Source organism: Lontra canadensis, unplaced genomic scaffold (assembly GCF_010015895.1).
Source record: "Lontra canadensis isolate GAN:19392208 unplaced genomic scaffold, GSC_riverotter_1.0 scaffold94, whole genome shotgun sequence".
Classification (NCBI taxonomy): Eukaryota; Metazoa; Chordata; class Mammalia; order Carnivora; family Mustelidae; genus Lontra; species Lontra canadensis.
Genome location: NW_022631088.1, coordinates 5835182 through 6116263, shown reverse-complemented (window position 1 = coordinate 6116263; position 281082 = coordinate 5835182). Strand labels below are relative to the sequence as shown.

At 52.8% G+C, this 281082-nt stretch overlaps 6 protein-coding genes across 11 annotated transcripts in view; 3 read left to right on the top strand and 3 right to left on the bottom strand.

Annotated features, from left to right (window-relative positions):
* Window positions 1-1295, bottom strand: part of MESD (mesoderm development LRP chaperone) — a 7408-nt gene extending 6113 nt beyond the window's left edge. The window contains exon 1 of the mRNA XM_032836995.1: window positions 1062-1295. Within this exon, the coding sequence (XP_032692886.1) occupies window positions 1062-1262 (201 nt within the window). The 5' untranslated portion in view covers window positions 1263-1295. The remainder of the gene's footprint in view (window positions 1-1061) is intronic.
* Window positions 1296-10321: 9026 nt separating this feature from the next.
* Window positions 10322-13318, top strand: TLNRD1 (talin rod domain containing 1). Its single transcript, XM_032836994.1, has one exon. The coding sequence runs from the start codon at window positions 11570-11572 to the stop codon at window positions 12656-12658; it is 1089 nt and encodes a 362-aa protein (XP_032692885.1). The 5' UTR covers window positions 10322-11569; the 3' UTR covers window positions 12659-13318.
* Window positions 13319-83845: 70527 nt separating this feature from the next.
* On the top strand, window positions 83846-92524 carry CFAP161 (cilia and flagella associated protein 161). The gene is made up of 7 exons (XM_032836904.1): window positions 83846-83949; window positions 84748-84837; window positions 85386-85618; window positions 86937-87021; window positions 90668-90826; window positions 91655-91728; window positions 92266-92524. The coding sequence occupies exons 1-7, from the start codon at window positions 83881-83883 to the stop codon at window positions 92522-92524; spliced, it is 969 nt and encodes a 322-aa protein (XP_032692795.1). The 5' UTR covers window positions 83846-83880.
* A 50575-nt stretch (window positions 92525-143099) lies between these two features.
* IL16 (interleukin 16) lies at window positions 143100-214474 on the top strand. 5 transcript variants are annotated; one of them, XM_032836771.1, is made up of 18 exons: window positions 143100-143512; window positions 175812-175920; window positions 179017-179159; window positions 180928-181038; window positions 184050-184164; window positions 189552-189625; window positions 190220-190436; window positions 190844-190961; window positions 193084-193216; window positions 197219-197306; window positions 199281-199759; window positions 203285-203435; window positions 205218-206310; window positions 207749-207917; window positions 209847-209948; window positions 212056-212314; window positions 212553-212675; window positions 214123-214474. In XM_032836771.1, exons 1-18 carry the CDS (start codon window positions 143201-143203, stop codon window positions 214314-214316), a joined length of 3990 nt encoding a protein of 1329 aa, XP_032692662.1. In that variant the 5' UTR covers window positions 143100-143200; the 3' UTR covers window positions 214317-214474. The 5 variants fall into 5 exon arrangements, with proteins under 5 accessions (XP_032692662.1, XP_032692663.1, XP_032692664.1 ...); XM_032836772.1 differs by lacking the exons at window positions 143100-143512; window positions 175812-175920; window positions 179017-179159; ... (5 more) ...; window positions 193084-193216; window positions 197219-197306 and adding an exon at window positions 198223-198241; XM_032836773.1 differs by lacking the exons at window positions 143100-143512; window positions 175812-175920; window positions 179017-179159; ... (5 more) ...; window positions 193084-193216; window positions 197219-197306 and adding an exon at window positions 198980-199020.
* A 3482-nt stretch (window positions 214475-217956) lies between these two features.
* STARD5 (StAR related lipid transfer domain containing 5) lies at window positions 217957-225506 on the bottom strand. 2 transcript variants are annotated; one of them, XM_032836868.1, is made up of 6 exons: window positions 225334-225506; window positions 224640-224689; window positions 224151-224283; window positions 219636-219753; window positions 218890-218983; window positions 217957-218140 (listed from the first exon to the last, which is right to left on the bottom strand). In XM_032836868.1, the coding sequence occupies exons 1-6, from the start codon at window positions 225430-225432 to the stop codon at window positions 217993-217995; spliced, it is 642 nt and encodes a 213-aa protein (XP_032692759.1). In that variant the 5' UTR covers window positions 225433-225506; the 3' UTR covers window positions 217957-217992. The 2 variants fall into 2 exon arrangements, with proteins under 2 accessions (XP_032692759.1, XP_032692760.1); XM_032836869.1 differs by lacking the exon at window positions 218890-218983.
* Window positions 225507-233493: 7987 nt separating this feature from the next.
* On the bottom strand, window positions 233494-267993 carry TMC3 (transmembrane channel like 3). Its single transcript, XM_032836820.1, has 22 exons — window positions 267908-267993; window positions 266575-266721; window positions 262546-262621; window positions 257435-257516; window positions 255176-255282; window positions 254303-254401; window positions 254056-254198; window positions 252492-252639; window positions 251830-251873; window positions 249704-249851; window positions 248293-248402; window positions 246350-246428; window positions 245024-245269; window positions 244037-244165; window positions 243699-243766; window positions 242661-242789; window positions 239605-239715; window positions 238777-238899; window positions 238070-238148; window positions 236954-236996; window positions 235394-235649; window positions 233494-234337 (listed from the first exon to the last, which is right to left on the bottom strand). The coding sequence occupies exons 1-22, from the start codon at window positions 267991-267993 to the stop codon at window positions 233494-233496; spliced, it is 3297 nt and encodes a 1098-aa protein (XP_032692711.1).
* Between the last annotated feature and the right edge of the window lie 13089 nt (window positions 267994-281082).

Here is a 281082-nt window from a genome sequence, read left to right as displayed (position 1 = left end):
TTTGCTCAAGTCCATAAAGAGACAGGACAGAAAGGGAGACAGGAAAGGGGGAAGGAACTGCCGCACGGAGTTCCCTCCTCGTCCGTGGGGTGCACACCCAAATCCACCCCGATCTCACCATCAGGGCTGATAACATACGAAAGTCCAAGTCTGCTCCCTCCCAGCCCAACTCCTCAGACGGTATTTTAAACTGAAAGCCTCTATCAGAAAGGACCACGCGCACAGAGATACCCACAAAATAAAGACACCAGCGTGGGAAGGCTTCATCCGGTGAAACCTCATTCTGCAGATAAGGAACCTGAGGCCTAGAGAGGAAACAGGGCTTGCCCAAGATACACAGTGAGCAGAACCCACGTTTCTGACCACTCCACCAGCCACGCAAATCAGCCGGGACCATCCAACCGCCTTTGCAAGGGAAAAAGGCACATGTTCTCCTTTGCTGAACTTTCTCTAAAAAGATTACACACTCGGGTGCATGCACGTAAGGAACCGAAAACCCACTCTCGCAAACACGCCTCTGCTCCTTTAAAGGAAATGCGAGTTTCTTGAGAGCCACCAGCCCTTGCTTCCACCCCCGCTCCCAAAAGGAAGCCACCGCCCCCCCCCAAACTACAAAACTCTCGGCAGAGAACACAGCAGTGAGAAGCCCGAAGTCCTGCTGACCTGAAGTCGGGCCAACAATTGAAGCTGGGATGACCCTCGCTCTCCCACCCCACCCCCATCCCCGAGCAGAGCGGGAAGGGCCCCCTCCCCACGTGCCGGGCCCACTGACCGCGGGGCCCCCGCACTGAAGGTATCCAAGGGCAGAGGCGTGAGGGCCGGCCCGGGACCGGCGTGGCCCGGGAAGCGGGGCAGGACCGTCCTGGGGGGACCCTGGGGCGGGGGGCGGCGGGGGCGCTGCGGGGCGGCGGCGGCTCGCGCGCGGCAGCCAGCAGGGAGGCCTGGGCAGAGGGGCCGTCAGGGAGCCGGGAGACACCCGGGCGGGGCGGCGGAGGGCGCGGGGGGTCAGCGGGAACGGGGCCCGGGACGCGGCGGGGCCGGCCCAGTGCGCGCGCGCGGACCTCCCACTGCTCCAGGAGACGCGCCATGTCCGCGTCGTTGTAGTCGCGGATGTCCTTCTTCTTCCGCGGAGGCGGGCTGGCCTCGCCGGGCGTCCGGGCCGCGCCCTCGGCAGCGGAGGCCCTGGGCGGCAGCGGCGGCAGCAGCAGGTCGGAGGCGCAGAGGAGGACCAGGGCCGCGCTCGCCCAGCCGGAGGCCGCCATCTTCGCCCGCCGCCGCGGAGACCAGCAGTGCGCGCGCCGCCGGGCCCCGCCCCCAGCCCCGCCGGGCCCCGCCCCCTGGCCCGCCCCCAGCCCCCGCGCCGGCCTACCAGGCCCCGCTTCGTACCCGCCTCCAGGAGCCCCGCCCCCGCGCCATCTTGGCCCCGCCCCGCCCCCCGGGTCCCTCCCGCGGTCCGGATGGGGGTGTCGGCCCGAGCCGGGTCAGCGCGGGTCTTCCGCCCGTCTGCTCGCGGAGGCCTGGCCTCTTCTCCGTGCGGCTCAGGCCACGTCCACCAGCCCCTCCAGGGCCTCCGGGAGCCCCGGACAGCGCCTCGCGGGGCCTCGCCGTGCGGCCTGCGAGAGGACCCAGAGGTGCAGTCCTGGGAGCCGCCTGGGCTCCGGGGAAGCCGGGCCGGTGTGCACGGACGCCGGCTCTCCGTCTCCCGCGGCTGCCCTGCGAGCGAGCGGCAGGTAGCTCGGCTCGTCCCGAGGCCACGCCTGGACGCGGCTTTGCGCTCGGTCCAGCTCGGCTTCGCAGGATCACCGCCCTCTCTGGCACGCGAGGACCCCCCCCCCCCAAAAGATTACCTTTTATTTTTAGGACAGTTTCAGTATTTCGTCTGATTTTAACCCAGTACTGTAGGCTCGGACTAATGCCTTCTGAGGTTGGACCATTTTCGTGTGTTTGCTTCTTATTTTGGAAGAGCCCGGACCAGAGATGCGTTCGCTGGTCTTTCTCGTAAAGTTTTAATCACGCAAGAAAGACACGAAGCACTGATTGCAGTTGTAGGATACTCGACATGCCGCAAAGTTCCAAACGTTCCCCTCCGCCCCACCACTGTACTCCAGTTTCGTTCGTCAGTACCCGTTTGTCTATGCATTCGTAAACATCCGCACGTCACTGGGAACGTGATCCGTTCGAATTCCGTTGCATCCACCCGTATGCCTACAGCAGAGTGGACGTACTGGTAAGCATGTTGGCTCCTTAAGTGTCTTCCACTTCGCAACAGGACAAATGAACTTCCCTTCTTCATTCTTCAGTAGGTATAGCATGCTTCTCTATTAATACACCAGTAGTTTACTCCCCTATTACCCCCACCCCCGTTTATGGACACTTATTACCAATTTTTATGCTATTACCAAAAAAAAAAAAAAGAGCCACAATAAACCTCTTTATTCATGCTTTCTATTATGGGCTGAACTGTATCGTCCCCAGATTTCCTATGTTGAAGTGCTAATCACAGTCCCCTAGAATGTGACTGTGTTTGGACACAGAGTCTTTAAAGAAGTAACTAAGTTAAAATGAGGTTGCGAAGATGGGTCCCAATGCACTATGCTCTTCTACGAGAAGAGATTAGGTCACGGTCCTATAGGGGAGCGACATGGGAAGACACAGGGAGAATGCGGCCATTCACAGTGAAGGAGAAAGGTCTCCAGAGACACCAACCCTGCCAGCCCCTCAGTCAGGGACTTGCAGCCTCCAGAACAGTAAGGAAATGTGTCCTGTCGTTGAAGCCACCTGCTCTGTCACACTCTTACGGCAGCCCTAGCAAATGAGTAGATCCCCACTTCTAGGATTAGACTCCTAAGCTGCATGTAACAGAAAACCGCGCTCCTTTTAAAGTGGCTTCGCCCAGAGAGAGGGCTTTGCTGTCAGTGTTTCATGTCTCTTTCTCAGAAGCGGAAACAGAAGCCTGGAGGGCTGGTCCTGGAGCTCCTCAGTCCCCTGGCACCCAGCCGCCTCCTTACCCTGCTCCATTCCACAGGCCGTGGTTTCTGTCCTCAAGTTCACTGCGGGTTCCGCAATGGTGACTGGAGCCCCTGCGACGAGAAGGTGGAAGGAGGGGAGGTGTCAAGGAGCCCACTTTTCTACCGAGTTTGCTTCCTTTAAGCAGTCTGCTCAGTTCTGCCAGAGCTGAGCCCTGCAGAGAGAGGAGGCTGGGACACGGTCTTCTAGTTGTATACGTCGTCACCCCAGATAAAAGCGGGATTGTGTTATCACGGGAAGAGAGGAGGTGGCCGTGGACATGTCTGTGCCTCCCTTTCACCCTGAGGACAATTGTGTGTGAATTCTGTCCCGCTGCAGAGCTGGGTGACCTTGCCTGTCCCCATGCGTGCATCTCTACGTATACAGATGATGACGTTTTTTACTGACATGGAGCAGAGTCTCTAAGAAAAAGGTTTTTGTTTTTTTTTTTCTCTTTCCTTTTCTTTTCTGAAATCATAGGGGAAATGTCATAAGCTTTCTCCCCAGGGCACACGGCTCCACCCAGTGGCTCGAAGCCCTGTCCGGGTTCAGTCACGCTAAAACACATGAGCAGCTGTGGTCGGTCATGTGCTCTGCTGGGAGGGGTCCTGCCGGTCATTTATTTTGCCAGCGGCCAAGCGAAGGTGCAAAAGTGTGGAGAGTCCTGGGCCACAGAATCTGGTTATACGGGGGGAGGGGGGGGAGAGGGTCATTTAGTGTTTCACAGAAATTCTTGGGATCGTATAAAAAAAATTCCACGGCTACTGACTTTCATCGAAGGAACAAATCAAGTCAGTTTATAATCCACGGATATGAAAACATCTGGATTGATTTTTCACTGTCACCATTTTGGTGTTTGGAAGTTGACTCAGTTCAACTCGGGGAGAATTTATCTATCGGGGGCCTGCGGTCCAGCAGATGAGGCACTGATGGAATGATTGATGTAACAGGGTCCCCGCTTGAAACAGCAGAGGAGATAAAGGATACGAGTCGGTGTCATGCGGGTTCCAGGAGGTCAGGACCTGAAGGGAGGATCTGATGGTAATAATATCCCCATTTTAAATAAGAGGAAATGCTGGTTTGGGAACTATATCATTCATCAGGGGTCCCGGGTGCCTCGGATGATAAGATGTCTCTTTCTCCCATGTAGCACGCACTGGGGTAATTGCCGAGCCAGTCACATCGTGAAACTGGGCAAGAGCCACTGGAAAGGACTCTGGAGGCAGGGGTGCTCAGATGGGATGAGAGAGGATGTGACCAGGCCCGAGGCAGGGCTGTAGGGCAGGAGAGGAGGGGAGCCCAAGTGAGAGGGATGGCATGGTCATGGGCTGAAGGAAGCCACGAACTTCTCACTGCTCGGGGGTTTAATACTAACCCCACCTCTGAGTGGTTCAGTGACTGCAGATGGTAAAATTGAATCTCACATCCAGCCGTCTGGATAATCTGGGTTTATCCTGGCTGGTGGCACTCAGCAACAGAGCAGGGAGGCCTGGCCTGGAGGCTGCGAAAAGACTTGCCTGCGGTGTCGGGAGCCAGGCAGTTGTGATGTTCGGGACACCGAAAAGTGGGACCGGCGTACGTACTCATCCATCAGAACGGGCGCCTGTGACCTAAGGGATACAGCGTGGTTTTGGAGGCTCTGGTGCACCAGACATGAACCATTTAAGTCTGAATCTTGGAGACCAATGGGAGGAGGGTCCAGGGGGTGGAGCTAACGTGGACATGGGGAGACCATGGCTCTTTACCATCTTCACTTGGCTACTTCTGAATCCGGTGCAAGGAGAGGCAAAATAGAGTCTCCCGAGGTTTAGCTGCCCCTCAGTTTACTCACATGCAGCAATTCCAGATTTCCAGAAGAGACGTGACTGCCCCAGGCTACGGTGAGAGTCCATCCCTGATCACCTGATTATTTGTGAGCAGAAGAGTAGGACTCATCTAATGAGACAACAGTTAAAACCCGTGTTTGCCAAACACGGTGACAGTAAGTAGGCAAAAAGTACATTAAAATTCCGACAGGGTAGAATTACAACTAGCTTACAACTCAGCAAGAAAAAGACGAACTCCCCGGCCAAAGAAGGGGAAAGGCCACGCACAGTATCTTTATTTGTGCAACATCAGTTCATGGCCAGCTTATACATGAACAAAAACTGCAGAACCTCACTATGTAGCGAAGAAATGCAAATTCAAACAAGATATATAAGTTTACCCGTCATCTGGGCTAGAATATAAATTCAAGTCCTGTGCACTGTTGACAATGCTCAGGAAATAAGCAGTCCCGTTCGCTTCCAGGGGTACAGTCTTTCTACATGAGAACGAGGTGAAAAGTATCAAAATCCTAAAAAAGAAAAAGAAAGCCCATGATCTGGAGAATCTGAAAGATCGCCCTGGAATTAGCAATTCTGCTTCCAAGAACAGACTCCAAGAAGACAGACGATGAAAACGAGGTACCGCAAATAAAATCGAGTGCTTACCACGTGGCACAAAGTCCCCTGAGTCCTTTAGATGTATGGTTTCATTCGCCCCTTGTCATAATCCTATGCCCCGCTTTCCACAAAGCAGGAGGACCTGACATGCTCAGCGACTTCAGACTGTGAAAAACCTACACGTACAGATGGCAAACTGTAGCCCACGTATGCAATGGAAAACATCACAGTCGTTACCTAGGATTCATAGGTGTTCATCTGTTCATATTAAAAATGTTCGTTTGAATTGTTAAATAAAATGTTATAGAACGGTATTAAAATCATACAGCTATGCATACGTCTGCATAGGAAAATAGCCCAGTTATGTCTCTAATGGCTTTCTCTAAGCAGTGGGATTTCAAATCAGTTGTGTTTTAAAAGGGGTAAGACACATGTAAACACAGGGATGTCCCTAAGCATTGTAGGGGAGAGAAGTCTAATTTCAACTAAGGTACTCAGAACAATACACTTAATTCAAATTATCCCTAATACTGCAGTTGCCTTGAAACCTTCAGGATCAGACCGGAATCTGCTAGAAGAAAATGTAGGACTTTTTTATCTGTGTCGTCTGAGACATTCCCTACACTTTGTTGGCACAGCGATTTGCTATGACAGTCAGTGAACTCACGATCTGTGTTTCCAGAAAATCATCTCCCTGGGCTCTCCACAAGCTAGAAGAGAAATGGGGTGAACACACTTGCTAAGCGAATAGGCCTCAGGCCTACGCTTCAACCCTAGAGCCGTGAGCTGTAAATCCTGACCACACCCATGGGCCGTGTCCCCGCTGTGGGATGGTGAACGTTCGTGACTTCGTGTCCACGGCTGAGCAAGAGCTGTGGCCAGCAGGATTTGGGTTCAACGAAAGCATGCCTTTCTTGCAGAGAATGGCCAATAGGTTAATTCATTTTTTTATCGCTTCCACAAAATTTATTGATGACCACACAGTGCATTGGGTGTGGGAGAAGAGGGGGACAGATCAAGTCCTCGTCCTTAAAGAGGGGCCGGGGTTGTGGGGAGACAGTACCTCGTGCTAAGGGCCACTCTGTGCATTGGGCACACCAGGGGCAGAAGTGCCAGAGAGTCTGTCTGGGGGTCAGGGAGGCTCCACGTGGAAGGAGACCGCGAGGCAATCCGTAGTTGCTGACTTGCTAGGTGCTGGGCACCCTGAGAGACAGAAAAAGAACTAGGCATGATCAGTGTTAGGAACTCTATTCAGGGAGCTGAAGCCTGGATCTTGGCATTTATCTTTTCTGCCCTGCAGAATTCTGGAAAATACCTCTCGAGATCCTTTACCAGTAGGGAGAGGAGGTAGAGAATTTACCCGTGAAAGCAACCTCCACTTCTACGTAGGGATCTCTGATGAGCTAGACAGGAGAACATTCCAGATCTCCCAGATCTTGGGAGCTGGGTGCTCACGTGTGTCTCTCCTGGTTAGCGGCCCGCACACCCGCCTCGCTCTCATACTCAGCTTCAGATGAACAGAGAGACAGGCCAGAGGGAAGGAGTGGGGGCGGGCAGGGGGATGGGGAGCATGTGGGAGGGATGGGTGAGACCCTCCCTAGGTGTTCTTATGGGCTGGGAACAAAATACACCAGAGAGCAAGGTGACAAGCTGGGTGAGGCGGTGGGGGTGGTGGGCGCTTCCGCTGAGCCATAGCTAAGCTCGGAGAAATGGCTAAGATGGAAAGTTTTGTGTAAGGAATATAGAGCCACAATTCAAAAAAGAAAAGCAAACCCAAATAGTGTTCATACCGCTATTTTATATCTGCTCAAAGTCCAGGGGGTGGATACACATTCTAGAATAAGCGAGAAAGGAGGGAAAGCCTATTTCCCCAATCCCGGCTGGCCCAACCTGTCTGTCCCAACCTGTCTGTCCCACCTTGCCTCCCAGAACCCAAACCCTCAACCAGCTCTCTTTCAGTGTCGGGCTCCTTTCTTTGTTAAATTCCCACGAAGCCAGGCTAGGCACTGAGAGCCGAGTGCTACTTCCTATAGGCCCGGGCTTCCGCTTGTCTGCTCCATCCACCGTCCCCGCCCCCCCCAACCCTTCAGCCCGTGTTAGCAGCTTCTCTCACCCGATTTCCACTGTAATGAAAAACCCTTCGCACAGTACCTTGGGTTCATGTTATATTTTCAGAGAGGGTCGGAAAGGGTAACGAGTGAGGTTTCTAAAGAGATAGCCCGTATTCCAGGAACTTGAGAGGCACACACGGCCGCCTTCTCTTAACTTAGCTGGACTGCCATATGCTACAGCGACAAACCACCGACCGTCTGCCGTGTGACTCGGGGCTCCTGCCTGGCTCACGTCGCATGTCCTGTACAGGTCAATGCACGGTACGCTCCAGCCACTGGGCTTACGGAGGCCCCACCGTCTTGGAGCTGCCCCCTCTAGAACCGTCTCCGAGTGCTTAGAGCGGGGGAAGAGAGAATGGAGAACCGCAGATGGGCTTTGCATTGCCTTGGCTGAAAGGAAGGCACATCACTTCCCTCCCATTTCATTGATCACAGCTGACCACGTGACCCCGCCCACTTGCCCCTGGCCTGTTCTGTGCGCCCCACTATCTCGGAGGCAGCTCCTTTCCTCCGTGCGGTCACCACGCCGGGGACGACGTTGTGACGACTTGCTTGTGCAGCTGTGTTGCCTCTCTGGGTTCTACCCTTTGGAGGACTTCGTTACTTTGCTGTAACGCGGGTGCCTAGTGTAGGGGCCGCTACACGGTAGGTGTCCAGTGTTTGTGGACTGAATGGGCCACGGCAGAAAGTCAGGTAACCTGAAAAGAAGGCGGAGGCAGTCCTGGGAAGGGTCTGGGTAGGAGGAGACACCAAGAAAATAATCCTGTAAGTTTTTGTTTTATTTATTTATTTTTTAAAATATTTTATTTATTTATTTGACAGACAGAGATCACAAGTAGGCAGAGAGAGAGAGAAGGGAAAGCAGGCTCCCCTGCCGAGCAGTGAGCCCAATGCGGGGCTCTATCCCAGGACCCTGAGATCATGACCTGAGCAGAAGGCAGAGGCTTAACCCACTGAACCACCCAGGCGCCCCTAATCCTGTAAGTTTTTAAAGCTAATGCAAACATAGTGGAAACTTCCACATGTGACCAGTTCCTCGAGGGGGTACAAGGTGTCCAGCAAAGAGAAGACGCATATATACAAGGGAAACAGTCCCCCACCCCGGGTTCCAAGTAGCTTTGGGGAAAAATCCCAATCCTAGAGCAGTTTCATGAATCCACTAGGTACGGCGGGAAGGGTTTGACTTGTCCTAATAAGTTTTTTGGAGCTACGTAAGAGTAGGGTGCTTTCCTGGGTTACCATGGAAAGACTTTGATCAGTCCACCCGGTTTCTGATCATAGAAAACTAAAAGGGCTTTCTTAACCCTACGTAATCGCTGCTGGTTGAGAAAACCGTCTGTTTTATTGGCCCTGGCTGCAAAACAAGTGGGTTCTTCTAGATTCTAGAAATATCCAAGGACACTCTCTGTTCTAAGTCGGGTGACTACCCATTCAGGTCTGTATCTGTTTTTCCTGGTTAACTTTTTAATAGCATATTTTATAATTCACTCTCAGAGCAGTTTCAGTTTGGATGGTAAGTTGCAAGGTCATCTTAGTAACAAGTGGCATTAACTGGCTGGCTGAAAAAAAAAGGTGACCGTGGGTCCTAGGAAGGGACAGAGGAACAAACATTTCCGTTGGCGGACACACCCAGCTGGTGCTGGGCACCTGGAGGGCCTGTTTCTGGACTGAGAGGTGCCCCCCCCACCCCAAAGGGAGGAAGCCCAGGTGCTTCAATCACTTCCTGAAGGGCAGGGTCTGGGTTCAACGAAAAAAGGTCGGAGTGGGCTCCTCGCGGGGCCATCTGCTCTCCTCCTGTCCTTAGGAAGGCGCTGGAGGCATCAGCGGATCAGTTCCTTCTGCGTAAAACCGGACAGCGGGGTTTACCTCCAAAGGCTGTTCGTCTTCGGGAACAGTGGCCACTCTGATCCCATCGCCGCCGAACTGAAGACACACAAGTTAGGAGAACGCCCGTGGAGGGAGGCTCCTGATTCTCCCAGCTACTTCTCCCGAGCCAAGGACTCGAGCAGTCAGTGCCCACAGTCTGACTTGGAGAGGAGGAGACGGTCACTTGGGGGGAGGGCTTGCACAAGGTCACAGAACTAGACGGCTGGAGAAAAGGCTGACCCCAGGAAGTCTGGTTCAAAGCCCGCGCTCCAAGCACACGAGGGGCCTAGAGCCGGCTCTTCCGACTCCCTAGCAAGTGCTCTCCTCGGCCCACACAGCCCTGCAGAATCTACCCCCCCACCTCACCCCACCCCCGCGGAGGAGGCCACGCACAACAAAGGGCAGGGCGAGGGCTGGCGAACCCCGCCCGGGTCCCGCAGAAGGCGCAGAGCGGCCCCCGGCACGCCGCCCGGGCACGGGGGGCAGCGTCCTCCTCCCTTGGGGCAGAAACAGTCCCCTTCCAGACTCGCTCGCGGGGCGGGGAAGAAGCGCGGAGCCCGGGTCCGGCTCGGGGTCCCGGCGAGGCCGCCGGAGGCTGCGCCCCGCGCGCCCCCGCCCGGGGCCGTGCGCCCAGGGCGGCCCCCAGCCCCCGCCCGCCCCTCGCGGGACCCCCGGCCCGCGCCCGCGGCTCCGCGCTGGGCGGCGGCGTCCTCCCGCAGCCACCCAGCTTCCCGGGGGAGGAGCAGCGCATCGCGCAAGCATCCGGGAGCGGCGGAGGGGGCGGGAGGAAGGGCGAGAGGAGGAAGCGGGATTTAAACGAAAGGCGGTGACGCCACACAAAAGATTTCTATAGGCTCCAGGGAGGTGACGGCCGGGCGGCGGCGGCGGCGAGCCCGGGGGCGAGGCGCGGACGCGGGGAGGAGGCGGCTCGGGCGGCCCCGGCGGGCGGCGGCGCACCCGCGGCCCGCGCCGAGGAGCAGCCGCGCGGGGAGAGGAGGCGGGCGTCTTCCCCTCCGCCTCTCGGCCCCCGCCCTTCCTTTCAGTTTCTCCCGGCTCGCTCGGAAGTTGGAGGTTGACGAAGATGGCAGGAGCCGGGGCCCGGGCGGGTGGCCGCCGCGCCGCGGGGACCTTCTGAGTTGGCGCGGCCGCCGGGGAGACGCGCGCCGGGCGTCCGATGCGCAGGGCCCGGGGTCTCGGGAGAGCTCAGCCGCCGCGGGCCCCAGGCGACCAGGCGACCGGGATGGACTCGCGCCCACAGCCAGCGGCCGGCCGCGGGGCGCGCGGTCGGGGAGGGCGTGCCGCCTCGGCGCCGGGCCGCGCGCTGTGAGCCGGCGAGGCGGGAAGGGGCGGCCGCGGTGGCCGGCGCGCCCGGGCGTGGCGGGCGGGCGAGCGCGCGAGCGGGGCGGCCGCTGTGCGCAATCAGTGCAGCCTCCCGCCCGACTCTGACTCGGCGCGGCCGCGCCAGCAGCGGCCACACCCTCGGCTCTGCCGCCGCCGGCGCCGCTTCCCGAGAGCGGGGGGCAGGAGATGCGCGCCCCGCGGCGCCAGCCCCGGCCGCCGTCGCGGGCAAGTGCCGCCCGGCGGGGTCAGGGCGCCTGAAGCCCACGTGCGCCGCCGAGCCCGAGGTGGCTGACAGCAGAGCCCGCCCGAGCCGCCGCCCGCGCTCCTCCCCGAGGAAGGGATTTTGATTTCAAAGAAAGGAAGGAAGGAAGGACAACTCCCAGCTTCCCCCCCCTCCCGCCCTCCCGCTCCGGCCGGGCCGGGCCATGCCCAGGAAGGCGGCGGCGGCGTTGGCGGCGACGGCGGCCCAGCAGAAGGGACTTTCCTGGCAGCCCGGCGGCGAGGAGCGCGCTCCGTGAGTTTGCTGTGCCCGGTTCATGGTTCCTGCAAGCCCTCCAGGAGGCCGAACGCTGCAGCCCCTCCCCGCGCCCCGAAGAGCCTCCTGCGTCCTCTGGCCCCCGGGCCCGCCCCGCGCCGCCGCCGCTCGGGCTCCGGCAGCCGCAGCAGCCCAGTGCCCTCCGCCCGGCGCGGTGGATGGCATGATGGTGCGGGGAAGGCACCGCGGCCCTGGCCAGCTGAGTCGCGACGGCCGCGGGGGCGGCGGCAGTGGCAGCGGCGGCGGTAGCGGGCTCCCCAGCGGCATGCCAGTGCCCCCCGGGCGCGATGGCTAGCGGCAGCGCTGGGAAGCCCACTGGCGAGGCGGCTTCTCCGGCTCCTGCGAGCGCCGTCGGGGGGGCCTGCTCGCAGCCGCGGAAGAGGCTGGTGTCCGTCTGCGACCACTGCAAAGGCAAGATGCAGCTGGTGGCCGACCTGCTGCTGCTGTCGAGCGAGGCGCGGCCCGTGCTCTTCGAGGGCCCCGCCTCCTCCTGCGCCGGGGCCGAGTCCTTCGAGCAGTGCCGGGACACGATCATCGCGCGCACCAAGGGGCTCTCCATCCTCACCCACGACGTGCAGAGCCAGCTCAACATGGGCCGCTTCGGGGAGGCCGGGGACAGCCTGGTGGAGCTGGGCGACCTGGTGGTGTCGCTGACCGAGTGCTCCGCCCACGCGGCCTACCTGGCGGCCGTGGCCACGCCGGGCGCGCAGCCCGCTCAGCCGGGCCTGGTGGACCGCTACCGCGTGACGCGCTGTCGCCACGAGGTGGAGCAGGGCTGCGCCGTGCTGCGCGCCACCCCGCTGGCCGACATGACGCCGCAGCTGCTGCTGGAGGTGTCGCAGGGCCTGTCGCGCAACCTCAAGTTCCTGACGGACGCGTGCGCCCTGGCCAGCGACAAGTCCCGGGACCGCTTCTCCCGCGAGCAGTTCAAGCTGGGCGTCAAGTGCATGAGCACGAGCGCGTCGGCGCTGCTGGCCTGCGTGCGCGAGGTGAAGGCGGCGCCCAGCGAGCTGGCCCGCAGCCGCTGCGCGCTCTTCAGCGGGCCGCTGGTGCAGGCCGTGAGCGCCCTGGTGGGCTTCGCCACCGAGCCGCAGTTCCTGGGTCGCGCGGCGGCCGTGAGCGCCGAGGGCAAGGCGGTGCAGACCGCCATCCTGGGCGGCGCCATGAGCGTGGTGTCGGCCTGCGTGCTCCTGACCCAGTGCCTCAGGGATCTGGCGCAGCACCCCGACGGGGGCGCCAAGATGTCGGACCACAGGGAGAGGCTGAGGAACTCGGCCTGCGCCGTGTCTGAAGGCTGCACCCTGCTATCTCAGGCTTTACGGGAGAGGTCTTCGCCCAGGACTTTACCGCCAGTGAATTCCAATTCTGTGAATTAGCACCCGCCCCTTCTTTCTTCCACCCCAGACTAGAGGAAGATACTTACTGTCTGCCCCTCTCCATGTATACCAAAGAAATCCCAGGGGAAGCCCCCCTCCATGTCGGATGCTCCAGAGGAACCTTCCAGAGAGTGGGGCCATGCGCTCCGACGACACTCGTGGGCGCGGGGGACCCACTGCCCACCTACGCACACCCAGCAGGGACCCGGAGGTGGCACCCAGCCCCGGCCCCTCTTCTGGAGTTCCTCCACTAAATTTTCTTACCAATTGGGCAGGAAGGAGGTCATGGGTTTGTTTCTTTTTAGGTCCTTTTTTTTTTTCTTTCTGTTTTCTGTTTTTTCCTAATTAAAAGAAAGGTTACCTCAGTTTTCACTCCTTAGACATGGATGTAGCTACCTTTTTTTTTTTTTTTGTATTTTTTTTTTTTTTTTTAAGCAATCGTGTTGGATTAGGCGTATACTTGGTGTGGAAAGAGTATGACTTTGCCATGTGATTTGCAAATGGGGGGAAAAGCTACTGTGAGTGTGTGTTTTATTTTTTAATTTACACTATAGAGTGATTTCCCCCCTGCCCTTGCCCACCCCCCACCCCCATGTCAAGTTTTTACCTTGCATGTACTGGAGTATTTATTTCATTTATTAAAATGTTATGTTTCTCAGATGGCCCTTTGCAATTATTGTTGATTTTCAATAATTGTAATAATGTTGCATGCTGCATGGGTCCCTGGAGGGGTTAGCAGTGTCTCCCCGCCTTAGCCCTGTCTCCCTTTTTCCTTGAGGGTGATCTCTCTGAGCAGCCTGGAATTGGAGAACACTGTCCTTGGAGAAGTGCCAGGGGAATGATTGGCAGTAGGTACTGTGCCGGGGGGTTGGGCTGGCAAGTGGGGTTTGGTCTTGCCTCTGGTTTCTCCTGGAAAGTACTTCAGCCCCCTCTCTGTGTCCCACCACTGTCCTGATGGACAGTGGGTTAGGCTGACGGAGGTCTGATTCGTATTCTGCCTGTCTCTTTCAGATTCCGGCCCTTCCTAATCCTGCGTGGTACCCCACCCTTGCCAGGTCAGGGGAGCTGGTCGCTGGAGCTGGAAACTGGGCTATAGCAAGGACCTTCAGGAGACTTTGCGGCCTCTTTTATGTAGGCAGGTCTCTTCACATAGGACCCAGTCACTCATGATTGTAGGAAGAAGTTCGCAGGGTTCCAGACTGTTTAAGAGAGGGAGAGGTGTTCTGGAAAGTGGTAGGAACTTTCTAGAGCCACAGCGTAGTTGCAGGCAAAGGGCTGATTTCTGTGACCTTGATCTAAGATCTGCCCTGGTTGGTTTCATATTGGAAGAAGGCTTTGTTAACTGACGTTTGGAGTTATTTTAAGGGAGTTTGCCCTTTCTGCAGACAGTTAAAAAAGAAAATTGGGGAGAGAGAAGTGTATAATTTTACTGAAACTTGTTAAGTTTGGGACATTTTCCCGCTGAAACTATAACATTCTTCTTCGCAGGGCTTGCCCTGGGAGAGCCACATGGATAAAAACTCAGACACGCTTTAAATTTGCTCAGTTTACAATTCTTCCGATCTGTTGTGCCTGAACCTTGGTAATTCCCGAGGCTCTGAGAAGAAAGCGTTTTTCACTGTAACATGTAAGAAAGTCCTATTGACTGTTTTACTCGAATAGCTCTGTTTATTACAAGAACATCGTATTCAACATGTAAAGCATCTTTAAACCTGAGTTGGGTAAGAGTAGGATCGGGGAGCTGCTCTGAATCTGATGTTTGGAAAAGTCTTAAAGCAGTAGTGTACATACATTTCTTAGAAAGAGTCAAGGGAGCTGTTGTTTCTCTCCTAGGGCCTGGTAGATTAAAAAAAAATCAAATTTTTAATTTAAAAAATGACAATGACCTTGAGAATGTTTCTTCCTCTACCCCCCAACCCTTTAGTCTGGGTCAGTCAGATTCAGAAACTATTTGGGGGGAGGAAACGTAACCCACGCGCCAATGACAATCGTGCTTGCATTTAGGATTCGTTCCTTTTATTTATTGGATATACATAAGTAATTATACAGAGAGTTTCTAATTATAGATGTTCCTTTAGCCTACCTAGATCACAAAAAGTAAACTGAAAGGAACAAAGTAAAATAAAATTAGGGCCAGGAATCTGTAAATTTGGTGTTTGATTAAGATGAAAATGATTGCCAGTTGTTCCTTGGACTCATTCCTTCTGCAGAAGCAATTTTCAGGACAGTGCAAGCCAAAAAAAAAAAAAAAAGGATAAAAGAAAAAGAAAGAGAAAAAAATTCGTTTTCCTTATCTACTTGGATGAAGTTAACTAGCTTGCCACCAAATTAATTTTGAAACTTCTTTTTGTCTTAGCTAACCGATCGTGGCTCTTTACACTTCTGTATATTAAAGATACTGACATGTAATATTCAAACTCTCTGTGCTCTGAAGTTGTTAAAAGTTTCGGTGGTGTTTTAACATCCTTCTCCCCCTGCCTCTGTCTCGAAGATTAAGTGTAGGATTTTTCTTCTAGCAGGTGGCTTGGAATGGATTCTTGTACTGTGTTCAGCAGGGCGGAGGAGACCAGATTGAGGCGCGTATAGCATTTCTGTGTATCTATGTTGCTTTGCTAGGCAAGGGGTCTGGGCCCAGGCCTTTGACATTTTATTTGACATTTTAGCTTCTAGTGCAGCAGCTGGCTAAACTTGTTTTTGAAATAGCCCTGATTTTTAAAAAGGAGCATCTCAGACCTATTTCACGGGGCTTAATAAGGTCAGCAGAGATACTAAGTTCCAGGAATAAAATCAGAGTGGCCTGATTCTTTTTTTTTTTTTTTAAATTAAACCACATTAGAGTTAATTTAAGACCACAATCTTTAAGCTCTTTTGATTTCCTAGGGCGAGTTTTCTTACTTAGGCTTAATGGGCACCATCCTGACTGGGGATGTCGAAAACCTTCCTTTGGTCAGGAGAGAAGGAAATCATTATGGCTAAGTTGTAGAACAAAAGCCATTATTTATGACAGTGAACCCAAGTAAATGGGACAAAAGGCTTTCAAACACAAGACTTAACTAGAAAAGAGCTCTGTCTTTCCTCAGCTGTTTTAAACTTGGCCTTTTTCTCTTATTCGTTATGGGTTGATTTTGGGAGATGTAGAAGGTGTGTGTGTGTGTGTGTGTGTGTGTGTGTGTGTGTTCTTCCCTACCCCATCCTCCTCGTCACCTGAGTTTTTATTTCTAATTTAGGGTCATGTTTCTCAAAAAAATCTAAAGACTGTGACTGTGGAAGCATCAGTTACGTCTGACTGGTTATTTTGTGAGCATTTACTTTTTAAACCTGGCATAGGGAGCTAAAGCACTTGACAGTTTGAAACAGCTAATTTTAACAGAAACACCTGTTTTTCAGAATGAATGTGACTATGGTAACGTGCAGATCAGGCAGAGATTTTGAAAAACGTCCACCGCCGCCCCTTCTGGGTTCTGCTTGGTACGGAGCTCGGAGTCGGGGGAGAACTCTGCAGCCTTCCCTATGCTTTCTGCTGTGGGACCACAGCTTGGTCCAGCACCATCTCTGGGTTTCCAGGGCGGACACAGACATTCGTGAGCACTCTAGGCAAATTCCTGTCTTGATTAAAAAAAAATTTTTTTTTTGCACGAGTATGTGTGAATTGAATTGACCTGTTTTTACCTAGGCAGGTCTTTCTTTCTACGGTCCTTTGGGCAGGTGAGTTGTCTGTTTCCATTTTAGTGGTAGAGAAGGCTGAGAGACTGGCTGTCCAGGTAGGATGGGGGAAAAGGGTGATATGGTGTCCTTGATAGGCACTGATTTCGTTTAATGATACAGCCCTTTAGGCCAGGGGCTGGTGTGCCTGGGACATGTGTGGTGGGTTCTTGAAGTGAGCGTGTGTACAAGATGCTTGCGGCAAGTATCTGTACACAAGGAGTAAATTGTTTCTGAAAGGGAAAGTGAGAACGGGCATTGGTTCGGCAAATCCTTGCTGGGTACCAGCAGTGTGTACCAGGTACCGTGCTGAGCCCTGGGGGCGGGGGACACAGCGACCTGTGAGCCACGGTGTATCCCCTGCGTAGATTCCGGGCCCTATCCCAGGCCTGATCGATCAGAAACTCTGGGGGCAGAGGGGTCTGAATTTTGTCCAGCTGGGTGATGCTGAGGCACGCCTGCCCTGGAGAGCTGCTGGTTTCCTTTTCTTCCTGGCCGACCCCGGGGGACCCGAGTGCTTCTGTATCAGGCGGGAGCACCAGCATTTCCGCAACTTTCTTGTTTGCTCAGGTGTTTTTTTGTTTGTTTGTTTTTTTCTTCCCCTCCTGGATCTTTTGAGCCCTTTTCTTCAGATTGAGAAGATAATGTAGTCTCTCCTGCCAATTTGGAACGAGCGGGTTTTTCTTTTGCCTGGGTGCGTTGACAAGGACAGAGTCCACCCCCTCCTCCAGCCCCCCTTTGAGATGAGCCAAAGTCACAGAGTAGTGGACCGGCCAGTTAGCTCTCCGTGCTCATGCACGTTGTTGTCTCTTGTCCTCAAACACGGGATGGACAGACACCCTTTCCTTCTCGGGCTGTCCGAGAAAGAGCGCTTTGCTACTGAATTTCAAGGACTCGATTCAGAACCCAATGAGGCAGGCAGACTTGTGGGATGACCAAGTCTACAAGACACTCAGGAAGTAGGTCCCTCACGGCCGTCATGCCCCGAGAATTGGGACGATCTCTCACAGCTTCCGTCCCCACGAGGGAGCATCGCCCAGGAGCTGAGGGGATAGCGCAGTCTTGGCCCCAACCCAGTCCTGCCGGGTGGGTCTCTGCTCTTGGGCAAGGTCTCCAGGTGGTTTCTGGGCACATTAACTTGGAGAAGCACTGTTGCAGGAGACAAAGGTAGAGGCCGAGGGCCGTTCTTTACTGTGGGAGCTTAGACGGTTAGGGTTAGCACTTTTATATGTGTTATGTAACTGAGTCCTCAGAGCAGCCTTGGGCAAGGTAGGCGGCTGTTACTGTGCGTGTCATGGAAGCGTTTGTGCTTCTGTTCTCCTGTCGTGAGAGTTACGTATGTACGATGGATTCCTACGACGTGTAAGGCTGTGACGGGCTCCACTGACTGCCCCACTCCGTGAGGTCGTTGGGAGTATGATGTCAAACCCTTTGTGTTAAAGTCAGTTTCCCCCAATAATCTTGCCTCCCCGCCCCCAACCCCTTCATCTGACCCAGCAGATACCCTGTGACGGGCTCCAGGATGTCCCAGAGATGAAGAGCACGACCCGGCCTCTTCCTCTGTTATGCTGGGTGGCCCACCTGCCCAGGCTCCCCGAAACATTGAATTAAGTTCTTTTTTTTTTTTTTTAAAGATTTTATTTATTATTTGACAGAGAGAGAGAGACAGTGGAGAGACAACACAAATAGGAGGAGTGGGGAAGGGAGAAGCAGGCTTCCCACGGAGCAGGGAGCCTGATGCAGGGCTCTATCTCAGGACCCCGAGATCATGACCAGAGCCGAAGGCAGACGCTTAACCGCTGAGCCATCCAGGCGGCCCGCATGACGTTCTTAAAACCACAAGGGCAGTCAAACATTTCAGAGTCCAGGGAGGAATTTGAATGCTCATTTAGATTTGCTAACATAATTTAAAAATGAACCCACTTAAAAAAAAAGAACCCACTTACTGATGTTCAGCTTTTAAGTATTCACAGCTACATGTATTCGCGTGATGCAGAAGCAGGGCACAGACAGGGAGCTTTTAAAATCCTGTGTTTCAGAAGGGATGTGGATATGCTTGCTACTCGGTTAACAAGTGGGCTGCCCTGAGCACTCCTGGAAGTTAGGGCACCGACGAAGGGTTCATGGTTTCTGACTTTGTTCTCCTTTGCCTGGATTTCAGGCAGTACTCAGGACACCGATCAAGTGAAAAATCACTAATTAATTGCTTTGCTTATATTATCAGTTTTTTTTTTTAAGAGCGTTTTATTTTAAGGAGACTCTATGCCAGTATAGGGCTCAAACTCACGACCCTGAGATCGAGTCTCAGGCTCCGTCGACAGAGCCAGCCAGATGCCCCATCAGTCAACTTTTTTGGAGACCCCGACCGACGTCTCACCTCCAGAAATTTGAGATGCACCATAGGGAACCTGGTCCACTCAGTGCTGACTGACACCCTTGCCATTTCAGCTTAGCTTTTAGTTAGATGACCTTCTGCTTCCTGTTCTAAAATTAACCGGCAAGCCATCTGAGCACCTCCCTATGGATAGGATTTTGGTATAAAGATTTCCTTGGAGGCCGGGTTCTCCCTGCCCGTTCTTTCTCTTGCAAGTCCCATGATAAAGATATGTCTAAACGTGTAAATATAACTCTGGTCTTATCACTTGGAATCTAATTTGTAAGGTGTGTGCGCATTTTGTGTTAGTGATGGTGTGGACTGTTGTCCGTTGAACCGACAAGATATCATCTTGTACATCACCCGTCTCAATGATGGACACTTTACTGCCCCACATCTTCCAAGATAACAGCTCTTTAAGTGGAGTCTGCACTCTGGCCATGAGTCCGATGTGGCTCGTGACCAGAGAGAGTCCCCAAGACATGGCTCTAAACCCAGTCTGGCTCAGCCCCCACGTCTCTGATCATGTAGGACAAAAATAGAGGAGTTTTTGCACTGACACTACACCCAGAACTGAGGTTTTAGAGAGGCATTCTTCTAGGTGGTTCCATTCTAACACCTTTCTCTGGAGCTCACCCAAAGCTTCTTGCCCACGTGTTTCCAGAAACACTGGCCATTCTGGACTTCAATAGGGCTTCTTGAGCCTGGGCAGCTGGGGAACACCTGTCAGAGCTCTACAGATAACCGATGAGGGCCGTCACAGAGGGTCAAGCAGGCTGATAATGACATTATATTTTTAGTTGGGCCTAGAACAGTGTCAGGTTTGGCAAGTCTGATGGTGAAACGTTTCTGATTTAGCAAATACTTACTAGTCATCGGGGACAGTCTTAGGCATGTTCTTTATATCTGCATATTTAGGAGGAATGACTCAAAGCCACATGGATATTTTTAGCAACAATCCTACGAAGCTCCATCCTTTGCTGTCCTCAAGATTGACTTGAGACGCTGTCTTCTGACAGAGATGTTTTCTGGTGCGCCATCCTTCTGTGTTACCTCTGCGCTCCCTCGCGAAAAATGCAGGTCTGGTAACGCGTGGCTTTCAGAGAGCTCGCGGGACACCAGGAGGAGTGAGTGAGCCCCACCATGACTTCCCAGGGCGCCTTCCTCTTTGGTTATGGTAAATGGCCTTAGGCTTACGGGGGCTGATTCCTTCTTGGACCGACGAGGATCATTCATTCCAAATGCCACAGGAAAAGGTCTTTCATGTATGTTACACATGAAAGTCTATTTGATCTTCTCCCATGTAGATGTGTCCATGAAATTCCATATGGTTTCTACTTGTGTGGATTGTCAGATCACAGGGCTGAGAGCCTGGATGTTTCTACCATCTCCGTGGTTTGAGAAGGGAATGCTGCAGTGTCAGGAATTTATATCGACTTTTTGAAGGACTTCGTGATTGCCTGACCCCAATCGCTCCTCCTACGTTGTTCCTGGGGCTCATTGCTTTCTGGCTGAAAAGAGAATGGGTCCCGAGGGCCACAAAGAGTACAGGGCATTGATTACCTGACATGGCCTCGGGACACTGCGATTTCAGGAGCCTCCCCCTAGATTCTCCGGTGGTTTCCAACAGACATTTTTCGTAAGGCTGATTCGGTACGAGGAGCTGGGACCGTGGAGATGAGCTTCGAGGGTAGCACAGATGGTAGGACAAATGAGGAGAGACACAGATGAGCACCAGAATTTCATGTTCATGAGGACGGTCTAGTCTGGGTCTTTGGCTTTTGGGGACTTTGTTGTTCCTAGATTTGATCAAATTGGATCTGTTCTTTTGGTGCCCAGGAAGGCTGTTGGCCTCAGAATTGGTCTTTCCCACCCTTTGTGCCAGGTGCATGCGTGTAATTTAACGAGGGGTTTCACTGAATCTCTTTTCTGGGTGGCCGGAGGGACGTGTTCAGGTGTAGGGGTTTCAGGTGCCTTAAAGAGTGGGCTTGATCCCAAGGCCCGGGGGTCGTTTTCTTTTCACTCATTAATTTTGAATGGAGTTGATGCAGCGTGTAGGGCTGCGATTGGACTGGGTCTGCCCTCCAGGAAGCAGCTTTCTTCCCTGCCCCATCCCCCCCCCATGCCCCCATTCAGGTTGTTCTCCTGGCCTTGGACCAGGAGCCACGAGTGCGGCCAGTGAGGACAGCTTGCCTGCAGAACGCTCCTGGGAAGGGCTGTCAGGTCCCGTGGGCCACTGGGAGTGGAGCTGGGACACCTGAAGATGCCCACAGTGGGAGCGCGTGCTGGCCGATGGACTGGGAGCCTTCCAAGGCAAGAATCGAATTTTTTTTTCCATCATTGTCATCCCTAGCCGGTGGCCAGCATGCTCGGTAAATGTTTGTTGAGTGGAAGAAAAGCAACAGTTGGCATTTTTTGAGCCCCTATGATGTATGGAAGGAACTTTACATTGTGTCCTAGTCTTCAGAGCAGCCCTTCAAGGTGTGAGAGTGCTCCCATGTGATAGAGGAGGATGCTCCCTGGGACCAGCCACCCTGGGTCACGAAGCCAGCAAGCAGCGGGGTGCAGTCGAGAATCAGGGTCTTCCTGTTGGAGCCCAGCGTCCTTACCAGCGAGATGATGGCAAGAAGGAATTTCTAGGATGGAACCTGTCTGCCCTTTAAGGTTGCAGGGCTCTCCAAACCTGTTATTTTTAACCTCACTCATAGGACAGTTTCAGAGGGGGGTTCCCCCTTGAGCCTCCCATGAGCCATTAGACTGAGTCCCTCTTGGGCCAATTAAATGGGGCCCCGCATGCCCAGTGTTCCCTTGTCAAGTGTCAGGGAGAGCTGGTCACATGGACAAGGGGTCTCCCCCTCGCTGCGTGACCCTGGTATCCGGGAGGCTGCTTGTGGAAGATCGACCTCTGCTCTGCCAAGTAACCTGCACTTGAGTTTCTAGAATGCAAGCAACTTTGTTGTCTGCCCAGGGTCCGTGGCTGCCCCACTGACATTAGGATGAAAGCCGGACTGCTGGGGGAGGGGCTTCCCGCTTGTCTGGGGTCTCCCAGCCCCTGCGAAGTACATTCCAGCCCATCACACCAGCAGACTTCCTTCCATTGTCGCGCTCCCACTTGACCTCCAGGCTTTTGCACGGGGCATCCCTTGGACCCCTCCTCCTGCACCCTGCCCCCCTTCTGCCCCCCACTCCTCAGCCTGGGTGACAGCTTCTCCCGCGGTCCCTAGAGCACCTGTACTTGCCTGCCGGTAGCACTTAAGTTGTTGTAACTCTATGTTTACTCCTCCACGGCCTCGTCTCTGTTGTTTTCGGGGGCTCGAGTTCTCTTTCTCTCCAGTGACTAAGGCAGTCGCCTAACACACTAAACCCCAATAAACATTTCTGGATGAACAAATGTAGGGTCCCCGTACCGCGTTCTCTCCCATTCTCCTTTCTAGGGCCTTTGGCTCCTGCCCCTCGCCCTGGCTGTCCTGTGCAGGCGCTAGCCCGGGTCCTCGCTGGCCTTCACCTGGACAAGGGTCTGTAATGAGACTCCCAGGATGGAGCCTGGGTCACACGCCCACATCGGGCTCTCATCCTCTCCCTCACGGTGCCTTTGGTGCAGCAGAGCCAGGCCCGGATTGCAACTTCCAGTAATCAGTATTTCGATGCTTTCATTGAGTTCCAACAGCATGCCTCTGGACTGGGCGCCCAGAGGCCAGCACCAGGCCTCGATGGGCCTATGGGCCTCACTTCCCACGGCCCTTGCCCCAGCCGTGCTCCAACACGGTGGGCCTCCTCGATCTGCACTGCACGGGACTTTGCTGGCTCCCATGGGAATGTTTGTCTCATCTGCCTGAACAACTATTAACCCCTTGAGCTCCAACAGTGTCTAGGGGCCTAGGAGGGGCTCTCAGTGCTACAGGATGGCGCTGTTCTGACCCATCTGGTTCTTTGAAGACTTTCCAGAAATTTGGGTAGATTCCAAGGGGGATCCTCGAGGGGCCCTTGCCGGACCAAACTTTCTTCTCTCAGGTGCTCTGGTTTACTTGGGGCCTCACCTGCTGGACTAAAGTGTGGTTTGGTGGTGAGTCTCCTCAGCCTCCTCAGGGTGGTGTTGGACCCAGAGGCGAGGTGGAAACAGAGCACCAGCCCAGGAAGGGAGGCTTTTTCCCACAAGCTGACTGAGAACCGTCCTCCCCGGGGAGCCCTTGAAGCCGGCGTGAGAATTCACCGAGGGAGGGAGTCCTGGCTTTCAGTCCCATAATTGTTATAATGCAAAAATTACTCATGACTTTCCATAATCAGGTTTGGGTTGTAATAGCGTCCGGGAGCTGAGCTCTGGGCTGAGCGCGCCGGGGCTCCTGGGAGTGGAGGCAAGAAGCCGGAGCCTCGGGGATGAGGAGGGGGCGCTCTGCCAAAATCGCGGGGTGGGGGGGGAGATGAGAATGAAAACCCTCCAGAGGCCCAGCTCCCAGTAAATGGGCACTGGGGTCCCTGGGCTCGATTTCCATCTCATCCCTATGGTTAGAATAGTTTCACTAAATTTGTTTGTTTTTCTTGCTTTTTTTTTTTCTTGCCTTTGATTGTTGACACTACCTAAAAATATAAGATTATGGTTATCTTATCAAATTAAAGGCATTGTTTTAAACAAAGGCATTATATCTACTTAATTATTTAACTTTCCTTCCAGCCCCGACATTCCGGTTTCAATGGAGTAACAAGCAGATAGAGTTCCCATGGCCACGGGGAATGGCCGTAACAAGTTCCACAAAAACCGAAAGGAGCTGCTCATGTCCCCTTCTGGTGATGTGACCAGGGACCCGAAGAGTGTTGGTGGGGGCTGGCGGCCCTGGGGCATGGCTGGGGGCCTTGCTTGGGACCACCCGGCTTCTCTCACCCTGTGATTTGAAAGAAATCCTCGATGAAAAGAATAATGGTTTTCGCGGTCCCTCCAAGTACACCCACAAACTTGTGTTGGGGCTCAGAGACACCATCTAGGGCCCCGTTCTGCCCGCACGAGGAGGGATCACCACTCCCCCGGGGTCAAAAATGCAGGTGTGAGAGGGAAAATCTGCCTCCTTGTCTTTGCACCTCCCTGCCCTCTCCCCAGATGCTCCCCGAAATGCTTCCTGTCCAAAGAGATTAGCTCATGGCAGCTGCAATCAGCTCCCGGACCTCTGGGAACAACAATGCCTTTAACGTCCGCTAGGGGGGCGCTTTCTCCGCTCACTGCCTGACCCCGTCTGACCGCGGACTTCCTATTGAGTATGTCCTCCTCAGCGTGCCGGGAGCCAGTCCGCGGCTCCCAGAAACCTGTTCTTCTGCTGGGCGTGGATGGTTGAAAAGAGGACCCACTCTCAACGCTCCTAGAGCAGAAGCTGCATTCCAGGAGCCCTGTGCCGCCAGGCTCAGGTTTAGGGTTTTCTGGGGCAAAACATATTGGAAGAGAAACCTGGACCCGAGGCCAGCTGAATTTGGTCCGCTGGCATGCCCTCTGCCTTTGTACTAATAACCTTGCTCCAGAGCACTGATTTCAGGCCTTGCCCGCCCCCAAAGGGAGGATGTCCTAGTTGGTTCCCAGGCAGTCCGCCAACTCATAAGTGAATGTGACAAAAAATTATGGAAATTGTGCCCGGTCCCTTGTCCCTTAGGAGAGAAGCACTTTGTTGCTCTGAGTGGTGGTGGGGTCGCCCTGGGGAAAGCGTGAGTCAGGCTGGCCCTGGCTTCTGTCTTTAAATAGGGGCTTCCTTATGACCATTCTTAAGGACATTCTGTGGCCTGTCATTGTGTTCAGGATTGAAGACTGGGAAATAGGAGAGTCACACTGAGGACGGGAGGAGCTAAACCTCCCAGCCTGTAGGGCACAAAGGTCCCGAGGGACAGGGAAATATTCGTGAGTTGTAACAATTTGGTGCTGAAGGTTACAGCAGTGCCTGGAAGTTTCAGTTCTGGTGCGTTTTGGAAGGCTTTGGGTATTACGTAACGTCCTGGGGAATTGAGCGCTGGCCTTAATTGTCACCCAGGTCAGTGGCTCGCTGGCTGAGGACCAGAGCCTGTCTGTGACAAACGTTTCACCAGGCAGAGCAAAAGGGAAAAAAGAGATGGTGAGATGTAAGGTCCCTGACGGAGACCTTCACGGACTTTCTTTTTTCTGAGATTAGATCCTTCTTTATTTGGTTAAAATGTCATCTTATAAAAACAACATGTCAGCTGGTAGTTGTTGTAATTTTTCAAAGTATCATCGCGTTGGAGAAAGGGTCCTTCATCTTATTTTGGTCCTTCCCACGTTAGAAACAAAATGACCGTGTGCTCCAGAACGTCCAGGTCTGAGAGCTGCCGGCCCTGCCCGCCCATGACGTGTTTGGATTCCTATGGTGTCTCTTTCACAATGTGTGTGAGTTAGCGCAATCATTTTTGGAAAAGCAGATGTAAAAATACTTTTGAAGGTGAATCCAAGCAAAGAGGCATTTTCAGGAGCTGTACCGTGTCTCATTATAATACTCCTTTTCCTAACTTTATTCAGAAGCCTGTCCTCGATCAAGCGACAGGAGTTACTATGACAGTATCACTCAAGGCCAAGAGAACCAGAACCCTGGTTCTCAAACTTGAGCATGCCTTGGGATGACCTGGAGGGCTGACTTACTAGACACAACCTGGGACCTACCCCTGGAGTTTCTGAGTCAGTGGGTCTGGGGTGGGGCCTGCAAATGTACCCTTCTAGAAAGTTCCAAGGTCTGCTGCTGCGGCTGGTTGGGGCCACACTTTGAGAACCCCTAGAGCAGGCCCCTGATTCTCAACCTTGGTCACATGCTGGATTCACTGATGCTTGGGACCTGCCCCCAGAGCAGCTGACTCAACCGCCTGGCACACCTCAGGCGCTGGGATTTAAACTGGGCCTCAAGTCATCAGCCACATTTGAGAACCACCGGAGCGGGTACCGGATTGAGTTCTGGTAATCAGAGTGAGCTAATCACAGAAGCTTATTGCTCATGCGACACGTCCAGCATGAAATGAGGGGGGAAGAATGGAGCTCTCTGGTCCACGCAGTCAGCCCGGCGCCAAGGCTGGTGCTGTCTACACCCTCCGGAGTGCGCGGTCTCTGTGCCTGCAGCAAGGGAGAGCTAGCCTGCTGGTTTGTGGTCGATTTAGCCTAGAGATGGCACCGAGCACTCTGGGACACAGGTGGCCAGTCGGAAGTCATCACGTGCCCTCATTATACAGGGATCTGTGGCTGAGATAGACCAGCAGCTAGCTTTTGGGCAAAATAAATTTCTCTGTCACAATAATAATTCCTTGGTACCCTGAGATCTTCCATGGACCTAAGCACACACTCTTTTAAAAAGCAGCTTCTAGGGGCGCCTGGGTGGCTCAGTGGATTAAGCCGCTGCCTTCGGCTCAGGTCATGATCTCAGGGTCCTGGGATCGAGTCCCGCATCGGGCTCTCTGCTCAGCGGAGAGCCTGCTTCCCTCTCTCTCTCTCTCTCTGCCTGCCTCTCTGTCTACTTGTGATCTCTCTCTGTCAAATCAATAAATAAAAAATCTTAAAAAAAAAAAAAGCAGCTTCTGAATTGCTGCTTTTAGAGTAACTTTTTTTTCTGTTGTGAAAAGCTGACCCACTGTAGATAATTTAGAAAACGCCGAAGGTCCTAAGGAAAAGAAATCCCCCTACGACCCACTCCCTAGGGGTAACCCCTCTTGAATTTGTGGCCTGTATCTTTCCAAGTATTTTTTTCTACACATATTCTTTAACACAGTTCATTGTTTAAAAAGGTTATTTTGTAACCTGCTTATTAAACTTAATGTTCCCCATTTGGTTAAACTTAATTAAAATGTTATTAAAATACAACCCAACACCGTCGCATAAGTATACCACGGTGTAATTGGTCCTTCCCTCCCAGTTAGACATTTTAGTTGTGCTTTGTCAGTAGTTTACTTTTATGAGTAGAATTTGCACGGGCATCTTTATGAATGACTTTTTTCCCCTCCACATTTCTGATCACCCACTTGGATGGATTTGTTGAAATGGTGAACAGGTTTATTTTAAGCTTTCTTATTTCTGTACAGAAAGTGTCTCTAGGCTTAGCAACACACAGCTAGCGAGTACAGGGCATTGGTGAAGAAATGATTGAACTTGGTTCCTGCCTTCAAGTAGCTTGGAGACTGTTTGGGGAATAAGACAGAAACACGAGTAGCTCTATCCTCAACGAGAAAGACAACTATTGGGGTACCTGGGTGGCTCAGTCATTAAACATTTGCCTTTGGCTCAGGTCATGATCTCGGGGTCCTGGGATTGAGCCCCACATCGGGCTCCCTGTTGGGCAGGAAGCCTGCTTCTCCCACTCCCACTCCCCTTGCTTGTGTTCCTTCTCTTGCAGTGTTTCTCTCTGTCAAATAAATAAATAAAATCTTAAAAAAAGGAGAGAGAGAGAGAGAGAAAGACAACTATGGTTATCTCCACAAGTGGTTTCCAACATACTTTCCGGGATTTGGACTCCTAAGAGGAGGTCTGAGTGCTCTGTGGGATTCAGGGGTGGAAGAGTCTGATCTCAGTTGACCTTCACCCTGCTCTGTGACCTTGGGCAAGGTGTCCTCGAGAGGCCTTGGTGTTCTCATCTTTAAATGAGGTCATCGGATTAGGTCGTTTCTAGCGGTGCCATTCTGTGCCCCTTAAATAGTCAGAGGGTGTGGGTAAGCATGAGTGTATACTTTCCTTTTTTAAATGTCTAATTACGTCCAGCAATCTGGGACAGTTTCCCTGGGACGTGCCGGCAGGCAGTGAGGCTGCCCCGTCCGTGTCCGCCCTGGGACTCCTTGGTGCACCTCGGTGCAGGCGGAGCTGAGCTCGGCTTACCGCAAAGAAGAGCGGAGGAATGCAGAGCTTTGGGAAGGAGAAACTTTTTCGAGGAGGAGAAACTTGTCTGGGATCGGAAAAGAACGTTAATGGTAACAGTGTAACTAACCCACAAGCCGTGGGAGGCACCTAGGAACTCATTACCCACGTGATTTCATGCAAACCTTTTCAGGCTGCTGGAGGTGAGGGTTTTATCCCGGCTTGACGGAGGAGGAACTGGAAGTTCAAAGAGGGACATTAACTGCTTTAGGGTGTCGTCCCGGGGAAAGTGAGGTCATACCCTAAATGCGAAGAAAAGCAAAATAAGTTAATTCTTGTCTTTTGAGTTTGAAGGCGGAGGTCAAGGTCGGAATAAGGGCATTTTGTGAGGTTTCTTTAGACCGGTAATTGTGATCACAGAGCTTTCAATCTTAGGTGCCACGTGTCTAAGGGAAGAGCTTCCCCTCACCCATCTGAACCCCAGTGGGTGTTGCTGTTGTCCCAAACTTGTCTCTTCCCCAGTGTAGGTCACCGGTTCACAGGGATGATTTAAGGGACTCTGGCCAGACTTCGAGTTTGGAAATGGAAGAAATTTGCCTTTGGCACCATCTTCCTTGTAATTCAGTATCCTGGTCCCGGGTTCCCTAGTTTCTTAGTAACAACCAACAGGAACGTGATGCTTACTGCACTCCAGGCCCAGTTCCGAGCATCTCGTCTTCATGACGTGAGCTTAGGATCATCATCCCCATTTTACAGACTGGGGACTGAGATCCAGAGAGGCGAAAGAGCTCTCCCAAGGTCACAGCTGCTAAGGGATGAGAATTAGATTTGAGCCTGGACAGTGTGGTTCCAAAGTCCATGCTCTGAAGGAGGCACTACCCATGGCCTACTGGGGACGGCCCCAGGTGGCCCATGCTGACCCCCCGCCCCGCCCGCCAAGGGCTCTGTGCTCCTGAATTAGCTGCATCCTCCAGCTCCCGATCCGAACCCTGAGCCCCTTATAGTGGCAGACTGCTGATTCATCAATGGTCTCCGGACGACTCAAGTGGACCCTTCCTCTTCCCAGAAGAGCTTCTGTTGAAAAAGAGGATGCTGGTCCCCCAGCATGTTGGTGGGATTCCAGCTAAAGAGATTGTGTGAAGGGGAAGAGGTTTAGGGAAAGACTAACCCCTCCAGGAGTCTGCTGCTGGGGCTAACGCTGTGGAGCTCGTCCCGCCTGGGATAACGTCTTCGCTCGCACCTGCCACATTGCACGGGTGCAGAGAACCCCGGGAAGTAGAGCCCCTGGAGGAGGTTTTGCACATCGAGGGTTAATAAGCTCAAGACGGCCGGAGGCCCCACAAGCCTGTCGAATGCATGAGCTCTTGCCTGAGCTCTGCCGTGTGCCAGGCACTTTGCAGACATTCTCATTTCGTACCACGCTGCGCTGAAGCATGGACATCAGTACCATCGTTTTCCGGATAGAAGGCAGGGTCCCCGAGGCTTCTAGCCGCTTGTCCGAGGTCGCCCAGAGAAAGCACGGCGCAGCCGGAACTCTCTTGCCCAGATCTCCCGCCTCCCCACCTCTGCCCCCCACCCTCCCCACCCCTGCTGCCGGTGTGGGCCTTCTGAGCTGCGTCGTGGGCTTCCCCTGCCTCGTGGATGGCGCCTGTCCTTACACTGTGGAGAGGGTCATCTGCGCGGGGGCCCAGACTCGGCTGGGACTCCCATTGTCGGCACGCCGGTGACTGCCTGCCTTTGCTGACTCGCTTCCTCTCCGGCTCCCTGCGGCCACTGGGCAGAGGCTAGCTGGCCCCCAGGGCAGCGGCCTCGCCAGCATTGCCTCATTCTGTCCCCAGTCGTCCTGCTGCCTGACCCCGGGGAAGAGCTGAGAAGCACCCAGCCCAGGCCGGCCAGCCAGGAACTGCCTGGGCCCTGACTCCAGCTCTGATTTTCTGGAAAAGCAGGGTTTTCTCCAAGAGGCTTCGCCCAAGGGGAAGGACAAATATGGCAGTAAAGTTTCAGCTGACCTTAAAACCCCGTGAGTTTAGTCCCTGTCATTCAGTGGTTCCGGGATTACTCAGCTTCTCCATTGTGTAGCCGGAGGAAATGCTCTCGCTGTGTCATCTCTGTTAGGCCGTGGGCAGTTTTTCTCCCTGCTGACCTTACTTTCTGTGTATCGTCAAGTTTCAGGACCGGATTGGGTATCCCGGTGGGGGGAAAAAAAACAAAAAAAAAACCAAAAAAACCCTTCAGGAAGTTTTCTCTCCAGCTTTCTGCAAGGGGCACACCCTGAGTGGCTACAACGGATGGCCAGGGCTGGGGGACGAGGCTAAGGTCAAGTTCTGCCCCAGGAAGTCTAAGGAAAATCTGAGTTGGCCTTTCTGGGAAGAAGGGACCAGGTGGAAGGGACCTGGGCTATCTCGCCTGCACAGGGTTCAGGCAAAAACGCAGCAAGGGCCCGAGGCAAGGAGGCTGCAGAATCAGCTCAGTACGGAGCACAGTGAGGGTTAAATTGGAGGGACAGACCACCTGATTTTTGAATAGGGGAGGAACACCACTGGGAGCTGGGTCTTACCCTCCAGGTGCTGGGGGGGTGGAGCCTGTAGATGAAGGCAGAGGAGAGGAACAGTCACGTCAGAAGGTCTTGGGTGGGGGAAGCAGGCAGCGACCCCACCGACCTCCCCGTGGGGCTCGGGGCTCAGGTCCTGGTCTGGGGAGTGGCGAGGATCCGCCCAGGGAGGGGATGATCGCCTGTCACTTAGGGGACTGGGGAGAGGCTGGTGTGGGAAGGAGAATTCAGGCACCTTCCAAGGGCTGCTTTGATGTCATCGAAAGAAAAGAAGTTTTGACTTAGAGGGAAATGTTAGGCTTTTTCTTTTTTTAAGTAAGTTTTTCTACTCAGCTGTAACCTATAGACATGAAAAGAGCACAGGTGGTGAGGAGACCCCCCGACGACCCCTCGCACAGTGAACACAGGTGCAGCCAGCACTCAGATCAGGAAACAGAGCCCAGCCAGCCGGCACCCCAGACGCCCTTCCCTCTGTGTCCCCTCATTCTTCCTCTCCCCTTCTGCCAAAGATGTCCCCGTTCTGACTTCCAAAGCCTCAGATCACTTTAGTCTTGTCTCCACTCTGTTATGAAATCTGCCCGTATTGTTGGATGGCTATGTTTGCTCATTCCTGCGTGTTCTGCTCTATAAATACAGCACGATTCGCTCACCCCGTCTATTACTGGTAGACACTTGAGTCGGTCCCGGTTCAGAGCGATCAGGATTCGGGCTTCTCGGGGAAGCCTCGGCCGCCGCGTCCTCGAGTCCCGCGTGCACACACCTGTCTTGGGCGTGTGTCCAGGAGAGAAACCGCAGGCTTATGCAGACGCTGCCCAAAGATGCACTTGGGGCTTGGTAGGGTTGGATTTCGTGAAATAACTGGGAGCTGGGGTTCAAGGGGCAGCTCTTGATAGATCAGACGCAGAGCTCAAATTGAGCCTCATGGAAGAAGGCGGTAGTGGCGTCTGACTTGCTCGCGTTGTCCTGGGGTGCGCGTTGGAGCTGTCGTGAGGGACAGTACGCCGTCCCAGCCAAGCACTGCCAACAGTCGTTTTAGCTTTCCCAGACTCTCAGCGGGGAGGACCCCTGGTCCTGTTTTCTTTGCCCTTCCTCCCCCTCTTTTGGGATATGTGCAAAAAAAAAAAAAAAAAGATGTTTTTTACATTTTTGTTTTTCCTGAAAACTTGGACTTCTTCCTGGTTTTACGACATGAGCTCCATTGTATTAATCCATTTCTCACCATCTCTCAAAGCAATTCGCATGATGGCTGTACTTTTAACGTTTTGGAAAGCATGTGGTGGGGAAGGGGCATGGGGAGGTGGGGGGCTGGTGGCCAGCAGAAGGAAATGTCCCTGCTTGTGGGGGGGGGGGACGGAGAGCTGGATCTTGCCGATCGAGCTCTGGAAGGAGCACGGCCAGCAGGAGATGTCGTCTTTCTCCAGGGAAGCTGTGGCCTGCAGACCAGAAAAGGAACTTTCAAACTCCTTTGCATCTTAGAAAAAAGGAAGGAGTTGTGTTCTGTACAAGTAAATACTTATGTAGCCCAGATGTTAGCAGGAGGCCTCCCTGCCCCCAAGAACCATGAGAAATTAGCTCAACCTCTCCCAGCTCCATGGTCCACGGAAATCACAATCGTCCCCCAAGATCACTCCTTCTCCCCAAGGGCCCTTGAGCACTCTCAGCAGAAGCCCTCGCGGCCATGAAGGCCTGTGCGGTTCACTATCCAAGCGGGTCTGGACACCTGCAGCATCGACACGGCCTGGGAGCTTGCTGGGAACGTGGCCTCTCGGTTCCTCCCTGCGAGGCAAGACCCACTGAATCAGAGCCTGCATTTCCACAAGGTGCCCTGGTGAGTTGTGTGCGTGGCACAGCTTGAGAAGCACAACGACAGGGGAGAAGGAGGTGTTCTGCGGTCCAACAGATCTGGGTTCAAATCCTTCCTCTGGTGACCTGGAGCCTGTCTCCTCTTCTGTGAAATGAGGACCGCAGTCCCGACACCAAGGTCCGTGTACGCCAACGGATCGCCAGCTAAGGTGACCCACAAAGCCTGGTACACGCTGATTCTCCAGAAGCGCTCCCTGTCCTTCCCAGACCCGCCCAGCCCGAGGAGCAACGGGAGGCAGCCAACCTCCCCCTCCCAAAACTCCCGGTGGAAGTGTCTTAGTATGTGATCTCTGAGCTTTCCTCTTCCCTGACTTCAGCTCTGTGTCTAGGACATGCGTTCGGATCTTTCTGGAGGTGGTGATGGACGGGCCAGACAGCTCACACGCTCCTACAGCTCCCCAGTTAGCTTGCCTGGGTGTAAAGCTGGGGGAGGGACAGAGCTTTTATCCCATAACCGGTGGGAGATGGGTTAATTCTGGTACTAGCGTCATAATATGGACGCAAGCAGGCATGACTCTATTGTCACCGTGATCGAAACGCTCGTGTTAGGGTGTATTACCGTCACCCTCTGGGCTGATCTGGGGAGTGGTGTCCAAGGAGGAATGGCGGGTCCTTAGGGAATGGCTGTGGCCTCCTGGTTCCCCACCACACAAACCTCACTTGAGTTTTATACAAAAGGGGGATGGCCCATGGTTGAGAAGGAGTTGAGTTGAACAGCAAGGGGGGAGTAGGCCTCTGGAATTACCCGATGTCGGAGCCTCGAACACGTGGGGAATGTGCTCCTGGGTTCGTCGGGCTGTTGGCTCCTTTCAAACACTGAGCACTGGCTTTTTCTAAGAGCAAGAAGCATGACAACCACTTAGGGTCCACGTGGCTGGAACAGATACTCTGTATCCAGGCATGAAGAAATGAACACACGCGGCTATATTTGTATCTGTGCCTACGTCTATATCTGTGACAATATAAAAAAGTTCCTGAAAAAGACTGAAACACGCCTGGCTTCCCAGCGGTCCGGGGAGTAGCCCTTCCGTTGAGTGTTTGCGTGAAATCCGTTTGTGTTTCCTCTTTCCATTTGGGATTTGTTCCCAGGTGACCCACGGCTCTGATGCCTCTGCCCAGGCTGTTAGAAAAGAACCAAGCCCCGGGGAACAGTGGAGAACAGTCTTTGTATGGGAGGGTCGGGTTGGGGCCGTGCAGAGTGAAGAGGTCAGTGGTACAAACATGACAGTCCCTGGGGCTCTCTTTTACTGAGATAAAGCGCTAAATTTGAGGCTGTCAATACCACGCAGCACACCTATCAGCAACGATAAGCGTTCCGTAAGTAATTCTCGTTCATCACTCTTTACTCAGTAAAAACTTTCTGGGATCTCTCTGAAGCGTGAGCAACACGCTTGTAAACCCACTGTGTTTTGCTGCTGAAAATACATCCACTCCACCACCCACTGGCGCGCCCCCAGACCTCATATGTGAGTGTCTAATACATAATGTTTTTAAAGTAGGGGGTTGCTGAATTCTGTCTGCCGGCTCTCGCCGTGCTCCAAAGAGCTTACCAGATCGTCCTTCCCGGTGAGCGTGTTCCTAGCACTCTGACGCACGGCTTCTCAAAATTGTTCTGTGCGCGCCCGGCCCTGGGATCTGGTTACCTGCAGATCCCCACCGGGGTGGGGCCAGAGTCACGTGGGGTCGGGACGGCCAAGAGGGTCTTCAGGAACCAAGTCAGATCAGCCGGAGTTTCTCACCAAGGAATCTCTCTTTTAGGGTTAAGGAGAGAAGGGGAGGGCTGGGAGGAATCGGACGTGAAACCGTTTTAGAAAAAGAGGTCAGCTGGAGATGGGTGTAACCCGAGGGGGGTCAGAGTATCACCAAGGGTCCGTCCTGCTGAAGGACTGGGAGGGCCTGGAAAATGAGATGTCAGTCGTGTGACTGTGACTCAGCCCGTGGTGGGAGCTCGTGCTCTCCCGTTCCTGCTGTCCTCCTTCCTGGGATCACTTCCCCAGCCTCCCGCAGCTTGATGGCACCGCGCGGCATGCTGTGACCATCGGCATGGGAGTGGCAGTGGCGGGCGTCCCTTCCTGCTGCTGCACTGACCCACTGGTGGGAGACGCTCCCAGGCGCTGTCCTCCTGCCCCAGTGGGGAGAAGGCCGTGCGTTCCCGTGGTGCAGGGTGACCGGCCCTCGTCAGCATGTTCTGCCAAGTCTCACTGGCTGAGTGAGCCAGAATTAAACCACGGCTTGTTGTTGCTTTAAGACACGGGTGACGTTTGTTTTTGCAGCAAAACTGGCTTATCCTGACTCACACCCTTCTCAGTGAGAGGGGAAAGGGAGAAAGGTGTGGGGGAAACAGTGGGGATACACGGGGCCTCTCCCTAGGCACAGAGTTGATCACACACAAAAGGGGGAAAGACAGCTACAGGCAGAGAGGCAGTCTGGGAGGAACCGAGGGCCGGCTGAGCTCATCAGAAGCGACTTCTAAGGCTTTGTGTGGACAGAGAAGAACAGGACAAGGAAAGGTTCCCTGCTTGGAGGAAATGATATGAAATCACCAGGGGACAAAGAGGAAGCAAAATTGCTCAATTCTTACTTCAATTCCATTTTCTACAGTAAGGGGAATCCTCTTTAATGCAACACGGATGAAACGAATGGTATGCAAACTGATGTTTAGGACAGTAGACCCCACGCTTGCCCCAGCGCAGTGCTTTACTCAGGAATGTTTGTTGAGTGACTGAATGAAGGTACGTGATGGCGTAGGAGGAGAGGATGCAGTCATGTTGGCTGGATTCAAGTCTTTGGGCTCGGATGAATTAAATTGCCAGGGCCCTAGAGGAAGTGCAGTGGTGACAGCAGGAGCTGTCAGAGGAAACTTCCAGAAGTCAAGGGCAGTGGGAGAGGGAGGGGCATGTTAGAAATTAGAAACAATCAGTGTTGCTCTGAGTTCTTATAACAAGGGGACAGGAAAGGGGGAATCCAGAAACTCTCCAGCAGTGAATTGATGTTAGCTTCTGGCACTTTTCTAGAACAGTCTATCAAGTTGATGGCTGGTAAACAACGAACCAGAAACCAAACCAGAAACCAAAACAGGTGTTACCAGGGGTCTCCATGTACTTGGAGATTAGAGGGGCTCTTTTTTACTGTGGGCTTGCCCAGTGCCGGTCAGGGCGCTCCGTGCATGATCTCGGCCGAGGCTTGTCGTGGCCTGGCGAGGAGGACACCTGTCGTGACCTGTTTACTGCAGAGGATGAGAACCTCAGGGTCCACCACCTGCTCTAAGCCCAGGGATGCGACCCTCTTCCCCTGCCACAGCACCGCTTCACACGTGCGGGCTCACCTGTTTTCCATGGGCTGCCTGACCGGCAGAGGGGCCAGGGAAGGGAGGAAGAGAGCGTCTCCACCTGCGGCCACGGGGACCGCCCGGATGCAGCCCTCGACCTCGAATCGGAAGGGACCCAGGACCTGAATCCAGTACCCGTCTTGGCCAGCAGGGACAGGATTTCAGAGCCACCCGAATAGGACGATGGGAGAATTGTCCTCCCAGATCCGGAAGCTATGGGGGGAGAGAGGGAAAATATGTTCCCTCCAAATAGCCAGGTCCCTCTTGTGGGTTGGTGTCTCTTTTTCCTGCCTTATAGTCTTTTTACCCCAAGACAAGGCTCTACAGCTTATTTGCCCCTTGGAAAGGGAGGACAGACACCTGCCTGTTCTTGGGGCTGAGAAGGCAGGGCGGGAGATCTCTGTCAAGCAGAAACCCAGGGCAGAAAGCTCTCTGATATCAGAGGAGAGAGAGATGGGCAGATCAGGATGAAATGTGTGTTTCTGTCTGTGCGTCGGTCCCCTCCGCGCCCCAAACCCAGCTGGTCCTCCAGTGGGGCTGGCAGGGTGGGGGTGGGCAGAGCAGACCCAGGGTTCTGAGAATCCCGGAGTGCAGGCCAGGTTTGCGGCTTCTCGGGACGTGACCCGGAGAAAGGTCAAGCCTGCAAGCCCCCAGCCCTGGGTCCCCGCCGCCAGTAACACACTGATATCTGGTCCTACTTAAGCCGTAGGGTGCAGCGTTCCAGCGCGAAGCCGTGGAGGGGCTCTCAGCCTCCATCGCGCCGGAAGGACCAGTGAAACAAACTTACAGAATGACTTCAATTCCGCGGATGCTCGCGGCCTCTGTGAATTTGGAACGATACGCTTTGGAATCAGAAATTAAAGAAAATATGATCCATCCCTCTTGCAGACAGTAAGCAACTGACTCAAACAGAGGATTCAACAGAGAGACTGTCCCACGTGGACCAAAGGAAACGGGACTAAAATGCAAATGATGTTTTGGGTAGGTTTGTGGCGCAATTTTACACTTCTCGGGCTTTGGGAACACTGTCCGCTCCAAGGGCTGCCCTCAGAAGCCCTGGTGCTGGGAGACTTGGAGTGACTGGCAGGGAGAGAGAGGGAGGAAGGGAGGGAGGGGGAGAGAGCGTGAGCGCAAACCGGCAGGGACTGAGATGGAAGCGCATCAGAAGAGAGGTGCCTACATTTATCCCCGTGGCCCTCTCCTGCCCCATTTTCATGGGTTTCTCTCCCTCCCTCCTACTTTGCTCTTTGGCTGGAAATACTGAGAGAACCGGGGTGAGCCGAGGCATCTCCCCAGCGGGTTCTGCATTGGGGGAGGCAAAGCTGAGGAGGCCCCACCCGCCCGTCGCTGGGCCTCCCTCACTCCTGTCTTCCCTGGAGCGCTCCGTCTCCTTGCCAACCCTTCTACGCCCGGGTGCCTTCCTTCCTCTTGGCTTGCCCAGAAGGAATCTGGCTCTTCATCCTGGAATGCATCCCGTCTCCTGGGCTCACAAGGCTGGGAGCAGGGCGGGGCGGGGCAGGGACAGAGGAAGGGTCTGTAATCCCTTGTGTCCCCCTTCCCCGGAGCAGCATTTCCATGTCCTTCTATGAACGCCTGGAGTTCTCAGCAGTGAAAGCAGGATTTCCACAAATAAAGCTCCTCAACTTGACGTGGGCGTAATATTCCCAACAAGGGAGCGTCATAAAAACTCTGGTGATGCTCATTATAGAGCAATCACCGTGTTTAACTTTGCTTTCCCCAGCGTCCCGGCGGGACTTTCTTCTTCTTCTTCTTTTTTTAAGACTACCTATTAATATCTCATGGGATCCTAGTGTTTTAAAGAACTCTGTTTGGGGAAAGTGGGCCTGAAATGACTCCTTCCAGTCCGGAGTCGTGGGGTGGGATCAAGCGGTTCTTCTGTCTTGCTGAAGGAGAGATCCTTTTGTTTGGGGCGTCAGGGGTGACGCAAGATCGGACCCCAGAGGGTCAGAGCAACTCGTGTGGATGCTGGGTCGGGTTAGCAGGAGGACACGCGGTGATTTCAGGGTGGCTACCGGTCAGTGCAGGCTAAGCTGTCAGACAAAGCCTCCCTGGGCCCAGGGCCAGCTCTGGAGCTCCTATAGGATCCCTTGGAGACCTGCGGTGGGGCCCGGGACACTGTCACTCCCGGGCTTAGGACGCAGGGCGGGGTGACCTGGGCCCGAAGGTCAAAGAGAATATTCATGCTCCAGAAAGGACTGTGGAGACCAGCAGCCCAGGGGGGTGGACGTGGGCCCAGGAGTTAGCAGAGCAAAAGGAAGGCTCATCCAACAAGCATGTACACACACGTGTATGAACGTGCCCATGGGTGCACGTGTGTGTGTGCATGTGTCTGCAGGCACGCACATGTGTATGTACATATGCATGTACGTGTGTGTGATTATTTCTATAACATGCACCTTGTCTTTAAGAATCATATTTCCACGTTTAGAAACATCAAAAGCAATCTCAAAAGACAGCTAACATTGACACGATGTCATGACTCACTTTCAGTACCTTTAAACTGCGTCTTCCCCATCCGTGAGATATCAAGACTGATTCAGCCTCAACATTCTGTGTCTGCTGCCCTCCTGTCTGCCTCTGCGTCTGCGGACACCAGCTTGACTTTTGTCCCTCCTACCCTCATCGTTCCCTTCTCACGGCCTAGACTCTTATAGAAGATTTAAAGGAATGAAACCCCATTAAGCTTTTTACTTTGAGATAATAACAAACCCACAGGGTTGCTAACACGGTGCGGAAGGCGCCGTGGGTCCTTGGCCCGGCTGCCCGCAGCGGTGACCCCTTATGGAACCGGAGCGCAGCGTGGAAATGAGGGCGGCGACATTGGTACGGTCCTGTGGACTAGACCGCAGACCTCACTGTGTTTTCACCAGTTTTTGTGTGCTTTCTTGTGTGTGCTAATGTGTGTCTGTCTGTGTGTGTGCGCGTGTATGTGTATGTGCACATGTGCGTGTGCGTACGAATGCATGCATGTCTGTGTGTGAGTGTGTGTATGTGTATGCGTTGTATGAATGTGTGTTGTGTGAATGTGTATGCATGTGTATATGTGTGCGTACGTTTATGTGTGTATCTGTGTATGTGTGCGCATGCATGTGTATGTGCGTGTATGTGTGTTGTGCGTGTTTTGTTAAGGTGTGTGTGTGTGTGTGCGTGTGTGTATGTGTGTGTTGTGTAAATGTGTGTGTGTGTGTGTGTCTGCAGTGTGGGATGAAGTCCCAGGGCTTTACAAATCCTTTCCTTCCATGGAGCCCTTTAGCCACCTTCGTGGCACAGGCTTCAGCGTCCCTGGGCAGGAGACCTCGGGGACGCTGGCCCCCCACCATCAACCCCAGTGCATCCCCAGCTTGATGGCTTTCAGGGGCTCCTCTATGGCTCCGAAGATAAAATCCGAACTGGTTTCTGCTTTTGCCCTCGTCTGCTGCCCCTGGACCCCAGCCCCCTCTGTCTTAACGGGCACTGCAGCCCAAACAGGACCGTCCCCCGACCCCAGCGCTCCCCCTGCATCCCTCCTGCGTGGGCGTGTGCGCCGGGTGCCCTTCTCGCCTCTGCGCACCTCCGTCAATCTCACTCGGATGCTCCCTCCTCCTGGAAGCTTTTCCCACCTCTGTTCCCAGAACTCGTTTCTCCTGCCCCTTCTGACAGCACCTGTCGCAGAGCTGGGATTACTCACGTAGGACTATGCAGGGATGTGTTCACACCAGAGAGCCCCGACTGTGGACAGCGGCTTAGACGCGGGGGCCGCTCTCCTCACAGGGAGAAATGCAAAAGCAGGCGGTCAGCGGCTGGGGGAGTGCAAGCATCAGCGTCAGCGGGGACACACGGGGGAAGTTTCGTTACTCTGCCATCATCGGGTCTGGCTTGTCACCTCTTGGTGGCAAGATGGCTGCAGCATCGTCTGCATTCCAAGCAGGGAGCAGAAAAGTGGTGTCTGTATCTGTTCCTTTTCTCACGCACAGAACAGCCAAAGCTTTTCCAGAACACCCTTCAATGGATTTTTGTTTACAGTTGGCTGACCTGATTGTGTTACATCACCATTCCTAGCCGGAGGGAGGGCGGGCCAGCACGTACGGGGCTCTCCAGTCTCCATCGTCGCAGAGGAGGCCGCGGGGGAGGGCTGCTGGCACTAGGTGTCCGGTGAGCCAACCCACAGCGTCGACGACTGGGTCCCTTACTGGGAACCATCTCCTAAAGGTAGGGCTGGTCTGTGAATGTCTGTCCCAAGTCCCCAGTGCCCAGAACAGTTTTAGGTCCTTCGTGGACTGTTCCTTGAAATCGCACACGTATTTGAGTGGACACATGCATGCAATACACCAAGGATGAAGGAAAAACATCTAAGAATTGTCTTTTTTAAAACCAGATGGAGAAGGTTGTTTCCCAGGACGCCGTGAAACGCAGCGCACAAGGGTGTGCTCACAGGGGCGAGGGTTTGTCTCGAAGGAGGGGCCCCGGTGGTGGTCGGCGTGAGCCCCGGACCCTTCTCCGCAGGTTGCTGTGTCTTTGGAGGGGGGCAGAGCTCGGGACAAAACGGACAGTGCTCGGGGCCGTGGAGTGAAGCCTGGCAGCGTGGAGGGAAAGGAGAGGGGGTCGAGCCTGGGATCGGGGGTGCTCGCAAGTCGCCACACCCTGGTGGGTTGCCATGTTTTAGAAGAGACTGTTGTCTTCGGGATGGAGGGAACGTTCCTGTCTGATGAACCCGTGGTTCTACATCAGATGTAGAACCTGCTTCTACCTCTTAATTCCCAAACTCTTCTGTAGGATGACCCTTGTGTAGTCAGCCTTTTGCAGTGGTGCTGGGGGGCTCCCGGCCAGGTCCACACCACCTCCCAGAGGCCAGCATGAGCAGGAGCAGCCCTGCGTGGACATGCTGGGGCTGGACCAGCAGGGCAGACCTGCTTGGCCACCACAGCACAGACAGGTGCGATGGGGCACCTGCCAAGTGTACGTGCTGAGGGGGTGACTCAGGCCCAGAGTCGGGCTCCTGGGGAGCCCTGCCCTCCTCATACTCACTGGAAGAGGGAGAATCTGGAAGGGCGGGTAAGCGTGGGGGAGGGGTGCCAGCACCCAGCCCTGCCACTCGCTCACGGGGACCTTCCCTAAGGTGTCGTCCCTTCTAAGCCTCGAGGACCTGCCCCAGGGCTGTTGTGAAGGCTGGATGAGAAAATGCTTGGGAAACACCTAGACCATCTCATGTGTCCAATAGTTGTGACTCCTACCTTGGAATCATCTCGGAAAGCTTGACTCCTTGCTCCTACCCTCATTGCAAACACGGGAACCTGAGCTGGCAAGGTGTCAGGTTGGGTGCAGGGAACTGGCGTGGATCACCCGTGCTTGGCCAGAGCTCTGTGTTCGTCCCCATCGTACTCTGCACATGTGACGTTCTTGTCAGTCTGCACCACTAGGACTGCCGCCTCCAGGGGACGGGCCACCCACGCCATGGGCGCACAGTGCTGCGGACGTGTGACAGCTGTTCATGGGACCGACTGGTCCCCAGCTCTTCCCTCCACACTGCTGCCCTTACTGACTCGCCCTCCCCCACCCCCAGCTTCTCTGGGGGCCCCAGGACTGTCCTAGTCGCCCCTGAGCTGCAGGTTTCATTGAATGAGCTTCCAGGGACAACCACCCTTTCTCTTCCTGGGTATTCTTGGGCCGCCAGAAACCCTCCGTTCACAACAGGAAACCAATAGCTTTGTGCTATCAGAAGACATTTCCTTCACACACAAAATGTCTGAGTAATAATTTCGAGCCAGCTTCACCCATTTCCGTTGGAAAGAGACACATTAGCCCATCCCTGCCTGTGCACGGCCCTCCCCCAGGCGGGCAGCGGGGCGGCCTCGGGCTGGGGAGACGGGCCTCTCTTCCCCGTGCCTGCCCGGGGCCAGCAGCCTGAGTAGCAGACTCCCTCGGGATGGCCTATCCCTGTTTGTGCAGCTCACAGAGTCCCTGTGACCCATTCGTACCTTTGTCTGAACTCACTTCACAGATGGTTTTGGCAGGTGAGGACAGGTGCACGGAAAGTCACTGCTCTCTCTGAAAGTCAAGACCCAGTGTGGTAAACCAGGGATAAGCACCTGTTGGGGGCCGTGGACAGCCCATGGGCCTGATTCTTGCATTGCCTCAGTCTGCGGGGAGAGAGGACCATGAGGTTGTAGGGTAGAAAAGAGCTTTGCCTGACCGTGTGGCCCATCTCCTTGTCTCAGGCCAGAGTGGGGGCCCCCAGGACAGATGCTGCTGGACAGCCCCAGAGTCCTGAAAGAAGATTCTCATTCTCCTTAGAAATCATGGCTGACTTAATATCAAGTCTGGGAGTATTAAGACACATTCTTGTCCCATTTCCCCCACCTTACATACAGGAACCCTGAGGCCTGAAAAGGTAAATCACGTCTCAAAACCATGGCAGAGACAGGTTAGAATTCAGATTTCCTCATTTTCAGGACCCTGGTCCTCCAAAGGGTGGACATTTTGAAATACTTTCTTCAAATACTGCCTTGCAAAATCCTTAGGTGGAGTGTGGGGCTCACCTCGAGGCTGGCGGAACTCCTAGTGTGTTCCTTCAAAAAAAGAGCCACAGCAGCTCCCAGCTTCCAGGAGAATCTAGGCCAACCTCTTCCTCGGGCTCTAGGTCAGGCAGGAAGCAGAGGATGGCCCCGGACCATGGAAGGATGCGGCGTCGGAGGGCGGTTGGAGGGTCCCTCCTGTCCTCACGGCAGTGGTCACATGTCACCGAGGGGGCTCAGGCCGCAGAGACAGAGGAGGGGCCTCAAGCAGCCCACCGATGTGTGCTGGGCCCTGGACGTGTCCGGTTTAGCTGGCAAGGATGCAGAACCCGTAGAAATCGGTCAGGTTCCAGAAGCCCCTGGAGCATGGCGGAATTCAGGACCAGAAGCCCGTGATAAGTTCCCCGGAGCACAGAGGGGATGTCCCAGGTCTCGTGGGACAGGGACGGTGCAGGACACAGAGGTGGTCCCACGGACTCGACCGGGATCATTCCTGCGGCCTCACTGGCTGCAGGTTTGCCCCGGTCCCGCGGCGGGGAGCAGCCTGGGCTGACTGTGGGAGGCGGCAGGTATGCAGAGTCCTGTGGTTTTCAGGCTGTGGGGTGGGATGCTCTGTTTGTAACCCGTGCGTTTTATTTTTGCCCTTAAAATGCAGAGATGAATGTCCCCCTGGGTGTTTCCGCGGATGAATCCTGTCCCACGCAGGATCCCGGGAAGGAAGAAATGACACGGTCAAGTGTGCACGCTTTGAGAAGGAGTCAACAAAGGGGGTGGTTATGACAGGTGCAGGTTAGGGGAGTCGTGCAGGGACCTGGGACTTCCACAGCCCAAAGGGACAAGGGCCGGGACCAGCTCCAGGCATCTGGAGGGAGAGAGTCTTGTAAGGAAGATGCTCTGACCTTGCTCAGGACACACTCACATGCAGACGTCCAGGGACAGCGCGGGACAGCAGACACCCCGAATCTGCTCTCTCCGCCTTGCTGGGCCTCCCCCTGGCCACGCCTGCCAGGAAGCCGGAGGCCAGGGAGCACCCTTGGGCCGTGCCCGCAAGGGAGGCTGCTGGGCACCGAGGAGGGTGGGAGCCGGGGGCACACAGGACGTGTTTGGTGCGCTGCCTCCCACTGGACAGTCTCTAGCTGATGCTGGCTAGGGCTCCAGCATCGGCTATGCCCGCCAGTCCTTTAGGGCAAAGAGGACAAGTGCTGGCATGTTTCCTTCATTTTCAGTGAAGATCTTGGGCTCAGACCACCCCGTGGAGCCCCTGACCTGGGTGGGCTGCTGGGCCCACCTGCGAGCCACGGAACTGTCCAGCTCCTCTGGTCTGAGCGGGCACGAAACCAGGGCTGAGCGGCATCCTCGCCCCTTGCCCCAAGACCCACCCCCTCTCTCGGGCCTTGACATCCAGGGTAAGAAGCGGCAAGGCAGGACCAGCAGGACAGCCTCATGGACGGGAGGAGAGGGTTTCATTTCTTCCGGAAGGTTCGGAGCCGCCGACCTTAGCCAGGCACGGTTCTTGGGGTGCGGGACGCTCCAGGTGGGGGGCAGCCCCAGCCCCGCCTTCATATTCCAGGTACCAGAGTGGATTTCTCTCGCTCAGCAAGTCCCGAAAAAGGGCCGTGTCAGCACCGAGAGTTACCAAGATTGAGCTGCTCAAGTTGGTGGCTGTGCCCATCGTTGGTGACTTTATCGGTCCTTGCCCAGCTGAATCCTCCCAGAGAAGCCTCTGCTAACAGGTGTCCAAGGCCAACCCTTCATGGGGATGCGTTGCACAAATGAAACATTAATAGTCCCAAGTCAGTTTTCCTGGACATTTTTCTCCATGTGGAATTTACGAAGGACACCAAGATGACAGATAACCCTGCAGCAACACCTCTGACAGAGTGCACGTTTTTCTTTCGGATACAAAAGTGGTCACTGTTGCAGGCTGTAAGGGTTGAACAGGGCTGCCCCTCTTCCCGGAGGGCCACTGGCAGGGACATGCTGGGACGCCCAGTGGAGAACGCAATAAAGCCTGCCAGAACAGAGAGATTATTTAAAGCTTGACTTTAAAATAAATTTATTGACTTGGAGGCGGGGAGACATTTAAAGTATTTCTCCAGGCGCCAGGAAAGCCATCCTACTCTCTTTCCCTGTCAATCCAGTATCTTTGCGGAATGCTCTTTCAGAGGCACTAATTTCCATTTCAACGTGGCACCTGAGTTTGATGACGGTTTATGATTTTTCTTTAAATATATGATTTTTTAAAAAACCCTGGCCAAATTATTAAACAGGAATTCTATTACATCTGTCACCCTTCCCCTTATTTTTTTCTGGCGGTTGACTGTCAAGAAGAAACCATAATAGAACTTAACAAAAGTTGGCTCTGCAGACAAAGTAGCCAGCAAGAGATGAGTGTGTTGGCGTTTCATAGGAGAGTCTCCGGACAGGCTCAAGCCGAGGGACCACGATTCCGGTGTAGGGTTTGTCCCTGTCCGCCAGCACTTGACACATGTGGGATTGGCCTGAAGGCCTGCAAAGGAGGCACTTGCCAGCTGAGTTTCTTTTCTATGAAAATAAAAAAGGAAAGAAGTGTTCTTGTCAAGCAGACACCCTTGCTGTGGGTGATCAGCAAATGCAGGCAGAAGGAAGGTTGGCTGTCTGGATGATTAAGCAATTTAGGATCAGGTCAGAATGTGATTGCTTTGGGGAAGGGCCAAGCAAACAATAAGAATGATGTTGTGGCGTTAATATTCTTTATAGCATCTCATTTATTTTTTTCTTAAATATAGGAAAGTACAAAGTAAAAAATGTGACTTTAGACACACGCACAACCATAAACAAACCCAAAGGAAAACAAACAAACAAACAAACCTCCAAGTAAATGGGATGGCATGTGCAAAGGTCCAGGGGTTGGGGCAGCGCTGTGAGTATGAGAGGAGGAAGTGGAGACTGGAGTTTGGCTCAACATAAGTCTGGAGGGACAGGCAGATCAGACCATGGCAGCACCTTGTATGCCTGTGGTAAGAAGTTTGGGCTTCATCTCGGAGCAGTGGAAAACCTTTGAAGGGGGATGAAGCAAGATGTGTGTGTGTGTGTGTGTGTGTGTAAGATAATCAGATTTGCGTTCTGAAATGATGTTGGCTACGGAACAAGGGATGAACTTGGGTGAAGTGGTGGGGTGTTGCACGAGAGTGTAAGTAAAGAGCCATCTGAAGACTTCTGGAAAATTCCAGGCAGAGGTGACGTGGGTGTGGTTCATGGTGGTGGAGGACGCAGTATGTCACCTCATCTGTTCCTCACTGCTGAATTCTTTGGTCGGTCCCATTTGTTTTGCTCTGCACGGCTTTGCTTTCTTCTCTAAGTCTGCAGGCAGCATTCTCGCCTATCTTGGTCACCTTCGGTCTGTGTCCCTGTCGCGTAAATTCCGAGCTGTGGATGGCGCATTTCCCAAACCCACACATGTGGGTAGCGGCCGTTCCATGCTATTCCAAAATGCTGCATCTGTTCCTGCACGTCCCGTGAGGAGCGCCGGTGTCCGCACACCCTCTCTAGCATCTGCGTTTTCTGCCACGACGAAGGATAAAAAATAAAACAAAAATAGCATCTCGTGTTTAAAAGTTTCCCTTTTAAAAACTCACAAATGAGGGTGAAGACGTTCACATGGTCATCGGATCATTTGAGTCCACTTTTCTGGGAGGTGTCCCACCCTTGGCCCATTTTTCAATCAGATCGACAAGGTTTTCTCCCGATTGGCATGAATTCTTCATAACGAGAACAAGGATCTCTGTTTCGCCCGCACTTCAAATTTTGCTCTGGTTTTAGCGGTCCTTCTTTCTTTGTTACATGAAACTCGTCTTCGTGTAACGACATTAGCCGGCTTGCTTTCTTCGTGCCTCTGGGCGTGGTGGGTGTTCAAGGCTTCAAGAATGGAAGTCAGTTTCCAGGGCTTTATTTCAAGTCACATGGGTTGTTTGTTTACTTGTTTAAAGCTTGGGCTGATGAGTTAGTTACTTTGTTTTAGGAGTACAGCAAGGATTCAGCTTAATTGTCTCCAAAGACTCTGTTCTCACTGCATCATTTGTTAAATAATTTCCAATTTCCTCATTAACTTGAAATACTGACTCTATTATAACTTAAATTCGATGTGCAATTAAGTCTATTTATAGGCCTTTATTCTGTTCTACTGGTCTAGATCTTCTTCAGTAAAAGTAGCTTTTTTTATTCTTATAGCTTGATAATATATGTTAGCATTTGTTCTTTCTGTTCCCTACCAGTCTGTTGCTTGTTTTCAGAAATTACCTGGGTATTCTGCATGAGCACTTTTCTAGATGGATTTTACTTCTTACTACGTTTCAAGATCAGTTTTATATTGTATTTGGAAACTCATGACACAGGTATCACTCTAAGGAGAAATAAAAATTGTCGATTAAAGAGCGAGGTATGTATTTCCATTTACTTGTGTTTTCAAAGGTTTTCTTATCTGGGTTCTGTGTGCCTCCTACCAAGTTTATCATCAGGCTTTGTGTCCCTTTAGTTGCCATTGTACGTGGGAGATTATCTTCCATTACGATTTATTATTGATTATTATTTCCATGGGAAAGATACTAATGTTGGCCTATCAGTTGTCTAACTAGTTGTCTTAGCGAGTTCTATTTTTAGAAATAAATTCTTTTTTTATTAATTGTTTTTATTAGCATATAATGTGTTATTTGCCCCAGGGGTACAGGTCTGTGAATCGTCAGGTGTACACGCTTTAAGCAGTCACCATAACACATGCCCTCCCCAGTGTCCATAACCCAATAAAAATAATTTCTTATGAGGATACAGTTTTATGCCACCAGACTCACCCTTGTAAGGCATGCAACCAATTCCGTACACTTTATTGTTTGAAACGAAACTCTGTGCCTATCAGTGGTCGCTCCCAGCCCCTCCCCGAGCCTGCCCCGGGCAGCCCCTACCTACTTTCTGCCCATTTTGGACATGATGTAGTCACACACGATGAGGTCTTCTGCATCTGGCTTTTTTGTTTAGCGTCACGTTTGCACAGTTCATCATGTCGCACAGCGAGCACCAGCCCTTTGTCCCTGTCTGTGGCTGAGTAACGGTCCACTGTGTGGATGGGCCACTTTGTTGGCCCCTCCGTCAGCTGAGGAAATTTGGGTTGTTCCCACTTTTTGGCTCTGAGTTGCGGTGAGTATTTAGATAAATACATAAATACATATATTACAATACATATTTAGATAAATACATAAATACAATACAATACATAAATACAAGTTTTCGCGTAGACATGAGCTTTCATCTCTCTTGGGTACATAGCCAGGAGCGGAATTGCTGGTCACGTGGTAACTCTACATCTAATCCCCTCAGGAAGTACCCGACCGTTTTCCGAAGGGCCTGTGCCGTTTTACGTTCCCACCAGCAGGGTTTCAGGGTTCCAATCTCTCTGCATTTCCCCCAACACTGTTATTGTCTGTCTTTCTGACTTTAGTGGGTGTGAAGGGGTCTCTTGATGAGGTTTTGGTTCTCATTTCCCCAGTGGCTCATGATATTGAACATCTTTCCATGGGCTCATTTGCTATTTGTGTACCTTCTTTGGAGAAATATCTGTTCACATCGTTTGCCCAGTTTTTAAGTGGCTCGTCATTTTACTATTGAGTCTAAGAGTTCTCTATATGGTCTAGACAGGAGCTCCTTATCAGATATAGGATTTACAGCTGCATGTATGTGGGTCCCTGGCTGAGCAGATTAGAACCCAATTGGAACTTTGCTGTTGGAATGGCGGGGAGAGAACTTCTTTCTCCTGCAGCCCACAAGCTCCCCACACGTTCACTTTAAGCATGAATTCCACTGGAGCTCCCTGTACTCATCTTTCCTGGCTACACGGGAAAAGCGACCTGCAGCTGGAGACAAAGGGGCCATGTGAAGAGAGAGGCAGACGTGAGTCATGGCAAACTAGTCAGGACTGCCCTGTGCTAAACTCTGGTCTCCAGCCAGAGGGGAAGCAAAGAGATACCTGGACGTTTCAGACACGCAAGTCAACAAAATCCTTCCTTGTACGTTTCCCCACACGTAGCTTGAGTTGAGTGTGAGCTCTTAACAATCCGAGGTCCTGAGCAGTCTAGGGAATGTGAACATGTCGGCTCTACTAAGGGCTCTTTTGGTTTTAAAAATCAAGGACGCATAATAGAATTTGTGAAGGACTTTTACGATGTTCTTATGCTCTTTCTCCTTTGATCTGCTAACATGATATATTAATAGATTCCCTCACACCGAACCACATTTGTAGTCTAAGGATGTGTCTGCCTTGGTCATTGAGAAAACATATTTGCTGACTTTTTAAAAAAAGATTTCAGGTCAATATTCCCAAGTACAGCGTCAGTGGGGAGGGGTCTGAAAACAAATGGGTCATGACCCACACCAAGGCAGCTGACAAAGTTTTTTGGCCATAAGAGTTTCAGAATTGGGGGAATCAAATGTAACAGTTGAGCTTTCCTTGAAGATCCAGCTGTTTTGGTGGACCTGGGTTTCCGTGTGGCTGGCCACCTGGGGTGGATGGAGGTGACCGTCATTGGCCAGGCTCGGCAGCCCCCAGGGTCAGCACTCACAAGCCTGTATGCCTATGGTCTTGGTCAGTCAGGGTCCTGCATCTTGTTCACCTGCCTGGCCTGGGAGGTCCTTTGAATTTGTGACTCCTCAAATTTTCCTTTATTCTTTTCAGGTAGTCACGGCTTGGGAACGGAATGATGTGTTCCTTGGCAGGCTGGAAGAATTCCCCGGTGAGAGTACTGGGTATGGGTGTGGACCAGTAGAACCTCTTTCATTCTTCCCCCAAATGTGTGTCCCTTCCTGACTCATCTGAGCCTGTTGGCCTTCCCTTCATCGCTGCTGTCTGAGAAGAGCCCCAGTGTCCGCGTCCGGCCTTCCTGTGGCCAGAGGGCACAGTGTGAGGAGACCACACACCAGAGGGCGTGTGGGCAGCCTTGCCCTTGACCTGAAATAGTCTCCTGCACTGCTCCTGGGCTCACTTCCCACACACGGGGGTGCGCCTGTCTCCCGGGGGGTAGGACACCCATCTCTGACCTTCGTGTCCTTCTCCCAGCTCAGTTCAAAGCCCTGGAGACCGATGTCAATGGACCCCCTGCTGTCCTCCCGTTATACAGGCTGCCCAGCAGGCGAGGGGCTAAGTCAGGGCCCCAAGGACGTGTTTCCCCAGGCTGTGCAGTAGCCAGCATTGGTCCACTTCCCTCCGAATGGGAGGAGGTCAGCGCAAACTCTCAGACTTCTCCCCATCCCACTCAGCCTTCTCCCTCTGTCTCTCTCACCAGCCTGGAGCATGGGTGACCAGAGCTGGGATTCAGGTCACCCTGCTTGGGCATCTTCCATCTTTACTCTTTGTCGTCATTTTTGGAAGTGTGTGGTTTCCAAGGTTAAGGACATCTGAGTTTGTGGAAGCCAGTGGGAAAGGCAACAAATGGTCAAAAACAGTTTCGGGGCAGGGGCGCCTCCCTCCATGGGTCAGGATCCACGGAAAGAGGGTGGGCGTATATGTGACGCGCAATCCAGTTCTCCCACAAGGAAAGGTTTGTTGAGTAAATACTCAGCATTCCCAACAAATAATCTTGTGAAGGATGATTCAGTTGCACGAGGAAGGACGTGTGAGTGTCTGCGGGTGGCGCAGAGAGGACAGGATCGTGGGTATTTACAAGATCCAATCAGACCTTGTGCTTCTGGGTCCGCCATCGCCAGAAAGTGTGGGTTGAGGCCAGATCCAAGGACCTGTGTGAACATGAGCTGTGGTTGAGGGGGACTGTTGTGGACATCTTTCACTTTTGTCCACTTAGTCCTTTCCTTTGTCCTGTGGTAACAGAATAGGGCCTCCTGGCCAAAAGGATGGGCACGTGACCTCAGCCAGAGAAACAAAGTCCTCCACCGGAGCGTGGCTGCCTTCCCCTGACGCGCCCATGTACTCGATCAGGGCAGCTCGGCCGGGCTCCCTGGACTCAGGTTTGGAGGTGTTGCGGAGCGCTGGCCAGGGGACTCCCCCCGCCCAGGGGAAGGCATAAGAGGCTCCACAGCCCCTGTTCCTGAGGAATTACAGCCCTGGTTTGTCACGGAGGACGTTAGAGCAGATTCCCTGCTAGAATTCCAGTGGGACTCCTATTGCTTTAGGGAGTGTGGTTTTTATCTCGGATATTGAATCAAAAAAGGGTTATGAAGGTTGATGCCTGAGAGAGAGTGAGGGGTCAGAAGAAGGAAGGATGCTTTCTGCGTTCCCTTGCAGGAAGGGGAGCCTGTGGACATGGTGTGGCAGGCGGGGGTCTGGGGTCAGGGCTGAGACTAGGAGGAGCTGTGGAGGAACACGTCTGTGTCTTCCGGGCATCAGAGATGATACCCAGTGTTCCTGCCAAAGGATTTATGGGCCCTCCCCAGGGCGACCCCCTGCCTTTCCGGGAACAGAAGGTCTTACCGAGATGTGGAATTTTTGCTAATCAACCCAGAAAGCCCAGACAAACTGGGACAAGTTGTCTGTGGTTTGTTGCTGCTGTGAAAAATGCGCTGTCGGGCTCTGAGGTTGGAGGCTGGTCATGGTGGCAGTGCCGAGGTCCTGTTCTCTTTCCTGACCTAGCAGGAGAGAAACGAGAGGATTTGAAAGCATGAAAACATCCCCGAACCCAGGATCAAATGGTCAAAGTGTAAGTGAGTGAACAGGACGATCTCAGGCAGTTTGGGGATGCAAAGCCCGAGAGGTGTGCTCTCGCCCGGGAAGATGGCAGCGCGGGCACAGGCAGCAGGGGACCCTGGGAGAACACAGGCCCTAGAGCAGAGAGGCCGCTGGGTGCTCAGGGGGCTGGCGGGGGAGCTGTTGGGGGTGAAGGCTCCACGGGAGGGCCTGCGGGCTGTGAAGACACTGCCTTCCAGCCATGAACTTGGTACAGCTTCAAGAGGGGCATCATGTGCCATGTTGAGTCTTTCTAGGAGCGGCCGTGTCTGCCCTGCCAGGGCTTTCATCAGGATGAGCTTACGTGTCACCATCGGATTCTCTCATCGCTGGGCCGAGCTTCGTTATTTCTCTCTGACTCACCGGGAAGCCCTGGGTTTCTGCGAATTGTTAAATCGTGTTCCTGCCTCCTTGACTCAGTTAGAGACCTCACAAAAGTAGAGGGTAGATACAGGAGGGCGTAAAAAGTCTCTGAATCTCCACACATCCAGACAAGATGCTAGTAATTTAATTAAAAAATTTCCAGTTTTTAAAATGCATGTGTTTTTAAAACCGGGATGATGCCATTTCATCCTGCAACTTGATTTCTTTCACGCACGTGCTTTCCAAACATGGAATGTGTACGTAGATACACACAACGTCAGAAGCACGTTGTATACGGAACTCAGTACCTTGATTTTCCTGCGTGCCGTTTGCATATGGCATCATCACGCCTTTTGGAAACCTACCCTGGTGGGGCACAGCACTGGCCCCTGTGGATGCCAGTCATCTGGTTAAGCCACTCTCTGTTGGGATTTTAACTCTCTCTAATTTTTTTTAATCATCTTCATTTTATTTATTTATTTTTATTTAAATTCAATTTGATATAATATTCAATGATTCATTAGTTGTGTACAACACCCCGTGCCCATCACATCATGTGCCCTCCTGAATGCCCATCATCCGGTTATCCCGACCTCCACCCACCTCCTTCTGCAACCTGGAGTCCAGAGTCTCTCATGGTTTGTCTCACTCTCTGATTTCTTCCACTTCAGTTTTCCCTCCCTTCCCCACGGCCCTCCGTGCTACTCCTTATGTTCCACATCTGAGTGGAACCGTGTGGTAACTGTCTATCTCCGATTGACTTACGTCACTCAGCCTAACCCCCTCCGGTTCCATCCACGTCGATGCAAATGGTGGGGGTCCATCCTTTCCGGTGGCTGAGGATTATTATTAGATGTTCTACATCTGTGTCTAGGTACGGACCATGCTGGCTCCACGGTTCCATGTATCCTGGAGTGACTCTGCCTACTTCTCTATTATTTCCTTAGGCTGGATTTCTAGAGGTAGCTCAAGGAAGACACACATACTTAAAGTTCTTATGACATACGGACAGATTGTTTTCCAGGAAGATTCAACCTGTTTAGGCTCTTGTCCTGAGCAAATGATCATTTGCTTTTTACCTTTACTGAAGGAACTCTCCAACTCTGGTCCAGTTCCCTATTATCTTAAGAAACTCTTTGCCAATTTGATGAATTAATAAAACATATTTTGATTAGCATTTGTTTGATTAGTAGTGGGGTTGATTTTTAAATGTATGTCTTCTTTTTCTTCTGTGAAAACTCTTATTTTTATCCATCTTTTCCCTAAATAGATGTGATCTTTTCTTCATCAGCTCATACAAGTTATGAATATTAGTCCTTTGCCATTTTACTGCAAGTTTGCAATTCACCATCTTCTAAATAAATTCAGAATTTTTTTGTTCTCAACTGAAAGTGTTTTAAAGTCAAATTGACCTTTTTCTGTCATTTTGTTTCATTGCATTTATTCTTAGAAAGTTCTCATATTAGTTAAACTTTACTTATATAGTATTTTTATTTTTTATTTCATTTCTTTAACATTTGACTCTGAAAAATCCTTTTTTTTTTTTTTAATTTTGAAAAAAGGTTAAAAACAGGAAAAGCGCAGGAACTCATGTAACGAATCCTCGAATAGCCTGCTAGTGGCGTTGAGCAGACACCATCAGTCCGGTACGCTGTTTCATACAGCCAGAAATCAAGTGTCCCTGGAGTCCCCTCTGTGCTCTCCTCGGCCCCAGCCCTCCCTGTGCCTCCTCGGAGCAAACCCCATCATGAAATCCATTGCTGCCCCCAGATCCGTGTTTCTGTGCTTTCGTGCTGCCCTGAAAACAGTGGAATATTATTTCATGTATTTAAACAAAAAAAAGGTGAAGAAATCCTATCCTAGCGATGTGTTCTGCAGGATTGTGTTTTCTGGGATTTATCCACTTGGATGCCTGGATTGACTGTCCAGCACACAAGTCTATGGCATCTGCTAATCGTCTCCCCCAGGGGACCCCGGGGCGCATCCGGCAGCTTCCTTCCAGCTCACTCTGTACACAGCAGGGCTCTGAAGTGTTGTCTTCCAAGGTGGGGTCTCTGGGACAGACACAGTGGGCAGGAGGGGGTCTGGGGAGTATTCTTGGATGGGACTGAGGGCAGGGGAGAGAAGGGGGCAGGTGGACAGAGGGAAAATAGGGCCGGGATTCAGTCTCAGGGAGCCCCCACCAACCCCACGGTGGCCTCCGAGGTGGGGAGGACTCCGTTGTGCCCAGCTGCTGTGAGTTGGGGAGGGCATCGGTCCTCCTACCCTGAAGGGGGATCTGGGTAGCCCATCTCAGTGTCCACGGCTCTTGTCTTGTTAGCTCGCTGCCTAGAGAATCAGGCACTCTTTGCGACGTCTCCAAGGGCCACGGAGGCATGGAGGACCCTCACCTCTAGCCCCTCCTGATCCAGGCCATGAGTGTTTAGTAAGTCTGCAGGAGATCCGATCCCTTTAGGAGTGCTTTTCCCTCACAGGTTCAACCCCATGTAGTCCTATCTGTACTCTAGGTTGCAAAAAAAAAAAAAAAAAAAAAAAGTCTGAAGTTATAGGCATGTAGATTAGTTGACTCATTTGTTCATACACAAATATTTACTGGATGCCTATAGCGTGCCCAGGCTTGGTTCCAGAGCTTGGAGATAGTGTTCAGATACTACATTAGAGGGAAAGGCAGACAGCAAACCAACCAACAAATGCATGATATAATGATAGATAGAAATTCATTAAGTGGAAAAAAAAGATCAAGTCAGGTTAAAGGGATGGGAGGGCGTGGGGAAAGAGGGCATACATTAATTTAAACAGGGACCTTGGAAGAGTTTTCTGATAAAGGAACATTTAAGCAGAGACCAGAAGGAAATGAAGGAGTGGAAAATATGAGTATTTGGGAGAAGAGTGTTCCAGGCAGATGAACAGCATGTGCAAAGGTCCTGTGGCAGAGAGCTTGGCACCTTCAAGACCCGTCCGAAAGGTCAAGGTGGCTAGACTGTGGGGAGGGAGGAAGGCATAGCAGATGCTCACAGAGGTAACCAGGTCACACCGGGCAAGGCCCTGTAGACCATCCTAAGGAGTTTTCTCTTTTACCCTGATTATGAGGAGAGTCATTGTAGGATTTGAGGGGCAAGTGAGAGGACATGATTTGGGATTTAAAAGGAGCACTGCAGCAGCTCTGTGAGGGATGGAAATTTAGGGGACGGGCATGGAGGTAGGGAGAGCTCCTGCAGGAGTTCGGGAAGACAGGGCTCCATCTGGGAGAGGGGTGTACCATATCCAGAGTGAGTCTGGTGGACGAAGTCTGCTAGGGAGTGAGTATCGGTGGGGAAGAGCTCCCAGGGTGGGGCCCCATGGCTCTCCAGCGGAAGGAGGTCAGAGAAGGTGAGGCCAGCAGGAGGAAAACCGGACAGCGAGCTGCTTGCGGAAGCCGCACGAGGACAGCGTCCCAACAAGAGAGCGTGATCGAGGGGTCCAGGCGGCTCACGGCCCCGTCCCTGGTTGCTACCTCTCCCGCGGTGCTTCCCGGATGAAATCAGCTGTTTGGCCATCCCCACTGGGATTCGGAGGTAGGAAATTCAGCACACACTCCACTCTCGGTCCCGACTGGCATTGTTAGATAAGATCGAGACGGACTGAAGGACTCAGTTTGAAGAGAAGAGGCCACTGTATTTGAAGAAAGCACCCTCCCCTCTGCGGACCCCGGGAGGACTTGTCCGGAGGTGGGCTCCAAGGCTGTTTCCTGAACCCACAGTGCCCGTCTCTGGATCCGGAGCCCTGGACACCCGAGGATTCTGGAGCATTCCCGAGGGTTCCCGTTCTCCGGCTGCCCGTGTCCGTCCTCGGAGGCTGTCCACCGCGTACACCCCCCCCACCCCCGCTCTGTGACCGGGCCCTGCTCCTCCTTCCACGTCTGGTGGCTTGAGGCCCAGCTTCCTGAACTCGGTGATTCTCATTTTATGTGAGACGTAAAAGGTCCTTCCCCTAAATACAATTTTTGACTTTATTAGAACTCTGTCTGGTCCAGCTTTTGGCCGAGGACACACCACGCTGTGTTTATTGGCAATACTCTTATCTACTTATGCAAGGAGAAAAGAAATCAGAGCTATTTAATCAGGTCCAAAGCCAAGGCAGCCCCCGGAATTCTCTTTGGTCTCTGCCTTTACAAGTTACAATGGAAACTCTTCCGTGGGTGGGGAGAAACCCAAGGCAGGGCTGCCTTCAAGGCGAAGAATGACCACCCTTCTCTCTGGGGCGCTTTGAGCAGCCTTGCTCCTGCTGAAGCCGGAGGCAGGGGTGCCTGGGTCCCTGTCGGATGCTAAGTTGGCCCTGGCTGTATCTGGGAGGGATTGTTTCTTACTGTTTGGCAGCACAACTAGCTTCTGGGGCCAAGACTCACGGGTCCCCAGACCCCACTCCTGCAAGCCTTCTCTGCAGAGAAGGGCACCCTCCGGTTCAGTGTGCTCCGGCGGGTCAGACTGCGGAAGGCCATGCTCCACGAGGCCGAGACGCAGCACCAGGAGGGGAAGGTTACATCGGCCTTGGGGAAAGGGACTGAAAGCCTCTTTCTTCATTCCTTCGTATTTCCGTTTTCCGCAAAGCTCCCCAAAGTGCTCTCCTACCCTCACCTCCGTTCACTCGCACCACCCCCTTCCCGGGTAGTGTAGGGAATATTCACGTCCACTTTAGACAAAACCGTCTGCGCTCACGTCTGTCCGTCTGTCTGCCTGCCTGGAGAGTGGCGTGTGTCATGAGAAGGGCCGATACCTTCTTGCAGAAGCACCTTGGTGAGGTGAGGTCCAGGAGGACAAAGCCGCCCAGACACAGCCTGGCTGGCAGGAGGAGTGGAAGGGACCCCGAATTGCTCCATGTGACCCACGAGAAATGGGGGCTTCCTACGGCAGCCCCAGGAAGCCAGGAAACCAAGGGGGCTTCTGAGGGCCTCCTGGGTTCCTTTGTCTGCTTTTTTTTGCTTGCAGAGACCTTGGCACATAGTAGGTGCTCAATAGAATGTTCGTAGGATCCTCGAGGAGAGGGGATGTGAGGGGCTGCTGGGGGCTGTCCAGGCAGATGTGAGGGTCTGGGGGCTCACACCGTTCAGCTGGGATGTCCGAGGAAGGTGAGATCCAGGGAGACTGGAATTGGAACCTCAGGCTTGTGCCCATTTCACTGATGGGAAAGCTGAGGCCAGAGATGTGAACTGATCTGCCTGAAATGAAGAAGTCGGAGTAGGAGCATTAGGGCTTGACCCACGAGGCCCTGCCCCTGGGCTGTCTTTAGATTCCATTTTTAGATTTTTTTTCCTAGATCCAGTCTGGGTGGGAGACATTTCTCTCTTCTTCCCTCTTCTCCAGGGCTCGGGTGTCCTCGAGTCCTTTTCTGTTGTCTGATGAGGGAACAATTCCAAATCCCCGCTGGGGTGGGAGACAGCTGGTCTGCCCACCAGGCTCACCTTCCACCGCAGAAGAAGACTAACCAGGGTGTTTTCAGAAACGAAGACAATCATCTGCTCCTTCACCAAAGCCAGCTTGTGTGAAGCAAATGTTTCCTTCCCTCCGACGCATGGTCTAGCCGTCCCCGCTCTCCCACTCCGTGAGAGATGTTGTGCCTTCCTTTCTGCTTTTCTTCAATTTTTCTTTTTTTTCCTGTGTAGGTGAAACGGGTCCGATCCGTGGGTTTCACAGGGGACCCAAGAGAATGCCGGCGCGTGGAGTTTCTGTTTCACAGAACACGGCTTTGCGTTCATTTCTGGAACATTTTTGGAACATGTCCTCCGTGCCAAGGACGTGGGCACGTGCTAGGGATACATCTGTGGGAAGAGGCTGTCCCCATCCTTTGGAGCGCACACATGGAAAACGAGAGACCCACACAGTAGTTCTGACTGCTGAGCCAGATGTAGGCGTGGAGCTCATCTGGAGGCAGGAGACCCGGGTTTGAGACCTCGGTCCCCTTGTCGCTAATTCAGAAACCCTGCAGAAGTCCTGTAGGGCTGGGCAGGTCCCGGCAGGAGAGGTGAATGTGGACACTCACAGTGGCCGGAGTGGAAATCAGGACCCAGGTGTGCCCGTGACCGGCTAAACATCCCTTTCACTGGGCCATACGCCTCTCACCCGTGAGATGGTCCAGAGAATTCCAAAAGGAGAGAAAAAGAAAATCATTGCAGATTTGAGCTTCTTCTGTTCTTGGATGGCTTATATAGGACACGCTTAAAAGCGCCCATTTTCACGAGCATCACTTTCTACGACTATCGCTCTGATGTATAAACCAGAGGTTTGGAGAGACACGTATTTCCACTAACTGGGGAACTCATCAGAGCAAGGGTACTAGCGCTGCTTTGTCCCAGCATGCTGTGGGACACGGCAGGGAACAGAGAAACCGCTTGGAAGGATGACTCTGTCCCGCAGCAGACCTCCTGAACTGTTTGCCCAGTTCTTCCAGCTCATGAACAATTTATCAAACAGTCTGAACTTGTTGCCGAGACAAATTTTCTTAAGCCTCCTCTCCTTGCCTGGGACTGGTCTAGGACACATCTCCTGTCTTTCCGCCCTTGGTGCATCTCACGACGCAACTCTGAAGCCTTGGTTGAGAACTCTGTGATGAGGTTGGTTCAGTGCCCACTGCTCCCTGTCCAGCCCGGCTTCAGCTCCAGGGACCTGGGATGGATGGGCTCGAGCCTGCCTTTTGCATCCCTCCTCTGCCTCCCGAGGGTCGCCCTCTCCTCTGGCGTGCCGGGGGTTAATGCCTTTATGGTCTTTCCTCTGTCAGTGGTCACTCTTCTCCATCACAGCTATCTGGGTAGCAGGTGTTCAGCTGGTACCCCTTGGTGCAGGCCACGTATGAGTCCTATGGAAGGCCCACTTGGATGGTGCCTCTGTCCCACACCCTCCCCTGCTATAGGAGGCCCATTCTGGTGTGACCTCTTGCTATCCCCACAAATTCCCCCTTGGATGGTCTGCTTCAGAACTTCCATTAGTGAGGGTCTCTCACCTGCTGGCCATCCCTTTTGAGGGACATGTCCCGGTTACTACTGTTGTGTTTACCACTGTGTGGCAGACTCACACAGCCTTGACTCTCCAAATTGGGGAATCCAAGCTGCTAGGGGCTTACCTGCTACCCCACTTTCCACCTGCCCTTTCTCTCCGGTTCTCATCCCCAGCCCTGGCTCCAAGAGGCAGGAATCATGTCCACGTCTACTTGGCACAAACAGCCACGCCACTGGAAGTAAGAGGTCAGTTTTCCTTTCTTTCCAGCCCCCTGCTCACTGTGAGTGGTTGCCGTGGAGCGCCCATCATTTAGTCCCGGAGATGGAAAACCCCCAGAACTTCCAAAGCAGGTTGATGAGTTCTGATTCTAATGACTCTTCTGGTTTCCTCCTGTGCCCCTGTGGTTGTCTGCTTAACAGACTGGCTGGCGGAGGGTGGCTGGAGCAAGGGTTGGGCTGGCTTCCTCTTAATCATCTCCGGGGGAGGGGGGGACCGATGAGGACTTGGAATGTAAAATACGTTTCTCCTTGGCTTGATTTCTCAGTTGCAGAGAAAAAGTCCCACTCAATACTCCACTGCAATTAAGGTAATTAACAATTCTCACTATGCCAAACCCGTGCATGAATTAATTTAGAAGATGCACAGAGGAAACCCTCGCAGCTTCATCTCAGGGGCTCTCCCTCACATGGACCCCTTCCAAGGCCCTGGGAGGGGCCCTAGCAATGGTCCCGTGCTTTTTTACAATCTGAACAAACAAGATATTTTTAACCACGTTTGGTTCAGACCATGATGTCCTTCCCCTCGGACTCCCCCTCTGCTCATCTCCCCTTGGGTCAGTCGGCATAGGAGTGGCTGCAGGAATATTTGGGTCTGGAAGGGACTCAGAGAGGCATCTATTCTGGGTTTAGTGGGATGTATTTATGTGATTCACACTCCCTTCCACGTAGAGTGAAACTGCCTTTTGCTGTATCCACATAGGAATGGTTTTCAGGGACGCTCCCTGACTCCTCGGTGCCAGGTGGTCACCTGGGGGGGGGGGGATGGCCAGAGGTTGTCCCTTCACAAGCACGTCCTTCAGTGGCCAGCATGGGAAGTCTGTGCGTCCTGGTGGAGACACAAAATCTGAAAGACATTCAGACTCAGCCCAGATCGTTTCTACATCCAACTGTGACATAAAGCAAATTCCAAGGCATCTGCCCAAATTAGGAAAACAAATTCTGGTTTGAAATGTACGATAAAAGCAGCCTTGACTTAAGAAGATGAATTGTGCTCATATCCAAAAGGCCCTTGACTGAGGTGTTCCCAAATTTTATAACATCGTAAAACTATGTGATTCTGTTAGCCATGAGTCCAAGCCGTGAAGCTGGCAGGAACTTTTACAAGCTGTTATAATTCTGATCAAGGGTGCCAGAGGAAGGACTGAATTAGTTTTCTCTTCTGCCTACACATAAAGATACTGAAAATCACCATCAGGTGAACAGGACAGCAAAAAGTACGCAACCAAAGAGGTAGGAAAAAAACTACTCTAGGGGGTGTCAGATCGTGTGTGAAAATGCTCTCTTCAATTTTGTGAATTTGTGGCACGGATGAATTTTAAACATTTGTGATTTGTTTTGATCCCCTCCCCCTTTGAAAAAGCCGCTTTCATACTTAATTTCAGTTTGGTGATTTCATATTCCTTTCTCTTAAAGATGGTTCTTGACTTTGCTGTGGTTTCCGGCATCCCAAGCCTGGACCGTCTCCGGGTCATCTGCTGTTGGCCGTTGCAATACGTTGCTGGAGGTGCTGGACTCAGTCCTCCCATGTAGGGCTTTGCAGCCTCGTCGAAATCATAGCGTTCCAGGTCTGGTGAGGGCTCTGGTGAAGCACCGTCTCCCATCGCTGCACATGGGGATGTCCCCGGCTGGACTCTTGGGGGCTTGGCTCGTTCGACAACATACAGCAGGAGCCAAAAGGCTGCAACATCTTTGCCCTAAACTCTTGGTAATTTGTCTTAATCAAATAATTCATCAGAAGAAAAACTCCCCCTCCACAGTGGCTTGACTACATGAGAGAAGCAACCCAGGGGCTCGTTCTGAGCGCAATGGGCCCTCCATCTGCGGCCGGCCCGTCGCCACGAGGAAGAGCTCAGAGCACTGCGTCGGAGGGTCACCAGTTACAAAATGACATGTGCACCGTGACGGCAATATGTGAAATGTCTGTGTTTGGATGATGACTGGAAGTGACGGGAAGATTGCTACGTCAAAGCGATGGGAACAGGGCGGGGCATTTTCTTCTCTCTTTCTGCTTTTTCTTTGGGGCTGTTATGCTGATTGTACATTTGCTTCCAAAGGGGAAAGACGCCAGCTGCTTTGGGCGCCCGTGGTCTGCATTCTGCCTGCTCACCAGGCACACAGGAGCCTGCACTCACATGCACACTTGTGCACACACACACGCTTGCACACTCTCACACACGCCTGTTCACGGGCATCTTCTAGCACCTTTGCTCTCCTCAGCCACTGGCACCTACAGTGTTTGCTGCAGAAACAGCTGTCCTAACCCCTTACACCCATGCACCAGCCCTGCCAAGGCTGAGTTTTCTGGCCGGAGCTGAATGGTGTCCCGCTGGGCATCACCCAGGCCTTCCCAGAAAGATCAGGATGCAGGACACCCTTGCCTCGAGTTGCACCTGCTTCCACTTGAGCCCCCCCAGGAGCCTCTGCCTCATCGCCCACCTAGCACCTGCATACCCTTGAGCTGCCTTTTCCTGTCTGTAAGTTTCCAGACGATCCCATGCGTCTCTTTGGGTTAACTGGAAAGGTACTGAGCATGTCCGGTCCCATCACAGCCCATTACCTAAAATGATGGCTCCATGTCTGGAATAGAATCAACCAGAAACCTATTTCGCTGCTTGCTCACTGGGCGACCCGGGCAAATCACTGTCCCTCAGCTTTGTCCTTTAAACTCTGGAAAGCGTTGGGCCAGAAGGTTCATAAGGTCCCTCCTGGCTCTGATTCCATCACTTACGATCCATGAATACTTCGTACGAGTTCTATTTTGGGATCTGCTGTGGGGCTGGGCCATGTGATCCTTGCTGCCGTCCAGGGAGGGGATCAGAGGTTCTCGGGACGGCCGAGTGGGGGAGCGTGGGTCTCTGGCTTCTGGACCCCCAGGCTCCGGGTTGGCAGCCTTCCACACGAGGGGTGTGCATTCAGTGTGGCGTCTGAGGGCAGAGCACACTCACAAGGCTGAAGCCGTGCTTGGTGGACGGACGCGGGGCTCTGGGGATGTGGGGCCAGACTCGAGAACGGAGGCAAGGGAAGGAGCTTCTCCTCCTTCTGGATGCAGCGAAGAGGCCTGGAAGCCCACGTTCCGGGAGCCCCAGAGAAACGCGTTGAAGGTATTGGGGGAGATGAGGGCTCAGTGAAACTTCCGATGGATGAAGGGGGCTGGGGGATCCCGGTTCAAGAAAACAAGACGAAGACAATGGAAGACTCTCTTTAAGGAGCTGACTCTCCCTTTATTTTGTGGTGAGTACAGTCCAACGAGCTGGACCCCCAAAGACAGCCTGTGACAGAGACAAACGGGACGGTGCTCCAAGGGCATGTCGGGAGAACACAACGGCCATCGCCGGAAAGCTGGGCAGGTTTTGGTCCTGGACTCTCGGAGGACCTGTCCTGGCTGGAACCTGCTGGAAGGGACTATGGGAAGGGAGGGGACCTCGCTGTCACTGTTCCACGGGCTGAGTCATTGTAGTTCCCTGATGGTCTTCACGTGCGTATTGAGCCGAGCCGTACGGCGAGCACTGGGAGAGAGAGAGGTGAAGAGCCTGGGCGTTCTGTATGATCCCAGCACGGGCTCCACGCGGGAGTTCGGGAAGGCAAGATTCACTGTCCCTGGGGGGGGCGACGGGACAGGGGACCTCAGGTGACGGCAGGCGGGAGAGGCCATCAGGGAGGCACCACTCACTCATGCACGCATGTGTTTCATGGCGGTCAACCCGGCAGCCGAGGACACGCGGTGACAAGTCCAAAGAACCAGGCCAGTCCCCGGCACGGTGTAAGTCAAGTGAATGCGTAGCGGGTACACACACACCTGCGTGCAGTGCCAAGGGTTTGGGAATGGATACAGAAATCCCCGGCCAGTGGGATCACGACATGCAGTTTAAGGAGCTCTCGTACTGAGTTACTATACTACGGATTAACTGTTCAACCCCTTTACCAGGGAGAAAACGGGACCCACTGTTTTCATTCACATGCTGGAATGAGAAAAGCTTTCGGGTGAAGTCATTAGCAAACAAAGAGAAGGTTTGCAGAGTCTGTTCCAGGAGCGCTGGAAGGATGGAGTCAAGAAGTCGCTCTTAGGGCAGGAACTAGGTTGAATGAATGACTTGTGACCTGACAACATAATGGGGACCACGGTGGTCTGGCGTGAGTTCCTTTTCTACCCGGTGGGCTCAGGGGATGGGGACCCAGAGCTGAGGGTCCTTTTCCACTCAGCCCAGCAAGCAGGGGCTTGGACAAGAGAAACGCCCCTGGAACCCCCCAGTGAAGGACCTACACTAAACGAACTTAACTTCAAATAGAGAAGTTAAGAACGGGAAAAACAAGTCTCTGACGATGGAAATCAGAGCAGGGGTTAACTGTGGCTCAGGATTGATAGGAAGGACGGCAGGATGGAGCTCTCCAGGGGCTCTGGACCTGTCCTTTATCTCGATGGAGGTGGACGTGCTTTTCAAAATTCATCAGGTTGCACATATAAGATACGTGCATTTCACTGTAAGTGAATTTTTAAACTGCATAAAAAATATAGGAATGGTAGGGAAATTATTTAGCAATATTCCTGCCTGGGTCATACCTCAAAATGGAATGAGTATGTCCTCAGGCTACAACCCTAATCTGGAGAGGGTGATGGGACAGGCGGCAGGGAAGGGCTGCTGCCCAGGGACCCCGGTTCTAGACCTGGGTTCGCTGGCCCCTCGTTGTCAACTGCTGTCTTCTCCTCCCTCAACTTCTGCTCCGTCTGCAGACTGAGGGGGTTTTTGAGGAGATAGAAAAGCTCTGACCCTCAGGGGCTCTCTGTCCCCACTTTCAGAGACACAGGCTGAGCCGGACGAGTTACGGGTGTGACCCGCTTTGGGGATTCTTGTGATCTGAATCTCTTCCACATGTCCGGTGTCAGCCCAGCGCGGGCAGCGGGGGAGCACGGGCAACCCGATACCTCCAGGAAGTCCAGGGCTCCTGCTGTTGCTAAAATTAGAAGCAGGCTGCTGCCTCCGTCAAGGTCATTCCTCTCCCAGCCCCTCCATGAGCTAACGTCTCCCTCCGCCTGGCGTCCTGCAAACGCTCATGACCCCAGCAGCCCACTGTGAGCCCCCCTACCCTGGAGACCCCGAGCCCAGGAACCAGGGCAGAGAGGGGGTTCTGGTCTCTCAGACACTCTTTCAGAGAACAGGTGAAAGGAGAAAGAACAAAACAAAAGAGGGAAAGGAAGGAAGGAGGAAAGACGGTGAGCAAGCGAAGAGAGATAGAGAACTCATGTGCCCGGAAGGGCGCAGGAGTGGAAGGTCTGTCTGCTCGATCCATCCTGGGCCCTTTGCTGCTGGGCTGTGGGCCCCACGGGGGCTCCCCCGAAGATAGCAGATTTTAGACAAAATTTCAGAAGGAGGAAAGTATGTTCTTTCTGGGTCCTGCGTTTCCGTAGTGTGCCCGCCAGGGGCGGGTGCTCGGGCAGGGCTGCAGTCCTCGCTTTGACCAGGATCTTGTCCTGATCGCTTGGACCTCCTGTTGCTTATTAGCAAAACAGAGAGATCTGGCATCTAGGGAGCCAGGAGGACGCGGGGGGGCGCAGGGAGCGAGGGCGGCTCTGAGGTGCACGAGCTGGCGGCCTTACCCTAGATCGCACTGGAGAGGAGGAGATGATTTTGGGGTCCACTGGGCTCGATGGGTTCTGCCTCAGGGACCTCACCGCACTGTGGGTCCTGGCTCTGAAGGCCGCTTCTTCACCCCAGGTCTTCCCAGATGTCCTCCAGGCGGATACGTGGAGAGGGCATCTGGCCCCGCCTCTCCTTCTGTCCCGGCGTGAAATGGTGACAAGTAATTCCCACGGAGCTGGCCTGCGTGCTCATGCGGTACCCCGGTGGTCGGAGCCGAGCCTCCCGGCGAGGCTCAGACCCTGTGCCATACCGAACGCAAAGCGCCCGATGCCGCAGTGGGCACGTAGCAGGTGCGTAAGACGAGGCTCGTGTAATGGATGAGTTATTAAGAATTTTTAAGAAGTCATTTCATCAATCAAGCCGTTCCCTTGACGCTCCAGACTTTTCAGCTGAGTGAAAACAGGTCTTGGGGGAAATACAGTTTAGCGCTCGACGGCTGAGCCGTCTGTCCCCGTGAGGCTATGTGCACCGTCCTTGCTGTTCACGGCAGGCGCGTGAACAGACGGGAAGGGCCGGAGTGAGAAGCCCACACGGGGCTGCCTGGAGCAGACCCCGGGTGTAAACGGCACGAGGAGCACAGAGCGACTTGTCCTTCTGGGCACCCTGGCCGTCCCCTCCTCCCACCTTTCGAAGGTCTCCTGACCTCTCCTGTCCCGTGGCACCTGCTGTTGAGGAAAGCAGGAAGCCCCTCTGCGCCAGTCTTGCCGTGTCCACGGGGGTCCGCGGGGGTCTGCGGGGAGCGTGGGGGCCTCCATCCTCAGGCCTCACCGGAATCAGAGACCGGGACCTCCGCTCACCCTGAAATGCCTCCAGAGACAAGGGGACAGGCTTCTGGGGTCGTGTGAGGGACGGGGACGAGCTGGCCCACCGGGACCTGCCTTAGTAGCAAATGCCCAAAATGGAAGGAGAGAAAAAGAGAGAGACAGTTCCTTCCAGACACAAAAAATCTCAGGCTGCAAACCCTGCAGGCGTGTTAGCCGCGGATTCATGGGCGGTCCCGCTGTTCTGTGGGCGTCTGTGACCCTCAGCAGGGAGCCTTCTCTGTGGAGATGAAGCTGGCCGCCTGGCACAGAGGCCAGAAGCGCTTCCCGGCGGTAACCACAGAGCGGAGCCCTTATACTTGAGGTCGTTTCCCGGGGCCTCCGTGCCTCCCGTCATGGAATAATGCGTGCGAAGACCAGCGGCCACTTTTCTTTCCTGACTGTGGAGCTCCCAGAAGGACACCCCAAGGCTCCCACGTTCTGGTTCAGCCGGAGGTAGGAAATACCCATCTTCGTCTGCCATCTTGCTAGTCCCCGCGTTCAGCCGTAGGGCCTGGGAGCTCTTTCCTCCAGTCTTTCCCTCGCCCGTTAGGGCATCTGCGAGGCTCCCACACCTCTCCTGACTCTCCTTGGAGGCTGACCAGGCTGGGCTTGCCTTCCTGATGAGCGACCGGCTCCTTGACATCATCCAGTATAGGGCTGCACAGAGGGGCGGACGCTGGTGTGCTTGAACACGGAGCCCTGCCCACCTTGTGCATGCCTGCCCCTTTGCAGCCTGTCCCTGGGAGGGTGACCCTGTCCCAGCCCGGAATACCCGCGGCCTTGACCGGCCTTGAGCTGTTGCATGGCTACCATCATCTTTGGGACGAACATAGATGTGGTCTTTGGGATCTGATGTTAAACAACTCCCTCAATGTTTTTTTTTCAGAGGTTTTTAGGATTTCTCAGTTGTGGAGAGAGCCCTGGGCATGGGTCATGCGGTCTCATTTCCTTGCAGAAATCCCTTCTCTGAACTGTGGTTGAGCACCAGAATCGCCCAGGCTAAGACATCTGGGTCCTTTTGCACAACGCCTGTTGGAGATTGGGCTACTGTGTTACCTCATGCCTCATGTCTGTTCTGTAAGGACGCACTTGATGAATTTCTCCTCGAACGCAGAGCCAGGAAAAACTGCTCTTTCCAGTCTGATTCCAGAGTTATTGTAGGATGAAAAGTATATGAGCCGGCCTGCATACCCACCCCCCCGGTCCAGGAAATTCAGAGATAAACGCAGCGTTCCGCTCTAGTAAACAGCTCATCCCAGGTGGTTCCAAACATATTGTTTCTGTTTTACTCTCCCTTGCTCTTCTGGGAGTTGCGTTCAGTTTGTAGTTTCCTTAGACTCTTTTTTTTTTTTTTTTTGAAAAGCATGATTGCATATTCCCCTGCAGAAATTCATGCAGCTGTGCACATGGCATAGATAGAACCCCCCTTATCCTCGCCCCCGCCACGTCCCCAGTCCGGGCTGCGTGCCGGGCATGGGGGCTGCAGGGACAAGTGGCTTACTGTTGGCCTACAGGGAGGCTCAGCAGGTGTAGAAAGAACCTGACCATGAGACAGAGCAGGGTCAGTGCTGAGACCAGGAGGAGGCCAGTGGCGCTCAGAAGGAGAAGCAATGCTGGGCAAAGACATTAGAATGCGGAGGACTCCTTGGAAGAACAGGCATTTCCCCGGGAAGGATGCAACAGAACTCAAAGGTAAAAATGGAGGAGGAAGAACATTCCTGGCAGAGGGAACAGTTGGAGCCAAGTCTCATGAAGGAAAAAATACATTGCCCTCGAGTTTGGCCCAAACAGGAGGGATCTTGTTCAGTCGGCAGCCAGAGACCAGGAGGAGCGTTGGGAGCTCACGACGATGTTCTTTTACTTGGCAATTTGGAAACAGAATTGGGCCCAATATATCCTTTTGCCCAAATACCCTGTGAATCACGTAGAGAACAAGGATGATTCCCTCGTGTCAGTTGGGACCGGGGCCCCGGACCCATTAGGGAACTCGTTCTCAGAGACATAGCAGAAGGGAGAGCCCCTGTGCCTCAGACCCGGATCTGGCGCTCGCTTCACGGCACGGTTCCATCTCTGGGTTTGCAGGAGGAAGGGGTTGGCAGGGCCTGGCTGGTGCATCTTACCTCGGAGATTTAAGAGTTTGGGTCTGTGTTTCCTTAAGGGCTGGGCGGAGTGGTGGTGAGGAGCAAAGGGAGGGGCTGCTGAGTACAATTCACAGCCTCGGTTCCCCTAACAACGCCTGCGGATGGGTGCGTTTCCGCGCAGCCGGGTTCTCGGTTCCTTTTCTGCTGCTGACAAGCAACAATGAGGGAGTGAGGGAGAAGCTGCGGTGTTTATCTTTCCAGCTCTGAACTTTCAAACGCTGGAATCCCCCGGGTTGGGAAGGGTGGGTGTGGTCCCTTCCCACCATTGCCAAGGCGGGAGATGCAGCGACCCCGCTGGGGATGAGGGGGTGTGATTTCCTCCCAAATAGGAAATTTATCTCCCGAATGGGAGCCTGCAGAGAGTCATCAAGGACTTATCTCCAGCAGCAGACTACCAGAGACGAGCCCTGCCCAATCCTTTAGGCCAGAGGGAACGTGTGAGCCAGGGGTGGGAGAGGGAGGTCAGGAACCGAGGACCAGCGTGGAAAGCAGGGCTCTGCTTCGTGCAGAAGGAGGACGTCTTCCTGCCGGACTCTCCCGGGACCCTGGGAGGGATCGCAGCGGCCCCTCCCCGGATCTCCGTGATGTTGCAACCGGAGAGGCCAAGTTCGTGTCTGTCATTGAGGGCAAAGGGGAGATCTGGTCCTTTCTTCCACCTGGGTCCCCTGTTCTGGGGTGAACACCTCAGCTCTTGGAAACCAGGCCCTGGAGATTCCAAAAGCTCCTCAAAGAGCCCCAACCTGTTTGTTGAGAGGAAATATCCTCTTAGCACACTTAGGACATTGTGGCAGGAAGGACCCCTCCCCTCCTTACAGAGGAGGACATGGAAGAGAATACCAAGTCGGGCTTATTGGTGACATCATTTCAGGTCTCCTAAATCCTTATTTGAAAAGAATCTACTTTGTTAGGCATAAAAGTATGCAAATCTCCCTGTCCTGCTATCTTTCTCCTCTGTCTTATTTCTAGGAGGTTTTTCCTCTTATTTCAACAAGTCCTTCTCTACACCCATTTTGTCACGTAGGAAAGGGTGTGATCCTGGCCTGCTACGCGTGTAGGATCCAAATACCGATGACAGTGTCTGTGCAGCACGTTTGACAGTTTGAAAACATTCCATAGACCTTCTCTGAGGGGAGAAAAATCTCTGGTTTTAACGTCTCCCACCTCAGCCTGCCTCCCAGGATTTTGGTATAGTCTGGGACTTTTTAATTCTTTTGGACAAAGTTTAATACTCATTATTATTAAGCATTTTTTTCCTTCAGGAATTATTAAACTGCATGATTTTGCCACTGTGTGCCCTAGAATTACGTCACCTGAGTTCTCACACTTCTGAAACGGACATATTTTCAGCGTTTCTATATAGGAAGTCCTTCTATAATTCAGTCTCCCTATCGCTGAACTCTTTAACGTGATTTATAGCCCAGTTGCATAATATTTTTGAGGAAAGTTACATAAGAGTCATATTCTGGGCTGATATATGCCTGGGACTGTCTTTCTGCTGTGTAAATCACGAACACCTGCTTGCTGGGCTTTGAAATCTCGCTTTGCAGACCTTTCCCCTCCATGTTTCCCCAAGGCTGGCTCCGTTTCTCTTCCTTTGTCCCTGATGTTTTATGCCTCGGTGATGACAGCCATCTCCCTTTACCCTTGAGATTTAAAAAAAAAAAAAGCCTCCACTTTTTATCTCTTAAAAGTTCTTGTTCTCAACAAAAAGAGGTTTGACTTGGCCAGGTGTATCTTCCCCCAGTATGCTTTGCAGTGTCGCTGGGAGATCCTGGAGGGGGTGGTGCCCGCCGTCTTCCCCACCCTCTGGACCCGCTGGTCAAGTCTGGTTAGTAGCCCGGGGATCTGGCTACCATCTTGGTTGGCTTGAGGAAGGCGTTCAGCAAAAATCCCCAGATCTGTGTGTTTTGTTTTTCATAATGTTATGGGACTGGGGCAAACTTGCCATCTCAAGTTTCTGATCATGTTCGCCTTCCTTGTGTGGACAGGTGCAGCTGCGGCAATGGCAGCCGAGATACAGGACGTCCTGTCCCTGGCAGTCAGAAAGAAACAGAGGTCATACGGAGGCAGAGGTTGAGGTAGCCCCTCTTGTGCCAAATATTTGTCCTTAATTGTTGAGGAATCGTGGTGCTAGAGGGGGACGATATCAGGGTGGCCTGAGAGGGAGGGACTGGGGAAGCCGTGGTAGCACTGGGCAGCCGCTGTCGGTCACCAGTGTGGAAGCATGTCACACATTAAAATCAGACTAACCGTATGCGAGCAGATCCAGCCTCCGGTGTCAGGGACGGTCTGTCTGGTCTGTTGCCCAGTGTCTCCCTCAGTCCCTCTGCTTGCTCACAGTCCTTCTGGAAAGGATGTTTGCAAAACCACTTGAATACCATGCTGTCCTTCAAAGCCCAGAGGAAGGCAGACAACGATGGCACATTTTCCAGGAACCTAAGCATGCACCTGACCAACTGACAGCCCCCCCGCCCCCGCTGCAGCAGGTGGCATCCCCACTCCCCTCCGTGGGAAGAGCTCTAGCTCTGAGCATACTTTGGGGGATGGCAAGCACCATCTGGATAGCGAACCGAGATTGGCACTTAATTGCTCTCGAATATCCTCACACCCTAGAACTGAGCCAAAGACCGGCTCTATCACGTGGCAGCCAGACTGTGAGGAGAAGGAGCCAAGAAGCACAGATCTACTGGACGCGATCAGTGAAGGCGCTCACAGCATTGTCGCACCGGGAGGGGATCGGGATCTTGGCACCTGATCTGCGGGGTGAAGGTGGGGTCAGAGAAGGTGCTGGGACCGGGCCGTGGCCAGGTTCTCTAGGCCAGTTCCTGGGTGAGGCCTCCTTTGGGGACCATGAGAGGGGATGGTCTGGAGAGTGCTGCATGGACCCAACACAGAATTGGCTCACAAAAATTAGGTAGACATTTGGACTGCTTCTGGCGAGAGCAGGCTGGTGTTTTTGGCAGGCAAACCCAGAGGGAGACTGGCTTTGCTCACCGAGACCTCAAAACACACATCGCCAGGACAGGCGATGAGGCAAGAAACACAGTTGGTTTTGGGGTCTTACGATGGGTGTTAATTTAGAAGGGAGGCACTCGATCGATGGGATTGCTTGCAAGAGGTTAATGCCACGGGCATGGGACATCCCAAGGGCTGAAAATAAATGAGTCTGCCAGACCAACCCTCGGGCTGGACAGCGGAATATCGCAGTCTACTGGAGGACCGGTAGCTGGAGGAAAGGAGGACAGAGGAAGCACGTCATGATGACGGTGATGATGGCGGTGATTACAACAAGCAACATGTCTTGAGCACTTACTGTGAGCCTAGCCCTGTTAAAGCCCATTAACTCACTTACGTGCTGCCATAAAGTTAACAAAGTAGGAAGCATCACCATCCCCATTTCACAGATGAGAAAAGAGAGGCCCAGAGAAGAGCAAGACCTTGTTAAAACACATTGCTAATGCGGGACGGCGTCGAGGTCTTTTCCACTGGCAAAGAAGGAACAAACAGACTTTTCATTGGGTACTAAAAGTCAGGAATTCTTCCACAACGCGGAGAAAATTGCAGAAGAATTCAACATGAGACACGGGAGTTGGCTGAGGGGAATGCTGTCAGGAGGCATCCACAGACAGAGGCTTCCAGCCAACCTCCTCCCCCAGGTTTCATTCTCCCATGAATGCAAAGAAGCCAGGTGGGAGCCCGAAAGCCACGGCAGCAGGCACGGGCCCTCAGAGGCTGCCTGCAGACCCCGGGCAAGGCTGGCTGTCTCATGCCGAGACAATGAGACCGAGCTGGACGGCTGGCGGTGACGACCAGGACGGCGGGGATTCAGAACCTCCTGGGGGAGGAGGCAGATTGAGATGCGGTTCGAGATCTTAGCAACAAAACCCCTCAGAGGGCCTCCGCAGGATGGATCATGGCATCTTTTACATAATGAAAGGTTTTATTTATTTATTTATTGAGAGAGAGAGAGAGAGAGAGAGAAAGCAAGGGGAGGGGCAGAGGGAGAGAGGATCTCAAGCAGACTCCACACTCAGTGCAGAGCCCGACACAGGGCTTGATCTCAAGACCCTGAGATCACGACCTGTGCTGAAATCCATAGTCGGACGCTTGCCCAACTGAGCCCCCAGGCGGCCCTGTCCATTGTGTCTTTTAGAGGAGAGTTTCAGATCATGGGCTCTGGCTGGCTGGAGTCACACCCCATCAGGTCCAGCCCCACCCAACTGCTCGGGATTGCTCCCAGGGAGCCGCTGCCCTGAAGACCGGAGCCCTTCCCACTGGGGCTGGCAAGGCCAAGGGCAGAGTCCCAAGAACAGAAGAGATGGAGACACTCACCAGGCTGAGTTTGGCTGTTGGTCATTTCCACCTCATTCTGTGAGAGGGGACTGGTCCCTGCTCCCGGATAGATTTTACAGGGAGGGTGCATGTTGGTGAAACCGGAATTTCTGGATGAGTCGTTGGAGGCAAATAGTGGGCAAGGTTGCATTATAGTCTGGTGGGTGTAGCTGAGTCCAGACTTTCTGGAAATTCAGACATACTGTGGTCAACAGGCTGGGGAGTTGAGTTCAGCCCTGATCCCAACTCACGCTTCATGTGCCAGTGAGTGCATGAGGTCAGATAGGAGCCGATTACAGTGGGAACTGGTTCTCTGTCCCCCGTGTGGGTGGGGTGAGGACATGAAGTTAGACAGCCGCCATCTGAACGTGAGAGATTTCAGGACACAGAAGGAGATGCATGAAGGGAAGCTAGGACCCACAGGGGAGGGGCTCTCTCCTGCGAACAGACCTTACACTGGGCCAAAGGGGTGGGACACTCATGAGTTACAAGGCACGAGTCTAACCTTCTAAGGAATATTCTACAATGATTGCCTTTGGAGATTACTCACTGAGGAACCATCTCAAAGAATTATTTCCAATGCCTTGTACCCAAATCTTACACTTTTCCAGTATGGAAGTTTGGGAAAGTTAAGACCTACTGAGAGGAATCACTATGAACTACAGAGTTCACTGTGCCCCCAGATCACGAGCTAGTGAGAAGCTGGTGGTTCCCAGTGTCAGGTGAGATCATGAGCTAGTGAGAAGTTGGTGATTCCTAGTGCCAGGTGGAAGGATGGGGTGTTATTAGCTATTGAATTCCAAGGTGGCTTGGGGATGTAGGCTGGCTGCAGACTGTTCATCATGAATGAAGCTGTGGGACCTGGGCGTCCACCAGCCGACATGGGCATCCAAGATTCCCTGTTGGGTTGAAGACAGAAGAGGGATGAGCAGGATGGTGGCAGGTCCTGCTGGTGTCACCTGCTTTTTTCCGTGGCACCCAAGCATCATCAGTAAATCTCTAAAATCCCAAGAGAGTTAAATTTAGCATCTTTCTCTCTATGTATATTTTAGAGTTTCTTCTCCCCCAACTCAGGGCAGAAGTGAGGAAGCAGGCTCAGGGGCCCAGAAATGTTGTCTCATCCGGATGGGATATCTTTCTTAAAAGATATTTTATTTATTCATTACAGTGAGGGGGAGAGAGAGAGAGAGAGAGAGTGAACACAGAAGCAGAGGGAACAGCAGAGACGTAGGCTCCCCACTAAGCAGGGAGCCCGACATGGGGTTCCATCCCAAGACCCCAAGATCATGACCTGAGCCGAGAGCTTACACTTCACGCCTCAGCCATCCGGGGCCCCCAGATGGGGAATTTTTGTTTATGGCCTGATCCTTTCAACAACCACAAATAACTGATATATCTTCTAGTATTCCCTTACAGAACATATCTGCCCATACCCATGGCAACCTCTTCCATGTATTACTTATTGGACTGCCGGGATATCCTAGGAGACGGCTGTTTTTCTGTTCATTGCACAGAAGAGGTTACTGAGGCTTTGAGAGTTCAGTGGCTTAAAATCCCAGTGAGCTTCGGCCGGCGCCCGGCCCCGCCTACCTACAGAGCCCAGGAGCTCGGGGGCTCCAGCAAGCCCCATGCCGCACCCGTGTTCTGCCGCTTATTCAGCCTGAAGAACACGGAGACGATCAGCTGTAAACTGCATCTGAGAATTACCAGATGATCTCCATACCTCCCTCCCATCCACCGGACACATAGCTGGTCGGGGACCGAATGTCTGTGTCTCCTGAAAATTCACATGCTGAAGCCCTCACCTCACTGTGATGGCACGTGGAGATGTGGCCTTGGGGACGCAATTAGCTGCGGATGAGCTCACGAGGAGCCCCATGATAGAACTGGTGTCCTTCGCAGAAGAGGAGACACCAGAGCTCTCTGTCTCTGCCATATACGGACCCAGCAAGACAACGGCCATCTCCAAGCCAGGAAGAGCGCTCTCTCCCAGAACCAAAGAAACTCTCTTGGTCTTGGACTTCCCAGGCTCTGGAATGATGAGAAATTAAGTTCTGTGGCTTAACCCACTCTATTTTGTGACAGCAGCCCGAGATAATAGACAAGTTCATCTGTTTGTCTTGTGAACACAACTTCATTGTTTTTGAAACAGGATTGTTGTAAAAAATTTAAGCAGCATGAAAAAAAATACAATAAAGAAAAATGATTCCCAATTTCACTACTCAGAGATGGTTACCAAAATCAATTTGCCAGGCCCGGGCTTCCCTACATGGGCACCAATTTATGTAACATTTTACATAAATAAAATCATAGAGTGCAGGACAGGACAGACCGCTTGGCTAGTTAGTTTCGCGGTGTGTTAGTTTCCCGGGGCTGCGGAAACAAAGTAGCAGAAACCAGGGGCCACTGTTGATTCTCACTCAATCTGGATGGGGAACCTCTGAGATCCAGGTGCTGGTGGGGTTGGTTCCTCCTGGAGGCTGTGAGGGGAACCTCTTCATGCCTCTTTCTAAGCTTCTGGTGGTTTCTGACAGTCCTCTGTCACCCTCGGCTTGCAGACCCCTCGCTCAGCGCTCTGTCTCCCTCTTCACGGGGCGTTTTGCCTGTTTGTCTCTTTTCTTAGAGGGACAAAAGTCATTAGATTAGGACCCTCCTTAGTCCAGTATGACTTCATTTTAACTTGATGACGTCTGCAAAGATCTAATTTGTGGACAATGTCAGACTCATAGGTACGAGGTGAATTTATGGGGGTGGGTGGGGAGGACATAACATTCAATCCAGTACACATGGGCATCTCTTTGTATACATACATGGAGACATCCATTATTTTTCAGGGCAGTATAACATTTCTCTCGAGATGTGTAGTGTGATCTACTTAAACCCAACTTTCATGGATTTACCTCTAGGTTATTTTATTTTTGGGCTATTTTAAACATCTGCTTAATATACACCCTTTTGCATAGACTTTATGATTGTGTCATTCTTCTTAGAGAAAAACTGTAAACAGTGCTGGTGATCCAAAGGGCATGAACTTTTATTATCTTGACATCTCTTGACCAAAACCCTCAAGGACGATGGCCCAGCAGTGGGTGAGGGTGTGAGGGGCTCTTCTCTTACTCACCAGGTGTGATGGTCTCCAGAGGATTTCCAGCGTCTCATGGAAGCTCATTTTAAGGCCACAAGAGACTTCTGTATCTGACCTATAGGAGGCGTATAGAAAGTCTTTTAAAAAGTCTTTATTAAATGAATGTGGGCATTTATGAAAAATAATTTTTTTCCCAGGGAAAAACAAGGGCTGTATCGGGCAGAGATTAAAAATCTCTGCCTGTTCCACGGTGATTTTTCTTTAGAAGCCAAATGCACAGGGTCTGGGGGTGGGAGAGCAGATGTTAGGGGTTGGGGGGTTTCTGCTCTGGCACGGTTTCAGGAAGGCCTGTAGCCACCATCTGTGGGAATGTTCAGGAAAGGGAACTCCTGCAATGAAGATGTGTTCTGACTTCATGGCTGGGTCTGACCGGGACGGCGGTGGCCACCCCCAGCAAGGGTGGGCTTTCAGGCTAGAATAGGTCACAGTCCCTGCATGTGCCGAGCCTGTCCCAGGACACCCACCTACATCACAGGAACAGAGGAATCTACTTATCAGACAACCGGTCACCTTCTGCTCCCAGACTCGGGTGGAAAGGGGTGTGCCTCATCTGTGGGCATGGGTACAGGATGTGCCATGAGCCTGGGAAAACATCGTGGATATGCAGAAGGTGACAAAGCAGCCGAGAGCAGGACGGTCACTTCGGAAGCAGAAGGGAAGGAGTAGCAAATCGCCTGGGATGAGTAGGAGACAGTTTCCTGCCTGCTCCCAAGATGCAGAGCATGCTCCGGGTATGCGAGGAAAAAGAAGACATCCTGCCAATGAGTCCATGATGCTGGGGAAACTGAGGCTTGCCTAATGCTGATGCCTACCTCAGGGTTCACGTGAGATCCGGGTGTTTGGGCATTGCAAGGCCGTAAGCAGATGGGAGATTGCTGAGTCCCTGTGCAAACAAGCTTGGTGCTTACTCAGTAGCTGGGTAGTTTCAGGGACTAGCACTTACGTCTATAACTGGGGTAAGATGCTTATCCTTCCTGTGCCATGTCTGGTCCCAAGAGCACTGGACAGAAAGAATATGCTATTATAATGTGTATGTAGAACCCCCCGCTCTATGCCGGGCACCATGTTGGTGTGAAGGTTATGCCACTGGAATGGAAGACCTCTGTCCTCGTGGGGCTGCCGTGCGTCCAAACTGCTCATGGCTAAGCAAAGCTGGGCGTACTAGTGCTTTGCAGAAAAAATACAAAGCCCCGTGAGAGCCCAAGGAGGGACCTGGTTTAATGTGGTTTGGGGATATTATTGGGGGGTCTTGGTGAATGAGTAGAAATGACACAGAGAAGCAGCATGTTGAGTAAAGAAATTCAAGTGGAAGAAACATCAAGGCCAATAAATGCATTGTGTTGGGGACCTTGAATATTTGGAGACTTTTGGAACCTACTATCCAGCGCTCCTACAGGGCAGGAAGCTGAGATTACTACCGTGTGTAAAGGTTCACTAGGGTTTGACAGGATAATGTTTATCATTTCGAGGGGGAGATGCATTATAATTCCTAGAAACCCGTACTTAGCATCTCCCTTCGGGAATGCTTGTAAACTGTGGGGTCTCCTGTCCCGAGCCTATAGACCATCTCGTCCTCATGTCATTTTCCTTGCAGAGGACAGACAGCTGTACTCAGGACCTGCCACATGAGGGCACAATTGTGCAAAGATGGACTCAAAGTCCCCCAAAAAGAGGTCAGGAAAGACCTCGCCCGCACTGCACGAGCTCTTCTTCCTCATGACAGTGACCCTGGAGTGCAAGAAACCGTCCAACGTAATTGTATGAAAGCCACAAACGTCTGCTGCGTGACATGCCAGGAGGAATTGGGGCAGAAAACTGGCTCCCATGCTTGGTCCTAACTTCCCCAAGCCCTGAGACAGATTACCGACGATTCTTGCCCCTGTGATAGGACTCAGGCTTCAGTGTAGGCGGGTGTGGAATGCCGCTGAGCCAATGTTTTCAGAATATTTTCTTTTTTATGGTTACAAGGCATTGCAGACTCATACAGGAAGCCTCATGCTGTCTTCCCATCAGCTACATATATAAGGATTATAAATGTGTATAGGTTATATGTGTGGAGAGGAAACATGTATATGATTGTATATAATATTAGATATTATAAAACACACATGCATATTACACATACAAATGAAGACACATATGATAAACACATATTTATAAACTACTTTTTTTCTGATAGACATTTTTGCAAAGGAGACTGGTTACATTATAAACTATTTCAGAATCCCATTTTTACTTAATATATTCCAAACATTTCCCAGATCACTAAATATTGTTTTTATATTATGATTTTTTAATAGCCACATAACCTTCCAAAACATAAATGCTCTGTAATTTCCTGAAACAACCCCTTATTATTGGATATTTGGGTTGTGGGACTTCTCTGATTTGTTGCTGTCGAAGCACCCGTCTCACCGGTATCGTATCCTCAGCCTGGACTTCAGAGATCAGGAGGCTTCATGCTGAGGCTTCTGATAAGGTCGTGAGACGCTGCCTTCCAGAATCACGACCACGACTCCCTGTCTCATCCGCAGCTGATATGAGGGCTTCCCAGGTATCCTCAGAGTATTTGTCAGATCTTGGCAAACAGAAGACCACTGGCCTCTCGGAATCCACAGTTTAGCGGGGCTCCCAGGACTCCCTGACGGGCAGTTGAGGGAGAGACTCCGTAACTGAAGGAGAGCTGTGCGGGTCATTTCTTTCCCCATTTCTTGGAGACTGTAATGGTCGTACAATTCAGGGAGCTCGGACTCGGGTTAGGGTGTCCGGGACTCTGGCCACGCCATTGCCTGGCCCTGGCTTGATGCTTTGGAGAAGTTCAGGTCACCCCACTGGGCCCACGGGTACCCCAAGAGCAGGAGCATGAACTCCTTGTAAGGCACCTCGCTCTGTGCCCTGCAGGGTCCTTGTGCTGGGAGCGCTGCTACCGTGGCTGTCGGTCTGCGAACGTGAATCAAAGACACGCTTCATTTTTCAGCTTCTTACGTGGGACCTTTGACCCTCACAGAAGACGGGTCCTGGGTTTTGGCTCCTGCCCTGACAGCACTAGCTGTCTGACCGGAGACACGTCTCTTCCCCGGGCTGCCGTCGCTGTTTGCCCGTTGGCCAAGGGAAGTTTCCGTTGAACTGGAAACTGGCAAGTCTTACGAAGAGGAAGCGACCCTGTGGGGCCCCACTCGATGGTGGTCTTTGCTACACGGTAAGCAGCAACTTCTAACCTGCCTACTTCCCACAACCTCTCTACGCTTCCGGTTCCTTGTTTGTGAAAGGAAGGGACACCCCGTCTTTTCCTATCAGCTAAAAGGAGCCGGAGAAGCTGACGGTTTGAGGGAATGGGTCTTTGTTTTGCTTCCCCTCTGTGCACCTCTACCCGGCATCTGGGAGGACTTCCTGGAGCCCCTCATTTCTTAACTGTGTCCTGTTGTAAGGTAAGTGTCTGAATGATTCCAGTGTTTTCAGAAGGCTTTTACAATCACTGGCTTTTAGCTTGCAGGTGTCCGCTCTTTTGACCAGGAAGACAAGCGAGGGTCAGAGGTGAGCAGGCGAGTGGTCCCCCGGGTGGGGCTGGTGAGGGCTGGGAAGCAGAGGAGTCCCGGCCGAGGGGCCTGCACTTGGCATTGACGGAGCCCCTGTTCATGGCTCTGTGGTCGAACCCTGCTCTTTAAGCCTCACCTGTAACATTAGAGGACAAATGAGACCTGCAGACTCTTGGGGTCCTCCAGTGGGGCAAGGGGGGAGTTTGGGGTCACCACTGGAATCAACCATAAAACGACTTTTTAAAAAAAATCTATTTGTTTTATGTAGTTCTGCCCAGCTTTTGTTGGAAAATACGATTTCCTCAAAATCGTATTTTGAGTTGAAATAAATTTCTGGTGATTTTAAAAGAAAGAGATACTCCCTGCTCTTTGAGCTCCAGAAAAGATGGCTTGACACCCCACCTTCATGCCTCTGGGAAGCCCAAAGTTCTCCCCAAATTTTCCCAGGGGGGGACTTCTTTTCTCCTGGTCACCGTGGGTGTTGGCTGCCTCTCCAAAATGCCCCTCCCCATGGGGAACCTGGCTTTCTTTCTGCTCTTCTAGGCAGAGACATTTGCCTCCTTCTGTCTCTTGCTGTCATGCCCTGCCCTGGGTCCCCCTTGGCATTTCCCCATCAGTGTGCTGAGTAGAACAAAAGGGTTTCTCTTCACAAGGTCCAACCCCTGCAGAAGTCAGGACTGCGCATGGAAGGAAATTTCTTCTGCTATGGGGACTTCAGATACACGCAAGCAGAGCACCCAAGAGGTCAGCTTGAAAGCAGGGGCACTGACCGTTGGCTGCAAGGAAGATGAGGAGAAGCTGGGAGAACTAAGCCCTACCTGTCCCTGTACCGAATGCTGGGCTCTGGGCTTATGTCTGGCTGGGGAGAATTATAGGTGCATTGGTGGGGGTCTTTCCCCTGGGGGTCTGGTGGAACCAAGAGGGAAAACAGATGGAGACAAAAAAGACCGGAAGACCCTCTTCTGGGCAGCTGCTGCCTTCTGTTCTTTGGAGAGGATTGGCCCTGATTAGATGAGGCATTAAACAACAACTATGTGGTCCTCATGGCCCTGCCCACCTTCTCAAAGGACTCTTATAAGTGAGAAAACACCTGCTGAGGCACTTTCAGGGGCATCTGCCCTTACTGGGTCTTTGGCAACATGCCTCCCACATGTGACGGCTCCTTCCGAGTTGTCTCTGCTTCCTAGCTGTCCACGAAACCCAGAGAATCTCCTTTATCCCCATCTCCCCATTGCTGAGCACAACGCTTGGGACACAGCCAATCGCTGTCAAATGAAATGAAAGAATTCCCCAATACACAGTCATTTTCCAAGAGGCGACGATCTCGACTTGAAGTCTTTTCTCTTTCTTCTAGTCCCACTATCATCCCTGTACTCATGCACATGTGTCCACTGTCCCCACGCTGCCTCCTAACTGGGGCTCCTGCCCCCCTCCCCTATTGGGTCTCATGCCCTGAAGTCCATGTACCAGCCTGTGGCCTCAGAAAAACGTCACCCAGCTCTAGAGTCTTGCCTCATTTTAGTGCATGTCACAGATACGGCATTTTTTTTTTTTTACGAATTGAAGGTTTGTGGCAACCTTGCATCATTTTCCCAACAGCATCTGTTCCCGTGGTGTTTCTGGCTCACATATTGGTAATTCTCGCGCTATTTCACCATTTCCGGTCATCACTATTCGATTTGTCATGGTGATTTGCGACCAGTAATTACGACTCACCGAAAGCTCAGATAATGGTTAGCATTTTTTTTTCTTAGCAATGAAGTATTTTTAAATTAGGGTATACACGTTTTTTTAGACATCAAGCCATTGCATACCTGACAGATTACAGTACAGTGTAAACATAACTTTTATGTGCCCTGGGAAACCAAACAATCCATGTGACTCACTTTATTCCAATCGTGGCTTTATGGCCGTGGTCAGGAAGGGACCCCGCCCATCTCCGAGGTGTTCCTGGGCTCCACGGGCTGCTCTCCAGGACTCAACAAAGAAGATCCCTGTTCCGCACCTTGGCGCTGTGGGCCCCTCACCGCTTCCCCCCTCCACCCTCCTTCACTGCCCCTGTGCCTCTCTGGCCCTTTGGATGTTCCCCGGGTCTCTGTTTCTGCGCTGGCTTCAGCCGCCTCCCGTCTGCAGAGAGCTGTCCTGGGTTCTGTCATCTGCGTGGCCAGATCCTACCTGGTTTTTATATTATTATGTCACTTGAGCCTCACAAAATCTCTGAGTCAGTCGTAAAACATTGGTCTCACAAGATGATTCTTTAAAAAGGGATTCCATGTTGAAACTGGCTTGGGTAATGTCATGGGTCAGCATTCCTTTGCAGAGTTCCAATGACACCACAACGGCTAAGGTCCCAGGGAGGGCTACCATCAGGACATGTCTCTAACCCAGCATTGCCTAAATGTATCCACATTAGAGCCCTTCCTGCTCCGTATCTGTTAACACCCTGCAGACCATCTGCGAAATGCTTCCCTGAGTCTTATCAGTGAAGTTATCCTTAACCTGTTTTTATTGGGGAAGAAAACCCCTGTTCAGAGGTGGTAATTCTCACAGAGCCTAGTGAAAGGAGCATCAGTCCTATTTGTCCCCCCATATTAGGATGACTTACAGTATCCGTTATCCAGTGAGCACTTTAAAACTTATTCTCTGGAACCCCGGAAATGACTGGTTTCTAAGACTGTAACTCTCATTTCTCTGTCCTAATATCTGAACTTTGTCCTACTTCTCTTTTCTGAGAATGATCGTGTCCAAGTTTTTCTTTGGCTTTTCTTTTCCTGCCAGATGTTTCACAAGTAAGGAACAAAAGGTTCCAATTAAAATTTTCCAAGAGCCTCACTGAATCATGAAAAGAAATAACAAACATGTTCTCTAGTACCTACCTGCTTTACATCAAAATCGTAGTAACCGGAAAGAAGAAGGAACAACGGCCTGATGTCAAGGGGGGTACTTAAGGCTAAACAAGAACCGAGCAGAGTTTATGGCAGCCAGAAAGGCAAGAGTGCATTTCTGTTTCAATTGTAGCTTTGAGGGTTTTCAAGGGTTATACAACAAACATTTTATATACCTATGTAGGAAATAAAGGTTTTATAATTTTTCAAAAATGAAAGTAAAATTTAGGAAAATCAAGGAAGGGAAAAAAGCTTCTTGTGTGTTTGTTTAGCATTTTGTTGTTATTACCTGACCTTTAAATCCGCGTGTGGGGTGCCCGGGTTGCTCAGTGGGTTAAAGCCTCTGCCTTCGGCTCAGGTCATGATCTCAGGGTCCTGGGATCGAGCCCCACATTGGGCTCTCTGCTCAGCAGGGAGCCTGCTTCCTCCGCTCTCTACCTGCCTCACTGCCTACTTGTGATCTCTGTCTGTCAAATAAATAAATAAATAAAGTCTTTAAAAAATAAATCCGCTTGTGTTCTAGGTTGTGAGACGCTCCTTTATGGTGCTTTGTTTATCATACTAAGAGTCATTTTGGGGGGGTCAGGCTGCACCTCTCAATGGTGACATCAGAGGGTTGCACAGTTGGAAACAGTGCTCACTGAACTGGTCCAGTCAAGGTCACTGACCAGATTCACAAGCAAGCATACAACAGCACTGGGGGTCGGGAATCAGTATTCAGAATTACGATACTACATTACTGAAAACGTCTAGCTTTCAACAAAAATATCATGATCCCAGCCAACAAAGAGGAAAATGTCATCCATATTCTGGAGAAAAGGCAAGCTTTTAGAGGGCCCAGATGTTGGACTTAGCAGGCAGAGACTCCAAAGCAATTAAGAATATGCTCAAAGAACAAGGGAAAACCATGATGATAGAATTTAAGGAACGTATATCGTCAATGTCTCTTCAAATATAGACTATCGGTAAAGAAACGGTAGAATAGAGCCAGGTAGAAATTCTGGAGCTGGAAAGCATTATGACCAAAATGAAGAATTCACGAGACAGGTGGAACAGCAGATTTGAGCTGCCCGAGAAAAAGCAACAGAAATGATGCAATCTGTAGGCCAGAGAGAAAAAAGAAGGAAGACAAATAAATAGGACCTAATGAGGTGCGCCCACATACACGCAACAGGGTCCCAGAAGGAGAAGAGAGACAGGAAGAAACAGGCAGATATTCAAAGAAAGAACGGCAAATCCCACATTGGATGAAAAAAACAATCTGCACATTCAGACGGTCAGTGACCTCCATGTGGGATGGATGGCAGGCGAGGCCCCCCAGACCATGGTCAAGGGATGAAGGACAAAGCCACAGAGCACCTTGAGAGCAGAGGAGCCCACACACGACCCTTCACAGACACACACGGGAACCCCCATGAGGTGGATGGTTGACTTCTCCGCAGACTCAGTGGCGGTCAGAGGGCGGGGGGGATGACAGACTTAAGGCATTGAAAGGAAAACTTGTAACCAAGGGTCTTGCATCCAGTAAACTATCTTACAAAACTAAAGACGAAAATGTCAAGGGAGTAAACACCCTGAAAATGTGTTGCTAGGCCTGTCTTCCAGAAACACAGCAGTTGTTGGGCGGGAAGCAGGTTACACCCGGTGGTAAGCTGCACCCACCTAAGAACCCCAGCAAAGACCAGTGTGTCTGCAATTTCACAATCACGTGGTTCTATCTGTCTCCAGACAGACTTAAAAAGCCATTTCACAAAACAACATGTAGATAGTGTCTTGCTGGGCCTCTAACACCAGCAACGTACCTCACTTCCCCATAATGGCACAAGGGAGGCAGATGAGAGCAAAACTCCCTCCGGATCGACTCCTGAGAACGCTAGTGAACTACGTGGAGACCAACACTGTCTTAGGATATTCCTGGTTTTACGGGGAACACGGAAACACTTGGAGAAAGCGTGAACTTTGGAGTCAGGAAATTGGGTTGAGTCTTCGTCCTGTGCAACTTTTAGCACTTTGAACTTGGATGAGAGGCTCACTCCTTTGAGATTCACGTTTTAATTTATCAAAGGCAGTTCTGGCGGAATTCTATGCGACCTACCGTCTTCGTCCTGCTTAGCCTTTTGAAGTGTCCTAGAGCGAGTTGGTGGAAGGGCAGAGCTTGCAGACTTGCGAGGGTGAGGGAGTGTCCCATCTGTACCGGGACCTTCAGCCCGGCCGCCGAGACCCTCCCCAGGCCAGCTGCCAAGAGTCCCCGCCCCAGTTGCCACCCAGGGGCGTCCTTCCTGATTCTCACCCCGTCACCTCCCCGAGGCAGAAACGAACCTTTCCTTGCAGTCCCGTGGCCTTTCATCAGCGCATCTGTAGTCCCACTTGTCCCATTCCTCCTGTGGTGATCTTTCACGAAGTATCTTCTCCTGTAGATTGGGTTTGCTGGAGGGAGGAAAGGATGAGTGTCCTTCGTGTCTGTGCTGTCTTAATAGACAGGGAGCAAGGCCAGCTACCAAGGCACTGCATTAGCGTCAAGCTCCCGGTAGTCCGAAAGCACTTGCCTGTTCATAAAGTGCTGCTTTAAAAACATTGGCTCCGGCATTAAAGCAAAAACAAAAACAAAACAAAATACACCGGCTCCCACATATTCTACCTTTATCCAGAGTCCTTGCAAGCCATGGGCTTGTCCTCTAGCTTGGACACTGGAGGAGGGGGACGGGGGGGGGGGGGATGCTGTAAAACCCCTAGAGGCAGGACTGCCCCAGTCGCATAAGCAGAAAGATGCTAACGCGACAGGTTTCTTACTTTTGAGGCACTGACGTCAGGATCCTCCCCTCCCTCTTTCCTCCATGTTACTTTGGTTTCCAGATTTCTGCACGGAGGATACGCAGTTCCAGGGTTAAGGAGTTTTGGTTCAAAGGCTCCTCTTTGCTGTCTCAATAAGCGAGGGATACTTTCCCCCCACGGCATTTTTTGTTTGGATTTAAAAAAAAAAGAAAGAAAGAAAGAAAAGAAAAAAGTGTTTTACATTTTTAGCACCACGAGGGCCGAGGGCTGGCGTTAGTCCACCTGCCTGCATTGGAATTAAATTCAGGGAAATCACAGTGGAAGGGACTCCAGGCTGCGAGTGTGCCGGTTCCCCTCCCCCAACCCCCTGGCTGCGCCCCCCCTGCTCCTGTGCTGCCACTGATTGGCCAGCAGGCCCTGGACCTGGCCAATCGCTCTGGGCCGGTTGTCACGGCGACAAGGCACGCTAACAAGGCAGGTGGGGGAGGCAGGCCGGCTGGCTGGTCGCTGGCCTGAGGGCAGGATGGCGCAGAACCTGTATGGTCCGGGAGTGCGAATGGGCAACTGGAACGAGGACATCTACCTGGAGGAGGTAGGCAGGTGCAACTGGCGAGGCGCCCCCACTACTGAGGAACCTCCCCGCCCCACCCGCCCCAAGTCCTTCTGCCTCCGGGCCTCCTCCTCACCCAGCAGACACCCAGTAGCCTAACAACCCACCCGGGTCCGAAAGCCCCAGGAAGTTCACCTGCTGTCCCACACCCCCAGGTCTCACACCTGCTCCTTCTGCAGGTACCTTAGTCTCCAAACTCGGTGCCGCCCTCAGCCCAGAGCCCCACAAGTTCCCTCCGTCCTTACAGACTTAAGGGTTTCAGAGGCTGAGGTCTGGTGAGGAGGAGGCAGGCTCTCTGTGGAGCTCCCCCCCCAACCCCTGTCATACACACACCCTCCTAGGCATCCCCGTGGTGTCCCTTTCCCTGACGTTACACTCAGACAAGGCCCTGAGCCATCAGGCATCCATCTAGCTGGTGGAAGAGCGGTTGGTGGGGGCAGCAGTGGACAACCAGGGGAGACCTCCACTGCGGACACATGGCCATCAAATGTTATTCATGATTGTCTCTGGATGGGGTAATCGAGGGTGAGGGCTTTTTTTTCTCTTACTTTTTTTTTTTTTTTTTTTGGTGTGTGTCATTTTTTCAAGCCTTCTACAAAGAAGTAAAAATATTAAAGCCAAAACAAATTTCACCATTCCCATTAGGCTCACCTTTCTTTTTCTCAGATTCTGCTTTTTCAGCTTGACGTGCTTCTGACCTAGAAGCTACTGGGGTCTGAAAATTGAGGACCATTGTTGACCTTTGGGTTTTTTTTTTTTTTTCATTTTCTCTTTCACCAGGAGCGCATGAAGGACTTCTTGGAGAAGAGAGAAAAGGGACAGCTTCTCATACAGAGAAATAGGAGACTCAAAGAGAATCTTTTGAGACCGGTAATTTTAAATTTGAGCGCTGTCCTCAAAATTGTATCGAATTAAGCGTGTGTGTTAAGCAAGCAAACATTCCATAAATGAATTATCATCTGGAAGATACCTTTGTCCCCCTTCTAGAGCTGAAAACCATGATGTTTATAATCCCCTAAGGTTTTAGAAACATGGGAGAAATCTGCTCTTAATTACATTTACCCGCATTTTCCAGGATCAGTACAGGAATCTGTAAAACGCCCCTTACTCGGTGCTCAGGACATTTCCAGTGAGTCTGAATCAGTTAAGAGTGGGGTCAGCGCGTGATTTTTCATTGGCTTTCTTACTCCATTTGGGATTTGGGGGGGACGTTGGCCAAGTGGGAGGGGGTCGGCCACAGGAAAAGGAAGAGAACAAAGGACTTGAGGGAATGTAAGTTATCACAAGGCCCCCGAGTGATGTGCCCCCTCTTGGAAGGGGTCCTCGACGGTGAAGTGAGGAAGGGGCGTCTGGCAGGGGTCTCTGCACTGGCTGTTGAGGAAACACCTGGGTTGTCTGAAAAACAATTTAAATTGTAGATGCAGCTTTCCATCACGGAGGACGGCTACCTTCGCTGTGGCGACAAAGTGATGCTTGTGAATCCAGACTACCCTGAGACAGAAGCCGATCTGGTTTTGGGCGGGGACCTGAGCCTCTGCATGACTCTGGATGAAATTAAATCGCCCCTGAGTGACCAGTTAGAGGTGCCCTGTGGGCTGAGCGCAGCTCAAACCAAGATCCCCGTTGGCAGAAACACTTTCATCATTTTGAGGTACAGACATTTGAATTTTCAGCTCGTGTTTATCATAAATATGTTTTCACTTCCAGCTTCAGGAAGCCCTGGGACCGGAGCGGTGTCGCCTGGAGGTGAAGGGGATAGGACACTCTCTGTGCTTCCCGTCCTGCTGCCTCCCCCCGGCTGGTGGCCTTCACATGCCCTTCCCCTTAAACGTCAGGACAACTGCTAATTTGTGTTCCGTTATAAATGCTTCATTCAAAAGTATTGGATTTAGGAAACTAAATTTGTGTTCTGCCTAGAAACTGGGTTTTCCTAATAACATCTCAGGATGCTTGGAGCTCATTGGAGTGTCTCTCAGTGTCGCTATTTTTAGAACAGAAATAGTCCCGTGCAAGGTGGCACTATGCGGGATTTGTTACTTTGTAATTATTTGCTAAAACTGTAGCTGAGATCTTGAAATCGGCAATTAAATCCTTAGAGAACAGATACATAGTAACAACAAAACAGGATTGCTTTTACTGTAATTGAACAATGATAGCAATGTTTTGATGACAAGAGTACAGCCAGTCCTTTAAGTCTTAATTTTTTTTTTTTTTAAGATTTTATTTTTTTGTCAGAGAGAGCACAAGCAGGGGGAGAAGTAGAGGCAGAAGCAGGCTTCCCACCAAGCAGGGAGCCCGATGTGGGACTCGATACACGATCCCTGGATCATGACCTGAGCCGAAGCCGGTGGTTTGCCAGCTGAAGCACCCAGGCACCCCTCCTTTGAGTGTTTGCTTCAGAGTTCCTTTGAACACTGAGAAGTTCTGTCAAGACAACTAAAAGTGGACCGCAGCTTCTGTGTCCTGGAGCATTAGGAGGGAAGACTGTGTTAAGTGTGTATACCTGACCAGGAGGGCTCTTTATCCAGATATCCCTCAATGGAAGACAGCACGCTGTGCTCACACGGATGGATGCTCTGCACCCTGGCCACGGCGGGAGCGGGGGTGGGGCAGGGGGACAGGGACGGGATGTCAGCCAGATTTGAAGGCCCAGAGAAATGACCATTTTGAAAATGTTTAGCTACCAAATCAGCTAATGTGTGTCAAATACATTATCAAGAAAATTGATTTTTTTTAAAGATTTTATTTATTTATTTGACAGAGATCACAAGTAGGCAGAGAGGCAGGCAGAGAGAGAGGAGGAAGCAGGCTCCCTGCCGAGCAGGGAGCCAGATTCGGGGCTTGATCCCAGGACACAAGGACCATGACCTGAGCCGAAGGCAGATGCTTAACGACTGAGCCACCCAGGAACCCTGAATGTAGAAAAATTCTAATAGAGAATTGACATGATGCTTATTTTTCCCTGACAGTGCAGACAGAAACGCCATGGGCCAGGTCCTTAGATACGGACAGAACTTCTGCCTTGCGACGACAGGAGGATTTGAAGACAGAATGGTGAGTCCTCACGGTGCACGGCGTGTGGGGCCAGGCGATGGTTTCCGTGTGGCTCACGGTCACCTGTTGAGACGGACAGAGGACTCCGTAGGTGTGGGCTTTGCCTCTGGCTTCTGGAACCTCCGCCTGCGGCTCTCGGGCCACTTCTTGCCTTCTAGCTTTCCGAAGGACAGAAACAGACCCTTAGGCGCTACGGAGTAAGGGAAAAAATGCTTTTTGCAATGCAGCTGACAGCGACCACAGCTTTCTGCCACCTCCACCCGTAAGTTAATGGTTGGATTAATTAATCGTCGTCTGATAGCTGTCAGTGTCACCAAGGCTAGCGAGGTGTTGCCCGATAACTATTTTTGTTTTTTTAAACTTGATCTTTCTCTTTCCCTCGGAGATTAGGAGGGTAACAGAACCAGATAAATCTGGGTCTAACTCGAGCCGAGATGTCTCTCTCCGGAGTGGGACCTCAGATAAGTCATTTAACTTTTTCGAGCCTTTCTCATTTATAAAATGGGGATTAGTAAACCTTACTACATGCCATACATAAATGCACACACACTTAATCATCCAAATAGGTCTTTGAACTAGGGACTGTTTTACCCCATTTTAGTGATGGGGAAACTGAGGCATGAGGTCAGGTGATCTTGCTCCAAGCCGCTCAGGGGTCCAATGGCAGAAGGGGTACCATTTAACCATTTCTCGCTGAATCAAAGCTTCCATAATGGTATGAGGTAACGTTATTTATTACCTTTTGTGCTGCCAGGTAAAATCAGCACTGCCAGTTAAACCCCTACACACCTTAGATGGTAAGCCGCAGCCTGAATTAAGAAAAAAATGTGGAAATTAAAGAAAATACGATATTGTTGCAGGGGGTGTGGGTAAATCACCCTTGTCTTATCCAGAGGTTAACATTACTAACGTTATTTTCTTTTACACTTTGTTCTCTCAGAATGGATTTAAAATAGACAGGGCCACCTGGGTGGCTCAGTGGGTTAAGCCTCTGCCTTCAGCTCAGGTCATGATCCCAGAGTCCTGGGATCGAGTCCCTCATCGGGCTCTCTGCTCAGCGGGGAGCCTGCTTCCCCCTCTCTTTCTGCCTGCCTCTCTGCCTACTTGTGTTCTCTGTCTGTCAAATAAATAAAATCCTTTAAAAAAAAAAAAGAAATAAAATACAGAGAGAGTTACAAGCCCCAGAAGAAGTAGATGCACCATTTCTGGTTTCTCTCTCTCTCTTCCTCGATCTCCCTTCCCTTACTCTCCCCCTACCAACGCTGTCCTTAACTGTCCCATCTTCTTTGTCTCCTATAAATCTTTCGTCCTGTGTCCGTGCACTGACCTGTGTTCAGTATCTGCTCTTCCGTAGGTTATAACATTTTGTCATTTTCTTTGTCATGTTCCCTCCCATCTGCTTCTTGGATTTTGTTATTTTTATTATTTTATTTATTTATTTTTTTTGGCTACGTGGCTTTGAAGTCAGAGTTGTTCTAACATAATCCTTCATAATCCCTTCCATTGCTCAGAGCCCTATAAAGTCTGCTCTAGAAATATCACGAAAAGACGAACTTGTATCGACTTCTCGGTGGTTGAAGTTTCACTTTTGTTCCTGGTTGTTGTTTATCTGCTTGAGATTTATTTTGGTGCAGGCTTCTGTGGAGACGTGCGATTTCCCCTAAATGACTAATAAGCTGCATTTGTGTTGTTTCTTGAATGATGACTCCTTTCCTCTCTGACACGCACATCTTCCCGTAGCATCACTCTGCAGCCTGCTTGCTGTCTCTGAGCTTCCTGTTCTAACCCTTTCAAGCCAAATTGTGTCTTTTTATTCTAGAATTATGCTTTACAGTATAATGTGTATTTTGACCGCACGTTGGGCCAGTTGTCTCTCATTACACTTTTTTGAATTATATTAGGAATTAGTTAACCTCTCAGTTACATGTAATTATTTCTGCAAGTCCCTCTCCCTGGGGGAGGGGGGGATAAAAAATCACGTGGCATTTTATTGGCACTGGAAAATTCCGTAAATTCACGTATTTGATGCTTCATGACCTTTCTTTTTCTGAGAGGTCTCCCCATTTATTTGTTTATTCTTTCTTATCTCTCTGTTAAGTTCTGTGGTTTTCCTCCCGGGGATTCGATGCTGATCCCGCTGAGGTTGTCCCCCAGTATCTTCTGCTGTGGACGGCCCTTCCGGGGGGGCCTTAGTTGGTTGCAAGAAAAATGTAAGAAAGCCGCTGCTGCTGAGAGTCACGTCTGGTGAAACCTCACTCTATTTTCTCTCGTGCTTCTCCGGTTAATTCTCTTACGACATTCGGGTCCGCGGTGCTTTCATTCTCAAGTTCAGTCTCTTCTCAAGTTCTCTTATTTCCGTTCCTTGTCTGTGAATTAGCAAGTACTTCCGGGGCATTCGTTAAAAAAATCAGGTAATGCCGCCCTTCTAGAGTCGTGCCTGGCTCACTATTATTTCTCTTCACATTAACACAACGGAGTTTGTGGTCTGAGGTAGACAGTCTTTGCCATTTGAAGTGCAGGTTTTCAGTTGCCCTAGATTTCCCCGGTCACCGAGAGCCCGAGTGTGTCTTGGGCCGGTCTCTCTTCCCTGTCCACATCCTGCTCATGGTCATGGCCATGGCTCTCCCTTCCTAGTGCCCTTGGGCCTGTCTTTTCATCCCCAGTGCCAGGACCTTGGTCCACGCTGGATCCCTCTAGTCTGTCCTGACCTCAGACCATAGGAGACGCATGCTGTCCGGCCAATGCTCTAGGGGCTCAGGTCTGGTTAGTGCTGCCGTCCACGGTGGCATCTAAGGTCCTCTGTGATATGTCCCCGCCCTCCCTGTCCACGTGCAGCCAGCCCCTCGGGTGCCCAGCCCCGAACTGCCTCCCCCTCAGAGCCTCTCCTGAGCCCCTGCGTAAGTGTGTGTCCTCGCCTGTGCCTGCCAGCAGCCCCTCCCACCCCTGCCAGCCTGTCCGACCTTCCTGGAGTCTACGGGTGCTTCCGGGCCTGTCCTCCATCACTGTCTGGCTCGCCAGGAAAGGCCTCCAAGAGAGTAACTCACTTCTGCCTTCCCCGCAGCGAGCGCCTCGTGGCCTAGCTTTGCCCATGAGAACCTACCCAGAAACAGCTTCCAGGTTCGGGGTGAAGGTCAGTCACTAAAGAACTAACCAGCAGCTTACGTTTCCAACTTTTCTGCAGGTTGGGCCCGGTTACAGGGCCTGAGAGCTGTTGAAGTAAGTCCCCCGCGGGGAGGTCAGCTCCAGAGAGCCGTCCTCGGGGGCCCATGGTGAATGTCGGTGATGGTGTTGGTTGTGAGGCACTTCCCTTCATGCAACAACTCTGTGCAACACTGTTTCTAAGAAGCAAAACCGGGGTTCTGGCCTGAGCCCTGGGAAGGAGGAGGGGGAGCAGGGACAGGATGAGGAGAGAGAGCGGGTTTGGCACCCAAAGGAAGGCAAAGCAGTGAAGGTGCTGGGGGTGGTAGCCTCAGCCTCCTGCGATGACGTCTCTAAGTGGAGGAAACCCAAGTGTTCTCACACCATCCGCAAGAAGGGGCTTTTCCAGAACTGCGCTGGACCGCACCTGACACCATGGCGGTCAGTGGTTCACCCCCCTAGCTTCTCCAGCCGTGTGAGTAGCTCACCCCTGCATTGTCATTTTCAGCTGTATTTATCCAGTGACCACAGGACCCTGCTGAGGTCATCGAAGAGGTCTTGGCTCCAGGAGGTGTTCCTGACCGACGAGGCCTCCTATCTGAACTGCTGGCAGGCCGCCTTCCTGGACCCCCAGCTCCGCCTGGAGTGTGAAGGCTGCCCGGTGCCGGTGAGTGTGGCCCGGGCTCTAGGGAGCTTCCCGGGAAGCGGGGCTCTGCTCTACGCCATCGGGAAGCGGGGGTAATTCTGTGTGTGTTGTCTCAGTACGCCTTAGCTGTGGGAGGGAAGCCAGGGCCAGGTTCCAGCTATATCAGCTGGGAAGGGCGGCTGTGGGGAGACCTGCATCTTGGACAGGGCGCACGGTTTGTCTGTGTTCGGGTGGGACCCTCCTTGGTTGCAGGGTGGCCTGATCTGACGTGGGCATTTCTGAGGCTGCGTAAGTCCTATGGGAGCGGCGAGGGCTTTGCTCTTCCTCACGGTGGTTAGCTCCCAGGAGCCAGGAGTTTGAAACAATACGTATTTTTTTCCTAGGTTATAAACAAAATATATGCTCTTCGAAGGAAAAATCAGAAAAGCACAGCAAATAAAATGAAAATAACCAGTAATTCCACCACCTTCCAGAGAGCCCCGCTGGTGTTTATCATCTCTGTCTTTTTCCATGCATGTCTCTTTATTTTATTTAATTTCAATTTTTTTTTAATGAAATAGGACATCAGTGATATCCTTATCTTCTCCACTTAGAAACACTGCTGGTTACATCTCATGTTGTGAAAGATTTCCAGTGTGGCTCTGAGGGATTCTAGGATGTTCCGTCCCCTGTGCACCTGCAACAGTGTATGAAATCCGTCCATTAAAGTCTGGCGTCTGGGTTATTTCCATCTCTCTATTTCACTGAACTACATTTAAGTGAATATATAGTATATTTCCAACTTTTTGCCTTTAGGAATTGGAAGTCTTAGTTCGTAATGCAAATAACACACTCTCTTCATCTTTAAAGGCAAATGCAAAAATTATCCTCAATCACTCCCAAACGAACCGGGGGCTGGCAGCCCACAGACACCTGTTCTTAAGGTACGTGTTGCTCAATTCAGCTAAATGCCACGGATAGGGGCGCAAAGACGTTCGACTGATGTGTTTATATTTCTGTATTTATTTTGGAGGGGGAGGGCAGAGGGAGGGAGAGAGGATCTCAAGCAGACTCCCTGCCCAGCGCAGTGCCCTACATGGGGCTCGATCTCACAACCCTGAGACCGTGACCTGAGCCTAAATTGAGAGTCAGACGCTCAACTGACTGAGCCACCCAGACACCCCAAGAAGCTCGAGTCAGAGTGTGGCCACACACACGAGTGCTTTGATGATAAAGTGTTGTCACAAAAGATTCAAAGGTGTGGCAAATCCTGCCCGAGCCCTGGTGTTCCACAGGTCCTTGCCCGACGAGATGACTGTAGCTGTGGTGGGACCCTGTGCCCCTCATCACTGCACAGGCAGGGGCAAGGTCCGGCACACACGTATCCCAGAGGGACCTGGGGCTCAGACGGGGGCGGACAGAGTTACTCACCCAGAGCCACTGCTCTGTTTCCAACCGGGGTCCGTTCTCTCCTGACCCAGCGGCTGTTTCGGAAAGGAAGTGGAAGTGGCTGCTCACACACACCTGGATTCGCACCGAGTCGAGAAGCCGAGGAACCACTGGATGCTGGTGACTGGGAACCCCCGGAGAGACTCGTCCACCATGCTGGATGTGCCCAAGACGCCAGCGGACGACGACCGAGCCCCGGAGCAGGACGCCCGAGCCCCGGAGCAGGACGCCCGAGTCCTGGAGCAGGACGCCCGAGTCCCGGGACAGGGTGCGGACCCCGGGGGGCAGTGACCCCGGGCGCGTGTGCTCAAAAAAACCTGGCTTTGCCAGGTCATGCCCCAAGCTCTCTTTAAGCCGGGTGTCGATGTCCCTGATCCCGAGGTCGAAGCAAAGGCTATATGAAGGTTATTGACTTCCTGGTGGGGTCTGGGACACAGGAAACACTGGCTCCAGGAAAGAGCTCCTAAGGGGTATTGGAAGGTGACAGAGGACTTTCCTTTGTCGAGTCTAAATTCCTGGAGAACTTTAGCTGCTATTCAGCAGCGGCTCGGACAGGGAGCCTGAGTGTGGGACAAAGCTGTCAGAACCTGCAGGGTGTTGTCACCCGTCCTCCCCACCCCCACTGCACGGCGACCAAGAAATCAACAACCTGTAGCTGTGAGCTGTGGCTTGACCTTGGACCTAACCGTCTTCCCCCTTGTGTGTTTGTTTCTACCTCTGGCTTGGTGGGAGTGGGGGTTCGGGACTTGCACCGGACAGGTCACTCTACCGAGTAACGATTTTGAAAGCGCACAGACTCTTTACTCTTTGAAATGGATGCACGAGCCGTGGCACCCGTGTGATCTGAAAGTTCCTGACAAAATAAACACCTCTCCTTCCACGTACCTGCTTGTCCGTTTGTTCTTTGTGGAGTCCCCGTGCCGTGTCAGGTAAGGTCTTATCTCGGGATGCGGAGTCCCCGGCCCGCAGGTAGATGGGCGGTCCGGCTGTCCCGCCGTCAGTGCACCAGGAGACAGACAGGCGGTCGGTCACAGGCGGTGGAGGTGTGGTTTAAAGAGACGCTTCTTCAAGCCGGTGATCTCTTTCAGGAGGCACTTCCCAGTTCCGCCGCCCGAGCCCGCCTCCAAAGATTTTAATCTCAGTGCCTTGGTGTGGAGGTCACAATATTTTTAAAAACTCACTGTTTTATTTCCAAGTACAGCCTGGCCTGAGCGCCGCGGACCGGCGAGCCCAGTTAGGCTCACCTGCGTGTCCCCTGAGGGCGAGAGCAGGCCGGGAGCAGGTCGGCGGGGCTCCATTGGGGGAAAGGCGTTCCTCCGCATTTCAAGCTCTCCGAGAGCATCTGGGCCAGCTCTGCACGTTCTGGAAGTTCTGGGGCGTTCGTGCTGCTACCACGAAAGGGGCCCACGGACGGCTTCCAGTCAACGTCAGGGCTCACGTTCCCGCCGTGAGCCGTAGGGTTTTAGTGCCCGAACTGACCACCAAGGTTGGGTGACTGCAGTTACCATCTGTAACAGCTGAATGTGACAGCAAAACGCGGTTGTTCGAATGCAGAGACGTGAAACTACGACACAGGTGTCTCTGTGCGCCTCAGCGTGGGCGGAGGACACCCAGCCGCTGGGGTCTCGGCACGACTGGCTTCACCTCGCGCTGTCACGTTGGGCTGCCGCACGGGGTCTGTCGCACACGTTACACAACTGCCAGCCTCCTTACTGAATGTCACGATTCTCCGGGTTAGACCGGATATGGCTCATCGCCGTGTCTCGTGACTGACAGGACGCGCCGTGAATGTGTTCGGTCCTCTTGCTGAGGGAGCAGCAGGCCAGCACGATCAGGTCATCGGCTCAAGGTCGTGGCTCCTCCCTAGCAGGTGGGGCGGGAGCCCGTCAGGTGGTTTAGACCTTCCTCTGCACCCGGGTAGACGACCCAGTGCTCTCCGGCGCTCGGCCGAGGCTTCTACCCGCTGGACGACCGTGGCATCCCAGCTCTTGCGTATCTGGAAATGTCTCCAGACATGGCTACACGTCCCCTGGGGGCACCACTGCCCTCCATCTTCCAGGTGTTTATTTCTTATCTACAGAAGATGTGATAAAGGGCTCGCTCTTCCATTTATATATTTTTGTCTATAAAGGACACACTATGTGCTTTCAAGGTAACTTCCAGGCACACAAATAACCTATTTCTAGCGTTGGATCTGGGCTCCGGTGGAAACCTGGAATTGTGCAGAGTGGCCCCCGGGACAAGATCGGTCTGGAGGGGGTTAAAGCGCCCGGAAGGCACAGAGCATCTCCGTAGCGGCCTCCAGCACGGGTGCCACCCAGCACGGCCCAGAGAGATGTGAAAAGAAAAGCTTAGAACTTGTATGTGTATCACCATTTTATCCTTTAAACTGCATCAGTGTGTTTTCTACTGTTCAAAATGTTAGTTTTTAAACGCACACAGTAGTTTAATGGGCATGAGTAAAACTGAGTAATGCAGCTCGGGGTGTGTGTGTGTGTGTGTGTGTGTGTGTGTGTGTGTGTCTAGCTCGTGCTCGGAACTCACGGTGAGGGGTTTACAGTGATAGTCATAGGGGGCTGTGCGCTGTGCTTGGTTTTCATACAGAAACTGTCCCAGAGTCCGCTGGTGATGTTGCACAGCTTTGCCCCGAGTTGAGGTCTGCAGGCTCCCCGGCCCCAGAGGGCACCAGCTCACCTGAATGAAGTCTGTGGACTGTGCCCCGAGTGTCCATTCTCTTGCTGGTGCAGTGAACACGGTGAGGACTGAGACCAAGACCCTGCAGGGTGGGAGGGGAGGGAGAGACTGCGTGGGGAGATGACCCATGCCCAGGGACGGGATGACCCTGGAGCAGGAACATGGAGAAGAACCTTCTAGGCACGATTGGGGGTGGGGGGGCATTCTGTGTCCCTGATGTGTGGCCTTTGGAGCTGTGCCCAGAGGCAGGGACTTAGCGAGAGGCCAGTAGCTGTGGACTGTGTGCGCAGCTGATGTTCACCCGGGGCCCAGCAAGCACGCCCTGTAGGTGTGTCTGCGCTGCTTGCAAACTGCCTATGACCCAAGTCCCAGAGGTACCCCGTAGGGACCCCCGCCTTCATTACAGCCCAGCCACCGACAAGTTAATGTCTGGCCCTGCAAGCATCCTTCGGGACATGGTGGCTAGAGTCTGTTTGGTTTGGTTGGTGCCCGGTGACATTCAGGACAAACTGGCAGGCCGTGCAGTGTTTTGAATATCCCTGTTGGCTGTGTGGAACAAATCACTGAATTCGAATTTATCTCCAAGGTGATGGTCAGCCTTTGGAAGAGCTTGAGGAGGGAACAGGCATGATTTCACTTTAGAAGGATTATCATGGAAGCAGCAGGGACGTAGAGGGGTCCTGGGGTGAGAGATGCGGCTCCAGGCTAAGTGTCAGGAGGCATAGATGGAGAGACGTCCAGGGTGGGGGGAGATGGTGCCGTACCTCGGTAGATTAAGGACAAGAGAGGACGAGAAGGAGGACCCCAGGTCCGGAGAGGTGCCCGTCCTGGAAAGTCAGGACGTGGGGTGCTGAGCGGCTGTGCTGGGAGGTGAGGCAGCACCCGGGGATGTCTGGCCCGGAGTGGAAGCTACGTCTATGGACATGGCGGCATCCCAGTTATGGCTTCTCCTGGGGCCCAGCATGGCCGTGGGTGGGATGGTGGCCCCACTGAACCCAAGCTACATGCTCAGAAGCAAATACAGCTTGAGGACTGGTGGTGCCTTTAACTCCCGGGCAGCGCGAGCAGGGAGGAGGCTGGTGCCCCGTGGCCAGGACTGGCAGCTTCCTGGCTGCGAGAAGGTCACCTTCCTGAGAATCGGGGTACGTTCTGTGACGCGGGCAGTCGGGACAGCCCAGCATGTGCCCCGTTACGAGGCAGCAGGTGCTCTGCGTGGGCGTGGCCTCTTCCCCTCTGCTTTCGTGTAAGAGCTTAGCCAAGTGTGGGTCCGAGCCTAGGAGTGATCTTGTCTCTGTCACCACACTTCGTCCCAAGCTGGGACTGGACCCCACTTCGTTCCCATTCGACGTGTTCCGTCGAATCCAACAGAGCTCACCGACTGTTCTGGACCAGGGCCGAGCTGGACCGGGGGATCCGGGGAGGAATAGATGTGTCCCTGCCTGCAGGTCCACCACTGGCGACGTGATGCTTTACAGGACAAAGAGCGGCTTTTCCCGTGCATAAGAGGCAGCAGCTCCAGGATCCCCCACAAAACCCCAGCGAGAGCCGAAGCTACGGACTTGGGGGAAGGCGGGATGTGCTTGGCAACGGACAGCAGCTGACGTTGCTGGAACGCGGTGTTGGGGGGTCAGAGGGACGTAAGACACGGAAGGGGAAGGCCCGAGTGCGGAGGTCTGCGTCCACTCAGCAGGCGGGCGAGGGGTCACTGCGCCGTCTTGAGCAGGAGGCGGCTGCTTGGACCAGAACGGAAGGCTTGCCCGGGCGGGAGGTACGGGGGAGCAAAAGGTCACTTCGGAGTCGGTAATCACAGTTGGCGAGAGTCCCCGGAGGCCTGCACTCGGACGCGGCTGGCTGGCACTCCCGCGGGGTCTAGCAGACGACGTCATTTTTTTCTACTATTCCTTCTCCTGAAGGCAAAACTATAGAAACTGTGTTTTCTCCATTCGTGACTTCGCACAACAACTCTTGCTGTCACCTGGAGCTTTTTAAAAGGGAAACAGCTGTTTCATCTGTAACAAGAACCATTTAGAATCATTCATGGATTTGATAATAACGCGATGTAAATTCAGTTATCACGGAAATGTGGCGTAAGGAGAGCCCGGCTGCTTCCCGGGGGGAGACCACATTGTAGGAAAGACAGGTGGGTTATCACGTGAAGAAGCTTCCGGTGCTAGAGAGCACCCGCGGAGAATCCCAGGGCATGTTCCGGGGGAAGACTGGGGGGCTGCGCTCTCTCCCCTGTGACTGGAAGGCCGCCGGGGACCGCAGCCCACTGAGGCTCCCCCAGTCCTCTTACAGGTGGGGAGATGGACCCAGAGCAGAGACGGGCCACAGCCCAGGAGCGGGGAGGACGAGGCAGGGCAGCCTGACACCTGACTCTGGGTGTCTCGGACCAAGGAGGGCAGGTGTGGGAGGGGGAGGGAAGCCAGCCCAGGCGGGAGTCCCTGAGCCCCTGGCTTTCTGGCAGAGACGCGCTTCCCCTCCCGGGCTCTGGTCTTGCAGTTCCCCGAGTGGCCACAAGGGGTCAATGTGAAAAAATGCAAACCAGCCCATGCCCAGCAATTGCTCAACCGTTGAGCTGAATTTCGAAACACTAGGGAGTTTCCCATTTAAAAAATGCACATTTTGGGGCTCCTGGGTGGCTCAGTGGGTTAAAGCCTCTGCTTTCGGCTCAGGTCATGATCCCAGGGTCCTGGAATCGAGCCCTGCATCGGGCTCTCTGCTCAGCAGGGAGCCTGCTTCCTCCTCTCTCTCTCTCTCTCTCTGCCTGCTTGTGATCTCTGTCTGTCAAATAAATAAATAAAAAATCTTAAAAAAATGCACATTTTAAGAGGTGGGGGGAAACCATGAGAGCGCTGTGGTCAGGGTATCTGTTCATTTCCTACCCAATGGCACACGGGGCATCTGCTTTCCAAGGTGGTCCTCCCCCCGGGCACAGCCCCGCTGGGACTCCTGGCAGACATCCCCTCCCAAGGCTGGAGTTCTCTCCAGGACACTGGACTCCGAGCCCAGGCCCAGGGACGCTGGGCTCCCAAACATCCCTGAGTGACAGCAGCATGATGTCTGAGCCGAACCGAGGCCTCTCTGCTCCTTTCCAGCCTCGCCCGAGCTCCGGTGCCAAGCCCTGGCTTCCTCTGCGGGGCTATTGACTTCCTCTTAGCCTTGCTGAGAAGGTCAAGTGCAATGAGGTGAGAGATGCAGGTGGGGATCATAGTTCTGGGCCTGCCTCTGGGGCCCGACAGCTCCACGGGGACCCTGGAGGTCACCACACCTCATCAAGCCTCCGTCGGCTCTTGGGCTAAAGACGGGGCACCCCAGTCACCTGTGTCGTGGGCTCCTGGAGTGAGGCCACGCGTGCCAGGTGCTCAGGCTCCCGGGCGGGTCCAGCCTTCTGTCCGTAGCCACAGTGCTGACCCCCACGCCTCGGGCACCCGGTGGGCATCTCTGTGGCTTCGAGGGCCGCCTGGTCTCACGGTACGAGGGCTTGTAAGCATCCGTGTCCTCTGCGTGACTGCGAGCTCTTCAAAGACAGAGGCTGAGCCTATCCGCGGGGCCCCCAGTGTGCAGACACCTGAGGCTCAGCCACGGCCCTTCTGTCCCTGCATGGCACGCGGGGGACATGTCACCCAGCCCTGCACGCCGAGCCGTGCCCCCCGGCCACAGCGCCTGGGCCTCCGGATGACATCTCTGCCCACCAGGCTCGATGGTGAGCTCCCTGAGGGCAGGAGAGCACCCGAGTGGGTCCCTGGTGTCCATGTGGCTGCTGTGCATGAGTCCCACACCCGGTGCCAGACCCGTGTCTAAGCACGCGTTCCCGTAGCAAACGCGCGAGCTCTCGCACACAACGGTGAGGGGGGCACCGTCCTCTCCTGAGTTTGACAGGCAAGGAAGCGGGGACGCAGAAAGGTTCATCTAACTCAGCAGGGGGGTCTGGATCCAGAGCGAGAGGGAGAGCGAGAGCACCGTACCCCAACTCGCAGTGCTTCCCGGGCAGGGAGCCTGCAGGGCGTTGTCGTGGACGGAATGGAGCCAATAAGATGGGAATGGGAAGTCCACCCACACGACGGTGCCTGTGGCGAGCGACCAGGGTGTGCATTCAAGTCTCCGTTCGCACCCGCAAGTGCGCGCACGTGTGCACGTGTGTGTCTGTGGCCGGGCACGACTGAATGGTTGGGAGGAGGGCGCGAGGAGAGCGTCCCAGCTCAGCAGCTGTCCAGGCCCGGGCGGCGGGGATCAGGGGCAGGAGCCATGCAGAAGGGCTGGAAGTTGCCAGGAGCCCATGGTGGGCCCACAAGCAGCCTCTTCTGAAAAGGCTCAGCTCTGAGCACCTGTAGGCTCGGTTGGCACACCCGGGAGCCTGTTGCCCGGCCACCCCTACGAGCCCAGATGGATGGTGTGTGGGGCTCGTCGTGGGTACCCGCTCTGTTGATCAGCAGGGGCGTTCTGGAGGCCTGCGAGACTGGGATTGTGCCCAGTCCGCTGGACAGAGCTTAGAGATGCCCCGTGTATCCGTGAGAGGGCCGGAGGCCATATTTCGGGTAGTTGGCTCCCAGGCCTGCCCTTTCTGAAAGACCCCAGTTCTCAAAGCTTCTGCAGGCTCCCTCGGGCGTCCAGGCTGCCCGGCCCTGGGGTTCTGGGCCCTGCCTTGTCCAGCGCAGCAGGCGGACCCGCCCGGGGCTCCAGCCCAGACACTGGCACGGTGGGCTCTGTGCTCGAGCTCTCAGTGGGCAAGGCGCACAGGAACAGCTCCTCCCCCAGGCGAGTGGGAGTCTCCTCGGCTGTCCCCGCAGCTGGCAGGAGCCTCCTCCCTTCCGCCCTCCCTGCATGTCTCTGTGCTGTGTTGTTGTTGGCTGACGTGAGCACAGTTGAACCTGTGCCAAACATCTGGTCATGTCTCCTGAATGTTCTCCCAAACAGACGGGCAGGAAGCGGCACCACCCTTGAACTGGAGTGCCAGGCCCTTCGAGCAGCCCCCCTCCCCCTGACACCGCTGGGGTCGCTGGGGGCTGGTGGGATCCCCGAACCCAGAGCTCATCTCGGGGACAGCCGGGATGGTGCCCGGAGAGGCCTCTCGGCTCCACGTCCTTCCTCGCTTCCCCAGAAGGGACATGGCGACCTGTCAGGGATGTGCGACAGAGGAGAGGCCGCAGGAGATGGCTGGGGGTGGAAAGCAGTCGGTGTTAGACCCCCCAGCCCGACTGGGATGGACGCAGGCATGGGGTCCCTCCGGAAGGACATAGGACACCCGGCGACCACGGGAGGGCAAGCGGCTTCAGTGACGTGAGCGTGTGGGGCTTCTGTGAAGCAGGAGGAGGAAAGTCAGGAAAAGGGCCCGGTTAAGTGGGTGACGGACACAGAGGGCATGGGACCCCATCCCAGCAAGGGACCTGGAAGACGGGGTGAGCCTCAGGCACGCGTCTGAGGGGTGAGCACAGACTGTCACCCCCACCTGCCACCGACGAGGCGGCTTCCCTCCTTCCTGGACCCCAGCGTGGAGCGGGTGGGGAGGAAGCCTCAGGGCTTGGGGTTGGGACACAGAGGGACCGTGAGCAGAATGCGACAGCTCACACCACGAGGGAAAGGCTGTCTGAAGATTTAGGGGTGTCTGCATATGGTCCGTCCCCCACGCCCCCATTCTTGCTCTCTTGACCCCCGTCTCAGTGACCCCATCCCCACCCGCTGTCTCCATCATCCAGTGTCTGTCATGCTTGCTCCCTCTTTCCCTTCGTACCTGCCTCTCCTCCTCCGTTCCCCACGTGGCCCTAGCCCCGAACGAGTCAGGGATGGGGTCATTCCCTCTCCCTCCATCATGTCCAGACCCTTGGGTGAATGCTCTGCTGTCCTTGTGGTGGGCAAGTGTCCTTTGGGCACTTGACGGTGCTGAGCACTTGAACCGGATTCTGTTCAGCAGGTGCACCGTGACTTTCCCCCGCGACACCCTGACAGGCTGCAGAGGGAGCCTCCCCCTGCCCCCACACCTGGCTCCCTGCTGGCAGGAGACCCTGGGAGGTCCTCTTCTCTGTCTTACTGAGGGTGCTGACCAAACTTTGGGGTTGCAGTTTAGGGGGAGGAAAGGGTTTCAGGACATCAGGACGGTGTCTTCCTGACAGGCGCTGCAGGGACACCCTGCTTCTGGGTTCTCTGGCCTTGACGGATGGCCAAGGTGATGGATGGCCAAGGTGACGGATGGCCAAGTGATGGTGTGTCTTGAGGATTTCGGTGCGGCTTTGGGGTACCGCACACTCCTGGGGTCCTACCTAGACTCTCCTGTTGAAGGGAATGTGTCCCCCCTTGAACCCGATGCCTCCTCTCAGCCCCAGATCGTCCCCCATGCTTTGGGGTTCCTCCTGCCAAGGTCTGCTTACTCTTCTGGGACACCCTCTAAAGCCCTCCCCATCCTGTCTCAGGCATGGCTCCCGTCTGGCCCCTGGGCAGCTGTGGCTTCTTCGAGCCCCATCAGATCTGTGAAGACAGACCCGTCCCAGTGCCGTTCCCTCTCTTAGCATCAAGGCGGCCCGGAGAGGGGGGCTTTCTCCTCAATGTCCCCTCCCCTGCCTAGCACCCAGCACATGGACACCAGGATAAGCCCCTGGTCCGGTGAGGGGTCCCTGTGGGCTCCTCATGGCAGTGTCCCTAGCGAGCAGTTTAGCGGTTTAGCGACAGCTCAGCACGTTTGTCGAGAGGCCGAACGCGTCCTCTGGGGTCGGCAGGGACCCAGCCTGGGCCAGGAGGTTCTCGCTGGGGTGTGCTAACCAAGCAGGATGCTCGTGGGAGGACCTGGGAGGCATCGCTCGTTGAGGCTGGTGTTAGGGTCAGACCCAGCTCCCGGGGGTTTGGCGGATCATCATAATTGGGTGGGGGCGGGGGAGGTACTAAGCCCTGGGTCAGCAGCCCTGAGTGTGCGGCAAGGAAGGAGCCACTGGGAGAGTTTGACTCACTGACCTCGGGGTCTGGGCTCTGCCGTGCTTCTGCCCCGGGCCCAGGGCCCTCGGGTACCGGGACGAGTGGGCTGCCGGTGACTGTCTTCATTCCTGGCTCCGCTCAGCGTTGACCTGACACCCCTGGGCAAGTCCAGCTTTTCCGAAAGTGGAAGTCCCTTCCCGTCACGCCCTCTTCATCCCTCTTTCAGGCCGCGTCTTCCTCAATCCCCCAAGCCTTCAGGCTTTCCTTCTGCAGGTTCCTAAGGACGTGGAGTTTCAAGGGAAGCCCTTGGAGGGGACGGTGTCAATGTGGGGAGGGGAGACGGACGAACTGACATCCATATGTTGGAAGAATTGGGGCAAAATAGCTGTTTTGATCCAACGGTGCCATGTCGAGGGCGGTCCGCGATCTCAGTCGCTCCTCCAGCCCCTGGCTGTGGCGCAGGTGTGGGGGCACAAGGGGTGGCACAGACCGTGGCCGATGTGTCCCTTTTAGATCTGCACGTGTCCTCGCCACATACGTGTGTACCTGGTAGAGGGGGGAGCTCCCGTTCCCCCCCAAGTGACTCTTCGTGGATCCGCTCCCCCACGGCTTGCTCTGCACCCTGCCGGCCGCCCGCGGTGGGGGCTTCCGTTGCACTCGTGCCTAGTCCTGATGCCGGCTTCAACCTTGCCTCCTGTCTGCAAGGGTTCGGAGCTTCCTGCTTCCTGGCCCCTCCCCGGGATCTCCCTGTCTCAGGAGTGTCCCTCCCCGGGATCTCCCTGCTCTTGGAAGTGATGTGCTGCTCCTGAGGGTAAGGGCTCACGATTTTGTGGAACATGTACCATCGTGGCCGGGTCGCAACACTGACTCAGTAGAACAGTTTGGAGGACTCTTGTATTCTGTTTCCACTATGATTTTCCTCCTGAAGGCCTGCCCTCCGGTAAAGGGATGGTCAGGATGTGGCAAATCAGACAGAATCCAGCCCTGCCTTTTATTCCAATGCAATAATTCCGAGAGTCCCTTTAGGTGGGAAGGTTGATCTCTTAAGTCTGTCCTCGCGTCTTTCTCTACCCCGAGACGGCATTCGGGGTGCACCGGGTCACTGGGTGTGTCTGGCAGCAGCAAGAAGACAGGTCCCGGGACCTGTGGGCAGCCCCGTCAGATCCTCGCTGAGCCCTCCTCGATCACCATCCAGGCCTGGTGGCTGCGGACATGTGACCAGTGTCTCCCCAGTGTCCCGTGGATCCTGGTGACAGGTGCGTGTGGCCGGAGGGATCCACGATCGGTCCCTCTGCTACCTGGTCAGGACTTCACGGTCCTCACTGGCTGACCTGGTGTCACCTCCGGTCTCGACAGCGCTGTGGCTGGCCTGAGGCCTTTAGGTAGGGGTGACTTTGTCCCTGAAGCAGGAAACTCTCTGACCAAGCTCCCCAGACAAACTCTCAGCCAACTTCAACTTATCCTTTTCAGGACGTTGGAACTTCTGATCCCACACATGGCACAAAGGAAGGGGAAGCCGCTCGTGACTGTGTAACTGAAGGGCCAGTCCCTAGCCCGGAGGCAGCTCTGTTCACTGTGATGTGGTTTCACTGTGTGGGTTGTCACTTCCTTGTGAAGAGCCCAACACGAACTGGGCAAAACACGTCCCTCACCTCCCCTAAACCTCAGGACCAACCTATCCGACCCCTTTCCCTGGACTTGCCAGTCTCCTCACGTCAGTTGTCCTCTGGGACCAGAAGAGCGACTTCCTGCTCACCTACTTCCCCACGCTCTGCCCTCTCCCCTCATGGGGCATGTCTGAGACCACAGCATCTCCTCTGGGGCCAGAGATAGTCTCTCGACGTTGTGGAATAAACTAAGGAAGTTGGCATCTGAACGTGCTTTGCCGCCAGGCCAGGGAGGAGTAGGGGTGAAAAACCACCCAGGAATTCCCTTTCTTGCAGCAAATCTGGCTTACGGGACTGCAGGACACCCCAGTGTCCGATGGGACACGTCACACGCAGGATGACTAGCTTTGCCCACGCTCCTGTCCCTTTGCCTTTGCTCCCTCCCAGACAGGTGCGTGCCTCTGGCTGCCTAGAAACAATGGAAACAAAAATCCAAGGGAGGAAAGCGCACGGATATATTTTTAGAACGTTACTACCATCTCCAAATGTCAGCACTGCGTAAACAGCGGTGACGCAGAGCGGGGTGGGGGGGGGACTCTCAGATGCTTGGGGAACGAGGAAGACGTCACCTGGGAAAGGCTCTCCCAGAGGGCACTGGCTGTGCAGTATGCGGAATCGTGAGAGAGCGTCGTGAAAGGTCCGTACGGGGAATACAGATCGCCAAGGTTAAAGTCAGTTCACTTCTTAACAATCGTATCCCGGGGCACCTGGGGGGCTCAGTTGGTGACGGGCCCCACTCTTGGTTTCAGCTCAGGGCATAATCTCAGGGTCGTGGGATCGAGCCTCATGTTGGGCTCTGTGCTCAGCAGGGTGTCTGCTTGGGAGTCTCTCTCTCCTCTCCCTCTGCCCCTCCAAATTAAAAAAATTAAATAAAATCTTAAAAAAGAAACAAGAACCATATCCAGCAAGCGACTGAACTGTCCATTGATGTGAACGTTTATTGTTCTCTCCTGATCACCGAGTGATAAATACTCGATGTGGAAAATTGAGGACAACAAAGTAAGTATTGTTAATTTTCAGTGTGTTTCCCTAACGTATATTTTAGATGCCGTGGAATGCCGCAGGGACTTAGGGCAGACTTGACGGGAGCAAGCGAGGGACCTGTGCAGCTAAGCTCCTGACTTATGAGGTTCATCTGGGACGGTGATACACCCCAGCTCCTTCTGACTAAAGTAGAAATCGGTAGTAGGAGTAAGGCACTGTCGGGACAAACACCAGGAGTGCATGGCGCTGACCTGTCCACAAGGAGACCAGCAGCCTCCGTTGCGCACTGCTGAAATACCGGTAAGGCTAGTCGGCTGTGATGAGCTGGAAAGCACCTGGGCTCCCGAGGAGTTTGTAGCCCCCGGGGGAAGAGGCTGGGACACAGAGTCCGAGAGTGTGAGCTGCTGGTCACTGGCCGTTTAACAAGGTGTAACGGGAAAGACAGGAGCAACCACAATGGACAAATTCCCAAGAGAAATAAAAGCAAATGAAGAAAAATGGAAAAAAAAATTCACTGCCTCCAGATGATCAAGCAAGAAATCGGATTCAGGAAGACCTTGAGTGGCCAGAGACAAATGTCAGATTGAGGGTGCGGCGCCTGGCAGGGTGCCCAGTCCCAGGCACAGAATCCCGGCAGAGCGGAGACGGGAGGCTCGGCTCGAACACTGTTTCGGGCTCCCCTCCGGCTAGAGTGTCGCAGAGCAGAGATGAGAAGGAGGTCGGTCAAGGTCACGCCTACTGCTGCAGGTTGTCTGAAGTCGGCCGCCAGGACGCGGAGGGACAGAGGCTCCGGGCGTGAAATGAAGACATAAAGCACATCTGGGAAGCGAGTCTGGAAAGACCAGCGGGTGTGGTTTCTGGACGTGAAACGGACGACCGAGTTTGAGAGTTGTGCTGCCAAAAGAACATTAATAAATCCTGCCTGAAAAAGCCTGTGATTATGTGAGCCCATGAAGTCCGCGGCTGCCCAAGACCCCGAGCATCCCACGAGCAGCAAGTCGGTGGAGGCGCGTTTGCAGCCCCCACGGAGGACCCGGCTTCCAAAGCCCACTTCGACGGAGCCAGGAGGCAAGGAACACCGACGTGCCCAGCCTAGGGGCCTTGTGTTGTGCCTGGTCAGAGGGAGCTTCTAGGCAATAGGTGCTGAGTAGAAAAGACACGTGTCTCTTCCCGCCCGGGACCCTGAAGGCTCCTGTCCTGTCGTGTCCCCCTCACGGAGCACCGGAGGCGTCACGTCGTGGTGCCAAAGGCACCAGAAAGGATGGCTCCGTGCTCTGTGACCTGCCTTGAAGAGGAGTCTGACGTGTATCAGAGTTTGTGGGGACGAGAAAAAAAAACAAAACAAAACCAAACAACACAAAAAAACGAATTTCATTTGGGTTAAAATTCCGAGATTTGAGGATTAATTCATCATTTTCTCTCAAATTGCTCTTGGGACCGCTAGAGAATACAGCACGCCCACCTCACCATTTAGAGAAACGTTGGGTTTATATCCCTACATAATTGAAAAAAAGACAATATCTGTATTATTAGTAGCTCCTGTACTGTGTAACAGAGTCTTTGGAAACATGACTTTTAATAGCTTCCTTGTATTTGTCTGAATTACTTCGTGGGTCGTGTGCGATGCTGGGGAAGCTACGGTAAGAAAGCCAAGTTCATTCGCTCTCAGCGAAAGCATAATTTAATGCAGCTTTTGTGAGACGCAAAAGTTAACATGTTTATCCCCTTCGATCCAGTAATTCCGTCTCTGGAAACCCACCGTACGGGACCAGAGGCGTAGCAAGAAAACACGGAGGAAGATTTTCATTCTGGCTTGAGTTACAATATCAAAATTGGCACTGCTTTGAACATACGGCAGAAACCTAATAGTTACGGAAGCGACAGCCATCGCCTGCTTGGGGATGTGGCTGGTTTGGGATCAGGGGCTGCGGCTTGGACGTGGGGCGTGGGCGTGAGCTGAGAACGGGCAGATGGGAGGTCCCTGCCCCCGCGCTCTACCTAGTAGTCCCCGCTAGGAGCCTCCAGTGACAGGGGAGGCTGGCCGAGCTTCGCCTCCTTTTCATTTCCCTGGCTGGCCATGACTTCTGGCTGCAAAGACGCTTCACATGGTCTCTCGGACATCACACGGTGACAGCCCCGCGTTTGGTTACATAAAGTGCAGATGAATCATGAGCACGTGGACTGTATTTCCGGTGAAATAAACAGGGACTTCGATTTATGGGAAATGGACCGTGGGCTGCCCTGGGGAGCACTGGGTTTGGGAAATGGGTTGAATGGCTGACCGGCTCCTCAGTGTAGCTCTGTCCATCTGCTGCCCCCCACATCGCCGCCTTAGCACCCTAGAAATGACAGCTGTTTCACTCCAGGGGCCTCCAAGAAAGACGAGAAGCCAAACGCATTTGCCAAAGTGTTCCTGGGGTTTATTTGTTCTGTCCCAAAGCCAGTGGAGGCTGAAAAAAAATGCAAAATGGACCCTCCCTTCCCCTTGGCTTCTGTGTGGGAACTTCTCAGACTTTTTTATCCGTGTCTTCAGTGTCTCCCCTGCCTTGGGACTGTACATCTCATCATTGCTCGTCCCTTACGTGCTGGGATTCCCTGAGAGTCCCTCCTTTGTCATTTCTCTTTCCGCACGCTCTAGGTTATTTTCAATATGAGCCGTTGGCTTTGGCTACTTTCTATATGTGGATCATGGTCAGATGGCTGTCCCTGGCCCCAGTCACTGTCCTGAGCTCCAGTCCTGGGGTCCATGCACCCAGCAGGCATCCCTCCTCACTGGACTCCCCGGGGGTCCCAAACCATGTCCAAAGCACAGGCTTCCTCCACTCCCCATTCTAGCCGTTGTCCCCGCATTCGTGATTTTAGTCACTGAAGTGCCAACCGCTCATTCGGTTGCCAAGGCCGTTATTTAATTAGTTCAGAAAAGTTGGAGCTCTCACGGTGGGCCAGCCGCTGGTTTGGATCAGGGAACGCAGAGAGGACTAAGACCCGATTCTTGCCCTTGACATATTGACAATGCAGTGGGGTAGATGGCTGTGAGGGGAATGATCACAGGACAGCGGGAAGCATAGCATTGGGAGTGCACAGGGGACCTCACAGAGCATGAAAAAGGGCCACAGATCACATTGGCGGGGTGGGGGTGGGGGGTGCTAGGGGATTCAGATGTGTCCTAGGGGCGCATCAAAGACGAGCGAAGTAAATGGGTGGGGTGGGGGGCGCGGGGTACAAGCCTGGAGGCAAGAAGTACGGTTGGGTCTGAGGCAGGGGTGTCTAGCGAGGCTGTGGGGGGGGGGTTCAGGGTCAGAGTGTGGAAGTCTTACATCCCTTGCTCATGGGTTTGGATTTTATCTGACAGTATGTGTGGGATCTCAGAAAAGTGCGAGATACAGCTATGAAGGTCTGGTTTCTGTAGCTATGGGGGAGGACCCATGCGGTGCAGAGGAAGGCCGAGAAGTGGCTCTGGGGGGACCCTGGACGGCAGGAGGACCTAGGAGGCCAGGGAGTGGCAGAGGGAACAGAGAGGTCAGTGTGCTTGAGAGATGTCTGGAATGGATACTGGCAGGATTGAACTAAACGTAGGAATAAGGAAAAGTAGGAGTGGGGGATGGGTGTGGATCCCGGGCTGGGTGACGGGGAGCCTAGCAGTGGAGCCGGGACAGCAAACAGGGGACGTCTTAGAAACTGGCTGAGTTGACGGTGGATCCTGAACACGTCTGGTTTCAAGTCTCTGCCCGGTGGTTCCTCTGGCTCAGACAAGCCCCCTTCCCACGCCCCTGACCTTCAGAACCCGCCCACCGGTCCACTCTGGGCCCCTCTTGCTGCCAAGGGCAGACTTCGTCCTCCACCGAGCCACTGCCCTGTGGCCACCCCGGCCCCTCCCCACCCTCTCACTCTCCCTCAGAGAGCCCTTGAGGTCGGCCCCGCGCCCCTTCGCTTGCTGTCTGCTGAATGAGGAGTCTGTCTTGGCAAGGGATGAAGTTGTTTTTTCTGGTTGTGGAAAGGAAATTTAATGTGTTCAAGAAAGGGGGACATCGCGGGAAGACGTCTGAGCTTTGACTTGGAGACACCTGGTACCAGGGGGGTCTCGGGCAGGTTTGCAGGGCCAGTGGCCTGGGGCGGGTGGCCTGGGGCTGGAGCCAGCTCTCTGGGCGCTCTCTACCTCCGCGGGTGCCGGTGAATGGCCGGCTGGAGACAGAGACCAGTGTGGGAGGGGCTGCTGGACACGCAAGCAGACAGACGGACGGCCACAGCCCGGGGGCTCACATCGGAGGCCTCCCCCTTGCTCCTCGGCAGGGCAGGAGGAACGTCAGCTGCAAATGGGATCCTCACGGAGGACAAGGACAGAAGGGGGAGACGAAGCTGCTGGGACGGCGTTGAGGACGGGGGTCCTGGACCTCGAACTTGACTCTCGGGTCTTCCTTGAGAACCGAGCTCTGACCTTTGCCGCCAACTCTCCGTACTCCAAACTGCCTTGGAGAGGAGACCGGGCCGTGGGTGGCCTCTCTCAGGTCGGGTCCCTGCAAGCAGGAGAAGTTCCGTGTGGAGAGGCGGGGCTCACACAGTCGCCCTTTGTACCCCTGGCTGGGCCTCCTCCGTCAGACTCCATTCAGCATGCCCGCCCAGCCTCGGCCTCCCCCAGCTCTCCCTAGCTGGGGCCCCCGGGGACACTCTCCGCCCAGGACCAAACCAACGTGAGGAGCAGAACCCCTCATCCTCCAAGTGGCGGGCTCATTACCTCTCCCTCCTCCAAGGGCGAGCGAAGCCATGACGCCCCGGGCCTCACCACACAGCTTTCACGCTGGTCCTGGTTCCCAAGTCATTCCTGTGCCCACTCTCTGAGTCCCCCCATGCATCCTGTGCCCTTGTAGGAAGCGACGGATACTGTGCCTGGCACAGAGGAAATGCTCAGCACGACATGGCCGTCCCCACCACCGTCCCCACCATCCTCATCGTTGGTCACAGCCACTGGTGTGTAACCTCTCCATCATGCACTGTCCAGGCCCAGCCTAGATAGTCCTACCGTCATGTGACATGCTATCCGTGCAGCTGACAGTGGTGTCTGTCATCCAGGGGGCTCAAGGCCTGGGGGCCATTGAGGTCTATCCCTCTGAGTTAGTCTGGAGTCAGGAGGAGGTTGGAGAAGAATAAGGTGGGACCCTGGGGGCAGAGCCCAGGAGCAGACGGAGGGACTCTCTGGATGGCCTGAGTGCTGGCTGCCATGGGGAGGCTCCTTGTCCTGCCAGGGGGTGGCCTGAGTCCAACCCGGGAGAGCGGAAGAGAGGGCTGCTGGAGGGCGGGCACAGGAGTGCCTGCCGCTGGTGCCCGCGGTGCCTGGCTCCATGCTGGGGTCTGCTGGGGAAGTACTGGTCATCTTCAACGGACTTCCAGAAGTCAGGGGTTACCGTGACCTTCCCTGTGACCTGTGCTTGCTGCTGGTTCCCCTTGGGGACTCACAGAGACGACGTCGTGTGGGCCGTGGGCAAGGGATGATAAATGTGTGTGTGTATGTGTGTGAATACACACGTGTGTATGTATGTGTGTCTCCATGCGTGTGTAGATGCACATGTAATGTAACACACACCCACACGCAATGCAAGATTTTGCATTAAAACGATAGCATAAAACGAGACTCCATACGTTGGGTCTGCAGAAGAGACTTCACGATAACTTACAGACGCAGGACGTGAGAAGAGCCTTTGGGATGTGCTTGCAAAAGCACAAGGTGCGCGAAAGTCGGTAAAGCCCGTTCTGCAGCCCCCTGTCTCTGAGACCCGGGGGGAGATCTCCGTGCTTGAGGAGACTGCGAATGGCCCGACCGGGGCACCCTCGGGCTTCTCTCTGGTCTCAGTGTCCAGCAGACTGGTCACCGAGCAGGGCCGACATGGGCCTTGGGATCAAGGAGTGGTCGGAGTGGGTGGCCTTGGGGACCCTCCGGTTCCCGTGATGGTTTGTCTCTGGGCACGTTGTTTTCCCGCTAGAGCGCGGTGGGTGTGTGTGCGGCCCAGAGCCGGGCTTCGGGACAGGGGTCTCCAGACGTGCCCGGCTGAACTCGGGGGGCTGCCGAGGTGTGATACGGGAGAGATACCGACCGTCACCCGCCTTCAGAGAGAGCAACGTCACCCTCAAGTTCCCTGTGAGACGTTTTAGAGCAGGGGACCCGGCCCCCGTGGAAGTTTGCAAACCACACAGATCAGCGCGTCCCTGAGCCCGGCCAGCTCTGACTTCCACGGTTCCATGACTGCGCTCTCGGGCTCGCAGTGGGTTCCACGAATCGCCACCTCCCCAGCTGGGGACCTGGGAGAAGGCCCTTCCTCTGTCCCAATGCAGTTACAGACCCACTTCGTTCTTGATCGAGCACCAAACAGGCCCTTTCTCGGTCTTTACAGAACTCGCCTTCCCTGGGTGTGTCGCTCCCATCCTTTCTCACTTCTGGGGCCCGAGCAAGCCCCCCCGCCACCTCTCTGAGGCTCCGTTTCCACATCCGTAAGACGGTAAGACGGGAGGTCTTCAGGGTAAGGTGGGTGAGGGGCGTGACCATCTCATCAGGAGGTTAATAGTGAAGCAAGTGTTGTGGTTTCTGGAGTTGCCACGGATGATAGAGAGAATTTTGGGAATTTTCCATGAGATTTGGGCTTATCAGTCTGTGTTTTGCCTTTTCTGAGTGGGCTCAGGAGATCCAGTTTGTCCCTAAAATCGATGCCCAAACATTGTAAACGCCATGAATTGGTGTATTATCTGACTCTATAATTCTCCGAGTCCAAAAGTAAATGTTGAAGCCAGTGAACATTTAAAAATGAGTGGGTTGGTTGACCAAGGAAATTGATTCTTTGGTGCATTTAACTACCCAGGGCATAGAGGCATTCAGGTTAATAATTACACATCGGGCTGAGAAATAGTCTGCTGGCTTCCCCTGGGCCAGCCCCGGCTCCCTTGGGGTCACTGTCATTCAGGTGGTTACGTGTTCCTCTGGGCAATGGGGCGGCCACATCTGGGAGGTCATGCCGACCTCCTCGGACAACAGGGCAGGCCACATGCTGCTCGGGGCCCCGATGGAGGACCAGGAAGCTGAGCAGGGGTTCCGTGGGGAGGCCTGTGACATTGGGGCTCTGTTCTTTCTGATACGTGAAAATGGGATCTGATGGTGGCCGCTGGGCACTTAGAGGCATAGGCCGAAGGAAGGTGGAGGGGGGGTCCGGGGAGCCGGGGACCTGGTTCCTGGGGACACTGGCAGTGAACCCTGTCCTAGGGAGCAGAGAGCTGGATGTGGATAGGGCTGCCCCTGGGGACGGTGCCTGTGCTGGAACCCAGTAGGGACAGCGGTGTGTGGTTTGGAGGGAAGGAGCTGGCACGGGCCACGTGGTCCAGCATCCAAGTCGGAGGCGAGAACTAGCTGGGGTGTACAGTCAGGGTCGGGTTCAGGGTAGGTTCTGGGTGCAGCAGGGAGGGGACAGGCCAGTCTGTGGAAGCGGAGGCAGGCTTGACAGAGCGGCTGACACATGGGAGCTGGAGGCCCAGGGCTCAGGCAGGCCTGGCAGGCCCGGCACCCACAGCACAAGCATCGCCGGGGCCCCCAGGCACGCACGTTGAGCCGCCCCCCGCCAGGCTCCCAGGCAGAACTGGCTCAGGACCGCGTAGGGCCACCTTTGTAGCTAAGAAAGGGGACCCAGTCCTCTGAAGTGAGCACACCTGGGGGGCATGCTGAGTTGAGGGGTTCGCAAACGTCCCCGTCCCAGGACCCTAGCCCTACAGCCGGGAGCAGAGCAGAGGCCGCACGAGGATTGTGGGCTGTAATGTTGGGGGCTGAGGTCACGTATCCCCTCAGGTAGTTTAACTAGTGAGAGACGGGGCCTCCCATTCTTTGCGGCAGACCTCGTGTGACAGACGAGTTTGGGCACTTTCGGGGTGCTTTGGTCCTAAACCCGATCGTGTGTGACGAAAAGATACTCCCTCAGTCCCCTCATGGGGTGATCGGGGCCGAGGAGGAGACTCGTTTATAGGAGGAGGCTACGTGGAAAGAACAGAGAACACAGAGAGAAGCCTCCCCCCAGTGTGAAACCCCTTCCCCCACATCCTAGCTCATCCCTTACAATCTGTGATTATACCTGACCTTGTGCCACGTGGCCTCCTTCATTCACCTGACTCGGCACCTTCTGAATGGAAGTAGCTGTGTGAGGAAGCCTGGCGGCCTCGGGGCTTCCTGGGGGAGCTGGGGGAGGGGGCAGACACAGAGGGCGCAGGTGGGGGCCTCAAGCTCGGGGCGACCGCAGTGCCCTTGGCTTCTCCCCTGCCGCACACTTTGGAAATGGTGCCCTCTAGGCACCAGCCTCTCGAGCTTTCCACCAGAGCCCTGGGGATACAGAGTGTAGACAACCCGGCTGGCAGGCTGCCTCAGAGGCGTGCGGATCGGCAGATCGGTTGAGGAAATCATTCTGCAAATTTCTGGAGCCTCGGATCTGTGCCAGGCACTGTCCTGGGCCCTCAGGATAAATCAGTGACCGAAACAAAGCTTCTTTCTCGTGAAGAACACAGTCTGTGCCTCTGGGCAGAGCTCTGCTTCCTATGTACCACGGTTTCCTATATGTGCATCTCCCCCTCCCCTTTTTTTTTTTTTTTTTGCTAAGAAATAAACTTGCTCTTTTTGAGGGGGGAAATGAATTAGGAAATACAAAGTAAAAGAAATAAAAAGTGCTAATCCTCCCACTGGCCAGAAATAGCATCTGTCCCCATCTTGGCATGGAACTGACAGGTTACTTACAGGAGAAAAAAATGACGTTTGGACACGCAGCCTTCCGAATTTTTCTGCACCGAACCCACTTGTAAACTGTCACTTCTGCAGCGGACGGATACTAATTCTGCTAATGCAAAGTGTACTTAGTTGTTCCTGATTTACTCCTGCTCTGCTCAGTCTCCTCTGGGCACCTACGAGCTCAGTCCGTTCGGGGTCCCGTCCCCCCAACGGGGCGCTGAGGAGCATCGGGGTGCCGGAGAGGGTGCAAGCCGTCCATGGGCACTGCTCCGAGCCCTCAGTGTGCGTGGAGCCCACCAGCTGCGCCCCCATCCCCAGCTGGGCGCCCAGGCGTCCGGTCCTCAGCCAGTGCAGGGCCCTCTCCTCCCTCTGCGTGCCCCTGTCTGGAGCTCCCTGGTCGCCCCGGCACGGTCAGGCAGTTCTGGGCACCTGCTCCAGGCCCGGGGAACCTTCAGCCACACTCCCTCCGTAGGAGGACGTTTCCACTCGGGCAGGCATTTCAGGCAGGAAGGGTGTTCCTTCTTGTCCCCAGCGCACACTGCCCCGGCCTCTTGCTGTCAACCAGGAAGGAATGGAGTGGGGGCTCCTTTTCAGGCCCCAACATGTGGGCCTTAGGGAGATTTTCATCTCCTTTTGGATAACAAGACAACTGTTCTTTTTTTTTTTTTTTAAGATTTTATTTATTGACTGGGGAGAGAGCAAGAGTGGAGTGGAGAGGCAGAGGGAGAAGGGAGCCCAGCGCGGGACGCGGTGTGAGACTTGATCTCAGGACCCCTGGATCGTGACCTGAGCCCAAGGCAGACACTCTACCGCCGGAGCCCCCTGGCGCCCCGAGAAGATGGCTGTTTGTCCGGGGCTCCATGGGGTAAACATGTTTGAATCCTCCGCGCTTTGTTGTTCGTAGCCAAAGGCAATGTTTTGGCATCAAGAAAACAAACAAAATAGAAACAAACCAAGCAGGCCAGCTTCCTGTTGCTGCTGTAGGACTCGCCCCAGGAGTGGTGGTTTCAGAAACTACCAAGCTGTTACCTCGCAGTTCTTGAGGTCGGGAACGCAGCAGGGTCTCACCCGGCTGAGGTCACGGTGTCGGCAGGGGCCGCGTTTCTTTCTGGAGCCTGGAGGGGAAAACCCGTTTCCTTCCTCCTCCAGCTTCTGGGGGCCGCCTGCGTCCGTGGCTCGTGGCCCCGTCCTCTGTCAGCAAAGCCGGCAGTGGACCTTCTGGTCCACCTCGGACGCCCTCTTCTGCCTCCCTCTCCCACACTTAGGGACCCTTGCGGTGACCTGGGGCCCATCTGGATAATCCAGGATCATCCCTTTATCTTCAAGTCAGCCGATTAGCACATTCATTTCCATCTTCGGCCTTAACTACCCCCTGGAGGACTCAATCATTCAAAGATTCCTGGGCAGGACACGGACCTTTTTGTAGGGACCGAGCTTCTGCCTGCCCCAGCAAATAAAAACTCCTCTGTCGAAGGCTTACTGCATCTGATCAAAAGCCATGACTTTCAAAATTATAGCCCTCGCTGTTGACTTGACAAAAACCTACGTAGGGGTTCTAAAGCCAGTGGCTTAACTTAAAAAAAATAAAAAGCCTATTTAATTAAATCTTTTTCTCTCATCCTCTAGATGGTACGAATGGAAAGCTACCGCTGCTCCCCGAATTGTGGGGGATCATCGTGGGTACGGGGAAGTTCATACAGGAAAACGCCCCTAATTCTCCTTCTCTGAATTTAGTCTTCTTCTGTGGGGGTAGATCACACCCCACACTCGGCAACGTGCACCTTCTTTTTTTCACTTAGCCGTGTAGTGCAGATCTCTTTCTAGCACAATAAATCCTACTCTGTCACGTTATTTTAATTTCTGCAAAGCACACCCTGTTTCGGTAGCCCGGGCCCTCCCTGTGGCTACAGCTGGGTCCCGCTAGACTGCAAGGTCAGGTCCGGCCCCGGTGTGGACGTCGGAGCTGCTTTCCCGTGGCTCCAGGCCTGGGCGGTTACTTGGTTCTTGGGAGCGAGGTAGGGCCTGCGGCCCCGGGATGGGGATGACGCTCAGGGAGCTGTTCCCACTTCAGGTGCTGATAGTAGAGGTTTTCCTGGCAACCCGAGGCACTGGCCTAAGAAACCCTCATTTAAGAGGTACGTGGGCTGTGTGTGTTGGTCGAGGGTCCAAAGTGACCCAGAGGCGTTTTGAGCAAAGTGTTGGTAATTCAGGCACTTTCGACTCTCTAAGGTCCTGAGCAGTGACAGCATGGACACCGGTCAAGGGGCTGGCCATGGCCATGCCAGCGACCCAACCCAGGAAGCCCCGGGAGCTCGGAGCAGGTGACAGGTAACCCCAAAACGGGACCAGGGTCTGTGTCACTTGCTTCCCCGGTGGCCTTTTCTATCAGATGGAGCAGCCTTTCCTTGTAGTCCAACCCTTCGTGGCCGCGTCCCCCGACGACCACATTCTCCCCCAGTTTCCAGCTCTGACTCCGTGCTCACTTATTGTATATTCTTTTGGTCTCTTCGGTGGGGAATCCAAGGATTTATATAACCCAGCAATCAAGTTGGTCACTTAAAATAATAGTACATCTTGTCCAAGTCTAAAAATAAAATCTCCTGGTATGAGAAGGCAAACAGGGGAAATCGAGTAGAGTTGGCAGAATGCATTTTATAACCCAGCAAGCCAGGGCTCGCGCCCACTTTTCTTTTCTGCCCGCTTGTCCCGACATGGGCGGGAGTCAGAGCTCCTTCTGTTTGTCCTGATGAAAGCCAGCCTCCACCTTCCCCGGGGCCCAACTGCCCTTCTGGGGACACAGCCTGCATTCACCAGGAGCGGCTCTGCCCGAGCCCTTAGCAGATTTTATGAAAGGCGTTTTCACTTGGATTAAACAGGCGCTGTGTTTGTGTGTGGTGTGTGTGAAGGAGAAAATGAATCACTTCAACTCTGGGCAGGGATTTTAGGTGTTGTGTTTGTCCCTCGCAATTACATAAACACACCAGAACTCATTAAAAAAAAAAAAAAAGTCGGGAGGTGGGGAGCAGAGCCTAGCGCTGGGTATGATCTAAACAGTTTAGCACATTTTCCATACATTCGACCTCAGAGAGGGCTGTGTTCAGTCCGCTCCCAACAGAGCCTGAGTCCAAAGGAAAGTTTGAGGTTTTACATTTCTGTTTGCGGTACAGGAAAAGGCTTGTGATCGGAGGGCTTGATTCAGTGAAATAACATTGCCTTCGTGAGCATTTGCTTCGCAAGAAGGGCAGGGGTTGGAAGCAACCGTCGTGAGACTTTAAAGATTTGCTGGCAGAGGGAAAGGGATTTTTTCCCTCCCTCCCTGCCGGGGAAAACAGTCCTAACGAGGAGCTAGCTACTCGTAGTTTTAACTCACACTCAAATATTCCCCGCCCAGAAGCTGCCGGCGATCCCTGGGACGTCTCCATCGGGCTGGGGCTCCGAGGGGCTTTCCGTGACTCAGCCCCATCCTCAAAGCCCCGCGGCATGAGTTTACAGAAGAGAATCTTCCCTCGGAGGGAGAATGGTAAGTGCAGCTTCTTCTCAGGGGTTCCTGGGGGAGCCGGGGATGGACGGTTTGCCTCTTCTCGGCATCCTCCAGGAGGGCTCTGGAAAAGCACGACTTGGGTTCTGCGTACGTAGAGTGTGTGTGTGCGTGTGTGTGTGTGTGTGTGCGCACGTGTGCATGTGCGTGCCCCTGTGAGGTGCAGCAGGACACATCCCCTGTCTGTCTGCATTGTCATTGTGAGCGGGCTGTGTGTGCACTAGGGTGCTTGGCAGAAAGGTGAGGGGTGACGGTGTCCCAGGTCCCCTGAGGGGACAAGAGGGAGCCTGGGCTGGTGCAGTGGGTTTTTATGAGCCCTTGCTTCCTCTGTGAATGTTGCTGGCAGCGTTGGAGGGGGGAGGGGGCGCGGCAGACACATCCCTGTCTAAACCCAGAGCTGTCAGGGTCCCCTGCTTTGAGCTCTGGTCCCAGCAGGAAACAGTACAGAAGAGGGAGCTGCTCAGCGTCTCCGGGAGAATGGAGCAGGGGACCTCTGAGCCTTGCAGGGCTGGGCACGGGGAGGGGAGAGGTGAGGCTGGGAGGGGCTGTCCTTGCTGCCTTTCTGCAGGTATGGCCCAGTAGATCTGAGTTTGTTTCTTCAGCGACCTCCTTTTGCTCTGGAAACATAAACAAACAGGCACCAGGGAGAAGGATGTTAACCCTTCTGCCCAAATTTTAAAGTCAACACTGGCGGAACCTCAGCTCTGTTGTAACTTTGGCATAAGAGAGTAAACACATGGTTTTCTTTAACAAGGGGAAGGAGACAAGTCAAAGGCACACTCTGGCTGTTCCAGCTGCAGGGAGATATGGAAGATAGGGCGAGAGCCCGGGGGCCCGTTGGGTAGGTTCCTTCAAAGCATCTCTGAAGTTGGAAGGAAGGCAGTGGCATGTAGGGACCAAGAACCGAGCTGTGGGGTCCAGCCACCCATCAGAATGTCTCCCTTTGGCCGTAGACCATATGGATGCATTTACTGGGGAGTCTTCAAGGGCTGGGCTTGATCTGGTATTCAGTAGGTGCTCAATATTTGGGGAAACCATTTTATTTCTGGGGAGGCCTTGCTACCTCCTGTCCCTGGCTGCGTCTCCATGTCTGGCTGGGTTTCCTGGTAAGATGCTGGGGCAGAGATCTGTGCAGGAAGGTCATTGGAGAGTGTCCCTAGGGACACCACCTGTGTCTCCTTCCCCCAGAAGGAGAAGCTGCACAGGACACAGCTGAGACCCAGCTGATCCCATGGGTTTTGTACCCCTGTAATGACCCGTCACTGCCTGTGGGCTGGCCCAGGTCTGGGGCACAGACTTCGGCAAAGCAGCTCTCCTCAGCAGAGAGCAATTCTTGTAAAGAGACTCAGCTGAGACAGCTGCGGGCGGCCCTTTGTCAGCTGTGGGGAGGAATGCCTCTGTCCTGGGTCTGGGGGCCAATCTGGGGACACCCTACAACCCCCTTAATAGCCATGAGTAAGTCCCTTTTTCTCTGAGTTCAGCTGCAGGATAATTGGGGATTAAAAGCACAAATACCTGTCCAGCTAAAGCCTTACCCTGCCACATGACCTGGGGAAGCCCTTTCCCATTGTGGGGGCTCACTGTCCCCATCTAGAAGGTGGACAGAAGGCTGCTGGAGTTGAGCTGACCTCTAGGAAGGCTCTAGTCCTGCCATCTCACAGGTTTTGAACACGTGACGCAGCAGTTGCTTGTAGCCCCAAAGGTCATGTGACACCCTCCGAAGGCGCTTCCACTCCTCCTGCTAGAAATGGAGCCACCATACCTGGGGGGCCTCGTGAGTGCCCACGGCCTGCGGTCGGCAGGGAGGGACTCTCAGAGGGAGGCTCGGCATGGGGCTGGAGCATACGGAGTGGGGTCTGTGCCCATGGAAGGAGTCGAATGGCATGGCACACCGCCGTACTTCTTGGATAGTCAAGAGTTGCATGGTGGTGCCCAGGACAATCGTGCGTGCACTGAGTCTGTTGCCCACCCCCATCCTGCTGCCCATTTTCTACCTACTTTTCAATCTGCAAAGAATGAAGTCACTTTCTCAAACACTTGGAACTCATTTTCAACCACTTACTTGGGACATTCTAGGCTGCAGACCCCAGGCTGGTTTCCGGGGATCAAACGGGACTTCTGAGACAGACGATCACACACACATAACTGTACGGACAAGGAGGGTTGGGTGTGTTGGGGTGCTCTGACGGAGAACTGACCTGGTCTGGTGGGCCAGGGAGGCTCCCCGAGGTGGTGCTCTTTGAGCTGTTTTCTGAAGGGTGTCTGGGCGGCCGGTGGGGGAGGGGTGGAGAAACAAGCTCTAGGTAAAGGGCACGGAGCCTTGTAGGAAAGGGATGAGAGAAGAGAACTGTCCCAGATCTCACCAGCTTATGAGCTACCGTGAGCATTTCTAGGGTACTTCCACTCATCTGTTTTCTTTGCAGCTTATAAGAAGAATAATCATGGGGATACCTGGGTGGCTCAGTCGGTTGAGCATCTGCCTTTGGCTCAGGTCATGATCTCGGAGTCCTGGGATCGAGTCTCACGTCAGGCTCCCTACTCAGCGGGGATCCTGCTTCTCCCTCTGCTGCTCTCCCTGCTTGTGCTCTTGCTCTCTGACAAATAAAGAAATAAAATCTTAAAAAAAATAAAAATAATCAGGGTGACTTGTTAGCTCAGGAAATACAAGATTTGCTGGAGAGTTGAGGCCTCAAGACGCTTCTCTGAGAGCGTGAGCCCGTCCCCTGTGTCCCCCACACCTGGAGGGCAGCCCCCGAGAGTGTCTCTTGTGACACTAGCCTCTGTCCCTCCTAAGCAGCCATCAGCACCAGACACCAACTCCTTTGACCCTCCCTGCAACCCTGGGAGGCAAATGCAGTTGTCTTTCTAGGTGAACAGAAATGAGGCCCGGGGACTTTCTCCCAGTGGTCTGTTTCCTTCTAAAGCCCGTGTTGCTAGCGTGCTGTAGGGACTGTGACCGAGCGGCATCGACGGTGACCCTCACATGCGCACAGACTCATTCCACGTGGTGGCGTTGGTTCCTGCAGTCAGCAGAACGCCCACCTGTATGGGCTCAGAAACCCACTACTGATTTAACCATTCCCCAAATTATGGCTTCTCTAACTGCTCTCCATTGTATTTCTTCTGAAATATTACAGTTAAAAATCATTCAAACATACAGAAGAGTGGAAAGGATTGCCATCATGGAGCATATCCCACTATTTAAATTCTGCCAGCAGCAGTCTCCTCTACTTGTCTTCCCACGTGTCCGTCCATCCTGCCGCCCGTCTGTCCGTCCGTGCATCCTCCTTATTTCGCGGATGTTTCCGGAGGAGTTCTAGGCATTCCCTGCCCTTCACGTCTAAGCACCCCAGCAAGTGTGTCATCCTCTGAGTTCCGTGCTTGCTCACTGTTCTTGTAGGTAGGACGTACAGAGCCGGAACGCGCATACCTGGAGGGCGCCATGCGATTCGTTTTGGGAAAATCAGATGCAGCTCAGTAAGCCCAGCTCTCGGCACCCTGTGGAGAGCTGCGCCCAGGACGTTCTCCCGAGCCCCTTCTCAGTTGTGTTCGGTTTTTTACTAAAAATATATTATGTGTCACTAAATTTAAACATGGACTTTAGTCAGACACAGTACCTGCTTTGTCCTGCCTCTGCGTGGGGCAGAACTCTAGGCCGTACGGCCCCCGCGGTGCGGGGCTGGCCTCCTGATGAGCTCAAGGGCTAACTTCAGCTGGGGGCTGCCAGGAGGGACTCCCCACCCCCAGCGGCAGGTTGCTCTGGGCTGAAGGGAAGCAAGACACTCTGCTGCTGGAGCAGGGCGTCCCCCGGCGGGTGTGGCGGTTGGGCCCTGGGTTCCGACGAGGGGTTGGTACGGGTGACCCAGCGGGTGAGCAGCAGCGGCCCCGGCTCCTGGTCCAGTGCTCCGTCAGGGCATACTCCGCCTCCGGCCCCACAGCGCGTCACGTCCCTCGGTCTGGGTCTGTATTCCATCCCAGTCTGTGCGTCTGGCCCCAGATCCCTCTCTCCCTCTGGCCTCCCTCCCTTTCCCTCTGTTGCTCCTTTTCCCCTCTCCTCCTCTCTTCTCACAGCTGTTGAGCCCGCACTGTTTGGGGGACAGCAAGGGCTACAGAGAGGTGTGGGATGTGGTCCCTAGCACAGAGGAGCTCATGATTGCTGGAGAGGACATGCACGAGCCAGTCTGCATGGAGGGCTTCAGGACTGCAGGAGGGCAGCTCTTGTTTGGGCGAGCTGGGAGGGGCATCAAGGAGGACTTCCTGGAGGAGGTGACGCTGAGCCAAACCTTGAACACTCTCCAAGGGCTGGCTAGGAGGCAGGGGTCTGGGCGTGAGACAGGGCAGCGCAGGGTGCGTGCAGTGAGGTGCAGAGACGGGAGGACAGCGGGAGCATATGTGGGGAACATCAGGCACGGGCGAGACCAGCCGGTGACCTTGGGCAGGGATTTTAAATTTTTGCTTATTGAGTCAGTCATGTCATGACAATAACAAATTAAGAAAAGAAAGTCAGGATTTCTTCATCTTTGCAAATATTGCTTTCTGCTGCAAGGCAGGAAGCAGCACTCTTCAGATAACTGTGTGGGCTGAGAGAGGAGGGGGGTCCAACTGTCTCACTCCACAGTGTGAGGGTGGGGTGGGCGGGCACCCTGGCTGGCGGGGCCTCTGGCGTCCTGTCAGAGACCTGGAAAACAAGGACTCGACACCCCAACGTGAGCACGCAGACCCAGGGGTCCTGCCAACGCCCCGAGGAGAGGAAACCCTTGTCCCTCACTCCTGCCCTCGCCCCCACGTGTCGCTAACACCTGGCCTTCTCGGGGCCAGGTGGAGGGGGAGGCCCGGCCAACAGTCCTCCTGATCTTGGCCTTAAAAAAGCACCAGGCAGCCCAGACCGCTCCCTCCCGCAGTGGGCGTTTAACCCTTTCTAAGCCCGTGCTGGGCTGCCTGGTTCAAGATTTCCAGATGGCTCAGCTCCGTTCCCCGACTCAGCTCATGCTCACGGACGAGGGCTGCTGGGACCCTGTGGGCACACGACCCTGGGCTCGAATCCCGGCTCTGAGCTTTCAGAACGTCGCTTTACCACTGCACTTCCTCTCTCTCCCTGGCCGGGCAGGGAAATGGGGACAACCGAGGGCACCCACCCCGCAGGCTCATCGTGGAGCCAGACTGTGTGGACAGCTCTTGCCCAGCCTCTGGCCCACGGCGAGTGTGGGCACAGAGGGTGTCCATCAGCCAAGCCCGCAGCCCCACGTGCTTTCCTCTCACGCCATGCCCGTGGACGAATCCATGAGCCACTGCATGTCCAGGCCGCGGGGCTGTTGGGGCTCCTAGAAATCAACTCTCTTCCCTTGGAGAGACAGTCCCACTATTTCTTAATCCTGGTGAGGAGCTAGGATGGAGAGTGTGGCCACGCTTCTTGAGTTCTGTTTAAAGCTGTGCCTAATCAGATTCATTTGATTAAGAAGCTATCTGTAGGGGCGCCTGGGTGGCTCAGTGGGTTAAGCCTCTGCCTTAGGCTCTGGTCATGATCCCGGGGTCCTGGGATCGGGCCCCGTATCCAGCTCTCTGCTCAGCGGGGAGCCTGCTTCTCCCTCTCTCTCTGCCTGCCTCTCTGCCTACTTGTGATCTCTCTCTGTCAGATAAATAAATAGAATCTTAAAAAAAAAACAAACTAGACATTTCCGTCCCACATCTTAAAAAAAAAAAAAAAGAAGCTATCTGTAAGAGATCTTCGTAGGCTCTAAAATGCAAACAAATGTGGAAGCTCATTACACGGCATTAGTCACTTATTTACTTGTTCAGTCGCGGGCTGATTGTTTGTTGAGCCCTTAGGGGCCCAACGTGTCCTCGAGCTGCAGACCCTGTAGGCTGGCAATGTCTGTCGGGGGATAGACCGCTGACACACAAGCACCCAGACAGTTCAACAGCACCTCCGGGCAGTGGCAGGTTCCCCAAAGAGGGAACAATGGAGGTGTACCGGGGAGTGCCCAGGGGCCGGTGCAGACGGAGTGGACAGGAAAGGCCACATGCAGGACATCAAGGCAGGAAAGAGCCCACCATGTGCAGATCTGGAAGCAGAGCCTTCCCAGAAGAGAGCAGTTTGGACCAGCACGTTAGGGTGACATGGGCTCAGCGTGTTCGAGAAAGGGAAGACGACCAGGGCTAAGGTCGTGTAACTCTTTTGGGATATGGTAAGGCATTGGGATGTGATTTGGAAAAAGTGACGCAAAGTCTTGGGTGAACATGTGGGGCCTCTGGCCCGTAGACGGCTTGTTCCTAACAACGCATATGCTCCCACGACGCTATCAGAGAGGTTTAGGAGGGGGACCAGACTGCAGAGGAGTTGGCTGGTCTCCAGGGAGCTGCCTCTGTCCATCCCTGTGATTGTCCATCTGGCCTGGGGCGGAAGTCCTGGCTGCAGGGTCCCATTCTCCGGTGCTGGGCCCCAGATTCCTGGGCTTTTGCAAATGAATGGATGATGGTGACAGTTCTGCAAACGTGAATCTGGGAGGAAGAGATGGGAAGGAGGCAAACCCAGAGTGCTGCTTGGGGTGGGAGTCTTGGGGATCCCTGGTCAGTCCCCAGGTGGAGATGCTGAGCAGGAGGCAGGAATAAAGAGTTCCTGAGTCAGAAGTGAGTCCGCGACTGGAGACGTGGGTTTGGGAGCTGTAGGCCCAGGGACAGCCTGCATGCGGTGGGACCTAATCTCATGGCATCTCAGTGAGGCTCTGGGACATGGCAAGGGTGCATGCCCGGAGTGGACAAGTGAGAGGAGGGAAGGCTGGTGGGAGCACAATACGTCTCTGCAGAAGTCAGTGACAATTGTCACATCAAGTAAGACCTCTCTGGTCCCGTCCTCATGACCTCAAGTTCACAGCGTGAAGAATTCCTCAAGGTTTTTAAAGAATACTAGCCAGATCTGTGCTTAGACCTCCCAGGAGCCTTGTCAGATTGTTGGATTGCTGTCCCCATTCTGCAGAAGGGAACAGTGAGGCTTGGAAAGGGCACGGGACCGGGCTAAGCTCATAGAGGAGCCGGCGCAGAAGCTGGGGTCCCTCATCTGTTGTGAGGCCAAGCATGACCCTCTTGATCTGGCTGCTTTTGGACCGGAACAGATGACCCCGTTGCAGTGTTTTAAAAAGAATGCACTTTTCGTTTTGCCTTCTGAATATTTTGATTTGTGACAGCAAATGTGTACTACTTTTACAATTTAAAAAAAACAAGGGGAGCATCAGAAGAAATTGTGGACATAGAGTTTAAAAAAAAAATGGATGAAAACATCACCGCATAAGTAGAACTCTTGGTGTAGTCCCGGAAGACGCAGGCTCTGCAGGGAAACATGGTAAAGGCCTCCTGGTCCCGGGCACGAATCCTGAGCGCAACTGCAGGGGTATCTGGGCATGTTAAGCCACCATGTGAACACGCTCTGTTCATTACATTTTAGGGTATCGGTTGTCAAACTCTGGCAAGCATCGGAATCGCTTGGTAAAGATTTCTGGGCTCCATGGGCTGGAAAGAGCAAGGTGCTGTTTTCCCGCTGGAACGTCCGCGTCTTCCAGACCCTGCAGGCAGTGTGGCTGCATCTGAGGGCTTCGAGGCCCACAGACGGGGGTTTCAGGTGCCGCTCTGCCCCCAGCACCTGTGCGCCGTAGGAAGGCAAGCTGCTCCTTCCTCGAGCTCTAGTCGCCCCATCTGTGAAATGGGTCTAGGGATAGAACCTGCTCCGTGGGGGTGAGGACAGGGAAAATGAAACAGTGCTGCTCAGCGGCTAACGCACGGACAGCTGTCTGCAGATGCCTGCCAGTCCTCGCGTCACAAAACACATACGTGTCTGCGTGTGCAAGCGTGTGCGTGTGCCAGGACACAGAGGCGATCACATGGAGGTGAACCTCGGTTTTCATGCTACAGGAAGGTGAAGACGCAGGTGGAAGGCGCACGGGTGCAGTGCCCTTGGGGGCGTGCTGCTTCTCCTGCGGGCCCATCCCTCACGAGCTCTGTGCTCAGAATCTTTAACCCCATCTGGCTGACGAGCGAGCTAAAGCAGAGACACGACCCAGATCCTACAGGATGACCTGGGCTGCATGTGGCCTGACACCAGCTGCGCGGGCTCTCCCACCGGCTCTCTGCTCCCTTTCTGCTGGTACGCAGCGAGCTGGCCTATGAGGTGTCAGGCGGCAGTGGGAAGTCTGTCCTTTTTCTGGAGGGGGTCCTGGAGGCCACAGATGCAGTGGTTTCCACCTTGAGGTGCAAAGCACCCTGTGTCGGTAAGGATCTGGGCAGGACCTCACCCGTACCTTGGAACAAATTCGCCATCTGCTAGTTAAGCAAGACAGGTCATCTGGTAGTAGGACAAGGCGGGACTGGATGCAGCATGGGTCATGGCGGCCGGAAGTGGGGGGCTTAGGCTTGGTGTAGGAGGGAGGCTGTGGGGTCTGGGAAAGGTGAGGCTGGCCTCCAGAGGCCTGGGGTACTGCATCAGTCCCAGCCTCTGCCAGAACGAGCACGACAGCCCCAGGAGCCGCTGCCGGGGCCCAGGCCCCAGCTGCACTGTGCCCAGGGAGTGGAGAGAGTCTGCATGTGTGCATAGAAAAGCTAGCACTGACTGGGGCCTCCACCTCTTGCCCTTGAGAAGTTCCTCCTCTGCTGCCCTCCAGACTCAGCCCTGCACTGTGCGACTGTCCCCCGCACCCGCCGACAAAGACAGCTCTGTCTCCCACGTGCCTCCCGGCGACTGTGGGCCTGGCAGCCAGCCCCGCGTGGAATTCCAAGAGCGTCCCACGGGATGCACCTACACCCTCATTAAAGCCGCCAGGAAGTCCTGAAATATTTGCTGGGGGGCGCCAGGGCACATTGCACGCTTCGTAAGAGGCCCCCCAGACATCCCGGCCTGGCACACGCCATCAGCTCACAGAGCCTGTGCTGAGGACACGCGTGGGAGGAGGCTCCTCAGGGGGCTGATGGGCTGAATGTCACCCTTAGATTGAGCTCCGCAAGGGGACACGTGGGGGCAAAGCACCCCGGTCACACGGCAGTCATCTTGAGAGCGGAAACAGAAGAGCCTTGTCCCTGTGGGCTGTGGCGCTCCGCTCGCCCTGTGTCTGCCCCATCCCGGCTCTCTCTCGCCTGCATCCCCTGTGCGGCTTTGCCGAAGCAGAGTGACAGGCCCTGCCCACACAGCCTCCCATCCAGGAGGACTAGGGCCCTGCCTGAGAATCTGCATTTCTAGGAGCCGGGGCTGATCCCGCTGGCTTGGGCACCAGACTTTGAAAAGCACTGAGCAGCATCTGTTCCCGAGCCCAGGAGCCACTTTTTAGTGCAGGGACAGAGATACGGTGCCACAGACGGAGCGTGGGCTTTGGCGTTGGGTGGATCTGGTATGATCCTGGCTGGGTGACCTCAGGGAAGTTGCTGGACTTTGCTGAGCCAGCGATGGGCTGTGACCCCAGGCCACCCAGTCTCAGTGCTCTGCGAATTTTCCGGTGGTGATAGCTTTCACCTGTGATATGGGTATGAAAATATTTGCTACATCGGTGGCAAGACTGTGGGAGCTGATGTTTCTGTAGAGCCCCTAGCCATGCGCCGGGCACAGTGTGCGCCCTGAGTCACACTCCATGCGTTCCCACCCTTCCAGCCTCTCCTGGCTTGTCCAAGGAAGGCAACGCCAGGAACAAGGAGCCTTACTGGGGTTCTGGGTTCCTGGGTTGGACTGGCCTCCCGGGTGTTCTCTGCAGCCCAGCAGATGGTCGACTCCGTTCCAGGGCCGAGCAGCCCAGGGCTGGCAGCCGCCCCATCAGACCGAGGCTTTTCACGTGGAGAAATCAGATGGCCCAGGCCGGGAGTCTCTGAGCAAAGCCGTGCCAGCCTGGACACATTTGCCCCGAGTCACCTGTCCAGAGCAGGTGGTCAAGCAGCGTCTGACTCAGAGCCTCCCAGCCATCGGGGCCTGGGATCCAACCCAGAGACCGGCCTCCGTGCGAGCGAGGAAGTCCACTTCTCATTGTCGGCCGGCTCGGACCCAGGCCGCAGCCCCAGGCTGTCCCAGATTGATGGTGTCTCCGTCTCTGCTGGGCGCTTGGAGAGGAAAGTGAGGGAGGTGGCCGCTCTGGGGACCGTGTATGGGGAGGTAGGTGGGCCCAGGTGAGTGAATGTCCCTCGGACTAACAGCTGCTCTGCCCCGGAGGCTGACTTCTCTGACCTGTGCGGGGGAGCGGCTTGGTTGGGGGAGGGGCTTCATGGCCTGTTTGGAAGCTGTGCTGGGGCCTGGGCAGGAACGGAAGCCATAGTGCTTGGCTGGGAGTCATTGGGGTGAGGGGACGTGGCTGCTGTGTCCCCTGCCCTTGCTTGCCGTCCCCGGGAGTTTGTGGTTCTGGGATGTCGGGCTGTGGGACCTCCTGCTCGGTGCAGGGTCTGCGCCAGGGAGCAGAAGGGAGAGGGCGGGAGAGAGGTGGAGGTACTGGGGCAGGGTTTCCAGCTGTCGCCAGGCTCCTCCTCCCTGAAGTGCGCTGGGAGCACAGACATCTTTGACCTTGACCCTCTCTGACCTTGACTGCCTGTCAGTCTCTCCACTGTCGTGGTCGGGGTCCCATCACCAGTTCCCCGGGCGGTGGTCCTCCCTGATGAACGCGATTGCGTCTTTGTAGGTGGAGGAAATCTCCTTCTCTCTGCAGACACGGGGAGCATCCACCCCTCCTTCTCCTGACAAATGAATCCCCTCCTGTAGGCGGAACCCCCCTCCCTGCCCTGCCCTGAGCACAGCAGCTCTATCCCAGGAGCTCAGCCCCGAGGCAGCCTGGGGAGCCGCTGTCTGTGGTTCTGCTTCCCTTTCCTCGGGGTCCCCGGGAAGGACCGGAGTGTTCCCGGCTTGCCAGCTCCTCTGTTCTCCCTTGGTGTCCTGCTGTAAGTGGCTCAGCAGGTACGGCCCCCGTGGAGGCCCCCCCTTTCCTCCAGGCCGGGTGAGGACAGAAGCTATCAGGCTGGGCCAGGTGCCTCCACGGAAGCCCTGCTGTTGGTTTGTTCAGTCCCCGGTGATGCTCCCGAGTCACACCCAACCCCCCAGCCCGTCCCTGTGTGTCTTCCTGACCCAGGCACCGCGTTCTAGAATGTTTGCAGGTGGCATTTTGCTGGAGCCTCTCAGTGTCCCTGGCTCAGGAAGTGTGTCCCCAAAACGGAGAGCTAAGTTGATGGGCCCAGGATCACTCAGCTAGAAAGTGGCCTCCCGGGACCTTCACCCCGGCCTACTCCAAAATCTACACTCTCCACAGCTCTGATACGCACCTAGCAAATGTCTGTATTTACTAAACACGAAAACAACCTTAACTTTCCTGGGTGAAATGTTGGGTTATCATTACCTACAGCAGGTGTTTTCTAGCTCTTTCTATCCACGGGACCTCTTCAGAACTGAAATCTTTCATGGAAACTCACATGTAAACTGTCAAAAGCAGAATTGTTCAGGCGGAAGGTGGGCCAGGAGCGTGGGACCCGCCCTTCGCCAGCCTGCCACCCCCCACCCCTGCCATCCCTTCTCTGGGGCCCAGCACGGACCCCAGGGTTTGGGGGTAACGTGGGGACGGAACACCCAGAACTGAAACCCACTCGCCAGCGCGATGGGGCCCTTGTTCCTTGGCAGGTTCCTCCGTCTCGTCAGCCCGAGCTGGCATTTCGGTCTCCTGGCTCCTGCTCACACCCCAGCTCCGGGGCCACCGAGAGATTAGCTCCGATACGAGGACAGAAGGGTCTTTTAAGGCTTCCTGCCTTTGTGCACGCTCTTCTCTTGACCTGACACGCATTCTCTCGAGCCTCCCGCCTTCCTTTCTCCAGGTGGAAAGCCCGCCTTCGGCTTTCCAGCCCCAGCTCGTGGGCTGATTCCTCGGTGAGGCCACTTAGCGAGTCACCACAGGCAGTGGCTCCCCCTTCAGACCTGCACTAGGACACTCCCACTCTCGGAGTCGTCTCCGGGCCCACATATGTCTTCTCCAGCAGAGTTCAAGTCCGTGCCCTCCTCCTCCTCGACTTGCCGTCGCGCCAGGCACACAGTGAATGGCAGGAAGCTGTTTGTTGCCTGAACAAGGGAGGAACAACATGGACATAACCTTAGCCGCAACCATCTTACCTTATATTTACACTGTCCATTCGGGATGGCAACAAATTGTCACCCGTAAGATTTTTTTTTTTGATCCTAAAGCACAAATTAGTGCGGATAGCGACACACTTTCATCCACGGGTACAAAAAATATCCTGGGAGGCAAACTAAACAAATTGTTCTAGGTGTGGTTAAGAGGGCGGCTTGAAGTAGGAACGCACTTCTTGTTTTTCTCTTGCGTTCAACCATTGTTGGCCCTGTCAGCTCAGCAAGGTTGCCCAGCGTCTGGCAGAGACGCCGAGGGTCTCCGTGGGAGAGATTGTCGAGCAGACGGGGGACAGGGCACCACATGTGGAGGGCAGGTTGGGGGGCAGCCAGAGCCCAGGGGAGCCGCTGGGCTGGGCACCCTTGGAGAGGCTGGAGGGCAGGGCGTGCCCCAGGGTAGCGGCTCTGGACTGGCGGCGCCCCTGCATGGGGACCCCGGAGCTGGGGCCACCCACAGACGGGGCTCTCCTAGGGCTTGCTCTGGGTCCTGCTCTTACTCTGTCGTCTGCATGGACAGCTGGCCAGACACGTTCTCACGGCTCTTCCAGCAGCCAGGACGGGGCTGTTCTGCTGGTCAGCGGCTGGAGGTGGCCGCCGTGGACACATCCTCACTGTGGGGACAGCCGGCACCTGTGCGGGCTCCCTGCGGACCACAGCAGCTGTCTTCTGGCAAAGCGACGCTGGGGAAACTCGAGCCCCCTCCTCCTTCCTCTCTCTGCAGCCAAAGAGTAGAACAGGGGATTTCAGAATCCATCCCAGCTCCTAAATCTGCGGGGAGACAAGCAAGGGCAGGGACATTGCCGTGTCCACGAGAACATTCAGTGGCTCAGAAGAATGGGGCCAAGTGGGAAATGAAAGCATATGTTCCCTATGAAGCAGCTGTGGGCAATCAGGGAAGGCTTTAGGAGAGTGGTTTTCAGACAAGGCCCACGAGTGCACTGGAAATCCGTTTAGTGCCTTGAGACCAGCATTGCTTTTAAAAGAAAAAAAAAAATACAACGAGCAGAATAGAGTATATCAGAATGCACCAGGCTCTGAGCAAAGGCATATTGTATATCGTTTCTGTTGTGTTTTTACTTCACTACACTGTAGTAAGGGTATCGTTTCATGAAACTCTTGTCTTAGTTATCTATGTTTATGCACGTATGTGTGTTTACAAACTTTTATATACACATGCATCTCCTATGTGTTTATGCGGTATGTATTGTGTGTAAAATGTAAATTTTTACAGTAAGACAGGATCTACAAAGTTTCAAAGAGCAATGGATAGGATTTGGAATGGAGATGGGTAGGGAGAGCATTTTAAACCCCAAATATCCCCGATCTTCTCTTCCAACAAGGTGGCCTTCTCCCCATTAGCCGAGGCAAAGATCCCAGACTGAGTCAGCCCTGAGTTCGTCTCTTTCTGTTCTTGTCTTTTCTTAAATGGATCAGAAGGGCTAGAGCAATGGAAAAGTCGGGGAAGGCTGGCAGGTCCCCAGCGTCACGCGCCTTTCCTCTCCTCGTCCTCTGAGCACTCAGTGGCCAGCTCCCGCTGGGCTGTGGGGGTCCAGCCCCTGGAGCAGGAGATCCCTGGTGCGTCCTCGAGCCTCGTCCCTGCCCTCTGTTCCCCATGCCTTGGGCTGATTAGTAAATACAGATAATACATGTGTGCATGTGTATGTGTGTGGTGCATGTGGGTGTGTTGACAGAAATAGAAGTCAGATATGTCATTTCTTACCAAAACGCAAACCCAAACCCGTCTTCTTACACAGCACACACACACGCACACATGCACACGCACACAGAGACAGCGGCCGGACCACAAATTCTGCAAAATTCTTGTAGGCCAAACACTGATAATTTAGAGCTTGATGTTGCATTTCTCTGATTCTCCTCTCAGTCCGACTTCGAGATCGTAGATGGCAATTCAGTACCCCACTGCCGGCTCCCCAGGAAGGGGTCTTAGTTGTTCCCCTGGACATGTTTCAAGCCCTATCCCACTTCTTCTGACAAGTAGGTCTTACTTTAGGTTTGTGTGTTTTAAATTTCCCTGTTTTTTTTTTTCCTTTCTTCCTTCCTAGATTGTAACGTAGTGAGGTGTCCCCATTGATTATAGATTTATTATATCACTGCTTTATATTTTGATTTTTACCAAGTTTTGCTTTGCCCCACAACAATTCTTTTCCCGCTTCTGTGTAGCACAAAAAAGTCTATCTCATTCTTCTCCGCACATGAAGAGCTGTCCCTGTATCTTCAAGGTCAGAATAGATACAAAGTAGCAGGGACAACTCGCTGGATATGTCCCAGGGATGGGGATAAGTGGGCCAACTATCCCCTGTTAGAGGTGGTCCAGGCCAAGTTACCACACAGAGTCCGTAAGATGTTTGGTTCGACTTTACACATTTTATCTGGCCAGAAAGCACTTTCCCACGCTACATGCAGGCGTCCCCAGTCATTCAGTAATTATCGAGCGATTGGTAGGAGTCACCGGCTGAGTCGGGCCTGGCGGTCCAGCTCTGAACATGGGGACAAGCGCCTGCCAGGGTCAGTCTCGGGCTGCGCTGCGGGGAGAGCAGGTTCTCAGAGAGCACAGACCGCCTCCCCGCCAGCTAAGACAGCGCTGGGGTCTGGAGAGCGGCGTGGTTGGTTCTGAGCAAATTTTACCTAAGGAGGAGGCATGGAGAGTGGTGAGAATCTAGCTCAGTCAACGGAGACCGAGGACGTGCGAGGCGTGGGCAATGCCTGTGCGGGGCCCGCGGGCTGGGGGCGGGGGGCGCTCAGGAGGCTCCCGGGCCAGTGATCCAGTGAGGATTCCAGAAAGGAGCAGAGCAAGAATGGGTCCACCAGGCTGATGACGTCAGAGCTGAAGCCGGGCCACCGAGATGACTCCCGTCCGTTCAACCAGTCACGTTCTTAGCGGGACAATCCGAGAGGACTCACAGGAGAAAAACTGCCTGCCAAGCAATGGTGTGTCATTGTCCCCAGACCGTCACGTGCTCTGAAGCACGGAGACTGGGAGGTTGGGATCCGGGAAGGAGCGAGGGAAGGCCCATCAGACATGGCGGCACGCTTGGAATGGACAGAGAGGAAAGACAAAGCCCCAGTATCGTGCTCAGAGACTCTCGATGGGGCCGCCAGCAACCTAGAATCAGAGTGCGTGACCTCTCGGTCACTGAGGAGAACTAGAAAGGGAGATTGACTAGACGGGGAAGCAAGGAAAGGAGGCAACGAGGAGCCACACCTAGAGAAAACATGGTGGAAGGAAGATGTCTGGGTTCAGAGGAAGACATAACGTTCTACATTAAATACATGTGAGGCGTATGGTGGGTGACATAAGACATGAGATCATACCTTTGTTGGCCTTTGTCCAACGTGGGGCAGAACCACGTGAGTTCACGTATATATATGTGGATTCTTTTGGAGAAAAAGTGCGGTGTGGTAGTGTAAGTGGATTTTTTCTTCCTTATGATTTTCTTAACTGCATTTTCTTTTCTCTAGCTTATGTGATTGTAAGAATGCTTTCTGCGGTACATAATTTACACAAAATGTGTGCTTATCAGCTGTTTACGTTGTCGGTAAGTCTTCTGGTAAATGGTAGCCTGTTGGTAGGTAAGTTTCTGGGGAGTCAAGAGCCAGGTGTGTCGCTAGCCCCCCTGTTGTTCAAGGGTCATGTGTGTATTTAAAAAAGACTCCCAGATTCAGCTTAAAAAATAAATGAAAACATTTAAAAAAAAAGGAAAACTGAAAAAAAAAACACATTCTCCCTCCCAATCTAGTTCCATCCCTCTTTTAAGAGACACATTTAAAACAAAATTGCATCAAATGAAAAGGGATGGAGCAAATGCAGATGAGAAGAAAGTGGGGTAGCAGACCAGATAAATATGGCGTCAATCAAGAAGTACCTCCCACAAAAGGACAAAACGGAGAACACAAAATGGAGACACGGACATCAGAGCACTTCACACACCCGATAAAGCCACTGGCGTACACAAAACAGAAACGTTTGGGATATGAGAAACGCGATGTCAAATTTGAATGCACAGCAGTCTAACCCTTGTGAGATTAAGCAGACGAAATATAAGTAAGGAAATGGAGGTGTTGAATTTCATGACTTCAAGACTGGGTATATATGTATTTACATGTATCTTAATATCACATTTGGACACATACATCTTTGAAGTTTCAAACAGAGAATTCTAATTCTTTGGAAATGTGCATGCCACATTGAAAACACTTAGTCACGTTGCATACTGGCCGGCAAAGTAAGCCTCAATAAATTCCACCAAGTAAAAAATGTCCAGGGCACATCCTGTGGCCACGATGCAATTAAACTGGAATTTTCTAATTAAAAAAATTATAAGAACAGCAAGGCTGCCTCTTGGAGTTCTGACCATAAGACATGAATGAGGACAACAGCAGTCCCCTGCAGAGCGGAGCCTAAGCTGGAAATCAAAACTACAATTACAGACCATTTATGAAACAACAACTGAACGTCATGTTTCAAAATCCATGGGGTTGCAGCCACAGAGACATTCGGAGGAGGAGTTCTAGCTTTAAATAACGGCGATGATGTCGGCAGTACTGGGAATCACAAGTAGCCCATAAGCTGTGTGAAGGGCTTGACATCCAGCATTTTAATTTATTCTCACAAAGTTGCCGTGGGGTGGCCACCACAATCATCTGCATTTTACCAAGAACGGGACTGAGTCACAGAAAGGTCAAGCAGACGTTCAAGGTCAGACACTTAGTAAATGATTGCACCGGGATTTGAACCCAGGTCGAGCTGGGCTCTGAAGTCATAGCAGGTGACCACGGCACGCCATGCTGTCCTCTCTGAAACAGGAAGAACAGATCTGAGGCAATCAAATATGAAGCTGTAGAAGGTAGAAAAAGAAAATATCAGAAACACAGGGTGGCGGTTGTGGAAGGAGTAAAACTCAAGCAGAAATAAATGTAACAGAAAGCAAACCAAAAAGAGGAGATGTTTGCACTGGTTCTTGGACTCAGTCCTTAGGAAGTGCGGACGGCACCATCTCCTCGAGTCAGAGCAGAGAGGAGGGTGACCGACAGAGCCCGTGCACATAGTTCTGCAGAAGACTTTGCAAATTCATGGGCAGCTCCACGCTAATAAATACAAAAAGCAAGTCATCGAAATTGACGAAGGAAAAGACTTTTGGAAAAAATTGAGTTATTTGATAACCAAGGAGAGCTTCAAGAAACCACCTCAAAAGCAATGCCAGAGCCAGAAGATTTTATGGAAAAGTTACTTCAAGTTTTTACTAGATGTATCTTAGATGATCCAACCATTTCAGAGCGTAGGAAGGGATGTCAGCGTCCCAAATCTTTTATAATGCCAACACGACCCAGGATGATGATGGGCTGTTTCTGTCTGGGGACATAGACACAAAAATCCCGAGCAAAATATGGGCAAGCGAGTCCCGGTGTTTAGTAAAAACTGCGAGTTGTGAGCCAGTGGGACGTGAAATAACATCAGAGTACAGGTGGCCCAGCCTCACGACGGCCAGAGGTTCCTTCCCGCAGACAAAGCGGAAGAGGAAAGGTATGTGCGTATGCCAAGGAGCTGAGACGGCATTTAATAAACACCCATTCTTGGTGGAAATGCTTCCCAAGTTAGAAATAGTAGAATATGTCCTCGATATAATAAAAAATAATTTTTTTTCCTTGATACAGCAGTCCGTATCCTACCTACCATCAAATGTTTGCGGGAACTTCCCTCACTGTCTAGAAAAAGACGTGGCATGCACCTGTGCACCATTGTTTACTGATGTCCTGCCTGGAAACTTCCGTGATATTAAAAAAAGAAAAGGAAATAAGTAGTATATGCATTTTTAAATGAAGTACAGATTTTAAAAAGATTTTATTTATTTATTTGAGAGAGAGAAAGAGTGCGAGATGGAGAAGCAGACTCCCCACTGGACAGGGAGCCCGATGCGGGACTCGATCCCAGGACTCCGGGATCATGAGCTGAGCCGAAGACAGATGCTTCACTGATTGACCCACCCAGGCACTCTTAAATGAGGGAAATTTTTAACATTCAGTTAGAATCAGTTGGAAACTCAAGAGAAGCTCTTGAGGACCTAGGGTTTGAGGAAGTATGAGAGATCTACAAGGTTGTCAATTATGAGCTAAATATGCAAAACTTGTGACTTACTTATGGACAAACAATACCCAACTAGAAAACTTATTTCACAAATGGTACCATTCCCAGTAGAAACAGAAGCACTGGGGAATAAATGTAATTAAAGATATGTAGAGCCTAAATGAAGAGTATAAAATTTGGTTGAAAAGAAAATTTTTTAAAAATGAAGAAATGTTCTCGGGTGGGAAGACTTTCTCCCCAAGTTCATCTGCAAACCTCAGGTGATCTTTTTTTTTAATTTTTAAAAATTATTTATTTATTTATTTATTTATTTGACAGACAGAGATTACAAGTCGGCAGAGAGGCAGGCAGAGAGAGAGGAGGAAGCAGGCTTCTCGCTGAGCAGAGAGCCCGATGCGGGGCTCGATCCCAGGACCCTGAGATCATGACCTGAGCCGAAGGCAGAGGCTTTAACCCACTGAGCCACCCAGGCACCCCGAGGTGATCTTAATAAAAATTTCAACCAGATATTTCAGAGCCTGAGAGAAATCGCTGTAAAGTTAACCAGAACTACTTGTGGGCAAAAATTTGCCATAAATTTCAGTTTTGTTCCTCAAAACAGGAACCTTTATTTTTCTGGTTCTGAGTGTGAAACACGGTATAAGAAAAAAAGATCAGGCAAAGAAATTATTAAGTAGGAAGAAAAAGCTTTCTGTAAGACCATCCCCTGGCACTTCATGTACCCTCCGGAAAAATCATTAACAGTTTGGTGTTTGCTAATACGAGTACATTTCTGAAAACAAACCTGGTCTTTAGAACCGTTTTACAGTGTTTCCCAGTGTTGTGGTATACAGCGGGCTTCTTTCCGCACCCACACACGGAGATTTCTTACACGCGTGTTATTGGCGGCACGATTCATCGCTGACTGCGCACAACTTAACACAATCTCTCACTGACGGACATGTAGGTTGCTTCCACTATTTTGATTTTTTTGCCTTTCAGCTTGGTACCTCCTGGGGGTACTTCCCTCAGTTTCCTTGGGGGTGAGCACAGTCGTCTGCACTCAGGGCGCCGTCCGTGAAGCCGTAAAAGGGCTGCACATGGCATTTGAGGCTACATGGTCACCTCAGTGTCCCAGCCCGCAGCCGGGACCTTTGTGCTCCTGCCTGTCCCTCCTCCCTGCGACAGACCGCCTCATGTGTGGCAGCAGCGTTTCCCGAGTGTCTCCCATGAGCAGAGCCGAGCTCCGGGCACTGGGTTCAATAAGGAGTGTCCTTAGCTGGTCCCTTCCGAGCAGGGACGGGTCAATGCTCCCTTCGTGAATGCGTCCAGATACTTCCCAAGAGGAATTATACCTTCAGCCTTTACCCCGTTGGAGGGAATCCGTATATTGAAGGGGAAAGGGCCGCCCCACTTTGTCCTTTGTCTCAGAGGCCTGGGTGTTGGGGAGGGCATCCTGATGACCCCATTCATGCCTGCTTGTTGAGGGCTGAGATGACCTTCCTCCCAGAGAGCTGAGAGTGCAGCCGTCCAGGTGAGGGGCGCCTCCCAGCATCTTACTTACCCGCCTTCTAGGCTCCTCCAGAGAAACAGTTTCCAAAATGTCTTTCTGGTGGCTCGGCCTTGTCAGCTACTCTGAGAGGCGGCCCATGGGGCTCCATGTCCCTGTGACATCAGCCGGCTGCCTGGAGTCCTTCATTCTGTGGTCCCAGATGGGGGATCTTCTCCTAGAGTCACAGAAGCAGCGGGTGAGGAGGGATGGATGGATAGAGAGAGAGAAGGAGAGGGAAACACAGAGAAAGACACGTGTTCTGAGGGGTCGGCTCACACAATTATGGAGAAGTCCCACGATCTGCCAGCCCGCAAGCTAGAGGCCCCGGGAACCGCGGGGCGTACTCTACGGCAAGCCCACAGCCCCCGAGAACCAGGACAGCCAACGTGTAAGCCCTAGTCCGAGTTCAAAGACTCCAGAACCACATCCCAGGGCGGGAGAGGACGGGGTCTGTCTCAGCATGAGCGGAGCACATTTGCCCTTCCTCTGCCTTCTGTTCTATGCGGACCGTCAAGGACGATGGACTGGGTGACACCCACCCTTTCCTCAGTCTACATTCAAATGCTCGTGTCTTCTGCAAACGCTGTCACAGGCACACCCGGAAAGAACGTCTGACCAGCGATCTGGGCTGTCACGGAGAATTATCCATCATACATCTCACCTTAGCCAAGTGGTGGGGAAAGGAGTTTCCCATCCTCACTACCGGCTGGGAAACAGCCCCGAGGTGTCTCACCGTTTGCCGGGTCCCGTGCCCGCGTCCAGACACACATGCCCAACCAGTCCCAGCCACAGGCCCCGAAAGAGCAGGGCCCTGAACGTCCTCCCTTCATCCCGCCTCCACGTCCCTCTTCGGTTCAAGACAGAAAACACCCCCTGGGCTGCAGTGACCCAGCTTGAAAAATTGCCTTTGATATCAGACACTGTCGGGGAATTCAGAAATTTGAAACATATTTTATCATCGAGCTCGCCTTTCTCCATATGGTTATTTACCCTCTCGAAGTTCTCCAGTGAATTAAGTGTATTCCATCCAGATGGAAACACCGTGGCCTTTCCTCCAGGGTTGACTTTGCCCAGCAGAGCAACAGACACGCTATGCTTTTCAGCAAGTGCTGAATGAAACTAATGGGAAGGGCGGGCAGGCGGGCGGGCTTACCGACCCTGCTCCCTGGCACAGTCCAGAAGTCGTTCAAACTCCTTTAAAGGAAGAACTGGCCATTTCTTTGCACTTTGGCTTTATTCTTTTGGCTTTTGTATTTTCTATAAGGATGGCAGCACAGCCAAGGTCAGTCCTGAGGTCCGCTGAGGACCTTGACGGTGCGTCAGTCCTCATCCCTCTTTGGGGTGCGGTGGCCTCGTGTGTGTTCGGAGACAGCCCTCCAGCCCCAGCACTCTGTGGAAGGGGCGGCGGACGAGCTCAGATGGAAGGAAAAGGCCCCCAGGGAGTGGGAGAGCCGTTTCCTGGGCTAAAGCAAATCCATCGGGTTTTTCTGCCAGGAAGTGAAAGTAGCTGGTTCTGTGGGCGTAGCCATGCTGGAAAGCTTTTCTGCGCGTCCCCAGGAAGCCTCTGGAAGAGACCCCTAAGGTCGTCTTGCGGAGAACTCACTAGCAGCAGAGAAAAACCGACAAGAGCTTGGCAAACACCCTTGGAGCCTAGAGCAAAATCCCAGAAAACACACTGCCCAGGCCTTGCAGGCCGCTGGAAGGCTGCTGCACCCCAGGGAGAGGCACGGACTTGCCCCCAAGCTCTGCTGACATTTGGTCCCAGTAGGAGCCAGAGCTGGTTCCAATGTCCTGAGCACAATTACCAAAGCTAAGCAGAACCATGTGACCACGGTGCTGTGTTTCCAATTATTCTCTCTCCCTTCTCTCTCCATCTTGCCCTCTACGCCAGGCCTAGAGGGAAAGCAGTCTCCCACCCAAGTCCAACTCTGGCCACTCCTCTACAACCCTTTTGCTATTAGTCCCTCCCTTTGTTACATTTGCCATAAAAGCAAGGTTCATTTTGAAAACCATCTTTGCTCTGGACCAAAGGGTTCGCCCCCTGCCCCCAGCGCACCACCAGCGTCCCATCTCATGGCCTCTGCCATCCCCACGGGAGAGCCAAGTCTACGCAAAGTCACGGTTCCCTCCAGAAAAGCTTATTTTAAAAAACTGACAGTACTCATCAGACACTCCTGCAAAGGGTCCCCTGGGATTAGCACAGTGTCCATGGAGGAAGGTGACCTGTCTGCTCTCCTAAGTCCCGCATGCAGCCAACTTCTCCACCACTGAGTGAGGCACACAGCCTTGCATCTGGTCCTGAAGTCTCCAAGTGTTTGTGTCCTGGAAAGCACCCATCGAGGGAGCCCGTCTTTGCTGGGATGCTGTGGTGGGCTGGGAGAGAACAGGAACTGGAAGGGGGATTGGACTTGCGTTCTACGAATCCAGGCACACAGCAACAGAGCTCGGTGGGAAAGAATGCAGAGGCTTTTATATGAGAGACTGGCGCTGGAGGGGAGAGATATGACTGCAGGTAACTGGCTCCTCTCCTAGGCTTGCGGTGGGATGAAAGTTTCGAAAAGACTCTTTGTCCCCGGATGTTACTGTTTTACTTTACGTGTGCCAGTAGCATCAGAGAGAATGATTATTCCAGGAGGATTTTTTTTTTTTTTTAAGCAGAAAGAGAAACTTGCAGAGTGGGCATTAGGTATGGCTGGATCTAGGTGCTCATATTACATCCTTTAAATTCATCCTTCTCACTCTTTCTCTCTGTCCTCCTTGCTTTCTCTCTGTCCTCCTTGCTTTCTCTCTTCTTGTTCCCTACCTGTTCCCCAACCTCTGTGAGCTCTACATACCCTATGTATAGAAAGTAGTTCTCCCCACTCAGCGGCCCTCAGCAACTCTGTATTTATATCTTCCCCATCTAATACCAGTGCAAGTCCAGAAGGATCGTAACACACAACTTTGATTATCTTTCAATTTTCCAAATGCCTGATGGACCAGGGCTGGCTATGAGCAACACATGTGCGTGTGCACACATGCATGCACACACACACACACACACACACACACACACACACACACTTCCTTTTCCATGAGGCTCAGGTAAGCTATGGGGAATCCTCATGAATTTGAAAAAAATGCAAAGTAATTTATTGGGCATCTGGGTGGTTCAGTTGGTTAAGCATCTGCCTTTGGCTCAGGTCATGATCCTGGGGTCCTGGGATCGAGCTCCGCGTTGGGCTCCCTGCTCTGCAGGAAGCCTGCTTCTCCCTCTCTCTCTCCCCCTGCTTGTGTTCCCTCTCTCACTGTGTCTCTCTCTGTCAAATTAATACATAAAATATTTTTTAAAAATGCAAAAATTTGGATATAAATATGTAAATACTCATAGTGACCTTTGTGTTGTGAGTTACCAGTTCTGGGGAGTTGAACCCACAGAATCAAAAGAACTCCTATTTTGGGAATGATGGCAGAGAGGAGAGCATTCAGCATTTGGATTTGAAAGGTGACAGCTGGGGTAAAGCTGAGTAACGAGAAGGGAAAAAGAAAACACTAAAAACTTGAACTTTACGTATTCTACAGCCAGTAGATCTGAGCCTTGCCTGTCTGATTTTAACAAATCCTCTCAAAACAGAACAGGTTCCAGGTAAGTGGACTACGTCCTCTGGACCCGGGTTCATGACTTAGGGACACATAAAATGCAGAAGTGATAAAATGAGAGTTTCAGTGGTTTCAGGGGAAGGAAGCCGACTGTGGGCTATGGCTTGAAGGGAGGTGAGCCTGAGGAGAGAAAGTGCAGGGTGTAAAACACTTGTTCAAGAAGATAAGAAGGAATAGTGTTCCCTTGTCAGCATGTGTTAGGGTTAGGGTTAGTGTTACGATGTGTTACGATGATAGATCTTGTGTTAAGAATTCTCACTGTAACAAAAGACAAAGAGGAAAGAAGAGATGAAGAGGATAAGAAAGAGATAACAAGAGGAGGATGTGGAGTTGACACATAGTTGCTTTTCTTTTTTTTTAGCGAGAGAGCACGTGCATGTGAGCATGTTGAGGGGAGGGGGAAGGGGTGGAGGGAGAGAGAGAGAATCTTAAACAGGCACCACGCCCAACGCAGAGCTCAATGCAGCGATCGGTGTCAGGACCTTGAGATCATGACCCGAGCCGAAATCAAGGGCTGACTGAGCCACCCAGACACCCCTCAACATAGTTTTTTTTTTTTTTAAAGATTTTATTTATTTATTTGACAGAGAGAGAGAGAGAGATCACAAGTAGGCAGAGAGGCAGGCAGAGAGAGAGAGGGAAGCAGACTCCCCGTTCAGCAGAGAGCCCGATGTGGGGCTCGACCCCAGGACCCTGAGATCATGACCTGAGCCAAAGGCAGAGGCTTAACCCACTGAGCCACCCAGGCGCCCCACAGTTTTTTTTAAAACAGAAGCGATCTGCATATGTTTCCACCCTGTTGCTGGAGACCCGGTGTGGAAGAGAGATTAGGGAACCTGCCCTCCAGAGGCGGGAGAACCAGTGTCCGTGTGAAGCTGTGGAAGAGAGCAGGTTCCAGACTCATGCTGCCTGGTTTAATTCCTGCTGTCACTGAGCCCTAGCTGTGTGATCTCAAGAAAGTGACTTAACCTCTCTGTGCTTCGATGATCCTTTTTGTGAACCAAGGGTATTAACGGAGCCTGCTGTAGATTTTTGTGAGGATGAAATACTAAAAGCACTCAGAGCAGTGCCTGGTGCGTCACGAGCCCGGGTAATTATTATTATTTGTTATTATTTTGCTGGTGCTGTGCACCAACACTCTGGGGGAGTGGGAGCCAGAGAACAGATGGCGGTGGGGGGAGGGCGCAGCCTCAATAGGAGGGCAGGTGTTCCACCACCGAGGGTGTGGACAGTATGTGTGGACGGCAAAGGCATGTGGTAATTCGATAATAGGAAGCCGGGAGGATTGCTCTCTGAAAGCTTCTGCATTTGCACGGGGCAGGAGTAGACATTCTCTGTCTAGGATCAAAAGGGAGGGAAATTCAGTTTCTAAGAAGAGAACGTTTTGAAATAGTCGTTGCTGAGAGTGTAGGATCAGACTAACTGTGGAGACGCTGGGCAGCTGTAGGCCAGAGCTGGGGGTCTGGTGGGCAGCCAGGGGTGTCCCATGGCTGCGGTCTGCTCGGGGCTGGGGTGTCCCCTGTACTCGGGGCTGGGGGTGTCCCATGCAGGGTTCAGCACCTGCAGCCAGGCATGGGGCTCAGCACAGGGCTGACTCCACCTGCGGACGGGGTTCTCCCTTACTTAAGCTGGAAGGACATAGTGTATGGGACTTGAGATGCTGGGAAGACGGTGGCTGGACGAAATGGACCAATATCCCAACATCTGGTTAGTTTGTACTAACGTCTCAAGAGCGACGCCGACATATACTGGGCTTTCCCACATTTTTTCATTCATTCTTTTGCAGTCATGGCTGAGGTTGCTGTCGATGGTGAGCAATCTGATGACATTAAGGAGCTGATACAGAAAACGATCACTGGGTGCCTCATGGGGGTTGGAGAAAAACAATCTTCCTTTAAGAAGGAATTCTCCTTGCGGGGGCTCTGGAAGGGCTTCTAGTTAGGAATGTTGGAAAGGCTCTGCTCTTCCTTATTCAACCCCAGCTGTGCCCCCGCAGCGGCCCCACGGTCTGCTGTTCTGACACCGGCTCTCCTTTGTGGCTTGGGCCCGAGTCAGGAACTCTGGATGGACCCCTTCGCCACCTGCCTCGCAGAGACTGAAGCCGAGGGAGGGGCCTCATGGTGATGCAGAGCAGGGTGGGCTGGGAACCGAGGGACGGGGTTGACAGGTGTCTGAGGCCAGTCCTCCCTCTGTCAGGCTGGGAGAGCTGGGGGCGGGAATGGATGAAGGAGAAGGAGCCTCTGGCCGAGTTGTGACCTTGGGCCCTGGGAAGGGCACACTGGTTTGCCAAGCACCTGCTGCATGAGGGTGATCCCCCCGCACTACCGTCTCTTAGATGCCATTAGCCCTGGAGGGTCGGCACCAGCCGACACTATGTCCCAACCCGGGTCATAGGCTCTGTATCTGGAAAGGAGGACAAGGCAGCAGCCGTCCTCAGATGGGGCTCCTGGACTCTGGGGTTTCTCTGGAGATGCTACAGGACTCACCAGGGGTGGTGCAAGGGGACAGGCAGGTATATCCTCGTCCCCATCACCCCGAACCCGCTCCATAGACTGGAGCCCCTGCAGACTGGCTGGAAGCACAGATGTCACAAAGCTCAGACCTCTGTCTCTAAAGACAGCCCGGGACTCTGACGGCTGCTTTCTGCCACGGCGCTTTGGGCCTTTGGGTCTGCGTTTCCCTGTTCTGTGCCTCAGTTTCCCTGTCTGCAGAGTGAGGGTTTGGATAAGAGAAGCTCTGGCTTCGGGGAGTGGAGGGGGTGGTAAACACTTGGGTCCCCCGGACCCCATGAGGTGGGCCACGTGGGCGGGCCAGTGCCACCAAAGTTCGATCTCCCCCGTGCCCTGCCACACGGGCACCGGCTCCCGTGGCTCTGCTCCAGGCCTCTGTCCCACCCCACTTGTCAGTAGCGAGTCACACGGCTTCTTTCCTTCCTCTTTCCTCCAGGGACCCACGACGTGGCAGCTAAGCCCAGTCCAGTCACCACCCGCCACCCAAGGGCTACAGACCGGGAGAAGAAGAAGGGCAGCCTCACCTCCTCTCTGAGGATGGACCCGCACGGCCGTTCTGCAAGGAGCAGGAAATCTACAAAACTGCGGTCCATCTCCCGGTCCCTGATGCTCTGTAATGCTAAGACCAGTGACGATGGCTCAAGCCCCGATGAGAGATACCCGGATCCTTTCGAGATCTCCCTGGGCCAGGGCAAGGAGGGGATTTTCCACTCGTCTGCGCAGCTGGCAGACACATCGGAGGCCGGGCCCAGCAGCGTTCCTGATCTGGCGCTGGCCTCTGAGGCGGTTCAGGTCCAAGCAGCTGGGAGTGGCCGAGGCAAGAGCTGCAGGAGGCTACTCTTCATGAAGGTACGCCCAGGGCCGGCACGGTCGGAAGAGTCTGTGGTTGGTTTCGGGGGCTCCGAATGAAGGTCTTTGAACCCCTTTACTCGGAGGTCAGGAAGGCAGAGAGTTCTAATTCTGAACAGAAGCAAGGAAGAAGCTGAGGCAAGGCTCACCGAAATGGTAATAATGAGCATGGTAGTGAATCAGGCTCAGTTAACCTTCTCACTTGAGAGATTCAATGAGATGCTGAGTCGGTGGGAGGGAAACTGAGCCTAGGTCCTTGCTGGAAAATGCTGGGCAGTGGTCAGTACACTGGCATGTTCTCATCTCAGGCAGACACTCTCTGGCATACGCGCGCATCTCAGGTCACTGACTTACGGGGCCCCGGTCAAGGAGCAGACCTCACGTCACTCGGGGCAAGGACGAAAGGATCAGTGCATTTGCTCCCTGAGTGCTGACCATGAGCATTTGACAGGTGCTCCTGCCGGTCCCCACACGGGTGTGAGTGCTGGAGCAAACAGGAGGTGAGGGGTCAAGGAAAGATGAAAATTCGGCCAAAATTCAGAATGACTTCTCTTCCATTAGGACGTATTTCAAGTTGTGTTATCACAAGATGGAAATTGCTGATAGAGGGGGATAGAGGCTGATTCTCTGTCTAATACTGTGCCTTCAGCCTTCCATCCAAGGTGGGATTTCTCAAGGGTCCAAGCAGCCCAGAACCTTGGAGCTCATGTGGCTTACCCAGCAACAGGCCAGCCGGGAAGGGTCTGTCCCACCCCTACTGGCATGGGCACACGATTGTCAACAGAAAGTCGGGAAGACATTCCAGTCCCCGTGGAGGGGATCCAGGACCTTTGCACAACTTGCTTCCTTGAGGAGGAAATCCATTGCTTAGTACAATAAACACTATCAGGGACCATTCCCCCAGGTTGGGCTGTTGGGCTCCAGAGACGGGATAGCCCTGGAGGTCTCCAGACTTAAGCAGCTTCCCCAAGAGCCTCACTCAGCATGGGCTGCTCTGTCACCCATGACATGACTTCTGCTGGTATGGCCTGAGCCCTCCCAATAGGACAGGAGAGGCGTGGACCGAGGCTGGGAGGCGGGGAGCGGGTAATGTGCACAGCTGAGTCCCGCGGGGGGCAAGGATGGCCCAGGAAGCCTGGGAGGGCTACTGGCCAGTTTGGAACCCAACCCGAGCTCTTGTTTTCCTTCCGAGGAGCACAGGTGATCCTGAGTCATCCAGGCTAGAGTTCTAAGCAACTGAGGGTTCAGTGTCTGGGCGGGTCTCCTATCAGGAGCGCCAGGACAGGACATAAGGGCAAAGGTGACAGCTGGTCCCGATGTTCTTCCTGGGGGTGCCTCAGTGTTGAATAACACCCCCCTTCCTCCCCCTTTTGGAGGGACACTCTAGTGCCTGCCCCAGCTCCTGCCCCGCCCTGTGCCCGGGCGTGACTCAGTTGGCCCAGATGGACTCCTCAGTGTCCAGCAGGGCCGTGGTTACACTGATTTCAAAACAGTATCTGGAAAGAGGCCCCGTGACGTCAGTCTCTCCTCTAGAAACGCCTCATATGAAAATTAAAGAGGAAGTTAGATGAACAGCCAAATTGGAAAAAAAAAAAAAAAGCCTTTTTGGAGGCGCTGTGCTTGGCACGACGAGGGCTGAGGAAATGAGTGCCCCGGGATGTGCCGGGGCTGGGCGGGAATGCGTAGAGTCCGGAGCGAGCATCGAACCCGCGTCGTGCGAGAAGGTGCTGGTGAGGCTCCTGCTTCAGGGGGAGCTTGGAGGCCCCTGGAGGTGAAGTCAAGTGGGAGAACGTTGATAACTAGACTCTCTAACCCAACAAACAAAAATACTCAGTTTATCAGGCCTAGACCTTGAAAAGGAAGAAATGCTCAGACCCTTTGGCTACTCCAGACCCACTTTTTTTCCGAATAGAAAGAGTATTTCAAAATGCCCTTTGGGTAGGACGCCGGGCCAGAGGGAAGGAAGCTCGGGCGGGTGGCACTGAGGCCTCGTCCAGACTGTGCTCCTCCCTTCCCTCTTTGTTCTCCCTCCTGTCTCCCTCCTCCCCTTGCCTTCTGTTTCTCCAAACGCTGGCTAAGCACCTGCTACCTCTGGGCTATAGCTATCTATCTACCCCCGGGGATTAAGAAACGTATTGGATACTGTTCCTTCCCTCAGGGAGCTCGTGCTCTGGAGAAGGGGACAGGTGTGAGCCCAGTGAATCCTGTCCCTTGTTCCCTCGTCCAAGCCATGGCATTCCTTGTTCTGCTTTCTTAGGGGAGGGTCTCACGCAGAGGAGGAGTAACAGAACTATATCCTCGAAGGAGCCTTGTGGGCTATCTTCCATGTCCCGGGAGTCTGTGCAGTAGCAGGGTTTATGCTCCTCCGATGGCACCTCCCTGGAGGTGAATGCGTCCAGCCAAGTGACTGTGAAATCTCGGTGATCCCGGAAGGCGAGGATGAGCTCAGGTCGAACAGGGGTCCTCCTGCCCGCCCCTCCCGGAGGCTCGGCCCGTGTGGAGAAAGGATGCAGGGAGTGCAAGGAGGGACCAGAGCGGCGGCGGGTGTGCAGGTCAGATGAGGGCAGGAAGACAGGGGAGATCGTGGAGGGAGGGAGACATGTCTGCGTCCGCCAGCGGAAGCCTGGCTCCAGATGCACGAAAGGGAACCTCTTTGTTTCATTTTTTGAAACACATTTTTTAAAAGATTTTATTTATTTGAAAGAGATTTTTTCAAAAGATTTTATTTATTTATTTGAGAGACAGAGAGTGTGAGAGAGAGATCATGAGCAGGGGGCAGGGGTAGAGGGAGAAAAAGACCCCCCACTAAGCAGGGGAGCCCGACATGGGACGCGATCCCAGGACACTGGGATCATGACCTGAGTCAAAGGCAGATGCTTAACTGACTGAGCCGCCCAGGAGTCCAGTTTCATTTTTAAATTATTATTCTTTAATACTTTAATTCCAATGTTGTTCACATACAGTGTAATATTAAATTCAGGTGTACGACGTAGTGATTTACCACTCTCATACCTCATCCATGCTGATCACCACAGGTCCCCTCCTCGGTCCCCATCACCTGTTTCCCCCACCCTCTACCCTCCTCCCTGCTGGTGACCAGCAGGGTGTTCTCTACAGTTAAGAGTCTGTTTCTTGGTTTGTCTCTCTTTTTACCCTATGCTTATTCGTTTCTTAAATTCCATTTATAAGTGAAATCGTATGGTATTTTTCTTCCTCTGAGTGATTTATTTCACTTTGCATAATACTCTCTAGCCCCATCCCTGTTGCGGCAAATGGCAAGATTCTATTCTTTTTCATGGCTGCGTAATATTCCACTGTGTGTCTATACCACATCTTCTTTATCCATTCCTCTATCGATGGTCCTGTGGGCTGATTCCATATCTTCGTTACTGTAAATAAAGCTGCTATACATACTGGGGTACATGTATCCCTTTGAATCAGTATTTTTGTATTTTGGGGGCAAATACCCAGTAGTGTGATTGCTGGGCCGTAGGGTAGCTCTAATTTTAATTTTTCAAGGAGCCCCATACTGTTTCCTGCAGAGGCTGCCCCAGTGTGCACTCCCACCCACAGTGCACGAGGGTCCCTTCCTCTCCAAGCCCTCACCGACACTTGTTTCCCATGTTATTGATTTTAGCCCTTCCGACAGGTGTGAGCTGATGCCTCATTGTGCTGATTTGCATTTCACGACGGGATCTTTTTATTTTTTTATTTTATAGTTTTAGAAGTTGAATAATTCCCAAAGCAAGTCAAGTATTGCAAAACCAAACCGGACTGCTCCTGGCTGGTCCAGGTCTCCCTGGGGGGGCAGGACGACAGGATCCTTTTAAAGAAGTCATCGTCTGCTGCAAACTCAGGAAGACATTTCCCCACATTCCTCCTAGAAGCTGTGCTGCTTTATCTTTCACATTTGAATCTTTAATTCATATGAAGTCGATTTTGTATGCGTTGTGAAATACATATTTAAATGTTTTTTCCCTGTACAGGTATCTGGGTGATCCAGCATGATTTTTTTCCCCCTAGCAGGATTTTTTGATGAGCCTGCACAGGCTTCCCTGCAGAGTGGTATTGTAAAAAAAAAAGTCAAGAACCATATCTGTCATCTGTCTACACACGTATCTATCATTTGTCTCTCTATGTCTTTCTGTCATCTCATTACAATCCATTAGTCTTTTTTTTTCCCTCCACACTAATATCACACAGTTTTAATTATGACAGTTTTATAATTCTTTTGATATCTGGTAAGTCCTCTAGCTTTGTTCTTCAAACTAGACTCGGTTATGCTATTGGGATTTTTATGGGATTGCCTTGACTCTACAGGTTTATTTGAAGAGAACTGATACCTTCCAAGTATTGAATCCCCCCGTCCGTCTGCACGATAGAGCTCTCCCAAGTCTGACTCTAGTGTTTACGTTTGTTTTTTGCAAGAGACAATCATGTTTCCACTATGTTTGAATAATCAGAGCTCTGTCTCCTCCTTCCAATTTTTATACTTTTTCTTCCTGTTTCACTGGCCAGCGCTGCCAGTAGCACCTTGTCTCCTTCTGATCTCAAGAGAAAGTTTCATTATTTTGCAAATAAGTATGATGCTTGCCCTGGTTTTGTTGTAGATGTCCTTTATTGGATTGAGGAAGTTTCTCAGTATTTGTATTTAGAAAAGAAGTCTTATTTTTCCCCACATCAGTTGTCCAGTTTTATCAAATGATTTTTTCAGCTTTTTTTTTTTAAGATTTTTATTTATTTATTTATTTGACAGACAGATCACAGGTAGGCAGAGAGGCAGGCGGAGAGAGAGAGGAGGAAGCAGGCTCCCCGCTGAGCAGAGAGCCCGATGCGGGGCTCGATCCCAGGACCCTGGGATCATGACCTGAGCCTAAGGCAGAGGCTTTAACCCACTGAGCCACCCAGGTGCCCCGATTTTTTCAGCTTTTATTGAGATAATCATACGGTGGGTTTTTTTTTTTTTCCCTGCTTTTTTCTTATGAATGTGGTAACTTGGACTGATTGACTTTTTAAAATCTTAAAACAACGTTACACTCCTGGTATCCCAGGACTCAACTTAGCTAAGATCTGTTATCCTTTTGGTGCAACTGTGGCTTTGATATGATAATGTTTTGCTTGTGAATCTTGCCATTTTTTATGTGGGAAAGAGTGACCTAAAATTTGTTTCTTGTGATGCCCTTGTCTGGTTTTCATATCATGAGAGTGTATGCTGGCCTCATGAAATAAGTTAGGAAACATTTCCTCTTTTTCATCTTTTGGGATGGTTTGACTAATACAGGTGCTATACTTTTCTGAACGGTTGGGAAAATTCACCTGTGAACCCATCTGGGCCTGGAGATCTCTTTGTGGAAAGGTCTTAAATTTTCACCAAATCTACTTAATAGCTACAAGAATATTCAGGTGTTTTTTTTTTAATTTCTTCCAGTATCAATTTTGATAACATGCATTTTTGTTCAAGAAATTTTTTCAACCAAGTTTCAGAATTTATTAGCGTAAAGTCGTTTGTAAGTCGAAGTACATTTTCACTGGCATTTTTGTTGAGATAATGGTTAGATTCACATGATGTTGTAAAGAACAGTTTGGAGAAAGATGCCTGGGTGGCTCAGTCAGTTAAGCTTCTGGTTTAGGCTCAGGTCGTAATCTCAGGGTCCTGAGATCGAATCCTGCATTGGGCTCCCTGCTCAGTGGGGAGTCTGCTTCTCCCTCTGCCTCTGTGATCTCTCTCTTTCTCTCTCTCAGCCTCTCAAATAAATATTTTTTTTTTTTTAAGAAGAATACAGGGAGATGCTGTGTACTCTCTCCTAGTTTCTCCCAAGGGTAACGTTTTGCAAAACCATAGTAAAATGTCACAACCAGCACTGGGACATTGACACAACCCATTCATCTGATTCTGACGGCCCCAGCTTTCCCTGCACTCCTATGGGGGTGTGCGTGTTACCTTCAGAGATCTGCAGGAGCTGGAGTGGCTGCCTGTTTCTCCCCCATACTGATACTTTGTCTCCTCTCTCTCTTTCCCCCTCAAGGCATCTGCCATTCCAGAGCGTGTCCATTCTCCAAGGACCAGCTTCTCATTTTGTTGGATTTCTCTGTCCATGGGTTCTGTCTAATTAACCCCTGCCCTTACCCTTACCATTCCTTTCCTCTCCATTCTTCACGTCCAACCTTTTGTTCTTTTTTCCCTAGCTTTTTGAGATGGCAGCCTGGATAACTGATCTTCAGCATTTTAATTTTTTTGTAATTTACGGCTACGAATTTCCTTCTAAATTTAGTGGCTTCATCAATAAACTCTGATAGTCCATGTTTTCATTATTTTAGATAGTATATGTGTTCTATTGTGATTTCTAGGGTGACCCGTGGTTTATTTAGAAGTGGGTTGTTTAATTTTCAGGCAGCTGGGGAATTTCTAGTGTGTCCCTCTCTATACTCATGCTTAGACTGATTATTCTAGAGTCAGAGAAGAGAACGTATTGTAAATAAGTTTAACCGTGGAAACTTCTTGAAACAGAGTATGCAGGTTGTTTTTGTGGCAGTGTTCCATGCATGTCTCTTAGATCAAGTTCAACAACCACATTTTCCAGATTTGCTTCCCTTTCCTGGTCCCGTTCTTCTGTTGGTTGTTGGGAGATGCGTGTAAGTCTCCAGCTATGATGGCGGATCTGTTTCTCCTTTCAGTGCCGTCAGTTTTTGCTTTATACATTTTGAAGGTATATTTTATGTGCATAGACATTTAGAATTAAAAAATATTTTCCTGGGGTATTATCACTTTATAATCGACAAATCTCCGTCTTCTGTCTAGTGGTGATTTTTGCTAAAAAAATTATTTGCTATTAGTAAAGCTTAACTTAATGTCTTTTGGTTATTTTCCACTCCTTTTTTTTTTTTTAATCATCAACCTGTGTTTGTGTATTTAAGGAGTATCTCATGTAAGCAGCATATAATCGGTTCATTTTCTTCCACCTACAATCTTTATCTTCTAATAACAAGTATTGATTTACACTTGGTTTTCTCTCTCCCATTACCCTCTTTTAGGTTAATATATTTTTTTACTACTCTATTTCCCCTTCAACTGGCTTGTCTGTTATACATTTTTTCACTACTCTTTTAATCGTTAAAATATAAAACATAATCCTGAATGTGTTTGAGTCTCATATAAATTAGTACTTTTATTCGTTCTCAGACAACACCGAGGCCTTAGAACACACACTGTCATTTACACCTGCCCACTTTTTTGACATTATTCTCATGCATTTTAATTCTCTGTATACGTGAATCCCAAGAACAGGCCCTTATTATTGCTCTGTCCAGCCAGTGCTCATTTACGTCAGTTCCCATGTTTACCTTTTCCGTTATTCTTTCCATTATTCATCATTCCTTCCCACACTTCCGCGTCTCTCCCGGCATCACCGTCCTTCTGCGGGAAGCGGACCTGCCTCTAACCCGGGCGGGACGGGGCCAGAGCTCAGATGGGGCCCGACATGCCAAACATCTACGTATTTAAAAGTTATAGACCAAGGTCACACGTGTCTTAAAACATGTATTCTTCCCTCCTACCTGGACAAATGTCCCTTCATAAGAATGCGGATAGTCAAGTTCAGAGGAGTGCTCAGGGTTCGTCACCAGAGTGAGGGGAAACAGGACAGGGCCGTCTCCTGGCTCTGGGCGGCTGGCCACTGTGCCCTCTGTCTGGCTGCTCCTGTGCTGCCCAGCGCCCTGTCCAGTGTGGCCGCCTGCAGTTCTGTAATCGCTGCCCCCAGCAGGGTTCAGCCTAGGAGTGTGTACACCAAGGGTGTGACTTGTCCTTGGCAGGACAGATGAAGGGGAGACCAGGAGGGGTTGGGGCCCAAGCTCTGCTGGGCGCAGTCTGATGCCTCCTACCTCACCGGTTTCTGACTTTCTCTCGGGCTAAATATTACCGGATCGGCACCCTGGCCTCAGGCACCGCATTTGCTCAGCTTGGAGTGGGCTGTCCTTTCATGGAACTGGATGGGATTGGGAACTGGCACCCAGTACAGCTCTAGAAATACTTGTGGAAACAACGGTCACATCAGTGAGTACAGCTGAGGCAGAGTGTCCTGACGGAGCCCGAGTTTGCCTTGGCTTTCTGAGCCGCCGTGTGGGTGTCCGCGGCACCCCGCTCTGGGCATCTCGCCGGCTGGGGTCACCGGACGCCCCATCTGGGAGGGGGGCTGTGGCAGAGGAGAGCAGACATGTGGGAGGTCCTCCCTCAGGGCAGCCCTCCTAGAAGAATGCAAAATGCTTTGATCCACATGGGAAAGGCCTCTGTAGTGGGGCCCGTCCTGCTTTTCTTCACAAATTCAAAATATCGGTTAGGCCAAGTCAGCACTCCCGCTGTGTGACTCAGGCTGGATGAGGTCAGAGTGAGCATCTGAGTCGGGGCTTGTGCCGGGGGCGGAGGGACGGTGGTCGGGGCCTCCCTGAGTGGCCGAGTTCCTGCCGTTCGCCGCCTGGGAGCCGCTCAGCCTGTGGCTTTGAGGCCCAGGCTGCCTTGGCCGGGGGGAAACCCAATCCTTTGGCCGCTTGCCTCTTCCTGCCACAGAAAAGCAGCTTGGAGAGGCTGAGAGCGGCCCCTGGGAGGGAAGCTCGGGGCTCCAGGACTCCCACGGAGCAGCAGCCGCACCCCCCGTGTGTGGCGAGGAGGATGGGAGGGACGGGTGGTCCACGCGCCAACAGTGGGAGCGGAGGCCGCAGGTGTGATTCACAGGCACCTGCTGCCCGCCCCCCCACCCCCTGCCGCCTCCGCGGGACTTCTTGTCCCTGTTTCCATTCGCAAAGGACATTTGGAACTCTTGGCCTGGAAGCCGGTCTTTTGAATCTCGTTGGTTCTACTGGGACCCCTTTGGTCCCTGAGAAGGGGTTTGGATGGAAAGAAGACGACCACAGGGGAAACTGGGAGGAACTAGTAAACCACCGACGTTTTCAATTCTGCTTCTCAATATGGCCCTCCTTACGTCCATTCCAGTCCACCAAGGGCTTTCCCTATTCCTTGCGTAGGGCCCACTGGTTCCTGTCTCTGAGCCTCTGCCCTTGCTGCCCTCTGTCTGCACTAGCTTCCAGACTTATTTCCATGAGCCCTAACCTTGGGCATCCTCTCTGTAGGGCTCAGCATCCGTGGACCATCTGTAGGAAACTTTCTCTGACCCTCCCCTCCTCCTGCACCTCGAGCTCAGCCATCCCTATGGGAAACAACCTCCCTCTGCATTTCAGGGGCATGCCAGGCCTCCCGATCGCACGACACCTATGCATCACAGAAACACACACGTGTCAGGTTCCCCCGAAAGAATGGCAGCACCGGCTCCAGCAGGAAGCCCTGACTGTCTGTTGGTGCTTCTGCCCAGCTTAGGACAAGTCTGGAAGAACGTTAAAGGCTGCGTGAGAATCCACCACATAGATGAGTCGGAATGTATGACTTCAGGATCTTTAAAAATTACTTTAGGAAATGTCGAGACTATAAAAAGGAATTTATACAATGTACGTACCCTCTAAAAGAAAAAAATGAAGATACCCTGCATACTTGCATTCCAATCCCCAAGTTTAAGAAGCCAGTCTTGCCGTGAACTTGGAGGTCCGCTGAGGGCTTCCGTCTGGAGCCAACCTTTCTGCCTCTTCCCTCTGCTTCCTCCTCCATCATTTCTCTCCTCTCTCCGTCCCACGGACCCCTGGAACATGACTTGGAGCTCCGTCTCGGTTCATTTATGAGGTCTGATAGTTTTCATTGCAGGGGGCTGAACATATCCCCACGTTGGTGCTGGAGTTCTACTACCGGGAGTGACGTGCAGACAACGGACTCCCCGGGGGCCCCTGGTGCCCCTCGTCTACACAGAACTCTCTCCAGGGTCCCCTCTGCAACCAGTGGGCCCCGCGGCAGGTAGGGGTATACTTTTGCTCCAGCCATGAAGCATAGTTAAATAGTTAAAGAAACTCACGAAGGGAAAGCTGATCTACTAGCTTTAATTCTGTTTTTACCCACTCTGCCTCGTTTCTTCCCTCTCTGAGCTTTCCAGCTGTTGTCATTTTCTTTGTATTCGGAGAGCCTCCTCCAGCCATTCCGTAAGGGGGAGATCTGCTAGCAGAGCCTCTGCTGGCTTTCCCTTCACCTGAGAACATCTTTATTTCCGCTTCCTCCCAGAGGGGTATGGTCGATGGATAGAGGTTATACAGTTGACATAAACTTTCCTGCACTTCTTCCTTCTGCCCCCTCCCATTTTCAGATGTGAAATCCGTCATTTGTGTTAGTGGGTTTTTGTTTGGTTTTGTTTTTATAGATGTGTCCTTTCTCTCTGGTTGTTCTTAAGGCTTTTATTCTTTGTCTTTAGTTCTCAGGGATTGGATTGTGAGGCACCTTGGGGTTGATCTCTTTGGGTTTCTTATATTCAGTTCTTTAAATCTCCATGTGCTGCTTAAAAAAAAAAACAAAAACCCTTCTACTTCTTTGTGGCTATCTCCTCATTTTTCCTTCCTTTGGAGAGAGTTGGTAAGTGACCGTTAAAGCATTCTTTCAAAAGATTATTTATTAATTTATTTGACACAGAGAGAGACCGCGAGAGGGGGAACACAAGCAGGGAGAGTGGGAGAGGGAGAAGCAGGCTCCCCGCTGAGCAGGGAGCCCGATGTGGGGCTCGATCCCAGGACTCTGGGATCATGACCGGAGCCGAAAGCAGACACTTAACGACTGAACCACCAAGGCGCCACCCCTGAAAGCATTTTTATGCAGGCTGCTTTATAATCCTCCCCAGAGGATCCCGACACCAGATGCGCCTCAGTGTTGGCATGAACTGTTCACTTGCTGTCGTTCAAATTACGTGTTCCTGGTTCTAGATGCTGAACGTGACCATGAATTGTATCTTGGCTATTTCCACTAGTATGTTCAGTCCCTTGATCTGATTTAACCTCGTGTTTCAGCAGGCGGTACCTACTTAAATTTAGCATGTGGTTCTGGACTATTTTTGTGGACTTCTGTTGTAATGACACTTCGGTGTTCGGAGCCCTTGCCGTGTTATTCCGGTCGGCTCTATTTCTCTGGAACTACTGGACTTCTCACGTGCTCCTTGCCGGTCCGTCTGCTGGGGTGGACAGACCTCGCAGGCGGATGGACCTCCCGAGCTGGCGTCCTCACTCTGCGGTGGGGCCCGGGTCAGCCTGGGGCTCTGCTGCCGCCATTGCTGGATGGAGTTGGGGCCACAAGCTGGTGCCCTGGTTGGCTTCCTCTGGTCTTGCTGATCTCCCCCCTTTCCTGGCCTTTTGGGCAGGCAAGAGAGAACACTTTTGTTTGTTTGTCTCTTGTGTTTGTCTATCTGCCATGCTAGTTTATGGGTCTCTCCAGCACCTAGTCTGGGTGTACAGTAGGTCAGCAGAAGGCCGGGGAAACTCCCTGTATTGTTTCAAGTCCTCAGTTCCCTCCCCATTAGCTGTCTCCTTTCTGGCTTTCAGAATTCTTTTATTGCTATCTGTTGAATAACTTCCAGGGTATTCAGTTGTATTTAGCAGGGAGGGAGAGAGTGGGTGGACGCCATCTTGTCCAGGAACTTCAGGAGCGTCCGTCCTACTGATTTTTGAGGATAATATAGATGGAGCCCCACAGTGACTGCTCCTTGGTAGACTTGCTTCTGTTACTCAAATATGTTCTAGAAATTCACTCATTCCGCTTCGTTTTGTAGTTTATTGATTTTTTCCCACTGCTTTGTGGTATTCTATTGTGTGAACACACTCTTTATCCGTTCTACTATTTTTTAAAAATTAACATGTAATGTATTATTTGCTTCAGGGGTATAGGTCTGTGATTCGTCAGGCCCAGACACCGCACAGCACTCACCATAGCACACACCCTCCCCAATGTCCATCGCCCAGACACCCTATCCCACCCACCCCTCCAACCCCTTCAGCAACACTCAGTTTGTTTCCTGAGATTAAGTGTCTCTTATGGTTTGTCTTCCTCCATGGTCCCATCTTGTTTCATTTTTTTCTCTCCCTCCCCCTCCCACTCCCACCCTGCCTCTCAAATTTCTCATATCAGGGAGATCATGTGATAATTGTCTTTCCCTGATTGACTTATTTCACTTAGCATAATACCCTCTAGTTCCAACCACATTGTTGCAAATGGCAAGATTTCATTTTTTTGGATGACTGAGTAGAATTCTCATACACACACACACACACACACACATACACACACACACACACACACACACACCACATCCTTTTAATGTACTGTTGGATCCCATTGGCTAGTATTTTGGTGCGAATTTTTGCATCTTTGTTCATCAAGGATATTGGTCTATAATTCTCCTTTTTGATGGTGTCTTTGCCTGGTTTTGGGATCAGGGTAATGCTGACCTCATAAAATGAGTTTGGAAGTTTTCCTTCCATTTCTATTTTCTGGAACAGTTTCAGGAGAATAGGTATTAATTCTTCTTTAAATGTTTGGTAGAATTCCTGAGGGAAGCCATCTGACCCTGGACTCTTGTTTGTTGGGAGATTTTTGATGACTGCTTCAGTCTCCTTACAGGTTATGGGTCTTATGGGTCTGTTCAGGTTCTCTATTTCTTCCTGGTCCAGTTTTGGTAGTTTATATGTCTCCATCCTTTTTTCCCAAATTGTCAAATTTGCTGGTGTATAGTTGCTCAACAATATGTTCTTAAATTTTTTTGTATTTCTTTGGTGTTGGTTGTGATCTCTCCTCTTTCACTCATGCTTTTATTAATTTGGGGTTGGTAAGTCTGGCTAGGGGTTTATCAATCTTATTAATTCTTATTAACTAGGAGAAACAGCTCCTAGTTTCATTGATCTGTTCTACTGTTCTTTTGGTTTCTATTTCATTGATTTCTGCTCTGATCTTTATTATTTCTCTTCTCCTGCTGGGTTTAGGTTTTCTTTGCTGTTCTTTCTCCAGCTCCTTTAGGTGTAGGGTTAGGTTGTGTACTTGAGATCTTTCTTGTTTCTTGAGAAAGGCTTGGATTGCTATATACTTTCCTCCCAGGACTGCCTTTGCTGTGTCCCAAAAAGATTTGAACAGTTGTGTTTCATTTTCATTTGTTTCCCTGAATTTTTTAAGTTCTTTAATTTCCTGGTTGACCCATTCATTCTTCAGTAGGATGTTCTTCAGTCTTTATTGCACCTCATTAATAGCTTTTTTAAAATTTCATTTTGGTTAGATCTTAGTTCTCTTCTTTCTCCAGAACCCCTTCTGGAGAAGGGGTTTTTTAATTTATTTTATTCTCCAGAAAGGGACTCTGTAGTATCTTCCATGCTTTTTTTGAGCCCAACTAGCTCTTTGTCATTCTGAACTCTGGTTCTGACACCTCGCTAATGACTATATTAATTATGTCCCTAGCTGTCGGTACTGTCTCTTTTTCTTATTTTTGAGGTGAGTTTTCTTGCCTTGTCATTTTGCCCAGATAAGAAGAGATGAATGAGAGAACAAAATACTGAAAGGGTAGCAACAACACCAGAAAAATATACACTAACCAAATTGGAAGAGACCTGAAACTGGGGGGGTGGGGGGTGCTGGAGAGAAGAAAGGAGAAAACAACAACAACTGGTGAATAGAAGAGAGCCACACACTTGATTTTAGGTGTATTTTGGCCTGTTAAACTGCCAAAGGCAGAAACTGCCTCCCAATTTTAAAGAAAGAAAAATTTATATATATACAAAAATAAGGGTAAACATGATGAAGGGATGGAATATGACTGTAAAGATCAAAATTAAAAGAGATTCTAAAAAAGAAATTGATAAGATAAGAAGTTGTTTGAAAAAAATAAAAACAAAAGAGGAAAAAATGTGATCAGGCTGGAGACTAGAACAAAGTCATGCGCTCGATTTAGGGTATATTTTGATCTGTTAGAAGAAACTGTATCCCAAAATTTTAAAGAAAGAAAAACCTATCTGTATACAAAAAATAACGTTAGATACAATGAAGGGATAAAATAGGACTATAACAATGAAAATTAAGAAAGAGTTTTTAAAAAGACATTGATAAGATAAAATAGCTTTAAAAAGTTAAAATAGGAAGAGGAAAAATTTAAAAAATAGAATAAGAAAAAAATAAAATTAAAAAAAAATCTAACTTTGAAAGACTATAGAATCATGGGGAGAAAGCTCTGAATTCTGCGTTGTTGTATTCCCCTAGCTGTGGAGTTCTGCAGTTCTCATTGATCAGTGAACTTGGACTGGCTGGATGTTCTTGCTGATCTTCCGGGGAGGGGCCTTTTGCTGTGATTCTCAAATGTCTTTGCCTGATGTGGAACTGCATCTCCCTTGCCAGGGGCTGGGCTAAGTAATCTGCTCGAGTTTGCTCTTGGAGATTTTGTTCCCTGAACGCTTTCTGTACCGCTTTGGAGGACTGGAATGAAAATGGCAGCCTCCCAATCTCCAGCCCAGAGGATGCAAGAGATCGGGGCCCCACTCCTCAGTGTGCCCTCAGATAAAATCAGTCAATCCCTCCTGTCTCCCTGGTCTCTGGCTGCACTCTGAGCTCACCTGGCCTGTGACTGAACTTTTCTATTTTTGATGCACAGCCCTGTTTGGAGTCTCCAAACCTAGCACCCAGCAGATTCCTGCAGCCCTGCCCCACCCAGAGGAAGGTGAATCTCCCCAGATCTGCCACTTGTGGGGTCCCTGCTCAAAAAGTAGTGGCCCGACTGTGCTCTGGATCACAGTTTAAGGTAATCCCAAGCTGAGAGCCTACTCCCTCCCTGTGACAGGTAGGATGGACAGAGGGAGACAGGGAGACAGAGAATCTCAAGCAGACTCACAGAGCTTGATGCAGGGCTTGATACCATGACCCTGAGATCATGACCTGAACCAAAATCAAGAGTCAGACACCTAACCAACTGAGCCACCCAGGTGCCCCATGAAGTTCTTCATTTTAATGGGAAATTTACCACTCATATGTCTATAGTTTGTGCTCTTTTGCATCTTGCTTCAAATTTTTATCCATTCCTAAAGTAAACACGTTTTATTATAATATCTATCTTCTTCTATTGTGCTCCAAACATCTTACGGTTTTGCCTTTTATATTTATGTGTTTAATCCACCTGGAACTGATGTTTGCGAATGTGGGGGTATGTTACATTGGTTCCACATGGTTGACCAGTTGTCCCAGCCCCCTTTGTTGGAGTGTTCATCTTCTCCCTCAAAAGTACAGTGTTATTTCTCTTACAAATCAGATTTCCTCCCATGAACATACAGCTGTTCAAGGCTCCCTATTCTGCTCTGTTGGTCTTTTTATTATCCTAATGTCAAAACTCTACTATCTTAATCACTACATTTAAAAATAAGCATGTTCTCTTGTATAGAAGTTTCTCTGTCTTTGCTTACTTAAGTATGTGTCTATTTGACACCCTTTGATTCTTGATTAAAATTTAAGGATCTGTTTTTAATGTTCTAAAAAACACTTGTAATTTTGATTCATACTATGTTAAAATTATAAATGACTCTACAATATTAAGTCTCCCATTTTTGTAAATATAACTTATCTCTCCATTATTTAGGACTTATTTTATGCCCTTCAGTAAGTTTTGTAATTTTCTTCAGAAAGATCTTTTGTATCTTTCCTTAGATTAGTCCCTAGACATTCTTTATTTTCTGATACAATTGTAAATGTTACTTCTTTTTTTTCTTTTAAGATTTTGTTTTATTTTTTTGACAGACAGAGATCACAAGTAGGCAGAGAGGCAGACGGGGCGGGGGGGGGAGCAGACTCCCCGCCAAGCAGGAAGCCTGATGCAGGGCTCGATCCCAGGACCCTGGGATCATGACCTGTGCTGAAAGCAGAGGCTTTAATTCACTGAGCCACCCAGGTGCCCCTAAATGTTACCTTTTTAAAGAATTCTATTTTCTAACTATTTTCTGGCATTGTTAATGCAATTTTAAAACAGTTTTAAAAATTAAATTGTTTATTTCAAGATTATTGTAGATTCACCTAAAGTTGTAAGAAAATAACACGGAGAGATCCATATATCTTAGCTACTCTCAAGGGTAACATGTTGGATAATGATAGTATAGTATCACAATTGGGTTATCGGTATCAATGCAGTCAATGTACAGAATATCTCCATTCCTTCAAGGATTCTTCATGTTGCCCCTTTATAGCCACCTCCCTTTCCACCTTCACCCATGGCAACTATATCTACGCTTTCATCATTTCAAGATCATCATACAAATGGTATCAGATGGTGTGTAATGTTTGGTGACAAGAGTGGTACAAATAGTTACACGTTTTATTTTTAAAGAAATTGCCCAACAATTTTCCAGAGTGACCATCCCATTTCACATACACATAAACAGAGTATGAGTGATCCAGTTTCTCTGCATTCTTGACAGTATTAGATGCCACTATTGTTTATTTTAGCCATCCTGGTAGGTTTGTAGTGATATCACACTGTGGTTTTAATCTGCATTTCATCATGGCTGATGGCATTGAACATCTTTTCAGGTGCTTATTTGCCTCTTCAGTGAAAAGACTGTTCATGTTTTTTGCCCATTTTTGAGTTATTTTTCTTGTGGATTTTTAAGAATTCTTTACAAATTCCAAGTACTCATCTTTTATTGTACATGTGGCTTGCAAATATTTTCTCCAGAACTCCAGCTTGTCTTTACATCCTCTTAATGTGAACTTTCATAGAGCAAAAGTTTTTAATTTGGTTGAAGTCCAGTTTATCAATTTTTCCTTTTATGAATTATGTTTTTGGCATCCAATTTAAGAATTCTTTCCCTAGTGCTAGATCCTGAAAGTTTTCTTCCATTTTTTTTCTAAAAGTATACATCACATAGACATATACTTAAGTAAGCGAAGACAGAGAAACTTCCATACAAGAGAACATGCTTATTTTTAAAGGTAGTGATTAAGATAGTAGAGTTTTGACATTTTCTAAAATTTCTATAGTTTACACATAGTTCCATTTTGGGTTAATTTTGTATGAGATGAGAGATGTGGGCCAAGCTTCCTCTTTCTCCACCTGCCTCCCCAACCGTATCAACATTCACTTGGTACAGAATTGTTTGTTAAAAGGACCATCTTGCCTCCAAAAAGTTGTGTATGCTCCTTTGTTATAAATCAGGTGGGTATATTGGTGTACATCTATTTCTGGGTTCTCTTTTCTATATGTATATCCCTCTTCCAGTACCACACATTTTTGGTTACTGTAGCTACAAAATTCATCCTGAAATCAGGTAGGTGCATTTCCCCTATTTTACTGTTCTTTTTTCAAAGTTGTTTTTAACTATTCTAGTCTCTTGGCATTTCCATATAAATTTTAGAGTAATTTTGTCTATGTCTATAAAAAATCTTGCTGGGATTTTAGCAGGAATCACATGAACTTTATATGTGAATTTGGGGAGAATTAATCTTTGCTGAGTTTTCCAATCTATGAATATGGTTATGTCTCTCTATCCACTGAGATCTTTGATTTCTTTATTAGTGTTTTTTTGGTTTGCAGCTTACAAGTCCTGTATATGTTTCCTTATACTTATGCCTAACTATATTTTTGAGTGATTGTAAATGGTACGCATTTAAATTTTAGTGTCTCTGTGTTCATTGCTCATAGAAAGAAATAGAATTGATTTTTGTTATGTCTAGTTTGTACCCTGAAAATTGTTGAACTCACTTATTTGTTCTATGAATTATTTTCATAGATACCTTGGGATGTTCTATGTAGACAATCATGTAATCTACAAATAAGGGCAAATTGGTTTCTTCCTTTCTGATGCCTTTTATTTTTGTTGTTGTTGCCTTATTGCAGTGGCTAGAACCTTCAGTACCAAGTGGAATGAGGGTTGAGATTAGGTATTCTTGCCTTGTACCCAATCTCAGAGGCAAAGCATTCAGTTTTCCTCATGAAGAGTGTGGTTAGCTATGGGTTTTGTGTTCTCCATTAGCCCTGGTGTTCTGAGAGTGTATGTTATGAATAGGTGCTTAATTTCATCAGATGCTTTTCTGCATCGATTGATACGATCATCTGATTTTTCTTTGTTAGCCTGTTAATACAGTAGATTACCTTAATTGATTTTTGAATAAACTATCCCTGCATCCTTGGAATAACCCCACATGGTTATCAGGCATAGTTGTCTTTATCCACTGGTGAATTTTATTTGGTAGTATTTTGCTAAGGATTTCTACCTCTGCAATTACAATAATATTGATCTGTAATTTTCTTTTCTTTTCTTTTTGTTTTACTGCCTTTTTCTGGCTTTGGTACTAAAGAAATATTAATATCAGAAAATTAATTGGGAACTATTCTTTCCTATTTTCTGGAGAAGTCTGTATGCAATTGATGTTAATTCTTTAAACATTTGGTTGAATTCTTCAGTAAAACCATCTGGCCCTAGAATTCTCTTGCTTGGGTGTTTCTTAATTTTTACAGATTTCTAAAGATTTCCTAACTTTTTCTTGAGTTGATTTTGATGAAGTTTTTTTTCTCAGATTTTTTCATTTTATCTAATTGTTCAAATATATTCCATAAAGTTGTTTATAATATTCTCTTATCTTTTTAATCTGTATTACATATGTAATCATGTCCCCTCCTAACCCCTCATGTTATTTGTTTTCTCTCGATTAATTTTACTGGAATTTCACCAATATTTTAAAATATTTTCCCAGAACCAAGTTTTAATTTTGTCCATCCGCCTCTTGCATGGCTCATAAATCTTGTTCTTATCTCTAGTATTGTTTCTTCCCTTTCCTTTGAAGATTAGTTCATTAATTATTTTCAGCCTTATCTCTCTTAAAATAAGCATTTAAGATGGTAACTTCTTCTATGAGTATAGCTTTATCTTCAGCTGTATTTCACAAGATTTGATATCTAAATTTCCATGATTGTTCAGTTCCAAATGCTTTAACATTACCAACATAATTTCTTCTTTGACCAATGAGTTATTTAGAAGGTGTGATTCTTAATTTTCAGATATGTGAGTATTTTCCAGTTAATCTTCTGCAAACTTTTTTTGAATTACTTTGATATAATTGTAGATTCCCATACGGTGGCAAAGTACAAGTAGTACACCTTCACCTAGTTTTCCCCAATGGTGGCATCTTCTATGATAACTATGTAGGACATTCAAACCAGAAATCTAACACAGTTATGATGTATGTGTAGTTCTGTGCTGTTACCCCACATGTACATCTGTGTAACCACCACCCCAGTCAAGATACAGAGCAGCTCCATCCCCCCCAAACCCCTTTTCACTGCCCCTTTACCGTCACACCCAGCCTCTACCACCCCTAACCTCTGGCATCACAAATCTGTTTTTTTTTATCATGCTCTATGGCTGATGGCGCTGTTGTCAGAAAGCATGGTACTATGCCAGGCCATTGTAGTTATTGACAATTGTTTGACGACCCTATGCATGATTATTTTTTACAAATTTTTTATGCATGTTTGAGGAGAAATTGTAATCTGCTTTGGTTAATTGAATTGTTTAAATAGTCTACACACTTTCTGATGTGTATCTGCTTGATCTAGGAGGATCTAGGGAGCAGGTTAAAAATCTACGCTTTCTGACAAAATCTTGTTATGTCCACGTGGGGGTGCTATAGAAGATGCAAACAAGCTTAGAATTGTATCTTCATGATCTAAAGCAGGTATTACATGGTGACTTTACCTGTATTAATTTTTTTGTTTAAATCTCCTTTTTCTATAAAATGATACCAGAATTATTTTGATCAGCATTTGTCTGATTTAGCTATAAAAGGAATAATTGACTGGCTTGGACTTCTTTAAAATTAAGAAGATTGCTGGGGTACCTGGTTGACTTGGTTGGTTAAGCATCTGACTCTTGATTTCAGCTCAGGTCATGACGTCAGTGTCCCGAGATCTAGTTCCACATCAGGATCTATGCTCAGCATGGAGCCTGCTTGTCCTTCTCCCTTTGCTCCTCCCCGGCTCTCTCTCTCTGTCTCTCAAATATGTAAATAAAATCTTTAAAATTTTTTTAAAAAGACTGCTCTGTGAAAGACAGTTATCAAGGGAATTAGAAGACAAGCCACAGAGTAGGATAAAATCATTGCCAAAAGCACAACTGTTATCCAAAATATACAACATATACATTGTTGTACACACACACACACAAATCTATGAAGGATTATTATCCAAAATTCACCAACAACCTAATTAAAAAGTGGGCCAAAGTGTAAATACCCCACCAGAGAAGATCTACAGATGGCAAGTAAGCACCTGGAAGGATGCCCCACATCAGAGGGCATCAGGAAATGCAGAAGAAAACAATGAGCCACTACTACATACACAGTAGACTGGCAGCAATAGGGAGCATTGAGGACACCTGCTGGTGAGGATGTGGAACAACAGAAACTCTCACTATCCCTGGGCGGGAGGGCAATATGGTGCAACCACTTGGAAAGACAGTTTGCTGGTTTCTTAGAAAACTAAATAGAGTCTCGCATATGACCCAGCACTTGGGCTCCTTGGCATTTAGGCAAAGGAGCTGCAAACTTGTGTCCACACAAAATCCTGCACGTGGGTGTGTACAGCACCTTTGTTCATAATTGCCCAAATCTGGAAGAAACCAAGACGGCCCCCAACAGGGGAATGCATTCATACACTGCGATGCAACCCCACAATCGGATACTGTTCAGCCCTGAAAACAAGTGAGCTGCCAGGCCCTGAACGGACATGCGGGAATTTTGCATGCATATTCCTAAGAGAAAGAAGCCAGTCTGAAAAGCCTAGCAATGTGGGATTCCATCTACATGGCATTCTGGAAAAGGCAAGTCTATGGGGACAATGAGAAGATGGGTGGTTGCCCAGGGTGGCCTGGTGGAGAGGTAAATAGGCAGATCACAGAGGCGGTGAAGTCTATACTCGGTATGAGATTACAGGGGTGGGTACCTGCTGTTACACATTCGTCTAGACCCACAGGCTGCACACAACGGGGAGGGGACCTCAGGCAAGCTGTGGACTCTGCCTGATGATGATGTGTCTGTGTAGGTTTAACCTTGGTAAGGGATGTGCCCTACGTGGGGGCAGAGGGTATGTGGGAAATTTCTGAGGCTCCCTCGCCTCTTTAAAAGTCAAGTGACATGTCTAAAAAAATATTTTTAGGTAAATTTATCCTGACAGTCCTTGTCTTTTAGCTGGTTCATAGAGCCTCTTAAATTATGCACACCCACTTGCATGTAAAATTATTTCATTTTAAATATTTTTTCTACTTTTCTTTTTTTCTCTGCCTTTTTTTTTTGTCTTTTTGATGGTTATATTTTTTCATTCTTTTCTCCTTTATTGGTTCTGTTTATAACTCTGTGTCTGTCATTTTATGATTACCCCAGAAAATCTGGCATGCACATCTAGGTTTTCAGTGTTAAACTTATCATTTTTTACTTGTACCCTCTTTCTGAATGGTACAAAAACCATTGAATATTTTCATTAAGGTAGTGTTTTTGGCTTCTTATATCCTATTACTTTCAGGTAATTTAGCTCTATTTTTAGCTTTCTCTCTCTATATATCTCCAGTTCCTCCCTTCCCCCTCCTGCTCCCTTCTATCGCTGTCCCTCCCCCTCCCTCTTCTTTGGAATGTCCTGGGGAGGATATAATGGCGGTGAACTCTCTCAGGTTTTCCATCTGAAAGGACTTCATTCCACTCACTCTTAGGCCTCCACGTTTACACTGATGGTTGCTCTCTCTTGCCACAATGGATTCATTATTCACAATTGCCACTGAGACAGGAGCTTTGGGTTAAATCCTTGCTCCCTAAAAGACGGTCTATCTTCTCTCTGGCTGCTTTACAGATCTTCTACATGTTTTGATGTTCCATAGTTCAACCAGGAGCTAAGCATACTTTTCTCTTTATTCACCTTATTTGGGATTTGTTGGGTTTCATGACGCTGTGGATGGATGATTTCATCAGGATCGGAAGAACCGTATTCACACGCATGTGCAGTGAGTCTCTTTCTGGAAGGCTGGTTAGATCTAGGCATTCCCGCCCCAGCTTAACGCTTCTGAACCCTCCTTAACCCTCTCCATCCCCTTTCCTTGCCGTCTGGGTGTCTTTTTCCCATCAGTCCTCTTGTCCCCTCCCCAGTGCTCCCTTACCCACGGTTCAACCCACATATTTCCTTTGAGGTATAAATAATTTTATGATTTTTAAAATTTCTTGGTACTTTCCCCAAGTCTGCTAAGAAGCTTTCATGGTTCCTCTCTCCTCAAACTGCTCAGTCGTCTCTTCCAGTTCTTGAGAAATTTAAATATATTTATTTTGCCTTCTGTGTCTGTTTTCCCAGCACTCGAAGCCTTCACAGGCCTGATTTTGGTGTGTATCATTCCTTCTGGTTCTCTCTCATGGTACCTTGTTCCAATATGCGTTTTGTTCTTTATTATTATTATTATTATTATTATTATTTAACTTTTTTTCTCTGAGAGCGTGTAAGTCTTGTTAGTTTCTCGGCGGGAATCTTTGTGACCCAAGTTAAAGCTTGTTTCTCCAGAGAAGTTTCGAGTTGGTTTCTGCCAGGTGGCCGGGGCACCATCAGCCTAGGAGCGTTTTGAACTACATTCTCGTCTAGAGGTTTTTCAAGACATGCATGTGCTATGAATTAGGGTTGCCAAGTCCTGTGAGGGCCATCTGGTTACTGTTAGTCACCAGCAAATCAGGAAGGCTTCCCCTCCTTCCATTAGGGCCATTTCCAGACTGATGATTTTCAGGCAGTTCCTGAGGGTGGGAGGGATTCATTTCCAGCGTACGTTTCAAACGAGGATGTAATTATTAGGGCCCCCTCTGTGCAAGGGGAGTGTCCTCTTGAGTCTTCCCTGCATCCTGGGAAGAAATCGGGACTCTCTGTCTGCTCCCAACATCCCAGAAAGCTTTGGAAGGTGAAGTTCACGTCCAGACGGTTCATAAAATGATCTCGGGGCATCATCCAGGCTCTGAGCTGCTCACCTGTCAGGAATATGGCGGCGCAGCCTTTATTTACTTTGTGGCCTCTGAGAATTCCTTACTCCTTCGCTATTTCATTGATAGGTTCCCGCCCCATCCCACGCTTTTTCTTGGTTTTAGCAGAAGGATCAAAGTAACGAGTTCCTGTCTTAACATCCTCGATACTACCTTGTCGGCGTTTTCTATTACGGACAACGGGATGAACAAATTTCTATACATGTCCTTGTGTATTTTGTCCAATTATTTCCTGTAACCAGTTTCTAGAGTATGAAAACGATGTGACAGAATCGGGACATCTCCGGGAGCTGGACTGGCGCTACTCGGTGACCGGTGGGATTACCGGGGTTCTCGCTGGCTGTGGGTGCAGATGCTCCGCCGGGAGGGTTCCGTGTACATCTTCTGAAAATCCTGCTGGACCTACTATAAAAACTGGACGGGGGGGGGGGTCATTTCTACTAAATTAGTAGAAATATAAACCGTGTTTTGGCAGAAAAATATTCAGCTTTTTTTTGAAAAGGGGTATTCCCCAGAGTTGTTCTTAAATTTAGGAGCGCGCTTACAGAACTAGGAAGAGGAAAAACTTCTTGACCAGACAACCTAGTTTTATAATGAGAAACAGGCAGGTGAGACGAGTTTGGGAGCAGACGAGCGAAGGGCGGTCGCACCGGTTATTGAGACAGCCGCCCGCCGGCGTCAGTGCCCTTCCACCGTGAAGCTTTCCCTGGGTCTGACGAGCACAGGGAGCCCCTGGGTTTCTCAGGCCGTGGCTATTCTGCGCAGAGATGGTCTTACAGATGGGCAGCCCCGAGTTTATTCCCATTCCCGCAGAATACGTGCGGTGAGGTGTTCTCGAGGAGGGAAGGAGAGCAGGGATGGGCGACTGTAAGACGGGACAGGATGCGAAGGTGCACGGGGCAGGGGTCTGGCTCCCTGGGGCGGGAGGCATGGGGTCCGCCTGAGTAACATCCGAGGAGGCGCAGGCCGGGAGCTCAGATTGGATCTTGACTCCATCAGCGACAGATGCCTCAGAGATTCAGTCAGTCTCTGAGGAGCATTTGCATTTTTACAAAATCACACCAGCAGGAGCAGCGGTCGAGGGCAGGGGCATTCTGAAGGAAAAAATGAATTTTCCTTCCAAAATGGTTTTATTAAGATATAACCCCAATATTTATATATATATTTATTTATATTTATGTAATATTTCTATTTACATATAATGTATACTTAAAATATATAATTATATATATTTATAATATATATTTATCTTTATATATATAAATATATTTATTAAGATATAACATGCAATGTGCCCATTTAAAGTGTACCAGTAAATGGTTTTTAGCCAATTTGCAGTCACATAACCGTCACTACAAGATTTTATTTTATTTTATTTTATTTTAATTATTTTTTGTAGATAAAAGGATTTTACTTATGGAAAGCCCATAAGACTCATTAAAAAAAAAAAAAGAACAACTCTAGAGGAAACAATAAAAGAATTCTGTAAGGTGTGTGGCTTTAAAATTAACAATAAAGAAATCAATATTTTCCTTATGTACAAACTGCAAATAAAATAATGGAAGAAAAGATGACATTTACAAGAGAAGCAAACAAGCAAAAGACCAAATGCCCAGGAATTAAGGAGACACATCCAAGGCCCATGTGACTATCTGATTTTAGAACGTTTTCACGCCCATCCGCAGCCACTCTCCACCCAACCCCACCCCCAGCCCCTGTCGGTCCTTGACCATCCACGAATTGACTTCCTGTCTCTGAGAGGGGCCTGTTCTGAGCTTTTCACAAAATGGAATCATAGCATCTGTGGTCTTTCGTGACTGGCTTTTTCCACTTAGTATCACGCCCTTAAGTCTCATCCACCTTATAGCACGTGTCCCCCTACCCTGTCCCAGTTCTTGGCTGTCTCTCAAAGCTTTGTGATTGTCCAAGGAGCCTGTCTTGTTTCTCGTAGCTCCCAGTAGGTGAGGCTCTGCCAACCCGTCAGCGTCCCAAAGGGGAAGATCTCCACCAGAGCCTAGAGTTAGGTGCATAAAAGGAAGCCAGACCCCCAGGCGACGGCTTTTAAGGAATGCAAGTATACACAGTCCTATGGGACCAGATCCCGACGAGGTCAAGGTGTTCTCTGGAAGCTGCCACAAACACTGTATGTAGCTCAGGCAAGCATATAGGCCCCTTCCCGGGAGACACCAGTGCTCTGTATCGAGGCAGAGGTGACATACCCGGCCCACATTCCCCAACAGCACCTGCGGAGACTCTGGACCTGTGTCAGACGGAAGCCCGTCCCACAGCCTGAAGCTCTAGGACCAGCAAATAAACCTCCTCAGAAAGGCTGGGGTGGGGGCGGGGGGGCCCCCCGTCTGGCGGTTGTGCATTTCCCTGGGGGAGTAGCATGCGAAGGGCTGTTTCTCCAATCGTTGAGTCCCAGGGGACCAAACAGTGTCCCCTGGGTGGCAGGAGCAGAAACGGGGCCACCAGCACCAGATGTAAAAACCAGCACATCAGACGACGGTAAAAGCTTCCCTCTGGGGGATACTGGTGCCCCGGCATCCAGCAGAGGGGGGCACGAAGCTGGCACTCACTAAAAAAGGAAAAGGAAAAGAAAAAGAAGAGGGAAAGATGCAACCCACCGGCTTTATTCTGGCAGAGGGCTGGCGGGAAGAGCGCACCCACTGGTTCTGTCCCCTGAGAGGACCCCCCGCTGGCCCCTGCCCCCAGAGACCGATGCTTTAAAATGAGCAGATTAGTCTCTTTCTCATAAAGTATGGGCACTTTTCACAGGGCTGCTTCCGTCTGGGCCCTGGGACGGGCCACGTGAACCAGCCTCCTAGGAGCCCGTCCTCAGCTCGCCGCAACCCTGGGCTTCCGGGGGTCACGAGCCCCAGGACTCTTCAAAGCCCAGTGTTTTGAGGGTTCTCAGGAGCCCTAAAAGTTGGGGTGTCCGATGTGGGCTACAAACTCTTCACTCCGCAGGGGGAGCTCCAAGCTTTAGGGTCCCTGCTGATCGTGGGCTACCCCATCAGAGGTGGGATTATGAGGCTGTGTCTCAGAATTTCCTGCCGTACCGCTCCCCTCTCTCATCTGCCTGATGGCAAGGGGTCTCTCCCCCAGCTTGTAGTTTGTTTGTTTGTTTCCTGGAGCAAACCGGTCCACACGTGGCCGTCGATGTCTCATGTCTGCAGCGGGAGGTGAGTTCAGGAGCCCCTGGTCGCGGTCTGGAACAGAGCCTTGTCACTGTGGCTCTGGTTCGCGTTCCCTTGATGGCTAATGACACTGGGTGTCTTCACGTGCTTCTGGCTTTCTCACCTAACTTCTTCAGGAAGATATCTGTCCAGATCCTCTGTCCATCTGAACAGTTGGATCATTTGTATTATTGACTTGAAAGAGCTCTTTACATATTCTCGATCCAAATCCTTCATCAGATACATGACTTGCAAATATTTTCTGCAATTCTGTGGGCTGTCTTTTCACTTCCTTGATGGTGTCCTTTGAAGCACAAATTTTGTAATTTTGAGGAAGCCCATTTCCACTTTTTTTTTGGGTCCCTCGTGCTTTTGCTGTCATATCTAGGTAGTGTTTTCCTAACCCAAGGTCATGAGGATCTGTTTTCTTCTAAGAATTTTCTCAGTTGTAGCTAGTATCAAGGTCTATGATCCATTTTGGTGGTTTTTATTTTTATTTTTACTTTTTTAGATTTTATTTATTTATTTGACAGACAGAGAGAGAGAGAGAGAGAGATCGCAAAGTAGGCAGAGTGACAGGCAGAGGGGAAGGAGGAAGGAGGCTCCCCTCTGAGCAGAGAGCCCAACGCTGGGCTCAATCCCAGGACCCTGAGACCATGACCTGAGCTGAAGGCAGAGGCTTAACCCACTGAGGCACCCAGGTACCCTCTGATCCATTTTGAGTTAATTTTTGTGTCTGCTGTGGGAAAGTGGTCCATTCTTTGACATGTGGATGTCTACTCATCCCAGAACCATTTGTTCAAAATAATCTTTAAGGGGCGCCTGGGTGGCTCCGTTGGTGAAGCCTCTGCCTTCGGCTCAGGTCATGATCCCAGGGTCCTGGGGTCGAGTCCCGCGTTAGGACTCCTGGCTCAGCAGGGAGCCTGCTTCTCCCTCTGCCCCTCTCTCCCCCTTGTGCTCACTCCCTCAAATAAATAGATAGAATCTTTTAAAAAGGTCTTTTAAAAGACCCTTCCCAGACCTGCAGCCATGGGAATATCCCGGTGTCGGAGGAGTCCTCTGAACAGAGGCAGAGCCAGCACGAACGGACGTGTTGAGGCATCTGGAAAGGTCGAAATCCAAGGTGACGGGGGTCATGCGGGGAGCACAGTGGAAGGAAGGCTTGAGAAGGATTCCTAGTTTCCGTTCCCTCCCTTCCTCTCCGCGTCAGGAGTGTGTGGCCTTGGCTTCCCGCGTGACCATCTGTGGGCCCCGCTGCTCACCCTCGTGACTTACAGATCAAACCCTGTTGCTCCATCATCGGCCCAACTGGGAGCCTCGACCCAGAGGACAGCTGGATGGCACCTTGCGGTTCCCTTAGGCTGGCACCGCTCTCGTGACTCAGTTCAGGAGAAAATGGGAAGATGCCCACATGAGTGGAGCGCGGTCAGAAAACTCAGAAGCTCCCACCGGCCATCAGAGATTGATAAAGATGAATGTCTCTGGGGAAGCAGTGGGTGGATCCTTCTAGGCCCCGGGGAGGACTTCAGACTCCAGAATGGTGGTGCCTGTAGGACCCAGCATCCCGGAACTCTGCACTTTCATTCTGGGTTCGCTCCCCCGCGGTCCTGGGCTCCGTCCGTGTGTGGGGGCTGGCTGTGGAGCCCTCGCAGCCCCATGGCTGATCGTTATGTCGGGAAACACCCCATAAAGAGCTTCCTGGCTGTTCTGCCTCATTCCACACCCAGGCCGCGGTGGGACCGACTGCCGTGGACACTGCCGTCCCCAGGGCGATGGGCACGCTCCCGCTGGAGCTGCTGCCTGTGGCTGCCATCTCCCGTGGTAACGAGGGGAGATGTGTCCGGAGACATGTCCGTTAGCCCCTGCCCTCAGGGATGCATCCCCCCTTCCAGGGCTGCCCCACCTTGGGAGCAGGGACAGAAGAGCTGTGTTCTGAGTGCAGCCAAGGGCGCCGCACTGTACAGATGCTCTCAGCGGATCCCACAGAGACTCCTTTGAGGAGAAACCACTCCACCCAGGACGTCTTGCCCAAGAGCGGCCAGACCCCCAGCAGCCAAGGAAAGCTGTTTCAGTCTCGAGAACCATCTTCCGCCATGTGATCATCTCCGAGGGGACAGTAGCCACTTAGATCTTTAAACATAACCATCCGTTGCGTTCACAAGTGTGGAGCAGAAAGCGCTTATCGGGATTGTCAAATCGACCCCCTTGGCTTACAAAGGGGGAAACTGAGTCCAAACAATTAGGTGACAAGCCCAGGGTAATGCGGGATTTATTGCTGCTGGTCTCATACCCTCTACCCATTCTGTCCCACGGTGCATTTCGTCTAAGGGAATTGTTGTGCTCAGAGCTGTAGGGACTGCAGAGAATGAACGACACCTTGAGATAATCCCAGAGTGTGGATGAGGGCTGGATCCTCGTGGGCCTCCAGAAGTCGAAGGCCCACAAAACTTGTGCATTGTCTCTATTTGGGGAACTTTTCAGGGTCATGTAGTTGGGCTTTTTTTTTTTTTTTTTTCACATGCCCGATAGAAAACCGCCTCTTGGGTCCCGCCTTCGGTGGGGAGTAGTACATTTCCGTTCTTCCCTGCGCTAGCCGTCCAGGGAGCCCGCTCCCGCCTCGGCCAGGTCAGAGCAAAGTCTACACACGTATCCAAGAGTTTGGTGCTTGCCTGAGTTGACTCAGGCTGTCAGAGCCTCCGGCTGCTTCAGGGACAAGGTCCACGGCAGAGGGAAGGCACCAGCTGGCGGCCACACTGTCTTTGGTCAGAGGACGCAGAGCCATGAGGGGAAGGATCCTTGTGCTGCCTTGTGCTTGCCGCGGTGGCGGGGGGGCATGACCTGTCTGTACACCGGGAGGTCGCTGCTCCCACCGTCCTGACCAGAGGAGGCTGCACCCCGGCGTGCAGAGAGCAGAGTGGTCCAGTGGTTCTGCTGGCTCGTTCTGGGTAAAGTCTCTTACAGCCAACCCTGAAACCCTGAAAAAAAGCTTCCCTCTTCTGAACATGACACTAACGACTTTCAGGTAATCTGGACCAAAAAAAAAAAAAAAGAAAAGAAAAGAAAAGAAAAAGTCTCTGCTTCTTATGATTGTCCTGGCATCAACTGACTTTGCTTGCTGAGCTATTTCTACGTTTTGTTTGGGACAGGGAGCTTTAGAGAGAGGATGGGAAGGGGAAAAAAATAATGAAGAGTCAACACACTGTCTTTAAGTTTACTCACGTGACCCTTGAAATGCATGTAAAATGGCATTTTTGTTTCTGGTCTGATGGTAGAAGTCACCCAGGCTTGTTGTAGGAGACGCAGAACACACAGGGCAGGGGGAAGTAGGAGAGTAAGAATCCGTAGCCCCGTGACACAGACACGCCCTGCCAGCCGGTAAGAGCAGGACCCTGTCTGCGGACATCATCTCACTACTTGGAATAAGGCCTCATGCATAGGAAGTGCTTAATGAACATTCATTGAATGGATAATGTTACTATCTTGGTGTATTTATTTCCAGTCCTTTCCTTCTGCTATGTTGCATGATTATTGTGAAACTATTCATAGCATCTTTTTTCTTTTTTTACCTACCATGATAGTAGAGGCCTACGTATACTACAAAAATTCTCTATAAACACGACTTTTAAAGATGATTCGTGTTTGCATATTGCTCCTTCCCTTTTTTTTTTTTTTAAGGATTTCATTTATTCATTTGACAGACAGAGATCACAAGCAGGCAGAGAGGCAGGCAGAGAGAGAGAGGAGGAAGCAGGCTTCCCGCTGAGCAGAGAGCCCGATGCGGGGCTTGATCCCAGGACCCTGAGATCATGACCTGAGCCAAAGGCAGAGGCTTTAACCCACTGAGCCCCCCCAGGCGCTCCATGCCTCACTTCCGTATTTATCTTCATCTTATTAGAGATTCGGGGAAGGTCCCCATTTCCAAGGTACTTCTCAGGGAAGGCTGGGCTTTAGACAAGGAGACGTACTGGCTGTTTTACGAGGTTTCTCTATGTTCCGTGAACCCAAAAGAGCTACTGAGTTCACATGTCAGCATTTGCTTGCACGGTGTCTCTGGAAAGCGTGGGGAAGTGGGAATCATATCAGAGGATATGGCCTCAGGACTCTTGTAATTAAGAAATATCTTTTGACTCTTACAGTGCATGACGCGACTGATTCAAAGAACCAGTCATGATGCTAAATCCTAGAAATAGAGAGTTTCAAAGGTTCAAATGAACTGCGTCACATTCCAGAGAGTTCCTGAAGTCTCTCAGGGGAGTCTGGCAGAAGATGGCTCTGCTCAGGTTCACAGAGCACCACCTGCTGCTGAAAAGGAGAAGGAGCACGAGGGAGATGAGCGCTGGTTTTAAACCCTGACATGTACAAGAAATACAAGGAGAGTGAGATGCGGTTTCTGGCAGGATCCTCTTGGGTCAGAACTAGATACAACCATAGGCATAGAAAGGGGCTGGGAGTGGGCTATGCACTCCAGAGTACTTTCTAGTCATTCCTGCTCCTCTTAGACTTTCTACCAAAAAAGTCTATTTCTACCAAAATTCAAAGAATATATAGACTCATGGGGAGAAGTACATGTCAGGACAAGAGCCACGGGTGAGACCAGCCTCATTCTGGGACCCCTGAGAGCTTCCTGCATGAGCAGTGCAGGTGACTCAGGACTGAGGGCTGGGCTGACTCACCTGCGCTGGCCACACAGGAAGTGAGTGGGGCAAATGTCAGCAGACCCCTCCCCGCTCCCGCAGAACCCACCCACTCGCAGTGCCAGGGGCTGGGATGGAGGGCAGGTTGTTGGGTGCAAAGTGATAGGCCCCGGGAGATCCTCTCTCCACCCTTGGAAAGCAGCCAGGTGCTCAAGTCCCCCCCTGCCCACACACACACCCCTTGGAGCCAGAACATTAACCAGGTACTGACAAGGCTGGCTTCGAAGCAAGGTGGGCGTATCAGTTAGAAGATGGCAGCAGGTACCCCTACAGACCTCTCCCCGGAACATTTAAGTCCCAGGTAGCATTCGAGCCAACAACGGTTTCCAGGTCCAATGACAAATACCCAAAGATTCTACACTCAGCAGATAATTTAAGTGTGACAACCACAAAATAACGTTCTCAGACATGCAGATATCCAGAGATTTCCATCTGCTTAACTTCCTTGAGAAAAAACATGCACACACACACACAAGCATGCGTACGTACTCAGCGATGATGGTAGTGATGAGTGGAACCAACATAATTCAAGAATTAGGTCAAAATCATTGTGGGTAATAAAGTTATATAAAAACAGTTCTAGGGAGAGGAATAAAATAATTAATACCAGTATCCTCATTATTGACCTCTGTCCCTCTGTCCCTCTATCCTTCTATCTTCTGTCCCTAAAATCTCCAAGTTGTATGTTTTCTGTTTCATCGTTCATGAGTCCAAGTATAACTGTTCAACATATTGCCTTATAAACTCAGCACCGTGGGAGAGCGCTCCAAACTATTAGTCTAAAAAAGGCACAAGGAGAATGTGATCTGTATGGCAAGATAAAGAAGACGAAAAGAACCAAAACTTGAGAATGCTGGTTTTTAAGGCTTTGAATTAAATCTTCAGAGACAGAAATCAGCAAGATAATAAAATCATAATACTCTCAAGAATGCAAGGATGGTTCGATATTAAGAAACTATTCACGTAATGTTCATTCGACAGAGTTCCTAAGTGCCTCCTATGCACAGAACAGAGCAAGTGACCTGAGCTCTTCTCTCTAACGCGTCCCCCTGGCTTCCCGTCCAGGGAAGGTCTTCCCGCTGTTTGTCATCCTCTGTCATCGCCAACCCCTCGTCTTTGCTTGCTCGCTTGCTGGGGCCCTTCCTCTGCTAGAACAGCATTGCTCCACCATCGGTGCCCCGTCCGGCTCATTCATACCCCTTTCCCCAGCGCCTGACAAAGAATCAGACGTGTATTGGCTGACATGGTTATTCAACATCATCTCTTGCCTTAGATCCGTTTCTGTGCCAATATATCTATTCCTCAATTTTTATTAAATGGGCGACTCTACCCATAGCTTAGCCGATGATGGTGATTCTAAACCCCAGCCTGTATAGAGCCTATAATTTACCGGGGGACACAGAGAATCCAACCAGTACTTCCACCATCAGTGCCCAAACCGCCGCTGTCTACACATGTTTTTCTGTTCTATCCGACTTGCTGAATAAAAGGTGGGAACTGTTTTGCAGGAAGCTTCCACAACATCTTCCCGAGAAAAGTCTGGAAAAGTAGAAGCACAGAGTAGTACCTTCCTGCTTCCCAAAGCCTGTCACCAAAGGACTCGCAGCAATTCAACCAGTAAGTGCTTCGTGGACCTGTCCCCGGGATGGAGCCTCGCTGTTGCTGAGGACCGGGAACATCAGGGATGTGGGGGGATCTGGGGGAGGGCGGGTCTCAGCCAGCCCAGCTGGATTACACATGGCTGTGGTCTGCTGGAGGGTTCCCTCGGCAGCTCCACCTCGAGATGGACTCAGGTGCCATGTTGGGAAGAGCCGACATAGAGGATAAAAGGCAAGGGCTTTGCTCTAGCTCTGTCTTCTGATGTGCTCCTTGATTTTAGGAAGGCCACTGGCTTTCCCCGTCACCTCATCTGTCACCAGATGGGAGTGGAGGCTAGAGGATGTCAGGACTCTTGGTTGCTGTAAAGAGAAGAGCTCTACTCCAAAGTCAGGGAATTTGAAGAATGCAGAAAAGCACGATGAGATTAAAACCACACCACATGCTGATGTTAGAAATAACCCATGTTAACATTTTCCGTTCATCCCCTCCGATGCATCTATATGCCCACAGAGTGCACGTCTACACACGCGCACATGGCACGACTTCGTGTCCTTGGAAATTCTTCTGCAAGCACCATGCTCAGTGGGTCCCTTGTATTTCATTGTGTGACCACACCTAACCTCGTCAACCAACTCCCTACTGTCAGAGAGCTAATTTATTCTCGTTATTCTCAGTTTTTCATGAAGATAAGCAGCAGGGTTAAGGTCGTCCGTGAAATTTTGCTTACGTTTGTGATGATTTTCTTCGGGATGCATGAGGGGCCGTGGATGGAAGCATGGTTAGGAGTTCACACTTGTTTCCAGAACCAACGGTCCATGTGACCTTGGGTCAGTCCCTTTTATTCCATCTCTAAACCATGATTTCCCAAACTCATTTCCTATTTTGGGGCTGCTAGTTATTTTTTTTTTTTTATCATAAGTTTTTGCTTATTTTCCCCTTTAGAACAATTTCCTAGAAATGGAGTTTCAAAAGGTTAACTATGCCTTAGAGTTGATCCGTGCTGCCCAGTTTAAGAAGCAAAGACTCCAGTAACGTGTATGTGTACCTGCTTCTTCATTCATAGCCCACCATATGAGCATTTAACAATATCTATTTGCTGCAGATTTTTCTCTACTCCCCTCTTTCCTCACCTCTGCTTTCTTCTGGTCTGCTTCGCACCCAGGACCGACTACATAAGTTGTAGGGATCTGTGTGAAATGAAAGTGTGGGAACCTTGTTCAAATATAGAATGGGAGTTGGTGGGGCATTAAACCCAAGTCAAGGCCCCTTTGAGTGTGGGGCTCTGTGACTTCACAGGGCACATGTCCACACAGCCAGCCCTGCTTGCACCCTGAGCACCAAGCAGACCCTAGCCTCCTGGCCCCCCGCCCCCCCGGCCTCCTGGTCCCCTGGCTCTCTGCTTTTTCATGGAGCTCAATGAGAGAGGAGCGCCAGCAGGAGACTAGAGGGTGAAGGAGAAGCTGCTGGAGCGTGTCTTCCCGGTTCCCTTTGCCTCCGTGCTGTGGTCCTGGCAGACCTTGTCTGTCTGGGACCAGACACCAGGTCAGGGTGGCCCACCTTCCGTGGACCTAGCGCCCACCGGGCTCTGAGAAGATGGTCTTCTCCCCTTGCCCCTTCAGGCCCGAGATGGCACCAGCTTCCAGTTTTTGCCAGTTCCTGGGTACCCGGAGGGCTTTGCTCTTTTCCTAAACCCTGTCTACATTTTGCACATGGCCCTTCATTCATTCCTCTCAGGGGCCTTGCGGGCTCGCACCTGCCTGGTTCGCTGGCCCCGAAAACCAGCCTCTCCACACAGCTGAGCTTAAATGTTCCTCGTTTCTTCCTTTCCCTTTGGCAGAAGTTCCTCTTATTTTTTTATCCGGGTCATCAGTTTTAGCGTTAATTTATAAAGAGCCTCTCAGTTGTGTTAATATTTGGCTGTCTTTTGTGGGACGTACTTTCTACAGTTTACTATTTTCCCTTTAAGTCTTGTTTTAACAGAAAGATGAGAATATCTTTCTATAATCAAATGTATAGTTTTTTTTTTCCTTCCTAATAATGTTAACGTTTCTTCCACACCCAGAGAATGATGAAATATTTGGCCAAACTTCCTTCTAATTTGTAAACAATTTGCCTTTTTTTTTTTTTAAACAAGCCCGTTCTGTCCGTCACTAATGTTTGCTGTTTGGTGTGAAGCAAGACTAAACGTGTTTTGAAGCCGGGCCCAGCGCGGCTGGTCGGCGACCGGTCTCTGCCCGCCTCTCGTGGCCCTCTTCTTGTGCGTCTGTTTTATCCCGTGCAAACGATGTGCGGTTCCATCTCAAAAGCGAACAGGGCTGTCTCTTTAACGAGAGACGCTCAGGCCGTGGGTGTTGGTTTTACAGTGAATATTCGCTTCACTTTTCTGCATTCGCTCGCTGTGATTCCGGTCGCACGTGGCTCATTCCCCGCTTCTTGCTCTGTGTGTTTGCTTCCTTTCTGCAGTGATTCCAGAGCTGTGTCCGATTTTTATCCCCACGTCTGGTTTCCTTCATGGGATGTTAATTAACAAATCAGTTGGGTTTCATTAATTAAGGGATACCTGAGACTCGATTTTCCAAGTGCCACCCTCCACCCCGGAAAATGGCTTCCTGCGTCCCTCGTGTCTTCCCGTCTTTGTCCCCATCCCATAATTCAGCTTCACCGTAAAGTACAGACATGCCTTACTTCTGTGCCAGCCTCACGGTACAGTTTCCCTTTCAGAAGTTACTTGGGCCTTTGCACCCACTTTCACGACCACGTTTTCGATGAACTCCATCAGTGCGGTGTGTTTAACTGGTTTTGCCCCCCCCCCCCCCACACACAACTTGCGATGGTGACCTTGATCAATCTCCTTCTGGCTGGAGCACATCCACGAACCGTTTTCAGACCCGCGGTGCTTCGGGAACCGGCTCTGTCCGGACCCAGGGCCTGGGTCTGTGCTGATCCCAGCTCCGTACTGGGAGCGGGAACTGCCCTCGGGCTGCCTGGGGGCAGAGCCCTGAGCTTGCCCCTATGCTAGCCCGTGGCTTTGGGGTGGCTCCGAGGGTGTTCTCCCCGGACCTCTGCGTGCGGAGAGCACACATGACCTCTCCCTTTCCTCCCCTCGTGCTTCAGGTGTGAATCCCTACTGCACAGGAGAAATCGATTTCCCGATGATCAAGAAATCCGCGGCTTGTGCAGACAGACAGCCCTACTCCCTCTGCAGTAGCCGGAAGTCTCTGTCTCAGCAGCTGGACTGTCCAGCAGGCAGGGCTGTGGTAAGAACGGAGGGGGGAAGGGAGCGGGGAGGGGCCCGGACTCAGCAGTGGCTGAGATGGCGGGGGCTGGCTAGTGGGTGTGGGCAGCTCCAGGCAAAGGAAGAACCCCAGGGGGGCTGGTCACTGTTGAGCCTCCCCGCGTGCAGCTTCTGCCTCGTCTGCGCTGTCAGGAGCTGATGGGCAGTGAACGTGAGCGGAGCCTGGGGCCCGGCTATGCCCTCCTGCGCCCTGACTCGGCAGGTCGCCGATGAACTGGGCTGGGACAGGGGAGGGAACGCACACACAAGCATGCGGCCGGTAGCCGACGGCCCTGGGCTTGAAGTCAGACCTTCAGGACTCGGAAACCTTGGGCTCTTACCCCGTGCTACGGCAACGGGCTTTACACGCAGTGCCTGCAATTCGTAAGCTCAGAAATGAATGTGTAGCATTTGCCCTGTTTTACAGTGAAGAAGCAGGAGCTTGGCCAGGTCAGTAGCTGTCTGAGTTTACATGTCCTAGAACCCAAGGGACCGGGCAGACTTTGAGCCCAGCCCGCTCACTGCTCGCACCACGCGTCCTTCCCACTGCGGGCGTCAGCTGGCAGGTCGGGGGCTCAGCAGACATGAAACACGGTGTCCCCAGCCTCCTCCTGCTCCTGCCCGAAGCTGTGGGTAGTGCACGCCGAATGAGGCCACCACGACCACCCAGAAGCCCTGTCTGTAGCACCTAGTCCCTCTTTGTCTCCTCTCCAGCTCTGGAAAGACTACCTCATCCTTCAGACACCTGCCTAACACTACCTCTGCTGGGAGCACCCCTGACCTGCCAGCTGCGTGGGCCTTATACTTCTCCCAGTGCCCATCCTAGGCGCCTGTCCTCTTATAGCCCTCACCCCAGCAGAGCATGAGTGCTCTGAGGGCAGGCTCCATAGGCAAGTGATGCTTGATTCTCTCCGCACGGTACTCAGGACCCCGGTAGATGCCTGCAAGTCTCACTTTCCTCTTCCCTTCCCTTCGTGGACTTAGTATGTCTTTCATTTGCCAACTGGGGGCATCGAGGGTCCCAGGGTTAGGAAAAGATGACTTTCCAAGTGGCCGATGATTTTACGTAAGAGGAGTCGGGCACAGAATGGTGAGGTCACTTCCTCAAGGTCACCGGCTGAATTTGGGCGGAGCCATGAGAAGAGCCCAAGGCAGCGGGGGCTCGAGTCTCAGCCCTGACTGACAGTCCAGGCTCCACTGTCCCCTCCCCGAGTGGCTTCCTGCAGCACACAGGGGGTCTGTCTTTCGGGCACACTTTGCTTGTCGGGTGCAAGTCACCTGTGGGCCTGTCCTGGGATTTACGTTCTGCCTTTTTAAAATCTCCATGTGCCTTGCCCACCACCCACACTCGGCACAAGAAGGGCTCTCAGCACGTGTGTCTTGAATCAGACAGGGTCCGCTGAGGGCATTCTGGGCAGCTGGGGTCCCTGCCTCTGTCTGGGACTTTGGCCATAGGACCCATCACCCCAGGGCCATGTGGTCTGGGATCTGTTTTGCACCTGCCAACTGTACAGGTCTCGGGGGGCTCCCAGGTGCTGGTCTGCTGGGACACAGGACTACTCAGCAAGGCTGAAACCATGTAGACCATGAAACACAGCCCCTTTCCACCAGACTCCCACTGTGCCTCATTGACAACACGGGGGGGCCATGCCGTGGGCCCCCCGAGAGAGGGGCTCTGGCCCCCCCTGGCCTGTGAGGTGTGTGCTGCTGTCCCATCGGCTCACCCGCCCCACGCCGCTTCCCTCCTGCAGGGCACCTCGAGACCCACACGGTCGCTCAGCACAGCTCAGCTCGCGCAGCCCACGGGAGGCCTGCAGGCTTCTGTCATCTCCAACATCGTGCTGATGAAGGGCCAGGCCAAGGTAAGCAAGGGTCTTTGCCAACAGAAGCCGCTGGACGGAGACATGCTCCCAAGGAGCTGTCCTGTTCAGGGAAGGAAGGAGCCAGGGCTGGTGGTTCTGGCTGCTAGTGTGAGCGTCGCGATGTCCCCGCGCAGGTCACCACAGGGCGACTGTCGGCCAGCTTGCTCTTGGCATGGTGTTTTCTAGAAGTGAATTCCCCCTGATGATTACATTCAAATCCTTTCAGTTGTGTCTGTGTCCATTCAAGCTGCTGGAGGCGGCTTAGCCAGCACAGTGTCACCGCTGGGGAGGCTGGGCGTCTACGGCTAAGGTGTCTGTTGAGGACGGCTTTCCCGGTGGGTGGACAGGACCGTCTCGCTGTGTGGGCACAGGGCACGTGGCAAGGGTGACAGAGCGCTCTGGGGTCTCCTCCCTAAGGGCACTCATCCATTCGTGAGCCCCCCCACCCCATGACCTGGCCCCTCCTGAAGGCTCCAGCTGACACACGACGTTTGGGGAAGACGTTCGGTCCACGTGTCTCGACCCAGCTGACACACCCACCCTGAGTTCTGCCCACGACTGCGGAATCCCGAAAGGAGGGACAAGGCAGCGGTGGTGGGAACACCCCAAATGTTTCTTCGTGTTCCCTCCAGAACATTCTGGAGTAGACATGGGCAGTGGCTGCCAAGTTCACGGAGGAGCCCAAGGAGCCGAGATGCTTAAATAACGAAACAGTGTGTTTTGGGTTTTTGTTTGTTCGTTTGATCTACCTGCTGCAACGTCGCGTGTGGTGTGACAGGAGAGGTCCTTGCTGGCCGCTTCCTCTCTGGTCCGTCAGAAGGGGCCCCCTGCTCCCGGATCTTCTCTCCCTCCTCCCCATTCCCTCCTTCTCCACGGAGCTCAGCAGAGACACGAATGAGAAGACAGAAGCACCAAATGCCGACACCACGGCTCCTCTCGGCGCAAGGAGAAGCCCTCTCCTCGCTGACCTCGCTCCTAACAGTCCAGCTTTCTGAGTCGTAGATCCCAATGCTTCCTCCCCTCCCCCCGGACTGAGGCAGCGGTATTTTTAAAAATCGGTGGCTTTTAAGTCGTTTGCAGTGCTCAGAAGAAAGCAAAGGGCACCAAAGCTCATGCAGAGAGGGTCGACGGTGCTTTAACTGATCTCGTGTCTGAATGTTCGCTAGATCCCACGTGATCGCACATCCTGGGTCACGGGGCCAACAGAGCCGGCCTGCGGGGGCCGGGGCCGGGGCGAGGTGAGCTGTTGGGTGTAGGAAGCCTGGGTGCATAGCAGGGTTGCGAGTCCGACGCAAGCAGGACTTCCACCGCCCGTCTCGCACGACCGGTGCCGGAAGGAAGGCCCGTGGTGAAGACGGCAAGTAGGCGCGGGGAGAGCTGAGTGCGGGAGCAGGAAGCGGAGCTCGAAGGCTCCGTAAGGGCCGAGGTAGGGTCACCATCAAAGAGGGCCACAGCAGCTTCAGAAGGAAGGCCAGGCACTGTGCTCGGGCTGGGCAGGGATGCCTCCTCCGACGGCGGCCACAGCCCCGGGGTCCCCTCCCTTTCCAGTTGAGGACACTGAGGGTCTGAGGGCACAAGACTTGCTCAGGGTCTCTGGGTTAGTCAGCAGCCGCACTAAAACGACCCCAGACTCCCCAACTCCTGGGGGTCGTTGCCCCTGAGGTGCCGTGCTACCTCCTCCCCAGGGCGGGCCGACTCGGACTCCGAGACAATTATTTCAGGATGAAGCTGGGGCCCACGGAGGAGCCCCGAAGCCACACCTCCCTCTCATTTTTCCTGGCCCCGTGCCACCCTTGGATACCACTTGTCTCTCCTACCCTGGAACACAGTCACTGCCTGGTTCCCTACGACATCTGAATGGGCGCTGGGCCTGCCATCACTCTGGTACCCAGTGACACACAGGCTCAGCTCTGAGCAGCTGCTGGCCAAAGGGACACCGGCCCGGAGCCGCGAAGCTGTCACCACAGTGGCTGTCCCCGTGGGGTCCGTCCAGGAGCCACACTGTGAGCCACTGCCCACTGCCCCTGCAACCTGGACCCAAAGACCCAGCTGTCACCTGACTCGTGGCTTCACTCCATCATGCACGTTACCTGAGCACCTGCCAGAGGCCGGGCAGCGACCAGTCTGAGGCGCTCCCTGCCTTCAGGAAGCTGAGAGTCTAAAAGGGAGCCCATCGAGACCGCAGCCAAGCCCTCCTGGGAAGCGGGGAGCTCCTCGGTCCTCCACAAACCGAGCCAGAATCTGTGAATTTCCTTGGCTGCTCTCTGGGTCTGCCGTGTGGTTCTCCGGCTCACGGGCGGGTCTGCAGGGGGAGCTGGGGGCTCCCTCCTCGCTCTGACATGCACACGGCACTCACACCTTTCCCTTGCTCCTCCGCCTCTGGCCTTGTCTCTGCAGCCTCCCGGCTGCTCCTGCTTTTGGGGCTGTCTCCTGAGCCCCCTGAGCTCCCACCAGAGCCGCCGGCCAGTGCTGTGAGCTCCTGGGGCGTTTGTCAGCTCATGACCCAGTAGAGGGGGCTCAAGGTCGCAGTGATGTCCTTGGGAAGGGAGGCTGGGATGCAAAAACAGAAGGGAAGTGACCAGCTCTTGGCGGGAGAACGGGGGCTTCCTCCGGTGCAAGCTGCTGTAATTGCTCCCACAGGCTTTTGTTGCTTGGCATCTCCTGAATGTCCAAGCCCAGGCCTGTAGTTAGGTCACGAGCATCATTTCCCATGGGGCTGACCCGGGGCTCGGAGACAGACTTGCCGGAAAGAGTGGCCGAGCCAGGGCTCGGCGTCGTGTGGGGGTCTCGGGCCATATCCCTGGTTCTGGGTCAGGACATCAGACCCGCAGGAGAGCCCGGTGTGGCCCGGAAGTCCTGGTTTTCCCCAAGTCCGGGGGTCTGTGAGGCCAAGGGCACCTGTCTCCTCCCGGGTGCCTTGGCTCAGGGTTGGGGCAGGCCCTCAGGGAACATCAGCCCAGGGAATAGCGCGGACCCCACTCCTGACGCGCACTCTCCTCTTCTCTCCCCAGGGCCTGGGCTTCAGCATCGTTGGGGGAAAGGATAGCATTTATGGCCCCATTGGAATTTATGTCAAAACCATCTTTCCGGGGGGAGCAGCGGCGGCCGACGGAAGGCTGCAGGAAGGTAGATCTCCTGTGTCTCACTGGCTGAGGTTTGAGGATTCAGACAGACTCGCGAGGCCATAGGAGAGAGTGGAAAGCAAAATGCCTCTGCAGCCTTCAGAATCCGGCTTGCATGCGTCCTGGGGTCCACAGCCCCTGGCCCCGCCCATGCCGTGGCGACAGGCACTTTGCTGGGTGTGTTTGCCCTCAGTCCGGGTCCTGCAGCCAGCCTGGAACAGAGACCCGAGCTGTCTGGTTCCCTTCCCTTCCTTTCCAAAGGCCCCTCTCTGTTGCTGGTGCCCCTGCCACCCCCTTCCTTCCGTCCTGCCCTCCCTGACCACAACCACAGGGAAACCAGGCCTTGTGCTTCTGATGTGTCTGAGAAACACTCTCTGAGAGCCGATGGTGCTCCCGGCTCTAGGAGTAGAGGTCATGACTGCATATGATCTCTCTTCTTCGGAGCTCACAGTCCACCGGCTCTTGGGGCCGGGAGAAACCCCTGCACCCTGAGGGTAAGGGGCCTGGGGAGCAGAGCTACCTCCTGAGGGCCCTTCCCGTCTTCTTGTCCTGGAGGGCCCAGGTTTTCTCCCCACCCCAACACCTCCCCAAAGTAAGTTTTGGAACATTGGACAACAGTCTTGGCCTGAGGACACCCACAAATTTCAACCAGGAGCAAAAATTCAAGGGGGCAGGCACCCCCTGAGCCGAGGGCAGCCCCTGCTGGCCAGACACTGGGTTACACACGGGATGCTTGGGAGAAGCGATGTCACAGCTGTCCCCACCCTTCTCCGCCAGGCCAGTCTCTAGGCTGTGCTGGGAGCCTGACCCACTTTAAGAACCTCACTTGTTCAGCCTCCTGTCTTCATACTGTTCCCAACTGAAGAATAGTTTTCCTGCTTCTAAATGGCTGGGAAAAAAGTCAAAGGAATTTACAATTCTTTTGTGGCAAGTGAAAACTGCATGATATTCAAATTTCAGGATCCCCAGAAAAGCTGTAGGAGGCTACAGCCGTGGGCACGGCTGTCTCGCTCACCTGTGGTCTAAAGCCTGGGCTTGTGACCACAGTCTTGTGTCGCTGAGACGGAGGGCCCGTGGCCAGCAAAGCCCACCATGTTTGCTCTCTGGCCCTTCATAGGACAAATTTGTTGATAGCAGGATTATGCAAGATAACGCATTCAGACTTTATTGAGGGAGCAAGGGGGAGTCTTTGAAGGTTGTTATAATTTGGGAGGGACCGGCTGTGCCCAGGGTTCTTAGGGGACTCGGGAAGCAGGGTGTGTGGGATGCAGCCGGCTGGCCAGAGAGCAGAGGGGGGCAAGCCCGCAGAGAGGACGTTGAAAGAGCGGGGCTCCAGCTCGGCTCTCAAGGCTTCTCTTGGGGAGGAGGAAGGAGCAGAGGAGACAGCCTCCCCGAGGTGGGTGTGAAGGGAGGTCAGAGAGAATGCTCGGGTTTTAGGAGACTTACCTGGAGCAGGACCAGGTGATAGAGGAGGAGGCCAAGGACGGCCAAGGAGGATGCCGGGGTTTGCACCCTGGCGTGTGGTGGTGGTGGTGGGGGGGTGGCGGGGGGGCGGGGGGGCGTGCGGGGCAGCCACGCAGGCACCACTCGGTGGGGCTGTGCTGCAGGTGGCGGAGCCAGGTCCAGCCCTGGGAGGGAGCAGGGTCCAGTGTAGATCTGGGGTGTCTGCCCACCTGGAAATACTCGAGTTATAGGGCAGGTGAAGGAGGTGGGGAAGGGAGGGGAAGAGGAGGGCAGAGGCACGGCTCTAGGGGAATCACCTAAAGTAAAGACGAGAATCTGTGAGACGAAGGGAGGAAAGCGGAATCAGAATCTTTCGGTGTTTTATAAACTTTTGTGCTCTCCCGGGTTTAAATGAAGGCGGAGGAGGAGTTGAGCGGCAAGAAAAAGGGTACCGTGCTCTGTTTTCTTTCCAGAATGCAAGCGGTTTGAGGCAAGCTTCTCAATCCCCCCTTGAGTATTTGTCTCACTTCGTGAATACCGACCCTAAACATTCAGTGGGAAAGACACCGAGTCTTCCCACAGCCCCTGATTCTAGCCCCAAATGACTGACCAGATCCCCTGTTGTATCTCTTTCAAAGTCAAGTTTCAGAACCTACCCTTGAGCCCATGAGGTACATCCAACTGCAACAAAACTTTGGTGCACAGATCAAGGCTCACGATGTTTTATTTGCATAACTCTCATTACACAAACGATTGTGTAAGATGATTTGGCAAGACAGAGTTTAATCACTTCCCACCAGATACGGCCACAGAAGCGCTGGGACTCTCCAAAGAGCCCAGAGTTGGGCTATGTAGTTCTGTTAGGGCTGACAGAAGTTCAGTCCATTCTGTTATGAAGATTGGTCATAGAGTGGCCGTTTCTCAAGAAGTGAAGAAAGGCGGCCCCATGTCCACTGCCGTGTTGTTTATAACAGCCAAGATAGGGAAGCAGCCCAGGTGTCCATGGATGAACGAATGGGTCAAACTATGGCGTGTGTGTGTGTGCACGCGCATAATGGACTATTGCTCAGTCATACAATAAGAATGCGATCGTGCCAGCTGTGACGACATGGATGGAACTGGAGGGCATTATTATAAGTGAAATAAGTCAGACAGAGAAAGACAAACACCGTAGGATTTCACTCGTAGGCAGAACCCAAACTACACACCAGTGGGCAAACCCACGAACACCTACAACAGAAAGAGAAACGGACGTGAGCGCAGAGGACAAGCTGGGGCTGCCCGGGGAGGAGGGGGAGCGAAGTAAGTGATGGGGTACACTAGGTCAAGAGGGAAGAAGTTCTGGTGATGAAATAAAGAAGTCACGGGGGTGAAAAATGCAGCATCGGGAACGCGGTCAACGATGTCGGGATGACTCTGGGTGGCACGGATGGCGACCACACTTTCCTCGGTGAGCATTTCGTCACATCCATAGTTGTTGAGTCGTCATGCTGCAGACCTAAAACTAGTGTGTCAACTGTCCTTCGACATGAAGATGTAAGTAGAGGAAGGCGTTAGCGGCTGGTACACCCAGAGCGTCGATCAGGCTCACCTCTTTGTCATCAATCCAACAGCCTCTTGTCCATGGCGGAAAAAAAGAATGGTCGTTTCTGAAATACGTTCTTTGTCTCTTCTTCCTTCGGACACATTAGTTATATTTTGATTATTTTTTTAAATTTGTCCGTTTCTGCTCCGCTTGGACTCTCTGAAGTACAAGGATGGGTTCTTCCATTTTTGTTCACATTCTGGCAGCTTCTCTGATGACGCTGATTTGAATCCTCTGCCTCGCCCACTTCTGCCCTTTATTTCTGACACAAGGATGTGTTGGATAAAGTACCTCATTTAAACTTTGAATTGAAGTACGGCAGATGTAGGAGTTGATGATACAGTGGCCTGTGGAGCTGAAGCCCACAGGACCAGGATTTACCTGCCCACACAGCACAGGAGACGCAGATTTGGTCCCCGGGAACCTCAGAGAACTTGCTTGAAGCCTTGATACCAAAGAGTTCCCCTGTGAGAGGCCATCGGGACCCAGAGAAGCAGAGAGGAAGCTTCACTTTGCCCGTGGCTCTTGGGCGCGAGGAAAGACTTCTCCTCACATGCAAAGGAAGACCCACATTTGCATCCCTACTGGGTGCAGGACACCCCAAGCTGAGAACCTAACCTCAGTGCTAGTCCTGGAGGAGGGAAAGCCTCGGGCTGCCCCCGTAGATCAAGGAAAGGCTCCCACCCAGCAGCGGGGGGTGTAGGGGAATCCCGGAGAAAAATGGGCCACAGAAAAATGAGTTTGACACAGAGACCCCGCAGGAGGTGGGAACCATTGCTGATTAATGAGTGTCGGTGGAAATAACTAACAGGAAGATAAGCCCTCAAAAACCCAAGATCATGGAACCATCTAAGACACTATAGAACTACCACTTTTAACTATGCATTTTTAATTAAGTTTTTAAATTTTAATTCCAGTCTGTTAATGTAGAGCTTTGCAATCGCTTCAGGTGTGCAATAGAGAAATTCAGCACCTCCTGACATCACCGGTGTCCGTCACTCCTTCATCCCCATCACCTCGTCCCCCATCCCCCAGCCACTTCCCCGCTGGGGTCCAACACTGTGTCCCCGAGGGTTCCGAGTCTGTCTCTTGGTTCGTCTCTTTTTCTCTTTGTTTGCTTTGTTTCCTAAACGTCCCACACAAGTGGAGTCATATGGTGTTTGTCTCTCTCGGACGTACTTATTTCACTTAGCAGAATACTGTCTAGTTTCATGCGTGTTGTTGCAAAAGGCAGGATTTCATTCTGTTTCTGGCTGAGTAATAGTCCATTGGGTGTGTGTACGCCACGTCATCTTTACCTGTTCGTCAGTCCGTGGACGCTCGGGCCACCTCCAGAATCTGGCTCTTGTAGATAACCATGTGACTGGACATAGAGGTTCGTGTATCCCTTTGCATTAGTATCTTCGTAGTTTTAGAATTGCTGTGTCTAAAGACATCGTTGAGAAGGTACAAGAGGGAACGTGAACGCCCAAGACAGAAAAGAACACGGTGGGGGGAGAAATAACTTGTAGGGAACAAAAGGCAAGTCATGGAAACAGGAAAGTCCGTGACTGGCTCAAACCCAGATGACACGTGGCTGGAAGGAGAACTGGGGAGCTGGGCATGACCCGGTGGGCTGCCCGGAGCTGTGGGGGACGGGGCAAGCGTCTGGGAGACATGGAGGGTGAGCGGGACCAAAGGGAGGACAAGTTCTAGACAGGAAGGTCAGTGAGGAAGAGGTGAGGCGAGCTGTGTTGACACAGTGGCTAAGCACTTCCCAGAGTCATTTTAAGGTGCACGACTTCGTGCGGGGCAGCACGCTGGGACTCATGGCGGAGCTTCAGACCGTCCCAGACCATGGCAAGAGCGTCTTTCAAACAACCAGAGGGAAGGGCATAACTGGGGGGGCGGCCGGCAGCAGAAAGCCGGAGTGGAGGGTCCGCGCCCGTGGCCCGGTCCGTGATAGTTAGCGGAGGACGCGGGAGATAAAGGCGGCAGGGCCCTGAGAGAGGCGGGCGCAGGAGGTGGGAGCCAAGCGCTGTGGTGAGAAAACGGGGGCAGGAGGCTTGGAGCGCAGACCCCGCTATGGGAAAGGCATCAGGGAATGAGCTGTGGGAGCGTGTGGCCTGAGGGTCGGGGAGGCAGGAGGGCAGGGGCTGAACCCCAGTGGGCAGGAGAGGTCAGGTCAGGCCTTGTGGGTCGGCCGGGGACCCTCGATCTGCTCTCAGAAGAGGGGAGGGACCTTGGAAGGCCGGTCACTGCTGCCCACCTGCCCCCCAGGGGGAGAACCCCGGGCCGGGAAGCCGTCCTCCCAGACTGTGTGCATGGATGTCCTCTCACTGGGTCACACTCCTCTCTGCTGTGATCTCTCCTTCTCCTGACAGGGGATGAAATTCTGGAACTCAATGGCGAATCGATGGCTGGGCTCACACATCAGGATGCTTTGCAGAAGTTCAAGGTGACCGCTTGCTATCCGTCCGCGGCCGGACTCCAGGGCTTCGGGCATAGGAACCAAGCACGACCGTCCTCTGCTCAAACCTGCAAATTCGAACTGTGGGATCCTTGACGTGGGGCGTCCCGCTGAGGCTGGTCTGGGCCCAGTGTTAAAAAAGGACCCTGCTCGGAAAATACAAGTGTGATCCGTGTTGCGGTCAGGAGGTTTCCGCTATTTAAGATTAGCAGACGGTTTCAAAACACTCACTGTGCTTATGGTGACGTATGTACAGATCTGCTCGTAGTCTTTAAGGCCACCAGGTGATTTTAAGTCCCCGTGTAATGAGCTCAGTTCAAGACTCAGTCCGTTTAGCTCATCTGTGTACGCACGCGTGCGGGTTACACGCGTGATGTGTCATAGCTGTTTGGCTACGCGCAGATGGATGTAGATTGTAGCAAATATGCAGACACGGGCACGCACGCATGTGCTCACATACACACACCTGCACACGCGTGCACACACGTGGGCACACACGGCGACAGGCCCGTGCACACGTGCGGGCACACACAATCACATACGCAGCTGCTGAACGCTGCAGACACTCTCTCTTCCTTTCAGCAAGCCAAAAAGGGGCTCCTGACCCTCACGGTGAGAACACGCCTGACGGCCCCCCACTCGCTGAGCAGCCACCTGTCCCCGCCGCTGTGCCGCTCCCTGAGCTCCAGCACCTGCGCCAGCAAGGACGGCAGCTCCTTCGGCTTGGAAAGCCCGGCCGCCCCTGCCAGCACGGCCAAGGCCAACTACAGGGTCATGGTGGAGGTCTCTCTGCAGAAAGGTAGGGGGGCAGTGCCTCTTCCTCCCCTCTCTTCCTTCACCTTCCTGCCTGGGTCTCCTGCCACCCAGGGGTCCCCGGCGCTTCCCTCCTCTGGAGTCAGTCCGAGGACAGGGCGGGGTGAGGTCGGCGAGCAGATCGCCGCCACTGCTCTGTGTGTCAGCTGAAGCCCAGGACACACCAGACACCTTCCATCCAGGGGTTCTGTGCCCGCGGGGAAAATAGGACGGAGCAAGGCAAGCCCCGGGCGCACCGAGAGCAGGGCTGGGGTCGCGACAGCAGCTCAGACACTGCAAAGTCCGGGGCAGGCACTTCCCCGTGGACACCTGCGCTCCAACCCGTGGCAGGAGAACCGAGGTCCTCTGGAGCTCGGTCACGAGCCCCCGTGCTGTCTCGGCTCTCCCTGGCAGAGGCCGGCGTTGGTCTGGGGATCGGCCTGTGCAGCGTGCCCTACTTCCAGTGCATCTCCGGCATCTTCGTCCACACGCTCTCTCCGGGATCGGTGGCACATTTGGATGGACGGCTCCGGTAGGTCCTTATTTCTGTTTTCAGAAAGGAAAAAACAAAACAAAACAAAACACCCTGATTTACAGCAGAGGGAAGGAATTCCTTAGAAGGCCAGGAGGTTCGTTTGGAGATGGGGTATTTAGAATGAACCCAGCGTGGCTTGAAGCCTCCGTCTTCAGACTGTGGCCCCTGGACCGCCGGCATTGAAATCACTTGGGGGTTCGGTAGAAATGCAGACTCTCGGGCTCCTCTCTAGACCTCCTACGATGGAATCCACAACTTAGCCAGATCCTCAGGGATCTGTGGGCACGTGGCAGTTCAAGAGGCATCACCTCGGGGAACTCCAGTCGGAAACGGAAAACATGAACTGACCACACTTTAGTTCCGATGGAGCTGACCCAGAATTTACAGTGACATCGTAGGGACTCCGGTGCGGTCTGCCTGTGGACCCTGTGTGCATAAGGAGGCTTATCAAGTCAATCAGTTTCTGGATGGGAGAAACAAAATCTTTGCAGGCACCGCAGACATATCTCAGGGCAAAGTACTTGTGAAAGGAGCCCTGAATCTACATTTCCTTTCTGTAAGTGATTGGGTTCGGTGACATTCATCCCAGTCTAACTGGTTACGATATTTGTGGCTCAGGTGTCTTCTCTCCTCTGTCTTCCCCCCGGGTTTGAGGTTTGCTACAACAGGAAGGCTTTGCCATATTTTCCAAGATTTTCTTTCCTACGATTGCTGTGGAGGCAAAAGGGCCAGCCAGGCTCGGGCTGTGTCTTGATGGTGCTTGACTTAGAGGCGGGCTTGCCATCATGTGTAGGGCGGTGACGGCTGATTGGCTGAGCTGCTGTGCTGTCACTTGAGACATAATGAGAGTCACAGCAACTGCCTTCGCCCTAATCCCTTCAGACAAGAGTCTTTCCTCCTAGACTTGCCGCTGGGCAGGGATTGTTCCAGAAGCCTCTGCTCTCCTTGGCATCTGGTGCTATATGTCTGTGCTCTTCATTTATGTCGGTGAAAATGGGTACTTTCTTAGCGGAGGTCAAGGGGGACATACTCAGCAACACTGTAGCAGGAGGCAGCCGACCACAGTGTGGGGGGCAGTGACATCCGTCCCAGGACACCTGCATTTTCAATCAGCCCTGCCAGTGGTCAGCGAACCGGGGCCCACCACCTGCTTGGTTTTATTATTTTTTTTTTGAATAAAGTTTTATTAAACACAGTCACACTCATTTGTCTGTGGCTGCTGTTTTCATGCAACATCAGAGCTGGGTGATTGTCTCAGAGACAGTGTGGCCTGCGAAGCCTAAAATAGTTATTATTTGGCCTTTTCCAGAGAAAGCTTTTTTTAGTTCTAAGCTCGGTCTTACCGAGGAGACAATTTCACCCTGTGCCTCAGTTTCCCCATCTGTGAGGCAAAGGGGGTTGGACTACACCATTCTCTGTGTATGGATAAATCTCTCTTTTCTACCTCACTTTTCTTTCTTTCTTTCTTCCTTTCTTTCTTTCTTTCTTTCTTTCTTTCTTTCTTTCTTTCTTTCTTTCTTTCTTTCTTCTTTTTTTTTCCTGGTTATGTAGCAGAACAAATGTGAATTTTCCATGACTCACTTCCCATCTTAGGGCCAGAATGTGCTCCATGCCCCTTCTCCTTACTTTTTCTTGCAAGGACTTCAGCTGCTCTGCAGACAGTCATTTCTTCTTTAGCCTTTAGCGCACGAAGTGTCCCTCTTTGCCCCTAACCATTCTACAGATGGGAACACTGAGGCCCAAAGAGCGGCTGTGATTGGTTAAATCACGGTTCCTGGGTTAGTCACTTAAGCTGGTTCACCTACGGCCTCAGTCTGAATCAGGCAGAGTTTAATGGGGGAAAAGGAGGAGGAAGGTTACGGACAAACTTTTGCTCATGGTGTCCCACCCAGGGTATGACACATATCCCCCACCGTGGCCGTGCAGTGAGGGGCCGAGCTGTGAACGGCTCTGGTCTGTCCTGCTCTGAGGGTCAGTCGGGTGGCGAAGGAGCTCTTCCTGTTGGTGGAATTTTTAGGTCTCATCGAACAGGCCACCTCAGAATGGGGCTCCTGGGAAGGGAGCGTCTGAATGCCACCGTGGTTGGCTTGCTGACCGCTTCCCGTGTGTGCTTTCACAGGTGTGGTGACGAGATCGTGGAAATCAATGACTCCCCCGTGCACTGCATGACACTCAACGAGGTCTACGCGATCCTGAGTCGCTGCAGTCCCGGGCCGGTCCCCATCATCGTCAGCCGACACCCAGACCCGCAGGTAACATGCCGCTGGGACATCTTCCCCACCCAGGCTCCCTCTTCCAGGATTCAGCTTCGAACAAGACATAGACGAAAGCAGGTGATGCTGGTTGGGTTTGGACTTGAATTTCCAAGAACCTGATCCAAGTGTGATAACACGTGTCTGCAGCAGGGCTCCACTGGCAAAGTCCTAGACAGCAGGGGCAACCGGCGTGAGCTTAAGGGAATGCTTGTGCCTGGGTTACAAGCTCATGGGCAAGAGACTATAGACACGGCATCCCTCCTAGAGAGGTCAGGAGTCAATCAGTTCACCTGCACGTCTCACAGGGACCTGCTGCGTGACAGTCCAGCCCAGAGCAGACAAAGCTGGACACGTCCTAGAGCACAGTCCTGCCCTCCGGAAGCTCAGGGTCTTGCTAGAGACACTGGCGCAGGGACGATTGCAGCACAAAGGGCTGAGTATGCTGGGAACGGAGGGAGACAGAAAGGAAGGCCGGTAGAGCAAGAAGTACCAGGAGCTCGCTGGCTCCAGGCGAGGAGTTTGAAGGGGGTCATTCCTGGAAGGGGGGACACAAAGTTCCTTGGCAGAGTCATGAAGGGACCTGTCACAGGGGAGTGGCACGTTCTCGTGCGGCTGGGATGTGGGTACTGAGTGGAGAGGCCCAGGATCCAGGTCGGCACTGCCCTGGAGCAACACGGTGGTGGGCTTCCCTCGGGGTGCTCAGTTCACACTGTGTTCTGCAGGGGTGAGGAGCTGCGGGAGGACGGGGGCGGTGGATGGAATATGTTCACATTTTGTTTTTTTAACCACTGATGGTGCCGTGGAGGATGGGGTGGGGGATGGGGTTGGGGACGGGGTAGGGGACAGGGTGGAGGACAGGGTGGGGTGGGTGCAGCCTGGAGTCTGGAAGAGGAAGGAAACAGATGGCGAGAGCCTGACTACACAGCAGATGTGAGAAGAGGATGGAGGAGAAGGGGGCGCGGGGACAACTCGGGGGGAACTGTTAGAGCTGTTAGCTGATGCCTAGGGCAGGGGGGTCTCCAATGACTGGGGTGTTTTCAGGTCGGAAGACTGAGCTATGACAACAGCGCCCACAGTAAGGAGAGGAAAAGAAGGAGGAAGGGGGCTTGGGAGGGAGGAAATGGTCTCATGTGGGGCATAAAGAGATTGAGGTACCGTGGGGTGCCCAGGAGATGGTTAGATCCAATGGCTGATGCGTGGGGTCAAGTTTGGAGTGAGCCTCGGGAGCGGAGGCCGTGGGCACCGGTGAGGTTCCCCGGGAGCCTGGTGGGTTCCCCATCTCTATTCACGGAATCATTGTAGGTGCCGGGCGTATTTGCCGAGAGACATGACATGCACAGGTGCATTTAGTTGTTGAAACACCCTCTGAAGTCAGTGTAATTCTCCCTTCCAAGCCACAGAGGTGGTAACCGAGGGACTTGGCTCCTGGTGGAGCTACCATGTGAGGACCTCGGCTTTAAAGCCTCTCTCTGGACGAGCAGACTCCAAACTCCCAGTGGAAACAGGGCAGAGACAGGATCACAGACCACATCCAGACGCACCTTGGGTTGTGGGGTTCAGACCCATGTCCGTCCCTCTAGGGAGCGCTGCGTGGTGAGCAGTCGAGGAAAAGCAGACTTCCTAGGAAGGCCAGCAAGGGATTCGTCTAAACCTCTGGAGGCAGAAGGAAAGAGAGCAGCTCAGTGTGTCTTGCTGCGTTGGGGCACCACGGGGAGAGGGCAGTGGCCTAGGACTCGGGTGTGGGACCCTGGCCTCGTGGCTGGGGATGGCCACGGATGGGGACCCTGGCCTCGTGGCTCTTGGTTCTAGCCAGAGGGGTGGGACACGCACACAGAGAGGCCACGAGGGGTGAGGGCTATGGGGGCGAGGGTTCAGGGTTCCAGTGGCCCAGAAAACTGAGCCAGGTCTTGAAAGGACAGCCAGGGGGCGGGGCAAAGGCAGTGCAGGCAGGCAAGTCCAGTGCACTCACCTGGCCCTGTCCAGCTCGGCTCCTCACTCTCAGTGACACCTGGGACATCCCAGCACCTCTCGTTCCTCAATTCTGGAATGGGGGAGCGGTCTGGACCTGGCAGGACTGCTGCTGGTTCTAACTCCCTGCATTGAGAATCGACTGTTTCCTGGGCATTGTGTCCAGCACGTTGAATGATTTATTGTTATTATTTTTTTATCGTGGTAAAACACATCCAACATAAATTCACCATCTTCACCATTTTAAGCGTATGGTTTGGTGGCAGGAAGGACCTTCTCCTCCTTGGGCACCAGCGCTGCCATCCATCTCTATATCTCTTTTTCACCTCGTAAAGCTGAAACTCTGGTTCACTAAACAGCTTGCCGTCCTCCCTCCCTCCAGCCCCTGGAAACCAGCATTCTTCTTTCTGTCTCTGTGGTTCTGACGACCTCGTGTACTTCATAGAAGTGGAATCATACAGGACTTGTCCTTTTGTGACTGAATTATTTCACTTAGTAAATGTCTCCAAATTTCATCCACGTGGTAGCAGCTGTCAGCCTTTCCTTCCTCGTGAAGGCCACTCGATATTCCATTGTGTGCACCGTAGTTTATCTGCTCATCTATCAACAGATGCTCGGGCTGCTTCGCCTTTTAGCTATTGTGATTAATGCTGTTATTTGAGTCCTTGCTTTCCATCGTCTTTGGGTATGTGTCCAGAAGAGAAATTGCTAGACCATGGGATAATTCTATTTTTAATTTTTTGGGGAACTGCCACAATGTTTTCCACAGCAGTGGCACTCACATCCTTATCAACACATGTTGTTTCCTGTTTTTTGATAGCACTCATGTTATGGGTGTGAGGTGGTACCTCATTGTGGTTTTGATTTGCATTTCCCCAATGATGAGTGATGTTGAACACCTTTTCATGTACTCACCAGCCATTTCTATGTCTTCTTTGGAGAAAAGTCTATTCAAGTCCTGTGCTCCTTTTTAAATTGGGCTGTTTGATTTTGTTGTTGTTGTTGTTGAATTGTAGGGGTTCTTTATATATTCTGGATCATAATCCCTTATAAGATATATGAATATTTTCTCCCATTCCATGAGTTGCCTTTCACTTGGTTGATTGTGTCTTTAACACACAGATCTTAAGTTTGACATAGTCAGATTTACCTATTTTTATTGTTGTTGCCTGTACTTTTGGTGTCGAATGGTTTATTTTTTTTAAAACCCTCTGACCACAATGGGAAATAGGTTATATTACTACCTTACAGAAGAAGAACTTGAGGCTTGGGAGGCTAAGTGACTTTCTAAGAGTTTATGACTAGAAACTGGAGGAACTAGGACTTGAATATAAGTGTGTTTGGCTCCAAAAGTCAGACTCTCAACTATTACTCTAAGGTGATTAGTGACCTGTGACAGTAAAATGATGTTGGTAATGATGACGATGATGGTGATGGTGATGACGGTGATGATGATGGGGATGATGAGGACGGTGATAGTGATGCCGGGGGTGGTAAAGATGATGATGATGATGGGGATGATGATGACAATGATGATGGTGACGATGATGGTGATGGTGATGATGGTGATAATGATGACAATGGTGATGGTGATGATGACGATGGTGATGGTGATGATGACAATGATGGTGATGGTGCTGACAGTGATGATGATGGGGATGATGAGGATGGTGATAATGATGACAATGGTGATGGTGATGATGACAATGGTGATGGTGATGATGATGATGGTGATGGTGATGATGACAATGATGGTGATGGTGCTGATGGTGATGGTGATGATGGTGATCATGACGATGACGATGGTGATGGTGATGATGACAATGATGGTGATGGTCCTGATGGTGATGATGATGGTGATGAAGATCATACAATGATCGGGATGATGATGATGACCATGATGATGATGACGACGATGGTGATGATGAAGACGACGGTCACGATGTTGACAACGACAATGATGACAAGAATGACAAAGCCCGATGTGCACATTTCTGCTGTTTTACTTGAGCAGGTGACTCATATTTCCAGGTGTCTGAACTGCAACTCAAGGAAGCTGTGGCCCAGGCTGTGGAGAACGTCAAGTTTGGAAAGGAGAGGCATCAGTGGAGTCTGGAAGGTAAGGGAGACAGCGAGCTCTGGCTTGAACATCTTGGCCTTCTTAGATAGCTTAGGGCTTAGCCATTCACTCACCTTCTACCTCAAGGACGTAACAGTAACCACAGACAAGCACGACGCGTGGACAAAGGCTGAAGGCTAGCTGCCCACCAACTAAGCCGGACTCACATTTTCGCTTTGTTTGGGAAGCACAGATGACAGAAGCATCTAAATTTGACTTTTTTTCAATGGGGAGGCAGGCTCCCAGCCTCTGGAATCCACAGTGTCCCCTGTTATCTGACACCAAGCTGCCCATAATCACTCTGTGTGGTGCACAGAGCATCTGGACAGGACGGGGTTAGCTGAATCCAGTGCCTGGGCTGCTGGGCTCTAACGGCTCAGTGCTCAACCATGGAGCAAGCGGTAGAACAACATGCAAACTATCGACAAGGAGGCTCATCTGTCTGCAAATGATCCAAGAAATGAAGGCTCACAAAATCTTATTTCAACTCTGTTCTACCATCTCTACCCACTCAACATGCATTTATGCTCAGGAAAATATAGCTGAGAAACTCACCAATGTTTTGACAGTGGTTCCCTCCAGCTGGTAGGACTGCCGGTGAATTTTCACTTTCATTTCTTCCTTTTTGTGGCTGAATATTTTTTCTAATGAGGGTACGCTATTTTATGGCCAGGATAAAGCAAAAGAAAATTTTTTTCTTGAAAGAGGATTCGAGCTGTGAGCTTGGCTGATTGTGATTTTCTCCTAAAGTTTATTATTCTCTTCCTTGGGGCTCTCCTTGCTCTCCTGCCCTTCCAGAATGAGCTGGAATTTGAGCAAAAGGCTGGGTTTCAGCCTGCTCCCACTCCGTGGAGCACTGACTCGAGGAAAGAAATACTTGGAACAGTTTGTCGCTAGAGGAAGGTTGCGGGGATGGTCCCTGGTGCTGAGAATGGGTGTGTTGGGGGGATGAGCCAGGAAGGAAGGCTGGATGGGAGGGAAGTGAAAGGGAGGCTCTGGCTAAGAAACTGTGGTTTTGGGTCTCGATTCATTCTCAGCTGGAAGAAATGGTAGCCTCGGGGCGCCTGGGTGGCTCAGTGGGTTAAGCCTCTGCCTTCGGCTCAGGTCATGATCCCGGGTTCCTGGGATCGAGCTCCACATTGGGCTCTCTCCTCAGCGGGGAGCCTGCTTCCCCCTCTCTCTCTGCCTGCCTCTCTGCCTGCTTGTGATCTCTCTCTCTCTCTCTCTGTCAAATAGATAAATAAAATCTTAAAAAAAAAAGAAAAGAAATGGTAGCCTCTTGGGACAAGGCTCTACACACATTCACAGGTGTTTTCTCTCTTTCATACTGAGCCCTGAAACAACCCCCAAGGCCCTGGGGTTATTATCCCCATTTAACAGATGAGAAAATGGGGTGTTGCTGGCTGGGTTCTCCCAGAAGTCAACTCTGAGACAATGTTTGGCAGGATGTGACCTTGGAGGAGTCCCAGGGGTCAGAGCCCGTGGAGAAGAGGGGAGCAGGGGCTGGGCAGAGGGAGTTGGGCAGCTAAGCATCACGTCCGATGTCTGGCTGGCAGGAGCAGCCCTCCTTTACAGCCCATCTCAGTCAGTCACTGGAAACGAGCAGCCTCCTGGGTGAGCGGCTCCCTGTGGGCAGTCCCTAGAGAGGCTGACAGCGGCAGGCTCCTGCTGCCAGTGCTCCCCACGGGTGGGACAGCACGCCCTCCCTTGACGAGTAAGTCGGGGATGCACCTCTGTCTCCATCGCATGGAGACTCAGAAAGGTCGCGTGATGTTCCCAAGTGAAAGTCGTACAGCTCGACCTGGGATAGACCCACGCCTGCCAGGCTCCAGATCCAAAGGGACCTCAGATGAGCAGCAGACAGTCTGGGGGCGGGGTGCAGTGGGCAACCCAGGGCCATTGGTAGCACAGGGGCCAAGGGTCTGTGTGCCCTCCAAGCTCAGCTGTGGGGGGTCCCCTGTGCTCCCACGGCAGGTGTCAAGAGGCTGGAGAGTAGCTGGCACGGGCGGCCGACGTTGGAGAAGGAGAGAGAGAAGAACTCAGCACCCCCGCATCGCAGGGCTCAGAAGGTCATGATCCGCTCCAGCAGCGACAGCAGCTACATGTCCGGGTCCCCCGGGGGGAGTCCCGTTAGCGGCTGCGAGCAGCAGCCTTCTGACCTGGAAGTCCCCACCCACAGCCCCAGCCTGTCCCAGGGGCAGGAGCTGGGGACGCTTTCCGCGGCTCCTTCCAGGCCGCCCCAGGAGAGCCCACCCCTCCCTGGGACGCAGGACAGCCACCCGCCCCTGAAGCTGAAGAAGTCCTTCGAGATTTTGGTGAGAAAGCCCACGACCTCCAAGCCCAAGCCTCCACCCAGAAAATACTTCAAAAGTGACAGTGACCCACAGAAGAGTCTGGAAGAGAGAGAGGACACCCTCGGCCCTTCTGGGCACACCGTGCCCCCGTGTGGCCAGGTAAGAGAGGGCCTGGCGGGCCGAATGTCCTCCTGAGCTCCAGAGCCAGGGTCTGTTGCTTTGGTGTTCGTGGTGTGCACGGTTGTTTCTGACCACGGCTGCGGCCTTCGCCCTGGGGGAGGGTCTCCAGCTCCCTCAGCGCGAGCTGGGGGCTGACTGCCGAGTCCGAGCTGGGTGGCCCAGAACCCAAGCCCCGCGCCTGCTGAGGGGCTGCGGGGCCCCTTCTAGAACACGCTGGGGTTTCCGGCTGCGTTCACGGGGCTCATTCGTCAGGCTCGCGCCGATGGAGCCCCAGCAGAGCTCCCGGAAGGCCCTGGGTGAGGCGCTGGCTGGGGGCTTCTGCGCTGAGCTCGTTCCCCGCTTTGAGAGGGGGTTGGTCCGAGTGATGGCGAGACCCCGGCTCCTGGGGCTTTGCCAGCTCCTCTTGCCGACTCCCACTTCCTTCTGGGTGGAGTTTGCGGGGAACCGGAGTTCTCTGAACCTCAGTTTCCCTTCCTGGTCCCCGGGGCTCGCCGGTGCGGTGGCTCCCTGCTCGGTATGTGGACCCACGAGGCTGACGCCCAGCCTCGTTTCAGGCGCACATGGGTTCGCGGCTGGGACGGTCCCTCCCGCACGTCTGTGCACGACCTCCACGCCCCGCCCCCGCTGCCCGGGCCGCCCCCCGAGAGGAAGGCCCCCAGGCCAGCCGGGCTGCCGCAGTGCGGAAGTCTTCACGCCACGCAGGCATCACCCCGGTTCGGCCCCACCCTGCTGGGGGCAAGGGGCCTGGTCATAAAGACTCGGCTGAGCTCCAGCTCCCTCTGCCAGCAGCCCAGCCGCCTTTCCCACCCCGGACCCCTGCAGCAGCCGTGGCCATGCAGGTGGCAGGGGGACCCCGGGACATCCCCCTAACCGCCTGTCATCCGGGTTGACCATGCAGGAGGGGAGGAGGCAGAGCGGTGGGGTGGGGAGCCAGGTGGGGGTGGGGGCTGTGAGCAGGAGGGGAGGCGGCGGAGGAGGAAGCAGGTGCTGGGAGGGAAGCGGGTTGTGCAGAGCAAGGCCGGATGTGGCTGCTTCTTGTCACGGTGGGTCTCTTCCCCGCTCCCGGCTTGAAGCAAATGTTGCTCTTTTCCCGAGGGTCTGGAAGGCCAAGTGAGGAGCCCGCAGGCCTAGAAGTCGGGCTTTTTGCTTCGTTCCTGGAGACTCCGAGAAGGAGGAGGTCTGCAGGGCCGCAGGGTGTCCTGGGGAATGCCCTGGAGGTTCGACACCGCAGGGTGTCCTGGGGATGCCTGAGGAGGCCCTGGGGACCTCAGCCAGGTCCTAGATGCAGGTGTCCCCAGGCCAGGTGGCTGGAGGGAGAAGCGGGGTTTCTGGAGGGAGAAGCGGGGTTTCTGCAGGAAGGGCCCGCAGCGGTTTGGGGCGTGGGCGCTTCCTCTGAGCAGCCTTCCCTGGGCGGGGGTCTGCGGGGGTCCACTGGGGTCCACTGTCTGGCCTCCCCCACCCCTGCCCGCAGCTGCCTTTCTCTGTCCCTCTGCTCAGTCCCGCGTGGCCGGCAGGCCCCTGTCAGCAGCACAAGCCGCAGGACCTACTCTTACTGGGAGTGGGAGTCGCAGAGAAAGGACAAAACCAAGAAGTAAAGCCGGACCTCCCTCCTCGAGTCCCCACGACCATTCCTGGGGATTTCCCACTGGATGGGTCTCTGCTTGGCCCCATCCTTCCCTCTGCCTCCCCCTTCTCTCCCAGTCCCCCTGCAGCCTTTCTCCGGGGTAAGCCCCGAATCTTTCCCAACCTGAGACCTACAGGAACTTCAGATCCACAACCAAAACGACCCTCGGGATCGTTCCTTCAGCAAAAGACCAGTTCGATCCCTTCTAGAAAATCAGCTCAGACCATCACTCGGGCGGAAAACACACTGTCTAGCCTGTAAACCCACGCGTCTGTCCTTTCTTCTTTGCCCTCTCTCTCCCTCACTCACCGAGCACTGTGCTAGGGAAGGAGCTCGAAGTAGCTTCCAGAAAAATTTGAGTCAACTTGGATTTATTTTGAGGGCTAATTAAGGAAAAAAAAACACCCTAATAATAACAGGTGTGTTAACGAAACAGCAAAATACATTCATGTCTGTTCTGAGAGGCAAAGTTGCTTTGACTAGTGATTATGTCAGCCTGTAAGACTGTCAGCAATCCATGGATGCAGACAGATGTCACCACACGGAGCTCCCGAATGAGCCAAGTTGAATCCTAGCCCCCTGTCATTTTCCCTGCATGATGAGGGTCTCAGACACCCCTGGGCTAGTATTTCAAGCTCCAAATACCACAGCCAAGTCTTGCTTCTTCAAAGGACTAGTTCAAGGAGCCCAGTGATTCCTGGGTTGGTTGGTCTCCCTGTGTTTCCAACGCTCTCCCCAGGCTAAGGTCTCTGACGGGGACCTTGGGTGGGGACGAGGCTCTGTGAACACATTTCTAGCTCCGGGAGCCCACTGTCAGGGAATGCTGATTGCCAACGGAGATGTTGACCTCAGGCCACAGACATCTGCCATTTCTGTGTTAGTCCCAAATGATGCATTTATTGCCCCTTTTTCCCTTCCTCTGCGGGAGAAGCCTGCAGCTTTGTCAGACAGCCAGCCCGTCACACCACCTGCCTCTGGACTGAGCGGACATGGGGCCACCACAGCACCGTGAAGTGTTGCACCTGCAGATGAGCCCACACGGGAGGGCCCCTGTGATGACGCTGCCCTATTCCTTCTTCTTGCCTGGGCTGGCGTCATGCTTGTCCCTCTCACTGTGTCCCACTCGCTGGAGCGCTCCTTTTCTGCTTCTCTGCCTGGGACATTCTTACTCTTTGCTCAAGAACCAGACAGAAAGCATCTCTCTAGGAAGCCTCGTTCACCTGTCTGCTTCCTCGGGGCCCCGCCGGCCTCTGGTGTGTGCTGTGGGAACGCAAACCCCAGGCCAGCTGGAGACGGGCGCTTGGGGCTGGTCCGGCTGGTCCGAGCCCGTAAGGAAGGAGCCTAAGACTGCATCCCGGGTTTGGTGGGGAGAACACGCCTGCCAGGGACTGACCTGGCCACGGCAGGTGCGGAGAGGGCCGCTGGGGCGCAGGTCCCGAGGGCCTGGTGTCTTCGAAGCGTGCTTGTGATGGAGAGCCATGCGGGAAGTGACAGACACGCATTTGGCTCCGAGTGTCCGAACCTTACGTTCATTAAGACCAGGAGCCTGCTGTTCCCCCTTCCCAGGCCAGGGCTTCACCTGGAGGCAGCTACCGTTCACACCCCGAGTTCCTGGTCCCCGTCTCAGGGCACCCAGGGACTTTACACCTGGCCAGGAGGAGCTCTGTGCAGGACGTGGGCTCCCTGGAAGGCATGGGGCACCCTGGGCCTCTGGGGAGCGGACAGCCCTGGGGAGGAAGGGGCCGGCGTACAGGGCTGCCAGGGAGCCCATCGGGGGAGCAGCAGGGCGCGGGCTCTCCGGTGCCAGCTTGCGTGTGCCTGGCCTCTCACGGCAGCAGGCCACCGTTTTCACGTGGTCTCCCTTCCTGTTTACACCACAGGAAGCCAGAGAGCAGCTGCCACCGACGCTGCCGCAGGAAGACACAGTGGGGAGAGTCCCCTGCGCCCCTGCCTGCTGCCCGGGGCCTGCGGCTGGCCCGCCCACGGCACCCTCCTCGGAGGCAGAGCCCGGGAGGAGAGGAGGCAGCCCAGGTAGGCTCTCAGCTCCGGCTTCCCAAAGGAAGGAAGGACCTTCTGGGTTAAGGTCCAGGACCGAGGCAAGGCTGTGTGTTGGCGCCGGGGATGGAGGGCTGTGCCCAATGGGGCAGCTGGACACAGGCTGATGAACAGGCAGGAGCCCTGAGGTGCCCGGGGGGCAGGACCCCATGGTCCAACCGGCAATGCCGTGGAGGGGCTCGGTCAAGGCAGTCAGCCACGGGGTGGAGGGGGACGCCCTCTCGCATGTGGCATCCTACGGGCCTCCAGCTGAGGCAGCAGCCTTGCATTTGCTGGCGGGCGCTGTGTCCGGGAGGGTGGCTGTGCCTCCGGCTGGGTGTGGGGTCAGGGCATAGGACTCGGGGTTGGAAGGACCCATGTGGGACCCCTGGCTCTGCGCCCCCAGGCGACCTCCTTTGCTCTCCTGAGCCTCTGTCGCTCACTAGTGGGGTGTGGAAAGTCACATGTCACCCCAACCTCTGTTGAATGCTGGCCCTCTGGGGCTCGGGCTAGGTGCTAAGAGAGGGAGGGACCGCGGGACAGAGAATAGACAAACCTGTTGGGGTCGTCGAGGTGCTCCCAGCAGTGGCTACAAACCACATGCCCTTTGGAGAAATGCTCCGTGGAGAGCACATGAGCGGCTCCCGGAGGGTTGGGAGTGGGTTATACCCGGCTCATCTCTCCCGAGCAGGTGTCCCACTGCGGCAGGCTCCCCTCCTCCATGCTCCCTCCCCCTCCTCACCCCAATTGAGGAACACAGGACAGAACACCAGGGTGCTCCGCTCCTAAGAGCGCCTCACGCCTGTGAGCAAAGGGCTTGCTGGCTCTGACCGCGGAGCTTCCGGACGGCCCCTTGCAGCCGAGCAATGGACAAAGGCAGAGCCGGGCTGAGAGGCCTGGGCCCGCTGGCCAAGCCTGGAATCCAGTCCCCACCGCAGGTCTCCCGGATTGTGCAGAGCAGCTCTGGTTCCCTGAGCCTTAAGGCTCCCTCGGCTTGCTTCCCCAGAAGCCCTGCGCCGAGACTGGGACAGCAGGGGTCAGCGCTCCTCTCGCTGGGCTGCTTCCGGGTACCACGCAGCTCCCGGAACACAAATCCAGAGCAACACGCTATGTACCCGGGGCCAGATCGGACTTGGGGGCCACAGGACAGTCACACGTCCACTTGGCATCTTTGCTGGCTGGTTCTTGGGGGGTGGCCTCCCTCTGTCCCCGGGTAAGGGAGTCTCCCCACCTTTCCGGCGGTGGGTGCACAGATGATGTAAGGTGCTGAGCAGCGAGAAGTGGGTTAAGGATCGAGGAGAGCTGGGGGTCCCCATTGGAAGGCACGCTCGTGTTTAACGACACGAGTGGTCCAAGGCAAATATGGCCGCCCTTCTGTGACCTTTGGCTTACGAGTTTGGAAAGGTAAGAACATTCCTTTGGCTTTTAAATTTGCACGACTACGGGCAGGCCGCTGTAGAGCAGCGGGAAGCGGGCAGAGTCAGGAGACGGGGCTGTCGCCGACAGGGGATCCCTTGCCCGTGTGAATGTTGCACAACTGAGAAGGGCCAGAGATCGAGCCAGACAGTCTCTGCAGATCCTTCCAGCTCTGAAACGTGGAGAAGCTGACTGCGGTTCTGCGGTGCTCGTTGCTGGCCCTGCTGTCAGGCAACAGTACCGGGGCGGGGGACAGCTGCTCCCCCAACCAGGGCTGCTCTCCTGCAGAAGGCTCCTTGCTATTAGCTCTGAAAATAGGACGGAGGTGTAAAGCTCGGCCTTGGCCTTGTTTGTGCTCCCCAGGGACCCCAGCCTCCGCCGTGAAGCACCCTCTTCTTAAGAGGCAGGCTCGGATGGACTACAGCCTTGATAGCACAGTTGAAGACCCCTGGGTTCGAATTTCCGACTGCATCAAAAACCTGTTCAGCCCCATCATGAGCGAGAACCACAGTCACGTGCCTCTGCCGCCCAGCGTCGGTCTGGGTGAAGAAGTCGGGGTACGGGGCCACCCCGATGGGACGCCGTCCAAGCTGGACGCCGCTGGCGGTGCTCCCAAAGCTTACAAGTCGGTGGATGGCGGCACCGTGAAGAAGGGTCCCCCCGTGGCCCCCAAGCCCGCCTGGTTTCGCCAAAGTTTGAAAAGTTTGAGGACGCGTGCCCAGGAGCCGAGGCGGCTGCCCGACACAGCCTCCCCCGCCCAGCCGACACCGCCTGCCCAGGAGCGCCCGGGGCCCCCCACTCGGACCTTCTCCTCCTCCATCAAACAGAGGATCAGCTCCTTTGAGACCTTTGGCTCCTCTCCGCTGCCCAGCAGAGGAGCCCAGAGACAGAGCCTGCAGGCCTCCTGGGGGGAAGCAGCACAAGCACCGGGGGAACAACAGGGAGGACAGGGTCCTGGCCGCTTGGGGCGAGGAGCTCCCCCCGCCGTCGAGCCACAGCCACCAGAGCGAGAGCCGCTGTCCCGGGGCTCCCCCAGCTCCCCCAGGAACAATGAGCCTGGTGTGTCAGGGTCCCCTCTGTCCGGAAGGCAGTCGGGTCAGAAAACCCCCCTCCGTGACCCCGACCCTCTCTCGAGGCTGTTGTCTGCACAGACGGAGGAGCCCCAGGGCCCCATCATCAAGATGCCGGGCCAGCGGGCGCGGAGCTTCCCCCTGTCCCGGACCCAGTCCTGGGAGATGAAGCCGCTGGATGAGAAGACCAGCAAGCTCTACTCCATCAGCAGCCAAGTGTCGTCGGCGGTCATGAAGTCCCTGCTGTGCCTTCCGTCTTCCGTCTCCTGGGGCCAGACGTCCTGCAGCCCCAAGGAAGGGGGTTCTCCTGCGTCGTCGGCCGGGGACGCCCCAGCCGCGAACAGTTCTGCAGAAACTCCTGCCTTGGACACAGGCTTCTCCCTCAAGTGAGTGTACCCAGGACCTCCCGCAGCTTCCTGTCGGTCTTCCCATTCTTTCTCGTCTTCTCTTTCATAACTGTGCATAACTTTAGTTACGATGTCTCAGGTACCCGGAGGGATGGTTCTACCTGTTCCTTCCCGGGTGCGTGCGTGTGCATTACACCCTCCGTATGAAGGAGGACTTTTTCCCGACCCCTGGTCTGGGAGGGCTGGGGAGGGGGGCTGTGCTGGTGGTCCCCGGTGAGCTGTCCATGAGGGTTTGGAATGAATGCACATCTGACATGTCCCGCTCCTGCTCAGAAGACCCGACTGGAGCCAGGAGGGGATGACCCTCTCCCTGTTTTTCCCCGTCACCCCTGAAGGAATTCACACATATTCTGTGGGTGGCTTCCGGCCCCTGGACTGGGTGTTCGTATGTCTGGGACCACGAGTGGCTTCCTCACTCTCAGTTTGCCCTTCAGCTGAGATTAGGAGGTGGGCAGGACCTGGTCCAAAAACCGGAGGGCTCCCCACAGTCCCCCGGGGCTACCGCTGGGGGGCGAGGTCCTGCCTCGAATTAGGACAACCCTGCAGGTCCCACCTTTAGTTCTCACTCTCAGACTGCCGAGACCTGTCTGAGACCCGCTGACTCTCAGTTCCATGTCCCAGCCCCAGCAGACAGCCCGGGAGGGAGCCCTTGTGAGCTCCAGAGCCGGACGACCCACGGGTAGCTCCTGGGAGCTGGGCTGATGGGGGGGCGGCCGGGAGCTGGCTCTCTCTGGCGGAGAAGCTGCGCTCCGGTCCCAACAGCGAGGTTCACCGTTCCAATGGGCTCTGCCCCAGGACGGCTTCACCTGCTCCCAGCGGAGCTCTGCGGGTCGGAGGGAGGGGAAACGGCTTCTCGCTGAAACCACAGTTTCCTGCAAAAATGAGGTGTAGCTGAAAAAAAAAAAAAAAAACTGGCTACAGAATATCCCAATCGGTTCCAAAGGAAAAGGAAGGCCAGTCGCTGGCTGTGTGGTGCCGCTTGTAGTTATTAGGTGCTAACAGTGGTGGCTTCGTGGGTGCTGACGGCTGCTGTGAAGGAGCGCAGGGGTGAGTGTGTGCGAGGTGCCGTGGCCGCGGTCCGACCGTGGCGTTGGTGCCAGTCGTCCACCCCGCTGTCCTCTGGAGTGAGGTGCTGACGTTTGTACACCCTGACCCAGAGTCCGACACGCCACGGCCTGTGACCGTGACTCCCGGACTGGGCCTCCCGCGGCCGCGTGAGCACAGAGCAGGGCCCGCCCTCCGCACGCCCACGGTCCTGATGCTTCAGTGGCGGACGCTGGTATCCGCTCAGACTTACTCCATCAAATGACGGAATGCGTGTGGGTGCCCAGCCCCGTGCCTGGAACAGAGGGTGACGCGGTGACCGCGAGCTCCTGTAATGTTCTGATCAGTGCCCTGTGCTGTTTGCCCCTGAAAGCCTTTCAGAGCTGAGAGAGTACACAGAGGGCCTCGGTGAGCCCACGGAAGCTGAAAGCTGGGACCACGGCTCCCCTCAGTCTGGCCAGTCGGTCATCTCCCTGCTGAGCTCCGAGGAGTTAAAGAAGCTCATTGAGGAAGTGAAGGTTCTGGATGAAGCGACGTTGAAGGTAGGCTTCCTTGGCGAGCGCTTGGAGTGACCACGGCCGTGCTCCAAGCCGTGGCCAGAGCTGGTGCAGAAGTGGCCCTGCGGGTCCCCCTGCCCCCATGGGAGGACATTGCCTCACTGGCCCACAGTAAGACCCGCCCTCGAAGGATGCTTGGCAGCTCAGAAAGTGCTTTTAAAAACCTCTGGCTTATTGCATCTTTCCTGCCATTCTGGAAATGAGAAAGGTGGGGCGCGACAGTTTTCTTTCTCCAAGTTCCGTGCCCCGTCCCTGTCCCACGGGCCGCCGGCCGGGCGTGCGCATCCAGGGACCAGCTTGTGTTAACGGGAACGCGCTGTTGTAAGCGGCCTGCCTCGCGCACTCTCACACCGGAGACTTCCCCTGCATGGGGGGATGGGACGGCTCCCAGGGCTTGCAAGGGGGCCCCATTTCACTCAAGTCATTGTGAAAGTCCCACTTCCCATCTGCTTCTGAGCACACCCCCAAGATGGGCGCAGAGGAACTGGTGGCTCAGCATGGGTGAGCACCGGCTCACCGGCTTGGCCCTCCTGGGTCGTCCTGGATCTGCAAGGGTTTTTTGCCCCAGAATCGTCCAGACCGGGTGAAAGCATTAAGGAGGCCTCGTAGCTGAAATTCCCAAGGTCAAGGGCATTGGCGCAGCCCGGCCAACACAGGACGCCCTGGGCAGTGACTCACTTGTCTCCCGGACCCCGGGACCATCGTCCCCCAGGGCTTCATTCACACAGAATGACAGGGTCAAAAACATAGAGCTGTCTTGTCTAGGGTGTCCCTGGGAGACCACTTGCTTTTGTGCTGGGCAAGGGCAGGTGACCTGATACTTGGGTCAAAGTGGGGAGATTTGGGCCATTGCTGAGAGAGAGGGGGGTGGAGCGGTGCCCCCATCCCTCTGGGTCTCGGGGACTCCCAACAGGTATCACAGGTCAGCAGCACGCCAGGAGCTCTCGTGGTGTCCGAGCAAGGGAGTCCTTTGACACAGGGTCATTCCCTAGCACCGAGGGGCAAAGTGGTGGCCCGAGAGCCACATGGGCCCGCCAGTATATTGAATTTGGTCTGCGTGGGGACTGTTAAACTGTTACGTTCTAAAGAGCTGAACTGACACCTGGTGGTCAGGTTTCTCTCTTCGATGAAAGGGGCCGCTGGGTAGCCCTGGGTCTGTGTGGCTAGGGCACGGGGAGACAGGCTCCCTGGTTCTCGGCGGCTCCCATCACCCCGCAACGCCTCAGTCACTCCTTTAAAGATCTGCCTGCGACTCCCCCTTCCCCCGTCACTATGCATTTGAGCTTGAGGCCTCAGGTCAAGACCAGAAAGAGTGTCCGTGATTTCAGACGGTCGGAGGGGTTGTTTTGGCTCCTGTGAGCCCACAGTGGGAAGCCGTGTGTGCGTGTGCTCTTGTGGGCACGTGTGTGCACGGGCGCCTGCATGGGCTGCGGCTGTGACCTGGCCGAGCTCCTCCACGTGTGGCGGTGCCCCGTGAGGAGGAGGAAGAGGGAGCCAGGAGGGGATGAGCCAACTTGTGCAGACCAGCCCTGACCTCTGGCCGTTCCCGCAGGCCCCTGGCTGGCCTCGCCCCACACCGAAATGGCAGAGCTGTGTTCCCCAAAGCGCCGGGTTTCCAGCTGACTTAGCGGCGCCCGGCCCTGTCTGAACACATTGCGGGGGTGGGGTGGGGCAGCCAGGAGAGGAAAAGAGGGTTGGTTACCTGTTACTTTACACACGCCTTTTCCCTGCTCAAGTTCCTATGACTCCAGAAAGCACAGTGCTCCCGGTCCGGGTGATGGATGGGGTTCGAGGAAAGGCTAGAACTTGGCCTGTGGCCACACTGGGCTCGGGGACGGAGTGAGCCTGACGTGGCTCTTAGATTTTTCGGGCTGGCGTGGTGCATGTCCTTAACAGATGTGTTTCCTTCCACAGCAACTAGACAATATCCATGTCACCGTCTTGCACAAGGAAGAAGGGGCCGGCCTCGGGTTCAGCCTGGCAGGAGGAGCGGATCTTGAAAACAAAGCGATCACGGTGAGTGGCCCAGGGCTGGGGGTGCGTGAGCGCCAGAGGCAATAGCCCCAGCGGAAAGGACACCTGCCAGGAAGGGCCTCACTCTGGGGCTCAGACAAGTGAGTGGCTGGCGCCAGGCCACTGGGCAGGGTCCTAGAGGGGAGATGTGGGGACCCCACCCTTTATAAGAAGCCTAGTGCTGTCCCCTACATGACTGCACATTTGACCCTCATCGCAATCCTTCACTGAACAAGCGGGGTCTCTGCGGACCCCAGACACCCTGTATACGGCAAGGGAACCGGAATCACTTGTGGAAACGCAAAATAAATAAATAAATAAATAAATAAAAGCTCCCAGGTGTTTCAGCCTCACAGCGGGACCGCGGGACAGAACTTCTCAACGTCAAAGGGGATGTTCTAAAAAACAGCAAACCCAGCGAATGTCACTGGATCGTACACCTGAAAGTGGCTCATTGTGCGTTGTGCGAATTTCAAGTCAACAATTCGAAGCAGATTTTATCCAACGTCTCTTGCTCTGGACAAGGAGACCAGGAAGCTGTTTGTGACTGGACATTTAGACAGGAATGGTTTATGGGCTCGGGGCCTGCGTGGAAGGCTGCACAGCCGGGACCGGACACCTGCGCGTGACAGCTGCGTTGTTGCAGGGCCTCCTGGTGCGGCGCACATGCATTCCCCTGCCCGGCTGGAGGCTGACCCTCCAGCTCACCACCCACCTGCACGGAACACCCACCCCCCCCACCCCCGCCCCGGCCAGTGACTCGGCTGTTCCGACCGGCCCGGCCAGAGCCGCCCCCGCGTGAGCTGTGACTTCCTTCTCTGAAGCAGGCTCTCTACCACAAGAAAAGCACCAAAAACCACCCAGGACCTGTTTCTGTCACGAGGCACGCAGCCCCGGACTGCAAAGAGCCCCCGGCTGTGCGGTTGACCTTCCGTTTGAGGAGGAGTGAGAGCCGGGCCTGTGAGAAGAGCCCTTGGGATCCGGGGTTCTGCCTGTCTGTCCCCGTCCCCTTCAGCCAGCCTCCCTGGACACCAAACAGACAGTGCACGTTGGCCAGGCACGTGCACCGGACTCCTTCTCTCATCCTCTGGGCAGGAACACGTCCTTTCCTTTCCCAAGTCGCCATTGCAAGAGAATCAATGCTGAGCACCCTCTGTGACCAAGGGCCGTGCTGGGCACCCACTGGCTTGTGTCAACCACCTTCCCCCTGACTCAGGGAGCGGGGGTGGACAAGGAGGGACTCCGGCAGGGGACGGAGATACCCACCAGAACTTCTGCTTCGTACCGGGTCTCCTACAGAGCCTGGGGAGCCTTGCCACATCTGACTGTGACGCAGAATTTTTCGAACAGCAAAATAATGGAGAGAAGCTGAGAGCCTGGTTTGCACGATGCTGTAGCATGTCTCAGTGACAGCCCTGCACGCCGTCACGCAGGCCCTCCGAGCTGTGCACGGTAGAACTGACCTCATTAAAGAGGCAGAGGCCAAGACGTGTGCTGTTTTAAAAACCCCACCTATTTTGCTGAAAGGGGACCGGGTGGGGTCCTCTTTCAGCAAAATAGAAATTCTGGATCAGAATTTCTGCGGGAGGAGCTCTAAAAATGCCCAGACTTCCCAGAAAAGCATTTTCTCAAAAAATCATCCAGCAGAAGACGGGGGCCTAAGAACAGCACGGGGAAAAAAAGGATGGTTTGCTGAAAGGCTTTCGGGGATCACTGCGTGTTCTTCCAGAAGTGCGGTGCAAAGTGGCTTTGCTGAGTCTCTAATACGTCTTCCGACAAACTGGAGACATTTTCAGACCTTCCGTTTCACCCAGACCTTAGAGCCCTTTCCCTTAGGTCCACGCAGGAGGCACAGAACCTGTGCTTCGGGAAAACACTCCGGGAGGCGTTACGGGAAGGCGAGAGATTTGACCTGGGTTGTTTACTGGGATTGCTGGGATCGGCTAGGGCACTGTGTTAGGAAGGGTTCTGAGGACGGGTCTGACCACTCTCGCCGGGGATCTCTGCTCTGGGTGTCTAGGTTTGACCACCTGGTCTGGATCCTCTTCCAGCACGAGTCTGGAGCTGACGCCGGCGGGTTCCCAGGTCTTGACTTCCGTTGGTTCTGCAGGTCCACAGAGTGTTCCCCAACGGGCTGGCCTCCCAGGAGGGAACTATTCAGAAGGGCAACGAGGTTCTGTCCATCAACGGCAAGTCCCTGAAAGGGGCCACACACAGCGATGCCCTGGCCATCCTCCGCCAAGCTCGGGACCCCAGGCAAGCCGTGATCGTCACCAGGAGGCCGATTCTGGAGGCCACGCCCGACCCGAACTCCTCCTCGGACTCTACGACGGCAGCCTCTGTGGCCAGCGACATTTCCGCAGATTCCAGTAAGTGCCTCCAGGCTTGCGGGAGGCGCTGGGGGTCACACCGCCTTTGACCACGTGGGGCCAGGGCGGCTGGGGCTCCTCGACCATGCGTGGCCTGCCTGGCATGTTGCTGGGGGCACATGTCTGTGTTCATATGTGCATGGGCACGGGTGCAAGGCGGGCAGACAGCCTTCCCCAGCTCACGTGGATGCCCAGAGAGGAGGACGTCCCTAACAACGTCCCTGTGCTTCCCCTGCAGCAGAGGCCACGGTGCACACAGTGACGCTGGAGAAGACCTCCGCGGGGCTGGGCTTCAGCCTGGAGGGCGGCAAGGGCTCCCTGCTCGGCGACAAGCCTCTCACCGTGAACCGGATTTTCAAAGGTGTGGTGTGCGTCTGCGTCTTTGCGCTCTCTCCAGTTGGGGGGGTCAGGCCAGGCCCCCACAATGCTTCTGGGCACCTTCTGGGCCACGTTGGTCTCCCACAACTCCGTGCCCTCCTGGAGGCAGGCAGTCCACTCAGGGACTCAGTTCTGCTTTTTCTACCTTCTCTCCTCGCCTCGGGACATCCCCTTGCCCCTTCTCATTCTCTGGGTCCTGGTAAGTGACGAAGCCCTAGGCTTGGTTCAGCCCCGCAGGGCCCGGAACTAGGGTGAGGCCAGAGAGGCACAGCCCAGGACATGGCCCTGAAGGGGGTCCCCAGACCCGCAGTAGCCAATTTCAATGCACTAGGTCTAAGAATTAAAATAAAACAAAATCCATAATGAACAAAATATCAAAGTTTAAAATAAGGACAGGGTCTTCCCACTTGGACACACTCAGCCTCGCTCGGCTCCCCCCACTCCTGGACCCGTCAGCTCTCATTTTTATTCAAAATGCTGACGTTTTGTTCATCTCAGGTTGAGCTGCAAGCCGGCCAAAAGTGGGGGTCACTCAGGGTTCCCCATGACTGTCGTGAGAGGCCTGCACTCCCAGGGCTCTTCAGGCTAGAGCCCCAGCAGCAGGGCGGGGAGCTGGGGCAGAGCCCCGGGCAGGGGTCAAGGGACCCGGCTTCAGGCCCCAGCTCAGCCTCTCACTTGCTGAGTGACCGCTGCCCCCCAGGACCCGGGGCTCCTCGTCCACACAGAGCTGTGGGGTGTGTCTGGACCCGGGTGCGAGGAGGCTCCCTGGGGCGGGGGGCTCCCCGGGAATCCTCATTTACTCCAACTCTGGGAAAGACGTTCTTAGCATTTGAAGGTGGACTACCAGCTCTGAGGCCTGGCCGGTTACCCCAGTCCTCACGCTCCTGGCAAGTGCAAAGGCACGACTGCTCCCCACGCAGTGCTAGTTGGACACCCGATGGGCACAAGGATCTGAAATACTTGAGCAGTTTTTAAATTCTCATTACTATTAGCTTTTAGTCACTATCTCTGAATCTCATGGTGGCAAACGGATGGGAAATTCGTTACAATAAAGCAACAGTCCTTTGAAAGAGTGGGGGCCGTACACGATTCTGTCCTCTTCCCACAGACGCAGGGGTCTTCTCCAGGCCTCTAGGATCCAGAAAGTCTCCTCAACCTGGCTCTGAGCTTGGGGCTGCCTGGAACCTCCCTTCTCTGGGGACACACAGGCTACACCTTTCCTGAGGGCCACGGAGCTAGAGCCTGGCGTGCCCACCTTGAGGTCACCGTCTGACGAGATGCCCCATCAAAGGCCCACCGCCAAGCTCCTGAGGGACGGGCACCCTGTTCTCTCCCGAGCTGTCCTGCTCCTCGGAGACTGACTCTGGGAGGTAACTTTCCTTGCTCCCCGGTCACTGTGCAACCCGTTATCTTCTTCCTCCTCCTCTCAGGGGCCGCCTCGGAGCAGAGCGAGACAATCCAGCCAGGGGACGAGCTCCTACACTTGGCTGGCACGGCCATGCAGGGCCTCACGCGGTTTGAAGCCTGGAACATCATCAAGACCTTGCCCGATGGACCTGTCCCGATTGTCATCAGGAGGAAAAGCCATCAGGCCAAGGGGACCTCAGGGGCGGGAGACCCATAGGCAAGCACAGAACTGCTCACAAGTGCTAATTCTCAGGGTCACTGCTGCTCCCCGCCCGGACAGGGGACAGCAGAGATGTGCTTCCTGGTGCCACTGCCCTGGTCCTGACCTTCCAGAAAGTCACCCAGCCAGAGGGCAGCCCCGAAAGGAAGGGCAGAGTCACGGGGAGGCCCATACAGACGAGGCACAGAGAGTGTAAAGAAAATACTGTGGTGCTATAAATAAAACGGCTGTGTCCCGGTTTGTATGAAACCCATGTCCTGCTTGGCAGACTTCCCGAGTCCTGGAACGGTGGGATGATTCACGCCGCATACGGCATTTGCGTTTCTCACGCGTCTGTCACACGGAGATGGGCTGTGCTGCTCTCCTGGGCATCTGCCCAAGCAGCTCCGAGGCTGCTCGATCACTGCCCCCGAGGGTCAGTCTGGTGTGGTCTTTTGGTGGGACCCGAACTGGAGCGGTCAGCCTGGACGCTCACAGCGGGCCTCGCCCCAGGCCTGGGCTTCCTCACACATGGCGGCTGAGGCAAGAGTGAGAGCCGGCTCGGGGATCCTCTTCTGACCCTGCCTCAGAGCCCCGAGGCATCTTCTGCTGGACCCTATCGGGGAAGCCGACCCAGGAGCGAGGCGAGGGCAGCCGCTGCTGGGCTATGGGGAAAACACCATCTACAACACAAAAACCTTGCGAAGCTGGTTGTTGTTGGGTGGGAGACATGATCCAAGGCCTAGGGGGAACTGGGTGGTGGGGCAAGGACGCCAAGGGGAGTACAGGTGAGACCCAAAGCATGGGCAGGTGTGCCACAGCATGGACCAGCACGTGTATGACACGGTAAACTAGAAATTGCTATCGTCAACCTACCCCGGGCCGAGCACCAGGCTGGCGTTAGCAGTCACAGTCTTTGCTAATCACAATGGGGTTCTATGGGGTGTGGTTTTGTGCCACTGAATTGATGAGGGGGCCAAGACTGGGAGATGGCAAGTGGCCCGGCCCGTCCAGGTTGGTGAACGATGTGGCCGAGACTAAGTCCTTCTTTTCTGTGATTCAGTACAGACTGACGGGCCAGTATGGACCAGCACATATTTGCTTTGTTCATATCTTAATGCCTGACGGCCATGCTCAGGGCAGACCTACGTCTTAGCAGCAAGCAGCAGCACCCGACCAGCCCCCGCAGCGTCCCAGCCCTGCCCCAGCCCCGTGACTGGTGGAGTCTGGGGACAACACACAAGTGAGTTACTCCCAGGCCAGGAGCACTGGGGCCACGTCAGTGGAATCTGGTGGCTTCTCCAGGGTCTGCAGGAGGCAGACTGTTTCCTGGCAGCGAACTCATAGGACTCTCACCGGGGGGCCCTCTTCACGCCATTGCCACGTGCAGCGTCACTGCAGTGGGCGCCAGCTTGCCGATCCCCTCAACCCAGGAAAACGGCAGGCTCACAGCGGTCGCGCCCTGCCTGCTGCCTGGCGTGTTCCCCTGTGAGTTTTGCCCTGCGCCCCCGCAGAGAGACAAGGTCTCAGACACCAGGCGGACTGGTTCTTCAGGTTTAACAGACATTGAAGATCACTGCGACCCAGCACGGAAAGACGTGCCTGAGTTCCCCGGGTCACTCCACGGGATCCTGCCTTTGCCCACCGGGCTGGCCAGGGAGGCACACCCGGGTCCCACCATCTCGTAGCGACCAGCTGCCGGGCAAATAGCCGGGTCAGGCATGAGGACCAGCCCAGGGAAGGAGTGGCCTTCTATCGGGACCGGAGCAGGGGACGCACACCAGCGCAGGGCTGGCCGCGGGCCGGGGACACACAGAAGGCACCCCGCAAGTCTCAGCAGGCTTGTCTCAGGACTAGGGCACAGCTGGCCTGCGGCCCTCCCAGTCCCTCCTCTTGCTTCGGAAGGTCCCTCCCTCCCCACTCAGGACGCCGCCACTGGTCGTTTCCAGGCTCGGTGCTGGGGGTGGGGGACGCGTCTTCAGTCCAGGAGCCAGCAAGGTCTCGACACAAGAGCTCATCCGTTTGAAGTCACGGTGCTGGGATTTACGCGGAAGATTTGGCCATCCCTGGCCGACGTCTTGAGAAGGGGGCAGAGGCAGAGGAGAGCGCCTCAGTGAACGGCTTCCGGTCACCCCCAAATACGGCAAGCGCCACAGCTCACCATCAGGGACCCACTCCCACCTTGTGGGCACCGCACCCACCCCAGGGCCTCTCGCAGGCCGCCCTGGTTCCTTGCTTTGAGCCGCATCTAATCAGTCGGTACTTCATCTCATCTGCAGGGACTTGAAGCAGCAGGCAACCTGGGGACTGTTATTCCCGTCCCCACGTTGTCCCTGCAAGACAGGCCGTGCAGCAGGGGCCAGTGATGGCACTGACCGGGAGAAGGAATTCTGAGTGAGTGGCAGGCACCAGGACAAGGGCACGTTTTCAGTCTCCCGGGCAGCACGGCTTCCCCCCAAGGGACCCTGTGACCCTCTGAGCCGCGGCGCAATGGGCTCTCCATCCTGCTAGACAGGGAGGCAGAGGTGGTTTCCGGGGTCTCCTGAGCGGCCACCCGGCGGAGTCAGGCCCTGCTACGCACTTACCGAGGGAATGTGATCTAACGAATCCGAGAGCCTGAGGAAGGTTTCTGGGTAAGTCAGCGGGACGGTCCCAACGATAGGACTGTGAAGTCTGCGGTCCCACCGCGACCTGTAAAAAGGGGGCCCCCTAACCCCTCCTGTTTCAAAGCTTACTCGTGCTTCACCACACCCAGAGACAGACGCCCCAGGACTCGAAGGTGGGGAAGTGAGTCCTACGCACGAGGCGGGGCTGTCTTTCCCTGGGGGGACTCTGGAAACTTCCTGCGGACCGTCGTTACCGCAACTCAAGGACACTGGGGTCAGACACGAGATGCCGCTCACTGTGACAGGCTGTGTGGTCCCAACCCGAGACAGGGAGGGGACCTCGTGTGGCTGCTGAGGCCCCTTTCAGGTGGCAAAGCCATGCTCCCCTGTTCCGATGACCCACACAGTAGGCCAGACCTGTGCGATCTCAGAGCAGAGCCTAGAGTGGGGACTCCAGGCAGCGCCGCTGGAGGGGACCTGCCCTCCCATCCTTCATGGGGACAGCAGAGTGGCTCGAGCACGGAGGACACCAGCCCTGAGGCTGCTGAGCTGGCCGGGGTCCGCTGGGGACACGGGAGTTAACTCAGTGGAAAAGAGCGGAAAGGACAGATTCAAATGGAACCTATAACCAAAAGAAATATCGAATGTATTTTTCCCCAATGCTTAGCTCATTTGTTAAAAGAGTATTTTCCAAGCCGTTATTGTTTTAAGGGGGAAAATCTGGTGCCGTGTGGTCACTTCGGAGGGCACTGGGTGCGAACCAGGCAGCAGAGACTGGCTTTTGGCGTCAGTGGGGGTCCTTCCTAACCGGCAGGGCAGGTGGCCTCTGGCGGTGACTGGCACACACAGGCCTCAGACCAGAGCACACCCCTTGGGGTCTGCGGACAACCAGGGCCAAGGAGCGACTCCCTCGCCGGCCCGGAGCGGGGAGTGGAGTGGCGGGGGCCACTCCCACCGGTTTCTCCGCCGAAATGAGCTGTCCCCAGGCAGGTCCCATAGGGTGAAAACTGGCCCTCGGAGCTCTCTGGTATCCTGGCATCAGGGCTCTGCAGTGAGGTCCGGGAGTCCTCGGCTAGCATGTGCAAACGTCAGTTGTACAAAGTCTTCACAGCTTTCTCCAGGTTGGTGTAGAACCCGGCCATGCTGCGGGGGAAGAAGGAGTCCACCACGCTCTGCGGGAGGTAGCCGCTGAGGTCGGTCTGGAAGAACGTGACCAGGTGGGTCTTTTTGGGCTCCCTAGGGAAACAGGGGCAGAGCCGCGTCACGCGTCAGGAGCGGGGCATGGGGGCTGTGCCCCAAGGCCACGGAGGAGCACCCACCCTGACAGATAAGGCCGGGACACTGAGATTCGTCATCGGGAACCCCACCCAACACGGCACCTGCCCATCACGGAGCCCGAGGGCCTGCACCTTCCAAACCTCTGCCTCCTCCCAGTCGCACAGATAGGGCAACAGAGGCCTGGAGAGGGACACGGTGGGCAGGTGAGCAGCACAACCCAGCACGGGCTGCTCTGGGCTGTGGCTTTTCTATTCACTGAAGGGAGACAAGCCCTGCATGGGACATGGGGTGGGGACAGCCCCCTATCAGCTGCTCCAGGCTGGCTGACAGAGGTCAAAGAGCACAGAAGGGAGGACCTGGCCCTCTGGCCCTGCACTGCCAGCCTCTGACGCCTCTGACCGGGGAGAGGTCCTCCGACCTCCATGAGCTCCTTCTCTCATCTGCTAAATGGGACCATGACATTTGCCCAGCCTGCCTTATGGGACTGGAGGGGAGCCCCACACTGGAAACAGTAAGAACAAGGCCTCCCCTGGTGCTGGGGCCTTCCCTTGGTGCTTAGGCGCACCGCGTCATGACGTGTCCAGAACAGGGCTCCCTACGGGCTGGTTTATTACTGCAAACTGTAATTAACGCACCCATTGCCCAGAAGGTCCACAGTTAATCTACGCGTAGGTCTGGGCACGTTATTCAACCCCGATGATCCTTACCCTGGCACAGGCTCACAGAAGCAGCCACAAGGGTGGTTAAACCCTCTCACGTAACCCAGCTTCGGGGGACACAACGGGTGCTCCACGTTGATAGCTGGAAGATAGCCAAACGGGGATTGAGCTACGACCTCAGCTCTTGTGCATGCAGACCACACCACCTGGAGCCTGAGGAGTCAGCACGGGTGCCCTGGGACCTGTCCCCAAGCCCCCTGCCATCCTTACACTCACACGCGAGTGCACACACACACACACACACACACACACAAACCACCACACGTGCACACACCCATGTTCACGGCTTCCCAAACCTGCTGGCATCTCAGAGACAAGAACATTCTACAGGGTAAGGCCAGGGGGCAGGAGGGAGGCACCCATCTCCATCTGTCCCCACATAGAGGATCTGGACAAATGGCGAGGGCTGTGGCTTTCAGGAGGCAGTGGGACATGTGCAGGGGCAGGAGGGAGGGGACAGGGCCACAACCCCATGCAGCGACAGCGTAGACCATGAGCCTCAGTGGGAAAGACGAGGGATGCTGGCCATGTCTGTGACGTCAACATACAATGACTGGCCTGGGCGCTCCCTTGCCATGGCCCCCCACGACATGCGATCCCCCTGCACCTGCAGAGGCCAGGTGCACGTGGAACAGGGGACCCAGGGTGATCCCCCACTAGCTGCCGTGGCCAGGTGCATGAGGAACAGGGGACCCAGGCTGTGAGTCCCCGGTGGCAGGCTGGCTGTCACTCACCATTGGAACTGAGGGTCCCGTCCTCATACGTCTTCACGAGCACCAAGTCCACAAAGTCTCTGGGGGAGATGAGCTTCATGGCAGCCGAGGGGCTGGTGGTTCTGCTCACGCACAGCGTCTGTCAAAGCACAGAGGGTTGCGTTTACTGCCGCAGGCCTCCCTGCCCTGCCCTACACCCGGTGTCTGGGAAGCGGGGAGTATGGGGAGTCTGGCCTTCAGAGCAAGGGCCTCCTTCAGTGCTATGCCTGGGCAGCCTTCTGGTCCCCCCAGGCCGGCCCTGGAGGGAGCCCCCCCTTGATCCGCACCCCAATCTCAGAGTACGCCACCAGGCCACCCTCCCACTTTGAAGGCAAGGTCACCCCAAACCCAACCAGGCTTTATCCCATCCTTCCCCTCCTCCAGCAGGGCCACCGCTCTCTCCGGGTCACAGTGGAGAAAGAGCAGGTCAGCTGTAGGATGGGATGGACCTCTCCGGAGCATGGCACAGGCAAGAAGGGACTGCCTTTAAGGGACTGGGTTTTAAGACTGGGGCATGGAGTGTCTTGGCAGAGACACCTGTGCCCTGAGGGTCTGAGTCTTCAGGAGGGCACTGGGAATCCATTTCCAGACGACGCGGCCTCCCTGTGTTCCTCCTAAAAACACCAGCCTTGGAACAGGGTCACCTCCACACAGGCTCTCCCTTTCCACTGGGGACAAATGCACAGCACACCCTGCCCATCCAGAATCCTGCTAGCAGGCACGGTCCTGGCGGCCACGTCCCCCAGGGCACCAAAGGGACAGGTCAGGACGCTGGTTGCACCAGTTGAGCACGGCCACAGTTAGGATCCCATGTCCACCCTCTTACTCTTTTTAAAGGCCAAAGCTTGCTGTTAGAAACAAGGCAGTTTTGACACTTCTGAATTCTCCTATTTTGCAGCAGGAATGGCAGAAGTGATATCTATCTATCCATATTTTTATTAGTAACCGCTGGCTTCTCGTCCTGATTCCTGCTGCAGGATCCATCCCTCCTGAAGGAGCATGGACAGTGTTGGTAAGAAACACCCAAGGCGGCAACGTGGGATAAATCCCAAAAGTCGCGCACGGATCTGTGTCTCATCCTTCCTGCTGTCCGCCTGCCATCTCTCTCGCCGACGCAGAATTCCAGTATTTGGGAGTGCTCAAAATCAGGCTGATAAACACCAGTCTGCAAGGGAGGGTTCCTTCTCTGCACTGTCGTCGTCATGGCAAGGAGGAACCACAGGTCGGCTGTGCCTCCCCTTCTCGGAAACCTGAGCTCACCGGCAGCCTGGTTCTTCCTCTTTTCACAGTCCCCGTCCACTGAAGGCTCCATCTTTCCGTCTTCCTCCATCTTTTTTTTCTTCGAATATTTCATCTCTAAGTCATCTCTGCATCCAACAATGGGGGCTCGAACTCAGGGAGCCCCGATATCCAGTCACCTGCTCCACCAACTGGAACCAGCCAGGCGCCCCTCTCTTCCTAGCAGGAAGTCCTATCTTTCCAGGGGCCTGTGAATTCGCGTGAGAAAAGGCCTCCCGGTCCTCTCTTCAATAGATGTAAAATGTATTACTTTTTACATATACTAGTGCTTCATCCACATCTGTAATACAATCGTCCTGTCTTAATAACTTACAATCGTATCTCAGTCCAGATTCTTTCTAACACGCAGTCCCAGGAGATGCATTATGTACATATAATTAATAGTCATATTATTGAAGGATGATGTCTTTGAAGCATAAATATATTAGGGTGACATTCCGTAGCCCGCAAGCAATGGAGAAACGATTTCAAGAAAAAAAATAAAATAAAATTTTTGTTTCAGGAAAAAGTGTTCATGTGTGATGAGGAGAACAAAGGCAAAAGAAAGTAGATAAAATTAAATTTCCTTACAGCTTGAAGATGAATGACAAATACTTGAGTCGGGAAAGATACCCCTGCAAGAACTCAGGACTGCCTTGCTAGAGGCAAAAAGCAACCTTAGCTTGACCACAGCTAGGCCTCCAGGATCCTGGAAGTCTTCTTTAGCATATGAAAACCCTTCTGGAAACTTCCTTTACCTCTACCCACCCCAAGTTAAAACTGTATAATCAGTGGTTCCTCTCATTCCCAGAGCAGATATCTCTGCCCACGGGCCCGTCCCTGTGCTTTAATAAAAGGGCCTTTCTGCGCCTAACATGTCTCAAGAATTCTTTCTACACCATTCACTCCTGGCCTATATAGCATCAACATACTTTTAAAATAAACGATAGTAAATAAAACTCATGTCATGCAGATGCATCGGAAAGAATGACGTCCTTGTTTTGCCTAAAACTGTCTGATTTATCCCCTGTAAAAATGCCACGCTTCTAGGGCGGCCTGGGTGGCTCAGTGGGTTAAGCACCTGCCTTCAATTCAGGTCGTGTTCTCAGGGTCCTGGGATCCAGCCCCACACTAAGCTCCCTGCTCGGTGGGAAGCCTGCTTCTCTCTCTCCCTCTCCCCCTGCTTGTGCCATTGTCCCTCTCTCATTCGTCTGTCAAATAAATAAATAAAATCTTTAAAAAATATGCTCTGCTTTGCAATTTATGATGAAAATTTTAGACGTTAACGAAATGTTCGGCATCAAGTGGACATATGGGGATGATGTGGAATTTCTCGGAACTCTGCTGGAGGCATACGCGCAAAACATTTGAAAATTTGCAGGACAGGATTGACAGGGTCAGGCAGGGAAGGGGGAGGGGGCAGGGCGTGGGGGCTGCTTTGGGCCCACACTGGCTCAGCCATGCGCCAAAGACCGAGGGTCCGTGCGGGCCCCAGGCAGGGAAGCAGGCATGCCTTTCCAGGAAGAACCAGGGTGCTCAGAGAGAGACCCTGTGGCACTGATGAGGGAGCAGAAGGCTAGCAGAGGACAAAGCCTGAGCTGACCACCCGCAACCTCCCCCACGCCCCTCCTGGGTGGGTGCGTGCGACATTCCTCCAAGAAACTTGCCACTATTTGTAAGAGGCTAAAACAACCTTAGCTTGGTCAGAGCCAAGCCTCCAGGATCCCAGCCTATGAAAGCCCTTTTGGATGCCTCCCTTTTTCCTTACCTCCCCCAACTTCCAAGTCTAAACAGCCCACAGAAATGCAGCCCCTGTGACCTTCAAGAAAACTCCATAACTGGTCATTCTGTCACATCTGGGTTCTGTTGTAAAGGCCACTAGCCCCTGGTTTCCCAACTCGAGGCATAGGTGTCTATTCATTTACCGGCTTCCTAATTTTTTTTACTCTCTCTGGTGGCTCCTACGTCGCTGTTTACAATATTTTTATCCAAATGTACTCACTTTCATAAACTTGGATAAATTTATTTTAAAAGGAAGCTACTTATCTGTAAAATATACACACAAAGGATTGTTGCTTCTAATTCTGATTCTGAGGCTGAGATCACCGGGTGTTGTTATAAAGATTAGCAAGTGTTAAATGGGTGTCACAGGGACTGAAATGAAACTTTCCCCTTCAAGCTCTGAGAGGAATTAGAAAAGAACTGAATCCCGGTGACATCACCATGCATGATTCAAGGTCAGTGTTTGCCTAACAACCTTGTATCTCAGGGGTGTGTGCCCCACCCTTCAGGAAACACCCATATAAACTCTAGACCATGAACTCAAATGTGAATTCTGGGCCAGGCCAAGAGCACCTGGGTCGTCCAGATGGACCAGCACAGAACTGTGGCGTGAGGTTGCAAACACCATCTGTGTAAACAGGCAAGAGGGCATCATGTCTACACACCTCAGAACTATCGGACTGGCAACTTTCCCCCAGGGCAACTTTATTATTAGTTCTGGCTACGACTCCCCACCCCCCTTCCTAACTTCTGTAATCAAACGAGTTGGGTTCTTCACGCTGTAAGTTCCTAACGCTTACTGTTCTTCAGACAGAAGCATCTAGAATTACGCTAATACGATAGCCACTAGCTCCCCATGTCTGTTTAAATTTACCCCGAGAGTAATAAAAAGTAAATAAAATGAACAACTCGTTTCCTCCAACGAGACACCTTTCAAGTGCTCTGTGGCCCCATGGGGCCCGGGGGCTACTGTAGTGGACAGGGTTGACAGAACATTTCCATTATTCTAGAAAGTTCTTCCCGGGCAGCTCGAGCTTGGATGACATACACTCGCACCAGTGGAGAAACTGTAATCCAGGGAGGCTACCAGCAAGGCAGGTCCTGACTCTGACTGTGGCTCTGGACTCATTATCACAGCCCCATCGAGGGGCACCATTTCAAACCCGAGCTGACGAGTCCAGGCTTTAGTGACCTCAGAGCACGTTCAGGCCGCCAGCCTTGACCAGCGCTGCTGATCCTGCCATTTCTCTGACTGCTTAGGGCGTCTCCCCCCATCTGGTCACACGGTTTCCCACCTGCGCCCAGGCCAAGGTTGGGCCTGAGCATGGCAAGCAGCGGGCAGCCCGTGTCTGCTGCGGTACCGGGGCCATGCGGGGTGCTGCCCTTGCCAAAAGGTGTCCCCGACCCCCTAGGGTGACCATGCTTGGAAAGACTTACATCAGTGAGGCTTTCGATAATTTCAAAGCTGCTCACGTTCTCATCCCACTTGGCCCGAAGGGTCCCAGGAAGCGGCTTGATGCAGTCCCACACCTTCTCCGGGGGCGCGTTCACGATGCCTTCTCCCCGGTACCTGGAGCACGAGAAGGAAAGTGAGCCGGGGGAATCCACCCAAGCTTCCGATCCCGGGATCAGAGGCCAGGACTAGACGTCACACCTGTCCCTGCTCTTTGAAGAGAGCCTTGCAGTCGGGGGCTGCGAGTGAACCAGCCTCCCCCCCCCTCACACCTGCCAAAGCGGACCGTAAGCGTTCACGAGATACAGCTTGCTGGAAAGGATTCACATAACAACAGAGGCTTTTCTGGACGATAACCGGCAAGTGGATTCCAGGGTGCTAGGGCAGATCGGCATGATTTTAGGAAGCAAACCCACAGAGACATCAAGAAGGGAGTGGCCCCTCTCACAAACTTGGGCGAGGCAGGCACTTACAGGTTCCCTGAAAACTCCACAGATGGCCTCCAGGAAACTGACACTCCATTCTGTCAAAAGGCACAGAATCGTAGAATTTAGAGCTAGAAAGGCTCTGGGAGGTCACCTGACCCAGTCCCCTGCGCTACAGAAGAGGAGTCTGCAGCCTCAAGAGATGGGCTGCTCCACGCTGACCAACTCCTGTGTGGCAGGGCAGGGGTTGGTCTTGGACCGAGCTTTCCCCCCGCAGAACGTGGTGGAGCAGGAGTCCTGAACTGGCTGATTCCAAGAGCTTGGGGTGATTTTCAAACCTCCTAAAAGCCACCATGCCATTTGTCTCCTCAAGCAATTTCCATCTATTTGTTAAAAATCAGAAGCCTCGCATAAGCAAAACTATGCCCATGCCACCCTCCTGGGGACGGGGAGAGGCTCCGGCCAAGAAGAGGGCAGGCTCTGGAGCCTAACCACCGTCTGCTGGCCAAGTGACCTTGGGCAAGTCACTCACTGAAAGGGACAGATCCGCATCTCCCGGGGTCATGGTGCAAACAGGCCCAGGGTTTTTTAAGGAATCAACCCTCAGTGGAATCTACCCCCACCCTATCCAGCTCCAGGGTACTGGAGAGCAGAAAGGGGCAGGAAGAGGAGGAGCCTGGGGTCTTCGGAGACCCCAGCCCCCGGGAGCACGCCACCCCTTCCTGCCCAGCTCCGCACTCACGGCTTCCCGGCAAATCTTCCATCCTGACTCGTCCCGCCGGTACTGGAGCACCTTCTCCGCCACCGCCTCGCTCATCTGCGCGGCCAGCGTCGGGTCCATCGCGCCAAGCGGTCCCCCCGATTACGGGATCCCGGCCGGGCAGTGCCGTGGCCTAGGTTGGCTCTGGGTCTGGGTCCGGGAGGCCGTGACGCCCCGCCCCGGGGGCGGAGCCACAGCTCCGGCCCCGCCCCGCGCCTCGGATTGGCCCCGGCGGGCAGGCGGACCCCGCCCCGCCCCGAGATTGGCAGGACGGGAGGCAGCCGGGCCGGGCAGGGCGGTCCTGGGCGGGCGGTGCAGACCTGCGGGGTCCGCCTCCGGCCTGGGAGGGGCCCCGCGCGGCGGAGGAGGGGCGGGGTGGGCGTCCGGGTGGCAGAGGCGGCCGGGAGCAGGGACTTCCGCTCCGATCGCCCAGAGGCCTGTCGCAGGGCCAGGAATGACCTGGGGGGCGCAGGAGGGGCGCGGGGAGTCGGGGAGGCGGTGGGGCCTGCAGCGCGGGCGGCGGCGGCGGCGGGCAGCGGAGAGCTCCTCGGGCAGTGCCCACCGGGTGGGATCCGGAGGTCTGTGCCAGTGACCTGGGGGCTGCGGCAGCGGGCAGCTCGGTGGCCCGTCCTGCGGCCTGAGCCCCTGGTGGCCCGGCGGAGTGGACACCTGGCGCGTCCAGTACTGGGCACATTTGTTGTTGTTTTAATTTTTACTCACATTCTGGTTAGTTAACTTCCCAGTGCAAGACTGGTTTCAGGAGTAGAAATTGCGGCTCATCGCTACACAGGACATCAGTGCTCATCACAAGTGCCTTCCTTAATGCCCGTCCCCCATCTAGCCCCGCCCCTGCCCACCTCCCTCCATCAACCCTCGATTTGTTCTCTTTAGTTTGTGGCCAGTAGGGCCTGAAAGACCTCAGTGGGGGTGTCCGGGAGGCTGAGATGCCCAGACAACTGGGGGAGAGCTGGGCTCCGGCTAAGAAGTACAGGCTTCTCTGGGAGCAGATGTCCCCAGTCTTGGGGAGCTTGTGGGGTCCCATCCCCTGCGCGTGAATGGCTAGGGCAGTCTCGGTTTCCTCCTCTTCTATAACCAACTAAATAAATTTGAAAAGGTCCTCACTGAGGTCTATTTCTGTTTGTTTGCTTATCATTTCATTTAAATGTTTGAAAAATGGCGTAAACAAAAGGACTGCTTGGGAAAAAAAAAGGACTGCTTGGAAACCCTTTTTGGAGGATGTGATGAGCTGCTGGGTTGTAAAGAAGCCGGGCGTGGGGAATTAGGGGGTCCCAGACTCTGGACCCAGCTTCCCCCAGTAGTGGCTGTGTGGTTTTGGGCAAGTCACTTAACCCAGAGCCTCAGTTTCCTCCAAGGGTAAATGGGACAATAATACGTGTCTCTGTGTGCCATTGTAATGGGCAAGCGAAGAGACATGTGGGTGTTCCTAGGAGCCATAAAAACAAAGGACCAATAACATAACCACATTAAAAAATAATTAGCATGGGACACCTGGGTGGCTCAGTCGGTGAAGTGTTTGCCTTTGGCTCAGGGTCCTGGGATTGAGCCCTGCATCAGGCTCCCGGTTCCGTGGGCAGCCTGCTTCTCCCTCTGTCTAGCACTCACCCCACGCTTGTGCCCTCTCTGACAAATAAATAAATAAAATCTTTAAAAAAAACTTAAGCATATCAAAAATGCCACAAAACGTTAGGCAATAGTTTAAAGGCAAAATTGGGCCATACTTTGACTGAAAGTGTTGTTTTTTTTTTTTTTTCTGTGTATAAAGTGCTATTATAAATTATTAGGACATTTTCAAAAAACCTAACAGACAAAACAAATGCATCAGAAATGAACAGATACTAGGCAGAAAACTAAATTAACGTGGCTAATGGAGACATGAAAAGATGCAGAACCCCTTCATAGCTAGGGAATTTGTAATTAAAACAAGGGAGCACATTCACAGCTATCTGATGCGTAGATAGCAAGAGATTTGTTAATTCTCTGTGTTGGCAAGTGTATAGAGAAACAAATTTTTTTATACACTGCGAACAGGAGTGTAAGTCTATGTAACCCTATGGGAGGAAAACAACCTATCTTAAAATCTCCATTTACTTGTGTTTTGACCCAAAGCCTCCTGCGCCAAGATGCATAGGACAGATCTTGCAACAGGGAAGGATTTATTTCTCAATAGAGTAAAGAAAGTAACAGGATATTCACTTGGTAGAATACTATGTAGCCATCGTGACACAGATGAAAGGAACGTGGAGCTGGAACAGGAAATGTTCTCTAGAGCTCATCTAGAAGCAGAACTTGATACGAATAGACTGTTCTAACCAAGAACAATTTATTCTCCACAAAGGAAATAAATGGTATTTAAAACAACTTTAACAATAGCTCAATATTATTTAAATTCTTATCCCCCTCCTTAAAATGTTTAATATGTGTACTGACAGGGAACAATATCATATACATATATATGATACATATATATGATATTGATAATATATATATATATTTGCACATTTGGGGAAAATATATATATATATATTTTATATATTAGGACATTTTCAAACAACCTAACAGACAAAACAAATGCATCAGAAATGAACAGATACTAGGCAGAAAACTAAATTAACGTGGCTAATGGAGACATGAAAAGATGCAGAACCCCTTCATAGCTAGGGAATATATATAATAAATATATATTATATATATATATTTTTTTTCCCCAAATGTGCAAATTGAAGGCCAGGAGTGTTGTAGGTGAGTCGGTGCTCAGCTGAGATGGCCTGGGTCCAGATTCCAGCATCACCACTTACTAGCTGTGACCCTGGTAAGTCACTGGCCCATGCAGACCTTAGCATCCTCCTTTGGAGAATGAGAAAAATAATAGTACTAACTCATAAGGTTGATGTATGGGTCAAAGGTTTCAATGGATGAGTAACAATTAGAATGGTGCTTGGCATACAATGCATGTTTACGTGTAAGATATCCATAAATATCTTGAGTGAGCGAGAAGTATCTAGAGATGTCTGTGCATGTTTATACATCTAGGTGACTGAAAGACTGACTTCTAGAAAGGTATAGAATAAACTGTGAGCAGTAGGGAGTAATGCCAAAGGAGATTACTTATTTATTTTATATCATCATATACTGTTTAATTATTTTAATTACTGACATGAAAGAGTTTTTAAATTTAAAAAAAAAAGCCTCATTGAAAAATTCAGTGTAGACTATTTCTGTAAAGCTATGGCTGGACACCCGGTCAGGCTGGGGCCTCGCAGAATTTTGTTTGGAGATAAAATGCTCTGAAAATAAAGCTGGAGGAAATTAAGACTTGCTATAGAAAGTGACTTCCATCAGACATCCGACACTTGAGAGATTTCCATTTTTATCAAATGGAGCATTGGTTTTGAATTTTTTTTTTAAATCCCTGTAAGAGCTTTTAATGTTTGCTCTCAGAAAGTGGGAAGCCCTGCGTGGGATGAGATATTTGCAGGAGCAAAGTGCAGATGCCCGAGGTCTGTGACAAATGGCAGCAGGGGATGGGCGAGGTCAGGGCATCTCCCCTGGGAAACCTCTGGTCTCTTGCCTGTGGAGGCTGGGCAGGGGGCAGGAGCAGGGGGCAGGAGGTCCGCCCACACGGCCAGGCGCTCAGTGGGACCTGGGGCTGCAGTTCAGAGCTGATGGGAAGGAGGGTGCAGGGGAGGGGTCTGTCGTGTCTGCCGATCAGAGCCCTTTCTTCGAGGGCCTCGGGCCTCGGAGTAACCCACCTGTAGTCCAGACCTCACCAAAGTCCCAGATGAATTTTAAATAGGTGTATACGGCATAGGGGGGGCCCAGCAGTGTCCACCCCAAACACACCCCAGGCCACGGACGTGGGGGGGGGAGCCACGTGCACAAGTGCTCCGGCCCTAAAAGCTCCTGCATGGAATACGTGCTTTTCACGTGGACCGTGATGTTCATTCTGTAATACATTAGCTCAGGCAGGTGCTGTCCACACGGGCGAATCGCCTTCCGGAAGCGCGTGTCTGTTTATTCTTAGCAGCAGCTGACGGCTACTGAGCTGTGCTACTCGCCGGCCAGCATCCTGGGCTCTGCACCCGTGCTGGACCTTCGAAGCCTCATGACACCCCAGCAGTGGGAGGTGCGGCCACAGTCCCATCTTACAGGTTAAGAAACTGAAAATCACACAGCTAGTGAGGAGAAGAGCTGTGGCCCACACCCAGTTCCTTTTTCTGAAGGTCACGGGTTTGCTTACACGCTTTACTGCGTCTTCCTCCCCGTAAGGACATAGAGTTTAGCATGAAATGGTCAGAGAGTAAAATCAGAAATCGGAGCAATCTACAGACCCTAAAAGAGGGAACACACACACACACACACACACACACACACACACACACACACGAGAGGCACATACACCAAGTAGCGGGAAAGCAGGAATTCTACCTTGGACTGTAGATTGAGTCTTTTAAAGATGCACAGAAAACTTTTCTGTAAAAGTTCTGACCTTCACAAATTTGGAAACATAAGCAGTGACCAAGGGAGTGTCCTGAGATTAGTAAGACGTTTCAGAATATTTCTATCGGTGGCTCAGTGGGTTAAAGCCTCTGCCTTAGGCTCAGGTCATGATCTCAAGGTCCTGGGATCAAGCCCCGCATCGGGCTCTCTGCTCAGCAGGGAGCCTGCTTCCCCCTCTCGCTCTCTGCCTACTTTTGATCTCTGTCTGCCAAATAAATAAATAAATAAAATCTTTAAAAAAAAAGAGAGAGAGAATTTCACACGTCATATGTAATGGATATCGTTATGACAATTTCTGAGACCCCAGAGGAGTTCGTTACATAGGCTTTCATAGGACAGATTTTGAAAAATAGCATGAGTCATGTACTCTGTGATGGCTTGACCAAAGCACAGATGTGAATCACTGCCCCCCAGCGCCCATCACCGAAAGCCAAAGGACCACCACTGAAAGCCAAAGGAATGTTGTCCGGCATCAGTGAGAAGGTGTTCGACTGCACAGACGAGAAGCCTCCCGCAGCACACAGCTGACAGGAGGGCCAGAGCTGGTGGCCTCCAGGGACAGAAAACCGAGCAAAGGCGGGCAGGCCGTCGGTTCACAGAAGAGAAAATGCAGGTGGCCGGTGCATACAGGGGAGGATGCTAAAAATCAGGGGAATGCAAATTAATTAAAATAACTTTTTTTTTCAGCCACTGGCAGAATTTACCTAGTGCGGTGATATCATGTTTGAGTGGGGCTCTAAGCAAAATGGCCCTTGTCATCTGCCGATAGAGGTTGCATGGGGGTCTGGGTGCCTAGAGACTCACGGAGGAGCAGGTTGTGATGCTGAACACGGCTGGCCTGTGCCCTGGGGATCCCCCTTCCGGCAGGACCAGCATCTGCTCCCGGGTCAGCACCAGCATGTGCACGGTTGAAACCTTATAGAAGATGCTGAGTGCAACGTGTTGCACTCAAGTGGGAATGATTTCAATGTCCGCCAGCAGGAGATGGAGAGATACTGAGTTTATTCATATGGCAAAATACCACGCAGCGGTTCTAAGTGAGCTTGATCAATACATTTTATCAACAGACCTCAAATACACAAAGAGGTACAATGATACACGCACAAGGATAATATTTATGGAGTAACACCTGCTTCCACATTATTTATGGATATTTATTTACACATATTCATACAGGCACGCAGCTTATATAAGTCTAAACAATTTAATGGACATACACGGAATTCTTGGCAGTAGGAGGGGCATGGATCTGTGTGTGGGGATTTTAGTGCACTTTGATGATATCTGTAATATTTTCTTATTAATAATAATAAAGGGACCAAGTGGAGAGGACGTGAAATCGCAGCAGCTGCTGACACTGTAGGAAGGGGGGTGCTTGTCACACCTGGCTTGGTACTATTCTGCGTCTTTTAAATTTCTCTAAGACGGAGCCCAATGCTGAGTGCGGGCACGCAGGTGAGCTACGTTGTGCAGGGAAAGGTGCTACCCACACCTGCGGCCGTGGGTGTGTGTTGGCAATGCCCGTGTGTCCTCCGTTATGACGCAGAGCTGGCCGGTTCTCTCGTCCGGGCGGAGCGCCTTCCCAGCCTCACAGACACAGCTGCTCCGGCAGGTCCCCAGCGGGAGCGCCAGCCTCTCCAACGTGTGTCTTGGTGTCCCTGGAAGCCCCGAGCCTCAGCCCCAGACCAAGCGCTTGGCAGAGGGGCCGCACGTCCCGCTGCAGTGGGTGCCCCTCTCACAAGCACGTGTTCCCGTGGCCTCGCAGAACATTTGTTCCGGAGTGGACGGACAGCGACTCCCCAACGTCTGTTAAAAATAGGTGCATACCTTGTCACGAATTTGGGGGAAGAACGTTCGTGTGTGTCAGCTTTCAGAGTGGTGTTATTTGCACCCAACTTTCCTTTCTGGTCGGAACCGGCAGCAGATCTTGGACTGTAACCCTATCACGCCATCATCTGCGATTTGCTCATGTATGCACCCACCCGGCGACATTCCACAGGTGCCTGGTTAGGCAGGGCTCCCACGCGGCCCCCGGGATTCCTGCTCCCTGACGTACCTTCCCTGTGTACCCACCCGCTGAGCTGAGCGTGCTGGCCTGGCCAATGGGATGAGATTTCCCTCCCGTGATCAGTTCTCTTATGTGGTCCAGATGAACTGATTCGGGAAGATGTCATTAAGGTCTCTGGCTGGGTAACTTTGAAGTAATGAAAAGGGAGATTATCCTGGGTGGGCCTGACCTGATCAGGTGGGTCTATTAAAAGCGTGTCCAGGGTTTCCCCAAGAAAAGGAGAGTCAGAGCTGAGAGGGCCTTCTCTTGCTGGCTTGAAGGGGAAGGTAGCCGTGCTGGGGACGGGCCACGGAGCCCGGAAGCACAGGGCCTCCACAGCCTCAGGCATATGGAATCTGCCAACAAGCCCTTGCACTGCTCCCAAGGGGACCCATCACCTCAAAGGGGATGCAGGGCGACAGCAGACCCCGAGCAGAGCATCAGCCGGGCTGGGTCCGCCCTCCACCCACACGAAGTGTGAGATGATAATGTGCGTTGCTCTAAGCCATTGCGCAGCGGTAGAAAGGGACAATACTCATTATGTGTCGCTTGCTGGGGGCGCAGAAAGGAACAAATGGCACTTTGTTCCGCAAGCACTCGGGCTGGTGGAGGAAAGAAAACAGGAAAGACACAATTTACAGCAGGAAGAGGGATCCTGGAGATGGGAATAAGGGGGTGCCCTTCGGTTGTCCGCAGCAGACCCTCCCACGCTCCTGCAGAACCCTGCCCAGCACCGGTGGGAGGGGCTCCAGCCATGACGGGTGAAGACTGCGCCAGGTGGGGCGGGACCCCTCCGCTCTTCCCCTGGGCTCGTCGGCTGGGTGGCATAAACCTGCCATTCTCTGCGGCTATGAATTCCTCTTCCACCTCCCACCCGGAGGAATTCTGTCATTGTCAGGGGAAAATGAGGGCAACAGATGAGGAGAGCTGACAGCTGAAGACAGAGGATCCTGAAGGTGTTCGACCCCCAGGTCCAGCCAAGCCTGAAACCGGCTTGAATCCCATCCTTCCCAGGTAAAGGAACTAGTAAGCCTCAGGGATCCAACTGTCCTGGCTCATGAATACGACGTGCACGCAGCCAGTATAATCAGCTCCCCAGTTTTAGTTACAGCTGTCATCCCAAAAACCGATTATTCATGGGAACTAACGAAGCCCTGTGAGACCCTGAAGGGTGGGGACGTCGGTCCCGGGTGCTTACTGGGGAGGACTGAGTCCCAGGCAGGACGGTCCAAATGGAGCACACCTGGGATGAAGGATGGGCACGGACATCTTGGAAGGGGCCCTGCCACCCGTTTTCATGAGGGGTCTGGCTTGCCTATGATTTGTGGTCACCCGGAATGGAGGAAGGAGATGGATGTTTTTGAAAGGACAGCCTCGTGTTCCAGAGGCACTGGTCACAAAGAACCCCCTGGACACAGCTCCCTGGCAGGCACTTGCTGGAGAAGGGGGAGCTGTGGTCCTGTCTCGGGGCTGTGTGTTTGCGTCTCCTTCCAGAAGGCCAGGGAGCACACGGTGTCAGACCACGCTGGCGGTCTGGCAGGGCTCCCGTGCTACGACGGGGACACCAGAAGACGCCCCTAGATGTTGGAACAAATCAAGTCATTCAGATCCACGATCAGCTCCTGCCTGGAGACGGCCTTCCTCTCGCCTGGCGGGCTCACGGACCTGGGGAATCTGGGCTGGCCGGGGGTGATCTGGAGGTGCCGGTCATTGCTGCTGCTCTGCTGGTCGCTGCTGGACGTCGCCGACATGGAATCGGATTCGGAGAGGGACGGCTCAACCTCAGGCTTGCCCCTGACCATTGGGGGGTGCTGTGTGGACTGGAGATTGCGGGAGCGCGGCTTCTTGTGCCCAGCCACGGGCCTGTCGAGTGGAGCCCCAAAGCCATCATCCAGGGACTTGAAGTGCGGCCTTCCCCGGCGCTCGGGAGCCGGGCTCTGACCTTCTGACCTGTCGCCGACATAAAAATGAGGAGCCCCTTGGAGGCCTCTTAGGGACAGGGGGTGGAGAGATCGTTGGACCAGCTCTCTCCTCAGGACACCCTCCTCTTCTTCGCTCAGCTGCGGAGAGGGCCTCTGCTGGTGGGCCCAGGACACACCCGGTCGCGGGGTCCTGGGGCACATCTCCACGATGTCCCCTGAGGCTTCCATCCTGAAACGTCTTTCTGGCCAGAAAGTGGGATGGGTTTTTTGGCGAGAGTCTCGTTCATTAACGATGTAGTATCTGGGGGCACAGGACCTGGGATCACGCGACACCGCGGCCGAGAGCCCCGCTCCACGAAGAGGGGGTTTGATCTGCTGGAAGTCTCTTCGGCAAAGCGGCCGTGAGTGGACATCTTCCGTGTGCTTCGCCCGCGCCCCCGGGGAGTAGGACCTGTTCTTGCGATGGTCACCTGCCCTCGCACTCTGACCACACAGACACCTGTAAGGCAGGGGGTGAGTCTCCCATGCCCTTGGTACCCTCTGAGCCCTGGGCCTCCTGCGTGCGGGAAGCGAGGGCAGCGGTGCTCTCCGCCTGTTCCCTGACCCATGTTCCTAAGTGTTAGCGCAGGTTCTGCAGGTGGCACGCAGGAGGGTTTGGGGACACGGCTACACAGATGTTTTTACTCCTGGAATTCTTAGATCCCTTCACGAAATGGTGTGCCCAGTGACCCTCCATGGAGGATGTGCTAATATAATTCGCGAGGGAGCCCCCTTTCATCCAGGAGCACGTAGCGGGACTGACGTGTGGAAAACCTGTTAGGAGTGTCGCCCCTCACCCCCTCGGCCAGGAGCCCAGCTGTCCAGCATCTCGGAGGCGACCGGCCTGGGGCCCACCCACCAGAATGGAATCCCTCCTTGTCAAGGCCCCGCAGATACGCAGAGATAACCCTCCTACAGCAAGCTTTCCAATCCTTTGTTAACCTAGCCACCGGCTTTAACAAAAAAGCCAGAACAGAACGCCAACCCTCCATCCACCTGTATCTTATCCGTGTGGCATTCTCTGTGTTACACTCAGATCCAGTTCTCCAGGCAGGTTAGGGGCCCTGCATCCTTCCAGAAGCCCCTCCTCCGTGAAGGAGATCTAGGGTTCCGCTGCTGTCTTAACAGGCAAGTAAGGCTGAGACAACACACCCCGTGTCCGATCACGGCAGGCTGATCCTGCCACTAACTTGGACAGCCTAGAACTAAAATATAAAAGCTCTTGGCAATAATATGGCCATTGTGAAGTTAAAAAATAAAAAACAAAACAATTACTAAATGCATCACACCCCCCCCTTGGGCTACAGAAATACACACCCTAGGTGGGCAGGAATGTTTGCAGCTGGCCCCGGGGCCTTCTGGCAGAATCGGAATTCAATGGCCCCACCCCCCTGAAACTGCAGAGGCCCTCAAATCCCTAAGGGCTCTTTATCCCGAGCTCTATGGCCCTGGGCCCTCCCCGACAGGTGTCCCGGCCAGGGAGGCGGGTTTCCTGCTTTGCTGCGGGTCAGCTCACCTGTTAGGGTCCTGCTCCGGCCTGGGCTTGAAGGTGCCAGGAAGAGGCGAGCTGGGGCTCCTGAGGCCTGGCTGGGGACTTGGGGGAGTGCCCGGGGTGACGGTCTCCATCCTGCCACTCTTGCTGCTGGAGGAGCCTGCGTTGACCACGGTGCCGTTGCTTTGGGGCGTCACCGAGTGAGCCGAGGACAGCTGGATGCTGAGGTCACTCTCCTTTGGAAGCCTCTTGATGCTTTCCCCTTGGGTTTGGATTCGGGCTGCAGGGAGAGGGTGGGATGGGAGAAGAGGGGGTGACAGGCTCAAGCTGACCGGGCGGCCAGCGTGGGCTGACTTCCAGCTGCTGGGTCTGCAAACAATCACGTGAACTTTGCAGAGACGCCCCTCCCACCGGCAACGAGCTTCCCGCCACTCAAATCATTTCTTCACGGTCGGTTGGAACAGAAAGGCAGCGTGGACTCGCGTGAACCCCGAGGCTTTACACATGCCCCATCGAATGCCCCCTAGAGAGAAAGTGGGTCGCTCCCCAGCTTTGGGACTCTGACGGTTGATCTGTCCCAGGTATATATGAAAGCCGATGGGACAATTGGGATTATTTTTGGAAGCGGTTCACAGAGCATTCTGAGAGGACATGTAGACCGAATTAAGGTAAGCACCATCGGACACTGGTCCTGCCATCCCGAGAGAGGTCCCGGAGATGGCTTGAAGACAACACAAGCTGAACTTGACTATGTCCTATGACTCTCAGTGGGGTTTGATGGTGTGAGCTCTAGTCCCTTTCTGTGCAGAGGCTGCCTTCCTGTGAGGGGGTGGGGCAAACCTAACCCTTGGTCTGTGTGGCTCCAACGCAGGCCTCCCCCCCCCGCCCCCCTTCCCATTAGCTCATAAAATGATGCAGTTGGTCATTTTAACGTTGCCGGCTGATCTTTCCAGCTCCATATATGATGTAGTCTCAAAGTGGCTCCCAGGGAGGGGCAGTTTCCCTCGAGCTATCCCTGCCCGCTTGCCTCCCTTCTGGCCACACGAGCCTGTTTTCCTTCTTTCTCCACGAGGCTCTTTCCTCTTCCCTCAAGGAGCCTGGGTGGGAGCAAGTTTCTGCAGGTGCTGCTGGGGAATCGGGGAGAGCAGGTGTGCCCACTGTGTGGGTGGCTGGGTGCGCCCATCAGGCATCGCCCTGCTGGAGGGGATCCGAGGGGCGTGCCCTCCGGAGGCTGGACCCTGGGGTGGAGACCTGGGGAAGGGTTCTTGCCAGGAAGAAACGAGCACTGAGAAGTAGACAAAAGTGAGCAAGGGTGTTCTTGGGGGTTTTCTCCGGAGTTTTGGGTTTCTTTTTCTCCCCTACCTCAAAACTTCCTTCTCTTTTCAGACATGTTTTGGTGTTATTCACAGGCCTGAATATGATGTAAAACTTGTCGATTTAAACCAATATTTATAACCGTAGATTTTATTTTATTGTGCCTGGTTAACTGTGACAACCACGGTTCACCATTGGTGGCGTACCGTAAACTGCCCGGTTTTAAACACAGTCACGACTGAGACACCTGACACCTTCGCTTATACTTACCTTCTACCATTTGGGCAACCTTCTTCTTATCTTCAGATCTGGCCTAAAATACAAATGATAAGTGTGCATTTGTTTTGGGTTTAGCAGGAAGACAGAATAATACTAATCTTGGGTGGAGGGTGGGGAGGGGGAATTATGTGTTGTCCCTCGTGCCGTAGGCCATGACCCTACACGTGCTGTCACTTGAGGACGGCGTACTCTGGACTTAGACCTGCTACTTGAATAAGTAAATGCTCAAACCCAGAGCTGATGTTTTACCTAGGAAGTTTTTGTTTGTTTGTTTGTAAGGTTTGTTTTTAGACCATGTTTAGACTCTGCTGAAACTTTGTGACACAAAAGAGAAAGTATAGATCGACAATATGGGAAATGTATGTTTCCCCAAAAATGCCCTTCGCAGCTCCAAATTCATTTCTTCTCTGATTGCTTCTGGAACTGTTTCTTTATGTGAATTGATTATTCATGGAGTTATATTTACAAAATCTGAAAAAGGCATCTCTCCTTGCACGGGGTTCTGGGATTGGGGTGAGAAAAGGGTCGCACCCACTCTCAGGCACGTGGGTCAGGGTCAGTGCGAGCCTGAGGACAGGTGCTTCCCTTGTCCCCGTCCTGGCCTGGGGTGGGGTGGAGGGGACCCCGCGGAGTGCAGAGACTGGACCTGTCGGTCTCCCTCTGACCGTTCTGAGAGCAAAGTCCCAGATGGGAGATAGGATAATGACTATCAGAGTCTAAGTCATGAGAAAGGTGCGTCTTTGGGTCCAAGCAGAGTGGGCTCAGATGTCCAGGTTGACACAGGCCTGGGAAGCCCACTTCTCCCCCTGCCCGCCACGCCCTAAAGCCTTGGTACAGCCACAAGAGGACACCAAAGTGCTCAGGGCATCAGCAAGGGCCCTGGGGCAGGAAAAGCCAGACTCCTCTAGTTCCTGGGCAGATGGTGGCTGTCCCTGGGTGTTCTTAGAAATAACTCTGGGAAGCCTGGGGCAGGCATGGCCTTATATCCCCTGGGGGCGGCCAAGACCCATCGTGATTTGAAAACGGGACCTCACCTGCATTCGCTTGCTGGCCAGACCTGCCGTGTGGCCCTCACACGGGACAAAGCAAAGATGATGTGATACTTGCGTTTTGGATCTGCATTCGGAGCTGCTGGTTGCTGAGTTTTAAGGACCTTGCAATGCTCTGGAGATAGTAGATGAGCATGCTGGAAGAGAGCACGGGCCATGAGTGAGCCCCTTTCCCCGGGATCGGGGCTCAGGGGCTCCCCACCAGGCTGGTGGGCAGGAGCCAGGAGTCCCCACCACCTCCCACCCTGCCCCCGCGGACAGAGGTATGAGCGAGTGCTCGAGCTGGCCAGCATCAGGAGGGTGCTGCTTTAGAAGGAAAGCTTCTTGGTTTTCCCAGTGACATCCCCTGACCTGGACTTCTGCATGGTCATAAGGACGAGGCCGGGGTGGGGACAGGGGGAGAGGTTTTACAGAGCATCGCACTAGGAGTGCTGGACCTGCTCGCTGCTGCGTTTCTTCTAAGTCAAAAACAAGCAAAAGCTACCCAGCTGCTTGTGAAACCCCTTCTCGAGATTATTTTAACTTCAGTCAGATAGGAAAATGGTAATGACATGCAGCCCCATCACCGTGGTCCCAGCGATCGCCCACACGCGGCTGACGAATCAGGACCCCAGACCTCCCCGGCTCCTGTGTGATCCAGTCCCTGCCTGTATCATGAGGCTCTGTACGCGACTTTACGATGAGCTCGTTGGTTTTCCGGAATGACTGGAAAGCAGTGCTCCTCTGTTGGCGGGAGTGGGCCAGGAGGCCGTGGGCGGTACTCACAAAAGCAGGAGCACGGCGGGCAGGATAACCACGGGACTGCTGACGTAGCCCACCACGGAGCCAAACCACGCAGGGAAGTCCTCGATCGTTTCTGACACGATGTCATACATTTTCTCCTGTCCGCTGTGAGAAAGGCAAAACCCCAGACCGGATCGCTCTGGGCGGGAGGGTGCCGCAAAGCCATCACCAAACAGCCACGGGGCTGGAGGTCCGGCCCTCAACGTCAGGTGCAGAGGCAGGGCAACCCCCCCCCCCCCCACGGGAAGGATATGTAAGGCTCCTAAGGAGATCTTACAGGAGCTTATTGTCTGATTAACACCAGGTATGATGGGGGCATCCGTGATCCCGCTGTGTGCGCGTGTGCGTGTGTTTGATGCTGTATAAAACCCAGCCTCCAAATGTCGTATATAGTTTTGAAACTGACCTGAAGCAGACGCTAGGAGGAGACAGTCTAGAACTCGCTGCCTTGGTGCCGTTCGAGAAATAATGTATCAAAAGCCACCCAGATTATTTTAATAAAAGCTTCCCGAGTTCTGGAAGGGCAACAGTGCCAGCCGGAATTTCTCTGCAGCCCAGGAGCTCTGCTCCGGCCCCTGCTGCTTTTAGCGGAGCTCCGGCTTTGCAAGATGAGCCCCGAGGCGCGCCTCTCTGACGGCCGCCTGCTCTCGAGGCAGGAGCCCTGGTCTTGGATTCACCAGCAGTGGATTCTAGAGCTTTCTCTGCTGCGGACACATTGTGTTGGTCAGGAGGAGAGTTCATCTCCGTGCGGGGGCCCTTCCCCTAGAGCTGGCCGCCGCTCCGGGCGGAGCAGAAGGATCCAAAACTCACCTGAAGGGCCCGCAGTTCAGGGACGGCTTGTAGCGGACGATCGCAAAGACAGTCGGCAACATGCAGAGGAAGAGCATGAACAGGAGCATTGCCAGGTAGAAATTGTTGGATCTGCAGAGGAACCACCGCGGGCTGAGTCCCTTCCGTGGCCCGTGGCCGAGGACCCATGTGCCCGGAGGACCGAGCCCGGAGCCGTAGCTCTGACTATACACAGAGAGCTGCTCCCACGGTTACCTAGAGAGGGTCTGTCATGAGGTCGCGGGGAGCTTAGCGAATTAGAACTGGGCACCCAGAGGGACGTCGCAGGCGGTCCAGCCCCGCCCGGTTCTCTGCTTCGCACTGGCCGAGCACCTGCCCCCGCAAACTGAGAGAGCGGCGGGCCCTCAGTCGTCCCCGAATGAGCTCGACTTATTGAAAAATCTTAGCGCCTTTATCCGTCCACCTGCGTCGCTGCCTGACGGTTGCCCCGTCGTGTTCCCAGCCTTGAACTTGCCTCCTCTGTCTAAGGACAGTTAGGGTCCTCTGGGGCGATTCCTGGCTCTCCACTGGGATGTGGTTTGCGCCCAGCCTCTTATCCTCTCTGGTCCTGGCTGCTCAGGGTGACTGCTCTGCTGATTAAGCCCTGGGCCCCGAGTGCTGCGCTGGTATCAGGGAGCCCGGCCCCCCTGGGGGTCCCCGAGGACGGCTCCGGTCTGTTCGGTGTGCGAGGCCCTGCACACAGCTCTGGAAAGGGGATGCGAGCGGTCAGTGTAGAGATGGTCAGCTAGCACCCTTCGCTGCTCCGTGTCTCTCTCTCTTTAGTGAAAGAGACTGGCCTAGAAGCGAATAGAAAATATCAGAGCTCGTGCAAGGGAGTAAGCGGGTGAACACTGATTGTTCATTTGTGAAACTTTCTCTGTGTCCCACACATACGTGTAAGTATGAGGAGCGCGGTAGGTGGGCACACATTGTGTGTACACGGACAGGGCGTGTATCGACAGTTATACTGATGTGTGTGTGTGTATACACATAAAATATATGTATGCATGTACATGCAAGACATATAAAAACATATACATATACGTATATGTACGAGTGTATGCCTGAATGTGTGTCCTGGTAACCAGATAAAATATAAATACGAACATTGTTACGTAGGCAGTTCATGGTCCAAAGTTTGAAAGACACCAATGTAAAGCCACGTAAGTAGCTCTTACATCAAAAGAAAACAACGGGGCTCTAGCCAATGTGTTCAAACTGTGTTACAAGTTCACCAGAGTGGCTCAAAGGGAAACACAGAAAAGAACAAGTGTTGGCAAGGTTGGGGGACCTCTGAGACGCTCCCACGATGCTGGGAGAAGGGACAAAAGGCGTGACCACTCTGAGGACCTTTCTGGGCCTGTGTGGGGAGGTGAGCACGTGCATGTCCCGAGCCGGCAGCCGTACCCCGAGTGTGTTCCCAGCAGAGACACTGAGGAGCATGGTCAAGGCAGCGTTATCTGTGATAGCGAGCGACCCATGCGCCCGCCAGCAGGGCACGGATACGGACACTGAGGGGTCTTCCTTCATTAGCTGAGTCTCCTTAGCACAACGCTGAGGTGGAGAAGCTTGGGACGGAAGGGCCCAGAGTGTGTGCACCGGCATTTAAGTACGGGAAAGAGCCGTGGACCGTTAATGCCTTTCAAGTTGGTTGTGACTCCATGATCCAAGACAGACCTGAATGCTTTAACTAGATACTCAGAACTTCTGAAAATAAGAAAGAAAGAAAGAAAGAAAAAAAAAAAAAACCTTGCTAGATTTCTACAATTATGGGAAAGAAGCTGTAGAATTTTTTTGAAACGAGTATAAATTTGAACTATTTTATTCTTCAGGGAAAGCCATACTTTAACAATCTCTTACTAAGTGTGTCACATGCCCTGCAAAGAGCATCTTTTGGAAAGTTAAGTTTACATCTGAGTGGTCCTCAGTCCTCAAGAGTGAGGGCAGGTGGTTACGAAGAGTTAAATTCCAAACCTAATAGATAAAATAGCATTGTGAGACAATAAATCTGCGTGTTTGTAGGAGTGTATAGGATAGTAGCATGGGCACATAGGTTAGGAGGCAATCCTCATTCAAAGCTGACTTTTTTAATAGTCTCATTGTTTCATAGACTCAATCAAATTTTAATTTAATAGCCTCATTTTTTAATAGTCTCAATCCCATTTGGATTCTCCTTGCCTTCCTTTCCGGGCTTTAAAAAACTGCTTATGAAGATCGGAAATAACGGTTTCTTAGAAGTTTGAGAAACTTGTTTGTAAAACACTGTAAAGCTGAAGCCTTTGGGGAGATGCTTCTCTTTCCCGTCTATTTCCAAAGTCCTTGATCTTCCCGGTTCTGCCGGTGAGTCATCTGGGCAGCTCTCAGTTTTGCATAAAAAGGTCTATTTTATTAGAATTCAACTTCTTAAACGTAGAATTGTATATTGTATACTACTATAGTTTAAAAAATCTCTTCCGGGGCACCTGCGGGGCTCGTCAGTGAAGTGTCTGCCTTGGGCTCTCATGATGCCAGGGTCGTGGGATCGAGCCCGGCATCAGGCTCCGTGCTCGGGGGAAACCTGCTTCTCCCTCTGCTGCTGCTCACACCCCCTGCTTGTGTGCTTTCTCTCTTTCTCTCTCTGTGTCTCTCTCTCTGTGTCAAAATAAATAAATAAAATAAAAAAAGCTTAAAAATCTCTTTAAAAAAAAAAGGGAATTGGTAGCTCGTGGAATCGAGCCCAAGGGGGGCCTCTGGGGCTTATTCTTACTTCGTGTCTTGATCTGGACGCTGGTTACAATCTTTGGTTTGTGAATATCCTGATGGACGTTCATTTTCTAAATGGTTATTAAACCAGTAAAAAGTTGGAAAAAAAATTAAAAAAGAAAGAGGAGTCATGATTCGATCCGAGGGTGGGCATTGGAGTGGCTTCCGGAAGGGATAACACGGCCGGGGGGCGGGGGCAGGCCGCTGGGAGAGCCCCGTTCCTGAGGCCGCAGCGCAGGTAAGGAGGGTGCGCACGGCCTAGGTCCCCTGCGCGGGGCGGACGGGGTCCCCGCTACCTGGAGGCCCGGAACACTTGCTGGTGCGGCACGTTGCAGGTCAGCACGGCCCAGCTCCGCAGGTACATGAGGCCGATCAGCTTGAGGACGTTGAACGCCGGGAGGCATGGGGAGAAGAAGGCCCCCATCCTAGAGCCGCAGAGGGAGGCGGGTTAGCGTCAGGCCTCCTCCCGCCCACCGCGCGTCTGCGACTCTGGGGTTCCCTCCCTAATGCCTGAAGAGCTAGAGAAGCCCCAGACAGGCGGGCGGCCCCAGCCCTCCAGCCGGGGTCCGCACGCCCGGCACCCCGTGCGCACCTGCGCACCCCGAGCTCGTCTCTCCCTCCGCCCCTGCGTCTCCCCCGCCCCAGCCAGTCTGAGAGTCCGCGTTACCCCACCCCACGCACAGCACCCTGACCTCCTACCTGTTCTCGCTAATCGAAAGAAATCCAAAGAGGATCTTGGCATTTTTTGCTTTTACAAAATGGTACAACAGTGCCCCCTTTTCTACGGGGTTGGTTCCAAGACCCCGGGTGGATGCCCGGAAAAACAGAGCTGAAGCTTACAGACTGCTTCTCCCTATGCACACCTACGTACCTATTAACGTTGTGTGTGTAAGTTAGGCACAGTAGGAAATTAACAAATTCATAATAATTCATAATAAAAGAAAACAATGATAACCATAGATGGTGCCTGTAACAGGAATCATTTGAATAAGATTCTGGGGAGGGTCTAAGCTTAGAAGCTTCTGGATGAAGCTTCTGGATGAAGCTTCTGGATGATTATTTGAATGATTCCTGTGCAGATGCTTTTTTTTGGGGGGGTCTATGACCTATAGTGGCTTAAACCCAGATTATTTCTTTCATTGTTCCTTTCCTCAAAATGCTTGGAAAGCCATTACTAAATTATCATACAAGCAAATGGTTTCCTTAGGAACAGTGTACGTCCTCCCTAATTCTTATGGCTGTTGACTACAGGCATGTCCCATCCAGACCAAGTAAATCAAAATCTTAGCCCAGATGAGATGCAAGCAGAGGTAAGAAGCAGCTGCGGTACCTACCAGATCATTCCCTGGTTGTAGACTAAATGTAACACGTTCTCTGCTATTTTGAATTCCCCATATTCAGGCTACAAGAGAAAATGAACCTCATCAAAGAAAGGGTCCGGGGTTCTTTGCACAAACCAGGTGCTGATTGTCCCAGGCAGAGGACCCTTTGCTCCCACAGCCACGGAGAGATTGCCCCAGGAAGCAGGGTCAGAACAAGAAGACTCAGCTCTGTGCCCCCTCCCCCGCTCCCGCCTGAGTTTCAGCTGTGTCAGCAAAGGGGGGAGGGGATCTAGCCATCTGAACGTCCCCCGTCCCCCGGGGTGGTGGGGGGAACCCCGCATCTCACTTACAAACTTGCTTTCCAGGTCCCAACACCAGTAGTCACTCAAGTGCCGGACGAGGAGTCCTCGGAAGAAGTCTATGAGCAGCGTGCTGGCCACGGTGAACAGCATGTCGATGATGGAGAGCTTCAGCATCTCCTGGACACACAGCGGCCTTAGTGCCCCCACGTCCCGCTCACCACCGTCCCCCCCCCTTCCTGCGGGGCCCCTTCCTCTGCCAATTCCACGGTCCCACCCACGGCGTCTTCACGTCTGGCACATCACGGGGGCTCAGCAAATACTTGTTAATTTGAATTGAATTTTGATGTCTGAGGCCAACTTTACACGAAACCGGGAGAGAGCCCGAGCCGCCAGAGACCAGGTGGGGTCAGCGGTTCCGGTTCAGGGTCAGAGATTCTCTGCGCGAGATCCCGTGTGGAAGGCGGAAGGCAGAGCCGCTCAGACACAGGGTCTGGAGCAGGTGCCTGGGCTCAGACCTTCCTTGAGCTCCTCCCGTCTGTGTCCTCATGTCACGTCTTGTGCCTCAGTTTCCCCATTTGTGCCTGTGAGGAGGATGCTCGGATTCTCATGAGGACTAAGCTCTTAAAACAGGGCCGGCAGGGGCCCCTGGGGCGCTCAGTCGGGTGAGCGTCTGACTTTTGATTTCGGCTCAGGTCGTGATCTCAGGGTCCTGGGATTGAGCCCCACATCGGGTTCTCTGCTCAGCACATAGTCTGCTTGGGGTTCTCCCACTGGCTCGGCCTCTGTCCCCGCTTGCTCCCGCCCCCCCCAAAATAAATAAATAAATCAAAGGAAACAAAACAAAACAAAAACCAGGGCCAACATGTTGTTCACACTTTGCGGGCCCTTGTGCCGATGGTCACTCTTCATCTGGGGAAACCATAAACTATCACCGGATATTCTTTTCCTTTTCTACAAAACAGAGATGACGACCTTCCCAAATTAAGGATGACGGGGATGAAGGAAGGGGCCTCGTAAGGCAGAAAAGGGAGCCACCTGCCCGACGTAGGTCTCCCAGCACTGGTCTTGCGGACGCTGGGTGTAGACGCTGGTCTTGTTGGCCTCGGAGAAGGGCAAGGTGGGAGCTGGAATGCTGGTCTCTTCCGGGGCCCACGTGCTGTGTCCCGGGAGCCCCGGCCCCGGCCCGGGTGTAGACCATGTCTCTTCTTCAGGGGCCGTCCTGGTGGCAGAGAAGGTGATGAGATCTGTCCAGTGGCTCGTGTTATTTGGGGTGCCAGCTTCCTGTGGGGGGAGGGAGGAAGAAAAAAGGCTGTCCACGTATTCGTGAACAAGCTTCACAGCCACCGAGGGCACCGCTGCCTTGCGTGGGAACAGCCTCTCTCTCCCCGTTTCCGTCGTGCTCACTGGATCTTTCTGTCTCCGCTCGGTGGGTGGTCACTTTGCAGCTGTCTCTGACCATGAACACAGGGTCCTAACGGACAGCATTTGTTGGTCCCTAGTGAGTGTCGGGGATGGCCCTAGGTTAACACCTGCTGTTTCTTCTCGCCCTTACAAGTGCCTCGGGTCCAACCCATCATCCCTCGTCACAAACGCAGAGGCTGAAGCTCGGCCCGGGGGAGGGGACCACTGCACGGGGGTCTGCCAGGGGGCGGCAGTGAGGCCCAGCTGTGCGACACCCGGATACAAAACTGCCCTCTGCACCGTCTCTTCTGCCCTGTGAGCCTCTGGGATGGGACACGAGGGTGCAGTGCGGCATGGACCGAGACCCCTGGGAACCCCCTGCTCCTCCCTCCCTGCCCCGTCCCCGCCTCGTGGGATGCGCTCACAGGCCCGGCCGCTTTTCCCTAGGATGGGAGCCGAAAGCCCTGCAGGGTGGGATGGCGGATCCACTCCGAGCTGTTCCCCATCAGCGCTCATTTTCTCCCAGTTTGCTAAAAGACTACCACAGCCTGCCTCCTGTCCTCGGATCACCGGTGATCACTGCGGACACTTTGTCCCCCTGGCGCTGCCGGGAATGGAGCAGTGCCCTCACCCGCCACTGGACTCCGGAGACCCCGGTTCTCCTCCCAGCAGGGTCACTCACTCGCCCTAAACCCCGGCCTTGGTTTCTTTACCTTGGAAGTGGGGCTAACACTCTTCTCCTCGCCTCAAGACCACCACAGCTGAGTTGAGTTTGGAACATGATGTGTGGAGCGTGAATATGAGCCATGAGGATGTCCACAAGGATGGCCCTGGCGTGTATGCATGTGCACATGTGTGCATGTGAACGTGTGTGTACCTGTGTGGGTGTGGGTGCGTGCACAAGTGCGTGTGTGCACGTGTGTGCACTCGTGTGTGGCCGCGCGGCTGGGGAGCGCTCACCTCCGGGCTCATGCTGTTGACTTTGTCCAGGAGTGCGATGATCAGGCTGTAGAGGTTCCCCAGGTACAGCACGAGGACCCTGAAAGCACAAGCCCGCTTGGAGAGACAAGACCACGTGGGAGAGCCCCGGGGGACACATGTGCCACCAGTCGGGGGGACTCTCAGGGTCCTGCTAAGCCAGCGGCCACCGCACTTGGTTTCCTTCAGAATCATGGTGGGGGGGGCATTTAAAAAATACAGGATTCCAGAACCCATTCTGTTATCCTCAGGCTGGATGGGGTCTGGGCACCCCTTTCTAGCCTTCCCCCGAGATCCCGCTGCAGCCCATGCTTGGCTCAGCATTTTAAAGTCACTTTGTCAGAGAGAAAGGGTGAGCTGAGGATGCCAGGCACCGCGGCAGCCAGCCTCGGCTCTCCCCTTGATTTCTGGTGGCTGAAGTGATTTTCCAGACAGTATCTCATTTGACCCTCACGGCTCTGGGAGGCACATGGGATGACAACCCCCGTGGATGGACGAGATTGAAACATGGGGGCAGGGGCCTCACAGGGCAGCCTCTCAGGTTTGCAGTTTGCAAGAGGCAGACACAATTCCAGGATCTCGGGGTCTGCTTCTGAAATGCAGGCTGAGCGGGCAGGGGGGCTGCGGACAGCCGTGAGCCGGTGGGAGCCACTGGCCAGCGAGCCAAGACTTGCTGCCGTCTCCCTGGAGCGGGAAGGCTTTGGAAGCATCACAGAGTTTCCCAGGACGTAGCTTGCATCTTATTAGAAACATATCTGGGACAGCGAGGTGGGAAAGGACAGCGGCAGGTTCACCAACAGCCCCCCACGGACACTAAGTGCAAACTTAGGGGGTTAGGAAACCAATACAGGTGGAGGACAACAAGAGAGCAGCTTTACCCCAAGGACAAGACTTCAAGGTGAAGCTTTGTGTGGCCCCTGGTGCCCACAGGCCCTGACATTCCACGGGGGCAGGGCTGACACCTGTGTGGGAGTGAGCAGAGGGCACTGGGGGCACTGCTGCGGCCGGTCCCGGCTCTCCCCGTGATTCCCTGCACACCCAGCGGGGGCCTGCCCATCTCTGCATTCGGGGTCCCTGAGCCCTGGGCGTGTGCTCAGAAATACTCCCTGATGACCCCCACCACCCCGCCACCCCCTGCCCAGCTCTCCCATTGCTCTGGTCCTCGCTGTCTTGGACAGAAGGGGACACGAGCGGCGGGTGGACTAAATGGAACTTAATGGAACTAAAATAATATGTCTGGCTCAGAATTAGCCCTCAGTCATCTGGGGCATGTCTCTTGACGCCTCCCTTTCTCCAGTTTTAGATGTGAATGATGAGAGGAGTCTGTGCGATAGGGTTAGCCTTAGAACAAGTGCAGTCACAGATTTGATCCTCCCGTGTCTGCTGGTGAGGGAGGAGAGGAAGAAGATGCTCTCCCGCAGGTCAAGTTCGTGCGGAGCCGAGTAGGAGCACCCAGGCTCCAGCTGGGGCTGACCAGAATCTCAGCCCGGAGCTACCCAGGGCGGGGGCTTCTGCAGACCCCTGGCTCTTCCTAGTCCTGTCTACCTGCCTTTGAAATGACGGTCGGATTTCAGGGAGGGGCAAACGGCAGCCTCCAGGCCAAACGCTAGACTTACCCATTGCTGTAAATAAAATTGTAAGGGACATGGCCACCGCCCCTCGTGGACGGATTTCCCTGGGCCACTTTCAGGCCATCCCGTAGGCCCGCCAGCGCCACCTGCTGTCCGGTCCTTCCTCTGACCACTCCTCTCCCTCCACCCCCTTCTATCTTCCTTCTCCCTTTCTCTCCTGCCGCATCCTGCTTTCCTGTCATCCCTACGATGCATCCTGAGGAAAGCTCCATGCTAGGTCTGGGGGGCAGTGGGGCAAGCCTGGCTCTCGAGGGATGTGGGTTCCCATGGGCAGCTCCCACGGGGCGGTCTCACCTTGCCAGCTGGAAACGCAGCGTGGTTCGTGGGTGGTACATCTCCAGGGCGGCGATGAGGTCGAAGGCCGATGGTGCCAGCATGGTGACCAGGGACACCACCACACTCACCTGCCCAGAGAGTGCGTGCCCACCTGAGTCCCGGCTTCGCGGCCTGCCCTCCCCTCCCTTACGCCAGCCTCCTGGTCAGCGCGCACTCTGAGGGCCGCACAGAAAACCTCCCCTCAACCCCCAAACAGCCAGTCAGCTGTTGCCCGGAGGCCCCCGGCACTTTGTCTTGGGTTTATTTCTGCCGGAAACCATCCGGAATCCGAGAGGCTCCCACTGGCCGCGGGGATTCAGGAGGAGTGGTCTGACCCCATCTCCCCCACCGCCCTGCGGTCCAGCTCACTTCAGGTGGCAGATGGAGGGACCCCAACTGTTACACACAGGGAAGGGGGCGGGCTGACGGGGGGTGGAATATTCTTCCTGTGCGTGGAAGAGAGTTATCGAGAGGATTATGCCTGGCTCTGGTGTGTCTGCCCTTCCGGTAACTGAAAGAGGACATTTCACCGGTAACTGGGAGGCGCGAGCTGAAGAAAGACGGATTCCTGGACAGGCCGTTAAGAACCTGACCTATCTGCAGACACACAAGTACGTCCTTACATAAACCACCTAACTGGCGTGAAATACAAGGAGGTCTGGGAAAAGGCGACCTAACGTGGCCTCAAATTCTGAACAACCACCGTACATTGGGAATAAACAAGCATCATGTCCCCTACACCCTTTGCTTTACAAATCTCATGAAGGATGCTCCTTTCCACCTCCATGGTGGGCGAGATGGCCTCCATGCTCCGTCTGCCTTTCAGATCTTTGCAGGAAAAATGAGCACAGCCGTCTTATTGCAAATATTAAGAATTGTAAGACTGCTCCCAACTCTCCTCTTGGCCACTTCCCGTCGTGGGGGTGTTCCCATAAACAAAGGGAAGCGCTCTTTTAGCAAACCAAGATGGTTTGGGAAGCATTGTTTGTAATTCAGAAAAACAAACGACTTAAATGACTGAGAGCTGGCCCATGGTCATCTGTGGCACGTGCCATGGAAACTGTCCAGGCACCACGGCAGGTGAAGTCTATTTCTGGAAAGGCACCGTGGGAGACCAAGCCGTCGGCAAGACCCAAAGGCAAGCAGTGAGATGAGTGCATGAGGGCCATGTTGAACGAGAACCTTCCTGATCGGGACCAGTAAAACCGGTCAGCCAGGTCTTGGGGTCGTCCCTCCGGCTCAAAGCCCTTGTAGTTCGTGCTCTAGGAGCAGAGGACTCCGTCCTTCCGGGGAGACACGTCCAGCAAGCCCCCTGCGACACAACATGAAGGAGAGGGCGAGCTGCTCTCGCGTCCCTCAGGGAGGGCATGTGGGGGTGCAGGGCGGGTACCTCGTTCTTCTCCCAGAGCGTCAGCTCCTTCTTGGATTGCTCCAGCTTCTGAGACCGGTCCACCACGAAGTAGATCAGGTAGATGCTCCCCGCGAGCGAAAGAAGCACCAGGATGTTGGCAACGACCCTCAGGCAGATGGTCACCGCCCTGCGAGGACAGGCAGCGGGAGGACGGGTCCGCCGGGCTACGCTCAGGACCCCGAGACGCACGGATGCCAGGTAGCGACGGGACCTGCCTTCTGTCGTGGGAATCCTTGGCCCCCGAGGGTCTGTGCTCTTCCCTACCACCCCCTCCTCTACCTGGGTCCAAACTCCTCATTTCCTCAGGGAGCTGCAGCCACTTAAAATCTGACCAGCTACCATGGGTCGGACTTTAAGCTGGCGCCATGAACCCATAGATTCACGAAGGGGGCGGGAGCCGCTGTTGTAGGCTCAGCTCCTAGGACAGGCCCGCCACATACGAGCGCATCAGAGCTGTGGTCCAGACGAGCGAGCTCCTGAACTGGAACGGGGGCTTGCCCTGTCCTTCCTCACGCTGGTGGAATCTCACGGACGCCAACCCGCTGACCTTTAAGACATCTGACATTGGGTTTCCCCTCAAGCAGAGCCTCAGGCAATGGCCTGTGTGCAAGTACTGTATTTGGGACATGATCCCAGAAGGTCTAGGGGCCAGATGGGGGGAGGAGCGGTCAGGACAAGAGTGTGTGGTGGACACGGCCCTGGCTGGAGGCAACGGCAGGGCCTTCCGAGGGAGTGACAGCTTCATCTCCGCCCACGGAGAAGCAGGGAGGCTTTGGTCATTGCTCCCATCCCTACTGGTCAAGGGCACCTCCCTCAGCACGAACCCCCGCATTGCCCCTGCTGCCCTGATTTGCGTGCATGCGCACTGACGGGGCTGATGGGGGTTTGGTGGGTGTCCTGGGGCAGCAGGTACTGGCCAGGGGTGCTGGGGACCTGTGAGTGGGTCCCCGGGGCAACAGGGACTAGAGGAACAGGTGGGGCCAGGAGGATCTGAAGGGCACAGGAGAGACGTACCATCCTGCCCGCAGAGCCCAAGTCTACCCTCTGGGTGACCTTGGGCTGGTCATGACCTCTTTTGGGCCTTTCTCTGTTCAAGGAGGAAGCTCACTCCCAAAGGAAGAGATAAGCATCACCTGGTCTCTCTGGGGAGAGTTTTACCTAAAGAATTGGAGCCCGGAGATGGAAATTCGGAGAGACAGCGAGGCCCATTAATACCATGCAGGGGCTTCCTCACTCCCTCCTGTCCCCAACCACGCTGCCGTGGGTAGGGTCAGGCAGGTTGTGCACTCGGGTCCCGGTTTCCCTTCCACCCTCTGAGAAGCACGGCTGGAGCCCATCCTCATTCCACGGGGGAGGAAGTGGGGCCTGGAAAGGCCAGGGGACTTTCCCAGGTCATGGGAGCTAATGATCAAAGGGGAACTGGAGACCCTCATCCATGTCCCTATGGAGAGTCCTTCCAGTCCCCACACCCTGCTTCTTCACGACCCCCTCGCCCCATGTCCACTGTCTTGCTCCTTCAGGTTCTGCATCACGGGAACTGATCCAGGGGGTAAAAAACCAGTGAGGACATTGGAGGGCAGACGCGGCCATCCCATGAGGACAGGCCACTGTCCCTTCCAGGGAACGGCCCTTCCGTGTCATCAACTCTCTTGCAGAAGGGACTCCCCTCACCAAGGCAGTCCTCAGATCCCGGAGCAGGAGTTCAGATCAGAGACCTCACCTTGGAAGGCCTGTCAGCAAGAACTGGATGCTACTTGCATCTTACGCCCTCAGGGATCTGTTGCTAAACAAAGTACTTTTGCTTAATTTAGCAAACTAGAAATTGGCGCCCAAAATACCTCTTTTATCATCTGAGTGAAAGAAGTCGGTGAGCTTCAGAGCTCTCACCCTGTTGCCCATGGATGGACGGAGGGAGGAACCGGTCCTGAATACCGCTATCTAGCCTTTACAGGCTTCCCACGTATCACCTTACTAGAAGGACCGATTTAAGGAGAAAAAAAGCTGCCTGAGAATGTGTGGAATGAGATGGAGATTGTCTGGTAAGTTTTACACTGAACTAAAATAGCGCATCAGTGAGTGAAGGGAGGGGGAGGGTTCATACATACAGGTTTTTGCTTTTCTTCTTTTCTTGTTCTTCCAGGATTGCCTCCTTTAAGAAAAGACACAACCGAATTAAACGCTTAGCCTTGCCATTAATCATTAATCTTCAGAAATATTGCACGGTAAGGCATGATTTATTTTTTTTAATTGAGATTTTTATTGACATCAGTGTTTTGTCTAACGATAAGGGGATGCAGAAGAAATCGGGGCTTGAGCAGAGGAGGAGAAAGGGCACATCATTTATATAAGTGAAATAATCTAGATTTTTTTCCCTCAAAGGGGCAGCATTTAGCAGTCTGTGCTGCTCAGGAGACCCATGTCCTCGGGTGCGTCTGGTGACCTTGTCCTCAGAGTTAAAGGTAAAGCTCATGTCCCCGGCACGTTACGCGTGTCCGTCTCCCACAAGTTACCTGCGATATGGTCCCAACCCATTATGCAAAGTGTCAAAAATACACCAATTGAAATTTTAGGGGGGCGGAGTGAAAGAATTAAAAGAAGGAGTTTTTCAGTGTCTCCTCCTGTGCTCCATGGGATTGGCGGTGCCCTGCCCAGGGAGCGCCAGGGGAGGACTGCCGGCGCCCGCAGCGGCCCCGTGGCTCCGCAGGGAAGGCCACGGCCGTGGTGGCAGGAGCCCTGACATCCCCAGCCCACCACGGTGCCCACTCACCCTGATGCTGTTCACGATGGCCGCGGTCTTGCTCTCGGCGGCCTCTGGGTTGCCGATGAGGTAATCCCAGGCACAGAACACCCGCCAGCAGAAGGTGTAGTCCTCACCAGAGGCACTGGCCAGGCTGGTACGGGAGTTCCTAGCCATCCTGCGAAAGAGGGGCCGGGCCGGGCGCGTGAGAGCAGCGTCAGCTGGGTCCTGTCCTCCCGGGGCTGCCACCCATCCTTGTAGGGCCCTGGTGTGAAGGAGACCGAGCGGGCTGGGTTCAGCCCCCCTTGTGGGGAAACGGCACTGGACGGTTGTGGGGTGAGCCCATTTGACAAGCGGTCTTGACACCGTGGTGGCCAGGAGGTCCCTGGGGTGTATGCGCCCGGGGTGAGGGGGGGGCGGCCCGTCCCATCTCCGTGCAGCCTGGTTGTGAAATCAAACTCTCCTGGAGCTGAACCGGCCTTCCTGGAGGCCCTGCCCATGGAGGGGCAGTGACCCCACCTCAAGGCGCCAGTCGGGTCCCTCCAGCCCACGGTGCTGCTCAGATGCACCAGAAGGCAGGGCTCTGAGCCCCCTCGGGTGGAAGCTCCCCGTCTTTCAGACGGTCTCTCCGGGGTTATCCTCTCCCTCCGTAGTTCTTTGTCCTGAGCCTGCCTCCGTCTGTCCCTAAACTGTAACAGTAGCAAACAGTCCGTCTTGCAGGTGGGGTGTTGAGACCACCCCCCAGAAGCTAATTGAGAAAGATTCTTGTGAACCAAAGGCCCCCAGGACCCCGTGTACCTCCTTGGAATTTTGTGGTTTGATGGGGATGACGATGCTAATGGTCATTTTTACCCCAAGCACTTGTATGTGCACTGGGCTAAGATGCCCCATGGGGCGGGTGATGGAGACACCCAGGAGGCAGACAGAAGCAGCAGGTGAAACAGGCAGGGAGGGCTGGGTTCCTCCCGCTCAGAGCCTGCCCATCCGTGCAATTAACCAGCTCTAATACAGAAGCCCGGAACGTGAGTGCCAGCGGGAAACTGGGCCATCGTCGGGGCCAACCTGCCCATTTTACGAACGAGGCCCAGGGAGGGGACAGGAGTTGCCTTAGGTCTCATGGTGGAGATGGTGCCTGAGCCCTGGCCCCCAGCCACTCTGTTTTCCTCCTGCTCTACCTCCTCTCAGTGAGAAACTGGCTGTGCAAACCCCATCATGGCACAGATAAGCCTGGTCTTTGCAGGGCTTGTAGCTAGGTTGCAGGCATACGTACAGTCAAAGGACCACGTTTTGCTTTCTGCAGCCTCTGGTCACTGAGACCACGTTGCTCCTGTCTCTGTGAGTGCAGTGACTAAATCGCCTGCAATTACGTTAGCTGCTAAGCCCACGTGAGTCTCGTCTCTCCAGACCCGACCCAGAACCTGGCGCAAAGCCGTGAACGCTGGATACGTGTTGGTTAAGATGAGCATATCTCTTTTAGCCTCAGTCTCCTCATCTGCAGAATGGGTACAGCTATGGCTGCCCCGTACAAGTTACTGACCAGACTGCAATCAGGCATACCGTCCCTGGCCTACAGAGGGAAGCGGAGTAGCCGTACTTTCTCAAGAGGATGATGAAGCTGTAAGCAAACACGGCCATCCCCACCAGGAAGTAGGCCAAGGGCAGCCGGTAACCAGCCCTTCCAATCCTTCGCTCCCTGCCGTAGTAGCCGTAGAAGAGCACGGAGTACTGCAGGTAACCCTGCCAAGAGAGTGCCCAGCGTCACCGCCCACCCCCGCCTCTGGAACTTCACCGCCCGGTCAGCCCTCCCTCGAGACAAGAGCGCGGGCAAGCCTCAGCCTCACCCCCAGGGACCAGACAGTGTCCAGGTCCTGTGCAGACGCCACGTGCTCCTTGGGGATGGTCTTGCTGGCCGTGCTTCCGAAGGGCTGGCCTGCGATGAGCTGGTAGAGAAAACAGGATGTCCTGTGATTCTCTGGGGCGGAGAGGACCAGAAGAAAAGGGGCGGCCGATCCCCAGATCCCCACGGCCTGGGAAGGCCCTGCACGGCCCAGGTCTCTAGCGGCTGCCTTTCTGCTAGATCCTCACTGCGGGAACAGTCATCCTGCGTGGGCTGAGCTTCCTGCTTGATCAGCCCACCTGGGTGTCCTCTCACTGGGCTTCTACAGGTGGCTTTCTGAGGTCACTGGGTTTCTGCACGGGAAATAGCCCCATTTATTTTGTGAGGACGAAGCTTAGCTGAGAAGCAGCTTTCGCGTTATCACGGTGCTGGTGAGCTGGCCCGGTTGCCAAACTCGGCCTATCCCCTCTTCTTGCGTGGCCCAAGAGCTAAGAATCGTTTTTGCATTTTTAATGGGTTGGAAAAAAAAATCACAAGCAGAAGAATACATCTTAGGATGTACACAAGAATACACTTAGGAATGATGTGACAGTCAAACTTGTATCCGTAAATATCCATAAATAAAATTCGATGGGAACACAGACACCGTCATGAGCTCGTGTATCATGTTTCATGCCGCAAGGGCGACAGCACTGGTGGGACCCAAAGCCTCCCCTGTTTGCATCCGGCCCTTCATGGGAGAGGTCGGCTATGTCCTGCTTGAACGCACGGGTCATCCTTCCCACGAGGATAGTGGGGGTGATCGCTTTATGAGGCTGCACGCCCGTCTCCCATTTCGAACGAAAGGGCCTCCTTATTTCCCCCAACTCGTTCTTACCTCTGGAATGACAATAAAAGCGCCTGTCATTATCGTCAGCACAATATTAATTCCAAACAACCATCTGAGGAATATGAAGTAGGAGGCAACACCAGATCCAAAATGACCTAAAAAAAAAAAAAAAAAAAAAAAAAGGCCGGACGATAAGAACAGATAAGAACAGCAACAACAGAATGAACAGTATAAAATCTGCACAGAGCAAAGTTCTCTGTACCGCAGCCCTGCGATCCTTTGTGTATCAGGACAAAGACGGAGAATGCCATGATTGTACCAATCGGGGTGATCCCCCCAACTAGTCATTTATGGGGGTTCAAGAGGCTCATGAGTCTTTCCACGTATAAGCACATGAAACAGCCCCTAATTTAATCATTTCCCTTATGACACAGTCATCTAAAATACCTGTCAAATTTCACATTTCACTTTTGTTCAGAAGAATCAGCATCTTTTGAGAACTGGATACATGTTTTTTTTTCATTCTGTGTACTTTTGAGAATTTCAAGGATTTCTCTTCGAATTACTTTGTCTTAATTTTTTTACTTGGAAATAGAGCAATTTGCTAAGTGTTAACATTAGGGGAAACTGGGAGAAGGAATTACAGGGACTTTACAACTTTTCTATATAGCTAAACTTTTCTATATATTTGTTTTATTCTAAAACAAAGAAAGTGGGGTGCCTGGGTGGCTCAGTGGGTTAAGCCTCTGCCTTCAGCTCAGGTCATGATCTTAGGGTCCTGGGATCGAGCCCCGCATCGGGCTCTCTGCTGGGCGGGGAGCCTGCTTCCTCTTCTCTCTCTGCCTGCCTCTCTGCCTACTTGTGATCTCTGTCTGTCAAATAAATAAAAAAAAATCTTTAAAAAAAATAAATAAATAAAACAAAGAAAGTGTATTCGAGACCAAATTTGTACTAAGAAACTAAGGGAACCTAGAGATTAGATGAGGATGTGGGTGATTTGTACCATCCTTAGAAAAAGAAACCTCTTGAATTTTTACTTCAAATTTAGCTTATGTTTGTATAATAACTAGAAAAATGCAAAGCATCACAAAGAAAACCAAAAATTACCTATTCTGAGCCCACTAACTTAAAATCACTACTAGAATGAGTTTCTAGTAAACTTTTAGTGTGCCCCCCATTCTTATTCTGTAGGTATAGATCTTTGGTATAAAATCAGCATCTCTCTAGATATGTATCTTGAGTTTTTAATATATTGTACGGGTTTTCTCATACAAAAAATATTCTATAAAATAAATTTTATTGTTTCTTCAACTGAATTTTCCATAATTTATTTAACCTGCTTGAGACTTAAGCCTCTGACTTTTCGCTAGGTAGGGGATTCACTAGGGTAAATAAGTCTGCAATAAAGAATTTCCCTCCAAGGGCAGGTTTCCTAGAAGCAGAGCCTAAGGGAGGGACCCAGGTCACGTGACACTCCGAGGAAGTGCTCTCTGGAGAAAGGGAGAGGGGAGGGGGGCGGGAGGGAGGAAGGGGCAGGGCAGGTGCAAGGATATGGTCTTTGCTGGGACCTGGCTTCACCAGATCCCATGGGGAACCCCGGAAGGCAAATTGCACAACACAGTTGGTCCACTTTGCACGAGGAACCCGACTTGACTCCCCCTTGCTCAGGTCCTCCCTCCCTCTAGGTCCTCCCTCGGCCCTCCCAGGAGGCGGGGCAGCTGACGTGTGCCCAGCCGCTGGAACAGTGCAGGCCCAGGACCATTCTCCAGGGAAGGGGACAGCGGTGAGTCACAGCATCGACACCCAGAGCAGCCGAGAACAGCCAGACCAGCCAAGAAATCTGGGTGGGGCACCCACTGGGTCCTGGCGGTGCTGCTTTTGCGGTGGTTCTCCTCTCTCTGGTTCTTAGGAAGTAGGAGGGTTTCATCAAAGAGCACAAACAAAAAAAGAGCTGTCCCTATAGTGTCTGAGAAAACGCGGACTGCTGCGGGTTTGCTTGGCCGTGGCTCACAGAAGAACTTCCCACTCTCCTGCACTTTCTCAGCTGATCCTTTGGGGTCCGCGCCGGGTCGACTTCGGAAGGAAAGGCCAGGACAGCAGAGCTGTAGGGATGTGGGGCCGCTGCCGTCCTGGCGGCGGCGGTGGGACAGATGTCTTCCATCCCCCACCGTGCCACGTCCAGCCGCACTCCACATCATGTCCGCGTGACCCCCGTGGTGCCTTGCGGGGGACCGGGACGCCCGGCCCCTCCTTCTCAGGCCGCCGGCTCCCCATCCCCGCCACACTCCTCTGAGCGCCCACACTTACTCTCAATTTTCTTTATCCTCATTTCCCAGGGAATGAAGATGACCATGAAGTTACAGGCCAGACGTGCAAACTTCCGCCAGAGCTGAAAAGGAGAGAGCAGGGTTAGAGAACTTCACAGCGGTCCACGCCGCAATGACCCTGGGACGCTAAGGTCCCGAGTGGAGCACAGGCTCCCAGACACACTGTCTGATGCCTTTAATCATGCCTCTGCAGGACTCTGGGCAATACGAGGGCCAAAGCAGCCTCCTCGTCTCCTCTGTGCAGGAGGCCCCTGCTTCAGGCTCTGGGCTGTGCTGTCTGTACGAGGTGCTTACATTCCAGGGTCACACCTGCCTTATTCCTCCTGTTCCTGCTCTGGGCACGAAAACAAGTGCCCGAAATTACTTGAGGAATAATGTCCAAATGCACCCATTTGACCCCGCTCCAGGAGTGGGGTCCGGGAATCCACGTGACCAGCAAACTGCTCCCGGGATCACAGTGCCTTGTTTTGGGGACAAGGAGTCTAGAACAGTCCCTGAATGTGAGCCCCTCATGTGCCTCCCGTCCTGTGACTGTGTCTGTCTCCCACCCTCACTCCCGGCCGCTGCTGCCAGCGGAGAGAGCTGGAAATTCGTCTTGTGTGTTTAAGATGCATTTGCCAAGAGTTCAAAATCCTTATTTTTCTTTCTTTTTCCTCCAAGGAGAATAAAGCAGAATGTGCCCTCACTGGGTCAGCTCCCCACAATATTGGCAGGCTGCTCGTTCTTAACACACAAACAATCTGGGTTTGTGTTGAAAGCAAATGATCTCATTGCCGAAGGAAAGCTCGCAAATGTGACTCCAGCATTCTGAGCCCAGAGGCGCCACGTGGTCCTGAGGCAGACACGCGTGATTTTGTCCTTCGGGAATGTGTCTGCTCAGGCCGGAGCGGCTGCCTGTAAGTGAGAAGCTGTTCGAGTTTTATCAGACAGCGCAACTGCTCGTCCTCCATGCCAGATTCCAGACCCAGCTCAGACCTAGCCACCCCCGTGGTGGTTTCACGTGGCTTCTCGGGAGACAGGACTAGATCCTTCTCCCTGTAAACCCCTCCACATGGACAACCCTGTCACGTTGATCACAGCCTGCCTCGCGTCGCCTTGGGATTTTCCCTGTGGCGCACGCGCTGTGATGCAGGGAACACAGAAGCTTTTGCTCTCTCATGCCCTGTAGCACGCAGAAGCGGGGGCTCAGACACCCGTGGGGGCGGTTTTGGCATTGGAGAGCTCTGAGTCTCTGGCCCACTGGGAACAACTCCTCGGAGTATCAGGTGCCCTGGGTGGGGGCCCCACACCCAAGTTCCAGCTCCAGCTCCACTGCTATCCTACTGTGCGAAAAGGAAGATTTTCTTTCTTTAGGATTCAATTTCCTTGTCTGTATGAGAAGCAGGATTCCATCAGAGGGAGGCAGAGCTCCTCTTTCAGTTTAAATTTTGGTTAAATTTCAATGAGAATGTCAATGCCCGAGCATACTAACGCAGAGCAACTTTTGGAGGTAAGAGATGCAAAACCTCCTCCCCCGTCTTTGGGGCTCATGCAGGAAGTTAGGGGCCCTGACTCAGCTCCCAGGGCCCCAAACCCCCACACTCATGCTGGTGAAGCAAGTCTACGTTAGCTTCCTACAGGAGCCTCCTGGAGGTAGATGAGATTGAAAAACGTGATTTGTGGATGGCAAGATTCAGTAAGGCAGGGAAAACACACTTCTCTGCTGTTTGCCCCGCATCCCCAGGGAAAGCCCTGGAACTCTGAAATGATTTGAGATTTTAAGAGCAATGCAAAGACAAAACAAAAGCTGGGCTTGGAGGAAATAGGTCTTAATTGTGGGCCCGGGTTACTGGGTACCAGAAAGAATAAGCTCGTTCTTTCCTTTTTGGAACGGCCTGTACATTTGCCTGGAAAAAAGATGCTCTAACAACACGTACTACAGTTTATGAAAAACGAGTTCATTCAGAGCATGTACCGAGCACCTACGTGTGTTTCCGGTACCGCAAATGCAAACGGACAAGACAGCTAAGATGTCAGCTGCTGCACAGCTTATGTCCAGGTGGAGGGAAGGAAGCAATAGACAAGTCAGTGCCACAGGGGGACACGGTCCATCAGGATGGAGGAAAAGCTCTTCTAAACCAGGGGATCAGGCGAGGTCCATCTGGGGAGGTCACACGTGAGCTGAGGCTTGAATGAAAAGGAATTGATGTTTTAAAAAAGAATAAGTTGGTAGAGAAGCTGTCCAGGAGGGCAGGGCAGCCCAGTCACATCTGTGAGTTAGCACGCGCTGGGCGTTTTACAGTAGAGGATGGAGGAGTGGGGAGGGGGTGAGATCCAATAGGTAAGCAATGGCCAGATCAGGTGGGTCATGGGAAGGACTTAGATTTAATTCTTAGTGTGATGAAAGCGCATCTATGTATCTGTATATCTGTCTGTGTATCCATGTATCCATGTATCAGTTTGTGTTTGTATCTTTGTATCTCTCTCTCTCTCATCTATCATTATTTTAAGTAAGGGCTGGCATGAGCAGGTCACTGTTTCAGCTGCCGTGCTCCTGTGTGGAAAAGCCTGGACAGCAGGAGATGGTACGTGGAAGCCGGGGGACCTGCCAGGAGCTCACGGAGTCTATATACCATCATGAGCAGGTGTCCAATCGCATCAATAAGGCTCTTGGGAACAGTGACCTCCTTCATTGGTATCGTGTGAGACACAAGGACACAGACTACTAGAACCGGAAGGAACCTTGAGAATCAAACATGAAAGCCAAAGTCAGAGCAGGGAACCAATGGCAGAGGGACCTGGGTGTCCTGACTCGTGCCGGTGTGACTCCTCCGATCCTAGTGGTCTCACACACTCACACCTGGCTTCCTTCAGAAGCACAGACACATGCTAGTGCCAAAGGGAGACCGTCCCTAATGAGCTGGAGTCAAGTGGAGACCCACGTGAACGGGGGGTGTGGGCTGGAAACAGGGGAGGGCTCCCCAGGATGCCTTGTGTGGCCGCTCTGAGTGGGGACGGGGATCTCGGTGCTGGGAGTCATGGAGAAAGGGGACCTCACAAAATTTCTTATTTGGAAAATAGTTAACCGTCTTCGGGGTATAAACTGAGGACGATATACAGATGGGCTGCAGGCAGTACGCCGCTGGCTAGACGTCTTCGGCTTTCTCTACCCAGCAGCGGGAGCGGATGCTGGTCCCCAGCAGTTCATATAAAAACATTAGCATTTCCCGGTGTAAAATAAAGTGGAGGAGCGCAGTTCTGAATGTGGGGCAGGGGAGGAGCACAGTGTGAAAACACCGGTCTCACTGTGACCAAAAGTGGCGGTAACTTTCACTCTGATATATGACAGTTTGTCTGAACCCAACCGAAGGACCTTCCCGTTTTCCCATAGCATTTCATACTATGTAGGGGAATAAAGAGGGAGCACATATGCTAATTATTCAAAAGATAATTTTGTTTTCTGTATTTCATCCATAAGCCCCATCATCGTGGGACAGGCGTGAGCAGTCATGGGTAATCTTGGTCCTAGATTCGAGTTTTTAGGCAGGGTCTGCGGAACGTGAGGTGACAGCCAGGGCAGAACCTCGGGATCCTTTGAGATTTTATAATTTTTCAGGTATGTAAAATTTGTGGTCAGCTTTAAGGAAAACTTCAGGAAGAACACTTTCTGTTTCAGAAAATTTGAAAAGGGCAATTGTCGGCTTTTGTCTGTTAAAGTATAACAAAGTTTAAAAAAAAAACAATATCCAGTATTTGAAAGAATATTATGAAAATAATAAACTTGTCGTGTATGGCAAGATCAACTATCAAGCGTTGGGGAAATAATTTATTAATATTTATCATGAGCCAAAAAATGACTTATGTTTTTTCTATAGTGATTATAGTTCTGGCATTTATCCTAGGAGAGAAATTTTAAAAAGTAGGCAAAGGGGGCACCTGGGTGGCTCAGTTGGTTTAGTGTCTTGATTCTGCTCAGGACATGACCCCAGGGTTCTGGGATTGAGTCCCATATCGGGCTCCCTGCTCAGTGGAGAGTCTGCTTCTCCCTCCCCCTATGCTTGTGCTCTCTCTCTCAAATAAATAATATCTTAAAAAAATAAGTAAACAGGGGTTCCTCGGTGGCTCAGTGGGTTAAGTGTCTGCCTTCAGCTCAGGTCATAATCTCAGGGTCCTGGGATCGAGCTCCAAGTCAGACTCCCTGCTCAGTGGGCAGCCTGCTTCTCCCTCTGCCCCTCTCCCCGATCATGGTCTCTCTCTCCCTCTGCTTGTGCTCTTTCCCTCTCAAATAAATAACTAAAATTTATTTTTTAAATAAACAAGAGGTAGGAAAAGCAATATGTGCAAAGCTACTCTTTGCAGGGTTAGTAATGATAATGAAAATCTACAGACAACACAAATATTCAGCAGCAGACAAATAACTAAGTTAGTATGTGTTCGTCCGTCATGGAAAAGTGATATGTGTAAACAATACAGAGCAACATGGAAAAATCCTTCTGTTATGTGTGGGGTTAAGTGAAAAAAGAAGCAAGAGAAAGGCTTGTATACTACACATCCTCTCCGTGAAAATTATATATTCAGTGACTGCAATGTGAGATTTAAAAAAAGATACTAACGGCATGTTTTTTCCTTGCCTTCTAAACATTTATGAAAATTATTGTAGCATCTCTCCAAACAGATAACTTCAATATATACTAAAATTTAGTTTTAAGGAACTGAATGGAAAAAATAATAAACAAAAACCTTAGCATTGGATTATAAAGTGAGCGTTGGGATATATCTGGAACTTTCTCATTACAAGATGTGCAGTGAAAAAAAAACCTACACGTATGGGTGGGAGTATGTCAGGAAGGATGCTAGATCATTTTCTCAAGGGAAGACGCCCTTTCTTGGATGAGCTAGGCTGCCCCAGGGCCATGTTCAATTGGTAGGTGACCACATCTGGGACTAAGCTGCAGGTTCTGGGACGTGGGGACCTCGCAGCCCACAGCACTTCTCTACGGCTGCTATGACTGATGGTGCAGCCCGTGTGCAGTGACAGGAACAGTGGCTCGCAACTTCCCAGCCCCAAGACCACAAGAGGGCGTGGGGGTGCCCGCGAACGCAGGCTCTCACCTCTGCACCTGCTGCTTGGTAGCCGCGGGTCCTGGTCAGCCTCCCTTCGAACTTCAGCACAATCTCCTTTGCTCGCCTGAGAGGACAAAAACACGACAGTGAGCACAATCTTATCCTACCCACTCTTTTGGCTAAATGTGCGAAAGTGCGACAGGAGCGGGCGGCAAAAGGTGAGGGAGAAGCGGCCACGGCAAGGCGAGGCTATGCAGGTCTGCAAATCGTTCATTTCCTGACCTCCAGCAACCGGAAAGCTCTCTTAAAAAATACTTTCTGAGGGCGCCTGGGTGGCTCAGTGGGTTAAAACCTCTGCCTTTGGCTCAGGTCATGATCCCAGGGTCCTGGGATCGAGTCCCACGTCGGGCTCTCTGCTCAGCAGGGAGCCTACTTCCCTTCCTCTCTCTCTCTGCCTACTTGTGATCTCTGTCTGTCAAATAAATAAATAAAATCTTTAAAAAAAATACTTTCCGAAAAAAAAAATGTAATGGACAAATTCTTAGAAAATGATGAATCAATGATGAAATGAGTTTCAATGAATTTCTTAAAGCCCTTCCCTGATTGTTGCCTGGGAATCAATCATGAGCAGGTAGGGGCAGGGGAGGGGGGGTCCTGACAGCAGCACTAGGAGGCCTCACTGCTGCCCCCCCCGCCCTTAACCTCAGCAGCCTTCCTCCTGCAGCCTCGTCTCTGGAAGTGAACGTCAGATCTAGCCTACAAGTCCTGCCTCGAGGAAAGTATATTGTCTACACGGCCACAAAGAACCCGATTCAGCCTACACCAACTACTAGCATGCTAACTGACTGCTTTGGTGAGCTGATCCTTGAAATGCACTGAATTTACTGGGATAAGTGGTTAAATCCACACCTACAGGAATAGCAGGGTCAGACAATTAATGTCAGCACCAGTGTGGGGGACAGCAGTCAAGGGCGCTTAGAGGTGAATGTCACTTTCAAGGCGACCTCCTCGGACACTGAGCTGATGAGACCCTCGTTATGGGTGGCCAGCCCCCCTCCACTTGAGTATGCTCAGTGCTGAAGGGCTTGGTTCTTTGGAGCCCCTCGATCTCGGGTCTGCCCCGTTCGTGCAAGGGAGGTCTTACGTGTATACCCCAATAGCCTCTTAGCAATACCCACCACTGCTGAGTCTTTCCCTAAGAGACACAGGAACTAGCTGACTCCCTTCCCCTGAATGAGACGTGAGCTCATCAGAGTGCTTGCTGGGTTTTGGGGCGCTGTGCCCTCCCTGCCATCATCCCAGCTCCACGGCCTTGCCCATGTCCTGGCTTCATCTCGGTCAGAACCAAAATTGCAGGCGAGGGTGAGGGTTGACGTCCTACCCTGCCCGGCAGCTAAAAGGCAGAGACCTATACAAGTGGAATAATTTATTTCATCTTATTGTCTACAATTTTCTTCCTGTAAACATTTTCTGCGCCCTGACTTGGGCCAAGCAGAGCAGGACACAGAGGTACACAGACCAAGTTGCTGCGCAGAAAGAGCCCCTAGCTAATAGGGCAAAGGCGTCCCGAGGTGACAGTATTGGGAGAGAGTGGCGGCGGTTAGAGTATGAGCGAGGGTTCGCCTGACCTGGGGTACCAGGGAGGACGACCTCCCCCAGACCTCCACACAGACCCATGTTGACATAAGGGTCCCGCCCACTTGCTTCCCTGCGAGGGCCATGAACCAGCGCCATGCCCTCCCAGACAGGTGTCTGTCGCTCCAGACTCAGCGAGGGCTCCCTGCTTTCCTTGGTGTCGGCCCCCCTCGCTAGGTCCCCCCGCGGTCAGGCTTCAGTGGTCGCCATGCTTTCCAGATGCCTCAGCAAGTCCAATGAGGGAGGGATTGCTCCAGTAGCTTCTCAAGGTGATGAGGGAGGAGACATGGGGACCAGGGGATGATAAACGGAGGTGCTCAGAGGACGAGCCTCCTCCGGGAGCCTGACTGCTGGCCCAGGGAAACTGGGGGGAGGGGGGCCCTGTCACCCAGGCTGAGCCCCTGGCCAGGCATCAGCCCTGAAGGCCTGGTTTGCCCTTTTGATGGGAAAGTTATCATTCGCTGTGCTCTGCCTGCAGGTTGAAAAGACTCAGTCTTGGGGCGCCTGGGTGGCTCAGTGGGTTAAGCCGCTGCCTTCGGCTCAGGTCGTGATCTCGGGGTCCTGGAATCGAGTCCCGCATCGGGCTCTCTGCTCAGCAGGGAGCCTGCTTCCCTCTCTCTCTCTCTCTCTCTCTGCCTGCCTCTCTGTCTACTTGTGATCTCTCTCTGTCAAATCAATAAATAAAATCTTTAAAAAAAAAGACTCAGTCTTGTACTAATAATTAATTATCATTAATTACTAATTAGTAATTACTGATTACTCCTATTAGGCAGTAATCAGGAATCAGCAGGAGCATTTCTGCATGATTCTTAAAAATTCTGGGGGCACCTGGGTGGCTCAGTGGGTTAAAACCTCTGCCTTTGGCTCAGGTCATGATCTCGGGGTCCTGGGATCGAGCCCCGCATCGGGCTCTCTGCTCAGCGGGGAGCCTGCTTCCTCCTCTCTCTCTGCCTGCTTCTCTGCCTGCTTGTGATCTCTGTCTGTCAAATAAATAAATAAAATCTTTAAAAAAATTTCTGATACAACACACGACCTTTTTTTGGTTTTAGGATAAATTGTCCCCATGATTCCTTTGGCTGAGTTCCAGTGTTTCAAAAGAACATCGGAGTCAGGGTCAGAAAGCCTGGCTTTAAGTAAAGCTCAGGGCTGGCTCTCGGAGGCTGTGTGTCCTGGGGTAAGTGACTTCACATCTCTGAGAATCAGTCTTCCATCTGAAGTTGCCGTCCTCGCTCAAGGGAACACACGCGGTGTGGGAGCCGACACCAGACAGGGAGGGTTAACCAGAAACTGCTGAGGCTGGAAACGACAGGTGCCCTTAGCCATCTGCCGAGCCGCCCGGGGCCCGCTGTGTCTTGCCTGCCAGGGAAGCCGACAAAGCCATGATCTGATGGGAGACAAATGGGAAGCCTGAGGGGCTGTGTGCTTGGCATCAGGAAAGGGGCGCTAACGAGCTTCCCATCAGTGGGGCTGCTGCCTGTCTCTCCAGGAAGGTCCGTTCGGCAGGTCAGAGTAGCTCATTAAGACCATGCAGTGAACTCCCTCTGCTGTGACCGGCATCCACCCCATCCGTCAGGACTCGGGGGCGGGGGCGTGGCTTCCGCATATCCGAGACAGTGGGGGCACTCTTGCCGCTCATCCGTTTAACCTCGGACCTCTCCGTGGATCTCAAACTTCAGTAAGTGAAAGAATCCACCTGAATGTGTGTTAAAAACACGGGCCCCGTCTCTCCCACACGTTCTGATGGGTCAGCTCTCAGGGCCATCAGGGGTTCTGAGTCTTCAACACACACCTGCTTGCCTCACAGGGCACGTTTTTTTGGAAGCAGGTGGCAGGTGTCTTTCTGCCCCATCACCTCAACTTTAAAGAGAGAGAAAGTGGCCGAGAAATTAAGAGAGCGACCCAGCATCGCTCAGCTGAGGACTGGGAGGTGGTGGTCAGCTCCAGGCAACCCAGCGGCCGCTCCTCAGCTGTTCCGAATTCTCTCACGGATTCTGTAGTGTGACTCAGTAGCGTGGTTATCTGGTTTCCCATAGAATGCGACTCCCCCACCCCAGAGGGAGTAACCCCCCAGCAGGGGGAATTACCATTTGTTTCCCTCCCGGCTTATAGACTTGTTACGTTATCTTGTTCCCCTCCAGACACGATGCTAAAATCTAGTGTTTGAAAGGAGGTAGAAAACCACAAGTTCCATCAACACACACACACACACGCACACACACACGCACACACACACACACACACATTCCCCAACCCAGACACACGTACACAGACCCTCACAGAGATCCTGGCCACCTTGAGGCCCTCGTGACTTCTCTGAGTCAGGTCGAGAGCGCCTGCCCACCACTCTCACGTGGGTCTTTGTGCTCGTTTCCGTGGGCAGGTCAGGGCGGTTGCGTGGGAAGCGTATTTGCAATAATCAAAAACGGCTGTCGCAGCCCTCACCTCAGTGCTCCCAGCTTCTGTCCCATGGTCCAGGGTCTGCAGCGAAGGTTCGCCATGAGATCCTTCTGGAACTGGATATTCTGGAAGATCTGTTCTGGATCAGTGCTGTCCCCTGCCTCATCAGCATTAAAGCTGTCGTCCAAGTTGCTGAATGGATCGGGGCATGAAGGAGGAAATCTGATTAGTGCTGCTGCTTCCAGCAAAGATCTTGCCCAGGGCATGTTCAGCACCTTGCTGCCCCAGGTCGTCTGTGTGAGGTTTGTACGTGTGGGGGTTGAGGGACCCAGGGAGGCAGAGGGAGAATTTGGCAATCTCCGGCAACCCCGGAAGGACTCCCATTGGAGTCTGTCACTTTGATGGGTCGATGAAAGAAAATGGTTTCCCTGGAGGAAAGGTGTCATCAGAGGACATCACAGGAGACAAGAGGGGGCTTATGAACAATTCCTGAGCAGCTGCATCTCGGATGGGCAATCTCTGTTTCAGGACGATCGAGATCATCCGCTCATTTCAGAGACCGGGCTTCTCCTGTCCCCCAGCTCTGGAGGCAAAGGAAAGCAAAGCCACGCGCTGCCCTCCAGAGACCCTCCCTGCGTGCCCACTTCCATTCTTGCAAACCGAGACAGTGGAGGCAGAACGGCCAGCAGCGTCTAGAAACAAGAATGCAGCCGAGCAGGTTTACGTGGCGGATAGTACAGGGCAAGAGTTACTGTGTAGGGGAACCGTTTTCCACACATAGACGCATCTATTCCCAGGAACAATTAACGTGCTAACCCGAAGATTGCTAACCTCGTGATCAGCACGAGGGGAGTGTTGTGCTCTTTGCTCAACAAGTGAGACGAAATCGTTCCTTTGCTTTTCCCAGGTTCAGATGGTTTTTACTTACTCATAGGAGAATTTTCTCCAGTTTCTCCAAGTTAATGGAGGTTTTAATATAACTTTGTAAATATCTAACGGATTCGAACAGCACTACCCCCACCCCCTTCTTCCTAGCCTGAAGCCCTCTCCGACAGACACCTTATTTACTCTGACGGATGGATTGCGGGCTCTCGCTTGACATTGCCGACCGAGTCAACCGGGGGGACACAGAGAGCACACGCCCGTGGGCTTGGCCAGGCTGGGGTAGCTTGGATTCGGGTCCCCCGGTCAATGAGCAGGTGGCCAGCCCCGCAGTACAAAAGCCCGGAGAAGGGAGTTTCTGGGTCCATTCTGAAGGCGTGGGGAGTGGGTTGGAGGCTCTGTCCTCTGGGCAGCTGCAGCAAGGCTCTGGGGACATGGGCCCCCCTTCCTCCACACGCTTGCTTTCTCTGCGGGCGGAGGGCAGGGACACACTCACCTGAGCAGCAGGGACTCCTGGTACAAGTAGTGCTGGCCCATGTTCCTCCGGTTTCGGTGGCGCGGACATGCCTTGGAAGCTTTCATGGGGGCTGACCTGCTGCCAGTGACCTCTGGGGCCGGCCTCAGGGGTCCGCTCCCGCCACTGAGGAGGCTTCTGCCGGGGAGCTGCTCGGTGCTGGTCTGGCCGGTTCTCAGGAGCAGGAGTGCGCATCTGCAGCGAGTCCCCTGGCAAGGAGGCCAGTGCGCGTATGTAACGCTAAGGTGGCCTCAGCAGCCCAGATTGGCTGGAGTCTGGGCAGACGAAGGCGGGAGGCTTGGCCAGGCTGAGTGAGGGACCGCTAGGTGCTGCCCGGATCCTCACGTCTGTGACCCCTCGCACCCAGCGGGGTTCTGCGCTTTGCAAACTGCCTTTTGTCTCTTCCTGTGACTGGTGCTCACGAAATAGAATGCAGGCACAGATTTTTTTTTTTTTTTTTTCTCTCTCGTGTTTACCACTCAAGAAAGAGGCTTGCAGTAAGAACCTTGCCTGTGCTCTCAGGGCAAAGTCCAGGAGAGGACTTAAATCCTTTCTCAGCTTTCTTTTTCCGCTTGGACAGAAGCCACATCCCCCCCCGCCCAGGTTGCAGCACGAGTACTGCCTCCTCCCAGCCTGGATCCACGGGTCGCTGACCTGCCCTCTCTGCTTTATTTCTATCTATTCACTTTCCCCCCCAACATCATTTATAAGCGTATTTCAGAAATAAGGACACGCCCCCCCAACTATTTCAGCGTGATATGAACAAGACTCAAAGTAACGTTTTCTTACAGTTTACATTTTCTAAGTGTGGCCACGTTAATCAGCAGGATAATCCCACTGAGGCGTGGGGTGAGGAGGTTTACGAGGCCCCCTGGCCTCATAGACAAGAACTGGAAGAGAGTGGAGGCTCACTCCGGGTTCTGAAAACAGACCTGCTGCTGCTGTAAGAGGGGGTCCCCAGCTCGGGCTGCTCCCTGGGGACACATCAGCGGCTTTCCTAGGTAGAAAGGGTCCCAGTCCCCTTCCCACCCACACGTTCCCCTCTCCAGTCATTCACTGGGATTCTCTACCGAAACATTTATCCCGAAATCCAGGATTTTCCCACAGTTTCATGATATAAAACCCTATTTTCTGATTAACACACAAAAGGGCCTGTTTGCAGTTTGTACTCACTGAACAAGAAGGCGCAGGACTGGAACAGAAAGGTCCATTTCTGCTGAGCAGCCTGCCTGGTGCCCTAGAGACTCAGCATGCGGGGTGGGGGGAGAAATGAGCGGGTGGGGGGTCACGCAACGGGGCGAGAGAAAGAGACACATCCATGGGCAGCTTTAGGTAAGGGGCTGGGCACAGGCTGCTTTCTCCCCTGTATGGATTCCTCCATTGACTCATTAGCAAATCAATTAGATCGTTCTTTTTTTTTTCTTTTCTTTTAATTGAGATAGCTCTTAAAAGTCTACCCCAGGCTTCAGGGCCAAAGGCAAGCTGGAGCCCTAGCCAGGGTCCTGAGGCTCAGGGACTGTCAGACAGGGTGCTCAGACCTAGAGCTCAGGGCAGCTGGTCCCCCAGGGGGTGCCTGTGAGACCAGATCGCCTGCCAGTTTGCCTGGGGCCATGTGGTCTGATGCTCTATTTGGTAATACTGCATAACATCTGCACTGGTCAGACGGACAAAATAGTGCACGTAATACAATTATTTCTACCCAACACTCTCCCCCACCTTCTTTTTTTTTGCATTCTTTTAAAGATCTTTACCTAAGGGATTATTTCTGAGCACTTCAAAGATGTTTTTCATCCTACTTTTTCTGAAGGTCCTTCCGCATTAACATTTTGAGCATTTTGTCTCTTCCCCGCATATGTGTGTGTACAGATATGTGTGTGTGTGCGTGTGCATGCACATTTTAAGATTTTATTTATTTATTTCGTTTTTTAAAGGTTTTATTTATTTATTTATCAGAAAGAGAGAGAAAGGGAAAGAAACAGCATGAGCAGGGGGAGCAGTAGGCAGAGGGAGAGGGAGAAGTAAGCTCCCCACAGAGCAGGGAGCCCGATGTGGGGCTTGATCCCATGACCACCTTAGTTAGGATCATGACCTGAGCCCAAGGCAGACACTTAACTGACTGAGCCACCAGGCATCCAGAGATTTTATTTATTTATTTGACAGAGAAAGAGCGATCCCAAGTATGGGGCGCAGCAGGCAGAGGGAGAAGCAGGCTCCCTGCCAAGCAGAGAGCCCAATGCAGGGCTTGATCCCAGGACCCTGAGATCATGACCTGAGCCGAAGGCAGATGCTTAACCCACTGAGCCACCTGGTTGCAGTGACTATTTATACATTTTTCAGTTTTAATATATATGTGCATCTCTCACCTTTCCATCAATTTCATACCTAAAGCAAATTCCATGTTATTTTTCAATTGTTTGTGAATGCGTTTCACCAATATTTAGTGAAATATTTAGAACATGAAATTATTTAGAAATTTATTTTATAATTTTATAATAATTTTATAATTATTATATATATAATTTCTAATTATATATATAATTTTATAATAATCATGTTCTAAATAGAAATTATTTAGAACATGAAATACTCAAATGTTGCGCCATTTCTCAAACATCATGTTATCCCTCCACGTGTTTTGTTTTGTTTTGTTTTGTTTTGCCACCGATGACTTTTGGGCTTTTCCCATCATTTCTTTAGAATTAGTTTTGCAGAAGTGAACTGACTGGACCAAAGGGAGTATCATTACAGAATTCAGTCATGTTGTCAAACTGAAGTTGCTCTCTTCCCCTGTATGCGGATTTAATGGTTTATTATTATTATTACCGGTAAAAATGAGTTTTTAATGTGGTCAGATTTGTCTGTGGTCTCCCTCTGGCTTCCATGCTCTGATTTTTTAAAACTCCCTTTGAGGTCCACCTGCTGCCTATCCTGTCGATGAGTTCTAGTGAGTTCTAGGTGCGTCTAGCTGCTGCTCCTCCCCCACACCAGCCGGGCACTTGGGACGCTGGTTCTCTCCCTCGGGACTCGCAGGCTCCCGGAGGCAGGCAGAGGAAGTGCAGACAGGGGCGGGGGGGGGGGGGGGGGGGGGGGGCTGCAGCTTCCAGAATGCAAGGGGATCAATCACCTTTTGCGTGTTGCACACCCTCCGACAATTTCATCAGAGGTTTCAAGGGCTCTGGGTATTAGATCGGCGTCTGCAGAAAGAAGGATGACAAGCCCCTCAAATGCTCACAGTTGGAAACTTGAAACCCCAGAGATGATCCAATGTCAAAGTGAGCTAAAAACCATTGTTTCTAGACCAACTGCTTATAGAATCTTTGTGGGAGCAAAAGGAAGGTAATGAAGGCGGAGGGAGAGAAGGAACCCTAGAAGACCTATTTGAAGAACCTACAAATCCCTTTGAGCGGGGGCGGGGGAAGAGCCCAGATCATTTGGTTACACATCCCAGGAGGTCCTAATAGAAATGGTCAGATGGCTTGGCTTACAGGAACAAAAACGTTCATAACCTATGTCATCGATTAAATGATATTCTCCCCCGGCTAAGGGAGTTCTCTTCAGAGACAGTAATGCCCCTGAGCGCATCTCAGAGGAATGTAGACGTCCCTCGGGCCACGCCAGCCTCCCTTCTCAATGGCATCAAGTCCTCTTCTCTGCATTTTCCAAGAGAGAGATTTCCGTCTCGGAGACATACCCACACCCCCAGGATATTGCTTCAGGGACTCTGAAGCCTTGGCTTTGAAGTTGAGAGCTCTGTTTTCTGTCCGAAAGAGGCGATTCAGGTGAGGGCCTCGGGAAACGATAGTTTCCAATTTTCTGGGTGACAACTGAATTTGTCAGACTCGGAGCGGATGTTAGTTGGTGGTGAGTTGCTCACGAACTCAGCGGCTATGGAGGAGTTTGAAACTGACCAGACACCCTGAGATTGCCATCCGGGGTCACGTGCCAGGCGATGACTCATGTAGCCGATGAGCGTGTCCTCACACAGCAGAGGGGGGCCGGCTTGGCCTTGGCCTTGGTGGCCCCCCACACCCAGTGAAGACGGACTGTCCCCACCCCACAGACTCCCTGCAGACGAGCTGCTGATGGCCAGACGGGTGGCGGTCAAGACACAAATTCCAGAGCCCCCCGTGCTGCTCTGCAGTCGTGGCTCCTTGAGGAAAGAAGGGCTTTTGTATAGAGAACGCCATCTAAATGCATGCCCCGTCCTGGGACACGAAAAACAGAATCGAACTTGCTCGAACGTCGGATGAAGTCAAGCAGCTGAGCCCCTCATCAAGCAGGCACTTAAGACCTGGCTGTGATTCCTCTTTAATGATTTTTAGATTGCGGGCTCCCGAATATTTGGGGACGAGTAGAAAGCCCAGCGGACGCCATCTCTGGGCAGGGCAGCCTCCTGCCAGCATTTCTCCAGGTCCCTGTGGAGATGCGGGGGAGTAGACGGCAGAGAACGGGCCAGAGAGCATCTGCAGACGGGCCAGGACCACACAGCTGAGCAGGTCCGGACGGAGTGTCTTTGTCACCCACCACCCAACCACGAGGCGAACCCGGGTCCTGCCTCGGCCTGCGTGTGGCGTTCTTACAAACTTTCTTAACAAAATGATCTCCATTTTTTTTCCCCCTCAGTTTCACGGACATCCCTTTTCATCCTGTTTTGACATACCATTTCCTGTTTTATAATGATCTTTTGAAGTCCTTTTCCTTCAAGTGCAAGGCAGTTTCTCCTTTAACACTTACTTTACTTCCCCCAAGCAAGACTTAACAAACTGAAAGCCCTTCCCTGCCCCGTTTTTCTTCTAGAACTCTGTTTCCTTCATTGTGATTAAAGGGAATTTTCCCAGGTCTACCTACATCTCTGTTGATTTTTAAAGAGGAAAGTTCAGTTTTGCCCCATGTGTGTCCAGAAATAGTGTTCACGTGTGAGTTCTGTTCTCATAGTAAAATACTGTACATACAAAGTTCTCGAGGGTCTTCTTTACAAATCACAGATTTTATACTTTTGCACAAAAGCTGAAAACAAAGGTTTGCATATTACATCTTTGTCTAACAAAGACAGAATTTACTCTAACGTGTGTGAATGGAAAAAATTGAGTCTATCATTTGTTCTGTTTCTCCTAAGACTCCAACTCATCAACTGAGATCATTTGCAACGACCTTGGGAGCGCCAAATTTTGGTCGCTAAAAACAGTGTCACTGTGGGCTGGCTGGGTTACCCTGGAGGAGTCACAGACTGTCCACGAGCCTTTATGTCCCCTCCTGTGGGCCGGAAGTAACCTTGCAAGGTTGTAGATGCTCGTGTGGACGATGGGTCTAGCACAGTGCCTGGAACGTGGTCAGAGCCCCAAACCGACAGGTAGGTTTTACTGTTGTGTCTCTGATCATATTATCATTCCAACCCCACTATGAAAGCTTGGCTGGAATGGCTTGAGCTCAGTCATTTTATCCGAACCATTGTTACGACGTCGTTCTCACAATCATCAACCTTATTTTAACTTTAGCAGGAAAGCTGATGAGAACGGCGTCAAAATTATTTATTTCCTGACAATGGACTGGATTCGCGTAAGGCGTATTGTGAAGCTACTTGTTAATTCCAGGAGAGGCATGCTCTGTGTTCCCCTCGGTATACCCGTCTATACGAGTGAGACTTTGAGAAACGCCTTCCTCCTTCTGAAAAGCAGACAGACAAGCCCGAGCAGAGGCCGATCACCCGTGCGGAGTCTAAGCGGGTGTTTGCCCTCATTGCAGTCGGCTGTGGGCGAGGGGAGGAGGCAGCCAAGGCCTGGAGGCACAGGGATTCCCCTCCCAGAGCTCACGGGGAAGCCGGCTGACAGTCCAACGGACCGGGACTGTGAAACCGAGCATGTGGTCCCCGCCTGATTGCAGGAAGAGGAGAAATTTGGTAAGTGGTAATTTTTCTCGAAGTTCCGAAAGGACGACAGACCCTCACTGGTTACGATGGGGTCTTACTAAATTTCTACGCAGCTGGTCTGCAACCTGTGATGATGTCGACACATGGGATGGAAAGTGTCAGTGTGCCATCAAACACTGTCACAAGCAGAGACCTTCTGCCGTGAGTGGTGCGGCCCGGTGACACAGGCCTATAGCTGATTGACGTTGACTGTGTTTTCCTTCTGGGCACCGAGACTTAACCCCCCCACGCCAGCTGCTTGAATGTGGTTGTGATTCCCTTTCAGTGCTCAGGGAGAAGGAACAACTCCCGAGTGCCGGGAATTGGGTGGTGGCAGAGCGGAGAGAAAAGGTTCACGAGGGTGCAGATCAGGAAGCAACGGGACTGAGTAACCGTCAGTCCTGGGAAGACAAGCATCAGTGGGGGTGGGGAGCTGCGAGGAACCGTGGTGGGGAGCATTGGAGAATGACCCACTCCAGAGAATGGCGCTGGGACATTTGTCTGGTGGGGCCAGTTGGAGACAGAGCCATGGCGGGGCTTCTGGGGACCCCGTGAACATCATGTGCCTAGCGACTCCACTCAGCCCCCCTTCAGCTCCATGGAGAAGAGAGACGGCCGGCTGCTTTTCCTTGTTGGTTTAACCATACAATACACCATCCTGTAAACAAATTAATTTCCCCCGGGACTTTTGAAAGCCTCCTAACTACATTATCATTTTTCTGCATAAAGGAAGCTTAGCAAGAGAACAATTACGGAATGGACTTCAAATGATCTCCAAATGGTCATAAAGTGGAGACAGCCATCCACAGAGATGGGAGGAAAGCACGGACAACATTCGGCTGGCTAAAATCTGAGATGGTTTATTCTGAAAGCTGGGTTGACCCCTTCCTGTCCTTTCTATCTTCCGGCAGAAACCCTCTAGCATCCTCATTTAAACTTGTTCTAGTCTCGTCCTCTTGTCCATAGCCTTTCTGCTCTGTCCCCTCCGATCCAAATGTCAAGGCCAAAAGAGACATCCCAGCTTGACCGGTTCTGGTATGAGCTGACACGTCGGGGTCAGGGAGTATGAGTGAAGGTGCCAGAAAGGTATGGAACCAATGACCACATTCATCATTGAAGGCTGGCTTGTGCCTGGTCCTGTGCACTCCATTGGGGGTGAAATGAAAAAAAAAAAAAAAGAAAGAAAGAAAGAAATGCACGACCCTCTCCTTAGTTAAAGCCACGTGGGCCTGGCCGGATGACAGGCAGATCAGGCAGGAGTACTAGCATGGTAAGTCGTTCTACAGAAGGAGGAAACATTCCCTTCATGCAATTCGGGGCATTGGCTCGGCTCAAGAACTCCGCTGATACATGACAGATTAACAGGAGGAAAGCCTATACCTCTGACTGAATTTTTGCACATATGTAAACATCTTTGCAGGAGAATGAGCAGCTGCAGAAGTGATCAGAGAAGGAAGCTTTTATACCTTTTAGTCAAAAAAAGCAATACATTGGTGTGGAATTGATAAGACAAAGGGGTCTGGGCTGTGGGTCGGGAATGGTGACAAAGCAACAATGTCTGTGTCTTACCTGGGAACAAATGGGGGACAGAGGGTTGTCCTGGCACCTGCGGTTTCTCCAGCTCCTGTGATTCAAAGTGATCACTCTGCCAAAGTCGCCGATTTCAGAGTGACGGGGTCTGCGCCCTCTCAGCTGGGTGGATGCTTGGAACTCTAGAGGGTAGAAGAGAGGAAAGGAGTGTTGCTTTGTTGGGGCCCTGGAAGGTAAATCCCTGTTCTGAAGGCATGGCGGAGGCCAGCAGAGGGACACGGATAAGCCATTCAAGACTGAAATGCCTTTGGGCACCTGCAGGGCCTGAGGCGGGGGCATGGATGCTTAGACCCCAGGCCCTGAGAAGACAAAGGTGGAAGGAGCTGGAGTCCACGGTGTAGGTCTGGCAATCCAAGGAACCTAACTTGCTTCTCGCCCGGTGCGTCCCTAGGATCCGGGAGATGTGTTGGATGAAAGTCAAGTGAAGCCATCAAGCCTCACTCGCCAATTAAGCAAGAGCCTCACACATTCAATAATTCATCCTGTGCTCAGCACTTCCTGACATCGACAGCATGCCAGTCCCTTCGTGAGCCCCGGGGGACTCGGGGGGATGGGAAACCATCCGAGGTAACTGGTGTTGGGGTCTGGTGTTTGTTCTTCGGAGTCATGGCTTGGGTCAACCGTGAGCCCTAAGCTTGGACTGTCCCGCCATGCTTCTGAGGAAACGCCCCCGGCCCCCACCCCAATACAAGAAGCCAGCATTTCTCTTTTTCAGTCTGCCATTCAGGAACTGGTGACATCTGTCCCCTTTGGGCCTCAAAACTTGTCCCCTCCGTCTATGCAGTTGGACCGTCATTCCAAATCACCTGTCTCTTCCCTGCTGCCTCACCCGCTGGCCTGATAGTCTCACGAGGATGGTCTTTTCTCCTCTACTTGTGGGATCTGCGTCCCCCACGCTTTCCTGGAGCCCCGCATAACCAAACACAGATGGCCCTTCACCGCTGTCCTCTTCTAAGTGTGTCCGTCCAGGCAGAACTCCAAAGGGAGCCCTTCTCCCCATGTCTCCTCCCTTTGTTGCCCCGTTTCTCTCATGACCCCACCTGCTCCATCCCCACAGCTTAGCCCCCCAGCCCTACCAATTGCACCCTTTCCCAGCCTTACCTACAGGAAGATTCCTGGAATCGCAGGAAAATTGTTCTAGACACAGGTTTCTTGAGGAGGCATCTCTAGGTCTGTGATAATGGGGAGGGAAGGAGGAGGACAAAGTCTTGGCCCCCTTCCAGAGTTTGGGTTTGAAGTTGCAATGGAATGAGAAATTTCGAAGAGTTCGAACTTGATATTAGTAAACGTATGAGTGCCTCTTCATTGATTATGGTGCCATCCCCCCTCTGTTAGCAGATACTGGGAAGTGAGCTCGTATTTAGTAAGCATGCCCTTCCTTTCTCTTCTAGCTTCTCCATCAGTGTGGTAGGTACAGTCTTCAGAGAAGATGGGATCTCGGAGCCTTTACTGGAATTCCTCTACTGGTATTTGAACATCATTAACATTTCCCTCCGTGACCCTGTGGCTCCTGCCTGAACATCAGGGGCTAAAAGATCATTTTCTCCTAACGCAGTCCACTTAAATGCACATTGCCCTCATCATTAATCTTTCTTAATATGGATCTGAAATCATCGTTCTAAAGTTTCTACCCATGCATCCAATTATTATTTTCTGGAGCCAGAGAACTGACAAATGAGGATAGCCAGGTTGTAGGACACAAGGTCATGACAAAAACACAGAAGCGTTTTTGTATACCAGCAATGAATAATTGGAGTTGGAAATTGAAGAAACAATACCATTTATGATCGCACCAAATAAGGGAATATTTAGGTGTACATATATCAAAATAGATACATGAATTGTATGTGAAAAACTGTAAAACTAACAAAAGGAATAAAAGATCTAAATATGTGGAGAGATATTTCATATTCATAGATTGGAAGACACATTATTACGAATATGTTAATTCTTACCAAATTGACCTACGGATTCAACAACATCTCAGTTAAAATGCTAGCAAGCTGTTCTATATGTACCAATAAACGCATTCTCCAGTTTATATAGAAAGGCACAAGATCTGGAATAATCAACACAACACCAAAGAACAAAACTGGAGGCCTCACTCTACCCAGTTTCCAGACTTACGAGCTATGGTAATCAAGAGAGCACGATGCTGGTGAAGGAAGAGACATACAGATTAATGGGACAGAACAACATACAGAAATAGACCCACAAAAACAGTCAACTGATTTTCAACAAAAGAGCAGAGGCAATTCACTGGAGAAAGACCAGTCTTTTCTACAGATGGTGATGAAAGAGATGGGTGTTCATACATAAAAAAAAAAAAAAAAAATAGAAACACACCTTACACCATTCACAAAATTAATGCAAAAGGGATTAGAGACCCAAGAGTGAAATGCAATACAATGAAATTTCCAGAAGAAAACAAAGGAGAAAGCACACATGGTCTTGGGTTTTGTGATGAGTTTTTAGATACAACACTGAAAGTATGATCTGTGGATGGAAACACTTGTTAAGTTTGGCTTTATTAAAATCAAAGCTTCTGCTGTGGGAAAGACAGCGGTAAGAGAAGGAAAATATAATCCACAAAAAGGAGACCACTTTTGCAAAACATATATGTGGTAAAGGATCTGTGCCCCAAATATGCAAAAAGCTATTAAAAATCAATAATAAGAACACAAACAACCCAGTTAAAAAAATAGGTAAGAGATCTGAATAGACTCCTCACCAAAGAAGATACCCAGATGGTTTATACAAGTAAGTGTATGAAAAAATGCTCCACATCATTCATCAGTAGGGAAACACATGTTAAGACAATGATGAGATAGCATTCCAAAACCTTTAGAAAGGCTAAAATCCAAAAAACTGACAATACCAATTGCTGGTGAAGATGTGGAGAACAGCAATGCTCATTCTTTGGTGGTGGGAACGCAGGATGGTGCAGCCACCTTGGAAGATGGGTCAACATTTTCCTACAAAAGTGAACACAGTCTTACCCTGAGTCATAAGCCATAAGAATGATTCCTGTAGTCTTTGAACTCATTCCCCCCCATGTAATTGTGAGCAAAACTAGGCAAATCCCAGGGAAGGAGCATTCTATAATACATTGACCCGAAACCCCTAGAATTATCAAAGTCGTCAAAAACAAGGAATGTCTGAAAAATGATCACAGCCAAGAGCAGTCCAAAAAGAAATAATGCGTGAATAAGATGTGGGATCCTGGATGAGATCCTTGAGCAGAAGAAGGTCATTCAGTGAAAACCAAGAAGATCTGAATATATTAGGGACTTTAACTAATAACAGTGTATCCGTATTGGTTCGTTAATTGTGACAGATGATCCATCCAAATATAAGAGACTAGTGACAGGACAAAGTGGGTGTGGCCTATATGAGAACTTCCTAGACTACCAGCACAACTTATCCATCTTCCTGAAAGTATTCTAAAATAAAGGATTTTTAAGAATATAGTAGTGTCAAGTGCAGAAAAAGAAAGTTCTGAGCTGCCTTTCTAGATGTCTCCTTTTTTTTTTTTTTAAGTTTTTATTTATCTGAGAGTGAGGCAGGGAGCACAGGCAGGCGGAGGGACAGAGGGAGAAACAGGTTCCCTGCCGAGCAAGGAGCCTGATGCGGGACTCGATCCCAGGACCCTGAGATCATGACCAGAGCCGAAGGCAGATGCTTAACTGACTGAGCCCCCCAGGCACCCCCAAATGTCTCTTGCTTCTGCTTTTATGACATTTCTTTTGCTTGAACTACGTGCTTACACTAGTGGCATGGGGTACCTAATAAAGACAACAGCAGCATGGACTGAAGACCTCCTCTGTCATAGGGGAGGAACCGCTTCAGATCTTTGTCCAATTTACCTATTTTTTAATTGGGCTACTTACACCTGGTTACTTACACCTACTAACTACACTAGCATATCTCTGTTATCATCCTGATAATGACAACAGTTATGAGACACTAAGAAAGGGGCAGCTGGGCTCAGCCACCTGTTTTTCCTGGTTACACACGAAAAGTATATTTTCTAGCACCTTTGCAATTCGGCCGGGTCCTGTGCCTGGTTCTCATGACATGTGGGCAGTAGTAAAACGTGTCATATGCAGAACAAGACATGTGACAGCTGGGGAGACCCATCCACCTGTCTTGTCCCCTTTGGCTGGGACCATGGGGGTCACGGGTTGAGATGGCAGGGCTGCAGGAAGGAAGGAAGCAGGGTCTCTAAGTGTGCACAGAGGAGGGCTTCCGTGGAGGGTCCCTGGATCCAAGCAGCATCTGACGGGAGCCACAAAGGAACCTTCACTGTGTTGATCATAACGTCTTCCCTGCTGACCTCCGTGACGCCGGGACTTGGTGTATTACATACCTACATACCATGCAGTGACAGTGTGATCACGCCATCCTTATTGATAGGGTCGGTGGTCTTGGTTTTAAGAATAATAAAATAAAATAATAAAATAAAATGAATCTTGGCTCAAGGCATCACAAATCACGGAGAGGATCGTAGCCTCGTCTCACACCCCTATGGCAGTCCTTGCAGCGGACCTTTCTGGTTCCTTTTCATCCCGGGGACCAGCTGAGGCCTTCCCCTGCCATCCTCCCACATTCTGACCTCTGCTCTCTCCTGCTGCTTAATGATCTTCCTATATTGTCTAGGAAATGGAGCAAAGGCAGTTACTGTGTCTGCTGGCAATGACCCAGAGAAAGAGGTTTTGGACGTCTAGCCAAGTGCCTCCCCAGGGCACCCCTCAGCCCTTGCCCTGGGCCTCACTGAAACACAAGACACGAACCTCAGTCACAGCCTGGCCTGGCTCCAATGACAGCGTCAGCGCCTGGAGAACAGGGATCCCGACAAAGCCGTTTCAGATGGACGTGATCGGTCAACACAAACCAAGCTCCTTTTGGAACCGAGCTATGATAAATTTATATTAGAGTTCTGACTTCCCAGGGAATAATGCATGGGATCTTCAGGCCACAGCCAACCTTTCAGTGTAACCTCCCTCCTCTCTGTGTCCCAGGAGGCCTCGTCTCCAGCCAGCGGCCAGGTCCCTTTGCACGGTGGAGTCACAACCAGGGGTATAGGGAGGGCTGGTGACGCAGGCCAGCCAGAGAGTCATCTACAGGAGAAACGAAATGCCTGTGTGGTTTGGAACAGGGTGCTGGCCCAGCAGAATGACATCTCCAACCTATCCTTTCATGCCACAGCTGTGGAATTGAACCCCTCTCGAGGGGGAAGAGTTGAAATAAAGAGTAAGTGAATGAACTCCTTTGTTCTTACAGTTCTTGCTTGGGAATAGGAGAATAAAAGCAACTTGTTTCTTCGACCTAGCTCATGACAAAATGCCAGCGGAGAAAGTATCCTCCCCACGGTCTTCAGTCTTGACCCGATAGGAACAGAAACAGGAGCTTTCCCACCCAGGCTGGGTAGATGCAGAGTGTCCCAATCTGTGTTTGGTGCGTGGGGACCGAGCTACTGTGGGCAAAGCTAAGGGTGCCATCTGGAGGTCACAGTGCTGGGAGGCCTCCTGGAAGGTGGTAGATGACAATGAAAAAGTCCAAGGATTCCGGTCCCTTAAACCAGAAGGCAGGATTTCCCCCATTTTTCTTTCATCCTTTGAGGCCTTCTTAGGCCTGAGCTGCCTGTCCCCCAACCCCATTC

What these genes read in the sequence shown, in the direction of transcription:
- TLNRD1 (XM_032836994.1), top strand. Translation starts at nt 11,570, where the DNA reads ATGGCTAGCGGCAGCGCTGGGAAGCCCACTGGCGAGGCGGCTTCTCCG.
- STARD5 (XM_032836868.1), bottom strand. Translation starts at nt 225,432, where the DNA reads ATGGACCCGACGCTGGCCGCGCAGATGAGCGAGGCGGTGGCGGAGAAG. An exon ending in GGAAGATTTGCCGGGAAGCC is followed by an intron (nt 224,690 to 225,333) that starts GTGAGTGCGGAG and finishes GCCTTTTGACAG; the next exon opens with AATGGAGTGTCAGTTTCCTG. An exon ending in TTATCGAAAGCCTCACTGAT is followed by an intron (nt 219,754 to 224,150) that starts GTAAGTCTTTCC and finishes GTGCTTTGACAG; the next exon opens with ACGCTGTGCGTGAGCAGAAC.
- CFAP161 (XM_032836904.1), top strand. Translation starts at nt 83,881, where the DNA reads ATGGCGCAGAACCTGTATGGTCCGGGAGTGCGAATGGGCAACTGGAAC. An exon ending in AGGACATCTACCTGGAGGAG is followed by an intron (nt 83,950 to 84,747) that starts GTAGGCAGGTGC and finishes CTCTTTCACCAG; the next exon opens with GAGCGCATGAAGGACTTCTT. An exon ending in GTGAAGGCTGCCCGGTGCCG is followed by an intron (nt 90,827 to 91,654) that starts GTGAGTGTGGCC and finishes TCATCTTTAAAG; the next exon opens with GCAAATGCAAAAATTATCCT.
- TMC3 (XM_032836820.1), bottom strand. Translation starts at nt 267,993, where the DNA reads ATGAAAGCTTCCAAGGCATGTCCGCGCCACCGAAACCGGAGGAACATG. An exon ending in CTTTTATTGTCATTCCAGAG is followed by an intron (nt 254,402 to 255,175) that starts GTAAGAACGAGT and finishes TTTCTCTACCAG; the next exon opens with CTCATCGCAGGCCAGCCCTT. An exon ending in CTGAACTGCGGGCCCTTCAG is followed by an intron (nt 238,900 to 239,604) that starts GTGAGTTTTGGA and finishes CCTTTCTCACAG; the next exon opens with CGGACAGGAGAAAATGTATG.
- IL16 (XM_032836771.1), top strand. Translation starts at nt 143,201, where the DNA reads ATGGACCCGCACGGCCGTTCTGCAAGGAGCAGGAAATCTACAAAACTG. An exon ending in TGATGAAGGGCCAGGCCAAG is followed by an intron (nt 181,039 to 184,049) that starts GTAAGCAAGGGT and finishes TTCTCTCCCCAG; the next exon opens with GGCCTGGGCTTCAGCATCGT. An exon ending in CATTTGGATGGACGGCTCCG is followed by an intron (nt 190,962 to 193,083) that starts GTAGGTCCTTAT and finishes GTGCTTTCACAG; the next exon opens with GTGTGGTGACGAGATCGTGG.